Raw genomic sequence first — 277,592 nt, 5'->3', positions numbered from 1 at the left:
GACCGACCATGCTTACCAATTCAACTATCAAACCAAATGATTTGAGCAAACGAAGGCGCAGGGAAATCTCCTCACACAACACATCAAAAGTCAAAGGGAGAGGCGATTTTCTACAACAAGGGGGGAGGAACTACGAAGAAGAAGGGCAAGGATCTTTCCCCTGGTGGGGATGGGGCCTGCAAATCGGGGGATGGAAGTAAAAAAGGGATTTCCCCAGTTTCTGACCTGTTTTCGACCATTTCCACACAGAATCCTCTATTTTCAGCTTTGATCTGGTGTCGAATGACTGCTGTAGCAAATTCTCCACTAAAATCTCTCGATTTTCTCTGAATCTTCCGCTGTTCATCCTTTTTCCAATGTCTTTCCTACCAAATCTGCACAGCCATAACCAGATCTGCTTCAACATGAGATATCAGTAGTTGTAATTGTAAATCTAAACCTTAACTACTATGAAAAAATAGTAGTGGTAATTTATAAAAGCTTTAAAAATATAATATTTATAAGATAATTATACTTATATATTGTTCTTCAAATTTGCCAATCCTCCCGCCTTCACCATATCCATGAATAAGCCAAAATTGTTAAATATCAAAGCAATCTATACCCTACACATTTATAAGAACACATGCATGTAAATATGTAAGGATAGTAGTACATTTGAAATAAAAGTATGCTCCAAACTAAACATACATACCATCTCCTCTCATATACGCATAAAAGACTTTGATCCTGTAGTATGTATAACATTTTTTTTTTCTAACAGTCTCCAACATTTACTCAGGAATATCACTATAAATGAAAATTAGACATGAGTAAAATAAAAAATTGATATTTAAAACAAAAATTCATACAAATCTAATTATCTTGAAGGGAAACCCCTATATAAGGAGTAGATAGTGCCACAAGGTGGCCTCCACACTCCTTATACCACCCATGCGTAGTAGTCTCATGTTGTCGAGATACAACACCCAATATAGCATGCTTGAGATATCGTGTTGAATTTATGAAAAAAAGAAAAACTTTATTGACTTGATTAGTAATTAGAGTACATGAACTCCTATTTATAACAGAGGAAAATAGTAGAGTCCAATTACAATGAAACTACCATTGTCCCAATTACACCCAAACTCTAACCCTTAAAGATAAGTCTTAGCATAATTAAATAACTCAACATAAATAGAAGAGTAACATAATTAAAACATCTTTAAACTGAAATTCTTCTGTGAGACCTCATTCCATAATAATTGTCGCTCAATAATACTTATTATTGTGAGAGTCATGTATGACTCTTCCATATTTGCTCTTCAATACTCCCCCCTCAAGGTGCAGTTTATAACTTCAACTTGCAATGAAAAAGATTTTTGGTATTCAATTTTCTTTTGTTGATTTTTTTTTTACAAATACAATTCTACATATATGCAAAAACTTCGTCTTTTGTGCTCCCCCTTTCTTGAATATTTTTGTCACATTAAAATTACCACAATATATGAAATAAAATACCCCTTTCAAATATTTTTTCTACTTCTCCCCCTCAAACTGGAAGGTAATGACAGTGATCTCAATTTGAACCAAATAACATAGATGTAACAATAAGCTCCTCCATCACGGTGTCCCGAGTATAAGTACGACACCAAGTACAAACTCTCAAAGGGTAGAAATGGGTGATAAGTGGGTAATGCCTGTCATTCACAAAACGATGATAAAAGACCCACGAATACATATAAAAAGTCTCAATGGACTTAAAAAAACACACACACACACACACACATATATATATATATATAAAGATAAACCAACTGAAGCAACACACAATAGGTTAGCATGTGAGAGTCAAATAAAAGATGATAGGAGAAAAGTTGCCAAATAGTCAATGGGTAATGGGTAAAGAGAAAGGTAAGATGATAAGGCCACAATGTGCTTTATTTTTCTAAGAAATTCAAATTCCGCATCAGACGAACCAATGCCGAACACAGTCAGCAAATAATGAACCCAAGGCAAACAACCAAGGAGTTCTTCTTCAGAAATAATGTCTCAATCAAAGAGACACGATAGCAGTAGCGAAAATGGGCCAATGCCCAAATAACATGTACCAAATGTGCCGTTGTATAGTAGCGGATAACCGATAAATAATGGAAGTCCTTAAAAGTAATAAGGACACCAAAAATAGTCTGGAACGAGTCCATCAATAAATAATGAAGTTTCACCAAATAGTATGTTAGAATTGAGTAGTAATCCAAGATAATTCAGTCTGAGATAGAGAATTTAGTCGAACTGAGTAAAATAGTTGACTAATATAACCAAGTTGCATAAGAAATATGTATAGAACTCGGGACCCGAACACTTATAACCGAGGCATAAAATAAGTGGGTTGAGTCAGGCTGACCCAGACCCAAGTTGACGCACTGAGTTGGTCCGAGTTAACTCGATAGACTAGTGCGGAAGCAGTAAGCTCAGGTAACCAAAATCATTGTTGGATGAACTCATGCAGGTCTAGTCCGAGACTCGGGCAGAACCAACGCTAGTTTAATTTTTCCTAAATTTGGAAAAATTAAATCGGTCGTCGTCTTCTTCCACAACGCCAAATAGATGAATCCACAGTTTGATGAATCAACGTCTGGTACAACCAAAGTGTAATCGACGACAGGAACAAAGAACAACAAAAATCCAATAACAGTCTCTTCTTCCCCGAAGATCGCTGGTTTCCAAACAGCACGGTGACGAACCAGCAAGATCAAACTCCTGCTGTTGATGCCTCAGAAGAGATTCAAAAACACCGGAAGTGTTGTCTTCTCCAACAATGGCAATGGGATTATGATTTTTGGCAGAGATAGCTCAGTAACGATCAGGTAGAGGCAGCAGTGAGTGAAGGATTAGAAACTGTAGGATGGATACTGAGTAATAGAGCATGTTTACGGAAGTTTGTCGGTCAGAATTGGTAAGATCAAATAACTCGGTGAAAACAGATTTATCAGTGGAGGAAATAATCCAGCGAGCTGAAACAGAAAACAGACTCAATAGAGTCATCCCACAACATTGGTTTAAATTTTTCTAACTTGGGAAAAATTAAATTAGTAATCGTCTTCCCATCTTCCGAACAGAGTAGAACAACAGCAAACCAAAGGGAGAGATCATCGCGGCGCCGACTCAGGCAAATATTCTCAAAAAGGGAAATTAGTAGCTCATGAAACAAATCACTGACAGATAGACGTCTTCGTCTTCCTGAAGCATCGCTGGTGATTGCCTGATTGCCAAGGATAGCGGGACAACATAGAGCATATCACTGATGAACAAGAGATAGCAACGAACAACGAAACTCCAACAAGATGACGAGAGGAATTTTTTAAACCAGCAGCGGGTTGTGATCAACGACTTTCGAAATAGAAGATTTGGCAGATTAACTCGATTGAACCAGTAGAGAGACAACGACCGAACCAGAGATTCTCGAAGAAGCGACAACAAAGGAAATTTTCTAAAATAGATCAATCCATCCACAATAAGAATACGAGAGCTTATCCTGTGCTTGCTCGGATGTTAGCAGATAAGGTCAGGTTGGATCACTGGGTATCGAATATGATCAATATGGAAGACTTATTGGAAAACTTCCAGAAATAAAACACACAACAACAGATTGTAAGAGACACGTCCAGACAGCAATGAACCAGAGTTGGCAATTAGAGGAGTTTCTGAAAAATCAGTAGTAAGATCAAGATCAAGTTTTCGAAATAGAGTTTCTTCCTCAAGGGCTCTTCCAAACAGAGCAATGAACCTCTCTTTTCTGTGGAGGAAATAATCCAGCAAGATAATCAGCAACTTTCGTTAATAAACAATAAACAAAATAGTCAGAGATGAATCAGAAACTCCTGGAAATAGAATAGCGAGGCAACAATAAACAAAATAGAGAAGAAGATGATTCTCAGAATAAAACTCTGTCAATATATAATATGCAATATTAAAAGCTCCATATAGAGGTGAAAACGTAAAGCAAACAATGGGTTTAGGGACTGAAAGGAGGAAAAAAATATAGATACATACCTAAACTGCTAGAGATAATAGATCAGGAAATGATCACATTAACTCTGTGGGTTGACCGAGTCAACTCACAAAACCTGCTCTGATACCATGTTGAATTTATGGAAAAGAGAAAAACTTTATTGACATGATTTGTAATCAGAGTACATGAACCCCTATTTATAGTGGAGGAAAGTAGTAGAGTCCAATTACAATTACACTATCCATGTCCCGATAACGCCCAAACTCTAACACTTAAAGATAAGTCCCAATATACTTAAATAACTCAACATAAATAGAAGAGTAACATAATTAACACACCTTTAAACTGAAATTCTTCTGTGAGACCTCCTTCCATAATAATTGTGGCTTTGTAATACTTTTTATTGTGAGAAGTATATAAGACTCTTCCATATTTGCTCTTCAACACGCATTACTAGTGAAATCAACATAAAAAAATTTCTATAACACAACATTACCAACTTTAACATTGTAAAGTAGAAAAACTAAAAGGATTGTTTAATTGAACAATATGTAATATTTACCTCAATATAATGATAAACACAAGCTATCAGATCCTTTCAATGTAGGACTTGAACTTTTCTACCTTCACCTCCATAAGAGTCCTCAGTACATGGCCCACCCAATGAATAAAAATGACAGTATGGAGTCTCAATGCCCTCCTACACCCATCTCATATCTCCATTGGGATCCTCCTTCGAGCAAGGTCTAGCACCAGCTCATCAACTCTAGAGCTCCTGCTCAAGCCTCGTGATTGCCCCGTATGCCTGGATGTAGACTGAGGTAGATGGACCTACTTGTGTGGATGGAGATGATGTGATACATACAATGTAAATTATCGTGGGCAAAATATAATTTGATGTAAATGAGAGGTGTTTAGTTGGGTTTAGTTTACTTGCATACTTTGTTTCTTAGAGACACGATCATCCCTCCAACGGTAACTCGCTATGAGATGGTGGCAATGTCGACACCATATAGTGTGACATGTTGACACCATATAGTCAACTTGATGTCCGAGATGATCTTCAACCGCATGACGCCCTTCAACAGTTGAAGTTGTTAGTGGAGCGCAGATGACATTTCATCAGGATGCAGGGGATGAAGCGGTCCTTCATCTCCACGGTTTAAAATCCTTCATCTCGAAGAAGGCCATATTTGATCTTCTTTGAGATGAAGGACGCGCGACGCTTCCTTTTCCCCTCTCTCCTCGCACCCCCCCTCTCTCGCGCGTCCTCATTTTCCTTTTTTCCTTCCTCTCTCCCTCACTTTGTCTCGGAAACTCTCCAAGCGGCGAAACCCCAACGGACTACAATTTGCCACCGGAGAAGCAAGAAACTCCGTCGGCGAATTTTTCGCAAGGGTTCTCTATTCCGGGGGGCTGAGAAACAGAGCTTAACAGGTTTCCGAGAACCCTCTGTCTCGAAAACTCTTCATGCGGCGAAGCCCCAACGGGCTGCGATTCGCCACCAGAGAAGCAGGAGACTCCGTCGGTGACATTTATGCTCAACCTTAGTCTCGACAGCACAACGGCAAACGACCCTTCGGCGAAATTTCCGCAGAAGGAGGAAGAAGGCTTCCGATTACAATTTTCCTAAGTTAGGAAAATTTAATCAGCGTAGTACGTTGAGTCGCGCACTGGACTGGGCTTACTGAACCGAGTCAACCCAAACCAACTAAAAAATAAAATAAAATAAACTCCAGTTTTGGGCATCCGGAGGGTGGACATAGTTATCGCGAATGCTACTTGGGCACAGGTGGAGATGTCGGCATACAGGCCCTACTTTCGAGCTTGAGGACAAGCCGTATTGATATGCTCAGTAAATTTGGTTGGAGCTTGATTAACTGCCTGGATTGATTTTATCTGTTTGTTGTGATCTCTGGTTTTTCGGTGCCATGGGAAGAAGACACTGTTGGAAAATTTGATTTTCCTAAGTTAGGAAAAAATTAATGTGGCGTCGGTTCAGCACCTGACGCAACCCAGCACTATATCAATTTTATTACTATATTAAACTTCATATTTAAGTCTTTGGTAAATAAAATATAATAAAAGTATGCATTGGATTAATTAATTACTTTTAATTTTGTGAAAATATATTATTAATTAATACTATGTAAAAAATATAATTTATTACTTTTACTTATGATGAATTTCATAAATTAATTTGGCCGTTCAAGTGTATTCTAGCATTGAGCTATCAACATATCTTTGAGGACAATCCCCAATCAAGAGTTCCTCCTATGGTATATGCTAACTCAGGGGAGATATTAAATTAAAATTTTGAAATTTAATTATAAAATTAAAGTAATCAAAATAAAAGACAAACATGCACCAAGAAAACATAATATATATTTTTTGTTCTTGATGTTCCCTATTGATAATCACCACCCAAAAACCCTTGATTTGGAAAATTCCACTAATAAATTCTATTAGCTAAAATTTTTAACTCCAATGAGATTATGTTCTTTTTAACCCATGTAATATCCAATTACACTATGACAAATCTTTCCTACATAGATTATATAACTAAATTATAGCTTTATTTGCCCTTTCCTTCTATAATGAACAAATATACAAAAAACTAAAACTTCCACTATGGAACAAAATAGGTCTAATCCAGCGATAAGACTTATAAACTATTCGCAACTGCGAGAATATATCATGACCAGAAGGTATGATAATCAAATCAAATTCCAGAAGGTCTGGATTCGATAATTAAAAGATCGGCTCTTACGAGTTCAAGCCAAACTCAAAGAGTTAGAAGAAAATCTTTTAGTTGTAGATTATAACAACGAAGGAAGAAGGATAATCCGAGATGGACGATTCTTAGGACTCGGTCCAGAAGGATTAAAACAAGTTATCAAAGACCTGAAACATCAAATCAGGATTGAACAACTTGAACTTCAAGAATATGCTATCTAAGCAATTCTTAGAAGATTTGGAATATTGAGGTACTAGAACACCTCCACAAAAAAATAAACAAATGGTACAAAAGAAAAAATAAAAATGTACTCCTTTTTTAATGGGAGAAACGATCTTCTCCTAGTGAGATTCAAAGTCTCAAATCATTTAAGCACATGGGAATAAATACTAGAGCTTCAAAAAACTAGGATGTTGAATGATTTTGAGAGAGATCAAAGAAAATGCAAGAATACAACTTTTTTTCTCTTAGAAATGGGTTGTGTGGTAATTTCAAATAAAAGCTTCTTTGAATACTTGGGAATTCAAATAAAAGTTTAGTTAATGTTATAAAAGACGTTTGGTGGCTTATTGATAAGATTCTCAACCAAACTAGCCGTTATGTGCATGTTTCCAAGAAGTTGATAGATCGCTCAACCGTGTGTAACTACTATATTTTTTATTCTCTAGGCTTGTTGATTGATTATAGCATCAATCAACATGTTTTGAAACCTTCAAAAAACCCGATTGATCGATCAACCCTATTCGATTGATCAATCAACCCTATTCGATTGATCGATCATACTTTATAATGTTGGCTATGCAAAATTTTAGATGATCAATCATGCTATATAGTATGCTTGATCATGGTTTATAACCTTATCTAGCAGGATTCTACATGATCAATCATGTCTATCCAGATGATTGATCATGCCTTATATTGCTTCTCAGTTTGTTGTCCGGATTGATCGATTATGCCAGTTGCCAATTTTGTGCAGTGGCTTCTAAGCATGATGGGAACTACTCTAAAGGATTATAACAAGTTTAAAACATGGTTATACATCAATTAAGCATTATTTAAAAAATATTTATGCCCTAAAGCTCGAAAACTCTTATATACATTGGGATTGAGATTTGGTTGATTGTCCTTGAAGTTTTTGAGATTAATCTAATTGACTTGATATAATCTTTAAATCTTCAATCTTCTTATAGGTGCCTCTTCAAGATGATTCTTATGGCTTCAAGTCTTATGATGAATTTGTGTCTCTTGAAGGAATTACTTATGAAAATACTTAATTTACAATTATTAGTGAATTAGGTTAGTTTTTGTTATCATCAACATGTGGATGAGGGTCAACCTAGATTAACACTATATACAATTGAAGAAGAAGAAGAAAACTGTAGTACTTTGCTCCACTTGTTTCCTAGTGAAGTAGGAAATTATCTCTTTCGTTTCTTTTCTCTCCGAAAACCATGTGACTGCTAAATACACCCTTCAGCAATTTAACTATAGAACTGGTTGGCAATGATATCAAGTACAGATCCTTGGAATGAAAAAGAAAAGCTCATGCTATCATACTAAGAGGGCCAGGCCCCCTTTTCTCATTCTTGCAAAAAAGAAGGAGAGGAATGGTTAAAGTCAGGACTTTTACCCATCCTACAATTGGACCCTTTATCTAATAAGTTTATTCATTTGTATTTATTACAGTATAATATTAATATTATAAAATTCATCCCAAGTCTAGCTGAACTGTAAGGGTCAGCTTCTCCCCATTTCATTTTCACCCCTCTCATTTTGTTTGTTTTTCAAACTACTAATCCCTACTGAAAATTTCTCTCGACCAAACAGCACCACTTTTCTGACATTTCGGCATTCCGGCCTTCCACCACTCTCTCTGTTTTTCTCCACTCTTTCTCTCTTCATTTGCCCTTCTTTCTCCATTCTTACCCCCTTATTTCTCCTTTTGGAAGGCAGAACAAAAACTCCCAAACGATTCCAACATTCTCCACCTTCTCATTTTGAGTTTGTGTGGGCGAACCAGTTTTTGTTTTTTCCATTTATCCCTATGAGGTTAGTCTTAATATTTTACTAAATACTGATTTAAAGCACTCAATCCAACTGGGGTTCCTTCCATGCATCATGCATGCAAGTGGAGGGGATGAAAAATGTTAAGCTTCCTTTTTTTCAACCCTTGTCTCCTTCTCCTTCCCCATTGCTTTCTCTCTCTACCAAAAAGTAGCTTGGCTTGTTGAATTTGAAGAGGTGGTCTTTGCCCCCCTACCAACCCTTGTCTTTTTGCCAGGCTATAACACCCACACTTACTAGTTTAGATATTTGACCTTGGATAGTATTCTGGCCTTCTCCAAATATGTTTGACTCCTTTCCGTGACATACAATTATTCTTTCAATTATTTTTGGGAGTATGACCTGAATATATAGGCTTCCAACTATATCTAGAAAAACTAAAAGCCTACAGAAACAGTTTAATTCTAGGGGTTGAGTTATATTTTATTTGATTGAATTCAGCCCATATGCTTTTTTAAGGATCTTAAAGCTCTAAAAAGGGAAGAGAGTTCTAAATTTTTTCCCAAGAAACTCTCAAAGATTATTATGTTTTTTTCTTTGTAATTAGAGTAACTGTTGTTACATGTATGTTTTATCTATTGAAGTATGTTGAAGTGGGAATACTCCAAACTCTTGAATTTTATGGTATTTAGTTATGTTATCCTGATTACTGATAATGATAAAGATGCCTCTCATATATCAGAATGAATGGAGCATGAATTTTGTAAAGCATTGGTGAGAACAAAGTTCTGACATGGTCATGCTTAATAGTATACTCAACTGCCTCAGTCCAGACTGCATTTTTTCATAGGGGTCTTTGTCTACATTTTGCTTGGTTGAACATCAAAGTAGAAAACTGCACAGGAAACTACATGTAGTCCTACTCAGTTTACTGAGCATGAAATAGACCATACCAGGAAACCACAGTTTACACAACAGAAGGATAGCTCATAAAAATATGCAACAACCTCACATACCATAGTTCCCTCACTATAATACTCTTCTCAAAAGTGACAAGTGATGTTTACCACTGAGAGAAGCAATTAGGTTAAGAAATAATGTGACTCTGCTGGGATTTGAACCCAGAATCTCCACTAGTTGTGGTGCCTTGCCTTTAGGCCACAAGAGTCTTTTATCTTCAATCTTTTACCAAGTATCACATGATATTATAATAGTCTTCAATCTTTTATTTTCAATCTTTTTACCAAGTATCTAAGTCTTAAAATTGGTGGTTGAATCAATAATAAAATCAGGACAAGAAGAGAAAAAACTATTGAATCCTTTTACCACAGCTAAAGTACCTGGGATATCCATGGGTTGATTCTCTGATCCAGTTCATCTACTACTGAATCCCTCCCACCAGTCAAAGGCACCTCTGAGGATTAACAACAGCTCAAGGTAAAAAAGAAAAAATAGAAGAGTTAAGGCTGGAAAATACCCCTTCCAGCAAAGATAGCAGAGACATCAATAAAATAGGGAATCAAAGAGAAAAGGGGGAGAAACAGGGGTAGAAAGAGGAAAGTACCTTCGTTGAAATCGCTTGTGGTGGAAGAGATGACTTCGTCCGTGGGTTCTGGTAGAGTGAGGAGACAGGAAAATAGCTCAAGCAGGAGAGAAAGGCAAAGGGAGCAATTTTTTAATATTTTCATTGTCTGATGAAAAAAACTGAAACCTATGGAACCGGTAAGAAGGTTACTTTTTCATTTGAAAAACACCTACATGGGTGTTTTTTTTGTCTCTCTCTCTCTCTCTAAACCTTTATGACTTGCTTTTCTAGAGTCGTTTCTCAGTATGAGATGGAATCAGGGCCACGTAAATGGATAAAACCAAGTCCATCTCATGCTCAGGAAATCTCAGAGGCCGGCTCTCCCCCTATTTTCCAGTTTGCTGCATGAGTGGGTGCAAAGCATATGCATAGCACCATGTAGTTTTCTCTGTAAATTTATGCTAGTGTCTATGTGATCTGCAACTGCAAAAACATTAAATAGAAGCATAGTAGATTGCTTACATTAAACGTGATTAAGGAATTTAAGATGTCCTTGTGCCAACCAATATTCACAGGAATTGCTCAAAAGTGCATCAGTAAACAAAATGGTCAAATTCATGAAGGCACAACAAACAACAGCACAAGAGCTATTGATAATTGAGTTGAGTTGCTAAATACTCAAGTCTGCTCCCATTTTTTTTTGTTTTGGCCAAATGCAAGTTACTATAATTCGAGCAATTAGTAAGTTCAGCTGCACACTGAAACATCAGAAGCATGAAGCAGCATAGGAAACTTTGGACGTTATTCTTGAATTCTCAATTCCAAATTCCCTCCAAGTGGGCTCTGGAAGTTTCATTGCCATAAATCAATCAGACATGTAGTTGACTTCATTGCTAGCATTTAGTGGATCGCTATTCATCTCCAACCCGTGCCTAATTGGCTTACACAATATAGACATGTAGTTTCATTGCCATAAATCAATCAGACATGTAGTTGACTTCATTGCTAGCATTTAGTGGATCGCCATTCATCTCCAACCCGTGCCTAATTGGCTTACACAATATAGAACTGCTATAGGAAAATTTACAGAACCATAGAAACAGTCTCTTAAACCAGGAAAAAGCAACCTTCACATAAAATAACACAAAATCCTGCTGAAAAACCTGTTCAAGAGGACGAGCTGGCATTCTAACAATCAGCAGCAGTTTATGCATCATCACTGCAGCAAAAGGAACAGACAATTCACTCACTGAAAATAGTACCACGATTTAACAAGTTTTCTAAGAGTGGTAGAAGAGTAACCTTTGGAACCTGTTTGTGAAGTTACCCCGAGGTCAGTGATTCGACATCCGATCTGAATCGAATTGCAAGAAGAGAGAAAAGTTGGGTGGCAGATCACATCTAATCTCTGCCTAATGCTTTTAATCCTCCAAAGCTGGTGGTGCCCGTCTCCGCTGAGAAGCCAACAACAGAACTGATGCTCTTTTCTGAACTCAGAAATCCGAATGCAGGTTTCAGAAACAGCTCGAGTAAGAAGGGGCTGGTGAGGACGAAAACAAGACGAAAAGAAGTTGCTTACCTTTATAAAAGGAGACCTGGTTTGCTTTGGCTCTTGCATTCGACACCCCAACTCCCTCCGCTGCCATTCGTCCAGTAGATCGAGCACCTCGTGTGCAATATCTTGGACGCTTTGCAGGCGAAGCTGAAACAGGTCCTTATCCCTTTTTATCACTTGGCGGCAGGTCTCTGCGTCCTCTGCAAGGGAATCTTCGATGCATTTAAGGGCGCGGACGACCTTCTCCAGCTCATCCGAAATGTCGAACCAAATATATTGTAGAACGAAGCCGTTCAGAACCGAAGAGACTGGCTGAAGCACCATGGTTTCACCTGCAAGACGAGGGAAAATGCAGAAAAGCTTGACAATGTTGTCAACCTCACCGGTTTTACAGCTATATAGAGGACAAGATTTGGGGGATTTCTGAATGGGGAGAAAAAAAAAAAAAGGGTGGTAGAGCTGGCTGGTCGGTTTCAACGAAAGAGAAGATGATGAAGACGAGACCATGGTTTCGTTGCTTTAAGCAGAGGACAAGATGTGGAGGATTTCCTCTTCTCTGTACAAGATTCTGTTTCTACCAACACTGTTGCTTTAGGCTATATAGAGGACAAGATGTCGAGGATTTCCTCTTTTCTGTACAAGATCCTGGAGATAAAGAAAAAAAACGGGCAGTAGAACCCTATGTCGAAATTTGATTTTCCAGAAAAAATTAATGTGGCGCCGGTTCAGCGCACCTACGCAACCCAGCACTATATCAATTTTATTATTATATTAAAATTCATATTTAAATATATGATAAATAAAATATAATTAAAATATAAATTAAATTAATTAATTACTTTTAATTTTATAAAAATATATTATTAATTAATACCATGTAAAAAATCTATCTTATGTTATTAATATAATATTTTTTTATTCATTAATTTTTTTTATTTTTTTTGTTTAAACTCTATTGGTTACTACTTGTAAGAACATTTGATCAAATTTAAAAACTCTATTCCTACGTTCCCAAACAATTACAATGTTAAAAGACTCCCCAAATATATCTAATTGATCGATTTTGTTGTACGGCAGTTCGAGCTTTGCAGACAAAAAAGACTCTCCTCGAGTAAAAAAAGCACGAGCTTGAAGAACATCGAGCATTTCTAACTACCCGTCTTCTTCAGAATCTTCTCCCACCGCCTCCACTGACAAAAGAGACCGGAGAAGAGTAGTAGGCGACGTTTTCTGTATACATCATGAAGGCACTGCACCAAAACAAAAGTCTTAATATATTCTGGAAACAAAATTTTCCCTGTAATGCATAGAGAAACATTTCTATCATTGGGGAGAACAGATGTATAAGCATTCTATCTAGTGTGTGGTTGTCAAAAACAGTTATGAAAGAGCCAGAAATTCACTGTAGGTTGAAGTATCTATCTGTTCTGGGAGCTCCTTTATGTCCACTTCGAACCTTGCTTGAACCTATAAATCTCAGAGCATGTATAGGTAAAGGCCAAACCCCACAACGTAAAATGCCATTTGAAATGAGAACAGTACCGTCTGAAAAAGGCCCGTTTACCTGATTAAGAACATCAACATCAGTAGAAGCTGATACAAAAGTGATAGCAAGACCCTTGGTACCAAATCGTCCGGCTCTGCCAACCTGTCAAAAGAACAAATAGATGGACTTGCATGTAACTTAACATGTTCATCAGGAGGTCATTTAGTGCAATATGCCAAGTAAGAAAAGGATACTAACCCTGTGCAAGTAAGTATCTGCTGAATCTGGCATGTCATAGTTGATCACAATGTTGACACGTTCAATATCTATTCCCCTGCCAACCAGATCAGTAGCCACTAGGATCCTTTTGTTGCCCTCTTTGAAGCCCTTGTACTGTGTTAACCTGTTTGAAGGCACTATTGATAAGATCAACCAGCAAAATATAATTTCAGCCGACGATGCTGTTTATAGAGTGCATAGATATTTTAACAAGAGAAATGTCTGCTACATTCACGAGAACAAGCAAATTGATGCAAACAGGAATATTTGAATGTCAGGCACTTCAACTTCATCGCATAAAGCTTGCCCCAACAGATTCTGATAAATCATCTATATAATATATTTACTTCATCAAAAAAATCTATATAATATAAGTGAAGCACAATTTGACAAATGAACCAACAACCCTGATAGAGAAAAACAGTGACAATTGCCATTTGTTAAACCAAATCAACTCACTGGAACCGGCGGACCACCACTATCTATCTTCCTCACCTTTCCTCCTGTTTCATTCCAGAATGTATGCATATAGATGGGAAATTACATTCCATAAGCAACTTGTTCAGCTCAGCTGCCCTGCTCACACTTTTGACAAAGATTACAACTTGGTTGAAGTCCAAAGCATCAAGCAGATCGTTCAATTTTCGATTTTTCTCCAATTCCTTCAGCTTAATGTAGTGCTGTCACCAAGTAATAAAAAGGTCAAAGAAACAAAACTAACATTTCTGATCAGCAGGAACTATGTATCAGAGGGACCTTTCAGATGCTAAGTGATACCTGCACAAGACCATGCAGGGTCAACTTGGCTTCATCATCGACATAAATTTCCATTGGCTGAAAGGAAAATCATCTATGTAAATTAATCATTGCCATAGGAATTAATATCAGTATTAAGTTACCAGTATTGAGACATTAGCCTTCAAGAGTTAGCCACTCTACTGTATCATTCCAACAGAGGCATATGCCATACAAATTGTAATGCAGGTTAAAGACAGTTGATATCACAACCAAAGGTAAAAATATAAATAGCAACAGAAAAACCAGTAAAAGCAAGGGATTCTTCTGATTGAATACATTGTTAAGAAAAAAAAGACGACAAAACAACAAAAGCCAGAAGCTGAAAATTTTCAGATTCAAAGCTGAATAGTAGATGCATTACGTCTTGCATAAATTTCTTGCAAACAGGACGTATCTCCTTGCTAAGTGTTGCAGAAAACATCATGACTTGTTTATCGTGAGGGGTCATCTTGAAAATTTCCTGCACATCTCGCCGCATGTCTACACAGAGAATGACCATGAAATAGACACATTGGCATAGTACATATTAATGGAAGTTTAAATATTTTAAAAAAAAGTGCAACTGCATACCAAGCGATTCAAGCATTTTATCACATTCATCAAGAATAAAATGCCTCACATTCCTCAACGAGAGATCTTTATCTCTTGCCAGTGCTAGTATCCTGCCAGGTGTGCCCACCACAATATGTGGGCACTCATTTTTAAGCAAATCCTTATGATTTTTAATATGGACTCCACCATAGAAGACTGCAATTTTAATATCAGGCAAGTATGTGGTGAACCTTTCGAATTCATGACAGATCTGCAGAAAAAAAATCAGGATTTTAGAAAACAGTTAACTTGATTTAACAAGAAATAATTAAAATCAAATTGCTGGTCACAAATCTGATAAAAGAAGGGATTTATCAAAGCTAACCGCCCGCACAAAAATTTAGTTAGTAATCATTCACGAAATACAAATACAAGTATGCTAGGTTGGCCCACTTTAACCAGCACACCACATCAGGAGCCTGATATGATATCTAATGGATCCCACCCCATAAGATGGAAGAAGGTTATGATGACAGTGATGGTAATTGTTTCTAATTTGAAGCATGTGCAATGCAAAATGAAAGGGCACAATAAAGCAGGGTTTATTTGACAAACGAAAAACAAAGTACTACTTCATGGATCATTCACCTGCTTGCCCATCTGAGAATAATAATAACAAGTCTTATTGCTTTGTATGAGGATCCTTTTACTAAAAAAATGAAAGCAAACAAGGAGAACAAAAAACCCAAAAGCCCAACAACAAATAGAGCGAAGGGAAAAAAGATGAACACAAGAGACAATGATAACTAATTCTAACAAACAAGCATTGTCAACCGACACACAGAGGTAAGTATGAAATTTTGGATGAGACTCATACGAAGCATTACCAGGTACTGTATGTGCTTGTGTATAAAAAGTAAAGCGTAAAGCAGAGAACAGCGAACCACACAATGAAGCAGGTCATCTTGTCTTAAGGATGTTCCTTAACTAAACACAAAACCACCTTAAAATGGACTTATGCATGATTATCCTAAAAAAGAGAGCTCCTTCAAAGGGAAACCAGTGTTGTAAAATGTGCAGTCCCATGTATATCATTGATTTTTAATAAAAAATATTCCTCCATTCCAGTAAAAAAACATATATAAGTGTCCTCCTAATTTGAAACTAAAATGAATATCATGAGCGGCCTTTTTCCTCTCGTCTTTGATTCTCCAAGCATTGCTATAAATTTTTTCCAAAAAGACAAGAAAAAGCACAAGCATCCCAAGAAAAGTGCTTCACTTACGAACCTGGTAAGCTAACTCCCTCGTGTGACATAGAACAAGAGCAGCCACTTGGCCAGCAACAGGCTCAATCTGCTGCAATGTGGAAAGTACAAAGACTGCAGTTTTACCCATCCCTGACTTCGCTTGACAGATGACATCCATCCCCAATATAGCTTGAGGGATGCATTCATGTTGCACTGATGGAGAGAACCAAACAAAATTGGAGCAAGATGCCCTCAGTAAGTAAAAAATGACCTGCTGGATCCTCTTAATGGAAAATTTTACCAAAACCAATTTCCTCCACCAAAATATGGAAGTAGTATATCACCTGAAAAAAAAAAAATTATATAACTCAGAGAAGCATCAGTGTTAAGAGAAACTTGAGAAGATCCCAAATAACTTAGACTGCACGTCACTGGATATAGAACAGAAGCTACCAAATAGGAATAGAATAGATATTCCTCCTCCTTTTTTTTTTTTTTTTTTTTTTTTTTGCAAATAAACAGTGTGGATCCACAAATGAAGATGTAGTCATCTATCAACTGTTGTAGCCTAAGATTACAACTAGCAAGGTTCCCAACTGCCTTATTAAAATAATCCAAGCTCGTGCATAACCCGCAATCGCTTGGTTTACCTACTTCTTATCATCCCATTCACTTTAGCGTAGTATACCACTCAAATGCTGGAAACAGCGTTCAATCCTTTCACATGTATCCCACATAATAATTTTATAGTAAGCAAAGAACGAAGAATCAACAGCTTGCCTTCTGAGGGATGCTCAAACCCCGAATCTACAATAGCACGAAGAAGCTCTGGCTTCAAAAGGAAATCTCGAAATCCCGAACTGTGAATTCCAACATAACCTCTGAAAAAACGAAAAAAAATTTTAATGTAAGATTCTGTACGAAATTCACCCAAACAATACAAAAAAGAATGAAAAGGGAAGCTTGCAGTATATATATATATATATATATATATATCGAGAGAAGCAAAAGCATAACATAAAATGCAAACCCTAGATATAGACAAATCGAACTATACACTAAGTTGATAACTATATTTACAGGATGTGAAGAAAACATGGTTGAAGGAACTCACTTCTTCGCCGATTCTCCAGTGACTTTAGAGGCAACCGAAGAATCCGGTCCCTTCTCCTCTTCCTCTTCGTAGTCGAGAAGCTCCTCCTCGTAAGCTTCACCGTCCTTCGTGTCGCCCATTCTAGATGAGATAAAAAGCAGGATAAAACGTAAAGTCACGAAACGGCTTCCAAAGAATCACGAAAACGGGCGTACCAACGGAGAAAGCGGACGGAACGAGATAGAAACAGAGACAAAGAGAAAATTAACCTGAGTCTCGCTAGGGTTTTGGAACAAAGAAACCGAAATGACACTAGGGTTTTGAAATCGATCCGCAGAGGAATAAAACACAGTCGACACTGGGCAAATGATAACCAGGTGACCAATTCTCTTTTATATCAATAACGGATTAGAGAGATAAGGCTTGGACATATTATTTATTTTCGGAAAAAAATTATTTTCTTACATTTAAAATGAATTAATATATTATACAATTTATTGATGATAACTCCTCCATGACTTACAAGCAAACAGGTGGAATCATTGTCATATTATTGATGATATCAAATAAAATAAATCTTAATCACTCCATCACAAATTATTTATTTTTTAAATAAAAAATATTTTCTTACATTTACATTGACATAAGATATTAAAATCCATCTAAGATTACGAGTTTAACCATTAATAACTATGTGTTGAAATATTTGTTTGTATCGACCGGGTCAGTCCTGGTATAAGATCGATGCGGTTGTTTTCCTAACAGGTTCGAGCCTTTTAGTACACTGGTTTCAACATTGTATCAGAGCACGTTGGTCCCGAATTTAAGTCCCGCTCTCCCACCGAATTTGTCCTGGGTTTTTCTGGTGAGTTTGTCCACTGGTTTTCCCGTTTCCGAGAAAAAAGGAAAGTATCCACTCTATGTTTCAATGAATTCTACAACATTTCTTACGAGATCAGCAATGAGGAGCATTGTTCACCTGATCCTCCACAAAAAACAGATACAATTTCGAAAAAAGAATTGCTCCATTTGCCGTCAGGCTTCAGCTCCCTTGTAATCCTTCTTCCACATTGAAACACCCAATGCTCGACAGCCTGCATAATCAAATAACTTGCAATAGGAAAAGAGGCACATTTACATTGTTATGCATTGTCGTAGTTCAGTCACACGACGTCCTGTCATCGTTACGCATTGTGGCTGTTGTTCAGTCACATTCATTTTAAAATTTTAAATATTTATATTTATTTTTTCCTTCACTCTTTTCCTCCATTTTTTTCATTTTCTTTTTTTTATTTTTTTCTTCCCTTATTTTTCTTTATATTTTTATAAAATAGTTTATATTTATTTCTTCATTTTTGCACATTAATTATAATTTTAATTCATTTTAAAAAATTTAATATATATTTTTATTTTTTCCTTCACTCTTCTCCTCCATTTTTTTCATTTTCCTTTTTTCATTTTTCCCTTATTTTTCTTTATATTTTTATAAAATAGTTTATATTTATTTCCTCATTTTTTCATTAATTATAATTTTAATTCATTTAAAATATTTATATATTTTTTTTATTTTTTATTTTTTCTTTCTCTCTTCTCCTCTATTTTTTTCTTCTCTTATTTTTTCTTTATATTTTTATAAAATAGTTTAAATTTATTTCCTCAATTTTCACATTAATTATAATTTTTATTCATTTTATTTTTTAAATATATTTTTTTATTTTTTATTTTTTCCTTCACTCTTCTCCTCCATTTTTTTCATTTTCCTTTTTTTTTATTCTCCCTTTTTTTTTTTTCCTTTTTGTTTTTCCTTTATTCCCTATTTTTTCTTGTTCTTTATTCATTCTTTTATTCACTAAAAGTTTAGTAGTCCCATATAGGTAAAACGAACAGAATGGTTTGAGAGGAAGGCTTATAAAATCCTAGCTAGAGGGAAGTCAAAATGTGTTTACCTGGATAAGTTGAGTCGGAGATGAATTTTGTCTATCCGAGTCGAAACTCGGAGACATCTCGTCACAATTTCTGCTCCTGGTTGCTGTCTTGTTAAGTAAATGAGTCGGGTGGCGAGTTTCCGTATCGAATTATGGTTTGTTTGAGTTTTGCTTGATAATTAAATGAGTCGATATCCATAAAAATTAAATCGAGTTTAAATCGAGTTGGAACTGAGTTGGAACTTGAGCGGATTGAAAACCGATTTGGTTCGATGCTACTCCTATGCCGAACCCACGGGTATAATATAAGAGGTCTAATTTGAATTCCATTTCCATGTATTTCTTATTTTCAAAAATAATTATATTTTCGCAAAATAAAATAACAATGAATTGTTTCTTCAAGAGGTATAATGGTTATTTTATTTTAAGAAATTAAACCAAAAAAAAAAAAAAGGAGACCTACCTCTCTTATTGGATTCCAATTGGTCTATGCTTCTTAGGGCCCACATAAGCAATGTTTCTATGTAAAATAACATGTCAAAATTTCACATATGCCATTTTAACCATTCCAAATATCTACTACCCTTTCCTACATTTCTTTGTTAAAATCTCCTAAAATACCACATGCAACAAGTCCAAATAGGTACCTAGGTCTCTTACATAAGCCTTCATAACCATTTGGCAAGGTAGATCCCAAATAATCACTTGGACGAGTATAAATGATTTTTTTTTGTTCTATCAATAAACTTTGATGTATAGGTGTGTATTAGTGATGGACCCCATAACTCATCCCAAAACATAAACGATGTTATATGACCCCAAAACCCATTAGTGATTGGGATCACTTGGACATTGCCAAGGTAGATTATGGAATAGAAGAAACATATCACCAACCCATCATAAAGCTAGATTATGATATCAAAAATTACATTGCAACTTAAAATGTTTTTAAGAAAGTGACAACTGTCTATTCCATCTAAGATTCAGTCCTAATGATTTGGTTGCAGAGTTTGCCATCTTTCAATCCAGAATGCTCCTGTTGAGTTTTTGAATAAATGAAGGATGGTCAACGAAAGCAAAGACAACATTTCACAGATGGAAATGGTTAGGCACAGCAACAACTGCAACAGATCTTCAAAGCAGACCGTGTAAAATATACAAAGCAAATCTCAGCCCTTCCTCATTCCCTCTCAACCTTTTGTGTTTCGCCAGAGTTTTCACTGTACAGTCCCTCGTACCCTTTTGAGCGTGTAATAATAAAAGAATGTCTAAAACAGGTAAGCTGAAAAATGATCAGACTAGGACATTAGAACTCTTCCTCCGGCACAGCCACAGTCAAGAGCGAGTATTTCACTCGCAACGAGATTTTACTCTTCTCCACATGTAACTTAGCTCCGGAAACAACCCAATAACCAGGATTGTCCTGTGGACCACGCACCATTTCAGTTGTATCAACAAACTTGAGCAGCTTCGGTGCCTGAACTGGCACTGGAGGGCCTCCAGGATATACTGCAGAGTTTATATTCACATCTGCAGGTCGTGGAGAAGGCTTCTGTGCCATTGAGAAGTGACCACTCATCAGCATTGACATAATACCTGACTTTGGCCCCAGACCTGGTGAACCATCCCACTCGGGCCTCCGGACAGTAGTGGCCCCAACAACAGTGGAGAAGCGGAGTCGTAGAAAGAGTATCCGTTTGAAGCCATAGTTAGATACTTCAAACTGTGCTCCGGTGACAATTGAATGGTCCTCATCGGGTTCAATAGGTGCAGTGCACACATGAGAGCAGTTTTTCCATTGCACAGGTTCGTAGTACTTCCTGTCATAGGATACACGGGCAAAGTTACCAGCTGGGTCAGGGTGGAGTTGGAAAGTTTTGGGCAGGGAAGAGAGGTGCTGCAGATGAATAGCCAAATGGTTGCTTCTCTTTCCTTCAAGGTACAACCGGAGGCCTGTCACTGGCCTCATTCCCACATCAACCTGCAGAAGCATTCACAAAAAGCAGAAACTATAAAATCATTTGAGAAGAATGATAAATATACAGATAAGCTAGTAATGGCCTTGTCTAATCACGATTTTGTTACACCCGATGTATCCTCTTTCTTGCTATTAATAAACAAAGAGAACTGGACTAACGGAACAGAAATAATGCAGATAAACATTGACAAAATTCCTTTGTGTTCCCTATTTACAATCCCAAGAATTTGACAATTCAATTTAAAATCTATAGATTCTGATTTGTTACCCTTCGAGTGAACAAAGCGGAAAACTAAAGAAGAAAAAACACAATGAGCTGATCAGGAACAAATTTCCAATGAGAAGGTATTGTGGTCAAATTAATGCTTGGTTGCTATCACTTTACAGACATAGTCTACTTGTTTATGGAGTAACATGTGATGGTGATATATCTGATTCTTTCTAATTGAATAGGGTTCAATACATATTCCACTGACCATTTGGTGGAAACAACAACAACATAATTGACAAACTACCCCAACTAAAGACTACAGAACTAATAACCTACTCATTGCTTCGTATGATTGGGATCCAAGAAATCCCTCACTATATGAAGTAATTATCATATAGTCCTAACAACTGAAATCTTTTTCTTTTCCGCATAACGGAAATCAATCTGATTAAGGATTGCAAGAGAAATAGAGATATGAAGTCAATGGAAGGATGAGAGGAGAAAACAGTAGAATCTCAATGATATTGGATCTAATGTGTATGGCCTATCTTGAAATCTCACAGATGTTTATAAACCATGTCCTGGTAATTGGCAGGAACTCGATTTGTTGACCAAGATGTCATGCCAAGAAATGTTTAAGGAGTTATGAATGATTTATGTTGCATTTCACATGAAGAGCAGTATAGGGTCCACAAACAAAATGAAGATGGAACAAAAATGTCTTGTACTTCTCTTCAAAATTCACCAATAGTTCCGTAAAACTTTACACCTAAAAATAGCAAATAGAATGCTAAGGAATGCAGAACACATGAGGATTTTGTATCCCATAGCTTTTGATAAATGCCAGGAAGACTTTAATCTGTATGCATTGTCAAGTAAAAGAAGATAATACAGCAGATGCAAGCATTTTACCGGGCTAATATTTACGTGAAGCTTTGGACCCAAGAAGCTGAACTGAAGAGATGCACTATTTTGTTGCCTCCTGTGGGGGCCAAGGGGAAGTTCACTGAAGACTGGAGCCCATTGCCTTGGCAGCTGAAATTCTAAAAACTGGTGAAGCTCTTCCTTTGGAGGCTTGTCTGCAATTAAAGGAGGTGTTAAACTTCAATTTTTATGGACAGAATGAAGGATAATTGTCATCCTAATCTGGAGGGTATATTTATGCGAATTGGTGAGGTTACAACCCAACACATGACATCAATCAAAAAATATAAAGAACAAAAAAAAGATGAGGACATTAGTGACATTGAGAGCACCTTTTTTCTTTTGCACACTTTTTTTTTCATACTTTATTTTGTTCTTACAGTAATATGGAAATAGTAAGACAAGTCAGGTATTGCATAGAAGAATAACTACAAATCTTGACATGAACATAAGACTGACAGGACGAATAAAACTTGTTTGCTATAATTATTACCCTAGAGAAACCCATATACACTTGCATAATCATAGTTTATAAGGTTATCCTTGTGTATACAAACTAAATGATTAGATAATGTAATCAGAAAAAATCCAACAAGAAAAAGGAAATGAATAAATTCCAGGGTTCCAATTCCTGCAGGAAATTTTGATTAAGGAACATTGCATAATATTTCAGTTTTTCTCAAGTCTCAAATTATATCATTTGGGTAGGAACTGGATCAGGTGCCACATCCAATTAGATATTACCTATTTAGCACATTATAATTTATGGGAATTTGTGTTATCTGATGATTTGAGTGATCTTGTGACTTGATATTCTCAGGAAAGTGGTGGCTTGGGCTTTTACCTCAACGGTCGCAAGGGGGGGGTGCTTGCCTAATCAACATTCAAAAAATAAAAAACCCAAGATAGTGGACAATGTGGATCTCTTTCATAGAATAAAACTTTAAATTAGGGTGAGGACATTCCCAAATGTGCTTCCTTAGTTGGCTATTTTTGCCAAAGCTGCCCTACATATCCTAGCCTGCAGACTAATGCGTTTAGATCTCTTGAAGTGCCAGTCTGTTGATCTTTATTGCAGCTCTCTGAATATGATGAGATGCTCCTTACCTACAAAGCATTTGGCTTGAAGAAATAGCACTATAGCAGGCTCAAGAAATAAGTCCTATTCAATCAACAATTACGACACGAACTGGAAACAGTTTGCAACCTTGAATGACCAAGCCTCATTTAAGTGAAATTTTGTGGAGCTGACTAGGCGACCAGACTACATCAGTTGTATAGGGAGCAACTGAGAAACTTGCAGTGTTTCATATGTCATCTACCATGGTTCACTAGGCTCTTCATACTTGGTCACATCTGGCACGGAGGCATTGCGGGCCTGAAAATTTCACATAGGCACTTCTCGGCCTCTTTCTTAGGATTTGTGTAGAAAACCAGCACATGAAAATTAATGGATCAGAGAGAAGAGAATTTCCCAGTGGCCACATAATGCATTCAAGTCTCTCAATGTGTGCTCTCATGAGTCCATGAAACTCGTCAGCTCTCAGTTATCCTAGCAGAGGGTACTAAGATGATGATCCCTCTGTGATCCCTAACCGTGCCCCCTTGCACTGTTCTTTATCCTCATCTCTAGTTCCACCAAATACACGATAGTGTAGATAAAAAAAGGAAGCACAGCAAGAAAAAAAAAAAAAAGTAAACAAAAAAATATATACTATGCACAAGATAGGACCGTCTAGGTAACTCCACTAATTCCCATGTTAATAAAATTAACACATAAAGAGTGTGGCATGTATCAGGTATTGTATTGAGGTACCCAAAATTCAATACGATATGCCTGATATGCACCCTGTGTCGGGCTGAACCATGTCTACATCATCTTTTAGGGCTGTATCATCACCACTGAAATCCAACACATATCTGCCGATACACTACACATGTAAGCAACTCAGGCAGCCCTGGAAAAATGTAGTAAACTTGAGCAAAATAAGATTGTAGAAAGGAATCACTGGCCCAGTCTCACTAATAAATCATACATAAGTTGGCATGACATGTGTAAGCAACACAGGCAGCCTAGAAAAAAATGTAGTGAACTTGAGACAAAAGAAGCTTGTACAAAGGTTTATTTGCCCCAGTCTCACTAATAAATCATACATAAGTTGCAATTAACAGCACTTTTGCCACTTTTACAAGAAAATGAAGTCACCTTTGCCTTTGGCCCTTTTTGGAGGTTCAGTAGAACCTCCCTATAAAACATACTTTTCCTTTATTTCAATTTAATTATCTCTTGTAATGGCAAAAAATGATCTTGTAAAATCATCTTACACTTTGGAACAGTGTCTTTCACTTGCATAGTAGTGAATTGCAGCCATCCTTTCCTTACGATATTAAAATGTAAGGTCATGCATGGCAGTTTTTCTTCACAACTATGCACATAGCATAAATTGATTATAACGATCCATGTATAAGTAATGGAGGGTAAACGAGAACTATCACTCACAGCGCAAGTAGAGATTGATAGCATGACTCAAAAATCCACTTCCAGGAACTCCATTCAAGAGAGATGTAATTGGAACAAAGGTCACTGAGATCACATCAGGTTGAAATTGAACTGTTTCTAACCACTCATAATGGGACAAATCCTTGATGTCACTGCCACCTCTCCTTTTATTCATTCTAAGGACATCCTGCAAATGAAATGTTAGAGCACCCAAAAGATAAAACAAATAAATTCACTTGAATAGATTTTCAAACGTGAGACCCAAAGTTACAAATGTCACCTTCTTGTCTGAGTAAGATCTTGATGGGCTCGAGTCTGCAAACCTCAGCCTATGCTCCTTAAGATCATACTGAGACAGAAAAAAACAAAAGCAGTTAGTAAAGCATACACAAGCCTTTCTCTGGTATATTTCACAATTAACCTGCTTGTATAATCCTCTGTCTTGCATTAATTTCAAGTCATTCTTTTTTATGCATATGAACCGCAATGATAGTAAATTAAAAGATAATGACAAAGACCATCAGAATCCTGTGATTAAATAATGAGACAGTTTCTGGTTCTGGTTGATTCGGATGCATCCCATCAACCTTGTCAGGTAAGACACCAAGCAGAAGCGAAAGAGATGTATTAAAATTGACTATATGTGCCAAACCGAGACAGAAACTTCCAGATGGGATTTCAAGTTTTTTAAAAAAAAGGGTCTGCTGGTTGCCACACCTATAACTATTGCAGTCAAACTTCCAGAACCATTAAAACCCTATTTCGTATAGAACTAACATCGTAAAAGAGGTCAGGCACACACCCTATTCCTCCCATACATTTCTTCTAGATGTACACCAAACTGTCCATTTGCATCAGAAAACCTCTTATCAGCTAACTCCTTCAGTCTTTTCTGAACTTCGGCAGGTTGAAGAGTTGATGAATGAGGCTGTTTCACATATATAACATCCTTCCCTCCCATTTTGACACCCACAACTACATGGGTACCAAATCTCTCAATAAATCTGTAAAAAACAAAAAGAAAGGCTTATTAGAATTTGTGCAGACAGTATACTTTAGGAAAGCACGTGGCCCATGTACTAGAGATATAGAATGAGCTGAAAAATTCCCCCAAAAATTTAGGCTAGTCATTTTGGGAGGAACTACCCAAACTTGTAATGGAACCAGAAAAAATCCAAGCAGTCCAACTCTATCACTTTTATGTGGCCCATCTGTATGGTCTCTGCATTTCAAGGCAGCTCACATGCAAAAAGGAGAGTGTTAGTGAGTAAAAGCTCCACATTTCAGTGGCCCATACAAGTACACACACGTTTCAGTGGCCCATTCATTTGAGCTTGCAAGATGCTGAGCTTACCAGTTGGAAAAAAAGACTCCTGACTTCAGCTAATCATTATAGAATGGACACAGCTCACTTCACCTAAACCCATCTACCATATGATTTCCACATAGAAAAGGCTCTTTCATTTTTATTCTTTTTGTTCTTTAAGAACATGCTGCCATAATTTATAAGAAAGAAAGGACTCAATCACAACCAAGGAAATGTGGGAAGTGAACAATTGTATTTAGTCTCTTGGATGGTCACTAGCACCAATATCCATTTCTATACACCCAAAACACATCACTTGGAATAAAAGAGGTAGAATAAGGGACTACATATCCTTATAGTTGCCAGTTTCTAAGAAAGGGTCCTTTATGCTTAGCATTCTCACGGGAGATAGGCTAAGAGCTCTAGCCAAATGAATTGCAATCGTATGGGGAAACATTGATGAAGTACAAAATATGCTATTTTCAGTCCGATTGACATATAGCAACAACTTTAAGAGGATCACCTGGCCAAAGCTTCAGGATCCCATGAGGATGGAACTGCTTGTTTAACATGATCACGAAGTACGATCTGAGGTTTTGCTAGGGCAACAGTGTAGAGCGTAATGAACCACCCATCAAAGGCTAGAGTCTTAGTGCTGGCTGCATCCTTCTGCCAGCAACCTGGAAAGTCAAACATGGAATTGAAAAGGCCTGATGGTATTTTCCCGGACAAAGATAATTCTTTGTTAAATTGCTCGCACATCTGAAAAGACACAAATGAGAAAGTTAATCGGTATAAATTGTACATATTATCCTATTTTACATGAAAAGTCCATGCATGTGAATCATACCAAAGGAGACTACTCAGTGGCATAAACTGGTTAATCATTTCAGTTTTTCAAGCCATGCTGCTCAAGGGACGTCTCTATTTGAAACTTTAAACATCCGACGAATGGGTTAACTTTTATCTTTTTTTTGAAAAGAGAATTTTAGTTGAGAGAGGAAGAAGAATACAAACAGGAAGTTCGGAGAACTCTTTGAACAGGCATTCAGTGATGAAAGCCTACAACCAAGTATCAAGTGTCCTCGAATAGATTGGTAAAGGGAGAAATACTTGAGAAATGACCCGTTTCATCCACCAAGGGAACTATAACCTCACCAAAAGTGTACTGAGACAAAAATACATCAGGGAAAAGTGGATTGAAATGGTTGCAAACCTGCTGAAATGAAAGAACATCGGACCTGAATCGCATCCGTTCTCCTTTATCGCACTTTATGGATTTTGAAACACTCTTTACTGTAATGCCACCAGGTAAAACGACATCTTGAACCTGATCATTGTCGAGCTCAATTAAACATGGATCTGGATGTTCTCTCTTACAGCTCTTGAGTCGAAGATCTGAAGCGATATCATAGCCTAGCCCAATGGACTCAATCGCGTTCTCTGCAGCTCTAAGTGGGTTCAAGGCCTTGTTATGTGCCATTACTCGACCATTCCTCTGTTTCTGCAGGCTAAGCTTGAAAGGAAGCCGGTTCGCCTCCCAAGAATGTAATGAACTAAAGAACAGCTTTCTGGGCGACTATGTGTTCCTTAATTCAAGAGAAACGCCGGAAACTCAAACACCACGGCTACCTGGCACTCGAGTTATCGACACAGAATAATAACTAGACGGCTGAGATCAGTCGCATAAAAAGAATCAGAGAAGACCTTCAAATCGGCTGCCAATTTCACCACGACTGAAAGGCAGAAGGAGGTGTAATCTCACAGCTAAGCGAAAGGAAAGGAGCCCAGGCTTAGGTAGTATCTCGAAAGGAAACCCTAGCAAGTAGCGGGGAGATCAGAAGTTTTTGGAGATAAAAGAGGAGAGCGGTCAGAGCCACCGAAATCGTAAGTTTCCGCCGCCCGAAATCTGCCGCCAATAAAGTCAGTGGTCAGAGACCAAAACCTAGGCCCCCCGCCGCGAAGTCTGGTAAGATGCCAGAGTCAGAAACTCGCAACCGACATCTCCCAATAAGTAGAAACAAGCTTGAGGATTCTTAGGCCGAGAAGGGATTAGCTTCAGTGAAATCTTCCGTGAAGTGCAACGATCGGGAGCCTCTTGGATGAAGGATGAAGACGAAGAAAATTTTCTGATAATTTCGATCGACGTGGGTTGGAGCTTCAGAGTTGAGTTTGATCACACTCGCATAAAGTAAATCAAATGTCTCAATCTCTTTTGTAGCCAAGACTCATATTTTACTTCATTTAATGTTTAATTTACTAAAATACCCTCGCACGAGGAGTCTAATGAGATTAGGCGTATGATTTTGGTATGTCTTTTTGGGGGTATTTTAGTAAAGCCTGCCAGTCAAAATAGACTACGTGGTTTCGTACGCAGATGAACTTTCCGAATTTGTGTACAATATTGCCCTTGTAAAACATGAAATTTCACGCCTTTAATTAGTCGTTTACTGGTTGGAAGTTTTAATATAGATTGAGGGTATTTTGGGTAAAAATAAATAGTGAGGCTGGTCAAAGTCTTTCTTCAGTTCTCTCCCGTGTCTGCGTCCCTGGGGACTTTCCGCGTTTTCTCTCTAAACTAACGTGTCACCCGTTTACTTTAATGGGGGGGGGGGGGGGCGGCGGTTATGGTTAGTCTTGAAACATGAGTATCAAGTTGATCTCTAATATGAAGATTATGTGAGTCATATATATGAAGATTATCTTCGTATTTAGTATTAGTATTGATAACTTAATATGTATTAAAAATAGTTTCCAGTGTTAGTATTCCAATATGAGAAAAACATAAAAAATAAGAAAATTTCTAAATTTTTACGGTACACTTAATTACAATATAATCATTAAACCCCAAATTAGGTAAAACAATCATTATTACTATACGAATAAGTTATTTAATGTATAATTAAATATATTAATATATTTATTAATTAAATTAGATATTTTATTATGCATTAATATGGTAATTACATAAGCTAATGAAATATGCACATGATTAATTAAAAATAATAAATAAATAACGTTATAAATAACAAAAATGAAAGTAATTTGTTGAGTTATTAAATTATTATTAACATATGATATAATTTAACCTAAAAATGAATAATTTAAGAGAAAAATTTGATCTAATCATAAATTTAACACACTATATATTTGTACATAATATATTTTATGTATTATTAATTAATAATATATTATCACAAAAGTTAAAACCATTGGTTTAATTAACTATAGCAATCGGATAATTATGCCAAAATAATTTATCAATTATTTATTTTAACAATATTTTAATTATGACTATTAAATCACTATTTTAATATAGTAATTATAAAATAAACATATTAAATAAATAAAAATAATTATTTTATAAATAAATTTTATAAATTAATGATTTTGATGACGATAGTTTAAATTTTTCTAACAAAAAATTACACCATCGTCGTCTTCCTCAGCGGTGAGCCAGTGGGCAACGCCGACGAGCCAGTGGGCAACAGCGATGGCGGCGGGCAACGCCGATAGAGGCGGCGCTCCAATGGTACGCAGAGAGGGAGGCCGAGAAGCTCTACAACAGATGCTCGACCTCCCGTGCTCTGCGACAGAGGTCGAGAGGGAGGATGGCTATTAAACCGAAGTCGATGGCTGAAATCAAAGCCGAATGGGGAAATCGATGCCGAATCGAAGTAGAAATTAAGAAATCGAAGCCCAAATGTCAAAATCGAAGAAAACTGAAACTGAAACAGGGGAAATTGCAAGAAATTGGAAGGTCTTTTGGGGGAAAAGATAATAGCGTGAGGGAGAAGGGAGTGAGATGCCGAAAGGGAGAAGAGAGGGAGAAGAGACAAAGAGATAAGAGAGAGGGAGAAGCAAGCAGGAGGTTTAGAGGGAGAGTGAGTTCGAGAAGGAGAGAAGGACGCCGTAGAGAGGGAGACCGGAGAGAGAGAGAGACCAGAGAGGGACGGTGGAGACAAGAGAAGGAGCAGAGAACGAGAGAGGGTTGCGGAATGAAAGAGAGCTGCGGGAACCAGAGAGCAAAAATGAGCGAAAATGAGAGCGACGGTGTGCGAGAGACAGAGGCCCGAGAGAGTGTCCCGCGAGTGTCATGTACATGATTCTCAAAATCGGATGGAAAATGCTTTCCGTCGTTTACTCTTGGGACATGAACTCCTGAGTCATGGATAATCATGTATATGACATGATCTTTGGCGCTCCCTAACGACATCAGGACATGAATTGAGTAATGCGCTTGATCTTCATGTCTTGAGTCCCCCCCCTCCTCCCCTTAGGTGAGATGAGACTTGAGTTCCTAAGCAAGATAAAACAAACATTGAGGAGAGAACTAAAAGCTCACGGGGCAAAAGCAAACACTGAAATCCCATTCAAGAATAAGTAGTCTCAATTTATCCCCCACCCACCCCCCACCATCAATACAAATTAGTCTTCACAGCTCTATTGGAGTCTTCACAACTCTTGAATTCCTTAATTCTATATTTAAAATGGCAGAGAACAGAATAATATGGACAAATTAATTTAATAAATTCCTCATGATGACTCAACTGAGATGTGTACCTTATGTTATTTGCTTGGTTTGCCTTTGCTTGATAGAATCGGCTTTATCCTGGGTTTATCTCAAATACTATGTATTATTTTTCACTTGCTATTATTGTGAAGTTGGGTCCAAGGCCTACCCCAAAATGATTATCCGTCTTAAGAAACTTCTTTTGAAACTAATAAACTCAACATATTTATTCTCACTAATCCATGTAGAACTATTTCTTAACACACATCCTCATGTGTAGGCCCTCTAGGCTCTTACATGTGGATAATTTGGGTGGAGTTTCACATACGAGTACCTGCTTTATTTCGTCTAGTGTGGTTGTGGTTGACGACATTATGGTGGTTCCGTCTATAAACCCTAACTTGAATTTTGCATTAAAAAAATCATCATGGCTCTATACCATGTCGAATAATTATCTCCATTGAGAGGCTTGGAAACAAGCACCATTCCTGGATGATCGGAATGGTGAATAAAATATGGATTGACAGCATCATGCTTACCTCCATTCGAAGCTTGATCGTTCCCCATGACGATGGAAAACTGTGATTAAAGGAAGGTGAGGAATAATATACCTTGAGCAGCGTTGGACAACAGAAAACTAGGGTCTGAGTTGACTCGATAGAAAAACTGGTGCAGCTCAACTCAATTAGTCTCGGCTCGGCTCAGACCGTTTTGGCTGGAACGTCTTCGCTCAGCTCATCTCAACTTGGCTCAGATCTTTTTGGTTAGGTGAACTACAATGAATAACTCGGCAAATTTTCCAAGAGAAGAACGCGAAGGGCATAGAGAAAAAATTAAAATCACTTAACCTCTTGATCGGATAAGGGAGTGAGATCGACAAAGATAGGGCAGAGCGCCTCCAGTTTCTCCTCCACCATCATCTACTACTCCTCCTTCCGAACCATTTTACGCCATTCCCAACGTCCTCATAACCCTCCCTCGACTTTATGTGACTGTGTCTTCAACCAAGAGACATCTCCCGACCATTTGTCATCTTTGTCATCATGTCCACAAAAAGGTACACGTAATCCCCTTATCAATTTTGTCTCTTATCATCATTACTCACCACAACATTACTCTTATATTGTTGTTGTCAATCAAGATATTGAGCCTACGTCATACACGGAAGCAGCTTCTCATTCCCATTAGCAAGAAGCAATGCAATCTGAATTAGCCGCTCTCTCACTTCTCTTCCTCCTCATAAGAAACTTATCGGTTGTCATTGGGTCTATAAAATCAAATGGCACTCGGATGGTACTATTAAGCATTTCAAAGCTCGTTTGGTTGCAAAAGAATTTTTTTTTACAGCTCTACTGATATATGCTGATGACATTCTTATTATGAGTAATGATGTCAATGCCATATTAGCTCTCAAGAAATTTTTGCATAGTCATTTTCGAATTAAAGATTGGGTGTTTTTGAGAAGATTATAAAATTCACCACACTAATGGGGTGTCTGCTTTCATTACTTTATAGGGGAGATATCCCAATTACAAAGATTTACAAGAGATTTGATTTGTTCAGATAAGTAATGATTTGACGTAATTAGCTATTATAATGGAGGGTCAAATTCATCTGTAAGGAAGGCCCTAAACAGGGCAATGATTCTTAATTGATTGAGAATCAATTCTATGATCCTTAATTGATTGAAAATCAATCTCTTAAGGCAGTATCTTCAACAGCCCCCCGCAAGCTAATCATTGGATTAGGACAGACGTGTAGCTTGGATCGAAAAAATTGAAATAGTGGTTGAGAGACGCTTTTGGTGAAGATATCTGCAACCTGTAGATGAGATGGCACATATTGAGTGCGAATCTTTCCAGCAACAACAAGTTCACGCAGAAAGTGGATGTCTAGCTCAACATGCTTGGCCCGCTTGTGGACAACAGGGTTGGAGCTCAAGAAAAGAACGCTTTTGTTATCGCATAAGAGAAGGGGCCGCTCAGAAATGGAAACTTTGAGATCTTTAAGAAGATGAGTGAGCCAGAGGAGTTCGGCAACTGTGAGAGCAAAAGCACGATATTCAGACTCACAGCTCGAACAAGAAACTGTAGGTTGCTTCTCGGCACTGCAGGAGACTAAGTTGTCACCAAGGTAAATAGAGTAACCCGAGGTAGAGCGATGAGTGTCCGAACAACGGGCCCAATCAGCATCAGAATAAGCAACTAAAGATCCAGGCGAAGTAGACGGATGGAAGGATAAACCATAATGGAGAGTGTCTTTGACATATCGAATAATGCTCTTGACAACAAGGAAGTGGTCAGCAATGGGAGAGTGTAGAAATTGACTCACTGAATTGACCGCATGAGCAATATCGGGCCGCGTGATAGTCAAGTATTGAAGAGCACCAACAAGGGAGCAATAAAGGGTAGGATCCGAGAAGGACTGTCCATCAGAGGATAGATGTTGAGAAACCACCATAGGAGTGTGCACATGCTTGCTGTCAAGTAAGTGGGCCCGAGAAAGGATGTCGCACGCATATTTCAGCTGACTAAGAAATAGGCCATCAGCGGTGGGTGTAGCTTCAAGACCAAGGAAGTAGTTGAGAGAACCCAAGTCTTTTGTAGCGAACTCAGAATGTAGCTTGTGGGCAAAGCTATCCAGAAGAGAGGGGTTGTTGCCCGTAATAATAATCTCATCGACATATAATAACAAATAAAGGATGTCAGAGTGCCGATGAAAGACGAAGAGCAAAGGGTCAACCCGACTATAGAGGAAGCCAAGATGTGTAAGAAAGGAGTTGAACCGCTGAAACCATGCTCGAGGGGCTTGCTTGAGGCCATAGAGAGCTTTCTGAAGCTTGCAAACATGATCAGGAAAGCGAGGATCAATATACTCAGACGGTTGTTCCATATAGACTTGTTCATTGAGATGGCCATTGAGGAAAACATTTTTGGCATCCAATTGATGAAGAGCCCATCGATTTGTAACAACAATAGAGAACACAACCCAAATAGTCGTAGCTTTGATGACAGGATTAAAGGTGTTGGTGTAGTCGAGATCTGGTACTTGAGTAAACCCCTTTGCGGCAAGACGAGCTTTGAACCCCTCAACAATCCCATTAGGCTGATATTTGGTACGAAAGACCCATTTGGAACCCACAATATTGGTGGCAGCAGGGCGAGGGACCAAAGTCCAAGTATGATTGTCTCGCAAAGCTCGATCTTCTTCATCCATAGCAACAAGCCAGGCCGGATTCTTGGCAGCAGATTTGAACCCTTTAGGCTTAGTGGATGTTAGAAGTGCAGATAGAAGACCAGCAGATCCGAAGAAAAAAATATCAGCCCAGTGACGAGGTTTAAAAATACCGGCCTTGGCGCGTATGACCATGGGATGAGATCCCAAGGGAATAGTAGCAACAGAATCAGCAGGAGGCAAGGCAGTGGACCCAGGGAGAGAACGATCGACAGGCGGTAGTGGCGGTCCTGTAAAAGGATTAGTTGCTTGCAAAAACTCATTCACAGGATCAGTACAAATATCACACGAATGGGAACCGGATTGAGTAATATGTGGGGAATGGGACGCTGGAAGAGGCATGCCAGAAGAAGATGAACTGGGTTCCAAAAAATTGGAGAACTGGAGGGAGGATAGGAGTTGAGCCTGGGAAGAAATTAAAGACGAAAAATGAGTTTCATCAAACTGTGCATGTCGAGTAATATATATCCTAGAGGTGGTAGGATCAAGACAACGAAAACCTTGTACGAGGAGCTATATCCCAGAAAAAGACAAGGAAGACTATGCGGAGAAAATTTATTTGCCATATAATCACGTAAATAGGGGTATACACGACAACCAAAAGGATGAAAATTAGCAAAATTTGGAAAAAGACCATATAGAAGTTCAAAAGGGGACTTACCTCCGAGAAGTGGTGTGGGCAAGCGGTTGATGATGTAGGCAGCAGTGCTAAAGGCGTCAACCCAGAAGCGAGGGGACATGTGAGAATGGAAGAGTAGAACCAAACCAGTTTCAGTTATATGTCTGTGTTTACGTTTGATGCGACCGTTTTGAGCAGGGGTATATGTACATGCGAGCTGATGATGAATTCTAGAGGTACGAAGGTGGTGCTGAAAACGATTACTAGTAAATTCGACACCACCATCGCTTTAAAAAAAAATTATACGAGCGAAATGTTGGTTTTCCACAAATTTTTGAAATTGAAGAAAAATATCGTAGAAGTCAGATTTCAATTTCAACGGATAAATCCAAGTAAACCGAGAATAATCATCAATAAAGAAAGCATAGTAGACAAACCCCAAATTGGATGTAATGGGTGAAGGACCCCATATATCGCAATGAATTAAATTTAAAACATGAGATGACTTTTTTTCATTGCAAAAATAAGGTAAACGATGACTTTTAGAAAGTTGGCAGGTATCGCATAATTTCGGAGATGGTAATAAAGAAGTAAGATGAAGCTTACTATTTTTATTCAAGAAAGAAAGTACTGAATGATGAACATGTCCTAAACGAGCATGCCATAAATCATATGAGGCATGCAAAGATTTATTTTGCAAAACGGAAAGAAATGCAGAATTGCCATGCTCTAGCACATACAAACCTCCATCACGTTTACCAGTTGCCACCACCTTTCACGTTTGGCTATTCTGAATAGTAAAAAGATCATTAGTAAACGTAACAGATAACGAAAAATCATGCGTTAATTTACTAATGGACAACAAATTTTTGGTAAGATGGGGAACAACCAAAACATTTAATAATTTAAGATTGGAAGATGGAGAAAAATAACACGTGTGAGTAATGGGGAGAGACGCATCATTCCCGATAATTACACATCCTTACCTGTGTAGGGGACAGATTGATCCAAAGAGGTGTGGGTCACAGTCATGTGGGCCGTTGACACACGACCCAATCCGAAGATTGATTTTCGAACATAGAACAGGCTGAATTAAACGATTAAGCAAAAAATGCTTCCTGGCTAGGGTCGTCGTTCCGAGAGTACCTCTGCTGACAACGATCAACGTAATGCCCTTCCTAGCGGCAGATCTGGCAGTGAGGTGGTCGGCGACGGTGGCTGGTGGTGGAACGACGTTGGCCGTGGCCAGAATTTTCACCCGTGCCCTGGCCATGGCCGTGATTGAAGATAGGGCTCTGCCCATGGCTGGAAGAACCACCGTGAGGATTTCCGAGGCCGCGATTCTGGCTAGAGAAGCCGAAACGTTGAGAGTGGTGTCGATTTGCTGTGAAGGCAGTCGGGGGTGTCGTCGTCGCCAAAGGCTCGAGAGATTTCCGAAAGATTTCAAAACTTTTGGCGCGGGACACCAGGTCGGAAAAACAGGGGCGGGGGTTCTGAGCCATTTGGGTGGAGGAGAAGTCGGAGAACTCCAGGTCGAGACCTCGGAGAAACCAATGAGCCTTGTCGGTGTCATCAACAGGACGACCGATGGCATGGAGTTGGTCGCACAGTGCTTTGAACGCAAGGGCATAGGTGCTAACCAGACGACTGCTGCGTTTCATCAACTAGAGGTCATTTTTCAGACGAATTTCACGAGCCTTCGATTGGTGGCTAAAGGAATTTTCTAAAGCAATCCACACCCCACAGGATGTGGTCAGGCCAACAGCTTTTGCCATGGCTTTTTTAGAAAGAGAAGACAACAGAAGGCTGAGGAGACGCTAGTCTGTCACTTTCCATGCCTGGAATTTGGGATTTGGAGTCTAAGAGAAGGGAGACTCAAACGGAGGTGGGGGCTCAAGGGTACCGTCAACATGAGCCAATAATCCTTGGCTGTCAAGAAGGGGAAGAAATTGACTTTTCCACAAAAGATAATTTGAGGAAGAGAATTTGATGGTGATCATATGAATCAAGGTGTTGAAGGGGAGGAGATTGGAAGAAGAATTTGAGGCCATGAGGATCACAGGATGTTAATCCAGATGAAGCTCTGATACCATGAGAAGATTATAAAATTCACCACACTAATGGGGTGCCTGTTTTCATTAATTTATAGGGGAGATATCCTAATTACAAAGATTTACAAGAGATTTGATTTGTACAGACAAGGAATGATTTGACGTAATTAGCTCCTATAATGGAAGGTCAAATTCATCTGTGAGGAAGGCCCTAAACAAGGCAATGATTCTTAATTGATTGAGAATCAATCTCTTAAGGCAGTATCTTCAACAATTTTGAAGTATTTTCTGGGCATCAAAGTTTCTTAGTCAAATACAGGTATTTCCATATCGCAATGAAATATACGTTGGAAATTTTAAAAGATGGTGGATTTTTGGGTGCTAAACCTATGAACTTTCCCATAGAGCAAAACATAAAACTTTTGGATTTAGGAAAATTGTTTAACAATCCATCTCAGTATAGGCAACTTGTTGGACGCCTAATTTATTTGACTATACCACGCAAACCACATATGGAAGTTGTCTTGCTTGTGTTGCCTTATTTAAAAGGCAATCTAGGACAAAGTTTGTTTTTCCCTTCTCATAGAGATTTATCTTTGCTAGCCTTTTTCTGATTCAAATTGGGTTGGTTGTCTAATATCTCATAGATCCACTACGGGTTATTGTATTTTTTTGGGGTCTTCTCTTATTTCCTAGTGGACAAAGAGGCAGAAAACTGTATCTCTCTCTTCAATAGAAGCCAAATATAGAGCAATGACAAGTATATGTTGTGAATTATCCTGATTACGGTCATTATTGATAGATTTGATAATATTACATCCAAAGCCAACATTGTTATATTGTGATAACACAATTGCCTTACACATAGTAGTTAATCCCCTTTTTCATGAAAGAACCAAACATATAGAGATGGACTGTCATTTTATTTGTGACAAAATACAAGATGGTTCGTTTGTAACCAAATATATTGTTTCAACAAATCAGTTTGCGAATGAGTTCACCAAGCCATTGGGAAAGGAAGGTTTTTCAACTATGATATGCAAGTTGAGAGATTTTGACATTCATTCTACAACTTGAGGGGGAGTATTGAGAAAATCACGGTTGAGATCAACGATAAGCTCAACTACTATAAATAGATTGTATAAAATCACAATTATAAATAGTAAAACTCTTGTATAAATTAACTATTCGTTCAATAGAAATCAACACCGAAAAATATTCTGATTTTATAATTATCACTGCCGGGTATTTATTATCAAAATCAAGAATGCATATGCCTTAGTTAAAATCCTTATCAATGACTGTAAATGAGCCTTCAACTCCAACAAGAACAGTGGTGTAGAATCTTCCAAGAGAAAAGCTACCTGGCAAGCATAAGCTAAACTGCCAGACTCTATTTTTAATGGATAAGAAGAATACTGCAATCATGGGAGCAACTTGTTTCAATGTAGCCAGCCAACATAATATGATAGTCACTGTTTTCAATATACTAATTGGGACTCCAGGAAGGAATTTTAAATTCAAGAAGGCTGAGTGCTGACCAAGAAAGGTTAGTTGGAAGCTTTGGGCTCAAGCAACGAATATCTAAGAAGAATATAAACTCCAACTGACTTCTCAGAAATAAACAGCTGCAACCAAAGCCGAGCTTGGGGAAGGGAGGAGTCTGAAACCTGTGAGAAAAGCGCCCGATTATGATATTTGAGTTTTGTGTATCATTCAGCTTTCTTGGTCACTGCGTTTAAGTGAAAACTCTCTCTCTCTCTCTTTCTCTCTCTTCATAAACTGAAGGTGTTATTGTTGTTCAGCATTTCCATTCGAGTAGTGCTTTCTCTGCATCTCTGAATAACCCATGGATGGAGAAGAAGCCAGTTCTTCTGTAGCCGTCAATGGCAGCATCACGAATACAAGTTTCAGTGATGATTTGCTGATAGAAATCTTTTCCCACTTGCCCACCAAATCTCTCTTCAGATTCAAGTGCGTGTCAAAAGCATGGTGCAGCCTCATATCCAATGACTCCAATCAAGCAGGACCTCTGTCGTGTCTCTCAGGTTTGTTCTATAAGAAGCGGACTCTAGATGAGAATGACTATCTCCAGAGGATGGAATACGGTTTTGCTTGTTTATCAACTGAAAAAGCTTGTGCCACCAGCCAGACCGACACCATATCAATTAGTCTCAGTTTCTTGCCATTATACCCTCATTTCAAAATCGTGGACGGCTGCAATGGCTTGCTGCTTTGCCTGACTGGAGAGACTAGAGGGGCTGTCTTCTATGTCTGTAACCCTCTGTTGAAGAGATGGGTTGCTCTGCCTAACCCTCGGACGACTGTCAGCCTACCAGATGCCAGACTTGTTTATGATCCAAAGGCCTCTGCCCACTTCAGGATCTTTCTCATTTCAAAATACTCACGCTCATTCATAGAACCTGCTATATAGCATATGAGATCTTCGATTCTGCGGCAGGCAAATGGGAGAATCACAATGCAGTTTTTCACCCTAAAGGGGCTAATTATTTAGACTTGATATCACCCCCTACTCTGTTCAACGAAGCTTTGCATTACTCATGCTACCCATTTCACATTCTGAGAGTGAATTTGAAGGGAGGGAGTTGTGATGTGATCGAACTGCCAAACAAGAAAATATCGACTGCAGGGACCATGCATGGATTTGATGGGCATCTTTACTATATTTGCTGCAAACGAGATTATCGTGCGAGGGTTGACAAGCTGCAGATATGGATGCTCAAGGACTGGCACACAGAAGAATGGATCGAAACGCATGAAATCTGCAACAAGGACTTGGGTGAGAAAATTCTTGAAGCCGGCGGCTCTTGCATTAGAAACTACACTCGACCTCTAGCTTTTGGGCCAGGTCTTGATGTTGCTTTCTTCACGGATCAGCGCAATATCTTTTCTTGCGAGCTTGAAACCATGAAAGTGGAGAAGATTTACATTTTGGGAGAAGGCGATGTTGGTACACACCCCAGCTTCAGTTTTCACCCGGCTCTCTACTCGCCATGCATGAACACGCTAGAGGAGGCTGGGCATCAGTTGTTCAGGGCATCCGATAGGAGATAAAAAGCCTTAGGGATGAGTCAATTATGTGACAAAATATTCAAGGTTGAGTATGGGTGGATGAATACAAAATGTTTTACAACTCAAATATTATCTGTACCTCCCGGTTACACCCAAAAGTTAAACATTAAAAGATATGTTCTACAACAATTGAATAATTGAATATAAATAGAAGATTGACATAACTCAAACACATTTAATTGAGACTCTTTCGTGACTCTTGTAAAACCCTACCATATTAATTATGTCTCTGTAAGACTTCTTGTTGTAAGAGTCATGTAAGACTCTTCTATATTTGCTCTTCGACACTCGCCTACAAGTTGAAGTTTACAACTTCTAACTTCAGCTTGCAATGAAAAGAATTATTGGTCTTCAATCTTCATTGGTTATTTTTTTTTCATAGATGTAAAATCTTCATCTTATGTTTTTCCTATTTCTTGAATATTTTGATCACAACAAAATTACCACAATATGTGGAATAACATACCTCTTATTGTACTTCTCCCCTTCAAGATAGGATAAAAAAGACATAGAGACCCAACTTGGACAAACATAATATGAGAGAAGAAAATCACTCCTAGTTGTATGACAAAACTTCATACACTAATCAAAATGGTTATAGTTTAAAATAGACTTCGCTCAATTTTAAAGGCGTAAGACGACCCAACTTTAAGGCACAACAAATAGACTAATTTTTCAAGGGTAGCACAAACACAAATCACCTTGTTGGTAAAGAATAATGACTCCATTTAAAATGGATGTTAAGCATACTCCTATATTTTTTAGGTAGTGGGTCTAAGAACTGCACTGAAATGATGAAAAACACAAGAAGATAAACTAAAAAAATACTAGAGAAAAACAAATTTAACCAGAAAGAGGTGACTATGCAATACTCATACTTCCAAACGAATCTAGAATATGACCTTTAAAAAAAAACTAGGGGAGACTATAACAGTAGAATTTAATAAATTTGACCAAATATAACTTTTTTTTTGGGGGGGGGGGGGACCACAATTTTTGGAGTTAACGATGCGGAAGATACAGAACTCTTTGAGTTAATTTTAATCAAAACTCTCTTATAAGAAGAGAAGTTTGGATAGAAAACTAGAATTTCTAGGAGAAAAGGAAACTCGATTTACGCTAATGTAAGGAGAGATAATAGGAGATATCTCACAATATAGATCAGAAACACAAACCGTTTGTTGCTTAAGAAACTAGACTTAGAGATTTAATTTGATACCTAATTTGATATACAAAGTTTCTTTATTGAATTTGTTATGACCTCTTTATTTTTTTTTATTTTGTAGCTAGAAGGTTACCAACTCTAATGTGAATATCTCCTTGTATAGATATCAGATTGATATGAAATTTTCTCCTTATGAAATTAGAATTTTATACCTTTCATTAAAGTATAATATTGATTCATAAAATACACTTAGTTTTAGAGAAAAATCTGATATATTTCGGACTTTGTAATTTGGCTGAATTAAGTACTCTCTCTTCTTTGACCAACATGACCATTGACTCTTTCGATATTGATATCTCCCTCTAGAAAAGCTCAAATTGAGAATTGGTTTGATAGGTAAGCAAATAAATTTACAAATCTATCTTTTGACATATAATTCTCCATATAAAGTCTCGTTCTTGATGGCATAAAATGCTTCGAAAGTTGAAGCATTCTATTGTTGCGTGAACCTCACTTGCAATATGATATTTTTCGCTTCAAATATTGATTTCTCTTTTTAGAAAACTTTGATTTCCAAAAAAAATTGAATTAAAAGTAGAGTCGAAAATCTTTTTGTCAATGTATGAAAATTTCAGTATAGAGGTGTGAACGCCAAGAAAACAATGGGTACTGGGACAAGAAAGAAAGAAAAAAGATATAATACGAACCTAAACTACTAGAGATGATATATCATAAAAGGATCATATTATCTTTGTGTGTTGACCAAGTCAACTCACAAAACCCGCTCTAATATCATGTTGAAGTTTTGGAAAAATAAAAAACTTCATTGACTTGATGTAATTTGAGTACAATAAACTTCTATTTATAATAAAGGAAACAAGTAGAGTCCAATTACAATTAAACTATCCTTGTTCTAATTACGCCACATTAAAAGATAAGTCATAGAATAACTAAACAACTAAACATAAATAGAAGACTAATATAGCTAAAACACTTTTAATTGTGACTATTCTGTGAGGCCTCCTCCTATGATACTCCTGTAAGACTCCACCATATTAATTTTGGCTTTGTAAGATGTTAGGGACACCATAGCAGGACGAATCGTCCAAAGGCGACGCGGACGAGTAGGCACAGGAAGCTCAGTAGGATCAGCAACACATGAGCAGCAACAATAATTCGGAAGTATGTTTTGATTCAGCACGTGAACAACAACAGTAATTTAGTGTTTAGTGTTAGCGTGCAGCAGTAATTCAGAATGTGTTTTGATTCAGCATGTGAGCATGTATGTCACTTAAGTGCTAGCATGCAACAACAACATGTATGTATTTTATTTCCTAAGTTTAGTTTGTAAGCCAATGAATGGCAGTGTTGTAAAAAGATGTAAAAAATAGACTCTTGGCCAAATCGTGAATGGCTTAAGAGGAGTTCAAAAAAGGAAAACGGGAAGACATATTCTATCAAATTGCAGGGTCGGTGTTCTCCTCCTCCAAGGAACCCAGGTTTCGGAATCCCTTAGAGCCGAGTTATGCCTTGATTCTCTTTTACGCTCACTCTCTATTCTCGCCTTCATCCAGTAACCTTCACGCTCCTCTCTGTTCTCGTATTCACTCAGTAACAAACATCATAGGTCGACCAGAGGCATCACGTTCCCACAAAGCTGAACCAGAGTTGATCGAAGACCTCCCCTTCAGAAGGGTTACACGGTCCATGGTCAGAGCACCTAACACACTGGTATCAGAGCAGATGATTTTGGGGGAGAGTTCAAACCAGGAAGAGATGTTCAGAAGACTCATGGAAGAAACAGTGGGTCGCTTAGCAACCCTCATGGACAGTCGAATAGCTCAACAAGTCACTTAGCAAGTTGAAGACATTGCAACTCGAGTCTGTGATAGACTCTCAGCAGGCCGCACACCCACTCCGAGAGAAGGGGACAAAGAACCTCTGAACGGGGGACGTCCAAACACTGGCTAGAGCAATGACATCGTCCCAAGGTACACCAAACAGGTTTTCCAGTTTTTAATGGGACAGACGACCCTTTATTGTGGTTATATCGTTGTGAATTTTTTTTTTTCCAATCAACGAACGGCTCAACAAGACAAGGTTGGGTTGGCTGCATTCCATATGCTCGATGAAGCGCAAATGTGGGGACATCAACTTGAATTGGAACATCCAGACATAGAGTGGGAAAAATTTAAGGAATTGTGCACCATATGGTTTGGACCGCCGACTCATAACAATTCATTGGGCGATTTAGTCCTGTTACGCCAAACCGGTAGTGTAGCCCAATACCAACAACAATTCCAAGAGAAATTGGCACGAGCTAGCAAGGTGGTATAGGTAGACCAGCACGTCAGCTTATTCACAGCCGGCCTCATTGAGTCCCTTCGTCTGGAAGTCGAACTCCTTGGGCCCACATATCTGTGTCGAGCAATGAATTTGGCACGCACATTGGAAGCCAAACAGAAATTTCAGAACAGACGGTCAGTCTGGCCAAGGGCAAAGACTAGTTCGACAGTACCTAGCAAAACACAACCATGGAGAACTAATGTTGAGCAGCCATGGAGAACCAATGGTGCTCCCCAGCCCCCTCAGGGTGCTACGGCCCTTACGTCTACAACCCCCTAAATCTGCTCTAGTCACTCCAACCTTTATCCGCAAATTAAACCGGTCTGAAATGGAAGCACGAAGGGCGAAAAAGTTGTGTTATAACCGAGATGAGCAGTATACATTTGGGCACTAGTGCCTGAAATTATTCTGGTTAGAACTCGACATTGAAGAAGAAGAAGAACACTTTGAACTGGAACAACCAAAGGTCGAAGAGCCCACCATTTCCTTGCACGCCATCATTGGGCTTCAGCCACACCAACAATGCAAGTTTCTGCCTTAGTCAATCAGCAACCCCTCCTCAGTTTGGTGGACTCGGGCAGCACTCATAATTTTTTGAGTTTCACCACGGCCAAGTCTTTACAGCTCCCAATTCAACCATGACCAGTACCTTCTGTATCTGTTGCAAATGGGGAACAAGTCCCAACTATGGGGTCAGCAAGATCATGTTTGTGATTGACGATCAACACTTCTTCGCAGAATTTTTTATACCCCCCTTGACAGGGTTCGACATGGTCTTGGGACTTAAGTGGCTTCAAACTTTGGGGCCCATTTTGTGGGACTTTGCAGCCTTGACGATGAGCTTCACTGTTGACCACCAAAAGGTCACCTTCCAAGGCCATACATGTGAAGGGCCAGTCCAATTACATGGGCTGCAGCAACATCCAACAACTGACAACAAGTTCGACAGTTTGCTTGAGTACTTCAAGGACCTCTTTCAGGAACCAGTTTCTCTACCCCCACTACGTCATTGTGACTATAGGATCAGTTTGAAGGCTGGATGGTTGAGCCAATTAATGGGCTTTGATTTTCAAGTGGAACATAAAGCGGGTACTTTGAACAAAGCCTCTGATGCACTCTCTCAGCGCACGGAAGAATAGCTGAAGTTGGCTGCTATCAGTCACCCCACTCCGCTTTTACTCGATTCCATCCGGGAGGCTACCCAGCACCAACCAGATTTACAGACGTTGTTCCATCAGATTGCTGCGGGCACCAAATCAGCACAATAGGCGGTTCAAGACCACCTTATTCTCTATAAACAGCGTATATACTTGCCCTCCACTTCTCCATTGATTGTTGTTGTCGTCTCATCTTATCATGACAACACACACGAGGGACTGAAGAATCTACTTCAGCGCCTTCGGGATGATTTTTATTGGCCAGGGATGAAATCCACCATTGCACAAAATGCGGCTCATTGCTTGGTGTGTCAAAGGAACCAAGCTCAGCATTTGCATCCAGCCAGCGCCTTGCACCCGCTCCATCTTCCCACTCAGGTATGGGCAGACCTTTCCATGGATTTTATTGAAATGCTTCCAAAAGCTTCAGGCAAATCAATTCTATGGGTGGTGGTAGCCCTTCTCACTTGCGACAAATTTTGAAAGCTACTGCACACCACCTCCGGCCCACTCATGCCCGCATGCAACACTATTATGATCAGGGACACCGTGGTGTGCAGTACAATCCGGATGCCTTAGTATGGCTCCGCCTCCATTCTTACTGCCAGAATTTCATTTCAGAGGCCAAAGTCCATCATGTTTTTCACGTCTCCTTACTCAAGCCACTCAAGGGCCCCGCCCCTCCATCTATTCCAGCACTACCGCCAATTGCAGGTCATCTAGATGTTTTCCAGCACTCTTACCCTAACTTTGAGCTTGAGGACAAACTCTTTCTTCCGCAGGGGAGTGATGTTAGGGATACCATAGCAGGACGAGTCGTCCAAAGGCGACGCGGGCGAGTCGACACAGGAAGCTCAGCAGGATCAGCAACACGTGAGCAGCAACAACAATTCGGAAGTATGTTTTGATTCAGCACGTGAATAGCAGCAGTAATTCAATGTTCAGTGTTAGCGTGCAACAATAATTCAGAAGGTGTTTTGATTCAGCACATGAGCATGTATGTCACTTAAGTGCTAGTGTGTAGCAGCAACATGTATGTATTTTATTTCCTAAGTTTAGCTTGTAAGCCAATGAATGACAGCGTTATAAAAAGATGTAAAAAACAGACTCTTGGCCAAATCGTGAATGGCTTAAGAGGAGTTCAGAAAAGGAAAAAGGGAAGACAGATTTTATCAAATTGTAGGGTCGGTGTTCTCCTCCTCCAAGGAACCCAGGTTTCGGACTCCGTTAGAGCCGAGTTATCCCTTGATTCTCTTTCACGCTCACTCTCTGTTCTCGCCTTCATCCAGTAACCTTCATGCTCCTCTCTGTTCTCGTATTCACTCAGTAACAGACATCATAGGTCGACCAGGGGCATCACGTTCCCACAGAGCTGAACCAGAGCTGCTCGAAGACCTCTCCTCCAGAAGGGTTACACGGTCCATGGTCAGAGCACCTAACATAAGACTTATTGCTAAGAGAGTCATTTAAGACACTTCCATATTTGTTCTTTAACAAAAGTAATTTCCACAACCAAACCCCTTCAACTCCATGTGGATTTGTATGGTAACATTGGAGTTGCCAACATTGAAAATATTTTATTTTTGTGATACTTGATGATTATACTATATACGCCTAGACTTTGTTTCTATCATGTAAGAGTGATGCTTGTGAAGAATTTGTAGAATGGGTCACTCAAGTTGAAAATAAAGAGTGACATAATATCATTAGAATTAGGAATGACATACGTGATGAGTTTCTAGGAGAATTTGAAAAATTCTTCAATGAGAAAACATTCAAGCATGAATTTTCAGCATCTAAGACTACAAAAAAAAAAAAAAGTGGCTAAAAGGAAAAATAGGGCTCTTCAAGAGATGAGTCAACCATGCTAAATGAGTTTAATCACCCAAATACTTTTAGGCTAAGGCAATTATCCCTAGCACCTGTATTGTTAATAGAATGTTCTTGAGGCCCTCTTTAAGAAAACTCCTTATGACTTTTGAAGGGTAGAGAACTCAAAATCAAGTATTTTAGAGTGTTTAAATGTAGGTGTTACATTCTAGACATAAAAGATCACTTGGACAAACTAGACTCCAAATCCGTTGAAGGAATTTTCATGGGCTACTCAACAAAGAGTACTCAATAGGGTACTCAATAGAAGAACTCAAACCACAAATAAGTCATCCATGTAAAAAGTAATCCTAGAAAACCATGTCTCATTCTAGACTATAGTGATGATGAAGATGGTCCATGAAGTTCAAGAAAAACAAGTTTAGAAAAGGGTGAAGAAGTTGAAGAATATCCCCATGATCAAGGGTCAATTACGTTAAGAAATGGATCAGGCATTTATTTTTGAGTTGGAACCAAAGACATCAAAGAAGCTCTTAAGAATGTCTACTAAATAGAATCAATCTAGGAAGAGATAACCCAATTCATTAGGAGCAAGGTGTGGGACTTAGTTCCCCTACTAGAAGGTCATAATATCACAGGCACCAAGTTGGTGCTTATGATCAAGCTAGATGAAGCCGATAAGGTAGTTAGAAACAAGACTATATGACTTGCCCGCGGATGCTTTTAGAAAGAAAATATTAACTATAATGTAACATTTGCTCCTATGGCTAGATAAGAACCCATTAGGATCCTACTAGCCTTTGCATGCTGCAAGGATTTCACTCTCTACCAAATGGATGTGAAATCAGCCTTTTTGGATGTGTTGGTAGAGAAGAAAGTTCATGTAGCACAATCCTCTAGCTTAGAGAAGGTCACAAAGTCAAACTATGTATTGAAACTCAAAAAACCCTTGTGTGGACTAAAGCAAACACCTAGAACATGCTATGATAGGGTCAGCCAATTTTTTGATTGACCATGAATTCTCTAGAGGAAAGCGGACACCGATATGTTCATTAAAAATAGGGGATCTCACATCTTTGTAGTCCAAATTTATGTTGATGACATTGTATTTGGATCTACAAATGAATCACTTCGAAAAGAATTTTGGTAGCTAATGCAAAGTGAGCATGATGTGACAATATCAATTAACTAACATGAGTCATACTCCAAGCTAAGTCTTTGATGTTAATGCACCAACTTGAGAGAGAGTTAAGGAATGAGTAAGAATCATCTCAATTTTTTATTATCTTTTATCAGCCCTAAGAAGACAAGCATACTTTTATCATTGTAATTCATTTTGGCTATAAATAAAGAAGAAGGGAGAGCTCATCTTCGTTCACTCTCCTCAAGTTTCCTCTCAACTTTCATCCTCTCTCTTACATCCTAAACTACTCTTCTTCTTTGTTTATTCTTCTTCTCTCCTTCCACTTTCTCTTCTTCTCCTTCTCTCACTTGATTACTTTAGAAGCTTAATAGATTAAGGTCCTAGAATTTAATAGTCATCATCAAAATTTGGTGAAATAAGAATCTTAAGACCCAACAAATAAGATGATTTGATTCCTTCAAACTATTTGTAGATATATCAAATTTGTCGTGTTTTGATCCTTCTAAGTTTGTACTATCCACTTTCTTGTAGGCATGAACACATGCATGTTGCAGTTTATTTCCCTTTAGCTCTAGTGTGAAATCTTGATTTCAAATCTTACCATAGTTTGAGACAGAGGTGTAGTGAAACAAACATTTGAAGAAAAGAAAATTCTTGGAGGTTATGAAAAGAAATCAGATTACACTTAGAGAAGTAAATGGAGTGTAAACATATCTTTTCTGTGTTCAATTTTGTTGAATTTATGGAAAAAAGAAAAACTTCATTGACTTAATGTAATCAGAGTACATGAACCCTTATTTATAATAGAGGAAAGTAATAGAGTCCAATTACAATTAAATTACCCTTATCCCAATTACACCCAAACTCTAACATTTAAAGATAAGTCCTACCATAATTAAATAACTCAACATCAATAAAAGACTAACATAACTAAAACACCTTTAAAATGAAATCTTTTGTGAGATCTCCTTCCATAATAATTGTGGCTCTGTAAGACTTCTTATTGTGAGAGTCATGGAAGACTCTTCCATATTTGCTCTTCAACACTTCCCCTCAAGATAGAGTTTATAACTTCAGCTTGCAATGAAAAGGATTCTTGGTTTTTAATTTTCTTTTACAGAAAAAAATTCTTGACAAATACAATTCTTCATAGATGCAAAAACTTTGTCTTTTGTGCTCCCCCTTTCTTGAATATTTTGGTCACATAAAACTTACCACAACATATGGAATAAAATACATTTTTCTTGTACTTCTTCTTCTACTTCTCCCCCTCAAACTGGGAGGTAATGGTAGTGATCTCAACTTGAACCAAATAACATAGATGTAGTAATAAGTTCTTCCATCACGGTGTCCCAACCTGGGCACCGACTCTCAAAGGTAGAAATGGGTGATAAGTGGGTAATGTCTGTCATTCACAAAACAATGATAAAAGACCCACGAATTCATATAAAAAGTCTCAATGGACTTAAAATACCAATATATATATATATATATATATATATATATATGTATGTATGTATATATATATATATATATATATGTATGTATGTATATATATATATATATGTATATATATATATACATACATACATATATACATATACATACATATATATACATATATATATATATACATACATACATATATATATATATATATATATATATATATATGTATGTATATAAAGGTAAACCAACCGAAGCAACACACAAGAGGTTGGTCCAAAGGGGTATGTGAGAGTCAAATAAAGGATGGTAGGAGAAAGGTTGTCAAATAACCAATGGGTAATGGGTAAAGAGGAAGATAAGATGTTGATGCCACCATGTGCTTTATTTTTCTAAGAAAGGTTCGTTGGGTGAACTCAGGTGGGTCCAATCTGAGACTCGGGTAGAACTAGTGTTGGTTTAATTTTTCCTTACTTAGGAAAAATTAAATCGGTAATAGCTTCTTCTTCCCCGCAACAACAAGTCATCTTCCTCACGGCGTTGAACAGAGCGTCCGACTACCTCCCTGCAACGCTGGCTCCTGAACAACGCGGGATAGAAAAAAAAATACTCGACAGAACATGGAGGAAGACGACCTGGAAAGTTTCCCATAATAAGAAACAACACCGACAATCAAGCAGGAAACCAGAGATGCGCAACGGAGGAGTTTCCAAAAAATCATTGGTGGAGATATCTTCCAACAATTATGCGAGCCAGAGAAGGAAATTCCGAATTCAGTAGAGTTGTCGTCCTCCCTAAGCGGAAACAATCTGGCGCAACGCTAGAAAATTAGTAGTGTCGACAACTGGATAAACAATAGCAGAGACAATAACACAGAGGAGATTAATCTATAACTAGCCAGATCGACAACATAGATAGGTAATAGAAATATTCAGATACGAGTTTCCGAGAAGCCAGTGGTTCGAGATTATCTCTCCGTGATAACAATAGTAACTTTCAAGAAATCAAAGAGTTGACAGCTAAAATAGGCTATTAACCAGCAGAGAGGCAACGATGGACTTCCAGCAGAAAATATTCACGCCAGGGTAGGAAATGAAACCAACAACTGTATGATTGGTAATGGCAGCGAGCAGAGTAATTTCGGGTAGCAACAGAATTCTGATACAGGCAGTAGGATAATAGCTAGACATCAGCGAATGCCATGTAGAGTGCGACCGCGAAAATCTTGCTGACCATCTCAGTCTTTGGGTTGATTTGGATTTTGATGGATGGTGCCATTGAGAAGAAGAAGTTGATTCTCATAATAAAACTCCGTCAATATATAATATGTAATATTAAAATATCAGTATAGAGGTGAAAACATAAAGCAAACAACGGGTATAGGGACTAAAAAAAGGAAGAAACAAAAAAAAAAAATATAGATGCGAACCTAAGCTGCTAGAGATCATAAATCAGAATAGGATCACATTATCTCTGTGAGTTAACCGAGTCAACTCACAGAACTTGCTCTAATACCATGTTAAATTTATGGAAAAGATAAAATTTCATTGACTTATTGTAATCAGAGTACATGAACCCCTATTTATAATAGAGGAAAGTAGTAGAGTCCAATTACAATTAAACTACCCTTGTCCCAATTACACCCAAACTCTAACACTTTAAAATAAGTCCTACCGTAATTAAATAATTCAATATAAATAGAAAACTAACATAACTAAAGCACATTTAAACTGCAAATTTTCTGTGAGACCTCCTTCCATAATAATTGTGGTTCTGTAAGACTTCTTATTGTGAGAGTCATGTAAGACTCTTACATATTTGCTCTTCAACAAATTTGTTTTCTTTTCCAACAATTTTTATGTGCAATAGTTTCTGGAGTAAACCTAAATTTTGTTGTTACTACAAACCTGAGACTTCTGTTTGACTGGGAAATGTAACAGTTGTATGAACCAGGAAGAATCTGTTCAAAATACCAAAGTATCAATGGGAAGAAACAAACACTAACTAATAAACAGTGTTGTGTCAAATAGATACCTTCAATGGCTACATCAAAATTTTCAAATAGTAACATGCCAGCTACCTTAAATTTCTTTACTCGATTGATATTTCACCGAATAAAGATACAAAAGATAACGGTGGTTGAAATATTTGGATAATCCACATAAGATTCTTGGAATCCCTAACATGCAATCCCTTGGAATTCGATTTTTTTTTTTTTTGGTAACTCCTTGTCTACGTTTTACCAGGGGATCTTTCATAGACCAACCCAATATCAGGGGTGAGGCAATTGAAAAACCAACTTCCCTAAGTGAACTATATGAGCTGCTCTCTGCTTCTCATTCTTTGTCAACATCCTCAATTTCTTCATTCTCGGGCATACCTCGAAGGTAAAGAACATTGTTGCATCTGCAGCCAAATTCAGAGCATATTGGATACAAAATATAAAGAACATAGAGAGTTCCAACTCATGAAAGCAAATTTCCTGGCCTTAACAATCTCCACCTTACAAATGGTAGATAACTAAGATGACATTGACTAGCCTGCAACTATCCAACATTATAAAAAATATGTTCATAAACGACTTTTTAAAAAAAAAAACGATGAATTCTTGAAGGACCAAAAGGACGAAAGCAGCAAACAAGGCTGACGGAGGGGAGAGCATGACAATGAGAGATTAATGACATACCCCATTCTTAGCTAATTTGTCGATGAACCATCGGCACTATTGTTTATATAAGAGCTGCTACAAACAAAAGGTAGCAGCAAAATTACATATCTCACAAAAAAAACTTACCTGTGCCTCCAAGAAAACTTACCTTGTTCCTCAACACTTATAACTCCCATAACTTGATAAATACAACTCAAAATAACCTGAAAATTGAACTTTATACTTGTAATAAAGTAACCGTGATACTTTCACATGAATTTTGACATTCCCCCTCAAGTTTGCGTATATATCAAGAGCCTAGCTTGTTACAAATTGTCCCAAATATATTACCAAGCTGATCAACAAACTTGAAAAAAGGATGAAAAATAGAAGAATAGAAGGAAGAAGAATAAAAAGGGAAAAGAGAATAGAGAAGTATGAGATTAGGTCTGAAATTTTGACTCCCTCTGCTTTTTATTGATAACTCAAATCACTTGAGTACAAACAACATACTTGCCTCTAATCGCTTTAAACACCATAACTTCCTAATTACATATCAAAATGACAAGTAATTTGAAACATAGACATATAACTAATATCCAATCTAACAACACAACTACAGATTAATACAATATAGATAAAATGACCACAATGTTCTTACTTGATATTTTAACATTCCCCCTTAAACTGGAGCATAAATGTCAAGAAACCCCACTTGTTAGAAAACATATCGAACTCATGTTTACCCAATGCTTTGGTAAAGATATTACCAAGTTGGTCCCATGATCGAGCATATGGAGTAAGACTGCATCTCTAATAAAGTGGCAATCAATTTATATATATTTAATTCGTTCATAAAACACTAGATTAATTACAAGAAAAATAGTTGTCTAGTCATCACAATACATAGTAATGAATTTTGCAATATGTAGATTCAACTCCTGGTGAACATATTTGACCCACATCAACTCACATAAGCCATTGCTCTGTACTCGGCTTATGCACTTGAGTGAGCTACTACATTTTTCTTTTTGCTTTTTGCTCTTCCAACTGACCAAATTTTCACCTAAAAATACACAACACCTAATAGTAGACTTTCTATCCTGGTTTGACCCTACATAATCTGCATCTGAAAAAGGCCTCTATCTACAAATGATGATGAGGCTCAAACAATAACGTTTTTCCAGGTGATCCTTTTAAATACTTTAAAATCCTTTATGCAGCTTCCAAATGTACTTTAAGCTGACAATCCATTAACTAACTCACCACATGCACAACAAATGATATATCGGGACGTGTGACAGTAGCATAAATTAGTTTACCAACCAATCTCTGCTACACTATTTTATCTCTAAGTTCATCATTGTCCCCTTTATAAAAATCATTTCCAACTTCCATTGGAGTCTCAACAAGCTTAACTCTGAGTAACTCATACTCCTATAAGATATCAATAACATATTTCTTTTGGGTTAAAACAACTTCAGCCTTACCACGAGCAACTTCTATCCCAGGGAAATATATCTAGGCAAATCCATATCTTTGGTTTGAAAAGGTTTAGCCAAATGTTTTTTACCTCTTTTCTTTATTGTCATTTTTTAACACAATAATATCATCTACATAGACAAGCAACACAACTCTAGATGGTCTTTTTCATAACAAATAAAGAGTGATCAAAATGACTTCTAGAAAAGCCAAAAGACATAACTACCCTACTAAATTTATCAAACCACACTCGAGGCCTTTGTTGAATCCTTAGAGTGCCTTCTTCAACCTGCATACTTTCCCAGTCTTCCTTTGAGCAACATACCCAAGAGATTCCTCCATATATACTTCCTCTTTTAGATGACCATACAGGAAGAATTTTTAATATCTAGCTTAAACGACCATCTTTTAGTAACAGCCACTAATACAAGGATCCGCACGGAAATTTCAAGCACAACTATATGATAAGGCTAGGCATTCTCTTTTGCTACTAGTCTTGCTTTATATCTGTATTTCTTTGCATCATATTAGATAAATTAATTTGTATAAAAAATTAAATTATTTTCACCTTTCATAATCGAAGCATCCACCATGGAAATAACAAATTTTACGGGTTATACTTGTAGTTGATTGCAATTTGGCACTTTGACATGGAAAGGTTAGTTATCAACTTCTCTCTTTCATGGAAGAGAAAAGTTGAAAATTGAAATAATTGACTACTATGCTATCAAATATTAGTTCCTTCATGACCTTGGTTCAGGCTAAAGACTTTCTTGATGTCATTGATGCTGTAAATAGCAAACTTTCCTTAACAAATCATATCTGAAGTCCATGAATTTTGTTCCAGGGGTTAATGCAGACAAAATGATGTCTTAGTAAATTTCATTTTCCCCTGTTAGTGCTACTCTCAGTGGCAGAAAAAAAAAAAAAAACTGGGTTAATACAGATACAATAATGTCTTAGTAAATCTCATTTTTCCCTGTTAGTACTTCATCAAAAACATCAAATTTAGGTCGTGACAACTACAAAGTTGGTTTGGATTCATCTGTTAGTTTGTTTTATACTTGGTTGCTCTGGTTGTTTGTGATAATCTCAGTGCCTAGACTCTAACAAAATTCATATTGATTATTCTTTCTTCATAGAGAAAGTTGATATTGGTGTCTTACAAACTCAAGCCATTATCTAGAACATTTGCTCAGGAACACTTAAAAATTAAATCATAGAAAAGATCACACCGCTTAAGGCAGTCTGATTCCATTCTTCATTGATTTCCCCAAGTTAAATACGAAAATCATACACATTCTACCAAATTTGATTAAATAAAATGAGTGGTCGGTTTTCGTATCTTTTCCTCTTTCAATAAATTAGATCTTGTCAAGTATAGTTTACATTTTCCAGCTAATAATCTCTATCTGCCATCTCAGTAAGAACCGAAACTAACTCTGCTATCCCACAGCCTGGGGAGGCATTTCCATTCCATTCAAATCTGGATCTCCGCTTGGTTTCTAGATGGCTCCTCATTAGAAACCCAGTATATAACACCAACAGTCCTGCCTACTGGTCGTGGAGTTGGACTTCAAAACTAGGTAAAATCGCAGATGAGCTATTGTGCTCCCTCGAATTCTCTCCGTATGATCTCAAGTACAAGCTCGTTCCATGTATCAACAGGACCAGGCATGCACCAATGTAAGCAATCCTGTGGCGGAGGCTCACCATTTGGGCCCCTCTGTGTCTTCTTGTTTGGATCGGGGTTCCGATAGGGTCCGGGATGGCCATCATGACGGAAGCCAAAGGCTTCTGTAATGTCCATTAGCCTCAACTTCGACTTATTGGTGGCTTTTCCAACTGCATTCTCAAAACCCATAACCTGTTTTGCATGCATTATGTCAGTGAACTCATTCTTGACCAGTTCTCCTTCACCTGCTGGTTGAACCTTCCCCGTGCAGGACCCACCTGTGTTCCAGGCACCACCCTCGTAATGGTCAGGGGAGAAGGAACGGACAATGGTGAGACCTGTATAATTTGGGTGAGTAGCCATGGCTGTGAGAATGGTTTCCACTGATATACCAAAGGCTTCAATATTATTAACTTTCTTTTGGCGGGTTTTATCAGGCCACCACAGCTGCCCACCTACAATCTCGTTCTCCAGAATATAGACTGATTGTTTGGCAAACCAATGGCCAGAAGAGAGAACCACCACATCGAATCTTGGAATGAACTCCATGAAGCCTTCATCTGGAGCATCAAGGTGGAGCTTGGTAACTCCTTGGGGAGCCCACTGAAATGCTTCATCCGTTTGGTGAACTAGCCATGACGACCATATTCGAACAATGCTCACAGAAGTTGATTTGAAGTACCAGCGCTGCATTCTGCGGTTGCCCCGGTTTTTTGGTGCTTCCACCTAAAAGATCGAGTACATGATTACATCAGCTTTCAAACTGAAAAAGTCGAGTCCTTATTAACACCATTCACACTACTGAAGAACCACCAATAAAAAATAAAAAAAATAAAAAATAAAAACAAGCAGACAACATGAAAAATGAAGAATTGAGGAAACTTGCCTGCCATAAAATACAGATCAAGGATTCCATCTGATTGCGTGCAACAGAATCACCAATAAATGCAAGAGTTTTTCCTCTCATCAGTTCCAAGAACTTCCTTGCATCAAATCGTGGAAGATCACACTGAGCAGGTCTCCATCTCCAGTTCTCATAGTCTTTATCCGGTCTCCCATTGCCTTGGCAATTCTGCATTTGTGTTAGAACTGGACAGGAGTTGTTTGTGTACAGGGGCCCAACTTGATCATAGAACCATTTTCCATGAAAAAGATCACAGCTCTCCACTGACAAGAGAAGATATGGAGTAACATCAGATATCTAGGAAAAATATTTAACTAATTCAGATAAAAAAGTAAAGCCTAATGTTGGACAAGTAAGAGAGCAAAATCATCTCTCGAGAATCATAATTGTTGGAAGATATGGTGGACTGCAATTTTATATGAGAAGATCATATACACCATTTGCAGCAAGCTAGGCATTCATTATGTTGTTTCACCCCCAGATTGAGGGGGAGTGTTGGAAGTGGGCCCAATCCCACACAACCAAGGAAGGCCCACACATCCAAGAAGTGTGGAAGATGGACTCAAGGCCCATAGGTCTACACAGTGATGATAGGATGGTAAATAAAGAGTCATCTCTTAGAGATGGCGTTAATATATTTAGTTTAAGTTCCAAGGGTATTATTGTAATATTGTAATTTTATCAATTTATAAATTGAGCTTTAGGAGAAGATTTAGGATATAGTCCATAACCTCTTCGTCCTCCTGTTTTCTTCCAATTGGTGTCTCTCTCTTTTTCTCCATGAGCTAAAGCCATGGAGTCCTGAAAATCAACACGATATTAGAGCAAGTACTCATATGTGAGCCTCCACCCAAATTATCCACATGTAAGAGCCTAAAGGGCCTACACTTGAGGAAGAGTGTTAAAGAATAGTCCCACATGGATTAGTGAGAAAAAACATGTTAAGTTTATTAGTTGGGAAAAAAGTTTTATAACTAATCATTTTGGGATAGGTTTTGACCCAACTTCACAATAATTAACTTCATAACTCCACAAGAAGTGGATACATAAGGTTCAGGATACTAAGAATCAGCAAAGAAAATGTCCTTCACATACCATATGAAACATTGTCATGATGTGGCATCTACACATAAAATGGTGATCCATCTTTTTCTTTATAAAGATTTTTTTTTTGTCATCCTTTTGCAGGGGCCATGCTAATCTTCTCTATATCGTTCCAATTTTATCGGATGTCTCCAAAGAGACATCAATAAACGTATCTAGCTGAAGTTAACAGGGTAAATGTTGTGTAACTTTTTCCTGCATTTGTTTAGGAGGACATGATAATGTCACACTTATCCAACACTTGGGTCTAAAGTCAAAGTAATCAGGAGTCAGGACAGTGTAAATGAATATTAGCTAATTACTGGTGCTATTTATTCCTCAACCCCAGTTTTCGTAGATCAACTGCTTATTTGCATGAGGCACCATTTGCTTGTTGTGAATAGAGGGACTACAGTCATACAGGAGCAATCAGGTTGTTAAGCTGCCTTTTTTTTAACGTTAATCAGGTTTAGAGTTTTGGGCTGAATATTCACTATCTTGCCTGAAATCTGGAAGATTATCCTCCCTAAAATAAAGCATTGCAGTATGGACAGAGATTTCCAAATGGACATAGTAAATGATTCTTCTCGGGCTCAAGTGAGAGATTTATTTTCAGCAATAAATGGTCCTCCCTAAAATATAGCATTGCAGTATGCACAGAGATTTCCAAATGGACATAGTAAATGATTCTTCTCAAGCTCAAGTTAGAGATTTATTTTCAGCAATAAATGGAGGAAACAACAAAAACTACCAACAGATAAAAAGTAGAATTAATGCTAACACGAACCAAATAATTAAAAAGACAAAATGAATCCTCTAATTCCAAAATTGGAAGTTGATCATACATCAGTAATATATGGAATGTATAGATGGCCCAGAGACCAATCACCTTACTTTTTGGTCTCATCAAAACAAAATCCCAAATAGCACCAGATAAAGTGGTTCGAACATTAATTCCAAAAGAAAACGGCATCTTTGCAACGACTTCACCAAGAAGGCTACCATATCAGAAAGGGTTCGCTTGATTCATAAGAGATTAAAGATACTCATCAAATAAAACCGCATACAATCTTATGCATCAACCGTTTTATTTAAGTTTAGGTTTGGAGGGAGGGACAAATAATTAGAATGGAAAGAGAAGAATACCTGAATCAACAATAGTTTTTTTAGTTTGATTTTGTGGAGTTGAAGCAGGAGCAGTTGCGTTCACGACGGAACCCAGAGAAGACTTGAGAAAACTATTCGACGGAACTGTAGTGGAATTATTTAAGGAAACCTTATCATCCTCCACTGTCCCGATACCATCAGTCGAATCAGACCGATCACTGGCCTCTGGCTTCAGAGGTGAATTCTTCATAAGATTATGCTGATTACCAGGATTCACTTGCGGGCCTGAATCAATCTCCCAGGCCTCGGAACTATTCGGGGAATCGGACAGACCAGGAGGCCGCTCCGCTTTTAGCTCAACAGATGATGGAGAAGGTACCCGTTCCAAACCACCTGTTCTACCAGACCTTTTCTCAATGATCGCATCGTGTTCTTCGTTTCCTAGAGATTTGTCACTGTGAAACACATTCCTGCTCTGGTTGCCATCAAGGAAAATCACTTCCAATTTACTTGAGTGCTCATTGGGATTAGAAATCAAAACCCAGGAAGCCAGAACAAGGAACAAAGCGAGTACCCCTACTGTGACTACAATAGAAGAAATAGACCTCGACATGGGAAAGATGACGGATAACGATTTAGGGGAACCCAAAGTCATGGCTTGGGGTTGGGCTCCAGTAAATTTACAGCATAAAAAAAAAAAAAAGAATTTGCAGATAACAGGACTCTTTTATGCTACATAGTAATACAAAAGTAGTTTTATTGAGATAAGCCTCCAATCGAGAATAGAGACTCTGGAGCTAACAAAAACAAAAAAAATCTCGAGAAATGTTCAGATGCGTGTGCAAGAACAAATACAACAAAAGAGCAAAATAGTGTAACTCAGTCACAGGAAATGGTACATCTCACAGCGTAAGAACTACCGGCAGAGACTCAAAAACGATATATCTGGAAGTCGTCGGATCTATTAAACTCTCCATACAAACAGTAGTTTAAAATCCCCAAGAAACTTTAGTTGTCGAAGCCTACAGATCTCTTCAGAGCAAGGAAAAGAGAAGAATAAATACATAAAATAAACAAAGATGTCGCAACAATTTGCTTTCAAACGGGTAAAATCCAGCAGAAAAATGGACGACACGAGAAAAGGATTACTTCCAGAAATCCTAACCCTGTTCGCATTTCGATACGCAACAAAAAAGTTCACCAAAAGCCTGCAGAAATCGGCAGTTTCAGGATGCCGGTAAAAAATTTCCGCAGCAGCATCACAGGGACCTGCAAAACTTCCCAACTAATACTCAACCATGCCCAAAACCAATTCCCTCGCCTCAACCCTCTCGTGCATCCGAACCTTTGAAGTAAACAGAACCCGCTGAGCTAGCAATTTCCAGTCACCCGATTCAAATCCAAAAATTCAAGCAACACGGCCTACCAAAAAGAGAATCAACGACCATCCTCAGCACTCCAAGACAAAAACACTTAATTCCCCACGAAACCTCAAACCAGTTGAAAAAATTCAAAGTTTCTGTAAGAAATCAGCTTGTCGAGCAATCTAATCGCAACAACCGCGCACAAAACCTATAGAACTAGAGGGGATGAGGGCTCCGCCATTAAAGGGTCTTCCCAGGATGGGCTCTCCTAGAGAAGGAGGGGCTTCCGTCATTGAAAATCCCGGAAACGAAGGAGGAGCCTTCAGACGCCGCCACAGTTAACCCTCGATGAAAACAATGGCGTGCATTTATTGCGCTTTTACTTTGATTAGAGATCTAACTAAACTCGCTTTCAGTTGTCGGCCAACGCCTTTATAGCGCAGATCTCGGAAATAAAAGCAACGAGATTAGATCATATGACGAAAATACCCCTATGAAAAGACAGAAAGACTTCATCCGACGAGTGGAGCGTAGGAACCGATCTGACCCGGTGGTCGGGTTTAAGGATAATTTATATTTTTAAAATAATTTGAAAGTTTAATATTGAAAAATTATTATTTTTTTACTATTAAAATTAATTTAATTATTTATATTTTAAGTAATTTTTTTTTTTTATCCCTATAAAAAATCAGTCACAAGGTAATTTCTTTAAATAATGTGAAGGCTTTTAATTTTGTTGGTATTGGCCATAATTTATTTTTGTTTTAAATAAAGGTTAAAAGATAATTTTAATTTCTAGGGCTTTTTGTACGCCTAAAAATCGAGGAGACGACTCGCAAGAATTCCTTTAAACAATCATGAGAAATAAAAGTTATTCTAAAGATCCGTTTCAACCAAGCACTCAAATGACAGATTCAAATGGCATAACGACCGAAAAAAAGAGGAAAAAATGATTATAAAAGACTGTTTGAACCACCCCCCGTGCTCTTGATGTATGTAATCCAAAAGAGTTGCAAAAGGAAATTCAAGTCTTTGATTTAGCCAGGATAGCTCTCCAAAATCTATAAATGACTTATATATGTGATTAATGGCTCATGAAGAAAACTTTTAGTAGAGATTTTAATAAGATTTGTGAAATTATAAAAAAAGTTTATTTCCAAGCTCAATGATTCTATTTTTGAATGTTGAGAGCTTTTTTTAGGTTACTTTTTCCCAAAAAAAATTACTTTCGAATCCTCGGGCTCCAATGATCACTCCCAAGACCTCTTCCACTTTGAAACCATACTTGAATATTGAAAATTTTCAAAAATACAATCCCCCAAGAACTAAGTATTTTTTGTGGCATTACTTGGAAATCATCTTCACTAGCATTGTTCTTATAAGAATCATTGTTCTATTACTTCAAATAATTTTGTCTATTCTATCATTTGGATTTTATGTGGTATTTGCACAATTTTAAAGATCTGTGGTTAAAATCTAAAATTTTGAGTACTTGCATGCCTATACCTTAAAATTTTATTGATTGCACTTGGCCAAATATATTTGGACAATTGGAAGGAAAGGATGAGGATATCTGGATATCAATAAGAAAGGTTATCGTAGAGATGGTTGTTGCAAAGACATGAACATCAAAGTACAAAAGTTCGATAATAAAAGTTCAATATGGAGGTGCGCATGCCAAGGAAATAATGAGTATTAGGATAGAAAAAAAAAAGAAAAAAGATAGAATACAAACATAAACTACTAGAGATGATTGATTGGAAAAAGATCACATTATCTCTACAGGTGACCAAGTTAAATCACAAAACCTGCTATGATACCATGTTGAATTTATGGAAAAGAGAAATACTTCACCAACTTAACCAATTATAATTAAACTACCGTTGTCCCAGTTACATCCAAAGTTAAATACTAAAAGATAAGTCCAAAAATAATTAAATAATTATTTATTTTAACGATTAAATAATCAATCAGAAAATCAATCAACTCGTTTATAAGTTCCTAATATTTATTATTGTTATTTAAATAATTATTTATTTTAACGATTAAATAATTAGGTAAATAAGATAAATAACTAAATAAATATTATAACTGATTTTATATACTAATAATAATGTATACAGCTTCTTTTAAACTCGGTAAACAGAAGGGGTTGGGTGTAGTTCCATCGTTAAGTGAGGATGTCACGGCTCCTCGGCGGCATCTAAGCCACAACTTTGGCCGCTAATTTAGGTTTTCCCTCTGCCTCTTTCGGTTCCTCTTCTTTTTCTTTTCCTCTCTCCTCAACTCTTTGTCTACTGAGCGAGCTTGCTGGTAACATTTCAGTTGACTGCAACCTCTGTCGGTCTTCTTCAGAAAGAGAGAAAGGGGCCTCTGTAGTTGTTTTCAGGAATTTTTGGAACTCGTGCAAAAACCCAGCTTCCATTTGGGATTGGCATGGGAGAACGCTTACAAGATGAACGACAACTTCTTACCTCTGTACGGTCTATTGTCTTCAAGGAATCTGAAACTGTTGAAGGAAAGCTTGAGAAGATTGCCGGCTATGATTTCAACCGGGGAGTCAACTACCCGGAACTCCTTAGGTCGATGGTTTCAACTGGATTTCAGGCTTCAAATCTTGGGGATGCAATTGATGTCGTGAATACGATGGTAAGTAGATACAAGTTAAATTTTTTTTTATTCCTTCTTTCAACTTACTCATGCATTTTTTTTCTTTTGGTCGAAGCTAGATTGGAGCCTTGCCGATGATGAACCAACAGAAGACTGTAGCGAAGAGGAGAAAAAACTACGTTTTAGGCAGTCCATCAGGTGCAAGATATTTCTTGGTTTCACTTCCAATCTTATATCTTCAGGAGTTCGGGATACCATTCGGTTTCTTGTTGAGCATCGAATGGTAAGTCATGCCCAAAAGTTTATGGCTTGTTTCATGTGGACCGGCATATTGTTTTCTGTTTCCATTTCGTTAGGCTATGTTTGTTAATGCATGCTGATTCATGGAGTTTCTCGGTGAAACTTGATTTAGTTGTCCTTTTTTCAATAAAGTATTTCGAACGTTTAGAGGTGCCGTTGTTGGTTTCTTTTGCGAGTCCTCTTGGAATTTCGAACTGTTACTACTGCAGAGATTCTAGCTTTTAACTCTGATACCACTTGTTATGGGAATCTAATAGACAATGAGACTTGTGCAATATTAACAGATCATCTCATTTGAAACATTTCTACAAACACCTTATGTGCAGAAATTGAAACCCACATAAAGTTTAGAACTCAGCCAATACCTCAAACAACCAACCACAATCAAACAACCACAACACCAGATTTACGTGAAAAAACCCTTCAGCATGAAGGGAAAAAACCACGGGGCAAATCCGAATAATATTCCACTATTAAAAATGGGCTCACAAGATCAATTTCTCTCAAGTTTGCTCAAACAACCAACCACAATCAAACAACCACAACACAAGATTTACGTGAAAAAACCCTTCAGCATGAAGGGAAAAAACCACGGGGCAATTCCGAATAATCTTCCACTATTAAAAATGGGCTCACAAGATCAATTTCTCTCAAGTTTGCTCAAACTTGAGGTTTAAAAAATCAATTGAGAAAATAATTCATAATTCAAGCTCATTCACAAGAATTGTGAGATAACCAAATAAACAAAGGTTAGAGATCACCGGATATGGAGATTTCACCAAAATAAGAATGTAGAGAAAAACCAACTTTGGAGAAGCTTTGGAGAACTTTCTTCTTTTCGTCCTTTCTTTTCTCCTCTCTTCTTCTTTCTCTTCTTCTTCTCTTCTTTCTCCTCTCGGTCGAATTCTCACTTCCCCCTTTATTTTTCGTCTACGCGTTCTGTTTTTTTATTTTTTTCTCTCCGCCAAGTCACCTTGTTTTCTTTGTTTTTGTTTTCTTTATTCTATCTCTTTCACATGCGAAAGATTTAGTGGTGGGGCCCACTCATGGGCTGGATTCCACCTACTAAAAGCAACAACCTCCCCCTCCAAACCATGAGGAGGGCTCACTACAATTTTCCATACCGGCTAGACTTGTGCACAACTCATGTTTTTCCTTAGTCACCACTATTGTCATCATATCTGATGGGTTTTTATCAATGTGGATCTTCACAAGAGATAACATATCATTTTCCAACACATCTCTAATCCAATGATACCTCAAATCAATGTGTTTTGTCCTACTATGAAAAGTAGCATTCTTACTCAAGTCCAAAAACACTCTGACTATCACAATGAATTGCATACCTCTTTTGTTTGAAGCCTATCTCACCCATCAACCTCTTCAACCACAACATTTCTTTACTAGCTTCAGTTGCTGCAATGTATTCAACCTCTGTTGTAGAAAGAGCAATGCATTTTTTAAGTTTAGATTGCCAAGAGATGACTCCCCCTACAAAAAGTAAACAAGTAACCTGACGTAGACTTTCTCCCATCTATGTCACCTGCCCAATCTGCATCTGTAAAACCTTCTAATATAGGTTTTGAACCACCAAAACACAAACACAATTTGCTAGACCCTTTGAGGTACATGAGAATCCACTTAACAGCAGCCCAATGTTCTTTCCCTGAATTTGCAAGAAATCTACTCACAACACCAACTGCAAAAACAATGTCTGGTTTAGTACATACCATATCATACATTCAACTTCCTACTGCCGAGGAGTAGGGAATCTTCTCCATGGCTTCCTTTTCCTTATCAATTGAAGTACACTGTTAGGAGTTTAATTTGAAATGATTTGCAAGTGGTGTACTTACCGGTTTTGCATCTTTCATGTTGAACCTCTCAAGAATCTTCTCAATGTACTTTTGTTGTGACAACCAAATTTTCTTCTTCCTTCTATCACGAGAAATCCTTATGCCCAAAATTTGTTTGGCTGTACCTAAGTCCTTCATATCAAAGGACTTGCTGAGATCCTTTTTCAACCTGTCAATCAAATTCATGTCTTGCCCAACAATTAGTTTATCATCAACATACAATAAAAGAATTATAAAACAACCATTTGGGAACCTTTTACAGTAAACACAATGATCTGTAGATGTCCTCTTATAGCTTTGACCCATCATAAAGGAGTCAAACTTTTTATACCATTGTCTTGGGGCTTGTTTCAACCCATAGAGACTTTTTTCTGCTTACAAACCATAAATATTAGCCAAATCATTATTTCAGATGAAGAATGGAAGAAACTTGATAGAAAAGCAGTTGGGCATATCCGACAATGGGTGGATGATAGTATTTTCCACCATGTCTCAAGTGAAATTTTAGCCAAATCATTATGGAAGAAATTAGAGGATTTATTTGAGAGAAAGACAGCTGGAAATAAAGCTTTCCTCATAAGGAAGCTTGTAAATTTGAAGTACAATGACAATGGTTCCATTGCACAACATCTCAATGAGATAACGAGCATTGTAAATCAATTGGCAGCCATGAAGATGGTTCTTGATGATAAGCTTCAAGCCCTTTTATTATTGAGTTCTCTACCAGATAGTTGGGAAACCTTAGTGGTGTCTTTGAACAACTCCGCTCCGGATGGAATTGTGAGTATGGGCCTTGTCACTAGCAGCTTGTTGAATGAAGAGAAGAAGAAAATCACTAGTTCTTCCCACTTCAAGCATTGGTGTTTGAAAAGAGAGGTAGAAGCAAAAGTAGAAAACCTCAAAAGAGAGGAAAATCTAGAGGAAAGTCAGATTCAAGAAGGGATCTTTAGTGCTACTATTGCCATAAGAAGGGACACATCAAGAGTGAGTGTCGGTTTCTCAAGAAAGCACAAAAAGAAGGAAAATATAGTGCCAAAGAAAAAGAGAATGAAAAAGATGAAAACACAATAATGTTGGATAATGAAGTTGCTATTATGACTTGTGATGTAGATTCTCTTGTAGCAAGTGATTTTGAAACAAGTTGGATTGTTGATAGTGGTACTTCCTTCCATGTTACTCCTCATGCAAAGTATTTTTCTATGTTTCAGTCAGGTGATTATGGAACAGTGAAAATGGGAAACACAAGTTTTTCGAAAGTTAAAGGAAAGGGAGACATAGTCATCAAAACTAACCTCGGGTGCAAGATGATTCTTCGAGATGTAAGGTATGTCCCAGATCTTCGCTTTAACATAATCTCTACAGGCATATTAGATGAAGAGGGATTTGAGAGCCGTTATGTTAATGGCAAGTGGAAGCTTTGCAAGGGATCACTTATACTAGCAAAAGGAATCAAGTCATGTACTCTTTACAAAACTGAAGTAGAAGTCATTAATGAAGGCTTGACTGCAGTCTTAGGAGCAAGCTCATCAAATTTATGGCATAAGAGACTTGGACATATGAGTCAGAAAGGGTTAGAGATTCTAACAAAGAAGAACCTTTTACCTAAAGGTATGAAAATTTCTTCTTGTGATTATTGTTTGTTTGGTAAACAACATAGACTTACCTTTGCTAGAAATGCTCATAAGAAAGACAAAGATTCTTGATCTTGTTTATTCTAATGTATGCTCTATGGATGTTAAGTCTCTTGGTGGTGCAGAGTATTTCATTCCAATTTTTTTCTCATTAACCCTTTCTGAAATAACAAATAACAAAAAAACAAGGAGAGCAAACATGGGTACGTGTGACAGTACTACATTTGTTATTTGAGAAAGGGTTACAAGTTTGTGAGTCCTTCCTTTTGTTGCTATGGTTAAGAACTTGTTTGGACGGGTGGTGATGGTCACCATCCCCTTAATTTCACAAGATGAAAAAGGGGGAGGATTCACCAACCCTCTTACTTGTAGACAAAAAAAGCCTCCCTCGCCCTGCATGGTTGCTGCTTTCTTGTTGCTTTATCACGTAAAGGGGGTAAGCTGCTTTCCCCCTGTTGCAAGGTGAGGGTGGTGCATACCACCATCCTTTGCATGGTGACATGGTGTTACGGTCCCAGATCTGACACATGGATTCGTAGAAAAGAAAGACGAAGATCAAGCCAAAGGGAAGCTTGAAAACCCTAAAACTCGTCAAGGAGAGCTCCACACCTGTTTAACCTAAAAATCAATGCTTGTCTTTCTCATTACTCTTACCCCTTAAATAGGGTTTACCCTCACATGGTTTAAGATAAAATATTCCAAAAATACCCCTGTAGCCTAAAACTGAAATAAAATAATATAAATTAAAGAAAAACAATTAAAATATTAATGGTATTACGTGCATAGCATTACACCCCCCTGGAAGAACGAGCTTGTCCTCAAGCTCGAAAGTAAGGTCTGTATGCCGACGTCTCCCTTTGTTCCCAAGTAGCAACCACGGGAGCTATGTCTGCCCTTTGGACGCCCAAAACTAGAGCATTTCTTCTAGGAACAATTTTTTTTTTTTTTTGCACGGTCAGATGTAGGAAAGTGTGCCGAATGTCGCTACATCTCTCCCAACAGCAACGCTGCCCTCCCTCAGTCCTAAACTGGTGTGAAACATCCCCTCACGGCGGCTTCCCATTGGCAAAGTTGCACTGCCTACATATTGCCAGCATGGCAGCAACAACATCATGACCAGCCCCCTGGGAATGAGTAGACTCAGCAACACTGACTCCCTCCAGTTGCTGCACCTGGAAACACTCAGAGGCCTGAAACCATCACGGACAACAGGATCAACATGGTGACGTTGTATGGTTGGTGGAACTGAACAACACTAGGAAGCCCACTGCATGGTTTTTCCTCATCACCAACATCAGCAGAAACCCCAGCATTGCATGACCCCAACCAGCTGTTCCTTCTCAAAATTCCAGACAGCACAAGCTGCTGCTCACTGTCCTGAATTACAACTAACACCTCATCATACGTACATTCCATGGTCTTTGAGATCTCTACCGCTGCTGTTGGAAGCCATTTCAGATGAAATTGGTCATTAAGTTCCACATTCAGAGGGAAGTGATGAAAGGAGACCACCACGCTGACTGCAACAGCAGCAGCAAGTTGAAATTGCATCATCCTCTCACATAGAACCAAAGTCTCGGTAAGACAGTCCTCTTGACTGAACCCATCAACCATAACGGTAATAAAAAACATCCCCCCTATCATATTTTGCACCAATTTCAGAAACCCCAAACTGCTAAGAAGCAAATTACAGTATTCCCCCTGTTGTCCAGGCATTTCATCAAACCACTGCCCGTCCTCTTCCAATTTGTTTATCACCTCTGAATGAGCTCCAGCCTGACTATCTAGTGGAGCCCCCAGAGGTAATTCATGGGCATTCTCATCTTCACCTTCTTCATACAGCCAGTCTTCCACTTGCTGGAGTTTTGCAGAAAATTCCTCCTTATCCGATGCAGTTACAAAGTCGTGATACTTGTCATGAAGCTTGTTTCTCATGTCATGAAGCTTGTTTCTCATGTCATAAACAGAAGCTTCAACAGCATTCTTCTGTTCTTTGGTTTCTTCCATCACTATGTCTTGCAAAGCCATCTCAAATTCCTTTTCTACAGCCTTCTGAACATCTCCTGGCTGCATTGCACCATACACCAACTCTGCAACACACTCACTAGCATTCATAGTATGCCTGGCACCTTTCCAAAAAACTCGGTTATTATCCTAATAATCGCTGGAATACGAGATCCTGATCCTACTACGTCAACAGAATTAATGTTTTCAGTAGTAAGTCCAGCTTCCAACAAGGCCATTTCAAGCAGGGCCCTTAACCCTCTCCAAAATAGGAACAGTAATTTGCTCAAATTCATCCCTTTCGATGAATCCCTTTACATCCTTCTCCTCCAGCAAACAATCAATATTAAGAGGTGCCTTTGGTTTTGCACGCAAACCCTTCTTCAGCTTCTCACAGGCAGCACGAAGTCTAGTGCAAGCCCGAGCATTTTGATAAATATCAATCGTAGACTCCTCAAATTTTGAAGCAAAGTGTCAGAACAAAACGTCAACGAAGTCTCTTTCTCCAAGAGAACGAACAATTGCATGTGCTAAGATCTTGAGCTGACCTTTCGTGAATCCCACAATGCATACTTGCATGCTGGCATGACCAACATCCACAAAAGCAACATTTAACTGATCATTTTCAGGTAGGGCCGTGTAATAGATTCCATACGCCAAAGCTGTTGCAGTGGTTTCATGCATGAACCTCAAAGGTTGAAGGCCCGCAAGAGAAGCTGCATCCAAAACAGCTCTCCTTGGAAGTTCAGTGAAAGAGACTGGAATTTCAATACAACAATCTACAACTGTAGCATTCAGATTCTTCACTGCTATACTTGTACGATTTGAAATAACCATTCCTAAAACTCGTGTTGGGGTAAAAGTCCTCATTTCCCCCAGATATCTAGCATGAATAAGAGGAAACCCATCGGGGCCTTCTGTTATTGAGAAAGGTAAAGAATGAAGATCAGACTGGAGATCAGGATCAGAGAACTTTCTGCCAATAAGGCGTTTGATTTGAAAACTAGAGTTCTTCGGATTCATGATAGAAGAGGCAGCTCCAACCGTGCCCACAAAACGCTGTTTCTCTCCAAAACAAAAAAATTAAGCCCCACATTGTCAATTTGACAACGAATAGATGCACAAGTGCTGTGCTCATCCACAGAAAACCAAAGCCACCAGAAAAAAATTTCAGACATCCCCAAAAAATTATTTCTATGGATCCCGACATACTCTGAAAAATTGCATCTCGAAATGCATACACCCAAGCCGAAATTCCATCACTTTGGCACTGTTTCTCTGCTTCACGAAACAGAGAACCATTGTCCCCAATTTTCGAGTAGCGTTGCAATTGCTCAACACTTTTGAGCCACATCAACGCCATGAAAAACTCGTTTGGACCTAAAAATCGAGGGTGTTTCCGAAGCTTACCCCCAATTGCTTTGAAGATGGTTCCCCACTGGACTGCCGAGAGCGAAATTGTGACGGAGAGTGAGAATCCGGAAGCCAAAGCCCACCGGATTTGTTTCCGTCGGCGCCTCCTCTTTTTCCGGTGACGAATAGCAGCCCTTTGTGGCTTTGATGCTTGTATATTTTCCGAGATAGTGGAGGGACACCGGACTGATTCGCCGAGACAGAGTCGGATCGGGATTTTTCCATCTGCTGTTCTGGGAGACATTCTGCTGGGCGTGAGGAGTGATTTTTTGAGGTCGAACCCAATTCAACCCTTACCGACGAGGGTTTGGCAGCATACCCCTCTGATTTCTGATTTCTAGGTCCTTTTCGGAGATTTTCAAGGTCCCTAGAGTCTAATTTGGGGTCGCACCAATATCGTCTACTACCGACGACGTTTTGGCAGAAACCCCTACCGATTTCCCCAAATTTTGGTCCCCGCTATTCGGCTTTGGATATCTCTGTGCTGAAATATTGAAATTTTCTGAAGCATGGCCTTTCGCAGGGACTTCAGCTGGTAAACAGGACGAAATTTTTAATTTTTCTTGCCTGTGTCCTGTTTTCCAGTCCGAGACAACATCTGTTGCCTCTCGTTCGGTGCTTAAATGCTCTGAGACGGTGAAATTTTCTGCGGCAACGAGTTTCTCCCTTGCAGAATGTTCAATGGAAGATGCACACCATCTTTCGTCAGATGCTCTATACCATGCAAGTAGGGCTTCCAATTCGTTGTGCATGGCAATACATAATTCTTGGAACGAAGAATCAGCTTTCCTACGGCATCGAGTTTCTCCATTGCAGAACGTTCAATGGAAGATGCACGCCATCTTTCGTCAGAGGCTCTATCCAATGCAAGTAGGGCTTCCAATTCGTTGTGCCATAATTCTTGGAACAAAGAATCATTCATTGTGTTCCCGCTCTGATACCAGTTGTTATGGTCCCAGATCTGACACATGGATTCATAGAACAGAAAGACAAAGATCAAGCCAAAGGGAAGCTTGAAAACCCTAGAACTCGTCAAGGAGAGCTCCACGCCTGTTTAACCTAAAAATCAATACTTGTCTTTCTCATTACTCTTACTCCTTAAATAGGGTTCACCCTCACATGGTTTAAGATAAAATATCACAAAAATACCCCTATAAATAAAATATTCCAAAAATACCCCAATGGCTTAAAACTGAAATAAAATAATGTAAATTAAAGAAAAAAATTAAAATATTAATGGTATTACGTGCATAACACATGGTGAGAAAACTGCTGCCATGTTGGAGGAGAGGAACAAAGGGGAGATCTGTCCTTCCCTTTATTTATAGAAGATGAAAAAGGAGGAGGCTTCGCCCCTCCCCCTTGTTTGCAAACAAAAAGAGAAGAGGAGGTGGCCCTCACACCTCCACCCCCACCCCTACATGGTGATGACTTTATTGTTGCACCATCTTATGGAGGTAGGGGGGATGCCTTGCTGCAGCAGGAGGAGATTCCCAACTTATATACTGGTCCCTTTGCCACACGGTGGCTCTTTTGTTGTGCTGCTACTTGAGGGAAACATGGACCCGACCCTTCTCCTTTAGTTTTCTGGGGTAGGGAGCGGGGCAAGCCCTCCTCCTGCATAGGGAGAGGAAGGGTACAGCCTCTCCCTTTTTGCTAAAAGAAATTTAATTTTAAAATAAAAATGGAAGAGTAAATTTATCCTTTTTAACATAATACTCTAGAGTGGTAGTAACTTCCTTTGAAAATCTGGGGTTGGAAGTTGTTTCTATCTATCTATATATTTATAGATATTTCAAAAGAATGAGATATTTATCCTTATTTGAGCTATCTATTTTCGGATGCCCAGATTTGATTGAAAGGTTTCTGACCACCTTGCTAAGTGATCTGGAGTCCTGATCACATTTATGAAGGTTATTAATCTGCTTAGAAGAAACTTCTCGCTCTTGCAAGACATTTTAATATGTTGGAACTGAGAGGTGACTTGTGTTGAACAATGTATCTTAGCATATTGGTCATTTTACTATATATTATGATACCCCTCATAATTTAGATATCTGTATGTGTTTTCTAGATTCAATTTGGTACTCTTTTTACTTAAATCAGAGTTGTAATCGAGTTATGAGGTGTGTTGGAGTAAGGGAAATTTTGGAGTATTCATGTAATTTTTTAAGTGATTAATAAAAGAGGGTTAGTGGGTTGACTTTTCCCCCTAACAGTTACTGCCTCACATCTAGCAAGTCTCTCTCTCTCTCTCTTTCCCCTTCTATTCTTCTCTGCTTCTTCTTTCCTTTCTTCCTCATGATATTCCAATTTTACATGGTATTAGAGCGTGTGGTGAGAGTTTGTGGCACCTTATTTCTCTCTTGAGTGTGTGATTTCATCAAGGAATTTTTTGCAAGTATTCTCTGCTGGATGCACATAAAGGATAGATCTTTTTCTTTTCTTCTTGTGCCATAACTCTAGTATTGATGGCTGGTGTTGCCACTGAGCAGTTTCATAGGTTTTTGTGCCCTAGAGGGTTTCCTTCCTGATTCTGTGCATCCACAGACTACCTAGATCTAGGTTTCTGCTTGTGTCAGCCTCATCTTGGCTGAGATTGTCTTTCTGATTGCTGTTAATGCTGTTTTTGGATCATCTTAGGGTTGCTTCTTCCTCATGTGTGATCTTTGATTGTTGCTTGTGTGCTCCTTGTGTTTGTGTGGGGCCCATCATACTTGCACAAAGGCTTAAATTACTCTCTATTACTAATTAGGTTGTTAGAGTGTGCACACCATTCTTATTGGTGTGTGTGTTGTAGTTTGTGTGGCCTTATGGTTGATTCCAGAGTGGTTGTTGCCCCTCAAGGGCTTTTGATAGTTTTGAATTTAAGGACTCTAATACTATCCAAATCACCTTTGTCAAATTCAATGGAAGGAATTATCTGAATTGGTCTAGGTCAATTTAGGATGTTTCTTAAACCAAGAGTTAAAGCAAAAAGTAAATTCGAGAAGATCCTCTTGAGAGAATGACAGACGATTGAGAGGCTGAGGACAACCAGGTTATGACATGATTAGTCAACCATATGGTACCCTATATGAGTAATAAAATCATTGATTGTGAAGCAACAAACCTGTAGTTCACATTCGTGTTTCTCTTTATTATATTTTTAATATAATTTTTGAACTAAAAATAATAAGTATCTAAATACTTTATGTGATATCTGGATTAGTCTTGCTGCGTACTTACTCAAGTAATTCAATTTTTCATTGGCAGGTGGATGTGGTCGTCACTACAACTGGTGGGATAGAAGAAGACATTATTAAATGCCTTGCTCCCACATATAGAGGTGACTTTGCTCTACCAGGAGCATTTTTACGATCAAAAGGATTGAATCGGATTGGGAACCTGTTGGTCCCTAATGACAACTACTGTAAATTTGAAGACTGGGTTATACCAATTTTTGACCAAATGTTGCAAGAACAATCTGAAGAGGTACCCTTAGAAGTCCTTGTTAATTCAAGTAAATTTTATTGGGGTAGGTTTGCCTTCTTGTTGCATCCATTTGTTTCATAAGAGTACCTGCCATATATTGTTGTCAATGTGCCAAAATCTTTACAGTATGATCTACACTTGCCAACTGCGAGGTACCCTCTTATATTCTAAAAACCATTGTCTTACTGCATGCTAATGAGTACTCTCGGTCAAGCAAGACACATATCTCCAACAGATACTTGCTTGATGTTAGTAGTCTAAGCAGGCCTGCAGTGTGCTTTTTTTTTCTTTTCTTTTCTTTGGAAAAGCGAGAGCAATTTTATTGAGAGGAAGAAAGATGACAACTGGCCTCCCAGAGAGATGGGTAGGCCCAGAAACAGAAGATTATAAAAAATATGAAAAGATTAAAAAATTGCTGCAGCATATGACCAGAAAAAGAAAGCAGCAGAATACAATATAGTAAGGGAAACTGATGCCTAATGTGGCTGAATGATCAAATCAGTAATAGAGATACACTCTTCTGCAAGCTTGTCAATATTTGCTATTAGCAAACCTCAGAATGCGTGATCAGGAAATGTTTAGAGGTTTAGCCAAACAAAAAAATCTTCAACCAAATGGAGAAGACACAAGGGGTGTTAGCCCTCAATCACTATAAGGGGAATCATGGACTTGTTTTTTGCGCTTTGCTTATGGAACCTCATTTAGTTGAGGATAATTTCACTGTCAACTTCTGCTGGTTTTTGTAGAGACTTGGCTCCCTTAGCGTTTCCTTCACATTTAAGATGACATCATGGTTTTGTGAATGGATCAATGACCATTTCTTGGAATTCATTTCCTTTCGGTAGGTGCTTTGTCCCATTCAAGCTTCTTGCCTTCGGTGTTTTTCCTTTTTCTTGTATCCTTTGCACTCCGGGGTGCTTTCTGTACTTGTTCCTTCCAATTAAACCTTTTTCTCATTCTGCTCTAGGAAAAAAGGAAAATTAATGTGAAGAATAAGTAAGACAAGGAAAGCAGAAGGCAATGGACAATTTCTTTGCATTTCTCTTTCCCTATTTTTGGCATCATTGCGTTATGGAGAGACTGACCTGTTTTTTGTCTGCACATGTTGACTGATTTTGATGGAGTTAGGTATACAAAAAGTTTAGACCATTGTTAAGCTTAGGCTTTAGTACCCTCGATCAGAATTCCTTACCAATGTCTTTTCACGGTCATGTGATCAAATAAGGAAATTTAGAATCAGTAAAGTTTTTGTCTTCTTGTTGCTTCTAATTCTTGTATAATTTAGATTAAGAAATATCAGTCCAGTTTCAAAATTTATTGTTGTACCATGATCTGTATGTATAACCAGCAAGCCCTTTGTTTTTGTTATTTTTGGGCAGGGTATACTGTGGACTCCGTCAAAGGTGGTTGCACGCCTTGGAAAGGAAATAAATGATCCAAGTTCATATCTGTACTGGGCATATAAGGTCTGTGCAAAGCCTGGTGACTAGTTAGTTGTGGTTGTCTACTATGCATTTCCTTTTGCATCACAAGCAGACTTGGATTTTTACAATTTTAAGATTTATTTATGGCTTTAGCCTTTGCCTCCATGGTCACATGTGGGGTTTTAGTATGATGTCTTGGGTTCAAGTCTTTCCAGGGGAGGAAGGTGTGTGCCTGTAATCAAAATTCAAACTTTTTTAAGGTTTATTTCCATATATTGGCTGGGATTAAACCCTGGACTAAAATTACAGAATACAACAGATTTACTTGTGTGATTTAGCTCGTTTTTGTTTAGATAATTTGCATTTCTATCTAATTTTATCATAGTATACAAAGGTATTATGCTCCTCTTACAGAATTGTGTTCTTTGCAGAATGATATTCCAGTCTTTTGTCCAGGGTTGACTGATGGGTCACTTGGAGACATGCTATACTTCCATTCATTTCGTAAACCTGGTTTAGTTATTGATGTTGTTCAAGGTGCGTTATGCAACTCATATTGGGATTTTTTTGTGTCTATAGGACAGGCTGTAGAGTCCATCAATCTGAGCCTATCAATGGCGCTGTGTTCCTACAAGAAAGACAAGTCCTATGTGATGATAAATCTATACCTCTTGCTTTAAAAAAGAAAGGTCTATTCCTCCTGGTGGCCTTCCTAAATTTTAATATTTGGTATATCAATTGAGAAGTGTTCACTGTGTGAGCAGATATAAGAGCCATGAATGGTGAAGCCGTGCATGCTACTCCTAGGAAGACTGGCATGATAATTCTAGGAGGTGGCCTGCCAAAGCACCATATATGCAATGCCAACATGATGCGAAACGGTGCAGATTATGCTGTATATATAAACACAGCACAAGAGTTTGATGGAAGTGATTCGGGAGCACACCCTGATGAGGCAGTTTCGTGGGGGAAGATACGAGGATCTGCAAAAACTGTTAAAGTATTTTTCTCTCTCTCTCTCTCTCTCTCTCTCTCTCTGTGTTTTTGCTTGTACTTATCACACATACAATGATCTAAAGCCTTGTCCTGACATTTTACTGACTAAATTTTGTCCACTCATACCTAGTCACTCAACCAGCAGATAAATGACTGCATTAAGTAGAAAACTAGTTTCCACTAACTGTTTGAGTAGCCAATCTTTCTCCGTTCTTTGTTGAAAGAGGAGTCCTCCCAACTGCAATTGTGGTTGCATTGTTCGAAATAGTGGATGCGGGTATGCAAAAATCCTGCTTTTTACTTTAGCATAATGTGCTGGAAACAAGGGATTCTTGTTGTTGTTAATTGAATTGATCAGTTATAGTTGATGGTGCCAATTCGGCTATGGATGGATTATTAGGTACATCCTCCTGTTTTGAGACGTGAAGATCTCCTTGGAACATGCCTTCTTTTTTTGTCATGTAATACATGTGCACTATTCACTTATAATTGATTTTCCTTTTGTTTTTTGGTGAATTTGTCTATTTTAAGTATTGAACTGGTATATTCCAGGTCCACTGTGATGCAACAATTGCTTTCCCTCTACTGGTGGCTGAGACATTTGCTAAAAGGGTGAAGGGATTGGTAAACAATGGAGCATAATTGTATAGCTTGTGAGGATTTCTGTCTTTGCAACCTAAACATGAAACTGTGGTAATATTCTTTTCTTTTCAGTGTCTCTTAACATCATTGTCACCCGTACCTGGGTTTATAATCAAGTTTTATTCTGATAAAATGAGTAATTTTTGTGTCTATGGAAGTATGTAGGAAAGTTTAAAACCATATCCAGCGAACAAAACAACACAATGTTAGAAGCTGAACTTTAGTGACATGTTTGTACTCACTGGAATGATTTTTAAGTTTGAGTTGTTTTGATACTTCCCGAGATACTCACTAGCACACTCTTAACTTTCTTTTCTGCTTAAGAATATGATAGCTCAGTAGCCTGCCAAAAATAACTTCTCTGTCCATTTTCTGTGCTTTACTCTATTGAGAAGAAGCTTTTAAGATTTAGTAGCATGTCACACTTGATTAATTAGTGGTTTTCTGTGGAGAAGAAGTTCTTTTATTTAACTGTTGTGTTCCACTGGATTTGTATATTTTGACTCGGGAGCTTTTTCCCTTGATTTGTATTTGTTGTAAGCTTCCTTTCTCTTCTACATGTTTGCATTGTTGATGGTGGGGCTCCCACGATTTGTGCTTAAAAGTTGAAGATGGAAAAGTAGGGGACCTCTCTTGCTTCTATGGTGATGGGGAGAAATTCTCCTAGTAAATTGGATTGTCAATTGGGTTTTGACTCGGTTCTAGTAAATGTTATCAAAATCGATCTGATCCTGGATGGATATACTAAAAATTCGAGTTTCTTTGAGTTTTTTCGTTTGGGTTTTCAGGAAATTGACCTCAACCCAACCCGTGCCCACCCCTATTAATACTGGTTCTATCACTTGCCCGATGACAAAGAATCTCTCCACCAACCTTCTTTTAGGAGAAGCACAACAACTAAAACAGTGTCTTCTCTCTAGAAAGGATTAAGGGCAATGAAGCTATTCGAGCATGGAAATAACGTCACTAGCTTATGAAAGGTGCAATGTCACTCCTTAAGCATAACTCTAGTGCCTGAATTATCAAACATTTTTACAAATATTACAATATTGTCTCTCTAATCAATGAATCAAACCTTCTATCTCCCTCAAAGATTGCTGCACCCATTGCATCATTAAGATTACTGTAATGTTAACTCAAAGAAGAACACCTCAGATCGCTCAACTCCATTTGACGAACTATAAGGACTAAGTCACCCTTTTGAAATGCTCACACTTCAATTTTTTGTTAAAGACCACAGTTAGAGTTAGTCTTGCTTGACTGGCCTTGACATAACCATTTCCAGGTTCCTTTCTTTCTTCATCTTAATCACTTGTAGAAACGAGGCCCTGACTATTGTCTGCATCGACAGTCACACTTGCTTGTCAATAACACAGACGATAGTTTTTCTCGGATAGCTGAAATTCTTCAAAACTTCCTTCACGAAACTCTCTTCTCTTCTTCTGTGAACTCGACCTGAACAGTCTTTTTAACCCAAGTACTCCAAGCTCCAATTGTTCATGATATCCACGAATTGCGCATTGGGATCATCATCAAGTTTGCGGGTGCCCTTTGACGGAGGAAATGAACTTGTTTGAGTCAACTCCAATGGCTCACTCACCGGGTTAACTCGGATTAAGTAGTGCAGCGGTTCCACCAGAAAATAATGGTCGGCCAGGCATAGACGTGGCCCGCGTGGGAGCGGGCGTGGGCGACGTGGATCTGAGCATAGACATGCTTTTCCCCTTTTCCCCTTTTCCCCTTAGCTATAAAGCTTCGCATACCGAAACGGATGAGGGAGAGCAGAGCAAGAAAATCAAGCGAAAGAAAGGCGATGGGGAAGACGAAGGCGGAGATGAAGAAGATCGAGGATCGACAAGATCTGTAAGTCACTTTCTCCGAGCGGAAGAAGGGACTGTTCAAGAAAACTCAGGAACTCTCCCTTCTTACCGGCGCTCAATTCCTCGTCGTTTCCTTTTCTCCCGCCGGTATGCCCTTTGTCTTAGGAGACGAGGGTTTGATCCACTCCTAGCTCCAAGGTGAGACGAAAATGATTCTAATGACGGTGGAAGACGAGCGTCTTTCTGGCTGGACAAGATTGATTTGCAGCACTGCATCGTTGATGAGCTCCAGTGTTTGGTCGCCAATCCGGAGGAACAAGAAGCCAAGATACTGGCCTTGAATCCGGCAGAGGCGGCCTCTGAGCAGCAGTTGACGGTGTGTCACCTGACACAACAACGGCTTCATGATCTTGAGAGGTCTCTTACACAGCTCCTTCGTGATCTTGAGAGGTCTCTGATGGCTAACTATGAAGAAGGACTTTCACTAGAATCGGAAATCGACGGATTTACACTTACACAACGCCTTCGTGATCTGGAGAGGTCTCTGATGGCGAACGATTAAAAAGGACTTTCGCCAGAATCGGAAATCAACTGAGTGATACTTACACAACGACTTTGATGACCTTAATAAGTCTCTGATGGCGATAGATCAAGAAGGAATTTCCTCCTTCGAGGTTTCGCCATCATCCGAATTTGACGGAATTTTATCGTTTGAGGCTTCGGCATCATCGGAAGATTTCTTTGATGACTGCCTTGGCCTCTATGCCTGATCTTGGATCCATCCCGCATTGAGGTTAAGTTCTTTCATTCTTACATTGTTTGATTGCTTGTCACCACTGAGTTAGGAAACTGTGTTTCTGTGAATTTATCACGTTTGATTCTTTATTGTCTGGAGATGATTTTATCTTAGTCTAATTAATTCAATTCTCAATTCTTTCTCGGATTGAATATTAATTCTTCCTCATTGATCTATGCAAGTCGCAGTTTTAGCTCTTCTTTTTGTATCAAGAAAGATATGTGTGAATTCTTCATCTGAACTATCACCTAATAAACCATAAAAATATTTGTTAACTACTGACCATAAACCAACCCAGATGCATGCCGAACCCTTCTTTCCTTTGGAAACTACTCTTAGAACATTGCCTAGTAAACCACCCAGAAAGACATAATGTAAGAAAATATCTAATATAGGGCTAACTAATGGTAATTCTTTTCAGCAGTGACAGCAGAAACATATCATATGAATGTCAAGCCAGTTTTTACCCAATTGATCATGTGCTTTGAGTTGCATCTAAAATTTGCTTTTGCTGAAATTCTAGCAGATCATGTTGTTCCTCTCGAAACAGCAACCACTTGTGCATGTGTACCATCTGATTGATGAAGGACACCATGGTAATATAAGCTTTTTTTTAATAACAGTAATATACAATTTTTTGTCCTCTCTGGTTCTTAATCCCTCCCACATAACCTGCTTGGCTGGACGGTCACTGCTGCTGCTGTGAAAATTCAATTGCAAACAACTGGGAGAAGCTGGAAACCAGCATTCTACCCACAAAATTTTATCAAGCTTGTTTTTTGTAAGACTCCAGAATTTTTATGAAAGATTTCTCCGCATTCCAGAAATCAATTTTGCTTTTTGCACTACTAAAAGATTCTGTAGTAATTTCTGATACTTAGCTAGTAGATGGAGAAATTTCTCTGAACATAATCTGGTCTCTTTTTGGGACCATAACAAGCCATAGTATTTTCCCACTTGGTGGAATCAGACCAGACTAGACTTGATACTAGATCCAAAAATCACATTTCTGGCTGCTGACAAGAGTCACATATTGTGATGAGCCACTGAACTAGTTGACCTTTAAGAACCTCTGGTTCAGATCATGGCTGCAGAGTTCCTGGGCAGTGCCAAAATGACAAGACCACCATTTTTCTTTTTGCACTACCAAAAGATTGTCTGTAGTAATTTCTGATACTTAGCTAGTAGATGGAGAAATTTCTCTGAACATAATCTGATCTCTTTTTGTGACCATAGCAAGCCATAGTATTTTCCCTCTTGGCAGAATCAGATCAGACTAGACCTGATACTAGATCCAAAAATCACATTTCCGGCTGCTTACTAGAGTCACATATTGTGATGAGCCACTGAACTAGTTGACCTTTTAGAACCTCTGGTTCAAATCATGGCTGCAGAGTTCCTGGGCAGTGCCTAAAAGACAAGACCACCATGGCCACCCTTTGGTCCGGTCCATGCTGTGAGCGATGGGGATGTTAGATTGAAGAGGTTACAGAGTGAAACTACCCTGATACAAACCATTTCTTGATTGTTATTCCCTCCTCTTGAACTAACCCATTTCCGGGGGCATGGAGTACAAGAGGAACTTGTTGGTCCTGCAAGTTGGACTAGAAAGCAAGCAAACATCTCTGTCCAGCTGAACCTTGTAGGTTCATCCTTTGCAGCAAGCAGAACCACTAATCAATAAGTATAGTAGCTGAAAACAAAGGGCTGTGCAGCATTCATATGTGTAGAGCTCTGCTCATGCCTTAGGACATTTTTGGTTTGCAGAAAATGACATGGAAATTTGAGAACTAGCATAAACTGCTACCATTGAGAACTAACCATCAAATCTAGAAGAAAATCATAGTGACGTTGAAATTTTTGGCTCTGCTCACTGCTTGACATTTTCTGCATATACAAATGGACTTATCTTCCTTTCTCACAATCAAGCTAGGTTAACAAAAGACAGTAGGAGTTCATGTACAGTGATCCCCATCTCGAGTTTGAAATTGTCCTTTCTCTGTGATTTTTACATGCCATCAGCATCATATAACAAGTATCAGAAAGCAAATAATCTCTGCCATCAGAGGGTTGCACCACCATGTTTCACATTTCCTTGCCATTATAAGACAACTGGAGGTATTATGTTGTAGCAGACTTCAATGTGGACAAACTAGATATGTTTCTTGACCTGTTCTGTTGGCCCGAAGAACAGTATTTGTATTCTAAATTTTGAGAAATTGAGAAATGGAGAGTGTAGATACATATCCAAATAGACATATTAAAAACAGACGATCACTTTAGCAGCTCTATATAACTGTGAAATCCACAACCACGTGAATGACATAACAACATCCAGCTTGGGTTGGTTACCAAATCAGTTATTTGCTGTTGTTCTGCTAATGCCGGACCTCCTTGGAGATTTTTCAACGTGCTCCACAAAATAAAAGATCTATTGTCCCATGCTGGAGTTAGTTGAAATCATGTAAATCATTTTGCGAATGATGTAGTTGATGCTCTTCCTAAGGGGGGTTGACTGCAATGTCTTGTTGTTAGGCCTCCCTTCTAAACTTGCTCCTTGTCCTCAAGCTTAAACAAATTTATCACTCAAATTCGAGATCGGCGAGTCGGACCTGAATGTAGCTCGGTTCAGTTCGCGAGCTCGCGAACCGGCTCGTTTACTTAAACCCAGAGTTAGTAGTTGGGAGTCGGGACCGGAGGCCCGAACCTTTTCATCTCCAGTCGGGATGAAAGGCGAAATCTCTCATTTCTCTAGGATTTGCGAAAGGCTAAATCTCTCCATCTCCATCTCCAGTCGGGACGAAAGGTGAAACCTTTCCATCCCCGGCGTCGAATTTTTGATAGACTCAAACAGGCATTTCTAGGAGCTGTGTGCGAGAGATGTTTTCTCAACTATCTTTCGTTTTTTGTTCCGGAAATGCTGATGATGTTTTCTCCAAGTTGTTCAATGATTCACCTAAATCGCTCCCATACTATTAAAAGTGTGAATGGATTAGATGACTCCTTCACAAGGATGGGTGTATCTACCCTATCTTATTAAAAGTGGTTCTTATCCTATTGATCTAGGCTGATTGTTTTGGTTGTTCTTGGCGCTGGGTGTAAGAAGGGTTTGTCATCGTATTTTAGTTTGATTTATTTTGTGCTGGCTTGCTTTGATATGCTAGTTTTAGCTTATGTAATCTTTTTTTTTTTTTCTATTTTTCTGCTTCCTTTTAATGAAATTTTCAGCATCTAAAGAAGAGGTAGAATAATTTTTTCTACTAATGACTTTGAGCATTTAAAAAAAAAAATCCTCACTCTTGACAGAAAAAAGTAGAGAATATACAATTGACATGGTGAGAGCCTGAGTTAGTCTCACCTCTGATACATCTCTCTCATTAAATACTAACGCATAATCTTCTGAATTTAGGTTTTGAGAAATGGACATTGGCAAGAAATGGATGCTGCTGTTCTAGTACCAGGAGATATAATCAGCATAAAACTTGGGGACATCATCTCAGCAGATGCTCATTTACTTGAGGGAGACCCTCTTAAAATTGATCAGGTAAGTTCCTCCTGTAATGGCTGACTTATCCATTTTTGCCTATATTTCTTAGTTTGTTTATCATTTCCATTTGCAATCAGCTCTTACTGGGGAATCTCGTCCAGTAACAAAAAAGACAGCAACCTGTAAGCATGGAGAGATTGAAGCTGTTGTAATTGCAACTGGTGTTCACTCTTTCTTTGGTAAAACAGCCCATTTGGTTAATTCCACTGAAGTAGTTGGTCATTTTCAGAAGGTGAAATACATTCTGAAATATTAGAAACTGTGATTTATGAATATCTTTCCTCAGTTAATAGGAGCTCATGGAATTGGCTTTGCACTTTCCTTGTCCAATAGGAAGCACGTAACCATTCTGTACCAATTATTTATGTATTTCAATCTAAAAGGAAAATCTCATATATTTTAGGATACTATTTGGATATAGTCTGAATTTGATATATTTGAAGTAAATTTTTTGTGTAAAGACAAATATCTAAACAATATTTGATAGCTTAATCAAAGATGTGTTTTTCCCTGTTTATTTCAGGTTCTTACTGCTATTGGAAACTTTTGTATTTACTCATTAGCCATGGATATGATTATGGAAATCATAGTCATGTTCCCTATCCAACACCATCCATACAGAAGTGTCAATAACCTTCGTGTCCTATTAATTGGAGGAATACCCATTGCTATGCTTACAGTGTTATCTATTACTCTTGCAATTGGTTCTCACCGACTTTCTCAACAGGTATGATCAAGCAATATTCCATTTGAGAGAAATGATACTAACTGATTAGGTATAATAGTCACTGGCGTCCTGGGTCCAGAACTTACATTCATATATGATTATGCAGGGAGCAATTTCAAAACGGATGACTGCAATAGAGGAAATGGCTGGTATGGATGTTCTTTGTAGTGACAAAACAGGAAATCTTACTCTGAATTGTCTTACTGTTGACAGGAACCTCATTGAGGTAGAGACTTTAATTTGGAGGGCTTTGTTTAAGTACATGCAAAATCTTTGTTCTTGAAAGTGTAGAAATTTTTTACTTTCCAGGTCATCAAAGAAATCTTCCGATGATGCCGAAGCTTCGAACGAGGAAATTCCATCAAATTCGGATGCTGGCGAAATCTCGGAGTAAATTCCTTCTTGATCGGTCGCCATCAGAGACCTCTCAAGATCATGGAGGTTGTTGTGTAAGTATCGAAAGTCCTTGATCGTTTACCATCAGAGACCTTTGAAGATCATGAAGGCGGTGTGTAAGTGTCACTCCGTCGATTTCCGATTCTGGCGAAAGTCCTTCTTGATCACTCCCCATCAGTGACCTCTCAAATATCATGAAGCCATTGTGTAAGTATCACTCCGTCAATTTTTGATCCAGGCAAAAATCCTTCTTCTTCGATCGCCATCAGAGACCTCTCAAGATCATGAAACCGTTGTTGTGTCAAGTGACACTTCGTCAACTGCTCCTTAGAGGCCGCCTTTGCTGCATTCAATGCCAGTATATTGGCTTCTTGTTCCTCCAGATTGGCGATCAAACGCTGGAGCTCATCAACGCTGCATTACAGCAAGTTGATCTTGTCCAACCAGAAATGGTGTTCGTCTTCCTCCGTTTTTGGAATCATGTTTGTCTCGCCTTGGAGTTAGCAGTGGATCAAACCCTCGTCTCTGAAGACAAAGGGTTTGCCGGCGGGAGAGAAGGCAACGACGAGGAGTTGAGCGCCGGTAAGAAGGGAGAGTTCCTGAGCTTTCTTGAACAGTCCCTTCTTCCGTTTGGAGAAAGTGACTTGCAGAGCTTGTCGATCCTCGAACTTCTTCATCTCTACCTTCCTCTCTCCCATCCCTTGTTTTTCTTGTTCGGTTCTCGCTCCGTATCTTGGCACTTAAGAAATCAATGAGCATTAGAGATTTGATTTTACCGTGTCGGCCAATATTTTCCAGCTCGTCCCCACGGCTGCTGAGGTGAAGGTGCCACTACTTAATCTGAGCTAACCAGGTGTCAGCAGACTCGACTGAGCCATTGGAGTTGACTCAAAGCACGTTATTCTAAACGGAGCCTTTTACCTCCTCCATTGTAAAACACAAGTTTGAAATAGTTATATTGAAAATTTTTAAATAATTGATTGTTATTTTCTTTAATGTATTCTATATTGATTGCAATGATCAATTAAATAATTATTTGTTACGATAAATGGTTTAATTGGTTGATTAATCCAAGAGTTATTTAATTACATGGTGGTTAATTAATTAATGATTAATAAACAATTATTCAATTAAATAATTATTAGTTAAAAAAGAGAAAAATATAACGAAAATAAGGAAGATTGAATTGAAAGAAAAATAGAGGAAAATATAGATGTGAAGTGCAAATCCTCGATCCTCCTTGCTAATTCTCTTAGAGGAGAAGCAGGAATATACTTGAAGTCTGCAATTCTAATTTTTTCAGGAATCATTTTACCACAAGATTGGTATCATGTGCAGAGAGGGATGATCATATCAGCGATACAGTACAGTACATCTAAGATTCTGAGAAATCTAATATCGTGATTTTTATTTTAAAATTTTTTTGGAGCAGGTAGATCATATTTGATGTTTAATGTGGAGACTCTGAACATTCAGTTCCCTTACATGGAGCAGAAAATCTCCCTTACAAGTCACAGATGTGGTGCAAAACCGAAAGAGATTTGCAGAATTTGTGCAGTTGGGGACTTTCCCCAACCATTCCATCCTGCTGATTCTGCTGCTCCAAAACTGGGAAACTTCAAACTCAGAAATGGACCTTTTAACTGGTCAAGGATGGTTGAGGTCCATCCTGCTGATTCTGCTCCTCCAAAACTGGGAAACTTCAAACTCAGAAATGGACCTTTTAACTGGTCAAGGATGGTTGAGGTAGGGTGAAGTGAAACCGTCTTCATGGGAAGGCCAATGTACCCCTTCTCTAGGGCAAGTGAGAGGAGCAGGTTGTGCAATGAATGTTGGGTAGTCTTGCCCTGGCATCAACACCGAGTAGTCCGATGAGTACGTCCCCGCCACCTATCAACAAATCTAGCAAACATTACAATATTGAACAACCCTTTTGTCAACTTTTCAGTCTACAGATGCCTGCAATTCTTTTAAATAAGAGTAATGGGGTTTTGATATGGAAGAAAACAATGAATGAGTGTGGGTGATAACACAAATACCCGTATAGTAAAGACTAAGGGTCTGTTTGGAAACCTATGGAAAAGACAAGAAAATGAGAATTTCACCATTATCTTTTCCGAAAAATAGTTAATGAAATGGAGAATTTGATCATTATCTCATTTTCTTTTCTAGGGGTTCCAAACAGACCCTAATAGCCAACATAAAATTTCTTCTCTATTGTACTGCAATAAGATTGATGTGTAAACTCTCACACAGAATTTATTCAGGGAGACAAAATGGGTAAAGTAAATCATACTGCAGTCCAGTTGCCTCCTTGTACTGCTGGGTTCTTTCCTCAGTACAATAGATGAAGTGAAGAAATAAATCCTGTGTTATGAGAAGTGAAGCCAAATGGTATCCGGAATTGGATGAAGCTTCGAAAAGAAATAAAAGGAAAAATAATTAGTGTGCACTTCAGTGCATCTCTTTGTTCTTGGCCAAAGACTCACAAAGAACTTGATAGAGCTGAGAGAGAGATGCTGGGACAGATGGGTTAAAGAGGTTTCATTATGAACAGTCATGTACTGGCTATCATGAGATTGATCTATCCATGGAAAGGGACTGAACTCTACCACATCTAAGTTATAAACATGACTTAGACAGAAAGAGTAAGCAATTTCGCGCGAGAAACCCTCTGGTTTTGCGAAAATGAGGAACCCTCCTGCATCTCAGAGGAGCAGACATGGCAGAAAGGAGCAATTTCAAAGGTGGAACATGAAGAAAGAAGAACAGAAAGCTAACTTACAGGCTGTTGATTGCCAAGTTTCTCGAGAATATGCATTTGAGCCCGAGAATTCCCAGACTCCAATGCTCCTTCATCCACTTGCTGAGTTGAAGAGAAAGATGATCTCTGCTTTAATAAATGTTCAAAAATTGCCATTATGAGAAACAATGATATTAACAACGCTGTGGCGACAAATCCGAACGAGATCGCATTGACAGAAGTGCCAAAATCTCTCCATGGTGCCTCCCTGTCTGATACTGCTTGTGAAGGACCGGGATTGGCGCTAGTGTAAAAGTCCCATGGCTTTGGCTTTGAATTCAAGTCATTCATAATTCTTGAATCCAAGTTGGGGTAGTGGATCACTTCTTGCAGTATCTCAGCCTTTTCCTTTCAACTACTCCACTAGCTAGGAAATGCTTTCATATGCAGCGCATCAGTTTGACCTTCAAACCATCTGCCTGATCATCTGGACTTTGCTGCAACCAGAGAATTCATTAGTCAATGGAAAATAAAAGAGAAACTAATTTAGACTGAGTTTCAATCTGAAAATCGATCCGAAATTGAGAAATTTGATGTGGAAATACAAAAAGGAAACAGTTGAAAAGAATACAGTTTTCTTTTTACTCCTCTTCCCAAGAAAACAAATCAGTACAGGAAAAACTACAAAATGCAAATGCATTGGTTACCACAGGCTTGGGAAATGAAAACATAGAAAGACAAAATTAGCAGCTCAAACCAGAAAAGAATTGCCAGTCCTCACAGGCAGAAAGGATTATATGCATTCTGAACACTTACTATCCAAGTATATAACGAAAAACGGATACTTCCTTGAGATATTGGAATGCAAAGACCCACAAGAAATGAAGAAAATGACCCAAACGCATGATCAAACCCAAGCGATACCTTCATGAAAGAACCAGAGGGAGTTGGGGAATGAAACACCAAAGGCAAAAACTGCACCAAATAATAGTGAAAGCATCCGGCCTGTACGACCCCACACCATCACAAGGCGACGGAAATGAAATGATATTCATAAGAGCCATGAGATTGACACTGAGGCAATAAACTGGAGCTTTATGTCAGCTCGCATTAGGAATTGGCCCAAAATTAGTACACAAAAGACATACTGACAAACCAAAAAATTTGAAAGTGACACAAGGGAAGTAGATAGTGCTATCACCATTTCATGAAATTTCCAGAATACCATAGCTATTTGTTTTATCATCTTTTTCAGTCATCTCTCCATCACTACATTTCCGAACGAGATCCTCCAAAGAAAGATGATGGCAACACTGTAGAAAGAAGACATTTCTAGCTCTTAAACTGGACCAGAACTTGAGAGGGTTTCAGAGACTGGCTTTCAAAAATGCAATCTCACTACATTGAGAGGATGACATACCTGTTCTTCCTCTGAAAGTTGCTTAAATACATTTAACCCAACTGTTATTGCATAACTATCAGTGCTTTCCATTATAGACATCAAGTCTTCCTGTTTAAGCATCATACTGATTATCTCAAGAAAAAGAAGAGAAACAAAACAGAGAAAGGAAAAAGTGGTAAAGAGGAAAGAGAAAAGAAAAGTAAAAGTGACAAACCTTATGATGTTGCAAGAACATGGGTAAACTGGTAATTGGCATGGCTGCTGCCTGCTGGGCATTTTCAAGCCTCCGGTAAAAGCAAGATCTGCAAACCCATTTGGACATTTGTCAAGGAAAAAGAAGGCTGGGCCTACATGCATCCCACCACATATAAAAGGAAAAGCTGCCATGGAGGATATAAATTAATAACCCATCGCAGAAAAGCATGGTACATAGCAGAAATTTGAACAGGGACCAGGGTTGGTAAGTTTACAGGTATGAGTAGCCAGAACAAATTCACTCCCAGAATTCTGATTTTGAGCATTACAGGACTTGGAAGTAAACGAATTTCTGCCAGAAGCATGAAAGGTAATTGGTAAAAAATGATGCTAGATGTTCATGAGGAACAAACAAATTCAAAATCAATGTCGATGTACTGATAATGATGAAACGGGAAATTGATAAAGAATGGGGGAGAGCAATTATTGCAGGATAAAGGGACTATCAACTTTCTGCTCCAAATCGATTCAGGGTTCTTTGTCAACAAGACAATAAGTACGCCAGAGAAAGAAAGATGAAAGCGCCCCTGTGCCTGATTCTAGCAAAATCAACCAGCATGTGAGCTCTCTACGGAAATACCATGATACGATTTTATCATAAAAAAAATTGTCGCCAGCTAGAATGGAAACATAGTCATGCCCGATTTCTTCTCGTTTTATCCAGGGAAGATGATATGAGAAGTTAAATGGAAAGTTCCAGGAAAGATTGTTATAAGTTGCTAATTCAGAATCATCAAAAGAAAGCGAAAGCGCAGCAAGAGAAGAATTCAATTCATCGAACGGAGAAGTTCTCTCCGAAGTGCTCCTTGTCGAAAGCCGATTACTTCCATTTGGGCCATTTCCAAAAGCAAAAAGGACCCGCTACGAGAAGAAAACGTAATTGAAAGCCATATTCTTTATTAAATTCGTCCAGAACTCTAACAGAAGCAATCGACTAGCTTCTTCTCCGACATTTTTCACTTGACCAGCATTCAATCCAAAAACGAAAGCAAAGGTTTTATTCTCGAAAGATTTCTTCTGGGAAAAGAAATAAAAAAGCAAAAGGAAAATCAAGGTATGAAGAAAATAAACAACTGCAAACAAAGGGATTAACGAAGCAAATTCCATTCCAGGCTCGCAGATTCAAGCAGGAATATAGACTTAATAATATACTTGTTGCAGAAGAAGCTAACCAGCGGGCCCAACACAGAAGACATTGCAAGCGAAAAGGAGAGAGAATCATAGTAAACTTGGAAAAGAGCATTAAACAATTCAAAAGACAGGGAGGAATTAAAAATGAACCATTCCAGACAGCATCAATCAAAGTGATAGACACATAAGGAAAAGGCTTCACTTGTTCCAAAACTAAAACATCTTAAAGTTGAAACCCAGAGATTTCACGAAACTCAACACACACCTACTGCAACTGAGAAGAAAGTGCAATGTGTTTGGGTCTTTAGGAAACAGCAAGAAAAAGAGAATCTGCAGATGATCCTCGCAGCCGAATAAAAATTGTGCTCTCTGACAGTCACTGGGATCACGCCTAAATAACCTGAAGTTGAAAAGATTTTGAGAGGAATAAAAACAAACTTCAAAAAGGAGAAAACCCCTAGACGACCAGGTGCTAAGGAGTGAAGATTGAAGACCCATTTGTTATTTCAGAAAAGTAGCTGCTCAGGCATGTTCTTCTCTCTCGCATTTCTTTCACCCTCGAGAGTGACGATGACTGCAGACCACCCCAGACAAGCGTGTTGAGGGAGAACAACAGAACCACAAAAGACAAACAAATGCCTTTATTATAAGCTTGTTTGAAAGATACGACAAGTGAAAAACCGGAGATACATCAATTTTCTTCTATTCCCTGCAGGTTACCATGGCAGTGACTGAGCACCGGTCACTTTGTTCGATTGGACAGGACGAGTGGACGGTAAGAATGGGATGTTTCATCTCGTGCTTTGCCTTCTTTCCTAATTTCTTGTTTCAGTAATCTTTTTTGCCTCGTCTATCAGCATTCTTCAGACACTTGGTTGTTCATAGGAGCAAGACATTCATTTCATAATTCATAAGCAACCAAAACTGAAAATTAGTCCAGTTCCAGTCATTATGATGAACATAACAACAAAACAGATCTTCGACTTCGAACACAACACTAGGTAGAGACGAACTGCCTAATACTGGTGAACAGTTGAAGCAATGCTTTTTCTCTCCTCAGAAATGCTGAACATATTCATGAATTTTTATTGTACTCAAGACATACACCACCCTTCATGCCTGCCAAACTGAATTTCTAACTTCTATTCTAAACTGAATTTCACATCTGTTCTTGTTTACAATCACTTGGGGTTCATAAGCCGGTTAATAAGTCTCCTATGTTGGCTAGTCATTTTCGAACATAATCAAACCCATTAAACCTTATATGCCCTCCTTTTTTCTCTTTGTCCCTTTTTTTCCAATTTATTAATAGAAAATGGTAATTATCACTATGATAGAAGCCATTCATAAAGCAAAAGAAATTATTAACATTAGTGTTTATAGATGAAAAATGAAGAACAACAAAAATGATGATATAACTTTGTTTTTAATGACTTGAAACTTGATCTTTTCTAAAGTAGCTCTCAAATCCACTAATCAAAGGTTGAGTTGAGTATTAATAAACCCTTAAGCATAGCAATTCAAATTGCATGATATTATATTGAAGCAAATTCATGATCAAGTAAAGATATATAGGGAAGGCTTTTTCACCATGATCATGGCATCCCTATATGGAAGGCAAGGTCCCTTAAGGCAAAGAAGTAGGCAACAAAATCATGGAAGTTGAAACTTGAAGGAGTCTCCAATAATACATAATTCATCAAAGAGTGGCACCAGTACTCCTTTATATCAGACAAAAACTCTTTGTAGTTCATAATATGGGTCACTCTTATTAACATGTGGGTCATTCTTGTTTGTACTAAATATATTTGGAGTAGAATTTACGATTTTGTATTGGACATGGTATAATTGATGTTATAGTAGTCATGATCTATTATACGAAAATAATAAACATCACTTTACTTACTAGTTTGAAATAATTTTTTTTTGTTTTTATTACTTTTTGCTCATAGAGTGTCAATTTTAATTTAAACCCTAAATTTCTCCTCAATATACCATGTAGGTGTATGTGCCCCATGCAATGGTTAGTATTTAAATTACTTAAAATTTCACTTTTGTATCAAATTATGATACCAATTTCAGTCTATACATGTGGTCAATTAGCTACCTCCTCCCTCTCTAGCACATCCTATGTGATGTCTATTATTGGTTTGGGTATGTGAGAGCTAATGACTCTCTCTGGAGGTTGGTTTTGGTGGCTTACTCACATATGGGTATAAAAAATATTGCACTATCAGGTCATTTATAAAATAGGTTTGGGGCTCATAAAAAGCTTTTATATTCTAGTCACCAATAGAGATTTAAGTTCAGGCAATTAACTCAATAATTTGTTGTCTATTGGCCTCCCATCCAAAACCTTTTTTTTAATTGAAATCACTATTGAAAAAAATACTCAAAGTAGGCATTGAGATGCCTATAGTCTCCTTGAAGTCCTAGAACTTTATGATCTTCTTTTCAATGAGCAACTAATGGAACATTTGGGGAGGAGGGAGTGGGTAGCTCACTTAGTCCTCCTTGAGGTTTGGGTGGTCTATATAGGGTAGTGAGGTGGTCTCAGTGACTTGGCCCCCTTGCTCTTTTGGATTAGAAGCAGACCATATCAAGGATCTTTTGAGTGATTGTCTGAGGGTGCTTCAAGGACTCTCCAAGGTTTTTGGTTCGAGAAGAACGAGCTCTATTGGTGTTAGAGGGGTGAAGTTTGCTTGAATGGTTCTTGAACTTCTTTTATGGATAGGAATCCTTAAACATTTCGTCCAGTACACGAGTAATGAGACTGGACAATTACTGAATTCACATCAATATATCTTCTATTAGCTATTGGATGGAGTCCCCTTACAACTTGTGACAAGTGAAGTGAATGTGATGCTTGAGCCCTGTAGTTGTTTTCATACCAGTTGAGAAGAACATTATTCCACATAGAATTGATTACAAAGATACCCATTCATCCAGGTCATTGACTTCACACTCTATTTGTGTTGGCAAACAGTGCTTCTTTGAGGATGAAGCAGATTTAAGTGCTCAGTGCAAATATGTTATTGTTGGATTTTATGAATTATTAGATTGAACCCGATTCCATCCCAAAATGATTAACCACTTAGGAGGCTTATTGTTTAAGTTTATAACTCAGTCACTTTTCGTAAAATATTTTCCAGGTTTACACATAATAAGCTTGCAATGTGTCTAAAACACACAAACAATCCGACTCTCACCTCAAAGAGTCCATGATATATAAATAACCCAGGGATCACAAACTAGGTCTTTCATGCACTCAACCTACTACTCACTTCTTTTAAGATTTCTCCATGTTTGGGGTTTAGGATATCAGAGCCATGGATTAGTCTTTGGTTCTTTCTGTTTAGGTTTACATACTCTCAAAACAGTTACAATCCAACACCGGTCATATCCCAAACAATATTTGTAGTCTACAGATGTACCAAAGACCTCAATTGGTCGGCCAGAAGGAACTTAACCGTCCTTCATACGACACAGTGTTAAAAACTGGACATACGCATGTTTGTCCAGTAATAGGCTATCCACATGGATGACATGACAAAAATAATCCAATATTAAACAATATAATGGATTTAGTTGGTGATATTCATCACAGTTTCTTTATGAAAAGTTGCTGTGAAAAATACACTGCAGAATATATTGCCTTAATATGCTTAGGAATAGAAAGTGACGTAAATGAACAAGTACAAATATTCAAGAGAGGAATCAATACCCATCTTGAGGTACTAAAAACAGGATATACTCAAGAGACAGTAAAACTCCTTACAGACCTACAAAGTTTTGTAGATCAAGAAATAAACCACTCTAGGATATTAGCACCTATCCGAGAGATGAAAACTAAAATGGTTAATAACAAACCTAAGTTGAAAAGAATTACAGTAAGTCATTTGTAAAATAGCTTTCGTAAAAAATCAGCAAAGTACAGATAAAGATCGTCTTATACGAGATATATGAGCTTTAACTCAAAATAATAAATTAAGAGAACTTGTTATTCAACATACCTCTCCATTCATTACTTTGTATCAATTGGAACGACTAATAAAAATTATGTTCCGAAAAGTAGAAGAGTAAGCATCTCAACGAAAATTCCTAAATGTTTGAACAAATCGGAATAGAATATACTTCTCTTCAAAATAGTGTTCATGTACATCATGAAACACAGGGAGAATACGAAGAACATCCTAACCTTATGCAGGATGGTCAAAAGTGGACAATCAGTATCCCTCGGATAACTGAAATCTACAATAGAGATTGAATTGAGTTCCAAAAGAAATCATTCGTCTTCCTTAAGGAACTATCTATAGAAATACAAGATATCGACTCAGGTACCTTCTGCTACAAGTTATTAAGTGAATCAAACTTAGCAAAACTAAAACGATTCAAACATGTCTAGGACATATTCCCACTTCTCAGTGGTCATCCAGAATTTAAGGATTATAAAAAAATGTTCAAATAATCCAATCTGAAATTTTAGGATATAGTAATAACTTTTACATTGAGTTATTTTTAGGTAAATTTGAATATATATAGTTTTTTTTAAATGAATATGTATGTAATCATTTATATAATACTGTTATATGTCATATTAAGAAAATACAAATATAATGTGAGTGGTTTTAGTGTTGTATATTTTTCTGCTATTTTTTAATGTATAAAATATATTGAGATATCTAACTAATTTGACAATTTTTTTGTAGCTATTAGTTGCAAACCAGTCTACCTAACTTTGAATGCATTTCATGCATATAGAATCATTTTCTCAAATTTCTCACAGTTATCGTAGCCTCACATGTTGTTGGTGAGGGTGGTCATCTTTGGCTTTTGGTGGGACTTCTACGTCCGGTGCTATGTCGTTGTTGTCGTCATCCACCGTGAGGAACATCACGTTCATTTGGTGCCGCGGCAGTGATGGCTAGGATGGAATTTCTTGCCGCATTGGAAATAGATGCCACGGTCACACTTCTCCAGCGCCTTGATCTCTGAGAACCAGCGGATGGAGGGGTTGTGTTGGAATGGGAGCCTGGGCTGGAATCTGTCGGCTGCGGTGGGGGAGTAAGTTTTTAATAATGTTTTTTTTATGCACCACCATTATGGTCCGGTCATGGAAGCTTGATCTCTCCGTGGGTTCCGGTGAAGGAAGCCTTCTCCACCGATTCCATTCTCGATTTCACCGTGCCCAGATTCGCCCCGCTCTGATACCAGATGATGGAAAACCAGAGGAAGGAAAGAAGAATACCTGCTAAACTTTAAGGGTCTAGCTCCTCCTTTGCAGAAGACTACTTTGCAGCCTGAATCCGGTCTTCGTCTTCAATGCCGTTGACGGAGAAGTACCTTTCCGTATGGTACAACCAACTGTAGGGATCGTCCCCTATAAAAATTGGTAAGTCGAGCTTCCTTACCCTCTTCTCTACACTTTCCAAGCCTTGAGTGCCACTCCAGGCGTCGCCGATCACCCGATTAGCCGATGAGTCTCCCATCGGCGATTTCCCCTTTGCGCTTCCCAACATCCCGGATCGCACTTCCATTTGTAGCTCTCGGATGGCTACTACGCCGGACTTCAGCTTCTCCACTCCATTTTTTAATCCCAATACTTCCTTCTCCACCGATTCCATTCTTCCATCCATTTTCGATTTCACCATGCCCAGATTCGCCCCGCTCTGATACCAGATGATGGAAAACCAGGGGAAGGAAAGAAGAATACCTTCTAAACTTTTAAGGGTTTAGCTCCTCCTTTGCAGAAGACTACTTTGCTGCCCCTCTCTCCATCTCCCCTTCTCTTTATTCCCTATTGCCAGTGCGGCCTTCAACTAACTGTCCGACCCTTTTTAACTAGCTGCTCGATAGTTAAGATTTTTTGTTTGGAGGCACACAGAAGAAAATATTGAACCTCAGAAGCGCTGGAATTTCCATGTTAAAACTGAAAGCTTCATGAAAACTATTGGAGCAAACATTAGAAAATCACAAAATGGCTAGACTGCCGTTCCGAGCTCCACAAGCAAGTAACAGAAATCAAAAGAAACAAGACGATGGCTGAGAATTCAACATACAGATGCCCGAAGACCTTATTGTTCATTAAAGAGAATCCAAAGAAGCACCAAGACATAGGAGCAAATGATGTAGGGGGAAATTGTGATAAAGCTAGAATTGCAGCAAAAAAAACCCAGAGAAAACAGAGATTTGTAAGAGATTTATAAAGATTAATTCATTAGAAGATTGAAGAGTGCTCGAAAAGCAATTGAAGGGTATTTTGGTCATTTTGCTACGTCTCTTATTCTACATCTTTTTATTATGTCTCTTTATTTAATTTCGTGTAATTTAGTTATGTAGAATAGGAGATATTTAAGTGTTTTAATTATGTAAAGGGTATTTTTGTAATTTTTCAAATTTCAATTAGTAAATGGAAGGGAGGTGGAGCTATGAGACTTCCCTCAAAGTCTCTTTCTCCTATCAATCTCCAATGAGACTTTCTTTCTCTTCTCCCTCTTACTTCAAGTTTTCCTCTTTCCTCCTCTTATTTTACCTTTTGACAAACACCGTCATCTCTAGGAGATACCATATAATTATGCAAGATGGTGTATGTCTTTTTTATTGTAAAGCATGTAACCCTAAGGGTATTATAATAATTATAAATATCTTTACATAACTATAAATACAACCTCAAGGTACGGGGTAGAGCATTAAAGTTTTTTCCTCTTCGCTCGATCTCTCTCTTCCTCTTTCTTATCTCCCTTGCCTTTTTCTCTCTTCTCTCTCCCAAGAGTTAGAATTCATCCCTTCTCTCTTTCCCTTGAGATCTCTTATATTCCTTTGTTATCCCTAGAAATCAACAGTTGAATTTTGCAGGATAAAAGTGGTAAAGAGATCAGAGTTTATAGACCCTCTCTCCTACTTATAACTAAAACAATTTTCAAAATTACATCCATGTCCCTACAACCCTTAAACCCTAGGAATATAATTTCTATAACAAAATATTTCCTAGAAAAAATAATAACAACTTCTTAAAACATATTTAAAAAAATGAAAAGATTGCCAAAAATAGAATATGTAGAGTACTTAGCTTTTTGCGAAAATTCTCCTATGCTTGAAGTCCACTAATCTTCTTTTTGGCGGCTCCTTGATGGAAGTCTTTCTTTCTCAAGATGGGATAGAGTTCGGTTGAGGATTATTATATTGATTCATCAACCTATTTTACTTTATAAAGAGGATTTCTCTTCCGTCTCAAACTCAAACTTTAGTTAAATGACGCGTTCAATCCTTAATAACTGAGTTTGATCTTAAATATGATAACAAACAAGTTTAGGCCAAATTCCCATTAAGTTTTAAATAAAAATATTTTTTATAAAATTAATTTCAAAAGATTTATTTATAAAATTATTTATGGGAATCAAAATGTCCATTTTTTTAGTTTAATTAATAAATTCCGGGGTTTATTGATTTCTCCTAAAATTATTATTTCGTCCTGAATTTTTTTTTTTTTAATAAAACCTTCCAATCGTTGAAAAACACAGCTACTGACCAACGTTTGAACCGACCAAAAGCTCTGCCCGTTTCGTCGAGCTGTTCACATCTTTGACTGGTTCCGTTATGGTTAGTCAAGCATTCATTAAAGCTCTTTAATGGCTGAAAGTGTATTGGACGTGCAGTTACTGACTGATATACTCTGCCTCAATATGAGTGAGCACCAGACAGTTCAGAAAGCGTCGCACCAAATTGCCTCTGTAGTGTTCACACCAGAGAAGCATCATTTCCTATTTATTTACAGTCCCTCTTCCCATTCTCTCCATCCCCTCTCCCTCTTCAACTACTGGAGAACCGAATCAGTACAAGGTCCGCTCCTCTTTTTCTGAGAATCCCAGTTTTTAATTTTCCGCTTTTACATAGCAGTGACTGTGAAAGAGTGAAGACCCACTCCTCCATCTTCCAAGTCCTCCTCTGTCGTGTTTGTGTTCATCTGAATTCGGAGCCTATCAGAAGAGACAGGTCACGTTTTGTTTCTCTTAGGAAAAGAATCAGAAAAATGAGTGGGTATTCCAAGATGAGAGTTGGACAGGCCAACCGGTCAAGATCCATAGACTTCTCGGACCTCTCCTTGTCCTTATTTTCCAACGGAAATCCCAATCCAGTCTCGTCTGCTAAAACCCAGGCAGACCCAGAAAAGGAAAAGACCCAGAAGGTTATAGCCAAGGAAGAGCGAGAGGAGGAAGACGGGGAGAGATTTGGGGCGGTTTTGAGCAGGAACTCGTCGGTTTCTTCTGCTGTCGGTCGGAGGCTTGGATCTGAAAACCAAGGCCATATTAAATCCGTAGTGAGGACGGCGTTCTCCATGAGAGGATCTTCTTCGGTCGAAGAAGGGTATTGCAGGATTGACAACCAATGTGAGATCCTTTCTCCTCCACCCGACAATCTGAACGTGCGCGGGAGATCTGGGAAAAGGAGAACCAAGATTCTGAAAGCTTGCAAGAAGTTTTTTCGACTTTTCTAGTCGGGTTTTTGTCTACCCTTGTCAGGGTCCCTGTTTGCTCTTCAACAAGAACAGTTTCTGCTTGACATCATGTTCTGTTGTCTTTAACCTATAAAGCAACACCGTCTGGTGTTCCCTTAAAGACTACTTGATGGGGGGTGTGTTTATGCTCCGGACTAGGTTGAGAATCGAAAAAGGTTGTTTTTACATTTGGTTGAAAGTTGATCTCATCATTGAATTATTTTAACCACACTTTGAATCAATGGTTTAATCAACCACCATATCAGAATGTATAACACTTTCAAGATGCAGAAATCAACAGCCACAATTATCAGACCAAACATGCTGGATTCCATGCTCTTAATTTAGGAATGGTTAGTGCTATAGAACTGTTTCAGAACTTCCCTGATCTTTCACATTCTTGTCTTGAACAAGCCCTTCATGCCCAATGACATAACCACCAATGATATGGTGCCGTTGCTTGTAGTGTTGTACTATGTTACCGAGTTCTTCCGTCCCATTAAAGATAAGGAAGTCAATAACCTGTGTTTGAAAAACGAATAGAGAACCATAGTCATGTTAACTTTTGCCTCAAGTTTACTAAACCTGGTATTATCAAAGCCAACTGTACTTGAATCTATGTGATTAATTGCTTGTTTTTTTATGAAGTTTTTTGAAGTACTCATCTTAAACAGTTCCTTTTCCCCCATTAAGTATGAAAACTTTAAACCATTTAAGCAGAATATAAGAATAGAATGACAACGTCTACAGTTTACTGTCAAAGATCAAAATCTGGCCAAGTAAATGGATAATTGAAATTCATGTGAACAAATGTTATTAGGAATCAAAATCGATTTCAGTTATACCATAATGAAGTTCCGGATATTTTTTCTTCGAGAAGAAAGTGACAAGTTGCTGCTAACATTGAAATCATTGGCATTGCAGCTGCAAATTATATCTGGATGTTCAAAAGCATAAATGCGAAGTGTGGCCACCTCAACCACATCGACCTATGATCACTCACAAGCAATAGTGCATAATTCCACATTGTTGCTTCGCACATTTTCTCCATTTAGTCATCTCCCCTCGCTAGCAGCCTATTTAACAGAAAATACCTATCCTGACAAAAAATCTTGTGGCCAATTTTATCAAGACACAAGATAATCCTTATATAATTAGTAATCAATCGCCTTTCTTATCTCTATGATACAAATAGAAACGAAAATCTGACAAAACTCATATGGTTTGTTCGGATTCCCTCTTAATATCATAGTATCAGTGGTACAACGCTCCATGCCCCAGAAATCAAGATAGCCATCAGAAACTTGATCTTTTCTCAAAAGTAATCTAAATAGGGTCTGCTCTGTTTCTCATAGGCAACATTTGATCTTCTTCCGAGTCTTCTCCAACCATGACAATACTGTATACAAATCTTTACTGTATTCTGCTCCACAATTTGCTGATTCCATTACTTGGTTCTCTTCAAGTCGTTCCTCACCATGTCCATCTGCATCATTTTGGATCTTTTGTTTTTCGAAAATATCATTTTGGATCTTAAATTCCTCACTAGTTCAACCTCACATCAAAATAAGCCTTCAAACTGGTGCACTATTGGTTAGTAGGAATCTAATAGTCTATTATGTTTCCTATAATGATCCTTTGCTTCGAGGACTTTCCCCAACTACATTGTAGTTGTCCAGATGAATCCTCCACTCTATTCTGCTCCAATTAGTAGGTTGGCCTTCTTCAAGTCCTCCCTCACCATCTCCATCTATCTCATTGTGGGCCTTCCATAATTTCTTGCTAGTTCAACCTCCATTTAGATAACCCTTCAGACATATGGACCACAAAGCTCCATTGAACATTTCCAAACTCTCTCAAACGGATGGCCTGCCTTTCCTCTTCTGTAAATACTCCTAAAGGGAATCAAGAATTTAAAGTTTGCCCAAGGAAGATGTTGAATTTATGGAAAAGAGGAAAACTTTATTGACTTGTTGTAATCAGAATACATGAACCCCTATTTATAATATAAGAAAGTAGTAGAGTCCAATTATAATTAAATTAACCTTGTCCCAATTACACCCAAACTCAAACACTTAAAGATAAGTCCTAGCATAATTAAATAACTCAATATAAATAGAAGGCTAACATAACTAAAACACCTTTAAACTGAAACTTTTTTGTGAGATTTGCTTCCATAATAATTTTGGCTCTGTAAGACTTACTTATTGTGTAAGACTCATCATGCCACCTTACGTGATCATGGTGGATCCCACCAGCTCATGTGATCATGGTGGGTCCATCTTCCAATAGAAGATAAGGATGAACCTCCTCATTTGGGCTCAATAAGGACCCCAAGTTTGAGTACAAGCAGATATAATAGATCTACCAATACAAATTTTTCAGAATTATTTGGATTGGCTTTAGAGACATTAATGTTTTTTGTCTATGTTTGAATCTTCAGTCTTAATTTGTTATCGGTATGCATTTTGATTTGGGTTATAAAATTTCAGGGTTAGTTGCAATCCAAAGCAACTAGTGCTAGATCAATTAATAACTGCAATTACAAAAACAAGCCTTTGGATTTAAGTGAATCTCTCTTGGAAGAAAAATCCAAATTCAAGGTCTGACGCCTTCTCTTTTATCTTTTATTATTCTCCTTAGTCTCAGACTCCTCTATTTCATTTCCTTTATTTTCTTTTTCTCTTTTCCTCTGAAATACACTTCAAAAATGATTTTTTTTTTCAAACAGAGATGTATTGTATATTTTAACAAAATAATGTAGCACATACAATAACACAATATTGTAGTGCATTGTGGTTTAAAGCCCGAAATCTTTGGTTTCTTTTTTCTTCTCTTTCAGCCCTATTTGTCTAATTTCTGCATCCTACTTCCCTTTACACACAATTTTTGGGTTCTTTTCCTCTCCAAACCTTCATTCTTTTAATTTGTGGTTAAAAACAAATTAGAACAGATCTTTCTCCTCTAAACTGTGTTCTTTCCCTTATCAAACCAAAAATATCCTCCACTTTCGTGTGTTGAAGGCATTCGTATCCAATCAAGGAATTGTATGTACATGGAAGATTCTCATCAATGAGAATATTTCCTTCTCCTCTAGTATTTTATAATGTTTGTGTGGATGGTTAGCTTAATTTTCAAGGTATAAATTTAAGGTTTCTAATCATTTGGAGAAAAAAAGAAAGAAATAATTTAACATGAATCTGAACTTAGTTCTAGCCCAAGAAAATTATTCCTCTCATGTTTCTAATCAAATTGTTTCCCAAGCTTAATCCTTTTCTGTCCTCCAACAGTTTTTGTATCAAAGCCTTGTTTGCACATTTTTCTCATATCAGTTTTACCTTTGTAGGTTTTGCGATATGCTCACTTATAGTAGGTTAGAATCCACAGCAACAAATGGAAGAACTGTTAGTGAGCATTAATGCAAAGTTTTGTTAAATACAAACCCGCTTTGATAGATTATTCAGGAACCAAGGTCGCCTTGGAACCCATGAAGTTGCAAAGCATGTCAAATGATTAAGGCGAAATGTGGGAGAAATGGTCTATCAAATCCTATGAGACGTGTAGTAGAATGTAAGAGATACTTAAGTAAGTGAAATGTCAATCTTTCTGGAGTCCTCCCTCAGTACTTATCTACTCCACATCAAGTGCTTTATGATGAAGAATGAGTACAGGGTCCATGTTGTGGTCCTAAATGGTTTAACAGATGGATGGCATCACTAGAAAGGTTAAATTCGAGAAGCCAAGCTATGATGGGAGTAGAATGACATCACTAGAAAGGTTAAATTGGAGGAGCCTAGTTACGATGGGAATGCAATGGCATCACTAGAAAGGTTAAAATAAAGAAGCCTAGTTAGAATGGGAACTTCATTAAAAGTTTTTTTTTTTTTTTTTTGAAAGATATGATCCCAAGATTTTCCTTGATTGGTCATATGAGATAGACCACTACTTCCATAGTATGACATATATACAACCAACGCATGAGATTTGCTAAAATGTTAGCTAACTAGTCAAGTGAACCTTAATTAGATTAATGTGAAAAGGAAATTCCAGTGTCTGGCTCATGATCCTAAGTGATTGCCTACGCATACAAACACTAGGGCAAACGAATTGAGAAATAACGAATAGCAGCAAAGTACACAATAAAGGAAAACATTTCAGTAAAAATGTTTAAACTTATATTTAGCTCAGACGGAACGGCAGTCACATAGTGACCGGCATATGTTGGAATCCAGAAAATCCCATAGACCATGGAAAAATAAAAGAGGAGGCGAGGAGAAATTCTTTCTGACCTTAGGGTTGGTGACGTGGGCATTTTTCCTGAATTTAGATGAAATGGCAGATCGAAGCTGAGAAACAGTGACGACTTCATCGAGATGGTAGAGATTAATGACAGAGGGAAGCAATCGGCATGCTTCCTGAATAAATCTACGACTCGACCTCTCGCTTCTTCGAGTGTAGCTGAGTTGGGGAGGACCTTTACGCTCCGCAGGGCATGCGACATAGTTGGTCTAACGAAAATGAGGCTTTCGAACGTAGTCCCGAAACTCGAAAGTGAAATCTATCTGCTTCTTCAACTCTACCAAGCGATCGTCTGGAAGAGCCGGCTTGCCTGCCGGTCGCCACAAGCGGGTCCTCGCAACGGGAATCGGTACGTCCATTTCGGATATTCAATAAATTCTACCCGATTTTCTTTTCTTGAATAAAAAAATCCAAATAATTCCATATTTTCGACTTGAATTTTTATTTAATATATATTTAATTATTAAAATATATTTTAATTTTTACTAATTTATAAAATAAACTAATATATTTTCTCACTAGATATAACTAAAGGTGATTAAATAATTAAATCAAATTTGTAATATGAATAATATGTAATTAATTCCTTGTATTGATATTATTTTTTAATATTTAATTTGTCTTAGATATAGATAGATAGATAGATAGATAGATATGTACACAAAGACACTAATTAGACTACTAATTAGATTTGGTTCTTTTTTTTTATTCTTAATAAGCATTAAAAAATTTTAAGTTGTTCCTATTGCAAATGTAATTTTAGCACACAATTAAATATTAACTAAAAAACAATTAAACATTAAATAATAATAATTAAATATATTTTAATCATTTTAAAAAATATGTCAAGAATGTTCAAATAATAAAAAAAAAAAATCAACATTTCTCTAAGTTTTCTTATATTCTTAGCTTTCAATATTTTACCCCTAGTAATGTGCTTTTCCTTATGTATCCACAATATATTTCAGTTTCCATATGGACTGATACTTTGTATTTCTTAGATTTTTTAAACCTTGATAACCAATATTTTCAAATAGAGAGATTAAAATGGACAAGATTGAACTGACTACTTGTTAAATGCCTAGCCAATACAATCCAACAGACTGATCTGTTAAGTGCGAAAAGTCAAGTACCTAACCCATCAGTTGTGGACGTAACTACCTAGCTCTGACACTGCTTAAACCAGGTTTAATTGGAATTTAATCCTTATCCAAATCATAGAAACAATATAAACCTATTGATACAGTCGATTTTAACAATTCAACCACCAATCTTTAAATCGATTGAGTCATTCTGAACCATCCACTTATTGTTGGTCCATAAGTTTAAGGTATGAAAAAAATATTAAAGACACAAGGATTTGAGCTAAAACATAATGTAAATAAATTCTTAATGTTGGCAAGAATGAAGAAGTTGAAGCAAATTGCTAGAGGGATCTTTACTGAGTTTATGGTTCAAATCAACTACTATTTCAAAAATTTGAGAAAACATATATTTAAGCTTTCAACTTTAAAGAGAAGTCTGACTTGATTGAAAGAGGTAAATCTTTGGATCATTGTTTTAGATTCAATTTACAATATTGACAAATCTTTTGATAAATCAGATTAAAGTCTTCCAAATTTTTGAGAAAGGATTAGAGAAGAAGTGCATAGAACATTGAAGAGAAGGTAGACTCCATAAGTGGAAGAAGAAGAGGAAAGAAAAGAAGGATAGCAAGAAAGGAGAGAGCAAGTGAGACTCAAAGAGGGATGAGAACAAAGAGAGAAGAGCACGACCTAATGAGCCCTCCCCTTCTTACTTATTTATAAATACGAGGGTGTAAACCCTAATACATGAAAGAAAAGAAGGAACATATACTTTACATAAAATTACATCACTATGCCACTCTCTCACTTAATTACATATATTGTCATTATTTCCTTCAACACTCACCCTTAAGTTCGTGAGAAAACATCGAAGATCTCCACTTGGAACATGTTTCTGAGAGGGACTTTGCTCCAATCTTTTTTGTAAAAATGTCTGTTGGTTGATTAATGGATAGGATATATTGTACGGATATTACATTAGCTTACATTTTTTCACAAACGAAGACAATCTATCTCAATGTGTTTTGTTCTTTTATGAAACATTGGGTTGTTTAAAATGTGGAGGACTACTTGATTATCATAATGAAGCTGCATAGGTTTAGTTAGTTGGATCCAAAGTTCAGTCATTAAGGTTTTAAGCCATGATAATTCACTTGCTGCAAGTGTTATAAACTTGTATATTGCTTTTGCACTTGATTTTGCCACCACACTCTATTTCTTGCTTCTCCATGTGACAAGGTTAACACAAACTGTTGTACAATAACCAAAGGTGGGTTTTCTATCATCTGGAGAACCTGCCCAGTCTACATCTACAAAACCTTTTTATTTCACTGTGTCTATTGCTCTTGAATAATAATCGTTGACTAGGGTTTTTCTTTTAAGTACCTTATAATTATCTCCAAGGCTACCCAATGAGATTGTTGGGATTCATGCATAAATAGACTTATAACACTTACTAAATAAAATATATCAGGTCTGGTATCTATGACATAGATTAACTTACCAACTAGCCGTTGAAACCTTCCAACATCAACATCACTACCTGTTTTAGTACAAAACTTAACATTTGGCTCCATCGGTGTATCAACTGGCTTACATTTGAGCATCCATGTTTCTTGTAATAGATCAAGAACATTTTTCCTTTGTGACAAAACAATGCCATAGCTAGGCTGGAGGACTTCCATCCCCAAGATGTATTTAAGAAGCCCTAGATCTTTGGTTTGAAACTTTTTGTTTAAATCTTTCTTTACTTTCTGAATGCCAATATGATCATTATCAGTGATAACAATATCAACAACATAAACTGCCATGAGTATCTTCCCTCGATTGGTGTTTTTAGTGAATATTGAGTGATCACTCTCCCACCTCTCGAACCCAAGCTGAGTAACAACTGTGGTAAACTTACCAAACCAAGCCTGGAAAAAAAAACAAATCCTAATGTAACTTTAAAACTTCCATGATTTACAAAATCCCAATCCCTAAACAACTTCCTTGTTTCTTATAAGGTGATGTAGGAGTGGGATACATCTTCTAGTTCCTTTCAACCATGATTCCTTCTTTGAGCATTGGTTTAGGGCAAACTCCATAATTTTTGTCCTCTAGTGACTTATTTGGTGCTTTGAACCCATCCATAGGGTCTTGATTGCTTTCCCACTCTCTTCTCAACACATGCTTTGAATTTCTTGAATGTGATCATTGCATCTGATTTATTATTTAGGAAGCACCCATGTCTTTCTTGTGGTCATTAAAAAAAGTGATGAAGTATTACTTCTCTTTGTGTGAGAGAACATTGATCAGACCATATGGGTATGAGTGAATTAGCTCCAAGGGTGTCTTTGCCCGACAAGGCTATCGAAAAAGCAAGGATGTTATCTGATGCTTGTCTATGATGCATGTGTCACAAACGGATTTTTCTGTCTACATGATGGAAATGCCTTGTACCATATTTTTTCGGTCTAGTAGTACCAAGCTATGTATTTGATGTGTCCAAATTGATAGTGCCATCTCCAAGAGTTTCTTTGCACATTGGTGGCCAAACATGTGTCATATGTTAGTGCTAAAAGAAATAGACTACTTGAGTTCATAGATACCTTGGCAATTAATTCCCTTTATGTACACACCATACCCTCTTTTTGTAAGATTCCCAACACTGGGTAGGTTTGCATATAGTCACGTCACATAGTAGACATCTTTGATTGTGTGCATGTTGTTGTCTTTTGCTTTGATACCTATTTGTGCCTTCCCTTCTACTGAATTTTCTATTGTAGCCAAATTTCCCCTATGTGGATTCTACCTTGTCTAATTCTATTAACAAACTCTTTTATTCGACTTTGCGGTTACTCCAACCTCTACTCAAAAACCAAAAGTTGTTCTTTGCTTTCATGGAGATTGCACATATAAGCAAAAAACATTTTTTTTTGTTAGAATCACTATCTCCCACGTTGGCCATTTTGGCATGGTGGGTGTTCATGCCTTTGTTCAATCTGGGACAATCTGACTTGTAGTGGTCGTACTTGTTACACTTGAAGCATTTGATGTGTGATTTATCATTTTTCTTTCCTTTGTGATAGGTAGGATTTTATCCTTTTCACCCTTCAAAGTGAACTAACTCTATAGGGCTTTCATCAACTTGTGGTCATCTTCTTAAAGCTTAAGTTCAAAAGCTTGTAAAATGTCAAGTAAAGAATTTAGTGTCATCTTACTCGAGTCTTTGAATTCTTCTATTATGCTGAAAATCTCTCTATTGTCAAACATCTGGTTTATTAGTACTATTAGCCTCTCGAAGTAATCAAGACACTCTCTGAGTTTGTTATTTTCATTGTCTTGAATTGAAGCTTGAGGCATTGAAGTTTTACCTTTTTCACTGTTTTCTCTCTATGTAGATTTCATTGAGCACATTCCAAGCCTCCTTGAACATTTTTTCTCTATGAACGTTGTGCAAGATGTTTTTCTCTATTGCCTACATAATGCAGTAGAGCGTCTTCATGTCTTTCTTCTTCAATTCTTTGAAATTCTTTTGGTCTTATGGACTCAGTTGTCTATCCTTTGTTGGCTCCTTGTAATCTTCTTCAACTACGTCGATCTAATCTTGAGATACCAACAATTGTGATATGCAATTCTTGTAGTTGCTTTTACTATTATATTTTGGTGGCAAAAAAACATGCTAAATGACCATTGCTGGATGATATGTGGGTGAACAAGTTGAAGAAATTAGCTTGGAAGTACTTTGAAAGGGTTAAACACGTGAACCTAAACCAATTTGATGCAAAAATTTGGTCTGGGTCAGCTGAACCTAGTTCAATTTGCTAAGTCGGCTCTTTGACTTGGTCTGATTCAAACAACTAGTTTCCTTCTTTTTTGTTATCATTCTAAGAATTGGTCATCTTCGTCTTCCTTGCTGTTGAGTATCTTCTTAGCTTATTCTGATGTTGGAATCCTATAAACCTGCTCTGATACCAATAGATAAATTCTATTAGAGTCTTTTGAACTTCCAAAATCAGTTTTGATTTTTACCCAATGTGTTGGAAGCTTGAAGACATTTTGGAAGTGGCTATCTCTCTACTGAAGATGCAAGTTTTGTATTTCTCTTCATTTTTTCATTTTTACAAAGGTATTTTCTAGAGCCTTTAAATCTAGAAGGGAAATTGCTCACTAGAGCAAGATTTAGTTGTGTTGAATTTCTGTAAGAGAGATTTAGGATAGTGTCATTTGCTATTATACTTGGTTTAAAGAGAACCGAAATCTCTTTCTTATAATTTTAGGTAACAAAACTTATTAGTGAGATTTTCCTTGAGAAGCCAATGTGGCCAACAACCATTATGTCTTTCTTTGTTGTTAGCCCCTTATTTTCATAAAGAAGAACTTCTTTTATTCAATTAATAAGTATTTTCCCAGACCATCATTAGGAAAAAAGATGTACCTATACGAAGGGGACAAATTCTCACATTGTAGTGATAGCTTTTACAAGTTTATCTTCTTTCAACAATAATATTTGCTAAAGCAATATTCCTACATTCGCACTAGAAAATTATGGTAGCATGTGTAATTAATGAAGACTAGACAAACATATCATAACCATACTAGGCACATACACACACACACACATAACACGTCTGATTTAATACGAAAAACCATTTGGTGAGAAACATGTGAAACGGCTACGATAGTCGTTGATCATGATCAGATGGCTGAGATATCGTTTCGCATGTTTTGTACCAAATAGTTTTTAGTATTGGATAACCCTCTACATATAGAACTATCTCCTAAAACGATCAAATATCTACCTAAAACGGTCAAATAATGGCTATTTTGTTTTTGTCTAATTTCCCTTCCAATTGCCAAAGTTATGACTCAACATGAGACTAGTTCAGGGTGACTCAACATGAGCCTAGTTGAATTTTCTCACTATTCCCCTCCTTGTGGGAAACCCTAATCAGGCCCAACGTGGTCTTAGAGGAGTGTTGATTTAGTTAGAGATTCCGGTGAGGTTAAACGTGGTAGCAGAGATGGTGAAAGTCCGGAACTGCCCATGGAGACGGTTATAAGAAGATTACGTTCGTTTTTGGGTGAGACATGACAGGACAGTGGCGTAAGGCGAAGCAGAGGCCCCGAATCTTCTCCGTCGCTCCGGTCAAAAGACGTAAGAGAGTCGTCCAAACACCTCCTTTCTCGGATTAGCGATGATTTTTTTGTAAAAATATACTCATTTTCTTATTATGATTAAGATTTTGAAAAATTAACGTTATCTGATTCTGATCTCATTCTGTGGATTGTGATCCTTAATTCTGTGGATCCTATGTTATTTTCCTCCATTGTTTCTGATCGAGGAGGGGAAATTTTCTGCTTCTCTTCCTTGTTTTAGCTAGGTTTTTCCTTGTCTTGCAATGGTTACGTAGAGGATTCGATCGACGGTAATAGTGCAGCCCTGCCTGATTACTTACTTCTCGGTTCTTGAATCGAAAATGCCTCAACCTTCTGTTTCTGACGTATTTTCTAAAAACTATGGGGCTTTTTTAATAATTTCCTCTATCTCTAATTACTGAATGTTTCCTTCTTCTTCTGCTCTGTGTTGAGTTTCCGGTTTTACTTTATTCAGACGGTAGTTGATTACTTCTTCTGATTTGCTTATTATCAAGAAAGCAAAATCCGCCCATTCGGTTGTTTTTTTCTGTTCGTGATCGAACAGAAAGTTGTTACACATTTTGAAGTCGGATGGAAACAAAACATCGTTGATTTCCTGAATTTGATTTGCTGTCTCGAGTCTCAGAACGATCTGTGAACTAGTTTTTCGAGAAATATCGTTTATCAGGAAGATCTCTCGTTGCTGTATGGAAGACACCAGGCACGTTTCGCTGCCTTATTGTGTTCAATTGGTAGTGTTTGTGAAACGATACTCGGAAACATTGTCCTAAAGCCGCTCTTGGATTCTCCATTCAATGGTTTTTTTCTTTTGCTTGTGATTTACGTGATTATTTTCTTAATTTGGAGAAGATTAATTAGTTTCTAACTTTTGTCATATATATTTTCTGCCATTCGAGGCACGTATTCGCTGGCTGTAGTTCGAGAATTAACGGCTTTGAGACAAGGGGATCCGATTGGGCGGAAGAAATGGATACGGCAACCAAGAGAAAAAGCAAAGGGTCTTTCACCTACAGCTCTCTTTCACTTTTCGGCTTTTAAGGTTACAAATACTGAATGTTCTCTTTTGGGAAGATCGAAAAGAGAGAACCTCCAGTGAATCCTTTCGGAATTGGCTTCGGTATAAACCGTGGCCTTTAGGCGCAAAATGGTGCAGAACGGCGAGGAGGCACAATCGTCGCCGAGGAACCGGGTCAAGTTCCTTTGCAGCTATGGCGGGAAGATCCTACCCCGGCCGTCGGACTGTCTGCTCAAATACGTTGGTGGGGAGACTCGCGTCGTTGCTGTCCCTCGCAGCATCACTTTCTCAGGCAAGTTTTCTCACAAACTGAAACGAACTCTTATTTACCAACTAAAAAATTGAGGTAAAATTTTCAGAAAAGATAGCAAACCGAGTAAAATAACTACTTCTATTTCCTTCCTTTTCACTTTTTTTCTTGATGAGTAAAATTTTGTTGTAGAAAACATGGAGTGCATACCCTAAGCTGAAAATTTTATACTTTTAAATGCCTAGTAGAGTTTCATATAATTCTTAGAGAAATGGAGTCTTTGAAATTACATAAAATAAATAACGATTAGGCAATTTTAAATTTTAAATATTTATTTTTAAGTGGTCTCAATAGTTTACGGTAAAATTATTAAAAAAAGTGAGCTCTCCAAAAGTTCAAATTATTAAAAAATAAAAACCAAGTAAAATTCTTTAACCTTCAAATTTGTATTTAAGATATAAAAAAATTATTTTACAACAAGATATAAAGAACTGCTCCTTGATATTGGACTGGTCATGTGCCGATCTCATAACCCCAATTGGGTTCATTAAATTAATGAAAAGAGATGAAAGGTCTATGTATAAACCAGTGATCGCCCTTGGCAAGACCTAAAGGATGATAGTTGTGTTAACTATTTCCCTTCAATTTCAAAAGCAATGGTCCAACTTCTATCCAAGAGTAACTTCCGTTTTGTTGTAAGACTAACATGAATTTCTAATTGCATGAAATTTATGGTATAAAATATAAACAGAAGCCTAGAAATCAGACTCTCCATGTGATCAGATAACGTATAGACATCATCGGCGTTCTGTTCTCTGTTTCTGTTTGGCACTTCAACTCTCTGATAACTCTCATACGATGGTGTATTACTGAAGGGGAATCAGTGACCGAGATTGGGGACCAAACATTTTTTATATCAGCCAAGCTTCCATCAAGCTTATCCGCTTCCTATAACTGCCGATGGGAGGGAGTTATAACTGCCGATGGGAGGGAGTTATAACTCCCGATAAAAGTGGACCATACCTTCAGAAACGGAAGTTACTCCTTGATAAAAGTTGGACCACTGCTTTCGAAATTGAAGGGAAATAGTTAACATTCTCCCACTTGGTCCACACTTCTAGTGTAATCTGAATCCCATCGATAATCTTAATTTAAGTAATAAATACATAATCATGGCAATAGGTCCTTTAATGACAAGTATTACCTTCCATGTATTACAATGTATTTATTTTCTATACTTTATGAATAAACCCTATGTTTATTCTTGGTCCAACACAGATTAATTTTCTCAAAATTAAGAAGTACATAAATATGAGAAAAAACATCACAATAATTAAGAATTTCACTAACATAACATTGTTCATACAATAAAAAATTACATAATGGAACCAAGTCCCATATTTATGACATGATCAATTAATTTAAATGATGGCATGCCCTTAGTCAAAGGATCAACTATCATTAATTCAGTGTTTACGTGCTCAATGACCACTTTCTTTTCTTTAACATATTCTCTTATGGCTAAATACTTTATGTCGATGTGTTTACTTCGACTTTCATTATTATTGTTCTTGGCCATAAAAATAGCAACTGAATTATCGCAATATATTCTCAATGACCTAGAGATAGAAATCATAATTCTAAGCCTAGATATGAAACTCTTAAGCCCTACACCATGTGAAGTAGCCTCAAAACAAGAAACTAACTCGACTTCCATAGAATTTGTTTGACACTCCTCCATGATATAGCTCCACTGGCCATTAAGAAAATGTATCCCGATGTTGATTTTTGTGAATAATTACACCAGCAAAGCCAGAATCTGAGTAGCCAATTACTTCTAGATTGTTCGTTTATCTGTACATCAATATGTAGTCTTTGGTTTCTTGAAGGTACCTCATTACTTTTTTTGCAACTTTCTAGTGGTCTAACCCTGGATCACTCTGATATCGTCCCAACATTCCTACAACAAATGCAATGTTAGGTCTTGTGCAAACTTGAACATATATTAGGCTTCCGACAGTAGAAGCATATGGAATGTCTTTCATTTGTTCCCTTTCAAAGTCGTTCTTCGGGCACTGGTTCAAATTGAACCTATCACCCTTCACAATGGGAGCTACACTTGGTGAACAATCCTTCATCCAAAATCTCTCTAAAACTTTATTAATACATGTTTCCTGAGACAGACCTAAGATACCTCGAAATCTGTCTCTATGAATCTTAATGCCAATGACATAAGATGCCTCACCCATATCCTTCATATAAAAAATTTTAGAGAGAAATTGTTTCACCTCATGTAGAAAACTTTTATCATTGGTTGCTAGCAAAATGTCATCCACATATAAAACAAGAAAACAAATTTTATTCCATTGACCTTCTAGTATATACATTGATCCATAATGTTTTCTACAAAACTGAATGAAGGAATTACATTATGGAATTTCAAATATCATTGGCGGGATGCTTGTTTTAATCCATATATGGATTTTTTGATCTTGCAAACCAATTGCTCACCATCACTAGAGGGGAATCCTTCAGGTTGTTTCATGTAAACTTTCTCCTCTAGATTTCCATTGAGAAATATCGTTTTCACATTCATTTGTTGCAATTCTAAGTCAAAATGGGTTACTAATGCCAAAATAATACGCATGGAATCTTTCTTACATACAAGAGAAAAAGTCTTCGTGTAATCGATTCCTTTTTTCTGAGTGAATCCCTAAACAACGAGTCTTGCCTTGTATCTCTCAATGTTGCCCAATGAGTCTTTCTTTGTCTTATAGACCCATTTACATCTAATGGGTTTAAATCCACCAGGCAACTTAACAAGATCCCAGACTCCGTTATTCTTCATAAAATTCATCTCTTCCTTCATGGCATTGTACCATACTTTTGATTCTTTGCAACTCATGGCTTGTGAAAAGAACTTGAGATAATTTTCGGCTTCAATGTTATAGTCAAATTCTTGCAGATACACAACATTATCATCAAGAATTGCTGATCTTTTTGGTCTAGTAGATCTTCTTAATGTTGTACCATCATATTTCTGAGAAGTATGTGGTTCAACTAATTTCTCAAAAGTGTTTGGCAACTCTTGAACTACCTTATCTATTGGAATGTCATCATCAGCTTGTGGAACTTCAATGATTGGTTATTCAACACCAGTTTATACTTGAAGGGTGTTGTAAACAATAACCAATCTATCACTTAAGGTTGAAGGTTGACATTCTGAATGATCCTTTCTCAGAAACTATGTTCTGAGTTTGATTGCTCCCACTAATCAAGTCATTTTTAAGAAACTTTGCATTTCTTGATTCCACAATCTTAGTGTTGTGAGATAGACAATAAAATTTGTAACCTTTGGACCTTTCAGTATATCCAATGAAATACCTACTAATTGTCCTTGGGTCCAGCTTATTCTCTTGTGGGTTATAAATTCTCACTTCAGACAGGCATCCCCAAATGTGTATATGTCACAAACTCGATTTCCAACCTTTCCATAATTCAAATGGCGTTTTAGGAACAACCTTGGTTGGAACTCAGTTTAATATATGCACTGGCGTCTTAAGTGCTTCAACCCACAAGGATGTAGGAAGATTGGAGCTGCTACACATACTCTGCACCTTGCCTAATAATGTTCGATTTCTTCTTTCTGCTACACCATTTTAGTGCGGTGAACCAAGCATGGTGTAATCGGCAACAATCCCATGATCTTGTAGAAACTTTGCAAATGGCCCAGGTGCTCGTCCATTCTATGCGTATCTACCATAGTATTCTCCACTTCTATCTGATCTCACGATCTTAATTTGCTTACCACATTGTGTCTCTACTTTAGCCTTAAAGATGACATCTAATGCTTCATTCTTGTTATAAAGCATGTAGAGATACATGTATCGTGAGTAATCATTTATAAAAGAGATGAAGTATTTTTTACCATGTGAGTCCATGTTTGGACTACATATATTAGTATGTATAATATCTAATATATCTGAACTCCTATTGGCACCTTTCTTTGACTTGTTAGTCTGTTTTCCTTTTATGCAGTCTACACAAATCTCAAAATTAGTCAAATCTAGAGTATTAAGTACCTATTTATTTACTAATCTTTTAATTCTATCCATGGAGATATGACCTAATCTTAGGAAACAAGATGAACTCACATGTGGAAGCAATAAGAACTTACTATTTAATTTTAAGTAGTAGTTTTGTTTTAAAGTTACAAAAGACCTTTTATGTTCCAAGTTTTTCTAGAAACTTGATTTCAGTTTCAAGGCTTATACCTTTTCAATATTCCTTTAATTTTTCAAACTCATCCTTCAGTTTATTTTATAAGTTTGATTGTGTTGGGAATGGTACTTTGTCTGATGGTCTTTAGAATATTAATTTACAAAATAATGCTACTTATGATTCAATGCATGTTCACACTGGTACTTAAAGATGTGTTATTAATGAGGATTCATCTATATTGTGGCACCAGAGATTAAGTCATATATCCATGGAACAGATTCAAAGATTAGTAAATAAATGGGTACATAATACTCTGGATTTTCCTGATTTTGAGACTTGTGTAGACTGCATAAAAGGAAAGCAGATTAACAAGTCAAAGAAAGGTGCTGATAAGAGTTCAGACATATTAAAAATCATACATATTGATATATGTAGTCCACACATGGACTCACATGTTCATAAATACTTCATCTCTTTTATAGATGACTATTCACGATACATGTATCTCTACATGCTTTATAACAAGAATGAAACATTGGATGCCTTTAAGATATTTAAGACTACGTAGAGACACAATGCGGTAAACAAATTAAGATCGTGAGATCAGATAGAAGTGGATAATACTAAGGTAGATACACAAAGAATGGACAAGCACTTAGGCTATTTGCAAAGCTTCTTCAAGAACATGGGATTGTTGCCCAATACACCATGTTTGGTTCACGAGACCAAAATGGTGTAGCAGAAAAAATAAAGCGAACATTATTAGGCATGGTGTGGAGTATGCTTAGCAACTCAAATCTTCCTAGATCCTTATGGGTTGAAGCACTTAAGACGGCTGTGTATATATTAAACCGAGTTCTAACCAAGGTTGTTCCTAAAACTCCATATGAATTATGAAAAAATTGAAAACCGAGTTTGGGGATGACCGTCTGAAGTGAAAATTTGTAATCCACAAGAGAATAAGCTGAACCCAAGGACCATTAGTGGGTATTTCATTGGATATGTTGAAGATCCAAAGGTTACAGATTTTACTGTCTATCTCACAACACTAGGATTGTGGAATTAAGAAATGCAAAGTTTCTTGAAAATAACTTGGTCAATGGGAGCAATCAAACTCGGAATATTGTTTCTGAGAAGGATCATACAGAATCTCAACCTTCCACCTCAAGTGATAGATTGATGATTGTTTATAACACCCCTAAAGTATAAACGGGTGTTGGACAACCAATCATTGAAGTTCCTCAAACTGATGACGACATTCCAATAGATCAAGTAGTTTAAGAGTTGCCAAACACTTTTGAGCAATTAGTTGAACCACATACTTCTCAGGAATATGATGGTACAACATTAAGAAGATCTACTAGACCAAAGAGATCAACAATTCCTGATGATTATGTTGTGTATCTGCAAGAATCTGATTACAACATTGGAGCCGAAAATGATCCCAAGTTCTTTGCATGAGTCATAAGTTGCAAAGAATCAGAATTATGGTACAATGTCATGAAGGAAGAGATGAATTCTATGAAGAGTAACGGAGTCTGAGATCTTGTTGAGCCGCTTAGTGGATTTAAAGTCATTGGATGTAAATGGGTCTATAAGACAAAGAAAGACTCATTGGGTAATATTGAGAGATACAAAGCAAGACTCGTTCCTAAGGGAGTCACTCAGAAAGAATGAATCGATTACAAGGAGACTTTTTCTCCTGTATCTAAGAAAGATTCCTTGCTCGTTATTTCTACATTAGTAACTCATTTTGACTTTAGAGTTGCAACAAATGGATGTGAAAACAACATTTCTCAATGGACTTTTAGAGGAGGAAGTTTACATGGAACAACCTGAAGGATTCCCCTCTAGTATTGGTGAGCAATTGGTTTGAAAATTCAAAAAATTCATATATGGATTCCAACAAGCATCCCGCCAATGGTATTTGAATTTCCATAATGTAATTTCTTCATTCGGGTTTGTAGAAACCATTATAGATCAATGTATATACCAGAAGATCAGTGGGAGTAAAATCTGTTTTTTTTGTTTTATATGTGGATGACATTTTGCTAGCAACCAAAGATAAATAAGGGTTTTCTGCATGAGGCGAAACAATTTCTCTCTAAAAATTTTGATATGAAGGATATGGGTGAGGCATCTTATGTCATTGGCATTAAGATTCATAGAAACAGATTTAGAGGTATCTTAGGTCCGTATCAGCAAATCTGTATTAATAAAGTTTTAGAGAGATTTCGGATGAAGGATTGTTTACCAAGTGTAGCTCCCATTGTGAAGGGTGATGGGTTCAATTTGAACCAATGCCTGAGGAACGACCTTGAAAGGGAGCAAATGAAGGATATTCCATATGCTTTTGCTGTCGAAAGCGCTTAATGTATGTTCAAGTCTGCACAAGATTTGACATTGCATTTGTTGTAAGAATGTTGGGACGATATCAGAGTAATCCAGGTCCACTGGAGAGCTGCAAAGAAAGCAATGAAGCCTTCAAGGAACAAAAAACTACGTGCTGATGTATAGACGAACGGAGAATCTAGAAATAATTGGTTATTCAAATTCTTACTTTGCTGGCTGTATTGTTTCACACAAATCAACATTAGGATATATTTTCTTGATGGCCAGTGGAGTTATATCATGGAGGAGTACCAAACAGACTTTGACTCTCACGTCCACTATGGAAGTCGAGTTAGTTTGCTGTTTTAAGGCTACTTCACAAGGTGTATGGCTTAAGAGTTTCATTTATGAGCTTAAAATTATAGATTTTATCTCTAGGCCATTGAGAATATATTGCGACAATTCAGCTCTTGGTTTTATGGCCAAGAACAACAATAGTGGAAGTCGAAGTAAACACATCGATATAAAGTATTTGGCCATAAAAGAACGTGTTAAAGAAAAGAAAGTGGTCATTGAGCACATAAACACTGAATTAATGATAGTTGATCATTTGACTAAGGGTTTGCCACCGTTTAAATTCAAGGATCATGTCGTGAATATGGAACTTGGTTCCATTATGTAATTTTTTATTATATGAATAATGTTATTTTAGTGAAATTCTTAATTATTGTAATGTTTTTTTTTCATATTTATGTGCACCTTAATTTTGAGAAAATTTACCTATGTTGGACCAGAAATAAACGTAGGGTTTATTCATAAAGTATAAAAAATAAATTCATTGTAATACATGAAAGGTAATACTCATCATTAGAGGACTTATCACTATGATTCATGTATTTATTACTTAAATTCAGATTATCGATGGGATTCAAATTACACTAGAAGTGTGGACCAAGTGGGAGAATATTAACTGTTTCCCTTAAGTTTTGAAAGCAGTGGTCCAACTTCTATCAAAGAGTAATTTCCGTTTTAGAAGTTTTGGTTCACTTATATCGGGAGTTATAACTCCCTTTCATCCGCAATTACAAGAAGCCGATAAGCTTGATGGAAGTTTGGCTGATATAAAAAAAATGGTCCCCAATTTTGGTCATTGATTCCACTTTAGTAGTACACCATAGAGTGATCAGAGCGGAAGTGCCAAACAGAACAGGACGCCGGTTATATTATACATGGAATTTGATCGTACGGAGGGAGGTATGATAGTATCCGTTTACATTTTATCCAATGAATTTCATGTAGTTAGAAATTCATGTTAGTCTTACGATTCTTTAACCATGGAAGTATGTGTGTTGGAATCTGTCGGGACCCTTGCGAGAGACTTATTGGAATTCCGAGACCGATCGAAAGACGTTAAATGGACAGAAGATAGTTGCTAAATGATAATTAAAGGAATGTGGATCCTGCAAATTAAGCATGACACTCAGAAGTGTTCGTCGTTTTTCCTGCGTCCAGAGCTAATGCAGAAGCTAACAAGGCTGTTCGAGGCGGACATGGTCCTCAAATACCAGCTGATGCCGGAGGATCTCGACGCCCTCATCACCGTCACCTGCGACGAGGATCTCAACCACATGCTCGACGAGTACGACCGCCACAACACCAAGTCCCTCGCAAACGGAGCCTCCCCCCGCCTTCGCGCCTTCCTCTTCCCCGCCTGCCCCGACGACGTGTCCGCCCCGGCTCCACCGTCGCTCTCCTTTGTCGAACCCAAACCACTGGAGCAGCGCTACGTCGACGCTGTCAACAGCGTCTTCCGAGCCTCCACCTCGATGTTCAATATCTCCTCCTCCGACTCCCCTCCCATGTCCATCAACGAGACCGGTCTCCCCTACTGCAACGGCGTCCATGAACCCTCCGAGCAATTGAATCGACTGGGCAGCAACGGCGGCGGGATGCCCAGGGTCCGCAGCTCCCCCACCTTGTTTAATCTGGGAAACCATCAGAACCATCTCCATCATTACCACCCCCACCATCAGAGGCTCGCGAGGCTGGCTCCGGCACCGGTGTTGACCGGGACCTGCATGGTTCCGCAACACTCGTCTCAGAATAGGTATTTCAGGCAGAACTGGGTGCATCAGGATGGCAGTGGGGAGAATGGACGAATCCATTACAGCGGAGGGATGGAATGGATGCCCCACCATCTGCAGAGCCCCAAATGACCCAAATACCCAGGAAATTTACGGCCAGGGCACCCCTACCTGGGTTTTGGTACCCTTTCATTAGTTACTTAGTAGGATATATGACCTATAAGAGAATTTACAGGTTTGCTGTATCTGGTGCATGCAGTGTGCCATTAGTTTAGGAAGGGATTACAGAAACAGTCCGATCACTGCTTCAATGATGAGACTAAATATAGAACAAGTTTCATGGTAGTAGTTTCATGTGAGATCTTATTAGAAAAGAAAAAGAAAAGGTCTGCCATGAATGTTTTTTGTAAATGAAAATCAAGGTCGATCTGTTCCCATCAATATGTAATTAACTCATAACATTTTGAGAACATTGTGACAGTAGAAGGTGTTAGGAATGAGGATAACAGGCCCGTTAAGATTGCCATAGGAAAATCAATTTTTTTGAAAAATAAATCTAAATTAGAGTAAAATCATTTTATCTCCTAACAATGTTGATCATAGTATTGTGGTCCACAAATCACAATACATAACTTGTTTATGTGATCCAACTGGTTGTCATTTTACTAATATGTGTAGTTAGATTCAATTTCTCCTTATTTATTAATTTTCAGTAGAAGAACCTGCAAGAGAAAGAGAAGAAAGAGAGTGAGAGAGAGAGAGAGTTTGAGGTTAATGTTGGAGGTTAATGATAATAGATCTACAATTTTGATCATTAATATAGTAAATTAAATAAATTAGATCGAATCAAATTTAAAATTTTGAGATCCAATTCAATCCAGTAATTCGTGGATTAGATCAAGTTTTGCATTTAAGGGCTGATTCGGATTGTAGATTAACCCAATCAACTCACAACCTAGATGCATATGAGTTGTTTCATAATAAATATCATGAACTTTTTATGAGCTACAATTATATAAGCTTCTTCTTTTCCTCTATTAATGTATGAGGATGTTGGAACTCAATGAAATTTGGGTTCTATTCAAGAAACCATATCAAAGAGTCTGAAATTAAATTACCTTAAGAAAGTGACCAAGAATGTGTTAATGGATATATAATGTTGGAGAAGAATTCATTTCACTTAGTTTTGCCTCTTACACTGAATTTCCATTCTCCATCAATTATTAGTTCTGTTGGTTCTAACGTTTTTGAAGCCAAGATTGTGAGAGGAAATCAAATGGGAAAGGGAGCAAGGGAAGCCCTCTCCTTATTGTTGTTGCCAAAAAGAGAAGACAACTGAAAGAGTAAGCAAAGAGAGAAAGGACGAAAAGAAATGTCCTCTGCAACTTACAGAGGATAAAGAGAAGGTACGCGGGTGCGTAGACGCCCAATTCCTCTCACTGCCACTTCTCTTCTTCTTTTTAATTGCATTATATGGAAGTGATCTCAGGTTTGGAATCCATTAAACCCCAGAATAGAGTGCCATATTTATTGAATAAAGCCTATTTGGCGATCAAAGTAGAGGAAATTGGCATTGGTTTTCCGTTCTGTTCGGTTGATACCCGTCCGCGAACTGAAAGGCAGACTTGGAGCAGGACTGGGCAGAACGAAATGCATCTCTTGCTTGTAATAAACTCATTTTCAAAATCCTAGAGCAAGTAACAAGTTAACAAAAAAAACGTTTACAAAACAAGAAAAAGAAACTAAACACCTAAACCCAGCAGTTCTCATAAATCATATATACAGATTAACCGAGAATAACAATGGCAACACAGCCCCCATAATCCTATCATTTACTGTCACTAAAATCTGCGTCGATGACATCTCCACCTTCAGGTGCACCTGAAGAAGGACCAGCCTCGGGTCCGGGTGAAGGTCCGGCACCTCCGGCACCTGCAGCACCAGGCTGGTTGTAGAGAGATTGACCCAGCTGCATTACCTCTTGGTTGAGAGCACTCATGGCGTCCTTCATGCCCTGGGTTGACCCACCAGAAATTGCATCCTTGAGCTCGGAAAGTTTTGATTCGACCTTTTCCTTGACGGGAGCCGGTACCTTGTCACCCAGTTCCTTGAGTTGTTTCTCTGTCTGGTATACAACAGATTCTGCCTGGTTCTTGGTGTCTATTGCTTCTCTCTTTTCCTTGTCTTCCTTGGCAAATTTCTCTGCTTCTTTGACCATTCTCTCCACCTGTAATTGATGTTTGTTAGGAATGGCAAGAAAACTTTTTGAAGTCACTAGGTACAGAATCGCAAACAGTAGAGGATTCACAGAAGTACCTCGTTGCTAGGTAGAGTGCTTGCGCCAGTAATGGTGATGTCCTGCTTCTTGCCTGTGCCTTTGTCAACAGCCGCGACGGATAGGATACCGTTAGCATCGATATCGAATTTAACTTCGATCTGAGGAACACCTCGTGGGGCTGGGGGGATCCCATCAAGACGGAAGCTACCAAGCGACTTGTTGTCCCTGACAAACTCTCTTTCACCCTGGAGGACATTGATCTCAACACTTGTCTGCCCATCAGCTGCTGTTGAGAAGACCTCAGACTTCGATGTTGGCAATGTCGTGTTCCTGGGGATGATCTTTGTCATTACCCCTCCCAAAGTCTCCAGACCAAGAGATAAGGGGGTCACATCCAACAACACAATATCACTGACATCTCCAGATAAGACTCCAGCCTGAACATTTTCAAAGAAAACATATAGATCATCAAGTGCAGAAAACTTCAGAAACATAGAATTAGGCTCCAGAAGCTTTCTAACAGGTTCCTGGCCTATTACATAAAACTTAAAATGCAGTCAACTTCCAGGAATTATAATTGGTAAACCAGGATTTAGTTAAATATGCAATAAGCGTCAAGTTTGTTTTGATTGACTTTACAGGTGCTGTACCGGATAAACCATGGATTTGATGCAAATAGAGTACTGACCTGCACAGCAGCACCAAGAGCAACAACTTCATCGGGATTGACAGTAACATTAGGTTCTTTTCCAGTTATTTTCTTCACAAGTTCTTGTACTGCTGGGATTCTAGTTGATCCACCAACAAGAATCACCTCATCCAAATCCTTGAAAGCCAGTTTTGCATCTCTCAAGGCATTATCCACAGGAGTCTTCACCCTGCGATAAACCAAAACGCAAAAGCAAGTTCAGCTTGCAAAGTCACTACCCATTATAATTATGAAACTGCCTCAAGCACCCAAAAGATACAGACCTGTCAAGTAAATCTGAGCACAGCTCCTCGAATTTGGCTCTTGTAAGAGTCGTTTCAATGTGTTTCGGACCATCTGCAGTAGCAGTTATGAAAGGCAAACTGGCAAAAACAAATGGGTGTTAACCAATTTCCATAGAACCCCAGAGAGAAAGAGAGGTGCTTCACTCTAACTAGCTCACCTTATGTTTGTTTGGGTCAATGAAGATAACTCCATCTTTGCCTTCTCTGCAGTTTCCGTGAGACGTTGAAGAGCTTGCTTATCCTTCAGCAGATCGATGCCTTCATTTCTCTTGAAGTCTAAAGCTAGCCAATCGACAATTCGCTGATTGAAGAAAATACATACTAAATAAACATGATACCCAATGATAGATAAAAACCACCAAATAGAGTTCATAAATACTCTCTCCTATATCAATGGAAAGATCAGTAAACCTTGTCAAAGTCATCACCACCCAAGTGAGTATCCCCTGAGGTAGAAAGCACCTCAAAAACTCCATCACCTACTTCAAGTACTGCATCAAGGGACCGCAAAAACCCTTAATATAAGAATTAGCACAGAACCATGCTACTGAATCTGATAAAGTTGCAGCTGAGCAATACTTCACTGTCACAATTTCTGTATAATTAGATAGAAGTACCTTCTCAAATACTCAAGCAAAAATCCTAAGAACTCTACCTAAAATTGTAGTGGGAACAATTTTATTATTTTTTAACAAAAAAAAAATAACAGCAGACAAAATCTACAAAGGGATACTGTCACTCCTTTGTTCTTCACTAGTAAACTCAATCACAAAAGTTATGGTTAGATGGTAACCCATCAAAAATTAAAGTCAGTCTTAAACTTTTTAAGCATTACAATGTAAGATAAACATGAAAGGAGCTTCTAATTCTTTCTTTTTTTTAATAAAGGGAATTTCTTACTCCCTTCACCTACACATAGCTTTAGAATCCAATTAAGAATAGTTCAAATTTTTACTACCCAGAGAACTGCATCCAGGTAGTACCAACTGTTTTACAGAAAGAGCAGATTAAGTATGCACCACCAGTGATGCTTCTCCCACAACAAGGGGGTGGGTCACAACTAAAAAAACTAACTACATCCTAAAATCAGAACTGAATTTGAATACAAAATGGAATTGATATAACCAAATGGTTCAGAATACAAGTTCCAAAGTACACTTCAGTTTCAGCAAAGAAACCAGATGAATACACAAATGAACATGGATACATGATCCCAGCTACATCATTCTGTAGAAAAGAATTTAGCTCTATCACAGACATACTGATATGTAGCATAATGAAATATATCCACTAATGTTCGCATACACCAAGAATTTATTAATTGCTTTAGGATCATTTGCATACCTGATACATCAAATGTACCACCACCCAAGTCGAAAACAAGAATAGTCTCATTATTCTTCTTCTCAAACCCATATGCAAGTGATGCAGCAGTGGGTTCATTGATAATACGCAGGACCTCCAGACCAGCAATCCGACCAGCATCCCTGGTGGCTGTCCTTTGAGAATCATTGAAGTAGGCCGGAACTGTTACCACTGCCTTTGTCACCTTATCGTTTAAAAATTTTGATGCATCATCTACAAGTTTTCGCAGAACCTGGAAAACACGACGAAGTTCATATTATCTGGTGAAGAAAAGCAGAATGAGATGAATATAAAAGAAGCACAAAGTAGCAATTAATGGGAAAACCAAACTGGTAGTACTGAAGGATGGGAAACTTGAACAACAATGTGAATGCAGCTGCTTTAGTAGTTTGTAACTTTCTAAGATAGGGAGAAGAAAGGTAAATGATGGTTCCAAATCAAGCAGTAAAGAAGATCAAATTCAGAAGAAGTAAATCGAAGACAGGAACCAAGACATGGAAAAGGGTACCTGAGCGGATATCTCCTCAGCTGCGAACTGTTTTCCAATAGCAGGGCAATCTAACTTCACATTCCCATTCTCGTCCTTCACCACCCGATAAGAGACCTGCTTAGATTCCTCATCAACCTCCCACATCTTCCTTCCAATAAACCTCTTTACAGAGAAGAATGTGTTCTCGGGGTTAACAACAGCCTGCCTCTTCGCAATTTGGCCCACAAGGCGGTCTCCATTCTTCGTGTACGCCACCACAGAGGGAGTGGTCCTCTGTCCCTCTGCGTTGGTTACAATAGTTGGCTTCCCACCTTCCATGGCCGCCACGGCCGAATTGGTCGTACCCAAATCGATTCCCACTACCTTCTCATTCACAACCCGAACAGGACCAACTTGGGATGACTTCCTCCTCGCCCCTCTCTTAATCTTTAGAAAAGCAGACTGCGGCAATCCGAGGGCTGCACCACTGTTGTTCAATCCCCGGCCGAAGAAAACCGAGTGCAGCCCAGAGGCACCCTTGCCCGTTCTCTTCGTTGAAACAAACCCGGCTCCGCCGAGAACGTGTATCTGAGCAGCTGACGATGCCATAACCACTGAACTGACGTTTCCTCCGAAAAGCCTCGGCGGTTAATTCAAATCAACCCGCAGAAAAAAGAGGAAAAGAGTGTACTTTGCAAAAGAACGAGACAAATGTCAGAAAAAAAGCGCGAAAACTAAGAACCAGCTCAGTTTAGATTTCGAGAGAGGAGCCAAGCCCCCTGAACAGAGGGAGAAACCCTAACACCTACTCGATACAAGCAAGACGAGAGAAGGTTCCCGCTACGAATTCGTCGAGCTTCGACAGGGTAAGAGTGAAGAAGATAAAGCGCGGCGACAGAGTGAGCTGCGAGAATAAGAAAGAAGAATTGTGGTGCCACGTGGATTTCTAGAAAGATCGACACCCGTGAGATTTCGAGCACCGATTTCTAGCCTTAAGATTTCCGCCTTGTCTCGTCTCGTCTGCCAGGTCGAGGAGCTTCTCGGCGCTTTGAGACGGTGGGCTTTCCTAGCCTTTTTGGACCAATTTTTGTTGGATAACAAACCCTCTCAGGCCGCTCCACAAAGTCCAGTGGGCGTATTGGAAAACTGATACTTCTGCCCACTTTCACCGCCCATAATTAAATGAGAGCTTTAAGTTTTAACATATGCACCCACTTCATATTATAAGTGAAAACTGGTGCATGTCCATGCACATAGATACACACTGATTGATTCAAGTGAAAATAGATGGAAATATATGAAAACCTCAAGGAAACTCATGAGGATTTATGGAAGTTTGCCCATGTTTCATCTATCACTCCACACTACCCTCTCCAAGACTGCCCTTCAAAGACTGAACCAAATGCTTCTGAAGGGGACAAAGGGTTAATGCCCTGAGAAACTGTAACTGGGGTATCCTGAGATTGCATATGAATCATATAAGATCAATTCAAAACCCTGGAAGGAAATTGAAGTTTAAGTTGAGCTTATTTTCTTTTAACAGCAGCACTAGGTTCTGCCTTATTTGGTCCTTTAGACGATTTTACAGTTTTCCTGTCATTTGTCTCTCTATAACTGAAAAGCATTGCAAACATGCAGCTAATTCACAACAAAAAATCTTTTATCACCACCAACTGCCAAACTTTTTCTGAGGAAGTGCCCTCCAACCGATATCTCGCCGATAGTAACCTTCTGGCCAGTCAATAGTTTCAACAGCTTTATAAGCTCTCTCCTTAGCTTCTTCCAAATCCCTTCCTTTTGCTGTGACCCCAAGCACTCTCCCTCCAACAGCAATAAAATTACCGTCGGAATCATATGCTGTACCAGCATGGAATACCCTAACTGAAGGGGCCACGAGTTCTGCTTCATCGATGTTCCTTATTATTGATCCTTTTTTGTAGGTTCCGGGGTAGCCTTGACTAGCCATCACAACAACCATTGCAGAGCCTGGTGACCAATCCAGGGACACCCCTCCTAGTTCACCTCTACATGCTGCAAGAAGAACTTGAGCCAAGTCAGACTCCAATCGGATCATTAGAACCTGCATCAAATTTTAAACATAAAAAACAATCCGTGAGACAAACTATTGAAAACAATAGAAACAGCAAATCATAAATTAGTGAATGGGCTGCAGAAACAAGAGTGATCTTTATAGGCAATGGGAAAACAGGAGAATCTTTATAGGCAAAATACTAGTCCACTAAATTCAAAATAAAGAAGGCATCCGTAGAGATGTGGACAAGAACAAAGATTATGGTAAATTATAGGAAATGGTCCGAAATGCCAAGGTTCAGCACTTTGTGAAACTGTTTATGCTGATCAAGCAAAACAAGAAGGAGAAAAACAACAAAAACAATTAAGGGACATTTCTCAAACATTACAAACCTGACATTCTGGATCTCCAAACCGGACATTGTACTCAATGAGCTTAGGCAATCTAGATCCCTTCTCAATCATAAGCCCAGCATACAAGACCCCTACAAACTTGCAACCTTCGGCAGCCATGCCTTTTACTGTTGGAAGAATGATTGATCTCATCACCTCCTCTTCTAATTCTTTAGTTAATACAGGTGCAGGTGAATATGCCCCCATTCCACCAGTGTTTGGACCCATATCTCCATCTCCAATCCGTTTATGATCTTGTGCAGATTCAAGAGGTAGAGCATTTTCACCATCCACTATTGCGAAAAAAGAAGCTTCTTCACCTTGAAGAAACTCCTCGACAATAACACGGCAACCAGCTGATCCAAAAACGCCCCTCACCAACATGGAGTCAACAGTTTCAAATGCATGTTCCAAACCCATAGCAACCACAACTCCTTTTCCAGCAGCCAATCCATCTGCCTTAATGACAATAGGTGCACCTTGCTCCTGGATGTATTGCTTTGCTTCCACTGGGTCTGTGAATGTTCGATACTGCAAGATTAGCACAAAAAAGGGATAAAGAAATAAACCCCGAAAAATAAAGAAGAAAAACTCAAAAGAAATAGGCGCAGAAAGAAAACCTTTGCAGTGGGAATTCCATACTTGTCACACAACTTCTTCATGAAATCCTTCGAGCCCTCTAAAGCTGCAGCCTCTGATGATGGGCCAAAAGTTGGGATCCCTGCCTTGACAAGATCATTAGAAAGACCTGCAACCAAAGGAGCTTCTGGACCCACAACAACCAGTCCAACCTCCCATTGCCGACAAAAAGAGATCACTTTTGAGCTGTCAGTGATGTCTAGGTCCGATATGCAAGTTGCATTTCCGGATTCAGAAATTCCAGCATTACCAGGTGCACAAAAGACAGCATCACAAGATGGAGATCTCTGCAAGGCATAGCAAAGTGCATGTTCTCGTCCCCCACCACCAATAACTAATGCTACCACCCTTTCTTCTACAAAAGGAATGTCATACATTACACCCCCATCATTATTTATTTAAGCATAAAAAAGTGACAGTTTTAATGTTCATGCATCCTACAATGCTTTGTTGAATTTGGAGAATAAGACATTACTTCATTGTAAAATGCAAGAAGTCACCAGTAAATGGTTGTTCTAGTACAATCTCACAAGCCGACAGTGCCACCTCAGAGCGGCACAAGACCTATCAAAACTAAGAGGCATAACGATGATTCAACATACGTATAACCTAATATCTCAAATACACAGATAGTCAACAAATAATTTGAAGAAAACAGTATTCGACACAACGGATTAGTGCAACAAAAACCTGAAGTTGCTGCAATAACAAGCTTCACTACAACCTGCAATTTTGCTTCTATGAATCAGCACTTTTAAAATTAGTAAGAGAATCATTTCTCAAGAGGCCAGCATAATCAAGTAACAAAAGAAACAGAGAAGCACCATCCATAAAAGTAAAATCACATTGGAAGAACAGAGGTACCAAATAAACCATACAGCCAACTTAAAAAGTTCATAAATGGGTATATCATTCACTTCAACCTTGCTAACTTTAGACAAGAGTAAACAAGTGGTCGTCTGATCAACGAAACCAGAAGGAACAAGGATAGAAATAATAACCACAATAAAAAAAAAAAAAAAAAAAACTAGAAGCAACAAGAAGAAACAAACTACCATAAAGCACAGGGTTCTTACCAGAAAGACTATCGTTCCCACACCTGAGGGAATCAGACTGTTCAAGGTTTCTGTCTGAATTCACCGAAGCTTCCACTAATGAACCCGGCCGAGATAGACTACGAGACTTAACACAATTTAAGAATGGCAGAGAGCTCGACGCCCTATGGCTTTTGTAAAGGGAGAATGAAGCCGGATTCTTGATAAATACATTGCGATATCCAGATGGGTTTTTCACCGCGTCGTTTGATGGGCACCACTTCAAAACCCCCACATTGTAGCCAACGCAAGCCATCAAAACTTCAAAAATTCAATTTTTTCTTGATGCCGCTTTCTCCCTTTCCCTTAAGCCACAAAGAAAGAGAGAGGGAGAGAGAAAACACAAGTTAAGATCAATTTTCAACGGGTGAGGGCCAAAAAGTTCACAAGTACTTCTCCCGCTCTGGATATGTGAAGTTTAAACTTCAAAGAGTGTCTAAACTGCGGAAATCTCCCCTCTTGTCTAATCTTAAACCCTAAGAAACCTCGAACAGGAAATGATAACAGAGAAGCTCGCAAAAAAACTACCTCAATCTTCACTCTCGGAACAATCTGAACTTTTCCAGATTAAAATATTGAGCTTCAGATTAAAATATTAAAAAAGAGGTAGAGGCTAGAGGAGAGGAAGGTCGAATACGACGTAGAGGGCAGGAAGGACGGAGGGGGAGCGGCAGCGCTGCTGCGGGCGGAGACCAAGAGGGAGATGAGAGAGGAAAAATCGCCGAGACCGAGAGCGAGAGGGTGCAGCACGATGGGAGGCCGAGAACGAGAGGGAGAAGGGAGAGGGAGAGGGAGAGGGAGGCCGAGTGCGAGAGGGAGAAGGGAGACGGTGCCGAGAGAAAGACGAGAGCGGGTGCGAGAGGGAGAAGAATGACTGCGTCGGGAGAAAAAAAATCGGGTCCGACGAGTTATCGGCGGAAAGCACAACTTTGCCCGAGCCAAACTGCCACTTGTGTCCAAACTGCATTTATGTATTTAATTAAAATTGGAGTGTTGATTGAATTTTTGTATTGATTTAAATCTTAGTATTTAATTTTTTTATTGAAATTTTGTATTAATTTAATTTTTTAATTAAAGTAATGTCGTATATAATTTTTTATTAATTTTTTATTCAAAATATATGATGGGTTATTATAATAGAAATTTAATGGATGATTTATTAAAGTTAATTTTAATTGAAAATCTAATTGCATTTTAATGTTTGTGTTTCATTGAAATTGCAATTTTTCTGTGTTTAGGGTTTAGGATTTTCAATTGTTTTTTATTTAAGTCCTATGTCCTACTCCTAATTCTAATCCTAATCCTAACCCTAATCCCTATGGCTTATGCCCTAACCTTAACACTATTTTTTTTGTAAGAACATAGAGATGCCAATGAATATAGACAGGAAGTGTGCCCATAATATAACAAGTTGGCTTTAGTTATTGGAAACTCCATAGTCATGTGGACAACAAGTCAAACATATGTTGAACTCGGTGACGACCTTGTACATGTACCGGTAGGGGCATTAATTGCTGAAATGGACAATGATGATGCAATTAGAGAGATCCCTTCCCCACACTCTAGTACTGATTTTGCAAATGAGGAACAATGAAGAGGCAAAACATCATCATAATCCAATTCTGGAAGATCTTCTACTGATTGTAGGAAGAGATCCCAACAGTCTCCTAACAATACCGATAGCTTTATTGAAGGGATGAACAAGGAGATAATGATTTTCTATTCTCGATGTTCTCCTAATGGTAGTCATCACCTAAAAACCCTTGCTCCGAAAAATTTCACTAATAATCTCATTTAGATGAAATTTACATGCAAAAGAGATTTTGACACTCTTTTAAGTCAAATGTAATACCCAACTACACAAGACAAATCTCTCCCAAGAGATCTTTTACAACTAGATCCTAGCTCTTGTAAGCGCTTCCCTTATAGATTAAGGTTTTAGAATACCTCATATAGTAAGAAGTGAATATACACAAGAGTGAAAAAAAAAAAACTTACACCTTTCCTATAAGACAAACAACCTTCTCCTAGAGAGAGATCTAAGCTCCCAATCCATTGAGCATAAGAGGATATATAATAGAGCTAAAATTGCTAAGTATGCCAATCAATTTGAGAGAGGATGAAGAAATTTTTTGATTGGTAAATGAAAAAGTATGATCGGTCAACTATAAATAATGGCTATATTTTTTAAGTTCCCTAAGCCTATTGATGGATTAAGGTATCAATCAATGAGTTTTTGACCTTTTAAAAAACTCATTGATCTATCATACCTCATCGATTGATTGATCATGTTTTTTAGAACTAGCCAAGCAGTATTTTATATGATTTACCATGTTTTATAACCTCTTCCTAACAATATTCTATATGATCGATCATTCCTAAGCCAATGATTGATCATGTTTTACAAGTTCTACTAATCTGGATTTTGGATGATCCATCAAGCCTATATAGGTTGACCAATCATGTTATATGCCAGAGTACTAATTTGAATTTTAAACATGACATAGGTTATACTGGGGTTTTAGCAATTATAAATTATTTTATGCATCGATAAAACATGGTTTTAAAATATTTCGTGCCCTAAAGCTTCACTACTCTTAAGTACCTTAAGATCTAAATTTGGTTGATTGTCCTCTTACATAGCTAGTGTTCTAGAGATTTTTCTATGTAACTTGACTCTAGATCTTCAAGTTTTCAAGTTTCTACTTCATTTAAGTTTAGGCATGCATTCAGAAATTTGTGCTAGTAGGCATGTGTTTAACATATACTAATAACACTGTTAGTAGCATACTTTCAATCTACTCATTTTGTTATTGTCAAAATAATGAAGATTAGCATAATTTTACCATTGGTTTGACGTGTTATAGGGGGCTTGAGATGTTGTTGATTTTCAAGACTCCTTGGATTTAGCTCATGGAGGAAAAGGGAGAGAGACCTATTGGGAGAAAACCAGAGGAAGAAAATGTTATGGACTTGGTGTCCTAACCCTCCCTCTGAAGTTCTATTTATAGATTAATGAAACTATTGTATTATAATAATACCCCCGAACTTAAGATTTAGTGTTTTATTTACCATCCTGTCATCATTGTATATGGGCATATGGGCCTTTCCTTGATCTATGGGCCTAGAGTTTGTCTTCTATATCTCTTAGATATACGGGTCTCTTGGGCCCATCTTCTAATACACTTGGATATGTAGGTTTTCCTTGGTCGTGTAGGCTTGGGCCCTATCTTCCAACACTCCCCCTCAAACCAGGGGTGAGAGAACAGCATGAACTCCCAGCTTATTGCAAATGATGTGTAATTTTTTATTTTTTTTATAAAATGACACATCTTCTAATATGCGTTCATCTTCCAACACTCCCCCTCACGTTGGTGCTCTCGTTCATGAGGCTCAACTGGCATAATATGAGTGAGAGTAAAATCACTCCTAGCCGCTAAGACATTGCTCCATACTCTAGTCTTAACTCATGTTGGAGGTAGGGCACACTCCGTCTTCTGTAGGTAGTGTATCTATCGACATTGCTCTAAAGTGTCCACCTCCACCACCGTGTTCCTCCACAGGACAACGACTCTCAAATGGTAGTAATAAATGACAATAATGGGGGGAAGTGGGCTTATTTATCATAGTGTCCCAATCCAGACACCAACCCTCATGGTGTCCCAACCATGATATTTTTTAGAGTTACATAAATGATGGTGTCCCAATCCGGGCACCGACTCTCATGGTGTCCCAACTATGATATTTTTTAGATTCATATAAATTATGGTATGAGAAAAGGTACTGAGGCCTCCTCTTTTTCAATAATAATGTTTCATCCAAAGAGACACATTAGTAGCAACTGAAATGGGTTTGGGCCCATATAACACGAACCAAAATAATCCTTATAAAATTGACCCATAAAAAAATCTAATGCAAATATTTGTACCAAATAATATGTTGACCAAGGAATAATATGTCAATTATTTAAAATAATAATCCAGCTAGAAAAAAATTACCGAGTCGCACCGAGTCAAATAGTAGATCCATATATCCGAGTCGCTATAGAAATATGTATAAGCTTTGGTCCAGACAAGTATACTGAAGCAAAAATGAGTGAGTCATATCTGATTTGACTCACTGAGTCGACACAAACCAGGTTCACCCGGACCGAGTTGGTTCAGTCGAAACAGAACCAAGACCCTCGGGTTGACTCGGCACAACAGAAGTATGCTCGGTTTGGCGGGTTCGCTGTGTTGACTCGGACTGGTCCGGGTTGGCAGAACCGGCACTGGATTAAATAAGCGCTTTGTAAAAGGAACTCCTTTAATCGGGAAATATAACATCTTCTTCCCCAGGCAGCTGGCTCTCGAACAGAGCGGGACAACAACGCAGCTGAGAAATCAACAGCTTCTTAAACAAATCATCTAACTTGGTAGTTTTAATTTAGAAACATCATCTTCCTCGCGACGCTGGACTCCAAACAACGCGGGACAACAGAAAATGAGGGAGACAGCGTCTTCGGACAGTAATCACGGCAAGATCAATCAGTCGGTGTCTTCATCCTCTGAAAGCGGCAACCAAGCTTCCGCAGATTGAGCTCTCGAAATCAATCAGAACATAATCAAATAATCTCGCGAATTTTTGGCTGGCTGGAAAATAATAAGCCGCAACGAAAGAAGGATGAGCTGTTCCAGAAATACGCAACATCAGAGTGAAGGAAACTTTTCGAAAATCAATCCATCGTAATAAGAGGATGAGAGTCAGTGACGAAATTTCTGAAATCGGATTATTTCTACGGCTGGCATGCTTTGTTCTGCATTGCTGTTTTCAGAATGAAGAATCATATGCTAGCGGGATAATCTTCCAGCAATGTAGCAGCAGCGGAATAATAGTGATGACAACAGGACGACTTGCAGTAAGAGAAAACCAGACGAGCAGACAGAGACAATTGCGAGAGATAAGCCAGCCAGAGAGGAAAGATACGCTGCCAGAATGCCAAGGAAGAGGATCTCTGTGTTTTCACCTCTCTCGATGTCGCCGAAGTTATTTGCAGAAGGATACTGCACGGGTCCGGTTGACAGGATCAAGTTGCATTCAAGCTAAAAAGCAGAGAAAAAACCCAGATGCAGAAAACCGTAGTTTTCATCATGTAGAAAACGAACAACAAAACAAAATAAATAAATATATATGAAGTTCCAGCAATTATAAAAAACCAACTATCGATATGAGAAAAGAAAATCTGACGAGTCCTGAATTCTAAAATCTGACCAACAACAAAATCTAACAATTGAATTCTAACAACTATAAAAAAAACATCGAAAAAAGAAAAATAACGGTTTCAAGACCCTGATACCATGTTGATTTTCAAGACCTGTCTTTTGGGTAGTATTGGCTACGTGCTTAACATTTGGTATCAGAGCGGGCTCTTACGTCGTGAGTTCGAGTCCCGGGGCGCGCAAAGGCTGGATTAAAATTACTAGTAGGTTCAGACGGGGCGACCTAGCTGAGGGGGCGACCTGGAGAACTGCGAAGGGGCACTAGGAGTAGGCCGCCGCTAGAGTAGGCCACCCGGTTGGCCCAGTATCGTTGCGCCACCGTGGTCGTCGGCTAGCGAAGGTGGGGTGTGATGTTATGGTCCTGGGGTTAAGTACCTATGTCTTCCGCTCCTAACAGGCCGGTCTTTTGGGTAGTATTGGCTAGGTGCTTAACATTTATAGATTAATGAAAACTTATACCATGTTGATTTTCAAGACTCCTTGGATTTAGCTTGGAGGAAAAGGGAGAGAGACCCATTGGGAGAAAACCAGAGGAAGAAGGGATTACGAACTTGATGTCCTAACTCTCCCCATGAAACTCTATATATAGATTAATAAAACTATTGTATTACAATAATACCCCTGAACTTAGGGTTTAGGGTTTAAACCCTAGAACTTTAACCTAATTACATCAATGTCATCTCTAGGAGATGACCTTTTATTTACCATCCTGCCATCATTGTATGTGGGCTTTCTCCTTATCTGTGGGTCTTGAGTTCGTCTTCTATATCTCTTGGATGTATGGGTCTTACTTCTTTTTATGGGTTTTTGGATATGTGGGTCTTCCTTGGTCGTGTAGTCTTGGACCCTATCTACCAACAAATGTATTAAAAACTTATCCAAAACAATAACTGAAAATACATGGCTAGAACAAATGTTCATTATCCAAAACTCGGTGGAAAAAGGATATTAAGACCCATTATCCTCCTAGCATTGTCCCTTTCTTTTATGATGACATACACATTTTAAAAATAAAGCCCCATATGCACATGCATATTATCCTATCATATTTGACAAATCTTACTTGGAAAATTTTCTAAACTCCACCTAAGAACTGTTAGACCAAAGTAAAATCATATTGGTCTTCATTATTTTACTAATAACAAAATGAGTAAGTACAAATTTATGTAGTTTATGACAAAAGCTCCATAATACAATGAATAATCAAGTTACCAAATCAAGGTCCGAAGGAAAAATGTTATTAAAGAAATATTGTTATGAAGAAGAACTTACATGAAGAGGAAGCCTAAAGACTTAAAGATCTAGATTCAGAGTGTCATAGAAAAATTTCAAGACCTCTAACTATTTAAGAGGTTAGTTAGACAAATTTCAATTCTCAAGTAAAAGTATGTTTTGGAGCATTAGGACATGCAGTATTTTTTGAAAATTATTTTTTCAAGCATATATAAATGTTTTAGAACCTTTTATTCACTTAGAAGTTGCCTTATATTGTGCTTAAAGATTTGTTACATACACTGCCAATACGCATGATCGATCATCCACATAACAGTTGATTGTAGCTAGACATGACTTACCATGCATGATCGACCATTGTTTATGGAGCATGATTGATCATACAGAATGTTGCTAGCCAAGAATTATAAAACATAAAGCATGATTGATTTTATGTAGTGTTTGTTGAGAAAAATATAAAAACATGATTTATCAACAAAATTTGTAAAGGGCTTTAAAGTGGTTGATTGATGCCATAATCATAAGAACTAAAAAAATATAGCCATTGGGCAATGATTGATCGATAAATGAAAAGGTATGATCGATCAACCTCCTTTGCCTATATTTCCAAGTTCTCTGCATGTTTCCTGACGTTTCAAGTTTTACATACTTCATTCTACATGCTAAGCAAGCAAAATAGTTTTTTTTTTTTTTTTTTTTGGAAATAATGTAGACATTGAGAAATGTGGACACTCATGCTTTGTTGGAGAAATTGTCTCATATAGAGATGAAACACTTAAGAATGATAGTTTTGAGGAATCAAACAAGGAAGAAATATTAATACTACTAAATAAATCCATATCCTCCCTTACAAGAAAATATAGTGAAAATAAGAAATTAAGTAGGTAACTTCTGAAATTAAAAAATGGATTTTAATCTTTGAAAGCTAATTGTTCATCCAAGTCAGAAGAGCTTAAGGAAGAAAATGAAATGTTCATATCAAAATGTGACCGACATAAACTCTATTATTCAAACATTCATGAACTGAGAAATAAAAATCATAAACTATGTGTTAGGATTTTAAAAATAGTAGAAGAAAATAAATTGCTAAATTCTCACAAATAATTAGCCGGTAGAAAAACCTCATATTTATCTCATGCTTTAGAGACATTAATATTAAGAAAAACCACTCCTCCATAAATCAGATTATGAAACAAAAAATGTGAGAAATGAGGAACTTGGAGCTAAAGTCTATGAGACTAGAAAAAAAAAATTGAGTAGTTTTCATAAGATGAGTATGATAAAGGTCACAACATTATGTCACAAATACAAAACCCTAGGCCATTATGTATTTGAGTGCTCGCTAAAAGATCAAGGTTTAATGGGGTGGAACAAATTTGGATTCCCAAAGAAAGTCTAAATTTGTATTCAAATGTTGAGACGATGAGACTCAAACAAATTTAGTACCCAGGATCACTTGAACTTTGAGCAAGGAGTGTAATCTCCAAGCTGAGCTATATCTTGAATGAAAACTAATCCAATAGCTTGTTGAACATGAATTATGAAAAGAGAACTCTAAATTTGATATTTATGTCATTTAAAGATTTTTTAGATGGGACTTGGTTATGAGGATAAATTCGATGACAATTTCATCATTTAACTTCAAATACCATTCTTGCCTCATTTATACGGATTTAGAATTTCTATGAAAATCTAAATCTTATATAAACTAGCACTTTGAGTCAAACTCACATATGATAATCGGGGTCCAATTAAAAAGAAAACACTTTTTCATTTGCTTTTACAAAAATTTCTACCCATATCTCTAATGTATGAATACAACTAAGTTTTTGATAATTGTTTCATTTAACTCTTTAATCTATGACTATGCCTAAGTTTTTGAAATAATTTCTCTTTTTATTATCTTTATTTTACCGGATTATGATTTCGTATTTTCTAATATTAGTTTGTAATTTTTATATTATAAATCTATAAATTAAATTAAGTTATTATTTTATATTTTGGAAATAATAAAAATATTATGTCAAATTAGTTTTATAATAATTAAATTAAAATGAGTTGTGGATACTAAATTAATATTATACTAAGTCTTAGAGCCACATTAAAATTTTAGTAAATATCTAATAATATGGATTGCTAATAAATACTAATTAATAAATGATATCTATTACAACTTAATTGTCTTAATACATCTAAACTTTTTTAACATATTATGTAAATATTTAAAATATAAATTAATCTAAAATATAAGTTAGATATTTTACTTTTACTAACTACCTTTCATTATTTTCAAAGATTTTTTAATTTTTTTAAAAAATTACCCTATATTGTCCTATAATATGTAATCCGATACACGACCCAATACATTTGATACATCAACAATACGTCCAATACGTTTCAGATTTTTGGGTACCTAAAATATCAGTTCTTCGATATACCAACCGGTGGGTGCATCTATCCTCATGCATCACATATCACGACAATTTGAAGCATGAAGAGGCTGGCTAAGTGAAATATGTTGTGGAACAAGTTTCACACAAGAATTTGTTCACTTGTCTATTCAAATTCATTACATCTAAGAAGGCTGATTAAGTGGGAATGCAACTAAAGCTTGAACATTTGAGGCCCATGTGACATACTTGAGTACATTTTTTGTAGCAAAGGACATTTTTGGGGGCCAACATTCTTCTCAAATATGAGATATGTTCAAATAAGTGAGACCCACAAAGGATTCTCCTTTATCTATTGACCACAACTCTCATCCAACTTGTCTCTTTGTCTACTTGTAACTAACAACTTATTCTTTGGGACCCACTTTTTGGATGAGACAATGACTCTAGGGTTATTGTGCTCAAGTTGTGGTTTTTTGTTTGTCTCCTACAATGTCACAATATAGACCCACCCATCAGGTGGATAAGGTGCTAGAAGATTCTTTTGCTCTGTAAAATCCATAGTCTTTACTTGCCATAGCACATGAATTTTCCATTATCTACATAATGGAGGGGGTAGAACCATAGACATTCCCATTCCTTTTGCTAGTGGGACAAAGCCCCACCCCTCCCCTACATTTATGAAACTTCTATAAACTAGAGTAGAGGATAGGAGCCCTAGATCATGCCCATCCCTTTGCCTTGCAAAACTTTGGCATGACAAAGGGGTGGCAAGGGCTTCACCATATAGAAAAGGGGAGGGTGGTGATGCTTTCTCCCACTATCATTCTCTAATAAGAGGGGAAGGATCTCCTACTCCCCATCAGATGGCAAGGAATCCCCTCCATATCATTGTAGTCAAAAGGGAATGAAGATGAGGAGAGGAGTTTGTCGCCCTCAAATGAGAACTTTGAAGGTTGAAGAAGGAAAATTTTCATTTGAATGACACTTGCACATGAGTTAGTTAATGTTAAGCAACAATAAAAGCTTATTAATGTAATTGGGCTAAAATGTTTGAACTGAGACATGGGGTTGTGAAGAGTTATCTTTTCTATTTTATAGCCTTCTCACCCTAAAAAATTCTCAAAGAGAAGTAGATAGGGAAAAAAGGGTGGGGGCCTCCACTTTGTCCTTCCCTTTTCTTAGATTGTCAAAGTAGAATGTCCTTCCCTCTTCATAGTCAATTGGAGGGTGGGGAGAACTTTGTCCTAAGTTCATGTGTAACCTAATAGATCCCATGCTTTATGCTTTATTTTCATAGAGAAGCTTATGGGCTATATATCTTTAAAACTATAGAGACGTTTTTTTCTCAAATTTATATGTCTATATCTTATTATAATTTACTTCTTTGATGTCTTAATGTTTATATTTAATTTACATCATTTTTTCTTTTACATTTTGAGTCAAATAACCATGTATGCTTATTGTGCTAGGTGGAAAAACTTGGTAAGTTACACAAAATCTAGGATCAAGATAATATTTTCACTAGATATGCACTTTCAACAGCAAATTTTCATGAGGTATCAATTATGAGTTTCTTTAAATATAAGAAAATATGTAAAATTACTTGTTAATTATTTAAACTACCTTTTTCTCCTCTTTTATTCACCCGAGCAACCTGAAGCAAACAAGTAACTATAGCTTGCACGCTATTGCAATCATTACTATTCATTGATGTAATAAAATACAAAAATGTTCACATGATTCAATGTTTTATTTAGTTAGTTAGCATGAAGACTTGGGTGGTTATTAACATATCGATTCAAATCCTATAAAAGATACAGGGAAGGTCCAATAGTGTGTGTGTGTGTGTGGGGGGGGGGGGGGGGGGGGAGGTGGAGAGTTGAAACAAGTTTTAGTGCCCCCTTTAGTCATCTAATCTATTCTATTAAGTAGATGATCACAACATTCAACTTTAGGTAACTCCCTCTTAAAGTCTTAGTAGGTAGTTTCTACTTTAGAGACCTACCCTACAAGACAACAATTATTCTCTCCTATTTGACTAAACTAACCTTAAACTTATACTCTAAATTTTCTTACGCACTTATACCTATTTAACTAAATTGCCCCTTATATCAACTTAGCAAACTACCCTTATGATTGCCCACTAATATTCCACCCTTGAAGAACCTTGACTTGGAGGTGCAAATATAACCAATGTTGCAGTTGTTATTCGTTATCTTATGGGTTGCATTTTTGAAGATGTCTTGAATCATATGCTACCAAAAGTCATTAGCATCGATAGATACATTGATATGGTAGACCAAAAAAGATGCCACGAAACCAACATAGTGTCATGCACATGCCCTATGGTGGTGCCATTTTTGTGCTAAGCAAAAATTTAGCAACCAAATTTATTTGTTAGCTAGTGAGTGGGGTTCGACCTTTAAACAAACTATAAGGTAATCTACTTGCTACTTGTGAGATTGACACATGAGAAGATCAAGATGAGTGCTCTTTGGTCAGATACCTCTATTGGATTTGTTGTAGGTGATTCATGATGTCAAGGGGAATTCTAGATTGTGAATGATGGCTGATGCACCCTTTATGGTTGTAATACTTGGGAAATGGCTTGCACAACTAGTTATGAGGGGAAATCTAGATTGTGAATTGTGGCTGATCCACCCCTTTTGGTTGCAACACTAAGGAAATGGCTTGTACAACTGGTTTGACTCGTAGATTGTAGGAAATCTCAAACTTTATTAATTGCTTGAAGTGGGTCATGATTTGAAGAATCCTATCTTCAAAATCCGAAAAATATTCTTTAGGTTTAGTGTGTAGGCATGCATGGAGGCAATGAGGGCCAGTTGAGGTGCCTAGTGGGGGCTGCCCTAAGAGGTGGCATGAGGATAGGGAAATGCCAAATAGTGGAGCTGATGTAGGAGGTGGCGGTAATAATGATAGGCAGGAATGTTAGAAATTGTTATTCTAAAAAAAAATAACTTTCACTCCATCAAGGCTTGTTATAGTTTAATAATGATACATAAATAAAAGTAAGAAAATGAAAAGAACTACTTGAGAAATTCACGACTATCATCTCTCACCTATCTTTCTTTCATCCCATGATTAGAGTTATGACCTTCTTCTCATATTGGCAACATCTCACCAAAATTTATCTTCCCAGCTTTAAATTTTAATATCTTTGAAGAAAATCAAATTCACAAAACAATTGTTGTCTACAAACTAAGATAAAAGAACTTTGAACTGTAATATGAAAACCTAGTCTTTGATCTTATCGAGGCAAAAGATTGTTTTATTTGTGTAACTTAACCTTTGTGGACTTTGATACCATGGCTAGAGATTGTCTTTTACCATTGTGGACTTTGATAACAATTTCTCCCTATATGATGATCAGTTTTACCATGAAACTTATTGTGTTTGTGAGCTTAAGATTGAAAATATTACATGTATGATTCTTAGTGAAAAACACAAGGAAAGTCAATCTAATACCACTTGATACAATCTTTCCAACTTTAGTAGGAAATATTGAAAAGACAGAGAGAGAGGACAAGACTTAGAGATTAGAGAGGAGAAACATAGATATAAAACTTTATGGTTTTACTCATCCAATTTGTTCCACAAAATAGATGAATATAACCTTTCAAAATTTTGCAACTTCCATTTAAGAGTCATACTAGTGATTTCTACTTTGGAGATCTACCTAACAAGGAAACAATCACTCCTTCCGGGACTAAACTACCCTTGGATTTACTCTCTAACTTCCTTCAACCTACTTAAACCAATTTTACTAACTTGCCCTTTCATTATAATTACCTAATTACACTTATAATTGGCTACTAACATATAGAAACTTGAATCGAGTTTTCTTCTCTAAATTTTTTTCCAGAAGTTAAACCACCATTTTGTTCCCACCTCTAGGTTGTTGTTGTTATTGCTAGGTGTAACAAATTTATGTGATGATTTGTTCTACAGTTTTACCCATCAATTTGATTAATAATAAAGAACAAAAAGTATTTATTAATTCACTACATACCATTTGTTAAATGAATTGGAAATGGATATTGGTTTTTCCACAATTGATTACTTGATTACTTGAATATAGAGAAGGCAACTTTGCTATTTCAACACATCGATAAGTAAAAAAAATCTTTTTATATAGAAGATGATTTAACTTAAAGAATGTTTAGTTGATTATACGCTATTAAGTGGTTAATTTAATATTTTTACATGTCTTATAATATTTTAATGTTACTTTATTTTATTTTATTTTTTCCAAATTATTATTTATTATGTCTAAAATTATAATACTTTTTGTGTTACTCTATAGTTTTTATATTATTACTTATTATGTCTAAAAGTTCAATTTACTGGTCACCCACAGGTGATAGAATACGTTTCATGTAGTAAAAAAATATCTTACCTATTCTATCCGTCACAAGTTACCATTCCAAGTTGTTGGTTCAATCAACCTTTCGTTACTATCTTCATCTTTTCTAGAGCATTACCACAATAATTGATGGGTGATAGTTATGATCCTCCATCTCTCTTTTATCCATACATGTAATGAGCCTTATCTAAAGGATGTGAGAGGAAAATCAAGTAATTATCTATGTTTTTAAATACTAATAAACATAAAGCTATTATGTTGACATTATAAATATTTTAAAAATCAAAAGAAAACTTCTCGCTCGATTGGCATAAGGAAGGAGGTAGAGCTTTTGTTATGCACCTAACCAATATTACCCAAAAGATCGACCTACTAGGAGCGGAAGACATAGGTACTTAACCCCAGGACCCTAACATTACACCCCACCCAGCTCGAGCCAACGACCTCGGTGGCTCACTAGTCGTAGCGCTCGCGTGTTGTTTACCTGGCTTGGAGACGACACCTCCAACGCCGCTGTCGCTGCACTTGGGATTCGAAGTCGGGACGTAGTGCCAATTCTGATACCAGATGTTATGCACTAAACCAATACTACCTAAAAGACCGGCCTGTTAGGAGCGGAAGACATAGGTACTTAACCCCAAGACCCTAACAGCTTTGCTCCTCCCCCCTTCCACATGTTAGTGATGAAGAGGTTTCCACCCGTCCCGTCCCCCTGGGGGGAGCAACTTGATCTAGATAGAACGGTTTGTAGGCTCACACAAACGCGACTGATTAAACCACATACACCAATCTGGTTAGCCCATTTTCTACCCATTTTGAGTATTTAAAGTTGGAAATTTAATTAAACCTAAGTCTAATAATATTGAGAAAACCTGTAAATTGTGGTGATAATAAATGAAATATTAAAGGGTCACCTTGATTTTCAATAAACAACATGAAGATGAAACTCACTTTAAAAACTACCATAGACTACATGAGGGGCAAAATTGTCAGGAGTTCAGCCAGAGGGCCCGATGTATCCCTATGTCTCCCTCGCCTTGCCTTCACAGTGGGGTCGTCACAGCCGACAGGACGAAAGAGAATCGACTAGCCATCGTCGCTCGGGTTCACGGTTTATCCTCTTCTGTGCACGACTACAAAATTACCCCTGATCAGCGGCCGCTTCTGATCTCGTTCCACGTGGGCTCGCCTGCCATCTAACGGATGCCGATCGCCGAGAGCAACTTCAGCGCCAAGGGGAAAAGCTGCGACGCGGACGCGGACGCGAGACACAGAGCTGAAAACGAAAGTCGGATGCTTTTTAGTAAAGCAGCGAGCGAGGGATGTGGGATTTGGACTTTGGAGAGTAGAAAAATGTGGGAAGGATCGGAGGTCCAGGTGGCTGTGAAATGAGTGCTCAATTTCACGCTTCCGTGCTTTATCTTTGTTTCTCTCTCTCTCTCTCTCTCTCTCCCTCTCTCTGAAATTCTCTTTTTTTGCCTGAAATGCGTGAAATTGGCTCTGGGTTCGTCGGACCGCGCTCTGGGTTAGTGAAAGTTAGCTTGAAGATGTCGGAATTTCAGGTTTATCAATTCTTTTTTCGATTTTTTGCTTTAGTTATTACTTCTACCTTTTTGTTCTGTTGTTTTTCTGGTTACGTGTCAGTGTTGTTATGGCTTTGCAAATAGTTGGGATCGACAGTGAGTAAGTTGTTGGGTTACAAGTTTTGGTGGAGATCAGGATCAAAGAGTTGTGTTGCTGGAAATTCTTTGTGGGGTTATTGGGTGAAGTTGAAAATGATTGGTCTCATACCCAGTTGAAACTAGTGCTGAGTTCCGTTGTGGTCTGTCTGTTTTTTTTTTTTTTTCAAATCACTAGCGTATCATGTTCTGTTTGGATGTACGGGGTCCTGATTTACACTCTATTTCCTCCATTTTGTTATGTCACTGCGATCATTCAAAGTTTCTGTCAGTGGGATCACCTTTGTTAACGCGATGTTTTCATTTTATTTTTTAAATCTATCTTTCTTCTTTTCCATTCTATTTTCGTTCTACACTTCTCAGTTAAATGGCTAGTAATTTTGCTAGCAAGACCGTTTAATATCATTGATCTTTTTGGGCTTGATCCTGTTGCACAAGGTTCTGTACTCGAACTCAAAAGCAATTTGAACATTAATTTTTTTCTCTTATGATCTATTTCATAGCAATAGTAAATTCCAATTACTTTTCTTGCTCTCTTCTTGGAGTAAGACGTGCAAAAAACATTTTGATCAACAGGTTTTCATTCTTGTGCTTGCTGGTAAGCTAAGTCTGTATTTTTTGGAATATACTGGGAAGTCTTTCACGGATTAGTTTCAGAAGAATATTATATTCCATTTTATGATTTTATCATTTATGTTTTTTTCGTTTTTGTGGCTTGAGGTTTGATGATTCATACGGAGGATTCTTGCCTGGATGCGATGAAGTTGTGCTTCGGAAATTCATTAAAATGAGCTAGATGGTGTTGTGTGCGATAGGCTTCAAGTGAACTTATGGCTTCTGCTAGTCTGGGACATGGCGGTGGAGGCAGTTCAAGGGGGATAAACAGTTTCAAAGGATCTTCCAGTTCAGTTGATTGGCTTGGGAGGGAGATGCTTGAGATGAGGTTAAGGGACAACGGCCTGGATCTGGATGATGATAGAGTAAGCTGGTGGTCTTTGGAACTCTTTTTGTTCTTTTCGCAAAAAAATGCCTCAATTCATTGAGGGGTTTTGGCAACGGGATGTTGGAAAGTACTTGGATGTTTTCTTGGGTGTTTAGGGAATGTTGGAAATCTACCTGTTTTCACTAATCCCTGGATCACAGGAGTTTCATGTTTAAGAGTTTTTTCTATGCATGAATTGTCTCTAAATGGCAATATCCTTTTAAGTGAAGCATCATGAGTCAGACCAGCCCTTGGGATACTGGCTATTGCTAAGCTTTATTAGTATCTGAGCATTCTTATAAAAGGAGGTGTTATCTTCTCTTGTGATGGTAAAAACTGCGTCTCACAGTTAAACTTTTGCAGGATAGTGAGCCAGATATTGTGGACGGCCTGGGTGCTGAGGCTGGACATGTAATAGCTACAACTATTGGTGGTAGAAATGGTCAAATAAAGCAGGTCAGGCTTGCAGAAGTTCTTTTGCTTAGTATCATTAATAACATAATTTCTGAATAATGATGACATATTTGTATTGTAATTCAGACAGTAAGTTACATAGCAGAGCATGTCGTGGGTACTGGTTCCTTTGGAGTTGTTTTTCAGGTAAATGCAGGGTACTGTACGAGCTTTCAGTGACCTCATTAGTCACTTTTCTTGCTAATGTTAGAAAGTAATTTGTTCTAGTGTTTTGATTTAGGCCAAATGTAGAGAAACTGGGGAAATCGTGGCCATCAAGAAGGTTCTCCAGGATAGGCGCTATAAGAATAGAGAGTTGCAGATCATGCAAATGTTGGATCACCCAAATATTGTTGCTCTTAAGCACTGTTTCTTCTCAACTACAGACAAGGAGGAGCTATACCTAAATCTTGTACTTGAATTTGTACCTGAGACGGTTAGCCGGATTGCAAGGCATTACAATAAGATGAACCAAAGAATGCCTCTAGTATATGTGAAGCTCTACATATACCAGGTTTGTGGTTATTTCTCAGTATGACTTGTTTTAGCTTTTTTTGTTTGGTGAACTGAGCAATTGTAATTCAGATTTAGGTAAAGTACTTAAATTTTTTTACAAATAATGATAATGGTTCAGAAAGTTGCTCTTGTTGGATAAATTTAAAGTTTCTTTTAGTGGGAAACATTTGTTGGACCTCCCTTCCTCTTTGACTTTTTTTTTTGTTTGTTTGTTTCTCTGGCCGAGATTACATTCTTTGCTTATCATGTACTTTTTGTTCCTTAATGAATTCTTTTTCTCATTATTAAACAAAATTTCCATGTTTACAATAGTCTCTTTTTAGTGGTAACTGTCTTGTCTACAACATCCTTTTGTGTTGATACTATTTTAGCTTCACCGTGTCTATGACAATGTAGTGATCCTTGATTGACTTTAAAGAACCAAAAATATGAAATAAAGGTTTCATTTGTACTTAGATTATTTTTCTTTGTGTTTCCTCTGAAAATAGAAGGCTCTTCATGCATATACTGTACATGTGAAAAAATATAATGGATTTACGCAAAGTGCTAAATGTTTTACAATGATTCCGGCAAAAAGTTCTAAACTTTTCAATCCATAGAAGTTTCCACCGATTCTAATGAAGACAAAAATGTAATCAGAAAATAGGCACTATTGGAGTAGAGATTTTTCATTCTACCGCTTGACATTTAGACTGTTAACATGACTATGTGCATTTACTTTGACTAGCTCTTATTAATAAGTTTAATTTCTAGCAGATTTGCAGGTCACTTGCTTACATACACAATTGTGTTGGTATTTGTCACCGTGATATTAAACCACAGAACTTGTTGGTAAGGTTCATCTCCCTGAATAGGCTATAACTTTTCCTTTTTAGGTGTTCTTGCATCTGTGCATGACGTAGTCATAGTTTTATCTGTCTGAATTGTGGTCGGCCAAGTATACCCTGGAAAGAGGAACCTAGCTTTGCATAACTAGTTAAAAAGTTGTCCTGCTTTTCTAGCGAAGAAAAATTAGGCATAGTTGTTTGCAAGAATCTGGCTTGCAGAAGGGAGCCTCCCTGCAATCTCTTGTTGTAAGGGATCTGCTCCCTCATCCTTTGTAAATTTTCTCTTGTTAATATAAATACATCTTTTTTTTTTTTTTTAAAAAAAAGAATATGGCTTACAGGCTGTAATTGCTGAACTACTTTTTTACTTTCCTTGTCATCTTTCAGGACTTTTGTATATTTTAATGAGTGCTCAGATGCCTTACTGGCAAATATTTTTGGCCTAAAAACAAAATAAAAGAGAGAAAATAGATGAAGAAATATAGGTAGATGAGCAAAGGCTACTTTAATCCACATCTATCTCATTGAGTGAAACTGGTTGTTTAACATTTCATCTGGTTGTTATTTATTCAACTTATAAGAGATTCTGTTTTTTTTTATTGCTGTATTCCTTTTCTGTTGCTTTTCAATACCTAAACCATCAACTAGCCTCTCATATGCTCCATTTCAATGTGCACCCACTCTGCTACTTCTCCAAAAGCCTACTTGTTAGTGCAATGCTTTAATACTTTCCTTCTCAGCAACCTGGACCCCAAGATCTGTTATCAAAAACTGTCTTAGGTTGAGGTGTAATGGTCTGTTGAGTTCTGGCCTTATGCAAATATATAAATATCGATAATCTTCTCCTGGTCTGCAGTAGGCAGTGCAATCCCTGTTAAGGAGCAATTCACTCATTCGTGTTGTTAAATAGTGCACCATTTTTCAAAAAAATCTTAGAGTACTCTTTCTTTAGACTTAGGATCCTGTTTAAGGGCTGGTACAAGCTTTTCCTTAAAAGTCTTAAATTCCAATTTTCAGGTGAACCCTCACACTCATCAGTTGAAACTCTGTGATTTTGGGAGTGCAAAAGTGTTGGTAAGCCTTTTCCTATTTTAAATATAAATGAAACTCCATCCATGTTTTATATTTAATGTTGGCGTGTATAATACAGGTCAAAGGAGAACCAAATATCTCTTACATCTGTTCGAGATATTATCGTGCTCCGGAGCTCATCTTTGGTGCAACTGAGTACACTACTGCAATTGATTTGTGGTCTACTGGTTGTGTAATGGCTGAACTACTTCTTGGTCAGGTTGTTCACTTCTCTGGCAAGTTTTAGTTTTTAATTTTTTTTTTTTTTTAAGAAAAAAGGAGGATGGACCTAAGTCCTTAAGTGCACTCATTTTCAATATTATGATCAAATTTGAATTGAATAACTTAGAAATTGACTCCTTCTTATTCTACATTAATTTATTATCATATGTATTAGAGTGGATGTTTATTTAAGAGTTTCTTATTTTTATCCAATTTTTTTATGATGAAATTGAGATAATGGCATTTTTGTAAATATAATAAAGTAACTGGCATTCCTGTAAATAGCAACCTTGTCTGCACCAGGTTCAACCTGGTTGAACCAGAACCTTGTTGACCCAGACCCAACCACTCTTTTGACCAGACCCTTTTCCGGTTCTTACATTAAGGAAAAGCCGTTTTCAGCTTAAAACTAGAAAGCTCGGCCAGTGGGTCTGGTCAGATTGTAAAGTGGACTGGTTAGATTGGTCTGGTCCACTAATATGCTTATGAAGAGATGTGAAATAATTTTTTGCTGAATGGAGGATTTGAAGAAGTGACTGAACACTTGCATGGAAAATATCATACTAGCCAACCAAACTGCTGATTTGTGTTTAAATCCAATGAAATAATACTATATCATAAAACCTGAAGGTGGTATTCTACTTTGGTCCAACCAATGGTTGAACCCAATCTAACTTAGTTAGACTAAAACCGGCCATCCTACTGGTTTGATGGCTGGTTCAGTTTTAAAAATATTGGTAAATAGAGTAGTGATGCAGCACTTCATAATATGGAATATCTAGCTGAAGAATTTTTGAGGACTGTCGATTATTCCAAAATCTCTCATGTTGATGAAAGAAGATGAAATAAAGAGACCCAATTTAAAGAGGATTGAATTTCCTAGTTCAGCTATTTTTGGAACTTGTGTCCAAAATAGGAAATTCAGGCCTCTTTAAATTTAGCATCTTTATTTCTTCTTTCAAAAATATGGACTTGAATCCAACTCCTTTTCCTTCTTCTTAAAATCATTTTACCTTAAATACTCTATGCATTTCATTAAGGACATGACAAAGGCCTCTGACTGCAAAAACTGGACCTGCTGTGACTTGAAGATGCTGCATAGTACTAGAGGAAAATTTTCTTTCTGTGGTCTGTCTCTTCTGTCTTTTCTTTCAGTCTGGGCTCTCTGTTTGTCATTTTATAAGTAACAGCTAGTGTTAGTGTCTGAATGTATCTATACTGGTTTTCATTCAATTCTTCTCGTGCTCATCTCTTTCTGTCTAATTAACAGCCTCTATTTCCGGGAGAGAGTGGGGTTGACCAACTGGTTGAAATTATCAAGGTAATAAAGCAACTTACTAACCTTACTCGTATTACTGGACAAATGACATTATGATTCTGACTTTCAAATGGTTTGTTCAAAATGGTTATACAGGTATTGGGAACACCCACAAGGGAAGAGATAAAGTGTATGAATCCAAACTATACAGAGTTCAAGTTCCCCCAGATAAAGGCTCATCCATGGCATAAGGTGCGTCATCCTCCTTGTATTCTCTTAGTGATCCATGCTTTCACTTTTGATATGGGAAAAATAATCCATTACAGAAATAGGAACTATGGCATGGAAATCTGATACTTAATCTCCATTGTTTTACTGATTGTAGGTTTTCCAAAAGCGGTTACCTCCTGAAGCAGTGGACTTGGTGAGCAGGTTTCTACAATACTCTCCTAATCTGCGATGTACTGCTGTAAGTTCAATCTTTTACTGTTGAACAGTATTGAATTTGAGAGTTCAGTTATTGATCTCTCCATATTGTTCAATGATTTCCTATGTGAGGTGCTGACAGTTAGAAGCCTGCATACATCCCTTTTTTGATGAGCTGAGAGACCCTAATACTCGCCTTCCTAATGGTCGCCCTCTGCCTCCTCTCTTCAATTTCAAACCTCAAGGTAAGAGAATTCAAACTCTTAGCGCAAATAAACTCTTAAGAACTTAAAACGGATGCTGCTATTGATTCTCACAGTTCTTCAAAATGAGCAAATGTATTTTGTTCGTCATCTTTAGGCTCATGGCATTGTTCTCGTCCATGGAGCAGAGAGGTCTATAAAATAAAAAATCTTTTGTTTCTATTCTTGTTAGCAAGGTCAATTTATGATTGTGTATCAGTGGTGATGACATGTGACTATTTTAAACATTAAGTTGGTAGCATGATACTATTTACCATTGCTACCATTTCTTTGGGTCTTGTAGAAGTGAGAGATTAAGAGGAGAGGGAAGGGAGGAGAGAGAAGAAAGAGAGAAAAAGGCTCGGGTGTAAACCTGAATTGTGGCACTGGGTTGGAAGTTAGAAATTGACCTCCACTCATTCTTAAATATCACTTGAGTGAATAAGTACAATGATAAAATTACCCCTCTATTATAGTTTATCCATAACTTTCTAATTACAAGGTATAAAAAGCTGTAGACCAACTACTAAGTAATTCAGAACAATTTCGTACTCCTAGAGAGTGAACTGATAAGGATAAAATGACCAAAATGCTTTTGTTACATATAATTTAAGACTTTCTCTCAAACTGGAGCGTATATATCTAGTAGCCCTAGTTTGTTACAAAAGATCCCAATTTATCTTTATCCCAAAATTTTAGTAAAAATATCGCCTAGCTGATCAACAAATTTGATGTAGGGATTGACTAGGACACCACTCATCATATCATCACAAATAAAATGTAGTCAACCTCCATATGCTTGGTTCTTTCATGAAACATAGGGTTATTATTGATAAAGATTAACATCTTGATTATCACAATGCATCATTACAAAATCCTTTTATGATGGATCCGAACTCAGTTAAAACAGATCAAACCCATATAAGTTCATTGATTCTGTGTGCCATTGCCCTATACCTTGCTTTCGCATTGACCGAGCAACGACATTTTGTTTCTTGCTCTTCTAACTAATGAGATTTCCTCTAACAAACACAGTACCTAATGGTTGACTTCCTGTCCGACCTAGATTCAGCATAATCATCATCCGAATACTCCGCAATCTCCAAATAACCATGAGGTTCATATAGTAAGCCCTTCCTGGTAGTCCTTTGAGATACTTCAAAATTTTGTATTGCCTCCAATCTTTCTAGGAGTCATCATGAACTGACTCACCACACTAACCACAAATGTGATGTCTGGCGAAGTCTCTATTGCATAGATTGGTTTGTCGAGTCTTCTATACATAGTCTTGTCCTTAAGTACTAGATTCATGCCTTCGTGAAGATTATGATTTACCTCCATAGATGTCTCAATAGGTTTTGCTGTGGTTGGCCATATGGCTGTGGTTAAGTATTAGATTCAGAAAGACGACATTACTGTAATACCATGATAGAAGTGAGAGATTAAGGCAAGAGAGGAGCATAGAGTTGAAAGAGAGAACAAGGCTTGGGTGTAAAACCTGTAGTACTGCAATGTGTGGCTCTGGGTTGGAGGTTAGGAATTGACCTCCACCCTTCTTAAATATTACTTGAGAGTGAAGTATAATGATAGAATTATCCCTCTATACTAGTCTATCAATAGTTCTAACTCTTTATTTACAAGGTATAAAAAAATAATTATTAAGTAATTCAGAGCACTTCTCTTCTAAGGAAACTTGTCCACTAAAGGCACAGATTTGATCAATACTCTGTAAAGGGTTTTATTAAAGTACAAAACTGTTTTAAACTTTTAAGGAATGTTACCTCCCATCAGTAGAGAAGGCCTTACTATGGATGACGATATCAAATCCAGCATAGCATATCTGACAACAATTTTTTTTCAAAAAACTTGGGTGGGTATTGTGGAAACCCAGTATGTACTCAAATACTTGATCCATATTGAGTATTACACATTATATAATGCCTTAATTTCCCCAAGATCTTTATGTCTTATGTAATGCCTGGAATGCCTCCTCAAAATACGGGGGCGACAGTGTAATGTAAATGTGGATACACTGATATATGCGCACCAGAGTAAAGAAAGCAAAAAAACTGGAATCGATGTGGTGGTGACAGAAGAGCTCCACGATGATTTCATTGCCTAGTCTTACTCATGTGGGTTTTAATGGCTTCTAAAATGCAATTCTGACTTTTTCTTCTCTTGTTTTGGACAGAGCTTGCAGGAATCCCACCAGAAATTCTTGCTCGACTTATCCCAGAGCATGCAAGAAAACAAAACCTTTTTATGGCTTTGAACACTTAATGACCTCGATGGCTCTACTCCCATCTCCTTATTCTTGGTTATCTGCTCGAGGTGAAGTGATAATGTAAAGTTCCCTGACTTTTTATCCCACCTCCCCCTGATTTATTTTGTACTTTTGTTTGCTTGTTTGTTCTGTTTTGTTTCTGTTTTTGTTTTTTTTGTTTTTGGAGGGGGGTGTCTGCTTCTTTGAGAGGTAGCTGTAATTGTTCCCACAATCTGAATTTTTTGAGGCTCGAGTATAATGTAATAGACTTGAGTTTCTTCAGTAAGGCTATGGGTTTCGAATTCGTCTTGTTTGTCCTTCTGGTTCTTAGAGACTGGAAACCTCTGCAATGACAGATGCCTTGGGAAATCGATCCAATGCCAATCATTCAACTATCAAGCTGTGTACTTGGTGCTGCCCTTGGTTAATGCATATAGGATCCTAATAAGGGACCGTCTGTGTCGTGGAAGGTGAACACGATGGAATTTTCTTTTTTAACAGGAGATTTTATATTGATAATTTTTTATTACAAAATATTTTTTCTTTGATCAGATGGTTAAGAGTATAATCAGGACCACAAATTTTTTTCGAAACAGTTCTATGCTTTATGCTCTTCTTAGGACTAAACATACACAATAACCAGAAACAAATTTCAGAGTCAAGGGTTTAGGGTTTAGGGATGGTCAATCACTTTAGCGAAAAATATGCTCGAAGTTAGTAGTCCTATTGATTCCAATACCTAGGTGTTGAAGTTATCAGAATTATTCAAGGTGTTTTTGTTATTTAGTCTCTTCTTTACTTCGTTTTCTCCTTCTTAATGTAGCCCTTACGTATCCATGGAAATACAGGCTTTTGTAAAATGATCTCCCTTCTCCTCCTTTCTCTTGTCCTCACTCTTCTTCCTTGACTTCACTCCTCTCTTTTCGGCCTTCTTCTCCTCCTTCTCCTTCTACTCTTTTCTCTCGTAATTTTCTTTGCCTAAACATTGTGTAGACTAGATTAAGACCCTGGAATTTATATGGTATCAGAGTAGGGTTCCAGGGCTTGTATTCTTTCCTGCTCAAGCTTTTTTAATTGGCTGGATAGACAGCTTCATGGGTGCTGCAAGGAGATTAATGGCTGGCATCTTCCTGCAAAAGATGGAGTTTTTTCCTTACCTCTTCTCTTGGTTGTGATTGTGTTTGAAATTCCTTATTCCATCAGTAAGATAGAAGATTCAGGCTCCAAATCCCAAAAGAAGTCCATTCACTTAGTGGAAGGCAACATGAAAAGAATGTAAAGAAGGTTGGACTGTTTTGACCTAGATCAAATTATTGGCAACTAAAGGTAATGCTACGAGAAACTGAGCTCATACGCCTTGAAAGTTGGATCTCCAGCTTCATAAAAAAAAGCTGCAGGGATGGAGTTCTACCCTGCAATTTGATAACTTTAGATACCAACAGCATCAAGGAGTTCAGAATGTTGAGACACAGAAACTAATGAATTGGCAACTATAGCACCACTGGCTGCAACTGCTGGAATTCCAATGCCCGGAAAGGTTGAATCACCACAGCAGTAAAGCTGGGGGATTGGAGTTGTGTGCCCGGGGAAAGTGTCTTGGCCTGCCTCTATAGCAGGTCCATAGGTTCCTCTGTTTCTCCTAAGGAACCGCTTATGCGTCAGAGGGGTTCCAACCAACTTCACCTCACAATTATCACGGTTGAAGCCTGGTCCAACTGCACGTTCAACGGCTCTCCACATTACCTGGGTTCATAGAATGTAAAAACACAACTCTGTAAAGGATCCACACATAGAATCACTCTGACACTCTTCTGTTTCATACCAAAGGCACAAGCAGAAGTAGAGTGCATGTAAACGAGAGGTGTATATGTCAGATGAATTTTAAGCAGAGTTTTTCAAGTCTTAACAACTTCTTACAAAAAAAAAAGTACTACATATGTGAAACCATGATTATGATATATTATAAAGAATCCTAAAGTAAAAAAATCATAATTACCTCAGATCGTTCAGCTTTTAATCTTTTGTACTCAGAGCTTCTGCGATCCAGTCCTTCCCACAATTCATATGGTTCTGTTCCTGGTGTATAAGCATGCAATACATGTTTCCCTGGTGGAGCCAAATCCTTACCGAGCACACTCGGTATGGAGATCAAAACAACATTCTGATCAGCGTCAACTCCCCTGCTCCAGTCATTTACAACAATATGATGGATGCCCAAGTCGTTGCGGATGTTCTGGTGGTTAAAGATTGCTATTAATGATGGAATTCACATTGGGTGGATATTTTTTTGAGGAAAGGTGACAAGCTAGAAATGAATGTTAGATAAGGAGCTAACTGAAGTTGGTTCAATCTAACAGCTTTGCTAGAGCAACATATGGTTACAACAACTCACCTGTGCATCAAAGCCTAAGTGGAGGTGCATGAATGATTCACATTGTTTCGTCCTTTTTATTCTTTCCATGTATTCCTTTGGAATGGCCTCTGCAGGTAACAGATCAAGTGTATCCCACATTGATGCATTGCTGACAACAGCCTTCTTAGCCCGCACAAACTGCACAATTGAAATAATTAAATTAGTTCAATGAGTTCAACCATGAAAACCTCAGTGAACTATTTAGTTAATGTTATGGAATTGATAACTGCACTTAGCAATTAATAAAGTATCAATGTAATGGGCAATCAAGCTATCCTGATCGCAAACTTCACTAAAGGCTCTAAGAATTCTGATTAGTCAATGAAAATATCTAAAATGTTAATTTCGAAAGAACAGTACAGATAGGATAGCTAGTGTATTCATCTGCAGCATTAAATGGTTGATCTTCATTCAGAATCCACAGGCCCTGCACGAAAATCTAGCTGCTAACTGATATGTAATTAGGAAACCTAAAATGGGAAGTACCAGTTTGAATCCTTTAAGACAGAACAAACAGAAGTCAGTCTTGCAAGAGAAAACAACAAAAACTGATACATACTTGGCCATTCTTCAGCTTGACTCCAGTAGCTCTGCCATTTTCAACAACAATATTAGAGACGTGGGCACCTAAACTGATCCTCCCTCCAAATTTTTGCATACCTCTAACAAGTGCATCAACAACACCGCCACTCCCATCGAGAGGGTATTCAAGTGTACAACCTGGCTTATACCATTCTGCAAACATGTAAACCTGAAATTTCGAGATTAAATTAAAAAAATAAAGTCGATACATAACTTTCAGGTTTTCTCAAGATTGATTGTTTCAGTCCAAGTCAAACTAAATTCCTTCAAGATTAACATTAGTGGGCAAGAAAAAACACATTATTATAACTTATGAACCTCACTTACCATCTCTGCTGATAGTATACCATCAGATTTCACTCCTGCAAGTAGAAAGCACAAAAGATCCACCCAATTATGAATAAAAGGATCTTTCAACTCCAACGAGTCCATGATCTCAGAAAAGGGCCGTAGAAGCTTTGTAGCACTAAAAGCTCCTTGGGGTCCCATCTTTATGAAAGATTTTAGTAGTGAAGGGGCATATCTTGCTGCAGCTGTGGAAACAACGCCAATATCACTTCGAATAGACAGAGGTGGTAAGGCTGTTGCCGCGGCAGACATGGGAAGTACAGCATCCTGTGGAAGATTTCTTAGGTTTCATTGATGAACTATGGAGATCATGATTTGTTATTTTCTCTTTTATTTTGGCGAGTACACTTTGGCATACCAATGAATGCACACCAAAATAGAGATATAGAGATAGTCATAAACTGGTTAACTAATTAGCGACTTCTACTCTCTTTAAACACCGGCTGAGCATGTGTTTTCTCATTCAAAAGCTCGGGTTACTATAGAGAAAAGGAAAGATTGCTATGATTTTTCAGTTGATTGCAACTAATTTGCTTTCCTTGCATTACATACTGTTGCCATGACACACCTCACTTCAGTGAAGGAGTCCACGACGAAAAGGTTTAACCTCATTAGATTATCAAGATGGTATAGGACATTGAGCAATACCCCTATTATTTAGATTAACTATGCAGTAACTCGAAGCATTAGATGGAAAAACAGGTGATGTGTGTGTATGTGTGTGGCACTGCAGTATGCACTAACATAAGTATCTGTGTGTCTATAGATGGACAGATAGAATAACACAGACAGAGATATGGATAGCAATGGTCAAGTCTAAACCAAGTTAAAAGCACCAGAAGTTTTCTCCATTCACGAGCAGCTTCCATACTGACATACTTTTCAAGATCCTGTAAAAAGGTACAAAAAATTCAACACCATCATCTATCTGATGAAGATTGATTCATCAATTCAAATAATAGGACAAACCATTTTTCTTTTTCTTTTTTTTCAGCTGAGTAAAACAGCTCAAACTTACGAGTCTCGATTCAGAGAGAATCCTACTTCTTTTCCACCATTTTCAAAATGACAAAGCTTTTGCTATAAATTATTCTGAACATGTTCTTTATTGTTTATTTAAATAATAAATTATTCATAAGAAAAGGAGATGGTCAGTGAGAGAATCACCTTAAGAAACTCTGTTGGGCCTATCCGAGAGAGGAATTCACCTTCGGGTAAGTAGACCATCCAGGAGTCATAACTGGCACATGGAACAGACTCATCCATTGCATCCAACACCTATAATTCATGAAGTGAAAGTCATATATGTCTCTATCAGAAAAAAAACATGGCCATACTACTCGTCACATTTTTTCATTTAACTTCTATTGTAGTAAAGAAAATATAGTTCAACTACCTGTGCAAGAGGATTAGCCTGAGGACCTCTTGATTGGAAACCAGAGAAAAGAGATGGACCTGAGTCAAACTTAAAGCCTTTGATGTCAAACGAGTGAGCTGCCCCACCAGGTAGGTCATGACTTTCTAGAACAAGGACATCTTGCTTATAACGAGATAAAAGCCCTCCACAACATAGTCCCCCAATACCACTTCCAATGATAACAACATCAGCTTCCGGCTTTCCTGCATCGTTCAGCATTCTTCTATTACTCATAAGTCTTCCACATACAAGATTCGAATAACAAATTTTACAGTGAGAAATACAATCACTCTATATGAGACAAAATAGAAAATTTTCATCTGCAAAGCCCCCTTGCATGCCAACTTTTAGAAGCAGACCAAAATGCAAAATGTATAATTTTATTAATTTTTCTTGTTGACTCTCCAGTTCCGGTTTCTGGTTCTGTAATGTTCGAAATGCAGTAGTGGATTGTGTTCATTTATGACCAGAAGAGTGGTATTTGCTTCAAAATAACAGTTTTATCTTCACAGTTTTTTCCTGTCAATATTACTACTTAAACATACAGATAATATATCCAGCCAATATTACTTCATTGAAAAGATAATATTCGTACCAAAATATTTATTTTCCTGCGAAGAACTTCAAACAGCTATCCTTATCTTCACTTAGATATTTCAATTCCAGCTTCAGCCTCTGTAGTTTCTATCTCCAGCATAACATAAAACAAGAATCAAATGATAATAATCCTATTCCACAAGTCACCTCCCGACCATCCTTAATAACCTACGACGATGTACAATGAATTGAAATTGTTTTAAGTTTTACTTTCCACCTAAAGGATCTCTCTCAGAGTTCCAACTGAGCTTCTTACGTGTTGACAGCATGATCCTGTAACTAAACCTAAAAAATTTAAACGTGATCAGAAGCATCGTCCTACACTACTTCTATCAAAATACTGAAAGTCGCACACTATACTTTCCATTCAAAATCATTTTCGATGAAGAAGTCACCAGTTTTTTAACTCAAAACCAAGACAAATTAACTGGCAAACTCGTTTCCGTTTACCCTCTCTTGACACGCAATAAACATCAAACGGAGCTCATACGTCATTAAATCCTCTCCAGCACATGTCCTACCAAAATCAAACAAGGTACAGAGAAAGAGCATGCTAACCAGCGGAACACAGAGGGAGAGAAACCTGGGAATGGACTCTTCTCGTTGAAGGAGAGGTGACCGTTAGAGAAGGGAGGGTTCTCCACGTTTGAATTTCGCGCCGAAACCGTCCTTCCTCTCCTAAATTTGAAAAGGGAGTATAGAATCTGGGATTGGAGAGGAGTTCCCAGAACCAGAGGCATTGCCACAAAAACAAAAATTGGAATGACAATTGGCACAGAGTTAAGAATGGATTAACGAGAAGAAAAGCATCAGCGGAAAACTTCCGCCACCGGTGGTCGAAATTCCTTAACAAACGAATGAAAGAGAAAGGACCAAAATGGCGGGCGGTGGGTGGCACTATGTCGGCCACGTTAGAGAGTCGAGATTCTTCAGATAAGAGCGCGATTTATCCCCTCCGAATCGACCAGGAACTGAAAAAACAGATTAATATAAATTAATCTTTGATAGGTTAATTTTACGTTTCACTGTTGATGGACCCCCGCACGGGCCCTGGAGCAGGTACGTTAGCGGTGCAATTTAGCAAGAGAACAGAAGCAGCCAAAAATGTCTCCTTGAAGCAAGAGCGAGGACGACGGGAAAATCGCGACTTGTAAAAAAAAAAAAAAAAAAAATTTCCAGCTTTGGTAATTGAATAATTGAAGATATTAAATAAAAAAATTTCCATAAATTTCGTGAGAGATGAGAAGCGTTGGAAGCTATGTACGATTGACAAGCGTCTTCCACTCGCTGCAAATCTCCTTCAGTTCCTCTGGTTACTTTCCGCTCTGATTCCTGTCACCCTTGTTTCATTTCAATCTTGTCTTGAATTCCACCAGGAAAATTCTTTTCTAGTACGGATAGTTCGCATCTGGGTCGGTGCTGAATCTCGTTTCTGCGATTTTTGAAACGGAATTGTGGAAGCGTTCATGACATCATGGAAATGCCTCACAGATAGTTTATTTTGTTCTTTTTATTTTTCTTCTTCTTCGCAATTCGAGTTGACACAGTAATACTTGCAATTTTGTTTTTTTGTTCGTATCAATTACTTGTTCTTTTCTCATCTGGATTCTCTGTTTGCAGAATCTACTGACTATTTGGCTTTTTGTTTATCGACTTTCTGCTCCGATCTCTTTCTCTTTGTATCCTAGAAAAACAGGCTTTATATTTGGTTGGGGTTCGGTTTTCCTTTTTTTTTTTTTTTTTTTAAAGTTCTTCTGTGCGTGAATAATCCAGTGATATTCCAACTGAGTAATGCAGATGAAAGAAAAGGCAAATAATGACAACACTCATGTGGGTCCTTTTCTGAACTTGTTGTCCTCTTCCAACCGGTAGGCGAACGAATTTTGACCTTTTTCCTGCAACGATTTTCCGCCGACTCGTTCATAATTTTTTCTTTATTTTTATAGAAGAATTTGAATCTTTCCTCCGAGTTCACTGGAAGACAGTGCAATTTATCCCCATAAAGGTCCTTCGCGCTTTGATCTTCTTTCCTCCGAGTTTACAAATGGGTAATAAACTGATTTGCATGCCAAAGAAGGGAAGCAGAGATATTGGATCCAAGAGCAAGAGAAGCGGGCGTCTATCACAGAGAAAGATGGCCATGGAAGAAGAATTATTGCACCGGCAAGCTCTTTCCATGGCAATTCAGCAGCACCAGCTCTCTCAAAGGTTTGAGGGGTCCATGTCACGCCGAATCGGATCTACAAGCTCTCGAAGGAGAACAATGTCTGATACATTCTCCAATGGGAAGCAGGTTGGGGTTGCATGATTTCTTCTATTGCTTGTCTTGTTTCCATCCTAGTTTTTGACTTGTTGCTGCTTGCTAGAAAAGTGATTCTGCGGCCAATTTAAGCATTTTTGACTAATAACTAGAGAGAGATAATGCGTGCAACATGAAATAACTTAAGACCTGCAAGACCAACATACTGGTGTAGATGAAAACTAGTTGGCCAATCCCCTCTCACTACTTAAAGTGGCGTGGGATTTACTTATCTCTCAGCCAAATGGATCAACTTATGAACCTTCTTTTGGCTATAATTCAATAAAAGTTATGATTTTACTCCAAGTGATTGGTGAAACAAAAAGGGGCTAAACATCATCTGTTTTGATCGTTGGCTTGAGAGGATGAAGTGATAATAGTGTGTGGTAGTTGAAGTCTACAGTGAGAGCAGTATAGCACCTCAGAATTGTTAAAGAACATGTAAGCTGCTTATTTGACAACTCCGTCCTAGTCACAGCTTTCGCATTATCTTCACATCAGCCTTTAGAAACTAGGTTGTATAATTTCAAGTTACACATCTTATCGTTCTTTCTTGAAGTTATTATTTCCACTTTGAGCTTAGTTGGAAATTTTTCAGATTTGTATGCGGACAGAAGTGCCCCGGACTGGGGCTTTGATCTGTATGAGCTCAAAAAGTATGGCTGGAACAGGGAATTGTCATTCCCATAAGCTGTATTTTGTTCATCTTAAGATCATAAATAGATTGGGTTATTTGTGTTCCATAATCTGTATGAATCACTTTAAAGTTATTAAGATGTCTTGTGATTTCAAGATTCCTACCACCATCGTAAAATTGAATGCAAAGTATTGATTCTTGTGGCATGTAAAAAGCATGTATTTCTAATCCTGAAACATATCTTTGCAGGATCAAGATTTTATGGAGAATATTAAGACCAAAAAATTTGTTCTTATCCATGGAGAAGGATTTGGAGCATGGTGTTGGTACAAGTCGATTTCTCTGTTGGAGGAAGTAGGCTTGTTTGCCACTGCACTAGATCTCACAGGATCAGGGATTGACCACACAGATCCAAACTCAGTATCAACTCTGGCAGAGTATTCAAAGCCACTTATTGACTATCTAAGAAAACTCCCTGAGGATGAGAAGGTATTCAGTGGGTTAACTCCTTTAAGCCTAATCTTTTTGGATTATTTTATTGAACACTTTCATGATCCTTTCAGCACTACAGGTTATTTTGGTTGGTCACAGTTGTGGAGGGGCAACTGTATCTTATGCTCTAGAGTCTTGTCCGGAGAAGATCTCAAAGGCAGTTTACTTAAGTGCCACAATGGTGGCAGATGGGCAGAGACCCTTCGATGTATTCACGGGAGAGGTATGTTATGCTCATGCAAGGCATTTGTGCTCTGGTCAACTCATCACATGAAGGTGCCACATTGTGAACTCTTACTTCTCAACTCACCAGGCTCCCCTGTTGCCTATGGTCTCTATCTTATACCTATGCATATTAAATTTGTTTTTAAGGTAACGTCCTGGAGAAGTGAACCCTTGGCATAATGCCTATGCAAGCTGATGACCATTACAGAAAATGGTTAGGAACAGTTGTATCTAGCATGTTGTGGTAGTAGATCTGTGAAAATATAAGTTTCTCAAATGTGAATTAGTTCCACTGCTTATTCTACTGCATTTAACAATAGCCAACAACTACAAAAACATGATTAGAGATAGCAGTATCAATTATATCTCTGTACTGTGCTACTTCATCTTTAAAGTATAATTTTCTGATGTAAAGATTGGTATTTTGCAGCTAGCATCTGCTGAAATATTTATGCAGGAATCGCAGTATCTAAAGTATGGTAATGGTAAAGACAAGTCTCCTACAAGTCTCATGCTAGACAAACAACAGATCAAGGGACTATATTTCAACCAGAGCCCCTCTAAGGTATTATTTTTTTAGACCATTTCTTCTTTTTTTTCAGTTTTAAAATTTTGGGGAGAAGAACTTCTTTGTATGATTGGAGCATCTTGTATGTATTTGTTGAATGCTTTAAGCTGGATCATTGGCAAATCCATTTTAGCTATTCTTAGTAATCTCTGCTACTTTTTTTGTTTTTTTCAACTCTCTTTTATCTGTCCCAACTTCCCTTGATATTTCAGTTAATATTAATGTTAAGTTGAACAGATGGTGATGATTGACATATATAAAAAATTTCTCTCACCACCCTGCTTAATTGGTTGTTCACTGAAGCATTGAATTCCAAGTGTAGAGCCAGTCCATAGGTCTAATAATGGGTATAAACAAGAAGGAAACCTTCGATTGAGTACAAGTCAACATGATGATACATTGCAATTGACAGGTTCGAGTAATCCAAGTTCAGAACAATCATTTGTATGTTATGCTGAGGCAGAATATCAAGCATTCTGAACTTTGTTCCTTAAAAACTTTCATGAGCAGTTCTGTTGTGACCAGAAAAAAACTGTCTTATCCTATAACTTCTGACCAGCACAGGAATTGGTACAGAAAAATTCTATTTGAAGGTTCTTCTAGTTGTGATGATCGATTAGGAAATCATAAACTTGTAATTTTTGACATATATATTTTGTGCTGCCCTGAGTGTGTTACAAGCCATATATGACAGGCAACTGATTTGCAAAATGTACAAAAAGACAAACCCAAATCTGAGAAGCAAGGGAGCATCTTGCATTCCCAGAAAATAGGACTAGAATTCTTTCTGACCTTTTAATAGGAAAGATTGAGGCAGGTGAGACACAGTAGGATCTCAACAAACAAAGACATTAAGAGTTTCTACTTTACCATTGAATGTGGCACTACAAAGATGACACAGACAAGTGAATCAAAATGTCTTTTCTTCTCTATCCATCTTCTCAACTAAAAGGCCTATTTGAAAAAAAAAAAAAAAAACAGAGAAAGAAAGAAAAGGAAAAGAGTGAAAATGGTTTTAGTTGTAAAAAGGCATTAAAGGAGTGTGGGTTTCATTTACAGAAATGGTTCTAAACAGCTAATGAGTGAATTACCTGCACTTATTCTGCTCTAACTGGAAGGTCTGTTCGCAGGATGTTGCATTGGCTATGGTTTCCATTAGGCCAATCCCTCTGGGACCCATCATGGAGAAACTGTCTCTATCGCAGGAGAAATACGGTAGTGTACCTCGTTACTACATCCAGACACTGGAAGACCACACTCTCTCCCCAGACATTCAAGAGAAGCTAGTGAGAGATAATCCACCTCAGGGGGTGTTTAAGATCAAAGGTAGTGATCACTGCCCCTTCTTTTCAAAGCCACAGTCCCTGCACAAAATTTTACTTGAAATTGCCCAGACACCATGAAACATGATTCCATACATGAGCTGCTCAAAGACGTTCGGATTGATCACAGAAAGTGGTAGTGTTTATTTATTGTTGTACTATGTAGTTAGATGGAAGGGAGAGGTGTGATGGGTGAGCTCCAGGAATGATGAGCATTAAAGATAGAAGAAGCTTGTAGATTATTTGCATTTGTTGTACATTAATTATTTGATGAAATCATCAAAACAAAGTTGTACGTATGATGACTGCCCCTGTGATTCAAAGTAATGTTTACATTTTAGTATCATCAAATATTGACTTACTTCTTAATTACTGTTCTTGTTAAGTTCAGACATAAAATGTCATTTTTTCCCTTACATAGGGGAGCTTCCCCTAACTGTGCTTGTGATGGGGAAGCCTCCCCTCGACCTATGGAGGTAAGGAGATTTTCTACTGCCTTTCAAATTTTTTCTATAGGCCTTTTAAGGCATTGTTTAGCCAATTGAGCAGTTGTCCTACCCAAATTGAGCTTTGAAAATCTCCGACAACAACATTCTTTGAAATCTTTTTTTGAAAACTTCATGCCCATTTGATCTAATCTTCTATGGCATGGTTATGTGCTTCCATTTTCAAAACATGCACCTTTCTGTTTAGCAAGATCATTTGAATGTAAAACTTAATTTGCTTATTCCTCCCAAATCATGTTCCATGACGAATGAATCTTCGGGGTAGAAGCAGAAGGAGAATCAAAGAAAGAAAGTAAAGGGGGGAATACTTGAAAGAGCTCATACACCATTGACATGATATCAGTGACAGTCAGGTTTCCGCTGGGAAAAATATACAGCAGCACCTGAAAACTGGTTACATAACAGCAAACATCTTGTTTCAGCCACACACCAGAAACATTTTGTTTCTCCCACCCATTTTTGCTTTCCACTCCTTCAGTCAAGCCGATTGATCAGGGCGGGCACCACATATGAACATGGTAAATGGGTCCCCTCACCTTCACACCTACCCATTTCAAAGCGGCTCTTATTTGCCCTGGATTAACAAAAGTTTCAGTCTATCATATGCCTTCTTAATAGAGGATCTATATAGACAGCGAGTAAGAAACAGAACTCCAACTGTTCCTTTTTTTACCAAATATTTACAGTTTTACCAAGAACAAATTAACCTAAACCAGGAATCCTCCAAACCCAATGTGTTAACCAGCACCTCTCTTCATGCCATCTATCACCCAAGAACAAATCTAGGCATCTTTTACTCGATAGAGGGATTCCTTGATTTGGGTCTCTGCCAGACGCGATGAAATCTACTAATCTTCCATTTTCGATTGTAAGAAGCATCGGATCGCCATGATTCTGTGTGAGCAAAAAACTTGACAAGTATCCTTGAGATCGACTAAAATCTTCTGGCTTACTTAGATCACAGGTATTTGTGCCCCGTTTTGAACTCATGGGTTTCTTCCCTTAATGACTGAAATATTATGACACCCGCAAACCCCTTGACAAAGGTACAACACCAACCAAATTTATCTTCCGCAACTTGTTGGGAATCCAAAATTTGCTAAGACATGATGCCTGCTTCCAAACCGAAATCTGCTAATGCATGACAAGAGCTGAAAGATGAAACAGGTTGAACAGATTAAGAAGGAAACATTTCCCTAAAATGGTAGTACAACAATACCGTAGCATGAAATATATGGCAAATCCTGATACTAATGCTTACCATATCTTGCAAATACCAACCCAATTATAGAGCAAACAGAACTAGCATGCTCAAATTCATAATGCTACTTAATGCATAAAAAGATTTCTTCTCATTTGCTTGAACTTGTCCTGATAAATCTTACATTGGCTTTATTGTACCAAAAAAAGGAATTAATTGACACATGATCATCTCCAATTAAAAAAAAAAAAACAAAAAAGTAGAATAACATCAGAAACCGAAAGGGCTTACCAATTTAAAAAGGTCAAGAACCGGGTCCTGACTTCTGAACCCATACTTGTTTCTGCAAATGAAGTACGATCAAAATTCAAATGACAACCACAAGGATAATATTTACCCAAAATGAACTGAACGGCTTGATCAGAACAAACAAACAAGTGTAGTAAACGTATTGTCTCACCTCATGGGAACCATAGCCAGTAGCACCTCTTTTAGAAGGCTTTCCTTCTGAAAGATTCACCAATCCGTCATCCTTTAACCCATGCAGCCCACGCCGACCCCCATGTCTATGAGAACCTAAACAAGAATAGCAAGGAGACAGAATAAGATTTTATAGGAAAATCGTACACATGAATCACAAATGTTTCAGCTGCAAAGAACTAACCATTCTCTACAGAGGACAAAGTGTTACGTGCATTTCCAACATTTTTGCCATCTCCAATCCTGCTTCCACCAGGCAATTCAGCTTTCATTTCACCAAAATCATGGGCTAATAAGGAATTATTACTGCGTCCCACACGAGAATTCTGGGCCCCTGCTTCCAGGTTACGGGACTTCCCTCCTGTGGAATAGCTACCATTATCTGTATCCCCTATTACATCATCTCCAGCCTTACTAGGACTAGTGTGTTGAGACACAGACATGTTATCAAGAGGTTCAGACATTCGTTGAGTGGGCTGCAAAGAGGAGGAAACAAAATCATCACTGGTTTGAGACCCATCAGGACGGCGAAGAGGGGTCCATACCCCACGATCTGGTCTGTCCTTGTTCCGAGTTCGTCTCTCTGGCGTCTCATTGGTAGAAACAAAACTAGGTGACTCACTGCCAAAGGCCTTGTCATCCAAAGCTCTTTTCATCTCACTATCAGGAGATGCTATGTTCGAGGTACTAGAAATATGATCTTTCGGTATAGAGCGCATATTGGTAGGCCTAGGGGCACGCTTTTCCTTTTCAATGTTTGACTGTTGTGGTTGCTGCTCAGATGAGCCTGCTGTCATAGATGGTTGATTTTGGCGCAGATCCTTGTTTGAGAGTATGCTTCTAATGATTCTTCCACTAGCCTCACGTCGTTGGTTCTGTTTGAATCCTGTAGAACCTGGTGAACTTCTGACATGAGATGTAACACCTTGTTGGCTTACACCACCAGATGCCTGCAAAAACGGATCAATGTTGTATCAAGTTCCTCTGTTCTAATTTAAAATAATTCAAAATCTTAAAAGAATAACCCGAAATCAAGAATAGATGACTACAGCACAGCCAAATTGAGAAGCCAGGTCCCGAGCAGCCTGATCCAACCCAATTGAACCTTAGCAGAAAACTACAAGTTAAAATTCATGGAGCTTACAATGTTCAAAACATGCATTTTTTTTTTTGAAATATTGTTCAAAACATGCATAAAATCACAATAGTGTGTAAAATAGCAAAGATTCTGCTATCATACTTAAATGACCAAGCTAAGGTTCAAGATACTCATCATAAGAAAGGATTAACCCTAAAACAATGCACACACATGAGCTAAAACATCAAAATGAAGGGAAAAAAGGACATCCACAACTTTATGGATGAAGATCAATGGCAGATGTCAGCACGTACGTTCAGCAAAATAATGCATCTGGTAAATAAACAGTAATCAAACAATAGAGTAATAGCATACAACAGTAACTTGGAAGGCTGAACTCTATAAAACCTCTAAAATATCGTACACTTTTTTCCCTATTGAGATGCATACATTAGCAGCAAGGCCTCAGCTCAGCTATGAGTAAAATGATTGGAAGGTGGAACAGAAAATATATTTATTGATTTGGCATAATAATGAACCATTATTTCATTAGTGCAAGAAAATTGTAGATTTGGTTAGAAGAGAAACAAGTCCATGGATTCCATCTAAACTCTTCTAGAATTTCTATCATATTTACCCAAAGGCAGAACTAAACCAAGCCATCAAGATTAATTTTGAGTATTGATCAATTTCAGGCCAGACATAAGAACTTAAACAGAACCATGCTGAGGTTTTGCAGATGCCGAAGGGCAGTTTCATCCTTGCAATACCACCCCAACCAGACTCCAAGAATAAACGGTAGCCTCATCCCCAGCCAGGGACTCCCAGGTCTCCTTTTCTTCAGAAAAACGGAGGAAGGATAACGTAGATGGAAGAAAATACAGGAAGACAAATAAAAACTCAGAAAAGGGCTAAAGTATCAACTAGAAGGAGAAGATAATTGTTGTTGTTGTTTAGGGCACCTATCCTTCTGCAACTTACCTAAATAAACCTCGCCCTTTCAAATATTAACTTAAACTTAAAATAAAAAAAATAAAAAAACAGTTGAAGGAAAAAGAAACGCTAAAAGATCATAAGACCAACGCCGTGTTCCAACCATACATTTTCTTCCTATCCAAAATGATCGATCTTACACACTTTAACCCTTCCTCATCTTTCCAAATATTAACTTAAACTAAAAAATAAACATTCTTTTAAGGAAAAAGAAAGGCTAAAATATCATAAGACCAACCTTGTGTTCCAACCTTACATTTTCTTCCTAACCAAAATGATCAATCTTACACAATTTAACCATTCCTCACCTTTTAAAATATTAACTTAAACGAAAAAATAAACATTTTTTAAGGAAAATAAAGGGCTAGAAGATCATAAGACCAAAATGATCGATCCTACACACTTTAACCCTTGCTATTTTGAAAAATTATCTAGACTATGCTAAATCTAGACCAAAAAAAAAAAAAGGCTAAGGGGTTCACAATGACATGTTGCTTTTTTGTGACTACAAATCCACAAAGGGCTAATTTAATTTGTTTCTGCTGATAGGTTCCAAGTGCATCACGGGAACTACAAAGAAAGGGTTTGTTATCTTTTCCTTCACAGCCACTGCCTGAAAATGAATTTATTGCTCTTCCTTGCTCAAAGCGAGGCAAAGCAGGGTGGGTTCCCTGTGTACTTCGCCCAGCTTACCACTACTTTGGATGCTCTCCAGGAGGAAGACTTGATAGTTAATTTGGATAGAATGCACATGGCCAAATGTTGATATAGAGTGATTAAGCAATCTGAACCAACAACAATGAAGAAAACCCTTGGCATTGACAAGAGAAGCAACAAGATTCAACTATCAGTTGAACACGAATCAATGAAACAGATGGAAATCACATTATAGAACTCAAGATCCAATGCCTACCTGAGCAATTTCTCTTTCTTTTCCTTTGAGAAGCAAGACTTTTTTCTTTCCAATCTCAACTGTTCCAGGCACTCCACTTGTAGATCCATCCAAAGGAAGAGCTGCAGATCAATTAGTAAGTAAGTATTGAGCAGTAATATTTTTCCCTCTGAAAAACCATTTTCCTCTACAAAGTACAAAAGTTAATACGCAATAAGCAACAAATTCCAAACTCTCCCCACCCAATGAAGTAATTTACTTTCTGTCACAAATAAGTATGACAAAATCAATCTTAAGAAAAAAAAATCAGACTAAAAACCCAAAAACACACAAAAGAACCAATGTTCAGTATTTCAATATAGATAGAAGCCTTTCAATTTTATAAATATATATATATATACACACACAAAATTTTCATGATCATTAAATGAGTGTTAAAGTCAGAAAAATTATGATCCTACGAAACACAAAGAATGTCACTCCAACATTAAGGGGAATATACCTGCCAATATTTTGGTATTGTTCATGATTTAAGAAACAATATGATGCCTCAAAAATTAAAATTTTGAAATAGATGACAACTTTGAAAATGAAAAAACCATCTCCAGACAATTTTCCCTCTGTAATCTTCAAATTTACATTGACACAACAGCACAAAAATCTTCTCTTTTATTAACATTTTCATCTTTAGGCACTCATTTCAAGAAAATATGATATATTAACATATTATTACATTTATAATATTCTTTTTTTTTTTTTGAAATGTCATTTATAATATTCTTTTGAAAGCTGATTACATATGCATGTGCATTAAACCCCAAATGCTGGTGAGACTTCAAGCAAGACCTCACAATAAAAACCCCATGGCCATTGAGCCAAAGGCCCAATCCCATGCCATTATAAAATTGTCTAAGAATGTTAAGCCCCGACGTGTACCTGAAGTAGGCTGATAAGTCCACCCTCATATAAGAAAATATTAGCACTTGTAAATTTAATTATAACATATCAGAACAGGTATATAAGCTTCTGATATAAATATTGCGTAATAATAGGGAGTTCTTTAACACAATACCAGTTTCAGCTTCAGTCGTTTCTGATCCACCTGCAGATATAGCCTTCTCTGAGAGTTGTTCTTCTCGCTTTGGCACTAAAAGATAAGGGGACTTCTCTTTGCTATTTGAATTCTTTGTAGTATCCCTCAAAACATACTGCAGAGGTAAGACTTTTTAGGTAAGTGCATAGCAGGCCAATGATATTACCAGGTCAAACAATCTGTAATCAAGTAGCAGATATTTAATATTACTTAAAGAGTAATAATAACGAAAACAAAATAATTAAAACAAATTATAACTATACTTAAAGAGAATACAAAATTATAACTAAAATTCGTACAAGTAGAAGCGAGAAAATATCACATAGTCCACGAAAAAACAGAGAAAAATATAAGATGAAGCTAAACAAGAGAAAGAATACAGTTGCAACAAAATTCTTAAGATTCCTCAACAACTGCTTTTAAGTATGCTAATCCCATCATACTAAATAGATTCACCATGGTTCAAGGATAGCAACCCTCAAAATTCAGTTTTAACTTGCGTTCACAATGTATAAAAAGAAGAGTTTAAATATTATTCCATTGTTAAAAGCTCATTCATCTGATGACAATGTCCATTATTAGACCCATGGCCCTTCTGGCTAATGCTGCTTCAGCCACTGTTTGGAAGTAAATGGGCCCTCCAAAAGTTCTCTCTATTTGCTGTTGTGCTGCTAGAAATCGCATCCTCACCTATGGCAATCTATCTAGAGGCGAATGTGGTGGTTAATAACATTTGTAGATAGAGAGTGATGATTTCGAGGAATCAGTGGATCATCTTACTCTCAGTTGTGGATTTTCATCTAATGCTGCGCACTTCATTGTCCAGTTATTCAATATGACCATTTTCTTACGGGGTACATAAGCCACCTCATTACCCAATGTACCTTATGGCCTCTTCCTCATTCCGGAAAGCTCCTTTAGAGCACAATGCTTTTGCCATTACTCCATGGTGTATTTAGACAGAAAGAAACAGCCGTGTTTTTACAAGGTAAATCTGAGCAGGCAGCCAGGTAGTTCACAAGATTGTGTGTGTAAAGACTTTTGGGTTTGAAAATATGTGGCTCTTAGAGGACTTTGATAAAGTTGTTGAAAGCTGGTGGGCTGAGCTAAATGTTTCTGGCGCTCTGGGTTGGAGATTAATGCTCAAGCTTAAATCCCTCGAAGCAAAGCTCAGGCTCTGGTCGAAGGGTCTCCATACTGCCGCAACTACCCAAAAATGAAACCCTTCTCTCCCCAACTTGAAGCCCTTGATGAGGCTTAGGAACACAAAAATCATGGTGAGCACATATTGATCTATCAAATCAATTTCAAGAAATTACCTATTGCAAGCATGCTCAAGGGAAACAGAGAGCAGGCTTCAAATGGCTGACTGAGGGAGATGGTAACACAATTTTTTCATGCCCTTGACTACGCCACATGAAGATCTAACTGAATTACCTCGTGATCAATTAAGAATGAGATAGCATCGGATAGATCTCACATTACTAATGAGATCTTGAGATATATTGCAGAACTATATGAGGAATTCACTATCATACAAGATAATCAGAACCTTCAATTTAACAGAATTTCTCCAAATCTTGCTAATCTTCTTATAGTGTCTTTCTCAGATGAGGTTGAGCAGGATGTAATGGGCTAATCCAATGATCATTCTCCTGGTCAGGATGGTGTTAACAACAGGTGTGACAAGCACTGCAGGCCAACTCTAAAATCAGACATCCTAACTATGGTCAAAGGCTTCAATTAGCAGGGTATAGAGTGTAAAGCAATGGGGGTGTCCTTTCATTTCATTAGTTCTTTAAAAGAAACATGCTGAGCACCACAAAGACTTCTGTCACATTAGCCTCATATGCAGCCGGTACAAGATCACCTGTCTCCATGCTCATAGGCTAAAAGTGATTCTGCTCCTTATCATTCATGGAGGGCGAAGCACGTTTATCAAGGGACAAAACATCCTAGACTCAGAAATGACTATTCATGAAGTTACTGATCACTTCAAAAAAATTTAAAAGTTCTGGTTTGGTTCTCATTTTGGATTTTGAGAAGGCATAACATCCTGATTTTGATGGGATTTGTAGAGAGATGGAAATTTTGGATCTGCAGTTGCATCTCATAAGCCACTTGTTCACTTCTCTTAAATGGAACTTCTTGAGGATTCTTTAAAAGAACAAGAGGAATCAGGCAGCAAGATCCCCCTCCCTATTGTTGTTCAATATCGATGCAGAATGTCTCTCTTCTATGATCTATGCTGCAAAGGAGATAGGTCAGCTTTTCCCTAGAAATGGAAATCCCCCTTCTACAATCTGCAGATTATACTATTTGCTTCTATGAGGGTCCTTGTTCAAAAGGTTAAAGTCCTTCTTGGTCTCTTAAAGTTTACATCTCGATTGAAAAAAGACTACACTGTTTGGTTGTAACCTGGAAAATATTCAGATCAGTGAGTTTGCCAATTGTATGGAGTGCACTCAGTCCTCCACATCGGTGACCTACCTAGGGCTTTGATTATTTGATAAAAAACTTGACAAGAGTCTATGGGTAGCAGTTATTGAGAAGCTTGAGAAGTGCCTTTCCACATGAAAAGAAATCTTCATTCAAAGGCTGGCAGGCTTACTTTGTTGAACTCCAGCATTGCTGGATTGCCGAACTACGAAATGTCTTGCATCCCGTGCCTGGCTCACATATATAAAACTATTAAAAGTCTTAAAAAAAAAATCTTGTGGCAAGTAGCGGAGGGTGGTTTCAAGCACCACTTGGTAAACTGGAAGGATGTCAGCAAACCTAAATCTATGGGAGCGTTAGGAGTTCGAAGTGTTAAAGAAATGAAGTATATTTTAATTCTGAAATAATTCTGACAATTTAATTCCTCTCCTGGAATCATGTGGACAGTGGTGAAAATGATGAGCTGGGAAGACAATAGGTGGCTTAAGGGAGGTACTCACAGAAAACTTATCTCCTTGGTGGAATTTCCTATTCTTCTTCAATAAGAAGGCAGTCAAGTTTTATATTGAGAATCACAGCTCAGTCATATTCCGGGAGGACTGGTGAATAGGTGTCTCTTCCCTTAAAAACTCAAAAGCCTTTGTTGTACAATTCAGCTTCCAACCAATTCCTTTCAGTGGCTGACTCATAGAAGCAGAATGGAAATAACTCCGAATGGGATTTACGATTTAGAAGGGGCTTGTATAAAGATGAATTTTCAGAAGTTAGTGGCCTGTTTCTTTTTCAACAAAAAAAAAAAAAAAAAACAGAGGTTAGTGGCCTGATTGCTTCTCTGGAGAGGATGAGACTCCAGAATCATGCAAGAGGCAGACTTGTGTGGATCATAGCTGATAATGGCAAGTTTTCACCCTCTTCTGCCTATAGCCACCTTATAGGATAGGACACTTCACTGAATCATGATGCAGCTATAACATGGAAGCTATCAGGGCCCCTTAAAATCTGGTTCTTCCTAGAGTGCAACCCTAAACAGAATCCTCACAGCAGATAATCTAAGAAGAAGAGGCACACCTGCACACCAAATATACAATGTAGCTTCCATGGATCTGTATAGAAAAGCATCAACCATTTTCTTATGCACACCCCCATTTCCTGGCAAGTTGGTCTCACTTCTTCAACAAAGTCGGGCTCCATCTTTGCTTTCCAAGTTTCCTTGCTGAACTCTGTCAGCTAGGTAATGGTATTAGGCTCCTGCACTGGGTAAGACTTTGGTCCCCGCATGCACAGCACACATTCACCAGGGGCTATGGTTGGAAAGGAACAGAGAGCAGATTTAAATATGATAAAAGCTGTTACGCAATGAAGTCATACACACAATCTCAAGCTCTTTTGTTGCTTGGCCTGGCCTGAATTTGAGAATCATCGAGTCGCTATTCTATAGGACAATTGGAAGCTTGTGGTGCAAATGTCATTTCCTAGGAAGGTTGGGGTTACTGACTGGACCCCCCTCACCAAGGTGCCCATAAAACTTAATATAGATGGTTGTGCTTCAGGTAGCTCAGGGCCAATAGGATGTGATCGTGTTTTCAAGTTGCATGTGGGAGTCACTCTTGCCTTCTATTCTATCCCTCTCGGTATTTTTATTACTACGATGGCTGGGCTCCAAATTCTCAAAAATGGTCTTTGAATCTTTAAAGAATCCTTTGGTGGATGGCTCTAGATTGAAGATGACTCCAGTGTAGAGATCGGGTGGTGCTCTAAAGCTCCACATCCTCCTTGGCATCATTTGCATGAGTTAAATGAAATTCTTGACATTTCATCTTTGTTGTTTCTTCCTGGAATCATGTTCCAAAATCAACCAATCATTTGGCTGACATGCTAGCTAAGTAAGGGGTCCCGTTCAATCCCTTATTATATCGGGATCCCTTGTGATATCAAAATCCACCTTCAATCATTTGGTTTGTAATTTTTAATTTTTTTACAATTTTGGCAAAAAAAATTGCCTCTTTAACAACCAAAAAGAAAAAAAAAAAAAAAAGATAGCATGTAGTCCTATCTTAGCTACAAACAAAGGAATTCTCTTTGTTTATTGTTTCTTTTATGAAGATCCATTATTGCCTGGTGGGGACACCAGTATGCCTATCGAGCCCAGTGGACCCATCAATTATGATAGAAATCGTTTTTATGATTATTTTTATTTTATTATTTAAACTTTATTTTATTTTACTGGATTTGATTAGTTAGTGATCTTAATTATTTTGAATTTTAAATTTTAAATTTTATTTTTAGTTTTAGTTTATCTTTCCTGGTTTTATTGGATTTGATCAGATAGTGATCTTATCTATTTTGAATTTTAAATGTCAATTTTAGTTATTTATAGGCTGTAACAGGATGTTGAAAGGAGCATTGATGATGAATTATTAAAATCTCCCTGTTTCAGGTTTCTCCTCTCCCTCCCCTTTCCTCTTCTTCTTCCCCTTCTTCTTCTTTCTTCTCTATTCTTCTTCTTCTACATTATTCTTCTCAATTCTCCTATTTCTCATTCCCAATTCTTCTTTCTTTCTCTCTATTTACTTCCTTTCTCTTTCTAATTCCAGAAATTAACCGATATTCACATATAACAATTAAATTGTGCCTCATCCCGCATCACTGCCTCCCTTAGAGAGCCTCACTCGACCAACATGATAGAATGGACCCTCATAGAATGGTTTTATCAAAGCTAAATTTTGATGCAAGTGCCTTCAGCAGTCCCGGACCTGCAGATTATGGTGGCATTATTTGTGACCATCATGAAAGTGTTCTTCTCTGCTATGCAGGCCTTTTTGGGATTGGTGGGTCTCTGGCTGCTGAAGCTCATGCCCTTCTACTGGGGTCCAAATTGCTGCAGATGGATTTGCCACCCCCTTAATCATCAAGAGTGGCTCAACTGCAGGTTAAAACAGGGCCAAACACCCTTGAAGGCTCCTTCGCCTCATTGAAGAAGTAGACAAAACCAGCACCTCAATGTCACATGGCAGCACACACCAGTCTGTGGACTCTCACACAGACCAACTTGCTAGAGAGGGCGTAAACTTGGAATATTTAGAGATCAGACTCATTGACGTTTTCCTGCTTTGCTTTCTTAGTTTCAATCTAGTTTTCTTGGAATTATTTGTTTCTTTGGCTGTATTTCTTCTCTTGATCACCACCCTTGCTCGTGGGGCTAGTGTTTCTTTCATATCCTCTTGCCTCTTTAATGAAACACCCTTTTCACTCTTCAAAAAAAAGACCAATATAGAAACAGAGAGAGGAGAGAAAAAACAGAAAATCTTTTCCGGGGACCTCCATTTTCCACGAAGGAATTGATCTATTCAATCAAAGCTTCTGAACAACCTTAACTGGACAACTACCAATATATCCAATTTGGAGAAAGATTTTAAACCTACTGGCCTCGAGCAGAGTACAATGGACAAAGAGAGAATTAAATGAATGTTTAAATAGTCTCAATATGTAAAACTATTTAAACTTCTGAGCAAAATCCTAACAGGACTGACACCAACACCCCTCAGAGAAGATTCTGAAACTAATGAACCAGGAGACCAGTTCAATGCCTAATTATCTTATTGATGACTCGCATTATAAGGTTACAAATATATTTTGGGATGAAAGAACTGCAGTTCAAGGGCACTCAGTTTTTAATTTAGCCATGAAACTTGAATTGAATAACTTAAAATTTTGATTTCTCCTATTATATTTTTTTTTAAAATATTCTCCAATTATAAATTTGTGTAATATTTCATGCATTCTTGTTGATGTTCTTTTGAGATTTTTTTCTTATTTACATTGATTTTAATGATAAAATGAAGATAATGCTATTTTTTAGTTATTACAAATTAAATAGCACTCTGGTAAATAATATCTTTTCTAAAAGAGAAAAAGTTGGCTTAGAAAAAATGGCTGGACTTGACTCCTTTCCTTCTAATTAAAGATATCATTCCAAAAAAATATCTTTTAAAAAAAAAAAAAAAAAAAAAAAAAAAGGTATATATGATAGATATCAATGGGAAGTCCCCCACCTTCGGTGCAATAGGAACCATTGACATTCCTAATTCAAGTAACCAATAAGGTTCACAGCCAAACCTCAAAATCACACTCCAAGATTATATGCTAATCAGCCTGCTGCCCCTGCAGCAATAGCCCTTCCTACTCACATGGTACTGCCCAATTTTCTGGAAGAAGTTTATCCACTAAACAATAAAGTTAACCAACCCATTAAAAGAATCTATACAGCATATAAGTTTATGCAGAAAACATCCTGGGAAGCAATCAACTGAATAGTTAAATTAAACAACTCTGATCAACCTGTATTTTGATAAACACCAGACCAAAAAAAAAAAAAAAAGTGCACTGAGAAAACATAGTATACCATTGAGGTGGAAATTCTCCGTTTCTCTGAACCTCGTTTACCAGAAGCTGAACTAGAACTGCCAGGTCCGGATCCACTGGCTCTTCTGCTAAGCTTACCATTACTTGATGATCGCTGTCAAAAAGCATGATATGAATTTTCAGGGCATGCTTCTTAAAAAAAAATTCAGGGCATGAATTTTCAGAGCATCTAAAAGAATGTCTGAAATTATTTTAAATATAAGTAACGAAAATTGGAAATCATGATCAACAACTTCCTGTACAGCATGAATCCTTTCATTACAGACTTAAAGCACTGACAAAAGAAGCCATCAACCCTATTGAGCAAAACATGCTACTCTTTATCAAACAATGGAAGAGACCATTAAACAGCACACAATCAGCATTCGACAGATGACTCACAAAACTCATCAGTATGACGCATAACTTATGTCATATTAGATCAAAAAATGTAACTTCTCTCACGATAAAGATGGTATCTGCAATTATATATCTTGAGGCCTCAAATACAGAAACAACTTTATGCAAATAGAAAAAATTAATCCTTATGCTATACCTGGGACCCAGTCTTAGCCGCTCTTTTCTGTCGAACAAAATCCATCAAAGGTGTAATAATAGGAGATTCCTTTGGTTGGCCTGGACAAACAAAATGAGAGAGTTTCCATAACCCAATACACCAATGTGTCTCTTTATATTTCACTCTTAAATAAGAATATGATTTGCATTTGCTGAAAACATATGTACTAGTGTATGTATCAGGCACAAAAAACTAACCAGCTCGTTCTGCTTCTTTCCTTTCCAGTTGTATCTCCGCACTAGGAAGATTTTCAGCAGGTTTAGCAATAAGCTCAAGGAACTCCAAGTATTCAGGATCTAATTATTCATCAAAGAACTGTTTGTCATTAAACAGAAACAGCTGACATATATGAGTCAGCATGCACCGTAATGAGCCAACAAGAATTCAACTTGCAGGCAAATAAAAAGAGGAAAATACCTTTAAATATGGTTCCCTCACGCCCATCCTTCTTTGACCAAGGCTTTGGAACACGTTGTGATGGAGCATACTCCACAACTGTTTTAAACTGAGAACCTGAATGTTGATTAAATTGAATCAGCATACAAACAGCACTAAATACATAGACAGCAATATAAAGACAAGAATGTCTACACAAACCAATAATTACACAATGACTGGTAGGGTCTCTGTACTAGGTATCCACCTTCTATTGGTGATAGATCACCAAGTTACATTGAGCACTGACATAACTTTATGTCAAGCAGCATAATATCATGAATACACAGTGACATATTTTTGTCTTTCCAACAAAAATGCTTTAAAGTATTTATAGCATCTGAATCAAGCACCTAAATTCTCTTCTAAATAATATTATCAAACAGATGTCTCATGTTGTACTCTTTCCTCCCTCGGGAGCTCTCTTACTGAATCCCTCTTTTCATTCTTATCAACACAGAATTCTCCCTTCTGCACATAACCTCTCTAGATGTACCTAGAACTGACAGCCGATGAAAACAATTCCATCTAGTGATTTTAAACACACCATAAAACAAGGTCAAATTGGTATGATGACTAATTTGCGCATTTTTTGGTCAAATACCATTGTAATACCTAGTCTAAAGTTTCTCCAATAATTACTCATAAACTCATATTTGACCTTTACAACAATTTTCCCTTACACCGAATGCAATAAATTAGCACACTCACACCTACAGCAATTTTTTAGGGACCATTTATCACAATAAACAATTCTGCAGGACTATGAATGGCACAATAATTCACCTCAATACTATTTTCTTTTCTTTTTTAAACTGATGAGCTTTATTAAAAACAAAGAAAAAAAATTCACCTCAATGCTATAGATAAATAATACTAAATCATGATAAAATAAAATATAAAAAAGGAAGTGAAGGATTAAGCAGGTTCTTCACCATAATGGAAATGTGTAAACTTATTTCTTTGAAAAACTAATTTCTGTTTTGCAGATTCAAAGCAGTGTTATCCCTTCAAGTGTTTAGTGTTTATTATTTTTTATAACTACTAAAAACAACAAAAAGATCTCCATGCAGGACACGGTGCAATATGCATAAAAAATTGAAAGAAAAAAGTTAGAAATTTTATGTGGCTTTAGGTATCATCGTCATCGTCAATCGGACATCACACCAAGCTCCAATTAAGTATAGAGCCGGCACTGACCTAACATGCCCTAATAAGATAGAACTAGGACTGAAAACAGAGGGAAACATAAGGGTTTTGTCAGGTAATGTAAGTACATTTTTCCTTCACTTTTTTTTTCCCTGTTTTCTCTTCTCTCTTTTGTCTTCCCCTGCAGAAATAGTTCTGCTCTTCCTAAATAAAACTTTATTCTAAGAATCATCAGAAACTTGCAGAAAGTGAACAATCCTAGAACCGCTCTAACCAAAGAACAACAAACATAGAAGTCCTTACAACACATTGCTGCTTGTACTATTTGACACATTTCAGTGCTTATGAGTATTTTAATTTTAAACATCACAGATATTCACATGTCAAATAGACCACATCGTTGACCTTTATATTTGATAAAACAGCTGCAATTTTCCTATTAATAGAATAAATTTGACCGAAGATTTGTAGTAGAAGAATAGTTGCAGACAAAACAAATGAGCAAACACATAAGGTACATGCACAGACAAACTAAAAAACCCCCAGAGACAGTCAAGCATCATTTTCACTTCCTTAAGAGCTTTTGCAAGAAAAACACAGTTCAAACTCTGCAGTAATCATGAAGTAGAGAAAAATATACTTTTGTCGGACTTATACCTTTCTCATTAACAAATACATGGCCATCAAAGAACTCAGCAAACTCCAGAACATCTTCTGACTTCTTGAAATCAATATAGGCTCGGGAATATCGGGGTTGCTTCTGGCTGCGTCATATTAAAATAAGGCATTGGTAAGTGGCACATGGCATTACAAAATATTTGCTTTCATGTTGATTACAGGTAAACTAAAATTTAAATACGAAAACAAATTTAACCAAATGGAGCGGAAACAAATACAAGTATCCAACTCTTGACCTCTTTGCTTTTACTCCTTTACATGACAGATTGTATCACCCGCTTACAGTTGTTTTGCTTCTTGTCTGTTTGTATTATTCATTCATATTAAGGAAAAAAGTCCAAAATGAACTACATTATGAGCAAAAATTGCAACACTGAAGTTTTCAGGTATGCTACCACTTGCAAATTGATAAAGAGGTATTTTATTCAACATGTAGGGTTCCTCTTCATAACATGTGGACATGACACTAAGTTTCAGAGCGCTTCATCCAATCAGATGTATTTAAAAACAAAGTTAGCAATTCAAAAAAAGAAAAAAACAACGTTGAGATATATCACTACTAAGGTTCACTATCCCGAGTGGTGTAAGTTTGTCCGTTTGCAATCCGACCCAAAAACAAACAAAAAGTTTTACAGAAACAATCTTAAATATTCAAATAAAATGTTGAGATATACAAATGTTAAGGTGCACTACACAGCGTTGTGCAAACTCATAACATTTGTTCTTTTGCAATTTGAACCCAAAACAAACGCAAAGATGTACAGAAAAATGTGCTAAGCCGTTCCCAGACTCAAAAACCTTTTGCATTAGGCTCCGGATTAACAAAACCCTAAAATACATTGCCAACACTTACATCGCTATGTTTCGCATAAGGAAAAATACACCTCGGCATCAAAAAATATAAAATGCAACAGGAAAACAGAACCCCGAATAACTCCAAGGTGACAAAACTCTAAAAATTAACCGTCTAAGTCAACAAATAGAAACGCCCAATTCATGCATCGGGTAACAAAACCCTTACCTGTTCTTCCCGGGGCGGAAGCAGACCCATCTATATCGACCGGCGAACCGTCCATCGATCTGTTCAAGGAGCACCGACTGGGAAATAGTCGGCGGCAAGTGCCGCACAACCACCTTCGTACGATCGAAGGGATCTTTCATATGAAATTCGCCTGCGCTGAAACCGATTGAAAATCGAAGGAAGAATAACCGAACGAAAACAGAGAAGACCAAGAACCAAAAAGCGTCAAAGTGCGAACTGCGTGAAGATTCTAACTAGGATTCGGAATAAAAGAAAGAAAGAAAAAAAATCCGTCCGTGGGATTAATCTCTAATCTCCTCCAGGGAGGAATTGTTCAGGGTTTACAAGTCGAGAGGCTCTGCCCTAACTTCATTAGGGTTTGATTGGGCGGACATTTGGAGAGCAGGAGAGGAGCAGTCAGATAACAGTGAGGGAAAAAAAAAAGGAAAAAAGAAACAGAGAAGAAATGGGAAAAGGAACGCGAGAGAGGAAGAGAGAGAAAATTGGAGGGTATCGGGTGTGAACAAATAAAGGTAAAAGTGTTAGCAATTGGCCAGGCGATCACATTACAGGGACGATTGCGAAGTATGGCAATGGGCACGGCGCCTCTGCACTCTCTAGACTCAGGAGGGACCCTTCTCAGCTTCAATCCCTGCCTAACATTGAGTTTACCCACGTCCAAAGCCTCGTTTTCAAACTTCAAAGAGCCATATTACGCGTGGACTTATCACCTGTCACTTTAATCCGATTATCCACTGTGGTATTTTTTTATCTACCACCATAGCCCACTTCCTTTGAAAACAATATTGAATAATTTAAAGATATTATATAAATATAAATATATATTATTTAAGTAATTATATAATAAAAATTAAATTTTTTATGTGGGTATTGAGTAATTATATAGTGAAAATTAAATATTCCATTTTTAAAATTAAGATTTTTTTTTTTTTACCTTTTATTTGCCTCGATTTTGCATGGGTTGTTTCAAAATAAAAACAGTCTTCACCATGAATAGATGAAAAACCTTGTTTTAAGCAGGTTGGGTCACTCGAACTTGCCCCTTTGTCATTCCCTTGATGAAGACAATACTTTTGAAACTTCAAAGAAGATTAGGTTCCATTACTTCTAACTCATTAAGGTAGAATTTGTCTTCTGCAAGCTCCGCATTAGTTATGAGACCTGTCTTGTTACAGTTTTGAGCATGACAGAAAGCAACTGACAACTAAGGGGGGGTTAGTCAACTTGAAAGACAAGATGATCTTCAACCACATAACGCCCTTCTCCACTTGAAGTCGTTAGTGGAGCGCAGATGAAACTTCATCTCGATGCAGGGGATGAAGGGGTCCTTCATCTCCACGGTTTAATTTCAATCATGTGGAAGAAGGCCCTTTTTGATCTTTTTCGAATTGACGGACGGGCAACGCTCGTATTTTTTCCTCTCTCTCCTCGCACCCCCCCCCCATCGCGCGTCGTCATTTTTCTTTTTTCTTCCTCTCTCCCGCACTCCCTTCCCTCTCTCGTCTCCCTGCGCCCCCGACGTTGATCTCGGCCACCATCTCAGTTCCCTCTCGTCTCCGGCCTCAACTCTCGGTCTTCTCTCGGCCTCGCCCTCTCTCTAGCACCCCCTCTCTCGTCTCCGTGACTCTTTCTCTTCTCTCGGACAAGCTCTCTCTCGCTTCTCTCTCTGTATTCCCTCCCGACCTCCCTTTCTTCTCTGTCTTCTCCCTCTCTTCTCCCTTTCGGCCTCCCACTCCCTTCTCTCTCTGGCTAGTCTCGATTAGGCATCGATTAGGCATCGATTTCACCCTTCGGCTTCGGATTTCCCCCTTCGATTTCACCCTTCGGCTTCGGATTTCCCCAAATTTCAGAAGGTATGCCTAAACCCTAATTTTTTCATTAAATTAGTGTTTTATTTGATTTAAATTTATTTTCAGTGCGTAATTGGGGGTTATTTGTGCATTATTTTGGGATTTTGGGTTACGGTTTATAATCTAAATTCTTATATATGATCAGTGTTTTGATGGACTTAAAAGGGAAAGGAAATAAGAGAAGATATGGTTTTGTTCAATGGAGCCAATGTTTTGATAACAGTGGGATTTATTTATTTTTATTTTTAGTTAATTTTTATATGGAAAACTGATCTCCTGATTTCAGTGGTTTTTTACTTTTTTATTCTTTTGTGAGGTAGGCAAATGTGTTTTATCTTGATATTAAAGACAATCATAAAAAACTTACATAAGATGCAACTGTAATGTAGTATTTGGCCGGGATACTGTACTAGGACCCCGTCATTTTTGACCTGTTGCAAACTTAAAAACCACGATCCGTGTAAGACATGAAGAGCAATCCGAACCTGTTACCCTCCTTCAGAGTATATTTTAGTTTATTAACTCTCTTACTATTGGTGAGCTATAGACAGTAGAAGTTTTAATATTTTCTACCCAGATATTATGTGGCAGGTGGAATGACGTGACTATGTGCTTACCATGTAGGTAAATGCTAAGAGATCTTACTATCGCAGTGTTGGCAAAATTCTAGACAATCTCCATGCTCAGGTACATCATATTACAACCCAATGCCACAAATTTTGTATGTGTATTTTTTTTTACTTGTACTCACACAAACTAGTGCAGCATTTTGCATCTTTGTGAAGAAATTTAGTTTTTGAATCTGTACTGTTTTGTTTCTATTGGGAATAGATGATTTGGCAGAAGCAGGGTTCTGAATCAAACCTAGAATACACAGCTTCTTCAACTGCTGAGCAGAATTCAACAGAGTGCATAGATACCAAACATTCTAATAAACCCAATGATCTACAGACTGCTATGGAGAAAAATATGTTTTTTGTTGCAAAAGTAAGGCCTTAACTGTGTTAAACAGTTTTTGTATGATTTGTTTCTAACCATAGAGCAGTTTGATGCTGTGAACTGTTTGAATTAGCTTATGAACTGACAATCAAAGGTGCAGACATCTGAATTAGCTTATATCCTCTCTCTCCTAGATTCCACTTTTTATAACTAAATTTGTTTCTTTCCTAAACCTTTTTCTCAAAGGCTGTGAACTGACTACCAAACATGCAGACATCTCATGCTTTCTAAAAAATCTATCTCCCGCATTCCATGTTCTATAACTGAATTTATTTCTTTCATAAATCTTCGTTTATGACGATAGCTACACTATTTCCTTGTCCACCTCTCTTGCAAATTTTCTATTTTCTATTTTCAAACAGCTATGCCCACTGTTTATTTGATATGTAATCATTTTGTGTCCTTTCGGTGATTAGTACAAGCATGACAAAAGTTCTTTCTGATGCAGTTAATAATTTGATACTGCCATTTTTATTTGTTTATATTCAGGTTTTACATTCATTTGATGCACAGGCAGAGGGTGAACTTAGTCTATTTGTTGGTGACTATGTTGTCGTTAGACAGGTAATCCATCTTGCTATTCTGGTGTGAACTTGCTGATATTATATGGTATCATCTTCAACTGCAACTCTCTATTGATCTCGACTGGAACAACAATATTATCAGTTTCACTGTAAACAAGTCCCGCTGGTGCAAAATTGTAGGTTTCTTAGACTAAACTGGGTGAACATAATATTTGGTTCTTCTTTTTGCATTCACTGTAGAAAATCATTAGAATCTCTTCAAAACGCTTCTACTCTCTTTTTAACGATCAACAGGTTGCACCTAATGGTTGGTCTGAAGGAGAGTGTAATGGAACGGCCGGTTGGTTTCCTTCTGCTTATATCGAAAGGAAAGAGCAAATTCTTGCAAGCAAGTTGGTTGAAGCTTGCTTAAGTGATTTCCCAAATCATCTTCCGAACTTGCTTGTACATTGTGTAGCTCCATTATCATCTGTACCTATTTGTATCTATTCATTGCATTATTTAGCTCTGTAACATCCCACTTGGTTGCAAGTGTACAATCTCCTGGTAACTCTGTGTAAATTTATCACATATAAAGTAGTTGTGGTTTCATATGGGAAGGTTGTGATAGTGCTTTGTTTTAAATTCATTTTCATCCTATGGAAGACAAGTAACAAAATGGTAGGGCTTAGTGTCTCATTCAGGTGTCTTTAAGGTTTTTTTACTTGGACTCTGGACTTGAATCGGATTTGGAACCTGATTTAGATACAAGAAAATCCAAGTTGGATCGGTCTTAGGGTCTGTTTGGAATCCTAAAAAAGAAAATAAGAATTTGATTATTATTATTTTTAAAATAGTTAATAAAATAAGATAATATTTTTTTGTTTTTTTAATTATTTTTAGAAATAATAATAATTAAATTCTTATTTTTATTTCTTTTATGTTTTTTCATGGGTTCCAAAGAGACCCTAGGTTTTTGTGGACTTATTTTTTACCGGTGCAAAGAATATTCTTGAGATTTTTAAGTTATTTCGTAAGATTATAACCAGACCGTCCATTCGTGTGGGTCTAAATTTATTTGTCAGTGACCTATTTACCCCTGACATCCATGTGGAACGATAAATGATGGTTTACTCTTATTACTTTTGAACATGCGTAATTTATATGTACTAAACTTGTAACTCGTTGATTGTAATATTAAAGGCACGAACTCGTTATTTGAATAATTTTTTTTAGGTTATTTTCAAAGTTGTATATGTATTTATTTATTATCTTATTTTATTTTATTACTATATTAAACTTCATATTTAAGTCTCTGGTAAATAAAATATAATTAAAGTATGCATTTGATTAATATATCATCATTAATTATGTCAAAATATATTATTAATTAATACAATGCAAATCTATCTTATGTTATTAATATAATATTTTTTATTCATTAATCAGAATTTTTTTTATTTACTCTATTGTATTAGTGATTTAATAGTGGTAATTAAAATATTGTTAATTCAAACACTTTGGTTTAATTAGTTTATTTTTATAATTATTAAAATCAATAATTTTAAATTTTTATATGATGAAGATGAAGATGAAATTGTCCACACTAACACCCTATTTCAAAGATTTCGAAGATGAAGTTATCCACACTAACACCCATTTCGAAGATGAAGATCATGTAGATACATAAGATGAAGATGAAGATGAATATCAAATTTTCATTTTGTTGACTAACCCCCCTAAAGGAAGCTGCCTCCAGTTATTTACCATGATAAAAATCACATGAAGTTAGAGCTAGCATTTAACCCTAGTAGCATAGATCAATAATGGCAAGGCAACTTCCAACTCAACCAAGCAACTAGTCTCGATTCCCATCTTCTAAAGCCTAAACAAGTTCTGTTAAAACTATGAGAAAGATTGAGAATGGATTTTTCCTTGACAGAAAGGATAGATTGAGAAGATGGAAGTTGTTGTATAGATATAGCAAGGTACAAGAAGTTTTAAACAAAAGACAACGACCAGAAAAACTATCTGTAATCTGACTAAGAGAAGCATGTTGTATGGCCCAGCTAAAACTAAGAATAAATAGTTTTGTTCTTTTACATGGGCTTGTCAATCAGCTGCAGTCCCTAAGTTTCTCCTCAATAGTGACTGTCAAGGTACCGGGAAGCATTACTATCTACAGTCACTACCCCATGGCAGTCCTGAGCCATTCCACAATGATGGCTACATTAGAGATCAAGTTGTAGTAACTACTAACAAAAATGAACTCATAGGTCAATATGAGGACACCAAGGCTGATGCAGAGTCCTTTTTATAAGAATGGAAATCCTTACCAAGCTCAACTCCCATCCTTCCTGTGATAATTGGCGATTCAAAGAATGCCACATAATGAGTTCAAAATATACAGGATGGAAGAGCGATAACAATTGGAAAAAAATGTATAAACCAACTACTGATCTTCGGGCATTAACAATTGGAGAGAATTTTATGATCAAAGTTATGAGAAATTTTCCATGTTTCAGGTAGCTCACTGTAGATGTTTAAGATATATATATATATATATGCTAACAATATGGACTTTTTAGTTTAATTTTAGATTCAGACAAAAATTCCATGGTGAAAAACCATTCGAAAATGCCAAAAGATCTAAAATAAGTTGCTTCAAATCTTTAACTATCCTAAGTTGCACCTCACACCAAGCAGCCGGAATCCTGATTTCAGGGCCTCATCATTCTTCAAAAAAGAGAAACATCAGCATAGAGTGCAACTACACAAAATGTATATCTAATCAGACATTAAATATGGTTCATAAAAAAAAAAAAAAAAACTCTTATATATGCATATAACTTGTTAAGAAAAACCCATTGACACCCATCTGGGTAGATTGTCTTCCTTCCAACAAAAAAGTAAGCTAAAGTGTCTAACACCCAATGACTTTCATCAGAAACCAGCTACATAGCCAATTCTTTTCCTTTGTTTTGCCTCCCAGCAGTGAAGAAATCACATTTTCGCAGCAGAAAAGAAAAATGATTTTTTAAAATTGTCAAGCTGCCAACAAATAGAAATTTTCCAACTGCAGTGACCCGCTAAGCCATCCATACTGAGTGTTTTTTTTTTTAGTATAACTATCTGTTTGTTTCAACTGCTATTGTGCAAATTTGCACTCCAGCATCCATAAGGAACTTTAAAAACATCTTGAAGTATCAAAATGATTAGTTACATGCATATCTAGTAGTCTCTTCCTAATCTCTCTCTCTCTCTCTGTTTTTCATCACGTTATCATTGTTCTTAAGATAAACAAACCACAGAGAATTAAGATAACATGCTGATTATTAATCACAAAAAGGAAAAAAAATGTAGATTTTCAATCATATAAAACAAATGTTGGAGCACCAGAAATGTAAATCCTAGCAGAAGTTAAGTATGACCTCAGCTTCCATCCTTCTACTGGTTAGTAGTGGCCAAAGTTACCTGCCAGGTACCAAAACTTTCCAGTAAACCAATATTTCAACCTGATAAAGGCAATCTAGAAGAAGTGTCAACCTTAAACAACCCAAACTTATAAGAAATTCATTTTTAGTCAGAAGTTTACATTGAAGAGTTTCCAGATTATGAGAGCTATTTGTATGTAGTTAATCTTGTAATATAAATAAAAGATTTTCCTAGTAAGACCATCACTTAAACCAGTAAAGAGAACTAAAGTGATCGCAACAGAAAGGAGTTCTCTGAAGTAGAACTGGCGAAAAAGTAAAGAGCAAGGAAGATAAAATACATTACAATCAGCGGATAGAAGCTGTAGTATCCATTTGTCGATTCTATACAAGGTCCAGAGGAGAACATGCCGAAGAGTTCTGTTTTAAGTTAGGAAGATGATTCAAGAAGAACACTGCAAATGGAAACAGAGAATCCCAAATTCTGAGGAATTGTCAAACTCGAGCCAATGATTTTTTTTTCCCTAGGAACAACGTCTTTATTCCAAGATGTGAAACATGAATTTAGAACATGATAATGTTTACCCTGGGGAGAAAAGAAAAAGAGAAAGACAGAGGTAGAGAGAAATGAAGTCAGCCTCCAACAGCCCGAGACAGAAAAAAAAAACTCACTCTCCTCTATACATGAGCTTTGATCTCCCTTCCTTGTATCTAATTAACCTATACACGACCACAACAAGTCTTACAAGAGTAGCCTGAGCCAACTCTAACAAGGTCTACTCGGCATCAAGCAGAAGCAAAGTCGATAACTTCGTATACACGGAGGGGGAAAAGCACAAGGGAGACTTATATTTCAATCGACGTACTCGAACTCATCCTCCCTGAGATGCGCAAAGAACTTAAGAGGACCCTGACGACCGTCGACCTTGTGCGCGAGAAACTCAACCTTGAAGGGGAGATTGGCCGAAATTCGCTTCCCCTTCCATTCCACCACGTACTGTTTGATCACTCCTTCCATGCCCATAAGATCTATCTCCGGAACCTTGGGTACGTGATAAACTTTCAAAGGGACCTTCACCCGAACCCTAGACCCAACCTTGGCAGCCGGGGAATCCAAATCCGACTCCGAGGAGGAGATTTCATTCTCAGTGGGTTTTAACTCCGCAACCTCGCATGAGATCCTCGTCCCATACCTCCGGGTGCATCTGTCTGGACGGCTGAAGGAAATCGAGAAAGGAACGGAAATGGGGACGCTGGTGCGACTACTGCAGGACGGAACAATGCGACGCTGATTGCGAACATCAAAGAAAGAGCAGTAGGAAGAAGAGGCAGACACCGAAGCTGAAACAAAGGTAATCGGCATCTCACGTCGTGCTTTTGGAAGCCGAGCAGGAGAACTGACAAGAGTTTACCAGTTAAAAAAAAAAACCTGAGATAAAAGGGTTGAAGACGATCAATTGGCATTGATGATTATTCAAAGCCATCAACAAAAGAAAGGTGGGCTATGAGAATTACCCTTTGGCCCATTAATAGATGCTCCAGAATATGGTTGGTCCGGTCTGATTCAGCTATCCAGTTAATTACTTTTTTGCCCTTTTGTTTAAATGTTTATGTGGTTCCTTATGTCCTAAGCTTTCTTTGATACTCTTTGGCATGGTTATATTCTATGATTTTGCCTGCAGTTACTTTAACCATGCATTTCCAAAATCCCCAAAGGGTTTAGGGTTTAGGGTTTAAGAGACCAACTTTAACTGTTGTGGTGAAGATATCATGCATTTCCAAAATCCCCAAAGGGTTTAGGGCTTAGGAGACCAACTTTAACTGTTGTGGTGAAGATATCGACAACTTGACTTTGAAAAGAGACATGTTGAATGTTGTTAAAGAAAATATCATATACCTCTATACCATAATACACAAATTTGAAGGTACAGTTCGAAGTATCAAATCATGCCAAAAATTAGTAACAAAGAGGCTCTAGATATGGCAGCTTTAGACAATATCCACATTAGTAAGGGAGTCTATTCACCAAACCCCTTTGTTTGATGGCTAAAACTGATTCCCATTAGAAGATTGGGATAATTATCTTCTTTCAGTCTCAGGTTATGAACATCAACAGAAATTAAAGAGCCAACATCCCTACTCAAGTTATATAGATGGTAAATGTGTAGCAACTAACTAAATGTGGTTCAAATGATCAAAAGATAAAAAAAAATTGATTACACATGCACAATGAAACTTGACCTCAAGATCTAACACCAAGTTTGAATTCAACATGACCTCAATTGAGTGTTAGACCTGTACGAATTCAACCAAGTGTCATCAACTTGACCTGATCCATGGATCCAGAAGCTACATTATACTAATTTAAGATGATGCCTGAGAAAACTATTCTCCAAATCCATGAAAATGAGTTGCAATCATAGGGAAAAAAAAAAAAAAAAAAACAGTTTCCCTGAATGATTAATATATAAGTTCTAACATCAGTGCTCAGAAAAAAATGGGAGTCTAGGATGACAACCATTAGGTAAGCATAAGAATTCATCAGAATTGTGCCTAAAGGCTTACAAAAGAGGAAAAGAAAAGGCTTCTTTGAATATGATTTCCATATCTAAGTAATGTCATGTGAGTATACAACAAACCATAGACAGGCAAATATGGAGAAGGGTCTTTTGTTCTGTGGAGAACCATAGAACCTTACATGAATGTACTGCACCATTAAGTACTGAATATGGCAGCCAGAAAATTTTAGAAATATATTTACTACAACCAATGACGATCCTCCGTCACAAGGGATACTATCTCTTTTAGCGTTTCCTGCAGAAAAAGCAGTGACATCGCCGTGAATAATATAGTGCCAAATAGAAGTCAGAGGAACACCCTCAGTTGACCTCCACCACTGATGTCAACATGTAGGTCAACTATTTGTTACCAAACAACGGCCATCAGTAGGGCAATATTTACCCAAAACAGTGACTGCAACCGCATAATTTGACATCATGTTGACATCCACATCTTACAGAAATTATCTCATTGATAAGAAATTTTAAAAAATTAAAAAAAAAGAGGAAAATAGACATGCAGGTAGGGTACTACCAGAGAGTGGTCTTTGAGGCCAAGAGAGATCACCAAGGGCCTTGATGATTTACGACTACAAAAACAAAGATCATAATATTAATGGGCAGCTCCCCTGGGTAAAATCATGTGAAACAGCTGCATTATTGAGTTTGATTACCTTATATGTTCAATTAGTTGACGTGCACATGCAACTAGCATTGGCTGCAAGAATTCACAGATTCAAAAGTGGTCAGTATCGTTTCAAAAACAAATCAAAACGGAAAACTAGTTTTCAACATCTCTCAGCCCCATAAAAATGGCAGGAGCACGGAGTAAGCTGCCTCACCTCATCTCTTTTACCAAATAATACAGACACGTTGAAGATAGGATCCACCACAGCAACAGTTTCCTCCTTCCTATCAAATAATAGAAAAAAGGTAATACAAAAAAATAAAATGGGGCAAAAAGTAAACAGGTTTCCAGAATACAAGAAATAATACATCCTTATGGACAAGCAACACAACACTTGAAACAAATTTCACTTTATGAGTGAACTAATCCAGTGGGACTTTATCTCTATTTCATGTTGTCCGCAGGAAGTAGATTCCTCTCTAAGTGAAATCCTAAAAGCAGGGGAGGCAAGAAGTTGAATCCTCTTCAAGTGAAATCCTAAAAGCAGTTATAAATAAAGCTGGTACCAGAATTCTGCTAACACAAGCTGTTAAAATATTCCCTATTGAAAAGGTAATTATGCTAAAATTCTTTATTTTTTGAAATGAAGAAACAGAAATTTTTTTAAGTCTTGCAATGTTGAAAAACTAAGGGCTTGTTTTGGGTTGACTTATTCAAAGGTACATATTTACTATTGATAGCATAATACTTGTACATCTACTTTTTATTTTTTTCTTCAATATTTTTAGTGCTCAAAAGATAGAGAATTAGAAAGCAAAAATATCTTGCTAATGTAAGTCATGAAGTAGTTCTATGGAGTGATTTGGCCTTCGACTCAATGACCACATGGGGAAATTTTCTGGTGTGGGTCTTGGGTTCATGTCTAGGGATTGGGCTATAATGAGTTAAAAAGAAATACTTACATGGAAGTGCAAAAATAACATCCAAATGCCAATCCAAACCATGTTTTTCCAACCCAGCACGTCAACCTGCGACTCAGCTGGGCGGACAAGGATTTTAACGGGGCAGGTTCAGGTTGTGGGTCTGACTCGCAGACTTGCCCCTTGTCCCCTCCGATTAACCTGAGTCCAGCTCTGCACTCGGGTTGAGCCAACCCGACATGGCTGACCTGACCCAGGTTTTCAAGAACCCAGGGTCGGGTTCCAATTCCAGGTTGGAAAACCCTGACCCAAACAGGCAAATATGCTACATATGATATCCAGAACATTGAACTCATTATAAAATACGGAAGATGCTCTACCTGGCATACAAGATTGTTCCCATACTTCCTATCTGGGTCACGATAACCTGAGGTCATTTCAGATGTTAAGAACAGCTCTCAAATTGTTCCCTTCCCCAGTAAAAGAAAAGGTGAAGAAAAACCTGAATACAGGACTCACCAAAAAATGATCATCATAACTGCTGATCACAATATCAGTTTTATTTCCCTGAAACAAAGAGAAATGTTCTACCTTGTCAAAAAAAGCAGGCATATGAACAAGGTAAAGTCAAGGCTTTCAGCTGAAGCACTAATTAAAATCATTTGGTTTAAAACAGCAGAAGCTGTAACTCCACTCTTCAAGTTCAATATTGATTAGAGAAAGCAGAGAGTACTATTGTGGTTCAGTTCATGCAAGAAACACCATGCCTTCTTTGGTAAAGTACAATGAAACTTGGATATGAGATGGCTTTTCCTACAGGCTTCAAGAAACCCATTTTCATTGGTGTCCTATCACTTGGATTAGGTATGATGCACTTATTACTCCTTTTCTTTTCTTTTCATTAATTTCATTAAGAAGAAAGAAATACAAAGTGACCCCCCCTAAAACAGAGAGAGGGGAAGGCTGGTGATTACATATGAACACAAAGCAAGAGAAGAGATTACATGCTTCAAATAATTTACATCAGACACATGTTCATTCACGCCCAATAATCCTTATAACTCCAAATTTGAGCAAAACCATCCTACAGAGAAGACCTTCATTGGTATGGCCAAAAGCCTTCAGCAATGAAGCACATATGGATTATTCAAACATAATAAAAGCAGATATTAGTTGGGGTTAATGAAAGATGAGTCCATAATAACAACAATTTTTTATTCATCTTTGATTTTGGGTTGATTTGGGAACACATTTAATCTATGAATCTTCACCTTCTGTGCTGTATTCATTTCTTTTATGATGTGAACGTCGTTCGTTCAACGCGTGGATGATTTTATTACTATCTCAAAAGTTTTCCTCACACTGGTTTCTCTGAATAGATTGATAAACAAAGTATAATCACAGTAAAAGGTCATTTAATTACATATATTCCAAAAAAAGTGTTTCAGAACATCTATTGCAAAGTCAATCATAACAGTGTAATATGTATAGTAGTACAGATTAAGATATACCACTAATATCATGTATTCTCCTAGTCATGATTGCACATCCTGAGCATAATCTCAGATTTTGAGGATCCTTGGACAAAATAAAAGAGGTCTGACTTGCTTGAAATCTCAGCCAAGTAAGATGAGTCATCTCAAGTCACGCAACTCTGCTCCTGGTGTTGTCCCACAAGTCTTGACTTTGCATGCATCTTAGATTCCATAACTCCCACAACTCACGCAAGTCTGACTTCTCATAATAAATTAGGGGGGCTTCAAGTCTTAACAGATAAAGTTACCATTCCTATCATCGACTTAAGTTGGTGAGTTGATAAAGTAAACCTAGTGCACGCTCAACAATTAGGGGTGGGCATGAGTTGGGTTAAATGGGGAACCCAACTAACCCGATCGACCCGACCTAACCAAATTTTGGTGGGGCTGGGGAGAGAAAGCAAAAACACATTCAGATATGGGACAGGGAGAGGTCAATTTAATTGATATATATATATATATAGATTTTTACAACAAACTGTTGTAGGTTATGTGCAATTTCATAATTTATTATTTTTTGTCTCTACCCCTTAAAAACCTGTTATGAGGTAGGCATGGGAATGGATTTCCGAACCCGTGACATGTTTTTATGAGGACAAGTTTCAGACCAAGTTCACAAAGTGGGATTTCAAAAACCCGACCCGCACCCACCACTATCAACAATATGGGGAATAAGTACTGCTTAATATTATGCAGTAGTTACAAAACATACAATGACATTTGGAAGCTAATTGGTTTTTCTCACTGCTTTCCCCAACCTCTCTCCCATCCTCTCCCCTGCAGCCAATAATTAAAGGAGTCTTTTTATTTGTTGGTTGAGATTCTGAGAGGCAATACTCTCTCTAACTCTTCCTTGTACCTGCAACCACAAAATATCTAATTGCATTCCAAGTACTCTCTATGTTTATCAAGTTGCTTGATACATTTTGATTATTTTCTTACCATTTAATTCAGTTATTTGCATATTTTGTTAGTAGTGGTCAGAAGGGGTTTGATTATTTGCTTTAATTATGTAATCGGAGAGTTATGTGTAAGCAAGGGCACAAGTGTAATTAGTCCAGTAACATGAAATATAAGCAGCAATCTGGCATGTGAGAAGCAGGCTACATTTTCCCCCAAAAACAGTTGTTCTGCTCGCAGAACTTAGGAGACCCAAGGCCTTCTTGAAGTGGCAGAATTATCCCCTCATTATTTCACATACTACTAAATTTGTCAATTGCCAACATTAGTCATCCTTAATAACTGTATCATTTGGTATCAAAGCGGTTCAAATTCTTGGACTGTGGAATGGGATTTTCAAAGCTTGAAGTTGAGGAGAAGTTTAGCAACTGAAAGAATCAGTCGTCATGAGTTGGTTTGTGCATGGAACCCCAAACCACCGGGAGAATACGTTTCCTCACAGGAACTCTGGGCATTGGAGGAGGGTTTTGAGAGAAACCCTAATCTTTACTGCTTCAACCGGTTGAGGCGCAGGGCTGTTTACACAATGACAGTGAGATGTTTCAGTTTCTTTACATTTTTTTCTCTTCTTTGAACAGAAAAGAAGAGGGAAGTGTTGAGCAGGAATTTGTTGAATTGCACACCAATTGTTCAATATAATTATATTACCATGACCCATTTACCCATGTCAAGTCACTCTGGAGCCACTTTCAGAGCATAGTGATGGGTATGACAAGAAGCTTACAATTGCCAACTCAAAGACTGACTTGCTGGCACCAATAATGGAGACTAAATTTGAAGCTATGCAAGAGCTTCTTAAGAGAGACTCTCGAGTTAAGAAAGGGAACGAAGAGGTGCTCTATCTGTAGGTCAAATAGATAGTTCCCAATCACGGGGGTGTTAGCACAAGGATGATGAGTCTCGATGGCCCGAAATATGTAGATTATGAAGAACATACTGAATGGGTGAAGAAAGTAGAACAATTTTTCAACTACTATCGGACTCAAGAAGGGCAGAGAGTAGGTCTAGCCAGTTTTTACCTAGGAGGGCAAAACTATAGTGGTACTATGGTCATTAGGAGGACAATGGAGAACCCTCATGGGCGAATTTTACCACAACATTTTGTGCAAGATTCAGACTCAAGGAATATGAAAATCTTCATGAAGCATTGCCAAAACTCTAACAAACAACTGCAGCTGTGCTTATCAAGCAGAATTTTAAAGATTGTTGAATCAGGTCCAGGACTGACCTAAAGAAGTGAAGGTAGGTTCTCCAAGGAGAAATTGCAGCAAGTTCATTTACTCCCAAGTCTGCAGCAGAGGCAACTAGAATAGCCAACGTGCAGGAAGAAACACTCGAAACTTAATGTAATTTGCGCTTGCAGACAAAAAATGGGAGTAAATTCACCCTCTCCACCAAAGAAAAATGAAAACATTGGTTCAGTAGTACAGTGTCCAGCACCCATTACGAGAGCAAAGCCATTTTGGAAATTAACACAAGAAGAAATGGACAGTGGAAGAGCTCAGGACCTTCACTTTAATTGCCGCAAAAAGTTTTCGACCGGCCACAGGTGTAAAAGGTATCAATTATATTTATATGCAGAGCTAGTGAATATCATCATTATTCAGAAGGATGAACCTATGGCCAAGGTAATTGAAGAATTCTTAAAAGTATCTTTTCATGCACTTGCAGGAAATTAAGACCACACATGATGAAGATGATGGGTACCATTAAAAATCAAGAGGTGGTTGTTTTAATAGATAGTGGCAGAACACATAATTTTATGTGGGAAGGGCTCAAAGAGGCTGAATTTGGAACACATGATTACCACTTCTTTTCGAGTCATGCTGGGAAACAGTTAATCTCTTTTTTGTTCATCAATGTGCAAACAAGTGGAGTTAAAAATAAAGGGACAACTATCATTACTGAATTGTATATATTGCAGGTCAAGGGGACTGCCTTCATGCTTGGACTACCACACATTGGGCATTGTTTGATGGAAGTTCACAGGTCCATTCTTTGAATTTGATCATTGAAACTATTGAAGAACATGTATGGAAGAGTCTTACATGACTCTCATAATAAGAAGTCTCACAGAGCAATGATTCATACGGCGGAATCCTACAAGAGTCATACGAAAGGAAGTCCCGTAGAAGAATCTTAGCCAAAAAGTATTTTAGTTACATTAGTCTTCTATTCTTGTTCAATTGCTTAATTATTCTAGAACTTATCTAAAGGAGTTAGACTTTTAGTGTAACTAGGATAAGGTAGTTTAATTAAACTACCCATCGAAAAAGTCTCACATTGAAAAAAAAAAAAAAGTTAATGGGTTATAAGATTGAGTAATAGGCCTCCTACGTGACTAATCATTTGGGAATGGAACCGGGCTCAAACCAAAAGCTCAACAGAGACCATATTGTGCACTAGAAAATATTTGGACAACATTTTGTGGGGTCCGACATCTCTCTTGAGGCAGTTCCAACGGTTGCCATTATTGAGCCTATTTACCTTACAATGGACAGAGTTCTTCATATTGCTAGTAGGGTATGTGCACCTCCCAATGCTCTCACCCCAGTTTTATCATACTTTGAAGAGTTATTTTAGTAACTAAAGAGACTTTCCCCTGTGAGTGAACTGAACACAGTATTCCAATCAGTCTATCACAATATTCCAATTAGTCTAGTGCTCCACCTACCAATGCGTGCCCATATTTGATATGCACATCCGAAAAATAGAAATTAAGAGACTGGTAAAAGAAATGCTTGACATGGGCATCATTCATCTAAGCCAAAGCTCCTATTCTTCTCCAGCTTTGCTTGTACAAAAGAAGGATGACACGTGGAGATTTTGTGCATTATAGGGAACTGAATGCCGTAATTGTAAAAACAAGTTCTTTATTCCTGTTATAAAGGAACTTTTGGACGAGTTACGTGGAGCTACAACTGTTTTCACTAAGCTCAACCTTTGCTCTGGATATCACCAGATTTGGATGGTTCCTTCGAACATTCAGAATACAGATTTCAAAACTCATGTAAGTCATTATGAACTTCTAGTCATGCCATTCAATTTGTAGATGAATTCCATCTACAACAATTTGTGCTCTTATTTATTATAATATATTGGTGTGATCGTGTCAATCATCTTTGTCAAGTGTTGCATATTTTGTGGCACAATCATTGTAAAGAAATCAAAGTGTTCATTTGGAGAGACTTCTATGGCTATTTAGGTCACATTATTAATACAGATGTGGTGTCTAAGGACCCCGAACAGTTAGATGCCCTTGCAGCTTGGCATATTCCTACAACTGTGAAGGATCTATAAGTGTTTCTTGGTTTGACAAGTTAACTTTTAATCAAACATTATGGCCTCATTACCCATCCACTGACAGAAATTTAAAAAAAGGGAGGATGTTCTTGGACCGCAGCAGACACAAAATCTTTCCAACAACTCAAGTCTGCCTTACTTAACAAACCGGTACTCTTTTTACCTGATTTTTCTAAGAATTTTTTTATCGAATGTGATGCTTCAGTTCTTGGCGTAGGTGTGTACTCAATCAAGAGAGGTGCCCTATATCATTCTTTAGCATGGCATCAAAGGGGCCAATAGGTGGATATTATACGTGAAAGAAATACCACAGTGGCACCCTTACCTCCTTTTGCAGTGTTTTCAGATTTTGACAAACCACACGTCCCTTCGATCGGAGCAGCACATTGTGTCACTTTCAATAGCAACAATGGTTGGTGAAGTAAATGGGATATGAATATGAGATTGTGCGTCGGACGGGTTTCGACAATATGGTTGTGGATGCTTTATCTCGGCGGGACATAGTTGACTACATGACCTTAGTGCTGGTATCACACTTGGACTTTCCGGTTAAAATTAGGACTACGTACCACTTCGACACTCAAACACTTGTTTTCATTCATAAAGTACACCAGAATCCAGATCTTTATCCTCACTATTCTTGGCAAGATGATCTTCTTTTCCGTAAAGGGCGCATCTATTTTCTTACGGTTTCCACTTTATATATTTATATTCTTCATGAGTTCCACAACACAATGGGGACTGGCCATGAGAGTGCTTTCAAAACTTATAAGTGATTGCCGTCAGTTTTCTTTTCAGCCAACATGATGAAGGATGTAAAGGCAAGTGTGGCAGCTTGTGATATTTGTCAAAGAGTCAAAAATAAAAGTGTATCTCTGGCAGGCCTCTTGCAATTTAGTTATTTTTGAAGTGGTAGACCAACTCCCCAAGTACGCACACTTTTTGCAGCTCAAACATCCATATACTGCACGTTAGGTTGTTCTATGCAAAGTTGTCCGCCTCCATGGGATCCCTTGCACCGTAGTGTCAAATAGAGGTGCCATTTTTATCAGTCAATTTGGGACTAAATTCTTCACCTTGCATGACACAGGATTGTAAAAGAGCACAACATATTATCAGCAGATGGACGACCAAACAAAAGTGGTTAATCAGGGTTTCGAGAAATATTTGCAGAGTTTTGCCAGTTTTAAACCACCTCATTGATTAAATTTCTCCCATGGCAGAGTAGAGCTTTCACACCTTTTTACTCAAAAAAAAAAAAAAAAAAAAAAAATGGTAGAGTAGAGCTATAATACATCATTTCACTCCTCAATGGGTATGACTCCGTTTCGAGCAGTATATGACAAGGACCCCCTATAGTGATCACTTATATGTGAGGGACTACCCCCCCCCAAAAAAAAAAAAGATCTTTAAGTTCAAGTTGTTGGGCCCAGATGAGACTTTGCGGCTTTTAAAGCACAATCTTGCCATTGTTCAAAATACAATGAAGAAGCTTGCTGAGAAACTAAAAGGGAATTTCAAATCAGTAAGTGGGTTTATTTGAAATTACAACCTTACAAACAGATAATCATTATTTAGTGCTGAAATCAGAAACTCACATTTTGATATTTTGGTCCTTTCAAGATATTGGCTATGTGGGACTGATGACTTAGAAGTTAGAGATGCCGGCATCTTCTATTATTCACCCTGCTTTCCATGTTTCTCAACTAAATTCAAATGCAGGGAAATGCCTGACACTTCTCCTCTTCTGCCACAATGGACGTTGGATGGACAATTGTTGTGGGAACCAGCCCAAGTGTTAAAAAAGCATCGTGTTAGAGTCGACGATCGCTTGAGGACGGAACTTTTGATCCATTGGAAACACCTTCCAACTAACAATGCTACATAGGAGGAAGAGGACTCGTTCTGAATCACATTTTCCAAATTATGCTGAACCTTGAGGACAAGGTTCTTTAAAGGGGTGGGGTGGGGTGGATTGATATGTTTGATTATATTCTTAGAATTTAATTCAGTTATTTGCTTACTTTGTTAGTAGCAATCATAAGGGGTTTGATTATTTGTTTTAATAATGTATTGGGAGTTATGAACAAACGAGGGCACAAATATGATTTGTCCATTAACTATTTTGCATACTACTGAATTCTGTCAATTGCAACTTACTAATTCCAGCATTAATTGTCCTTAAAAATATATTAACCGCATCAAGGTTCTTGATTCTCTTGCTATATCACCCACATAGTTATGTATATATAGTGCAACACTACCTGCTTCTCTGAATTAAGTAACAAGGAAGCAAACTGGAAGCATGAATTCACTTCCTAGAAAGAGATCCAACAGATTATGCACAATGACAAAACCCAGTAAAAAATATTCCTTTTTGAAATGGGACCAGTAGGTTTCATTATTAGCCATATCAAAGATGGGAAACAATAGAGGGCAGAAAATAATTGCATAAGCAGACTTCTGAATTTTCAAAACAACATAACTGAGGGAAGGAGATACCTTAACATCAGCAGAGACCGTTTTGGTAGGAACTGTAAAATGACCAGTCACCGACATATTCCACGGCAAAGAAGAAGTAACTGGAATGTGGAAAGCAGAAGAAAGATATGGGAAGCCAAAATAAGGTATCCTGGTCAGTCTACCAATATAAATTGGAAATATGTGAAGCTACAACTCGCATGCAATGTGAAAGTGGCCAACGAGAGGTCAAAAAGTGCTGATATAAGTAGGACATTAATCAATCATCTTGGATTGGAGCATCTCAGACTATTATGTATGTCGAACTACAGTCATGCAACATCAAGCATACTGATAAACAGGATGCTTTAACCACTACAAGTTGCATCACTCAAAGAATTAAGGTTACCTATACATTTTAACTATTGGAATAAAAGGTAGCAAATGCCTATTATAGCCACAAAAAAATCACTGAAACTTCTATGACGAAAGTACCTCTAAGTTTAAACAGTAAACAGTAGACAGTGACCATTCTTGGATTCTGTTGAAACAGCAGCAGCAGCAAGCCACTAGAAACTTTACTTCATTTGCTCCTCCTTGGAAAAGGTAACGTATTATGCATTTGTTTTTCAAATATAAGGTGGCATATTTTCTTTAGATTTGAGCAGCACTTTCCATTGGTGTGCAGCTCTAACAAAAAGGTTTTGCATCCTAAGCTCGGATCGAAATAATTCTAAATTCCTTTAGTTACAAGGTCATATTGTCACTCAATTTATGTGAGACTATGGCACGAATGCCAGTGTGCAAGAGATCCTTTACATTGGGAGTGTAGAAAATACCAAAATCTTTCATTTATGATGTTGCAACTCAATTGCCACTTCAGGAGCCATCTCAGCACCACAGTAACAGAAGAAATGAAAGGCCTGCTAAGTTGGTTGCTCTTTCTCTCAACTGAAGCTGACAAGGAAGATAGATGGACCGGGCGATGGAGACTAATGAGAGGAATTACTAACAGAAATGCCATATAATGAACCAAATGAAAGAAAAACAGAAACAAATCAGTGTTGAAGGGTGAAGAAAAATAGTCATTCATCTCTCCTCATTCTTGTACTTCTGGAGTTAGCTGAACCTCAAATAGAGCAACAATAATCTGCTTCAACTTCCGGTCCCCATCAAAACCTTCTCTACTTCTGTATGTTAATCTGTTTTATATACTGAAATTGTAGGAACAGATAGAAGTGGATCATCAACTGGTTTGTTTTCCTTATTGTTTCTTATCTTCCCCATATTTTCTGAAGACTAGAGTTAGATTGACTTGAATCTTGAAGAAATTCGAGGAGAATCACAGATCTCAAGTAGAAGAAGGGGATTCGAAAAACAAAAGAAATGAATTAAGCTTTGCTCTTGAAATGGTTATGGAAGTTCAACACTAATTCTTCTAATCTATGGAAGGATATGGTTCGAGCAAAGTTGGGTTGGAGCTCTCCATGGTGGATGTCTGGTGGAAATCGGAGAGCATTGTCCTCAATATGGAGATCATTGTTCCCATTGCTCCAGAAACTCTCCTCAGCAATAAGATTCTAAGTCGGAAATGGTCGGTTGCTTAAATTTTGGAATGATTTGTGGACAGGGCAAGAGCCATTACGGATTTCCTTCAGGAATCTATTCCTCCTCTCTACACAGAGGGAGATGTCAGTTGCTGATGCTTTTGAGGGGGGGAGGGGGAGCCTGAACTACACCCTCGAAGGGGCCTGTCAGACTCAGAGGCTTTGGAAGCGAGTTGTTTATTGGACACTTTGAATTCTGTCAAAATGAGACCTTCCAACGAGGACAAACTTATTTGGTGGCATGACAAAAGTGGAAAATTTTCAGTTTCATCTGCATACAGTTTTATTAATGGTTGGGCTTCGACACAAAGGGAGCATGATATTCACTTTGTATGGCGTCTTTGTACACCTCCAAATATAAAATTCTTCATGTGGAGTGCTTGCCAAAGTAAGATTTTCACAAGTGATGTGCTTAGTAAAAGGGGACACCCAACTATCGACCCCCTCTGTCCTCTATGCAGCATTGAAGCGGAAATTGTCAGTCATATTCTCCTACATTGCTCCTTTGCATGGTATGTGTGGACCTCTGTTCTAGGCAAGATGGGGCTGCAATTCTGCATATCAGCTGATCTGATCTCCTTCAGCAAGTCGATCGTTGGCCTCCCCCTCTCGGGTCTCAGAAAAATAATGATATCTGCCTGTGCTAGTTTCATATTGTGGGGGCTATGGAATGAACGCAACCGAAGGCGGTTCGATGCTAAAAGTGAATCGGAGGTAAGAGTAGCGAACAGGGTGTCGGGGCAAATATCCTCTTGGCTTATAACTAAGAAGGTTTTTTCCTCCTTCAAAGGAACCTCTATTTGTGAAAATTGGAATATCTTGGCTAGAATGCACGTTGGGATCAAGGCTCCAGTAATGCAGGAGTGGACCCCTAGAAGCTGGATACCTCAAGCTGAATTTTGATGGCTTTTCTCTCGGCAATCTGGGGATTGCTGGTTTTGGGGGAATTATTTCGGATCCATCTGGCAATCAATGTTTCTCTTATGCTGGTCCGTTAAGCATTTCTAATTCTACAACTGCTGAGGTCTATAGCCTACTCAACGGGCTTCGCATTTTCAGAGACAACTGCAGTGGTCCCATTCACATTGAAGGAGACTCAAAGGTGGTCATTGGATAGTGTGAACGTCCTTCCCCTCCAACTTGGCACCATTGGGATATCTTTCGAGAGATTTTAGATTTTACCTCACTCCACTCTTGTATTTGGTCTCACATTCCGAGATCTGCAAATTCGGCTGCAGATGTGCTAGCCAAGCAGGGAGCGTCCTTGCAATCTCTAGTTGTGAGGGAGCTGCTCCCTCTTCCTTTGTAAATTGTTTATATATAAATACATCTTTATCAAAAAAAAAAAAAAAAAAAAACATTTGTTTTCTGCTGCTCCATTTCCTTCCATACTGTGTTGCAGAAGATAAAAGATGCCTGCACTGTTCTCTGTCTTTCTTACTATTTGCTGCGGCATATATCATTTCTGTTAATAAGGGCTTTTGGGTCAATTAAGGACTCAGTGAATATGCTGGCCCACGAATATAATGCACATTCAAATGCAACTCTCAGAAAAGATTATAAATGAAATTTCCTCTTCTTTTTATATTACAGCAGGCTAACTTCAAGACTTAAACTTCCTGCTCAACAGTCTAAGAGTCTAGAAGTAATTAGTGCAGCCCCTGGGAATACATCCACATAGGCAATAAATGAAAATTCCTCCATTGACACTACCCTGTATGAAGTTGATAAGAACTTTGCTTTTCCTTTTTTACCAAGATCAGCAGATGAAGAGGCAAAATAGAGGATAGCAGTAAGGGAACAGCTTGGGGAAAAGTGAAGATGAGAACAAATACCAGTGAGAGAAAAGGAAGTTCCCACTGAGGCTTGTAGCCTCACTGCAGAAGAGTAGAAGAGAACAGCAGAGAAGGTGAGTGGCTGAAAGGGCAGAGTGAAAGGAAGCTAAATTAGACAATCTTTTGTAGATGCTAAAGCCCAGGAAAAAATTGAAAGAGACATGGATCGATCTATTTTGTATAGGAAAGATAGACACATATCATCCACTGCATCTTTTCAGATGAAGTAGGGCAGGCTAATTCAGATGCAGAATCCAATACCTTTATGGGTGAAGCACTTTCGAACTCCACTATCAAATGAGTATTATCATTGCCATGTAAAAGATCACAAAGAATGTGCCCAAAAGTGTGAAGTCCACATGGAAAGGTGAGTGGAAAAAAAGAGTCACACTGTTTATACAAAAAATAAGAGAGTTACTTTCCACAATGAGAAAAAGAGAGACGTGTTGGAAGATAAGATTAAGCCCAAACGACCAAGGAAGGCCCACATATGTAAGATTATTATAAGATGGGCCACATGACCAAGGAAGGCCCACAAGATGGGCCCAAACCATAAGAAGTAGGACCCACAATGATTACCAAGAGCTGACATCCTTATCACATCAGTTGGAAGATCAAGAAGGACTCACAAAAGTATCTTTATCTTAGGGTCACGACCAAGAAGAGTTTTATTTTAAGTTATATTTGTCTTTTATCAATATTGAGTTACCTAATTATGTTAGGACTTACCTTAAGTGTTAGAGTTTGGGTGTAATTGGGACAAAGGTAGTTTTATTGTAATTGGACTCTACTACCTTCCTCTATTATAAATAGAGGTTCATGTACTCTGATTACAACAAGTTATTGAGGTCAATGAAGTATTTCACTTTTCCATAAATTCAACATGGTATCAAAGCAGGGTCTGTGAGTTGACTTGGTCAACTCACGGAGGTAATGTGATCCTTTTCTCTAAACCCTAAACCCTAAGTGTAGGTTCGTAGTTATTTTTTTCAGTCCCAACACCCGTAGTTTTCGTTGCGATTTTCACCTCTATACATAGTTTTTCATATTGCAAGTTATATATTAACGGAAAGATATTTGAGTCTACTTTCCAAGAATAACGATTTGTTCCAATTGGAGTTATCTACAGAGAGATATCGATATTTGAATGAGCGAAGGTCAAATTGCGAAAAGGTTCGAGCAACAGCAGCAATCTTCAGATTCTGAGGTATTTTTAGCTATCAAGAACTAGACTTTATATGGAGAAATATATATCAAACGAAAGATATGTAAGTCTATTCTTTTACCTATTCAACCAATTTTTTATCTGAGTTATGTACAAAGAGAAATCGATATTTGAAGCAGCAAAAGTCAGATTGAAAAAGAGGTTCGAGCGGCAGCAGAAAGCCTCAACTTCCGAGGTATTTTAAGCTATCAAGAAAGAGACTTTATATGGATAATTATATATCAAGATAAAGGTATGTAAGTCTATTTTCTGACCTATTCAACCAATTTTCGGTATGATTTAAGGAGATATTGATCTTGGAAGAGTCTATGGTCGTTCTGGAAAAACAGGAGAAACAGAACTTAGTTCGGCAAGATGAAAGAGACCAAAACCTATCAGATTATTTATCTTCTGATAATTATATTTTATGAAGAGATGTTATACTTGGATGAAATTTATTTCAGTCTACTTTCAGAAGGAAAAAATTTCATGCCAATCTGATCTATATTGAAAGATATATTCGAATTGGAAGAAGGTCATGCTGGTATTTTGTTGTATTGAAAAATTCGAATTTATGTTAATTGTTTTGCGTCACTTTTTGAGTTGATCAGGAAAATATCTCACTTCTCCCTGGTTTGAGGGCTTATTTATAAATCTCTGTTATTTGGGTTTATTGCTACATCTATGATATTTGGTTCAAGCTGGGATCATTGCCATTACCTCCCAACTTGAGGGGGAGAAGTAGAAGAAGAACAAGAAAGAGGTATTTTATTCTTTATGTTGTGGATAAGTTTATGTGACCAAAATATTCAAGAAAGGGGGAGCACAAAAGATAAAGCTTGTGCAGCAAAGAAGAAATTTTTTATATCGGATTATTTCATGGTTCTTTGACAAAGTTTACTATTTGGTTCGTGTTATATGTGTTGGAAGATGGTCGTGTTATATTCAGCTGCAGCTATTATGTCTCTTTGGAGACATTATTATTGAATAAGAGGTAGCCTCATGTCATCATTTATTTTACCCCGTCAAAAAGATCAAAATTGTTTGTGGTTGGGAGTCCACGACGAAGGAACTTCATCCCCGTCAAAAAGATGAAAATTATTTGTGGTTGGAAGTCCATGACGGAGGAACTTATGATTACATCTATGTTATCCCCCCCCCCCCCCTTGTAATAGCTTTTATGTTTCCTACCACTAGAGAGTTGTTGTCCTGTGAAGGGACACGGTGGTGGACACTTCAGAGCAATGCCGATAGACACACTACCGATAACAGTGGAGTGTGCCCTACATCCAGCATTAAGACTGGAGTAAGAAGCAATGGCTTACCGGCTAGGAGTGATTTTTACTCTCACTTATAATGTCGCAGGGCCTCATGGAAGGACGCAACAGCGTGAGGGGGAATGTTGGAAGATGTGCCATTTTATACAAAAATATTTTATACATCATTTGTAGCAAGCTGGGAGTTCATGTTGTTCTCTCACCCCCAGCTTGAGGGGGAGTGTTGAAAATAAGATCAAGCCCAAACGACCAAGGAAGGCCCACATATGTAAGATTATTATAAGATGGGCCACATGACTAAGGAAGGCCCACAAGATGGGCCAAAGCCCATAAGAAGTAGGACCCACAATGATTACCAAGAGTTGGCATCCTTATCACATCAGTTGGAAGATCAAGAAGGACTCACAAAAGTATCTTTATCTTAGGGTCACGACCAAGAAGAGTTTTATTTTAAGTTATATTTGTCTTTTATCAATATTGAGTTACCTAATTATGTTAGGACTTACCTTAAGTGTTAGAGTTTGGGTGTAATTGGGATAAGGATAGTTTTATTGTAATTGGACTCTACTACCTTCCTCTATTATAAATAGAGGTTCATGTACTCTGATTACAACAAGTTATTGAGGTTAATAAAGTATTTCACTTTTTCATAAATTCAACAAGACGTATCATCTAGTGTAGGTATTCATATGATGAAAAGCTATTTTGGATGCAGAATCCCATGCTTTTGTATGAGAAGAAGGGCCTTCCTAACTCAGCAATAGAATAAAAATTATTCATATTTATAAAAAAATTAAAGGCACAACTCTGCAATAAAATAACTATTAGTTGTATTAAAAAAATATATTATCAATTACCTTATCACCCTTGGAGTGCACAGGTTGAATGTTAGGAGAGGCAATCAATTTCCTACAAAAAATGCCCAAACATATTCAAGCGCAGACAGAAAATAGAAACTACATTACTTAGAAAAAATAACCACCCTGTTTACACCTAAAATAAATAAATAAATAAACAAGATGAAAGTTCCATACAAGGAATGGGATTCCATTCTTCTTAAAGAATGTTTAAGTGAAATGAAGAGGCATGACGTCATCTTCCATCTCAACTTTAAATTAAAATAACATGTTAAGTATCCCCTCTCTTCCACTTGAATTTTAAATTTACACACAATTATATAAAAAAGTACATCTTTAGGGTATAAAAATCACCCTACAATATATATATATATATATATATATATATATATATGTATATGTGTGTATGTATGTATGAATGTAGAAAGTGGGAAAAAAAGAAAAGAAAGAGGAAGTGAAAATAAAAAAAAATGAAATGAAGTTTCCTTCATCTGGTTTGGTAGAAAAAAAATAGATAGAGAAAATAGAACTATGACCCACATAGAAAGTAGAGAAGAAAATTAAAAAAGCTTTAAAAAACAAACCAATTAACATAAAGATGAGAAAGCTATGAAACAAACCACATCTCTCTCTCTCTCTCTCTCTCTCTCACATCTGATAACCGTTTTGGATAATTGAAAGGAATCATTTGATGTAGGCTGTAGATGGAGGATATGTTGGGGCAAAACTATAATTTAACTCCTTTGTAACATTTCCTACTGTCAAGCTTTTCTGTTATATGATTTTTTTTGCTAACTCAGACCACTTTTGATTTATTAAAAGAACATTTTATTCACTTGGTGGCATTGTGGCTTAGAATTTTCTTTCCTCCTTTGCACAACACATACAAGAAGCAGCCACTAGATCCAGAGAGCTTCATTCAATATTTCAATTCTGGACGATTTGCTGGTGAGGTCAGACTCAGCAATTGCATGGCTATTATAGACTGGCATTTTCATCATCAAATTGGGCCAATGATTGAGAAGGGATCATGAATGAATGGGACTACAGAATCCCAAGGATCGAGTGCAAGTGTCATCTAGGCATATAGCAGAAAATTTGAAAATAATTGAGTCAGAAATGCATGAATAAGAAAGCACGAGATGGTTACAAGATAGACTCAATATGGCATTGGACAGCTAAAGTTGAAGGCATAGAATAGAATACTTGCATGCACAGAGGCACCATTCTTGCTCACCTTCATAGGCAGATCCACCGCTGTTTAAGTCAGTGTAAACAGGGAAATTACTAATTTGAGTTAGCAGTTTAAGTCAGTGTAAACAGGGAAATTACTAATTTGAGTTAGCAAGCTAAGGATATCTTTACTTCCTTTTTTAAAAAAATAAGGATTTCTTTACTTCATGATTAATTTGGGGTTAATTGATTTGCAAAGGTAGTTTAGTCATTTATTTATCATAAGCTAGAGTTAAGTTGGAAGGCTGCCATTTGGGGACATCATGGTGGTTGGAGAAATTATTCAATCAAAAGCCAGAAATTTTTAAGGAAATGTCTGCTAATCTATGGGACCTACCCAGTCTGTAGTGATTTGCAAGTAACAAATTAAACATATGTCTAATGGAGAAGGAGCTTAAAACCCCAATAAAACTGTTTCCTTTTTGTTCCTCTCTGTGTTTGACTTAATGTGCCTCAACCAGCTTTTTCTTTCGCAATTTTTGACTCTATTAATAAGCTCAAACCATTAGTTTGTGAGCTGTTCATTTCCTGAGAGAGGGCTTGTATTGATCCTCTTCTTATTCAAGATCAGCAGCTATACAAAGAGTTCTTAAGAAGTGTTTAGAGAGGATGATACCCATACAATTATGAAAAAAGAAGAGTTCTTTTTGTATTTTGTGTAACATCTCTCTTTAATGAAATTCTCACTTTTTTTCAAAAAAAGAATTATGAAAAAAGGTTAGAAAGTGTAAGAGAAAAGCAAAGGAGCACAAGATGTCTCAGCTTCTCCTGTGCTGCTTTCTTAGGTTTTTATTTGGGACATGAATGATGGGTTGGGAAACTGAAGACATTCATACATGTTTGACTGAATTAGTGCCAGTTCCTTGAAATTAAGATAAACACATTGGAATAACTAGATCATTCCCTTCTCTAATTTATTACTTGATCAAGGGAAAGAGGAGTTCCACTGAGCCTATCACGATGGATATTGGAGGGCTGACTTCTAGCCTAAAAAGTGCAATACTATGACCAAAAATGCAAACATCATAAATGGTTTCAACCATAACTTTGAAGAAGTCAAATAGTTTTAGTTGAAAACGGAGTTTTCCAATTAGAAGTAAAGCTAAACAAAATCCAATAGAGACAAATTCAGACCTACAAATGCAAGATTGCTAGCTCTACCTTTTCCTCAGAAAGTCGGGAGTTCTTGGTTCCTCTGGAATCTGAACAAGTCGACAAAGAAAACAAGAGAGATAAAAGTGTATTCTAATACCACCAGCCAAAGGTGGCCTTGGGCCTTTGGGTCAATGATCACATGGGGAGGTTGTAAGTGTGTGGTCTTGAGTTCCGAGGGTAAGGGGGTGTCCGCTTGTGTAATTAATATTTTAAAAAAAACAAGGAGAAAAATAAAAGCAATAGTCGACTAGAGCATAAATTTGAACCTGAAATAGATTTCAACGTGTATACAAGTATAACACTTCAGTAGCAATAAAACCGTCCCTGACAATGAAATAAGCAAGCAAATCAGAAAAAAAGTTCTCTTCTCGCGGGTGACCGATGAAGAAGAACAGCGGAATAACACGTTTTAATGAGTTTATGGGCACAATATTGTCTCAAGTTTCTGCGAATTCTAATATGAAGAGGACAGGGGAATGCGGGTGGAGAGATTTACCTGTATTACGGTGAAGGGACAGAGGAACGTCCAGTGAGGGAGGCTCCTCGGCAACGGTGAGACGGGGGAAGCTCTTTCTTCTCGGTGAAGGAACTCTAGTAGAGTGTGAAGTACTTGTGGTCGTGTTCACAACGAAAAATGCCTATAAAAAAATTATTAATAGAATACATTGATAGTTTTATTTAATTTTTCTAATATTAAAATAAGAAAAATAATTATTAATTATATTAATATAAAAAAAAAATACAAACAAAAATATTATTGTCCCACTTGGAAGTAATTTTAAGTTATAACACTCGGTTGTTGCGTTCGTTATTTGGTAACTAGGGAGTTGGCAGTGTAGTTAGTATGCACACCAATCATTGTCCCACTTGCAAGCACCACATTTGTCTTTCTAATTTTCTGAATCAATGGCTCCCAAATATTATGGTTAACAAAATTTAACCATAATTATGCTAATATTTGCAACTCTAGTGTTTTATATGCATTTCCTTAAAGAGACACATGATCAAGGTCTATACAAAAAAATCAACAAATTCAATGCAAGACCTCAAGCTATACGACATGTCAAGTTATCTTGAAGAAGCACCTATGATTAAAAATTGAAGAATTGAAGACTAGAGTCAAAATGTTTTAGAAATATCTCAAGAGTTTTAGCCATGTACGAAGACAATGACCACACTTCAATTCTAAGGTACACAAAAGCATTTGAGCTTAATGGCATATAGTTTTTAAAACCATGTTTGAATGATGCCTAAAAAAATTTAAACTTGCAAAAACCCTTAATCTTGTTTTTGTCATGCTTCTTCATGAACTTGATCAATCATCCCAAATGTAGTATGATAGAGCCTATAAAGTATGATCAATCATTGAATTTGGCATGATTGATCATACAAAATGCTACTAGTGAAGTTATAAAGCATGATTGATTATACTCTATTGTGTGATTAGTCATCCAAAACTGCAAAACCAATACTATAGAGCATGATCGATCAACCAAAATGGGTTGATCAATCAATGAGTTTTTTTAAATATTGAAAACTCATTGATTGATGCCCTCATCAATCAACGAACTTGGGAAAACTAAAAAATATCGTTGTTACACATGGTTGATTGATCATATTTTTCCAATGATCGATCAACACTTTTTGCAGTTTGTTTGTAACTAGGAAAAAGTGAGTAGTTTGGCTGAAAAACTTATAAATAATCATCCAAAATCGTTGGGGTATTTATTGGAAATTCAAAGCACTCAAAAAGCCTATTTATTTGAAATTTTCATGCAAATCCATTTTGAGAGAAAAAGAGCTATATAGTTGGCAAAAATTGCATACCTATCTCAAATCACTCAGTATTCCAAATAGTCAAGCTCCAAACTTCAACTTTTGTGCTAAAAAAGATTGAAGACTTGGAACTCTTGAGAGAAGGGCGTCTCTCCATTCAAAATGGTGTAAGTTTTTCTTTCTTTTGTGTGTTTTCGATTTATTCTTTTGAAGGTGTTCTAGAACTAGAATATAAGGAAAAAAACTTACCAAAGCTATAATCTACTTGTATAATCTTTGGGATAGATTGACTTGTGTAACTAGCTAATAAATTAGGCTTAAAGAGAGCTTGAATCTCTATTAAGTGCAAAATTTCAACTAATAGAGCTTATTTGTGAAATTTTCCTTAATAAGTGTTCTTAAGTGGTGACTACCAATAGGGGAACAACGAAAGCAAAAAGTCTGTCTCCTTTACGGTGTGATGAGGTCTATGAAGTCATCTCTTCAGGATGAGATGTGTCACTTCTTTTTTTAGATGCAAACTCGGACTCTATCTTCTTCATATCCTCCCCCATACCTCTCCTCAAATTATATGTAGTTTTTTTTTTTTTTTTTTGCGTAGTTTGTAATTTTTTACATTTTAATATTTTTTTTATATATATATATACATATATTTTATAATTGAATTGATTATGAATAAATTTATAATTTTATCAATATTATTGTTTTCTTTGTATTTCACTTTCAAAGTAACAAGGAAAAATATAATTTAAATAATAAAAATTATATAAATACTTTGAAATACCTTCTGCTAGCATATTTGTAAAATTGCTAGAAGAAAACAACTATATTTTCTACAAATATAGACCATATCCCATCGAAGTTAAAAATTTGTTGCAAGAAAATTCAATCTTTACCAACAAATTTACTAATTATCTAGGAGAGATTCTAATTCTCAGCTTGCGACCTAGGAAAATTGATGGCTTAGTTTTTGAACTATTCCAACGAATTTCAAAAATTTACTGGAAAAAGTCTACTAGCGAAAATGGGAAACAAAATTTTTTCGACGAATTTTTCATTGCCAGAAGTACCGCTAGCGAATTTCTTACTTCCACTAGCAAAAAAGAAGTCTTTTTCCTTGTAACCAACACACATAAAGTTTAATATAATGTTTCGGCCATGAAATATTCATATGGGAAAAAGGAATACAAATATAAGTCCATATATTCATATGGTTGAATTTTAACCATAAAATTTGAAATGAAAGACTTAAAAAATTAATTTATTTTCTTCTCTAGTAATTTATTTTAAAATTTTTTTTGATAAATATTTTATATAAATTTACCCATTTAATTGATCATATTTAAAATTTAAGCAAATTAAAAAATACAATATTTAATAATTAAAGATAATAATAGTGGTAAATGAGTCAAAATCTGTATAATCTTGAAGCACCCATTAGAAAAGCTATGATGTTACCACTTCCTAAAATCTTCAACACATTTACAAAGAGAGGCCCTCTAAAGTTCAACCACTTCATCATTATGGGCCAAGATTAATATCCTTAGACATTGTTGCATTCTCTGCTGTAAACACCATGGCCTGTACTAGAAAAGAAGACAATCATCTGGAATCTTTTTGTGACTCAACATCGAGTGGTTGTGATGTTACTCTGCCATTTGTGGCCAGAAAAGATGGCTTATGCTTCTGGTTTGTCGCCATGGCTGCCATCACCCTGATTTATGTGAAACTTTAGGATTTGGAATCACATGAGCATGTAATCGAAGCCACTTTGGAGGGTATAAGTTTAGAGATCTGAATAGACGAGACACTCTTCTGTTAACGATCTGAAAAATTTAATCGTTGTGACTGGAGGTAAGCGTTCATGGTTCCGTTTCCATTATGATTATGAATTTCATGTTGTATGATAGAAATTCGTTTTCTTAGGTTTAATAGCTTGAAATGCTTGAACACATAAAGATGATCAAGATTGATACACTGCTTGAATTCAAAGTAGGATAATCCTAGTTACAAAAGAAAGAAATTCCAAGGGTTTTTTTGGGTTGAAGATGTGACTGTGGGGAGAACAAAAACACCATTTAGGCCTCGTCCTACACATTCTTAACTTAGTCTAAAAGCCTGGACCTCTTGTCTTCGTCTTTGCTTTCAACTTGGAAGACTTTCTTTCTTTTCTTCCTTCTTTTGCCTAACTAAACCCTTCGATATAGTCATAGCTGCTTGATAAATCACATCGTCTTGAAAAACAATGGTGAAATCTACTCTAACTTTTACCACAAAAACCCTAAAATCTCTTGTTGAAGTAATGAGGTTCCTTGCACAATCTGTTGAAAGGAGGAAGTTCTACCTGGCGATCTCCTCCACTCAATCCCAAATCAGATAATGAAACAAAGGAGGTTACAAGCAGTCACATGAAAGACCAGAAGATGGAGACATTTGAAGTAAATGAGTCAGGTCAAGGAATCAGATGAAGGGTCAGTTGCACTTTCTTAAATATGCTTTTCTAGTGATTAACATTCTGGATTTGTGATATTGAGTATCTCCTTAATTTTCAGGCCAGAGAATGAACACTGGAGTTTGGTCTGTGTTAATGGAGGGATAAGAACTGGTTAACAACCAAAATTTGCTCTTCTTGTGAAGAACATTTATCCCATTTATGTTAAGCTCTTCTTACACAGTAAGTGGTGGAAGACATGAATTTGGGAGTTCAATCCAGGTAGTTGGGTAGAAAGAGAGAGAGAGAGAGAGAGAAAAAGAGAGAGTTCAATCCTGATCAAGTTCTGCTGGAGTTACTAACATGGAGGAGAAGAAGCACATGCAGGAAAATCTGAACAAGGACTTACAGAGGAAATGTCTGACCATTGGAGAAAGCTTCCATTTAAGGAACATTACCCAGGTGAGTCTACTATCAAAATAAGCATTGCATCAATTCAATTGCAATTTAATGAATAGAATTGACTTGCCCACCAACTTAAGAGCAGTGGCCCTAACCTAATGAAGATGAGGAAACTACACGTCAGGCATTGAATAAGTCGGTCGAACACGTAAATGGATCGATCGATGGTGAAACAAGCACGGCATCCCCGGGGTCGCAGCTTAACTAATTTTCCGTATGGATTCAACTTCAGCAGTGGTTGAATTCGATACAATTCGATTCATTAATCCTTGTAGACTTTTCAATATATATATATAAATATAAAAAAACTCTTGATGCTAAGCTCTTTAAATAATCAAGAAGATCTTATGAGAATTGAGAATGTCATCTCTTCATATACAGTTGTTTGATAATTGATGTGAATGAAGTGAAAAGAGAGTTCAGACCCCATTAAAAACATTCATAAACTGGAATTGTCAAGTATTGTTAAGCAAAATAAGATCTAATATACTAGAATAGAGCTGATGCAGAATGAACAGCCACTCGTTTCACTATAAGCTAAGGGAGATCATCAAGGTAAGCTGTAGCTAATAAACTTTTATGAATCTGTCATAAGAAGATGAAGAGAGATGGGTTTTATTGCTCTTCTTGTGGCTGTCAGAGGCATCAACAGATATGAAGAGAGATGGGTTTTAAGACTCACCTTGTTAAGATCTAAAACCTCTTTTCTCTTCTGAAATGAACAAGTTTATGGCAGTTGGTGGTTGATCCAGAAATGGAGGAAGAGACCAGAACCCTTATATATACCAAGACAGACGCCTCTGGAGTGATTATCCTACGTTAATGTCAGTATTTGATACAGATGAAACTCAAATATTGATGTTTTGGATGTACATGTTGAGAGAGAGAGAGAGAGAGAGAGAGGGGAAAGAAAAGCGAGGGGAAGTTGGTGGGAAGAAATGGAAAAAAGAAAAGGACGGCCATTCCTGAAACAGGTTTTCCCATAACAAACCCTTGAGCTGTGACCTGTTCTCTCCACTCTCTTTCTCTCCTTCCACCATTAATCCACTCAACTACGTGCAGCCAACCATCTTCTTTTCTCGTTTCACCTTTGCTCTTAGCACGAACAAAAATAACCTAGAAGATTTATTTTGTATATTAATAGTGGGAAGTGAAAGGAAATTAGAAATCGTTTATGTTAGCTGAAATAGAAAAGGAGAAAGTGCTGAGAAAGAGAGCTCTGATAATCTCTACTCAACTAACTCTCTACCAATGCATTATTGAATCCTACTTTTCTCTCTGAAACCAGAGAGAGAGAGAGCATTACGTAATAGAACCGTAGAATGAAGGCAAAGAAATGAACAATATATGCAATCTCCATGTTAGCCCCCTAAATCTATATATAATTTTTTTCCTACTGGAAATTGTAAAATTACACATATTTACTACAATACGTAAAATATGGGTTCCTTTTTTATTAAAAAACCCAAAAACCCTGAAATGGGTCAAAACCTAATTGTTTGAATTTGTTGGTTCAAGTGGTGTATCAGGACTGAAAAATAGGACGGTCTCGCCTTCGCCCTCGCCCTCGCCCTCTCCTTGGCCAAAAAAAAACTATTTTTCCAACCCATCCACCACCACCACCGCCACCGCCACCGCTACCGCCACCACCACTACCACCAAAAAAAAAAAAAAAAATTAAAAATCTCCGCTCTCTTCCTCTATAAAAATAGGGTAAGGGGTGCTTACCTTTGTGGGTAGAGATCCTTCTCCCCAATATTATAGAAACTAGCTAATAGGAAGGGCCTCTACACTCCCTTTTGTCGACTAAAGTAAATTACAAGGGTGGGACTCTAATCCCTTTCCTCATTCAAGATGGCGGGGGGATCTCCCCATGTAGTATTAATTTTTTTTTAAATATAAACAACTATGACTTATGACAACTAAACTACATCAATGTAAGTTGAACGAATTCTTATAACCCAGTTGAACTAGGTTAAATTATCGGATTGGTGACTTTACGGTGTTTAATAACCCTGAGCACGACGTAAAATCCTTTTCTTTTTATTATAATTTCATGTAGAAAATAAGAAGGTCATGTAATAATATAACCAATGCTTCAAATAGGACTACTAGATAATTTTGAAAAAAATAAATTAGAAATTTTTTTCTTATTAAAAAAATATTAATTGTTTAAATCTAAAATATATTTAAATAAAATTCACTATATACCTTCATTTGTCATTAAAATTATTATAAAAATTCAAAATGAAATTATATTTTTATTAATTTAATCTATTTTAAATTAAACATTTGCTTTGGAAAGAACAAATAAAAAATAGCTGATAAATTGCCGGAATTTTAATTTTTAAAGGACGAATAAAGTGAAAACCATTGGAGGGTGGCGAAGGCGTCAGCATTTGAGACAGCTTTCTCTTTCTCTTTATAGAGAGTCGTATTCCCTCTCTCTCTCTCTCTCTCTGAAGCTCTCCATGTTCATGCAGCACTTCTCTTCATAGCAATTCTTAGCCTCTCTTTAAGAGAGGACTGTCGGAAAAGGGAAGGAGAGATCGGCGGAGATTTCGGACTCTAAATCCGCAATCTCTTCTCTCGAGCGGCTTTTCTTAACTCCGACATTTGCAGTTTCGGTAGGTGATCAGCTGAGGAAGAAAGTAACTGTGAGAATATTGATTTTCCTTTTTCGATTGCTTCTTTTCAGCGCCTGTGTAGATTCATTCGTTTTCTGGTTTCTGCTTTTCCGCAACTGAAAGCTTCTGTAATTCAAAGTAGATAAGAGACTTTGAAGCATCCAAATTGAGTGTGATGAGCAGGAGGAGGATTTTGTTTTCTAGTTTGGTGAATGGAGGCTACGGCCGGTTTCCTATTTTATCTTCTAGCTAATGTACGCTTCAGGTTTCCTTTTTTTTTTTTTTTACCCCCCTTTTATGTGGAAGATCTCGCCGAAGTTTTGAATGATTTTTGCTGCACAGATGTTGCAGTCGAGAAAGCAAACAAAAGCTCATCCTTTAATCTTGGTTCTCGCAGGAATTTATCTCGAAAAGTTTCCGCTTTCAACAATCATTTTTTCCTTCATTTCTTCGTGTTTCGTACGAATCCACGCTCGATGCCTCAAAGACTTGATTCTTGTCAGTTGTCTGTAAGAACTACATTAACGGCTCACCGGCAGTTTTTTTTAAAGAAAATGGTACTCGTATATTATTCTGAAATTAAAAATGCCCTCTTAAAACGTACAAATTGTTCTGTATTTTTCTCACGTTTGATATCTGTTTATCTCTCTCTCTCTCTCTCTCTCTCTCTCTCTCTCTCTCTCGCTGCATATTTATTTTCTGATGAGAATTCTGCTGCTTTTCTCAACTTACAGATCGGTTAGCCAGTTCTCGAAAAGGAGTGAGTCGTCTCTTACAGTTTACGAACTGAAATCCTCTAATATACGCAGATTCAAAATTTTTTTTTTTTCAATTTAAAGTGATTTTTCATAGGAAGGTTCCGAACGGCGCAATACGCGAACACCAGTTCTTCCTCTCTTGATCAACCTTTAAAACGTTTCAGCTGACTGCTTATACCGTTCGCAACTTCTTCTCCTCTTTTTATTCTCTGTACTACAATTTTTTTTCATTTTTTACAGAAAAAAACGTTTATTTTTACATTGATTCGAAATGTTCATCTTCCTTCCTCTATTACCAGAAGGGTTAACATCTCTCCGCAATTTTAACGCACATACACACAGACAAAAGTAAAAGAAGACGCTGGATCGATCTATCCTGTTGTTCTTCTGTTCATGAACTTAATTAATATCCTATCCCACTGTTTCGAGAATTGTGATCTTCTGAAATTACTAGCAGTGTTGTTCCAAAGTAATAATTTCGGTGCCGGAAGCCTTTCAATTTTATGCGTTTGCTTTATACAGTATCTCCTTCCTCATTCGTTCCTCTTCAGATTCATCCAGAAAAAAACGCAGTAAACAAAGTAATAGTGGAGGAAGCAGAAACTCACTCTGATGGGGAGAGGAAAGATTGAGATCAAGAGGATCGAGAACACCACTAACCGTCAAGTAACTTTCTGCAAGCGCAGAAATGGGCTTCTGAAGAAGGCATACGAGTTATCAGTGCTCTGTGATGCCGAAGTCGCTCTCATTGTGTTTTCCAGCCGTGGCCGTCTCTACGAGTACTCCAACAACAGGTAATTTTTACTCGCCCTCCCTTTTTCCCCTATCTTTTGTTTTGCAAGAGAAGAGAGACTAGATCCAAATCCTGGTTATGATCTTTATCTTTTATCTGTTTAAAGAGGAAGGATTTATGGGAAAAAAATGCAGGTAAAAACAAGCAAGAATTGAATATAAGCTTGCGAAAGGATAAAACAAATAAAAAAGCAAGAACTAGAGGAAGAAGAAGAAGAAATGAAGGATTTTGTTATTCTTACTGCACAATCGCAACTTTATTTTTTGTGATTGTAACCCTAAAAAGGTTCCCAGTTGGAGAAGCGTCTCGAAGCAGAAGAAAACCGACAGAATGAACTGGAAAAGAAAATTCTTAGATCTTTAAGATATTGAATTTAGTTGTTTACCCGTCTTCAACACCTTCTTAGGGCATCATTTAAGAGTACTCTTTGTGTGTTTCGTTCAGTTTTCTGTGGGAATTATAGGAGACGACAATAATGACACAAGAACAGAACTGTTTAGCTGCTGAAGCTCCTGAAAAGATTTACCAAACTCAGCAATACTATACCGAAAAGAAACTAAAGCTGCAAATCTTACTTACCCATGCAAATATCTAGTTTAGTTCATTTTACCTTACAAATCATAACGGACAGCCAGCGCAGAATATGCAGTTCTTCGTCTCTTTACTACTATTAGATATCTTGTTCCTGTCATCGAAGAACTCAAGACGAATATCTATGAATATCTACAGCCAGTCCTCTCCCTCATGTTTGGACTGTCGTTTGGTTCGACCAAGAAAGTGTTGACATGGACAACATTCCTCGTGAAATTCCAGTTCTCTACTCTTTCAGTTTTCAATTCTTTCTGAGACTTTCTGCTTATCAAAGAAACCATCTTCACAGTTTCCACTCTCTTTATTCAGTTACCTTCCCAGTTACAGAAGAGAATATTTATTTTCTTTCTTTCTCTGGACTCGTCTTTCCTAATTCTGGCATCGTATCGCCTATCTTAGATTAAACAAATGAAAGAAACTCAGGCTTCAAATGGGTAGTCTTCAAAGTTCAACCTCCCTACAGTATCCTCTCTTCTAGCTGCCAGAGAAAAACAATTTCGGACCTGTCGCCTCGATATTCAGGATTAGCCGATTGGGTTTTGGATTCGGAAACCTGTTTCTTTATCGGGCTCCGGAGTAGTGCACGCCACATCAACCATACGCTTGTCAGGGTGCTACCAGTGGAGCTCCTTTCCTGAAGCAGAAACTTGTCTGCACCAGTCTCATTAGATCAGAAAAAAAGAAAAGAAATTAGCAGAGCCACTCAGTACGATTTTGTACGCCTTATGGGTTTCATAGTACTGAGTGAGGTGGGACGTCAAACAAGAATGCTGGGATATCTTTCTAGGGTATTCAACCCATTTCAGAGTAATTCTTTTTTCATCCAAAACATTTCAATTGCTAGTATCTTCCCCAGGAAATCCCAACCTTCAGGTACCTCATATCTGCCTTTTCAGTGGGTTTCTTTGAACCCCATTACTGGGGTTCCTTTTATCTTCTCTGGTCAGAAGTATAATGAACAAGAGAGAACCCAGGCTAGGAGATAGACTTGAAATTGATCGACAAACAAACTGTAAAGTGGATTTATATTGACCTGTACTTCAAAAAAGGACAAAGAGGAAGCAGAAAAGTAGTGGGTCTATTTTCTTGGCTTAATTACATTTTGAATCTGTCACAGAGAGAGAGAGAGAGAGAGAGAGAGCTGTCAGCAGTGTTCTGCCATCCATAAGTTCTAGGAACTGTGAGGAGTGATGCGAATCAGAACTAGCTACAGAAGTGTTCTTTCTTTCTTTCAATGTTCTTTCTGTGTTTTCATCATTTAGTGAAAAACTGAAGTGAAAAGATTTTTACCATTCTTTCATCTTATTTTGACGCTCATAGTTGTTAATAGCAAGTTCCTTCTTCCTGAGACAGCATCTCTAATGGCTGCTTTGACAAACCACAATAATTGATTTATATCTAGGAGGAAACAAAAACGTACAAGGATTAATGCATCGCTCCTTTCTGCATCATTACCAGTTGAAATGGAGCTAGGGGATCCATTTTAAGAAAAAGTATCAAAGCTGGTTCCCAGACTCAGCTCAAACAGTCTCCAGCTGCCCAGTTTAGAATTCAATAAAGATTGAAAGGAATTCTGGAGAAACGCAAAATTTAAAACTTAAAAACTGCTACAAGTTCTAAGAAAAGAAAAGAAAAGATCCAAAGAGCAAATGAGTTTGCTGCAGAGGAGAAAATTCTCGTTTTCCATTACGTACAAGTTTGGAACCTCAAAGAGACAAAGATAGAAACCCCATCAAATCTAACTTTAACGTTTTTGTTTATCTCTCCCAACTACTGTTTTCTTAGTCATCACATCAGTCTTTTCCATTGTCTCATTTGTCTGGGCACGCCATGTTCTTCTGCTTTTCCGATCAAAAGATGGAAGTGACTGATCGTTTCCTTAAACTTTGTTATCATTCTACTTTATATGCTTCAGTAGTTAAAATTTTCAACTCGGATTTCTTGAGCAGCATCGTTCTACAGCAATAAGTAAAATCAGATTGGGAAAATCGTTTAGTAGGCTTTTGGCTAACTCATGTAATGCATTTGTTTAAACATAGGCGCTGTATTTATGAACTTATTACAGAGATATTTACAGAGGAGCATTTGGCAACTCATTGATGTTTCTGCAGCATTAAGTCGACGATTGAGAGATACAAGAAAGCATCAGCCGACAGTTCAAATCCAACCTCCATTACTGAAGCCAATTCTCAAGTAAGTCTATTATCCCCTTTTTCGTTTTTGAAAACTCATCTTCCTTGTAGTGGTTGCCTCTTATTTATGTTCAGAATCGAAAGTGTAGAGTGTCAAAGGATTGCAAAGAATGGAAAGAGAGCTCTATTGTTGCACACAAACACATATTAAGGATTTTTTTTTTTTTTTTGTGGAGATGATGAGAATAAGAATTCCATAAGAAAGACTCCCTAAGGAGAAACAAGGCACATCACATATTAGATGGATTACTTGTTTGGCTTTTCCAGTCTGAAAATTCTTCATGTTTTGGTCACTTGTATCTCTAACAACCATTTGAAAAAGTTACATTCTAAGTAGAAGATGAAAAGGATTAGGACTTTAGGGTCCCTTCATTGATTACCTTCATGCTTCAAGTAAACGTGAACGCCTATAAATGACTACCCACCTTAGGAAATAATGCCACAAAAATTTCATAAATAATATTGAGGGAGAAGGCTAGAATATAAGTTCGGAACTCTTGGTTTAATTTAAAGTTCAAGGTGTTCTTTTGTAACTAGTTGTAAATAGTACAAGAAAAAACACCACAAATTAGAAGTTCTTCGTAAGGAAAAGAAATGAGAAACAATAGAGTTGCATTGACAAACCAAAAAAAAAAAATCGTACTACTTCTTCAAAACCTGATTCAAAGTTATAGTTGATTACCCTGATTTAGAGCAATAGATCACATCTGGGAGTGTTTTTTTGTCAGTAAAGTCCATTTTTTGAAAAGGAAGATCTACTAGAAGAAGTATCTCTCAAGTTTTTCAGTGATTGATTAGTAAAAAAGTTCAATTTTTATCCTTTCTTTCTCAGCCATTACACTAGGGTTACTGGTTCTACTGCTTATGGAGCAGATCTCTATGATTTAATTGCCCTAAGATGGTTTATTAATTTGATCTTGAGATGTGCACCTCATACATGTGTCACATTCCCTACACACCCAAATCTAGGCCGATGTCAGCCCTAATTGAAGGGTTTGTGATTATTTTCTCTAAAATTGAAGTTTATAGGTTGACTTGAAATTGATCGAAGTGTGCTCATCATACTATTGCCCTAATCCTAATTTTTAGATGGGGCCCACATCATTGATCAATGAGAAATTACTTTGGAAATGATGATGTGGTAAAATGATCAAAATGCCCTCAGGCTAATTTTCCAAACTTAAGATAAGTTTGAATAGGAAACAACCACCTCCTAGAACCTAATATAGACAATGTTGCTTATTTCAGTATCTCTTGGACTTGGGAATCAAGAAGGATATTTTCTTGGCTTCCTAGCTCTAGACTGACTCAAGAATGTGGAAACTAAATGGAAAACTCAGATAAAGAATGAAATAAGAAAGATACTAGAAAAACTTATTCAAAGCTATAGTTGATTACCCTAATTCAGAGCAGTAGATCACATTGGGAGTGTTTTTTTTGTCAGTAAACTCATTTTTCGAAAAGGAAGATCTACTAGAAGAAGAATCTCTCAAGTTTTTCGATGATTGGTTAGTAAAAAAAAACTCAATTTTTATCCTTTCTTTCTCTGCCATAACACTAGGGTTACAGGTTCTACCGCTTATTGAGTAGTTCTCTATGATTTAATTGCCTTAAGATGGTTTATTAATTTGATCTTGGGATGTGCACCACATACACGTGTCCCATTCCCTACACACCTTAATTTAGGCCGATGTCAGCCCTAATTGAAGGGTTTTGGGATTATTTTCTCTAAAATTGAAGTTGACTTGATATTGATCGAAGTGTGCACATCATACTCTTGCCCTAATTCTAATTTTTAGATGGGCCCACATCATTGATCTACGAGAAATTACTTTGGAAATGATGATGTGGTAAAATGATCAAAATGCCTTCGAGCTGATTTTCCAAACTTAAGATACATTTGAGTAGGAAACAACCTCCTCCTAGAACCTAATATAGAAAATGTTGCTTATTTCAGTATCTCTTGGACTTGTGAATCAAGAAGGATATTTTCTTGGCTTCCTAACTCTGGACTGACTCAAGAATGTGGAAACTAATTGGAAAACTTAGAAAAAGAATGAAATAAGAAAGATACTAGAAAAGAGCTGCCAAGTTTTATCTTAGGAACTTTCCTAATTATGCTTCAACTTTTAGACTAGGAAACAAGGACTCGTTGGACTAGGAATAGAAGGACTATTTTTATGGGATTTTTTTGGAATTTTTCATAGACTTTGAAATTTATAAAATGAGTGACCTACCTTTTTGTAGATTATAACACAAAAGCAACATAGGAGATTGATATAAATTATGAATTGTTTTAAGTAAAGTTAAAGAGGCATATGTTCGACACATGTAGAAATCATTACACAATATTCAGCCTTTGTCCTTGAGGAGGAACTAGTGGGTTGCTTTTGACAGATCAAGATACAAGACTAGACCCCAAGAAAGTAGTCTATCCCATAGTGGAGTGCCTTGTAGCAAGGCAGCCTGCCAATCAATAGCACAAAAGGTGAGAAGTTTAGGAGAAGATGCTTTATTAATAGCTCAACCATAGTTTTGAGAACCATTTAAATATATATAAACGACCAAATTCTTTTATAAAAAAACCAACTCAATAAAAAAATAACATAGCAACCTAAACCCCACACATCACTATGGATGACCTCCAAAGGAGTTTAAGCATCATGAGTGTTATTTAAAAATGGCAATTTGTGGTCTTTTACCTTTACATAGTAAACACATATATAGTTCATATGAAGTAGAAAGTTTAGGTAAAAAAGAACCAAAAACAAAATTATTGAGTCACACCTATATGGATGTGTCAACCTCTTATGACATAGAACATTCAAAGTAGAAGTTGCTAAAGCATGTTTCAAAGTAGGGAAACATAGAGACTTTTATGGATTTCTCGCCATGCCATGAGCATCCCATTCTACAAGCACTTCCATCAAAGTGAGAGGGAAAAATTTAAGAGATCAATTATTTGTAGAAGTGGACATTTGAACAGAAATAAGATTTTTGTTAATGGATGGAGCAAAGAATGTATTAGAAAGTGTAAAAGGATGAGACAAAGTAGAAAGCTCTATTTGTTCATGAGAGTGCATTAGAATGACATCACTACCAAACAATACTTGATTGGGTCCTTTATAAGAAGTCAAGGAAGAAAACACACTTGAGTTATGTCATATGAGTTGTGGCTCTCAAATCCGGGCATCATTGCTCATCTTTGCTCTAAGGCTAGAGGTATAAACACTTGTTCAGTTTCATAGTTGTGATTGAATTGAACAAACACATTAGTGCTTGAATGATTTTGTTTAGAACAAACTTGACATTGTACACCTTCCTTATTATCACCTTTGGATGTTGATTTCAAGTTGCTATTAGATTGGCAAGAAGAAGGTTTCAATGTGCATCAGATTTTATTTGACATTGCTAGCCCTAGGGTGACTTGGTAAAAAAGTAGACACAGATAAAAATCACTTACATGATTGAAGGAAGAAGCTTGAGACTTAGCTCTTGTTTGATCAACAAGGGGATGAGTTCTTCAAATGAAGCCATAGGTGAAATTCCCAAAATAGTTGTAACAAATGACTCATATGTAGGTATGATTGCCCAAAATTCTTATTGGCAAAGGAGATAGGAGCTTGGATGGTGGCAAATGAATCACAAATAGCTTTGAATTTTAGGTGGTATTCATACATCAAGATATCCTCACCTTTTAAGATGGATTGAATTTGTTGATGAAGTTGCAATTTTGGGACCTTTGATTGGTGTGCTTAGACTTGTTAAAAGAATAGTCCTACATGGACTATTGACTAAAAATATCTTAGATTTATTAGTTGAAAAAGAGGCTTCTTACCTTGGTTAGTCATTTTGGGATGGACTTTAGATTGAATTTCACATGGTATTAGAGCATGTGCTCATACATGGACCTCCACTCAAATAAATGGCCTATATGTGAAGGGGATGTTAAAATAATAGTCTCACATAAATTAGTGAGTAAAAAGATATTGGATTTAATGGTTAGAAAATATGCTTCCTGACTTAGCTAGTATTTTGGGACGGGTCTTGGATCCAACTTCACAAGACTTATTCACAAGGGTCTCTCTTAGTTGGCTTCATTGTGTCACCTTTGTTTGCATTCCATCAGACAGATCATCGGATTTTCAAACTTATTCCATGATTTGTTGAACCTTGATCTTCTTCTCTTGATATTAGCATTCACCTTCGTGGACGAGTAATAATCTCTTACAGTTCTTTAGCTTTTGTTGAATATGAAAAGAGTAGACGAAGTAGCTGTAAATACTAGAGGTAATGTTGGTGTTGTCTTGTTATTTTCTTAACGCGAATGCAGTATTATCAACAAGAAGCAGCAAAGCTGCGGCAGCAGATACAAATCCTGCAAAACGCGAACAGGTAACAGAAACCTACCATCGACTTCTTTCTTTCTCTTTTTTCAAACGGAGAGTGCAAACTGTCAAACAAGATTGAAAAACTGAGAAGAAGATAAAGAGAGGATACGCTCAAAAGAGCGGCGGATGACAATGAATGTTCTTAGCTGGTTGAGCACAAAGCATGATCAAGATCTTTCATTAAGTGGTTTATTTGGGTGACGCAGGCACTTGATGGGTGATTCTTTAAGCTCTTTAACAGTGAAAGAGCTGAAGCAGCTTGAGAACAGACTCGAGCGAGGAATGACACGAATCAGATCAAAGAAGGTCAGGCCTCTTTATTCTTTTCTCCAGTAAAGTTCAGTTCCAGTTTCCTCTCATTTCTTCCTCATAGGCACCATGAAGAATACCTACTAACCTGGACAAACCTCTCTTCGTTTACCAGCATGAGCTGTTGTTTGCCGAAATCGAATACATGCAAAAGAGGGTGAGCTCTACTTCATCTCCTTTTTTCGTCTCTGTTACTTGTTCCTGGTGGGCTAATTGGATGTTTTTGATCGAAATAGGAAGTGGAGCTCCAAAACGATAACATGTATCTCCGAACAAAGGTAATCTCTTACGAACAACTACTCCTTTCCTGGTTTGTTCTTACTGTGCTTCTTCTTCTCATATTGAACACCCTAAGTTTGAATTTTCTTCCATTAAACGCTTATATAACCGTGCAATATCACTAAGATTTATATATTCAGTTTGTTATAATGTTGATTTATGAAATGATAAAAGTACTCTTTATGTAAATGAAGCTAGGGTTAAGTCTCACATCATTTTGCAAGGTCATATTAATGAAGTTGGTCCTACTTGTGCTGACCCACATTCATCAACTCATAAGAGAGCATGAAATGTTAGGGTTTGCTGTTCAATCAATCTTTTCCCAAAACTTGATACGTATTGGATGTTGTAATGTTATGACATTTTTAACACATTGGAGATAACATCCATACTGTTAGGTGTCATTGGACACTTGTAGCATCTCTTTCAAGAACTAAGACATTTCAAATGTTATAATGTAACTCCAATACACCCGAGCCTTTGATTTTCCTATAGGAAAGAGTGTATACACATTTTTCAGCTAAAAACTGTCTTCACTCTAAATGAAACTGTTACTCAAAATTATCTTAATAGTAGGGGTGGGCATCGGGTCGGGTTTAGTGCGGAACCTGACCTAGCCTGACTGAAAAAAGTTGGGTTCAGTTTTTTTTTTTTTTTTGCTCATGCCATGAGGTGGGAATTGGGTTGGGAAAAAAACCCATGTAGGTTCAGAACGGGGATAGGTTTTACCAAACCCAACCTAACTTTTGACCTGACCCTGACCAAACCCTAACCCTAACTTGACATAACCAACTTATATACTTCATTTTAAAAAATATTATAAAGATTTATATAAATACAAATAACTTCCTTAATTTTTGGGTTTTTTATTATTTTATTTATGTAATATATTTTTTATTTTTTGTATAATATTAAATGAATGGTAGATTGGATCAAGGGCCAAAGCAAAGATGGGTTAAGGATATGGGGATAAGGTAAGGATAGGGTTGTTGAGATAGGTATTATTTGGTTTTTTTCAGGGTCAAGGTTTGTAATCGGGTTCGAGTTTTCAAAAAACTAACCCCAACCCTTGAACCATGCCCGAGTATAATTGTCTTTTATTATTATTTAATATTTTAATTCATTATTATTAAAATATTATTAATAATAAATTTTAAGTTCTCCTTAAACTTAAGTACTTAGACACCAAAAAAAAACAAAGAAGGACCCTTTAAAGTACAAGGCAAAGAAATGCCTCCTTCCCCTCCCAAAGTTGGAGGGGTCAAGAAGGAGGTCTCCCTTCACATGAAGGGAGGCCTTCTCCTTCTCCCTCCCTTTCAACTTTCAAGGGGAAGACAAAGTTATGTTTGATTTTCAATTTTTATTTTAATATTTCATAGATTTGACTCTCCCTATTCCCTTTCAAGGGGAAGACAATGAAAGGTGGGTGACTCTCCCTCTTATTCTTTTCTTGTACCTTTAACATGACCTTGTAAAGAGAAAAATAAAATCCTACTTCAAACTTTTTATTTTTAATGCTTATAAATTCATACTATAAATTTCATAAAAAAAAGTTTATATTATACCTAGTATTATCTAGTATTTAATTTTTTTAGCTAAATTTGTCATCTAGATCTTAGTCTAGAAATTATATTTGGAAATCTAGCATACAAATAAGAACTACTTGGAAATACCATAACCATGTTTGTAGTTTACCTATTTTGTCCATGTAACTGATTTACAATATAGATATGGATTGGGCCATTACATCAATCAATGTTGAATAGGAGTGTTCCTCATCCAAGATCTTGGGTTCAAATTTCACCGGGATATGAGTTCTGGGTTTAGGGTTTAAGGTTTAAAGTTTAAGAATGATAAAAGGGGACAATAAAGATCTTGGGTTCAAATTTCACCAAGATATGAGTTCAGGGTTTAAGGTTTATGGTTTAAAGTTTAAGAATGATAAAAGGCAACAATAAAGGTCTTGGGTTTAAATTTCATCAGGAAATAAGTTTAGAGTTTAGGATTTAAGGTTTAAAGTTTAAGAATGATAAAAAGTGATAGTAAAGATCTTGGGTTCAATTTCCACCAAGATATAAGTTCAGGGTTTAGAGTTTAAGGTTTAAAATTTAAGAATGATAAAAGGCAACAGTAAAAATCTTGGGTTCAAATTTCACCAGGATATGAGTTCAAGGTTTAGGGTTTAAGAATGATAAAAGATGACAGTAAAGATCTTGGGTTCAAATTTCATCAAGATAAGAGTTTAGGGTTTAAGGTTTAAGGTTTAAAATTTAAGAATGATAAAAGGCGACGGTAAAAATCTTGGGTTCAAATTTCAGCAGGATATGAATTCAGGGTTTAGGGTTTAAGATTTAAAGTTTGATAATGATAAAAGGGAGTTTAGTCTGAACTCATGCATTTATAATTAAATATTATTTTTAAGAAAAATTATTGATTTTTAGGATGAGGTCAGATAAGTAAACTGAAACCGAATCAATGGCTTTTTTTTATATGTTATTTTGAATCTGCAATTAGAATAGATTAAGCAATGTCATTGAATAGTAAAAAAAGCTTAGAAAAATAAAAAACTGAATCATAAAATGAAGAAGCAATTGCTTTAGCTCATCTAAATCGGCTAATTCTTCATTCATGCTAAAGTCTAGCTCGAAAGGTACCTTAAGAAACCTTAAAAAGGCTTAATTTTATGCTTTCAAATCGAATCACGAATCACACTTTGACAGTCCAACCAAAGAGCATCCTGCGAGCTTCTTTCCGAAGGCAAAAACCAGACAACCCTTAACAGAAAACAAACACGAAAGGTTTGTGAATTTTGCAGTGATCTGATTTCATTGATTGGATATGTTAGATTGCGGAGAGGGAGCGAACAGAGCAAGTAAGCATGTTGCCAGGCTCGGAATACAATGCAATTCCCAGCTTCGATTCTCGAGAGTATTTCCAAGTTCATATGTTGGAGGCACCACCATTGCATTTTACACAGCCAGATCAAACAGCCCTTCATCTCGGGTAAGTTTCTCATTCTCTGCATTCTGGGTTTCGACTAGAATGAACTTCAGCATGGAATCCGAGCCAAAAGATAGCTCCAGAAGAGTTAAACCTTGATTTAAAAACAAAGCAACTGAGCTAAATAAAAACCCACATACTTTCTTTCAAATCTATTTGCATTGAACCACACATTCTTTGTGGATACAGGTAGCAGGAAAGAGATTGATGACAGGACATCTGGCTGGTATAATAAGTATCCATGTAATACGAAATGTATAATTGTCTTTTTTTTCCCAGAATGTCGATCTAGACTGCATGTTTAAGGAAAGATCTGAGGCCTTTGATGTATTTTCTAACAGTTTATTTAGTTTATAATGATAAAAATGCTTCGATTCATTTGAGCATCTTGGCAGGAGGTCATGATTTATCATCTATGTAATGATTTCTCCAAAAGTCCACACACACATTATTTCTTCACAAACCACATTATTAAGTCCAGAACCAGCTTTACAGTTTAGATTTATCAGGAAGCAGGAGAATTCTGTAAGGTCTGGACAAACAAATGATAAAAAATTAAAAATTAAACAAGAACTCAAACAATAAATGGAGATGGAGAGAGAGAGAGAGAAAGAGAGAGAGAGAGAGAGAGAGAGAGAGAGATGAAGAGTAAATGCTTATATCATATGCATGCGACACCATGTCTAAGTGTATCTATTGTACAACTTCAATAAAGAACATAACGAATACAGACACCTAGTGAGACTAAACAAACAACTGTTGCTTATGATCAAAGATTTAATTCAATCAGGGGAATACACAAAGAATAGCAAATATTGAATAAATCGAACATTTATGCACTAAAAGATGATTTCATCGCAAACATCAAAGATTTGTCCAATATAGATATAACCAACTTGAGGACTAACCAGTAACGAATCATCAAACCCCAGCAAGAACCTCCCTGAATAGCAGCAGCATTGAGAACCCATCAGCACCACACTCAACAACAACGCTTGTAATCCCTCATGTGGGACCTGCTCAGCTGCCTATTTTAAAATTTTCCTCTGACCAGAATTTAAGCGCTATTGTCTTGTCTTGGCTCGTTTCATCCCTGTTGTATTGAATGGAGATACACTTGGACTCATGTGAGGGCTTTCCTCCCTCAGTGTACCATTTAGCATAGCCAGTTCCCTCAATTGTTGCTTCTTGTAGAAATCCATTGACTCATCCTAAGCAACATAGAGAAGGATTTGAGTATATCGCAGAAGAGATAAAAGGAATGAATAATGAAGTGGATTTTTAGGTTTTTAAGTATTTTCATTAAGGTAATTGCCAAATAAAATTCTCTCAGGTGTTGTTTTCTAAATATGGTCATCTAGGTGGAATATTTCCATATATGGCCAAATTCTATATAACATCCTCTCAAAGTGAACAGAAACTATTACTAGCCAAATTCTAAATACAACCCTCTCAAAGTTAAACCGAAACCATAAATTGTCTTAAATATCTATATTATTTAAATATTTTTAAAAAAACTACATTAAGAAATGCTCTGTCTAAAGGGGCAAGGAGGCCCTTCCCCCTGCCTCCCCTTGTCTGTTCACCCCTCCGTCCCTCTCTCCATCACATAGAGAAGAGGAGGCAAGGGGAGGCCCTCCTCCCCTCACTCCAATTCAATGGCAGAAGTGGAGCAAGCCTGCTCACCCTCTCCCTGTTGAACAGAAAAGGGGAGCCCCCCCTCCCCTGCTCCATTCCAACAGTGGGAAGTAAAGCAAGGGGAGGAGTTTCCCCCAATTCTCTGTTAGGGTGGCTCCTACTCTACTATGTTTCCGCCAACAGAGATCGAGCAGGGGGATAAGGGCCTCCCCCCACCCCACATTTTTTTAATATATAAAAGTTAAGTAGTATATTAATTCAAGATACTAAATTGATTTAAAACTAAGTTTGAGCATAAAGCCATATGTGAAAATAACCCTTTTATTATTAGAGATACATAACTCAACTAGACTAGAAAAAGTTATGGATTCCATGTACATACCACTGGCTTTAAAAGATCTTCTAGTATTCCCACAGCCTGGTTCAACCTTGAATCAATAATATCAGCTGGAAGTTCAGCCTCGACCAGCACATGTAATAGCTCATTTAGATGCTCATACCCAGGTTTATCTCTCAGCTTTTCTTCCTTGAGAAAAGAGAAAGGACAAATTTATTTCGGCTTTAGATAGAAATGTCCACCAAAAAATAGTAATCCAAACACTGCACCTTCTCAGGAAATGTAAACTAAGAACAAAAAAAAAAAATCTAACAGGTTCGGCCTAGTGAGGCCTAGACAGGATGACCAATTAGGTGTTTGTTACTTGCCCTTTCTTATGACAAACAAACAAATAACTTGGTCAAGAGAAGGATGTCAACTAATAAACTATTTGGTTGGCCAAAAGCTGGACCAATCTTCTTCTAAATATTGACAATCAGACTGATGCTACAACAAAGCATCTACTTGTGATAATGGTGACCAGTCCACACAACCAATAAAACAAAGTTAATGAAGTTTAACCTGTCATCTAGTATGACCAATTTATCCAAGAATATGTATTACTTCAACTCCCTTTGGAATCTTGATTCCAGATAAATTCAGTAAAACTGTTTTTCCCCTTTGAACAGAAACATGACAAATACCTTAACAGAGTCTTTAACCGAACCACGGCCTCTTATAAATACTCTACACTGTGTTGTCGCCTCAACTCTTTTTAGTGAGTTGCCCCGTGGTCCCAGTAGTCGACCTACAAAATTGAACTGAAAAAAGAACCATGTAAATACAGAACAAGACAACTTAGTAATTACTCAAAGTGAGAATATCAAAAGAACAGTATTTTTTGACAAACTGATATTTTTTTTTTTTTGAGTCTGTCAAGCTGATATTTAAAGAGCCGCACTGACAAAAATTTCACCTGACTGAGTTGGATAGAAATTTCTATAGCTTGGGAAGACTACACTAGATTCCAATTTAATTGAAGTTAAGTTGATCCAGAGATTTCATTTGATCAAGACATAATTATAAAGAAAGATTAATTATAAAAATAGAAATATACATCATACATTAGGAAACTTGTTGACAGGCACATCTAATCTCACAACTTTCTTTACAAGAGGATTGGTAGTGACTCCCGGGGCTCCATGCCAGCCCATCGATGGTGACTGGAAGGTGCCCATTCTTTGAAGATAGCCAGTTTCCTGAGAAAAGCAGTCAACATAATTAAAATTTTCCTCAGTCCAAGCACAAAGTTGGTGATGGATCAAAGTTTGTTTTGACTACGCAAATAAGATATAGTAATAATTTGTCTTTTGGAACGCTCTAGAAGTGCAATCATGAAGCTGACGAACTGAAGAGGTGGCCTCCAAGGATTAGCCCCAATTGGTGAATGCACATTACAAATTTCTGTGAAAAATCACAAGTATGTTCAAATTTTAGATAGTGAACAAAAGCCAAATACCTCTGTGTGCATACCAGACCAGCCTTCCAAGTCCATTGGTGCACCATTTGAGTGTTGCCCTACAGGTCGCAATGGACTCCCATGATCCAATCTCTCATGATCAACAAAGCTTTGGCTAGGTGCCAAACCAGATGCTCGTACAATTTCTGCATTAAGGATAGCTGAGTAGTTGTTAAGTGAGATACTCGCCAGAACAATCTGAAAACCGTGTTTTTTACTACTAGTTTCCAGTAAGGTATATTTTTAAGAAAATACATTCAAAAATCATTTTAATAAATAACAACTATCATCTAGAAAGTAGGTGGCTAAAAATCCCCAAGGAAAGTACATTCATACCACCAAAAAATGAAAGTCAAAGAAAAATAGTGGATCAGGGAAACAATGAGCTATGATGAAGAAAAGGTCAGGAGATTTGCATTAGGCATCATCTGACAAAGTTATATATTGTCCTTGTTTGTCTGAGTTATTAGAAAATCAACTTTTTGCATCACAATAATTCTGAAAGGAGCCAAGTGAAAAGTAAGAAGAGGGCAATTCCTTTCTTAGACTCAAACAGCTTCAGTTTTATTTGGTTGCCTAAACTCACAGAAGCCTCCATGCGTTAACAGATGCTCATGTGATTATCCGGACAGCCTGGCAGATTGTTATATCTATCTATTGTCTCCTTTCCTGCTTTTCTCTTTCATTTCGCTAAATAAGCTGTCACTATTTTTTCAGATCAGAAGGAAATAAAGAAAAAATTTAAATACACTGAGAACGGGCTTTAGATTTTTAAAAGGAAAGAACAAGATTACAGAGGTACAATAGAAATCAACATGAGACAATTACCCACCATCTTCGAACTCACAGCTGGCTACAGCATCAGCATGATGGTCACTTTGGATGACACTCTCTGTTTCGGTACCAGGGATATTAGCCAAATGACAAGTATAAAGACCTTCTTAACAATTTATGAGACCTTTTCTGGCCAACATGTCAATTGGTCAAAATCCTCATTATAAAGCATAGAAGTGGATTCTAACTCTATTGCCTTACTCACTAGTGTTCTTGCAACCACTGAGGGTGTTTTTCCCTGCCTCATGCACTGAATGCTTTGAAAAGTGTTTGAATAACTGGGAGGGCAACCTTCTCTTTTCAGCTGAGAGGGCAACTCTCATCAAGGCGACCCTAACAGACCTACCAAATTAATTCTTGTCCTTCCTCAATTGCCCTGCAGCAATGGCCAAAAGTTGGAAGCCATCAAGGGATAGTTCCTTTGACAGGGACACCTCCTCTGAATTCAAGAATAACCTGGTCAATTGGGTGGAAGTGTTCAAGCCAAAACACATTGGTGGATTTGGCATCAGAAATATTAAGAACACGAAACCTGTGATCCCATCAAAATGGTTGTGGAAGTTTCGCTCGGAGAGAGAGCATGAGGAGGAAATTTGCTATATGCAAATATCATTATTCTAACAATCTCTGGCTCCCACCACCTCATCCCCCAGCTCAAGCATCTAACATCTGAAAGCAAATATGCAAGCTCATCCCGTACTTCGATGGAAGATTCACCACCTATGTTAAGATTTTAGCAAGTATATTCCCTCTCACTTTTCGGCTAGCCAGATATCAGAATATCTCATCAGAAATTCCTATGGAAATTCAAATAAATGTCATGTTTGGGACCTACATTTTAGGGGAGCATTGAGGGACAACGAAGAGCAAGAAGCTTGGACCTTAATCAGATTTTGGATAGCACATAAGTTAGAGGTTTAGAAGAGAACATTGTGGTCTCTATGGCTATGACTTGCAACAAAAAGCTCGGAAGCTACCATCAGGATGATTCCTACTCCACCTAGAGTCAACCACTTCCTGTGGTATGCAAACAAAAGATAGAATCCTCATCATGGATCAGCTCCATAGGAGAGGAAGTGATATTTAAAACTATACTTGCAAACTCCATTGTGGTCCTCTTAAGACGGTGAAACACCTTTTTCTTCATGGTTTAATCTCAAGGCAAATCGGGGTGCGTTTTTCTCCAAGTTTGGCCTGAAATACTGCTTACCGTCCTCACTCTGTTTGCTCCTAGAACAAATAATCTCTCTCCATGGGAACAACAACAGGGAAGAATTTTTGGCTGCTTCATTTTGCTGCAATCATTGGGAATATTTGGTAAGAAAAGAATCAACAGACCTTCACAAGTAAGCAAAAGTCCGTTGGAGGTATCATTGAAGCATAAATCCATTGTGTGCTTTTTTGGGCAAGTGAACTCCCAGACACTTCTCATCTCCTCAATGCTCTTATTAGACAAAACTAGAACGTAGTTGTTAACTCCACGGAGAATCTCATTCCCAGCCTTGTCATCGGCACCTCCATATGGGGATTGGTTGAAGCTTAACTTTGACGGTAGCTCGTGGGGCACCATGTTCCAGCTGGAGGGGGTGGCATGATCAAAGACTCATTAGGTGACATCCTTCTCGTCCGCTTTGCTCCCTTTGGTATTGGGGATGCTAATATAACGAATTTGAGAACCCTACTTTAGGGCATTCGCTCTATTTAGAAAGATTCTCTGCCCCTTTAACTGTTGAAGGGAACTCTGCAGTTGTCATCAGTTGGACAAGTGGGAAGAAGCGGACCCTAGGTCATTTTTTAATTGTATTTTGATGAAATTGAGGATCTTTGATGTGCTAGAAATATCTTGGAGGCACACCCTAAGAAGTGCTAATAGCAGAGCAGATAGTTTGGCTAGATAACGGTTTCTTGGCAGCACCTTGCTGTTGGATCTGCAGTTTCCCTTTGATGTTGCATTAGTTTTCCTTCTTTTTTTAATGTTCCTTGTTGTTCTTTTTTTTCCCTTTTTGTGCTTGTGCTTGTACTCATCACTCCCTTAGGAGCTCACTGAATGGAATCCCTCTTGTCACTGTTATCGATAAAAGGAAAAAAGTCCTTTCTCTTTAAAATGATAGTTGTAATCATGGTAAATGCAAACCATCTAGCACAAGTCTATAAACCTCCCATTGAAAGTTTGCAAGTCTTCAAGGACAATGCCTCTTCCTTTTGCCTACATAATCAAATAGACCATGCAGAAACAGTGATAACTAGGTTTGAAAGTTTGGCATCACCCCGGTTATCCTTCCAAAGAGTTAGCTAAGTGATCAAACTTTAAAATCCTTGTCTAAAATTATCACACTGCAACTAGGAGGAAGTACTAGTCCATGTAGACAATGGCAACCCTACCCAAACAGGTTTATTTTTACTCCTAAAGAAGAAAAGCACAGCCCAACACCAAATTTCTAAGATAAAGGAACAGCAACATTGTTGTCCCTGCTCCACAGAAGGCATATCACTAACTTCTCCTTCATAATTGCATGTATCTGTTCTTTATAGCTATGGTCAGAGGCCAAGTAAATCATCCATGGAAACTATTGTCATCTTCACTAACTAATGATATTAGTGAACTACCATGAACCGGCACTAGACATGTTTTCTTTGTGTCATTTGTAATAAATTATTCAATGACTTCCAAAATATGAAAGTTTAGTGCAGTAACAGAACATAGGGAGCAAAAGAACCACAAAAGGGACTAATTAAAGCTTAAAAAAGGCTAAAAGATGATCCACTAGAGCTTTTGGCAAGAGAAATCTTCATAGGCTACAGCTTCCACTAAGAGTTGCACAATGGTGGGATGTTAACCAGCAGCAACCAAGTGACAATACAGGTCTCCAATTTCTTTAATAAAACTGGAAAGAGGACATTCAGGATGGTGCATGGAACAGGTTCAACTATCTAGACATCTCTGCTCTGGCCAAATTCAACAATCAGCAGGTAAAAAAAAAAGGAAAAGAAGACTTCAGTCCCCTGAAATCATGTCTGCAATTTCAGTCCCTGCCTGATATCTGAACCCGATAAGGTCAAAAAACAAGCTTGCCTTGTAATCTTAAGGAAGAAGCTCGTCATCCATCCGACCTGATTTATTCAGGGCTAATCAAAGCTAATAAGTGCCTCCAGATAGTATAATTATTCTTATAAATGTGATGGGAAAATTTACTCCTTGGAGTTTAACTTTTACATAGATATCACTCCAACCTGATAAAGCTAAGAAGTTGGCTCAGTTCAAAAGAAAGGTTATTGATCATCCTGCAAGTTCTTAATTGGACTGCCCTAAAAATGTCTATCAACAATCTAACCATGCTTTAAGAACATTTTTTAATATCAATTACATACCCCTAACTCCTAAGAACCCCCGAACACTGGTAGGACTTGACATAAACCTCAAACAAGTGTGAGACTTGAACTGTGCTTAGCTAGATAACAATAATATTTGACAACAAATGAATGATTTCTATTAACGATTACCACAGGAAGATAAAAAAGCAGGAGAGTCGTCTCCTCTTAAAGCACAAAATACCTCGTCTAATGAACTCCTAAATTAATAAAAAAAAATTCACCATTCCCCATCACCAACCTCAACAAAATATTCTATTCAATTTCAATAAAAGCTGTATACACAACATGACAGCTGGCATGTTATTTGCATGGCAAAAGTCAAACCAAGTTATGCCATTTCCATCACTGCTGATTTAGAAAATAATATCCATTCAAATTGGTGAGAATAAAATGAGCTTAAGAGTCATGTACCTTGATTTAGAAGCCTACTGCATAATGGCAAAATTTGCATAAATGGTCCTAATTTTTGCCTTTCGGCTAACAATTCAGCCAAATATCTGCTACTGCAGGACCAAGCAACAATAATAATAAGAGTACGTGACTAACAGTGAACACATCAAAGAAACAACTACATTCTCCATAACATTTATATATATGCCCTAGCATAATGTGCAGAAAAACACTCCTACACACATCAACTTTTATGACCAACTGTACATGCATCAACTTTTATAACCATTAGTCATCCAGTCAATGAACATCCAAATGCAGCTAACCAATAAACATAAAACATGAAGTAACTAAAAACATTGATGTCAAAAGCATTGCTAAGTAACAATAAGATGTTGTTGTCAACAGTATGGAAGGCCTTTTCTACCACTATATGCAACACATGCATCAGCCACTCAGATGCTACAACTCATAACTGAGTCATATGCAACATGTTAAAAGAATCTTGTTCAGGAAAAAGTTCAAAGACATCGTTGCTGCCACCACTAAATGATCTTTTTCTTGGCCCTATTATAAATGAATTATTGTTCTTTTCTTTTAAAGATTTATCTTGAATACAAGGAATTCCCAGGTTACACTAACATTTGATTAGAAAATCTTCTTGAACGCAGCAAAGTTGAACAGATCCTTCATTGCCTCAAGTGCATATGGGGTTAGTGTACCCGCAGCAACCAAAATAGTTAACATTTTTTTTCTGTTCATTAGATTAGGTTCATGTCAGCACTGAGAGGCATCCACTCTTTTTTTTTTTTTCTGAATTTAAGTTTCAAAGATATAACTTCTCTTGTCCATAGTTGATAGAAGCTAACCAGTCATCAAATGGAAACATTATCAAGGAGAAGTGAATCTAATCAATATCAGTAACGAAGAAGTATTTGAGAAAATAGTCTAAGCCCCATAAAACTGTCAAAGTTAAACACCAAAACAGAAGAATCAGATACTGTTCAAAACTCAGAAAAGAAAAACCGTAGAGCCCCTTGACCAAAACCAACACTAAAAGCGGAACATGCCCATCATAAAGAATTACATAAACTACTGAGAATCAAACGCAATCTAATTGCCTGAGAAAGATCTAGAGAGGGGCAGCACAAGCAAACGGAGATTGAGGTACCTTTCTCTATCCAAAGAAGCAGAAGAGGGTCTGATAGAATTGTGGGGAGATGAATGGATTGAAGGAGAGTATTGGAAGTAAGTGGGAGGCGGCGGTATTCTATCGTCCATGGCCGACAAATCGAGCTCTCAGCTTTTCTTGCCAAGAAAAGGAGAAAGCCACGGTACAGTGAGAGTCAGAGCAGCTATAGAGAGAGAGAGAGAGAGAGAATAGTGATAGGAAGCGGGAGAGAGCGGTGCCCTAGGTGCGTATGTAGGACCCAAGCTGGCTGGGGTTGGCAGACTACCTCTCTGGGCTGGAGACGGAGAAGTCCCCAAAAAGAGGACTTTGGATTCTCTGCCTTGCTGTTTTTATACTGCAAATGATTGGATTCCGATTTTTTTAACATTTTTCCCCGTCTCCAGCGAAATTTCAAAGTCTTTATTAGCTACCAGAAGATTCTTCTACATCAGACGACCTCCCATACCATGATGGCCCACCGACTGGATCAATCCGAGCCCTTCATTATTGAATACCCCATTTAAACCATTTAACTCTTGGATTTCCGAGTTCAATTTCAGGCCAAACCTTAGATACTTGTGAATATTCCAAAACAGGGGTGGGTCCTATTGGAACCCAAGACCGGGTTTCCTAGCCTTATATGTTAAGTAACATCTATGACTTCATTATTGTATTATGCTTTGTACGTTATATGTGTTTTTAAGTGATGTTTGTAGCATATTTTTAAATCCAAATTTTATGAATGTCATGTAATTTTGATATACCCACCATTCAATATGTTTTTACATATAATAATTTTTTTAGACCGATATCGAAAATCTTTTTTTGGTCGACTCCACTTCTTTTTCGTTTTACCCCTTTTTATGATCTTCTTTTTCGCTTCATTTCGGTTTCATCTTATATTTTTCTTTGTTATTGTTCTCCTTTATCGGATAAATTTTTGTTTGAATGGATAAAATTAATAAAATATGTTCTTTACACGATATGAGTTGTATAGAACCCAGAGTAAACGAGTAATCAGGTGCCAAAACTAATTATCCATATCCATTAAAAATCAGGTGATGGGTAATCAAGTAAGTTTATCTTAATTCATAAACAGGTAAAGATTTTTCTTTCGTATCTTTTTTAATTAAATGGATAAAGCAGGTAATTGGGTAATCAGATAAAATTGTGTATGCTCAAGCAATCCTTGCTCTTCCTTTAAACAAAAATTTGTTTTCCGGTCAGATGTTCAAGAAAGAGTTACGATCTAAAAAATAACATAAAAATCACAATTACGAGATGATCTAAAAAAAGACACCTCAATTCCAAGTGAAGGAAAATGAAATGGTTGAAGTTGCATAAGTAGGAGCCGAAAACAAGCAAATTACTCGTCAGTTTTTTACTGAATTGTGATAACAGAGCAACTATCTTTGGTATGAGTGGTTGTTCGATAGAGTTCATTCCTTTTCTCATTTTGTCTTAGTGTCTCTTGTTAGGGGAAGCTTGGAAGGCCATTTTACCCCTTCCAAAAAGGAAAAAAATGTATATTTTGTTCTTGCAATTTGATGTTTGAAAGCTCTTAGAACTAGTTCATCATTCTAATTCTTTACTAAGAATTTGTATTTTTCAAATGATACCTTTGTTTTTTTCATTACAAAATTAACTAACACTAAGTAAATCATGCATCAATCCTTCAACAAAATAGACATCAAATATGAAAGAGTTGGAGGTACCTGCTTTTCCAATTCATTTGATGGTGTCGTTGATTTTCAAGATTCCATAGATAGCAATCTTCGGTGAAGGAGAGAAAGAAGAAGAAGGCGACGTTTAGGAGAAGAGGAGAGAGATGAGTGCACGTCAATGAGAGAAAGGGAGGAGAGAATTGGGTTGTCGACTTAATCCTAACCCTCCCCCTGATAGATGCAATTAAAGGCTTGAGCATCCAATTTAGTTTGACTTGAGTAAAATTGTGAACAAAGCAATTTCACCCAAAGGTTTTTAGAGAAGTGGAAAGGTCTTTGTGTGTGATAGGAGTAAGGAGATTGGAGATGAGTTTTGTGTTAAGTTGAAAGGCCTAATTAATGCCCTACGTGAGTTGGTTGGGGATCGACCTGTGCTGTCAAGTCGCCATAGGGGTTGGAAGGAGGGTGGGAAGCCCCTTTCCCTAGGGTGTAGGGGCGGAGTCCCTGCCCGGTTCACGATATATTAACTGTTATTTTATTAAGGGTAATTTGAAAATTTTACTCTTGTATCACGGTTGCCTTAAGTTTCCCTTTAGAATTGAGGGTTGCCACTATTAGGGCTTTATCATCTTAATCCGAGGAACATCTTGAGTTGTAACCCGAGAGGTTAGAGAGAAATACATGTAAGTGTGCGATTTCTCTTATAAACTATTTAATCTTCATAGTGGATTACTGCAGCGGCGAAAGATAAGACTTAGTCTCACCTTGAGGCAAACCTGTATAAATCTTGTTGTTTGTTTTTCGTGTTTGTTTTCCCCTTATTCCGCGTTATTATTATTGTTCTCGTTAGTTTAGAATTAGGGTATTTAATTCCTAACATTTTGCAAGGTGGCAGAGGGTATCCTATTGATAAAGTAGCATGCAGTAAGAACTACGTAGGGCCAATAGAACTATAAAACATGCATGGAAAATAATAGGGCTCGGGCCACCTTTAATAGATGTTTATTTTTATGTACAACTACTTCATTTTGTTGAGGTGTATAGGCACATGAAGTTTGTGAGTAATGTCTTTCATGTATGCAAAATGATTTAAATGAGTGAGAGAGGTATTCCTTGGCATTGGATCAATGTACGTTTTATTTTATTTTGAAATTGGGTCTTGACCATGGATGGAAAGAGGTGAAGATACTAAATACTCCAAAGCAATTCTTCATTAAAAACAATCATCTAACTCGAAAGTTATCATCAACATATATAGCACAATATCGTGAATGAAAGATATTTGATATATTAAGGGGTCCCCAAAACATCGAAATGAATTACGAAAAAAGGACTACCACTAGAAACATTTGAGTTAGATGGAAAAATACTTCTTTAATGCTTGCTTAATTGACAAGATTCATGTGAATGTAAGCTTGGAATAAGTGTTTATAATACAAACAAAGACGAATGACCTAGCCTATTGTACCAACCGACCACCTATAGTCCCTTTATGAAAAGTGCTGAGAGAAACTGTATCAAAGTAGTAGAGCTCTCCTTTCTCATGGCGGCCAGTTGAGACTTTGTTTTTATAGTTATTGCCACATTGATTATTGATGGGCCTAATTTTCAGGAATAGGGTAGCGGGGGGGGGGGGGGGGGGGGGGGGGAGGGTGCTCAATGGAAAATGCAATGTCAAATACTTTTTTGTGTTAGTGTGCAAAATGAAAAATGTAGTGGAAAGTGGAGAATGAGTTTATTAATAAAATACTTTGATAGATTAACTTTATTAAGATAGTTTTATTTAAAATTTTAATTAACAAAATAAGATAATTAATTTCAAATTTTAAAATAAAATATTAATTTAATTAAAGGTAAAAATAATATACCTAAACAAACATGGTTAATTTTATAATATCTAGATACTTAATTAAATTCTTACTTTTACAATATCAAAATTATCTCTCTTAAATTAAGAGGGGGGAGGCGGAGGCTGATGGGGGAGAAAGGAAGGGGAGTGGGGAGGAAGGAAAGGGGGAGAAGAAAGAGGAGGGGGGAGGAAGATTAGGGTTAGGGTTTAAGGTTAAGGGGTTTAGGGTTTAAGGATTAAGAATAGGGTTAAGGGTTAGGCCATAGACACACAAAATTATAATTTGTATTAAAAAACAAAAATCAACTTCAATAAATTATTCATTAAATCATCCATTAGAACAAAATCATAATTTAATTAACATAAATAAATTACAACATTTAAAATCATCGTTATTGAATAATTTGCTCAATTTACCAAAATAAAATGGTATAAAAATTCATAAACTAAAATACATAAAATTAATAAATGAAGAGATCAATTCAATCAATTTTCAAGTAAACTTAATAATAAATTCAATTTAATCCATAGTTCAATTTATCTGTAACTGACAAAATTTTCATTAACAGAAATACATTAATTAAACTATAAATCGTACAAAATAATACATTAATTAAACTGTAAATCACTATGAAAAAATAATATAATAATTAAATACCTAAATTCAAATCAATGCAGTAGTTAAATACAAAAATTATATTCAATTATCAAAAACCCTAAAATTATTTTTATCAAAATTAACTGATACCCTAAAAAATTACCTTCGTCAATTGGCTTCTGAAATTCAACTTAGGGTGAGAAGAGTTGAATATGGCTTTGATTTTGGGGGGTTAGTCCACAATGAAGCAGAATGAATTCCCCCTGCATTACTTAGTTAATTAAATAATGGCGTTAGTTTAGAATGAATTACATTAAAGTGAGATTACACACCATTCGCTCAGGCAAAAATTGGGGAAAGTTGATTCATACCTATTTTGCGAATCAACCGATTGAAGCGCACGACGCACGTTGCTCCTTCCCCTCTCCCCCCGCGATCCTTCAGCAAAGTTTTTGTTTTTTCCTCCCTCTTCCCCCACCCCCATCGGCCTTCCTCCCGCTCAGCCTCCCTCTCCTCTCCCTCTCGACCTCCGTCACAGAGCATGGGAGGCCGAGCCTCTGTCGCCGAGCCTCTCGGCCTCTCGACTTCTCTTCTCTCTCGACCTCCCTCTCCCCCTCTCGACCTCTATAGCATAGCCTCTCGGCCTCCCTCTTTTCTCCCTCTCGGTGTACCGTCGGAGCGTCGCCTCTGTCGTCGTTGCCTGCTGGCCCACCACTGAGGAAGACGATGTTTAATTTTTCCTAAGTTAGGAAAAATTAAACCATCGTCATAATTGGTTTAATTATCCAATTAATTAAACCATTAGTTTTTCATTTTTTGTTAATATATTATTAATTAAAAATATGTAAAATATATATTATGTTATTGATAAATATATATATATATATATTTATTATGTATTTTTTATTTGTATTAAAACAGTAATTTTTAATGTTAAACTATATCTTATGTTATTATAAAATAATTTATTTATTTATTATATTCACTTATGTTATTTTTAACTTTTTTATTTATTTTAAATAATTTATTCTAGTCACATGTAATTATTGTTTTAATTTATAATAAACTATAATCATTAAGTAATATAATATAGTTTTTCATTAATTAGGATATTGATATATTATAATAGTACACGTTAAATCACTTATAAGTGTAGTAACCATATTTATTTTGGTTAATTATCTATTTAGGTATATATTCTATTTAAGTATATTATAAAAGGTTACTCATTCTCTTATTTATATCATACTTTTCATTTGGGGCATTAACACTGGAATTTGTTTTCTTAAAATTAAATTAATTTATTTAAGTTCAATTCAATTATTTACGTCAATTTAAGTTATTCGTGAACCGGAAGACTGATAATTCACATTCACTTTCACATTACCTACACCAATGGTTTTGGGTAAGTGGTAATTCATTTTCACTACAGTGGGGTGTTGGGAACTAACCGGGCCCTAGGGCTCTTACCGATTTACCCATGTAGCGAGTCTATATCTATCTTCCACTGCAGCCTCTTCACCCTCGCTTCCCTCCCTTGACTCCCTCTCCGAGCTTTGCCGCTTGTTCACCGACTAAACATCTTAACTGTTGCCGGTTGGCATTTCTCCTCTTCTGAGCTGGTTGCTCGCCGTCGCTTTCCATCGCGGTTCTTCCAGGTGATCTCTCTTTTCTTTCTCCAATATCACGAAATTGCTTTCTCTTTCCTTAAACCCTAAACCCTTCCTTGGCTCTCATCACTTGTTCTCTCTGGTTTCTGGTGCACCTGATAGAAGTTCCTTACCGCATGCTCGGCATGGCTTTCTTTTGAGGGAGTCTGTTATCAAGTATTTCCCGAGACAGTTTTCCCAGAAATTTGTGGCAAATCCTAGCCTTTACTTTTACCCTCTCCGAAGGCCTATACCGCCTGCGCCTCAAGTTTGTTGCATTTCTTCTTTCGTGAACCTTGAAGGCTCTCGGTAGTTATTGGCTTTCTTTGGTTTCGACTTTCCAATTTTCTATAAGTTACAGGAGGGGTTTCAACAATCCTTTTGTGTCTGTAATTAGGGTTTTGCTATTCTGCTTTTATTTGTTGCGTAATTCTTCTTAATGTTTACTCCCCTGTTGTCTTTGTTTTTATTTTATACGTTATTTTGTGTTACATATGATTACACAAATTTTTGTCCTGTGCTTTTTTTCCTGAGAGTTTTATTATTTATTTAATTAATTTAAGGTTCATCTATGTTCCCTTCCGTTAAGCTAAACTTTATACTAATATTTTATAGTTATCAAATTCCTTGGTTTTTCGCTTTCTCGTTTTTTAATCATGTGTAAATCATTAAATAAATGAGATAAATATTCAATATTCCTTTTCAGTAAATATTATATCAATTTTTCGTTCTCCATTTTCTGTTAGGCCTACTCTACCTAGCCAGTTACCTCTCTGCTGTTATAAACTTGTCGCTCAACAACAGCTACCATTTTGGCTGCATTATTATCTCTTTGTCTGTGAGATTGCATGATGAAACTTCTGTTTTTTGGCCCTTCCTAAAGCGCTCCTCTGTTTTGTACTTTATAATTTGTCTTCTCTCAAAAAAAAAAAAAATCTGTCTTCTCTCTGTTTTCTGGACACCTATTAGAAATTCCCGAAACCAAAGCCCTTTTACATGTTCTGTGGTGTTAAAAATACCATTTAAAAAAATCCATTTTTGGTGTGTCAGAAAATGTCTTTTCTGGAGTTAGAAATCATTGTCTTCCTTCCACCACCACTGTTCAGCTTCAACTTTTTTTTTTGGTTATGAGTGCAGATTCATTAATCATCCTACATCTTGTGTATATTAATGTTTTTTTTTTTTTTTTTTTTGTGTTTTGCTTCTTTACTTCTCCTTCTTGTTATGTTTTTTTTCTTATCTAAATCTTTTCTATTGGTCTTTCTTATATAATCATGATATTGATATGCTATGCGTTACCTATACTTTTCTGTTATGTAGTTTTCCACTTCCAAATTAAATGTTTAGTTGGAAATTTGTTCCACATATTTTTTTTATGTAATTTCTGTTGTTTTCAGATTAATAATGTTTAGTTCAATAAATTTACTTTTCAGAAAAAGTATTATCTACAAAATTTTGGGTAGGCAAATGTCAAATACTATATTCAGATACTAGTATATCCAAGTCCAACCAGACTTTTTATGGCCTCACTGTTCGAGTACCACATGGTTTGAATTACAAAAAGAGAGATCATTAGTAACATTAAGTATGCTCCTTTTGACTCATGAAGAAAACATTTATTGTGGAATTCTCTTTCTGAAGTAAGTGCAAAATCTCAGTTAACAACTGCAAGGCAATATATAGTGAGAGATTAAACTAAACAATGCATAATGAAAGGTTTAGGTAGAGTTTGTTTTATCTACAGGATTTAGATTGTCCATCTTGAGGATAGTTCTGATCAGGCACTTTAGGGACATTTTTTCTTTAAATTAGAGTACATTCTTTGCTTTTTTCTAAATATTAAATTCGTTGCCTTATTATGTTTTTCGTTTTTATGTGGTATCTAACTTTTTGAAAGTAGATTTAGAAAAAGCTTTATTCATTTTAAATTTTATAGTCTGGGTAGCCAATCATATCAAGTAAAGTTTTTCATATAATCTTATCATACTGTGTTCTCCCATACAATTGCTCTAATGTTTTTGTGAACTGCATTTTTTGACAGATTTTGGTAACCATGGCGGCATCATTCCTTGGCCGAGCCTTAATATCCAGACCTACTTTTGTGTCTCTACTATCCCGTTCTTTTAATTCATCTTCTCTTGCTCGCGTTCCTCCAGTTCATCTTCGCCTTCGCTTTCTTGTAGCAGTGAAAGAATATTACCAGCATCCTGCTGTTACTGGTCTTCGCTATTTTTCAAGCCGTCCGACTACATCCTCGTTAAATGATCCATCTCCAAATTGGTCAAATCGTCCACCAAAGGAGACTATTTTGCTTGATGGATGTGATTTTGAACATTGGCTTGTTGTCTTGGAACCTCCAGAAGAAAATGCTACGAGAGATGATATTATTGATAGCTACATCAAGACCCTGGCCCAGGTTGTTGGAAGGTTCGTTTTTTATTATTGCTCTGCTTATTAGTTTGATTGCGTTTGTCCAATATTAGTTGAAGGTTTTATTTCTTGCATAATGCTTTATTATCCTGATTATTTGGAAGATGGTTTTTCAAATTTTTACAATTAATGAGTAACATGGATACTAACCATTCTTTTTTTTTCCGTATGACTGTTCCTAATTGGGCCTTGAGATTTTGAGGTTGCTCCTTAACGGAGATGCTAATTGCAATCCAATTTCATTGTTCTTTCACCGAATAAAATATTCCTTTTCATAAGACTCTACATTCTGTTAAACTTTGTGAAATTTTCTCAATTGATCGCCTCCCTGTGAAGGCTTACCCACTATTGCTATTTGAGTTTCTTGTCAAACATAAATTAGTTTGTGCTTTAATAGAACACTATATGTACAATCTGTTCTGATTTTTAGTGCCTAAAAGTTCTGGCCAGTCAGGGCCTCTATGTGTACTCCATGTTTTGGACTGGTTAATTGAGTGCTAGAGAGGTCATTAGCTGGTCAGTAGTTCCACTTTGATCATGGGTTTGAATTTTCCTGGACTCATGTGTTGGGAAAATGATATCCTGACTCTTTCTTGTAATTTTGGGGTGTAACCAGCCTTACACAACATCATTAACAGTTTTTTCTTAATCAGATGAGAATTTACAATGCATTCATTACTTTTGTCTCATTTTATTTTCTCAACAGTGAAGAAGAAGCACGGAAAAAAATTTATTCAGTCTCAACTCGCTGCTACTTTGCCTTTGGATGTCTTGTGTCAGAGGAACTCTCATACAAAATCAAGGGTATGCCTCACTTGGTCTCGCCTTAGGGACACTTTTGTGATTTACTAGCAGATACTATACTTTCCTTTGTTTTGGATTTTGTGGATTAATAGAGTGTCTGATTACACTGCAGAATTGCCAAAAGTTAGGTGGGTTCTTCCTGATTCTTACTTGGATGTGAAAAATAAGGATTATGGAGGTGAGATTATACTTGTGGTTTGCTTGTTAGTTTCTTCCAATGTTGTTGGAAGTTAGCTGGTACCAATACCGTTTTTCCTTTGCAGGAGAGCCCTTCATTGATGGGAAAGCAGTTCCTTATGATCCTAAGTATCATGAGGAATGGATTAGAAACAATGCACGTGCCAATGAGAGATCTAGGCGAAATGATAGGCCGCGAAATTTTGACAGGTCAAGGAACTTTGAGAGGAGGAGAGAGAATATGCAGAGTCGGGATGTGAACATGGCTCCTCATCCAATGCCCAACCGTGATGTGCAAACTTCACCTAATCCTGGTACAGGTAGTACAGGTACTGCACCATATCAGAACCAAGGGACTATTCCTACAGGAGGCATGCCTAGCCCTGGTTACCAGAACCAGGGAGGGGTGCCTAACACTGGTTTCCAGAGCCAGGCACAAGGAGGCATGCCAAGTGGTGGGCATCAGAATCCAAACCAGGGTGCCATTCCAAACAGTGGCTTCCAGAACCAGGGATATCAAAGTCCAGGGATGAGTGGAGCACCGAACAACCAAACTTACCCAAACCAGGGACTTGGAGGCAGGCGACCAGCAAACCCAGGATATCAAGGAGTGGGAGGTGTTCCACCAGCAAACCCAGGATATCAGGGAGTGGGAGGTGTTCCACCAGCAAACCCAGGATATCAGAATCAGGGAGTGGGAGGTGTTCCACCAGCCAACCCTGGATATCAAAATCAGGGAGTGGGAGGTGTTCCTCCGGCAAACCCTGGATATCAGAATCAGGGAGTGGGAGGTGTTCCACCGGCAAACCCTGGATATCAGAATCAGGGAGTGGGAGGTGTTCCACCGGCCAACCCTGGATATCAGAATCAGGGAGTGGGAGGTGTTCCACCGGCCAACCCTGGATATCAGAACCAGGGAATGGGAGGTGGTTACCAAAGCCAAGGAGCAGGTGGTATGCCAACTTCTGGTCACCCTGGAACTTACTCCAATCAAGGGCCAGGGAATTATCAGAGGCAAGGCATGGGAGGCAGGCAAGATCCTTTTTACAATAGCTATGCCCCTAATGGAGACATGGGAAGAGATATTCCTGGCAGAGATCAGTAGTTGATGCTATGGTGTAAATTTTAAGGATATGTCACAGAACTGAACAATTAGATATGAATAGAGCTTAGTCATATGCTGCCAATGATATTATAGCTTAGACATATTTCTGCTATCAAGTTGAAGTGTTTTCTGTAAGGATTACTTGTAGACTTGCTACTTTTTCTTGTCAAAGTTCAAGTTGCTTCTCTATTTGTCTCCTTAATTTGGTTGCAGTTGGAGATGAAAATTTTGTGTAATTTATCTATTAGGTTTCGCATTTAGTGTGTTTGATCAGTGAAATTGAAGTTCATTAAATTGATTGCTTTACACCCGTATTCTCCTCTGATCTTCTTTGTCTCTCTGCACATTATTATCGAATGGCATAAATTTGCTGGATCCCACTTGAATTCATGTTTCCTTTTGGCGTGTCCACATTTTCTGGTGATGTTTATCTGCTCTACATGTACGTTTCTTCTTCTTCTTGGACTGTTATTTGGCTTGTCTCAGTAGTATTCTTGTGTTGACAATTCCAAGATTTTTTGGTCGGTGAAAGCGTTTTCTATCTCTAAGATGGAAAGTTGGGACCAACTTTGGAGCAAATGTGAAACCGTTTTTTTTTTTTTGGGAAGGAGCAAAATAAAAGGACTTTCACATTCACCTTCACCTCTTTTGAGTGGCGTAAAAAAAAACTGTAATTTATAGCATTTTATAGTACGCCATAGCTTTAAAAGTAGGGGTGGTATAGAGTAGAGCCAAACTTGAACTTGTATATGTTCAAACTTGGCTTGATTTGAATACTTTGACCTTGAGTTTAATCTCAGCCTCGAGCCCGGAATTTTTTAACAAAGTTTGAGTCCAAGACTTTGTAATGGAACATATTAATGAATATTGCGAACTCGAGTTCAAACCCAAAAATTTTAACAGCCCGAGCTCTAACTTATATTTAAAACTTCAAAAATTAAAAAAAAAATAGAATATTATGATGACCTTAGTACCATTGAACTACAAAGTATCATAAAGGAGTCAAAGATTTTGCAATGGAATATACTAATGTATAATAATCAGCTTAATATACCTAAAAGAAATAGCAAGCGCTTCCATTAATAATATGTATTCCATAGGTAAACAACAACATTAGATGTTGAGAGATCCAAAAGGGTTGAACGATCGATCATCTATGAGGTTTGAAGTAAATAAAAACAATTATCAACCAACTCAAGAATGAATTGACGATAACAATTAGAGTAAAAAATATTTTTATAAAATAAAAAATCTATGCTAACGAATCGGCTCATCAGCTAACAGGGATTGTAAACTCTTATAAATTGTGTAAAGAAGTTTCTCCTTGAGTTTCCGAGCTTGTTTATCTTCCGTTTGCGGCGACTAGCCTACCCTTTATCCAAAGTAAGTTAGGCCATTGGGGTTATAACCGTAATTTCTTATTCAATCTAGTGGACATACCCTTTAAATGCATTATCATGGGAAAGGACCAACATCTATCCTACAATGAACTGGCTGAATTTTTTTTTTCCACCTTGGTGTTAGTTCTCAAAAGAAGATGTCCAAAATGCTTACAACGTGGTCCTTCCCCCTTCAAAACGATTGAAATGTGAATTTCAACCTTGCCACACTACTTTTCCGGCCCATTAAATACGTGTCATTATTGTAGCCCTTTTGTAGCTTCTCTTAGCTCGATGCCGACGTGGTTTTGTCTCCTGCCGACACCTAATCCACCCCCTTCATACTTGTGAAAGTCACGATCCCAAAATCCAACGGTTCCCAGGGTTCCACGGCGGCTCCATTTTATCACGTGTTCCTGCTGTTCACTTCGGGTCCCTCCTCCCTCCAGCCAACGGTATTTGATTTCTTGGACATTACTGGACGGACGCGTGGGATCCGAGTTTGGGAGAGTCGACTCACCAGCACGGACTTTCGCGGAAAGTTACCGTGAGGGACCGGGGAGGCCGAACCGATCCAAAACCCTGACATAAGCAGTGACTCAACATACCGCCACCGTCACACACTAGTGTGCGGCAGGACCGCTCGAAGACCGACACGTGTTCCATCCAGTCAACCAGTTTTTGTCGTTATTAGGCGGTCGCAACACACGTGTACTTCTAGAAACCACCGGGCGGCGGCTGCGACGTGGCCCTTCATCCTCGGTTTTCTCTTTTTGATCCTCCATAAATTCCCTGCCTTCGCTCTGTGTTCAAGTTTCGAGTTTCGATTACTCAGATTTGGCTTTGAGAGAGAGAAGAAACTCGAAGAGGAAACGGATCAGAGAAGGAGAGAGAGAGAGAGAGACGGAGAAGAAATGGCGGGAGAATTGCAGTTGCCACCGGGATTTAGATTTCACCCGACGGATGAAGAACTGGTGATGCACTATCTTTGCCGCAAGTGCGCTTCACAGTCTATTGCCGTCCCGATCATCGCTGAGATAGATCTATACAGATTCAATCCGTGGCAACTCCCAGGTGATTGTCTACACTGGACGAGGATTTTCAATTCTCAGTTATTTCTTCACGGATGATTTGCCGCAGATTTTCTTTTTGTTTCTTGTCCTGCGAGAGATTTCATTTCTTCCTCAATTGCTCCTGGCAAAATTCGAATAGAATTTCTACCTCGTCTTTCGATTTCTTCTATTCTGCATTGCTGCATGAATATCAGCGTGAATTTACTAAATCAAGAATTGTCGGCAGTTTTTTTTTTTTTTTTTTCCTTTGTTGTCTTAAATTTCCTGTTCTTTTACCTTTCTGTACAATAGGAACTAGTAGGTTTTGTTTGGATGAAGATTGAAAACTGATTGTGGATGGAACAGGGATGGCTCTGTACGGCGAGAAAGAGTGGTACTTCTTCTCTCCAAGGGATCGGAAGTATCCGAACGGGTCAAGACCGAACCGGGCCGCCGGTGCGGGTTACTGGAAGGCTACCGGCGCCGACAAACCAATCGGGACTCCGAAGCCGGTCGGGATAAAAAAAGCCTTGGTCTTCTACGCCGGGAAGGCTCCAAAGGGCGAGAAAACCAACTGGATCATGCACGAGTACCGCCTCGCCGACGTCGACCGGTCGGTCCGCAAGAAAAACAGTTTAAGGGTATAAAGCTTACTGCCTTTCTCGCTATTGGGGTTTAATCCAATCCTATTAATTAGTAAAGGATAGGTGGGCCGCCTTAAACCTCCAAACTGACTGCAAAAGGACTTTGCGGGTGGGCCATTACGGGCCCATAGAACGGGCCCATCCTTTCTTGCAAGTGGGTTGTTGATGGTGACTGTTCCATTTTTTTGTCTCTTTCCTCCAAATGGGGTCCACCACGATAGGTTTGGACTCGATAGATATTTTTCATAAGGGGTACAACACGTGTCTCATTTTTGTTTTTACTGTTTTTAGCTGGACGATTGGGTTCTGTGTCGAATCTACAACAAGAAGGGAACGGTCGAGACCCGGTCCTCGGGGGTGGACAGCAGACCGGTTTACAAGACGGAGACGGCGGAACAGAAGCCGGATATCTCCAACCCCGCGACCGATTTCGCCTACTTCGACTCGTCCGACTCCATACCCAGACTCCACACAACCGACTCGAGTTGCTCGGAGCACGTAGTGAGCCCGGAGTTCGCGTGCGAGAGGGAGGTGCAGAGCCAGCCTAAGTGGAAGGCGTGGGAAAGAACCCTCGAAATCCCAGAAAATAACATGGACGCCACGGTCGGGAACAACCCTTTCCAGCAGCTGGAGAGTGTACAACTCTCGCCCGTGTTCAATAACTACTCGGACATGTTCATGTACTTGCAGAAGCCTTTCTAAATCGATGCTCCGTCCTTTCCGAAACTGGCCTGAAAAAAGCTGAGTTAAATCTCATCTCAGGCTGAGTCAATTCTTTGTCGCGCTTTGTACACTATATTGGCGGTATCTCAGTAGGCATTGGAGGGGAAGAAAGGAAAAAGGGTGGATGGCAAGTTGACTCTTGGTAGCAAAAAGAAACAGGTATTTGGTATCCCTAGTGTATATATATGGAAGCAGTGAAGGTCAGTTATAAATGGTCTTTTTTTATTAGTCAGTTGTTTGGGTTATATGGGGATTTTTCTTTTCAAATTGGCTTTCGGTTCAGTTTTGCTTATTCTTCGATTTTGGCAGGAAGAACTAATTCATTGTCTGATGAGATGGCTGATTTAATTTATTTCTCAAGGGCTAAGGATTTTCCTAGTGTCTAAAAGGACAATATTATTTGTAGCTAATTCTTCCATGCTATTGATCAATTAGCAGATAACAAGATAAGTATCTTCCTTCAACAATTTTTTTATAGGTGAGATGAGATCTTTAAGTAAATGGAGGTGGCTTAGTCAAATGATCAGCAAGATCTCATAGAATTTTTTGGACTTTCAGCCAAGGCGATGGGAGAAAAAAACTTCTAAAAGGTCGTCAAGGAGAAGAAAAAGAAAAGTTATGGCTGAATCAAATCTACTAATCAGTCAAAGAAGTAAAGATGCAATTTTAGTTTAAACTCCATTCAAACAAAACTTGAATCAAGCAAGATTATTGATAAAACAAAAACAAAGGACAAGAAAATTGAACAAACTCTGGTGAATAAAAGAGTGTTAGGTGGAGCCGTACTCTCTACCTTTATTTATGGTGCAAGCAAAATATACAAAGAGACTAAAAATACCCTTGTCCTTAATTAAGTATAACTAAAAGACTAAGTAGATGACTTTTTGATCTTCTGTTATGATGCCACATAAGATTGATGTATAAAAGAGCTAAGATCAAGTGTGAGTGTACTTTATTGGTTTGGATGTTTCCCTATTCTGTTTGAAGAGCAAACACATTGTACTAGGGTTTATTTCATATTTTATGTTGAATTTAGGATCTCATGATTGAAATCTTGAGCAAGGGATCGAGTAGAGAAAAGAGAAGAGAAAGAGAAAAAAGGAGTTTAGGTTAGTGAGAGATTCTTCACAAGTTGAGAAATAGAGAGCTTATTGACTTGATGTAATCAGAGTATATGAACCTCTATTTATAATAGAGTAAAGTAGTAGAATCCAAATACAATTAAACTACCTTTGTCTCAATTATACCCAAACTTTAATATTTAAAAAATAAGTTCTAATATAATTAAATAACTCAACATACATAAAAGACTAACATAACTAAAACTCCTTTAAACTGAAACTCTTCTGTGAGATACGTTATCATGGTTGGTCCCACTTGATTGCTAAATCTTCCAATTCATGTGATAAGTATGCCAACTCGTGTGATGACCCATCATGCCACCTCACGTTATCATGGTGGGTCCCACCTTGTAACACTGCCAAGATGATATCACATATTAACATTACCTTTCATGTTGTTTTTATCAAATTAAAAGTGGGTTGGTTCATTCTCACCTCACAACATAACTAAAATTATTTTCTCACATATGTTGACACGATATAGACTAGTTGTCTCATTTAACAAATAGTTCATATTAAAATTTGAAAACACTATTGGAAGATGGGCTCAAACCCACAAGCTCAAGACAAGAAGCCCACATGTCAAAGGAGTGACATATGTGTGAACTATGGTGTTTTTCTTAAAGATGGCATAGGGGTGTAAATACGTGTTTTTTTTTATGTCTTTTGGTTCATCAAGTTATAGCCCTAAGGGCATTGTAAAGACTATAAAAGAAAGGCATTGCCTAAGAGGTAGGGCATTGAAGCTCTCTCCTCTTATTCCACAAATTCGTCCAGCCCTCATTCTCTCTTTGACGCAAACCTCTTTTCTTTTAATCCAAACTCTCTCCTTCCACATCCTTCTTCTTCTCCTTTCCTTCTCTCTTCTTCTTCTTCTTCCTCGTTGATATAAAGTTCCTCTCATGAGATCCTAAATTCTACATGGTATCAGAGCAAGGAGTTTAAGATCTCACTTGGTGAAGTTATTATGGAATCTGTTCAAGAAGTTTGTAAAAGAAGGAGTTCAGCCATGAAGAGATAAGTTAATTCTCTTCTTATTTACAATTTTTTTTCTTTACTTATTTACATATTCCTCTTTACAACTTTTCTACTTCTTGAAATTTAAATCACATCAAGTCAAGATAAATCTTTATATGTTGTGAAGATTTATTTCTATGACTAAAATGATGTTATAATCTTGATCTTCTTGTAAATCAATTCCAAGCGTGATCAAGATCATTTGTTGTTTGTATCTTATTAAGATTAATGGTTGAGATTCAGTTACCTTTATGTAACTTGGATCAATCTCATTTGAGGTAGAATTCCAGCACATGTTGTCGTAATTTCTCCTACTTAATGGTGCTCATGGGTTTGTGTTAAGTTGTTGGATGCCCATTATATGTTTGATGAAATTCCAACATTCACTTACCCTTTGTTATTTCTCTTGACCTTCAACAATTGATTTATTTTTACATTGAAGTATTCCTATGAGTTGAAGATAAATTGTCTCCCAAGTGTTATGATTTGCCTTTAAATTGTCTCTAAATATTTGTTCTCTCTCTCGGTTTGTGTTGGAGTTTGGATTAAGGCCTAATCGGTTGTATCTACCTTCTTATTTTTTTTTTTTAAGAATATAAGAGGAATTGAGTAATGGGTTCTTCAAATTACATTGAGTAATTGTTATTTGAAGAAGGCCCCTTCCTTTGACCTCCACATTTGACTTGCCTTATCATGGAGAGTAGACACAATAGTAATAAGAATGATATACTCTGTATTACTATGATTCCACTCAGAGGTCTCTCCAATTACCTTTGTTGGTCACAATCGTTACGGAGGGTTCTCATTACTCGTGACTAAATTCCCTCCTCCGATTGATGAAGAAGATGAAACCTACCATAAGTGGGTTAAAAATGATAACATGGTTATAAGTTGGCTCATCAATAACATGGAAGAGCATGTGGCTAAAAATGTGGTTCACTTAACTAAAGGCCCACATTGACTAGAGGTGGGGATGATCTTGGATATATAAGTGTGGACACTATCTCCACTAGTCTTACACATTTTGGGATAAAAGCCCAATAGTAAATCCATGAGGGTTTAGGCCCAAAGTGGACAATATCATACCAATGTGGAGATAAGTGGTGTACATAGTCCTTACAAATGGTATCAGAGCTATACCCCAAAGTTAGCCATGGTGGATGGGATCCTCTGAATGTTGAACGAAGGTGGTGGGCCTCGAATTAGATCGTGAAGGGATTTGTGGATGTGCTCTATTGGACAGGTGGTATGCTTTGGATTCTTCATGGACGTGTCCTGGTCCCAACACGTTGAAGAGGAGTTGATCTGGATAGAGCTTGCTCTCGAGACAGGTGGTACTCCATGTAAGGCGTGTGACTTCAACGCATTGGAGTGGAAAATCTGGGTTGGTAGAGAGTAGATGAATGGATGATTGTTTGAGGGGAGGCTTGTTGGTCCTTTGTTTGAGGGGAGAATTGTTGGGTATACAACTAAAGTCCCACATTGACTAGAAGTGGGGAGGATCTTGAATATATAACTGTAGACACTATCTCCATTAGTATGAGGCATTTTGGGGTAAAAGCCCAAAAACAAATCCATGATGGCTTAGGCCCAAAGTGGACAATATCATACCAATGTGGAGATAGGTGGTATCCATAATCCTTACACTTGGAAACAGCCAAGGACATGTGGGACACTTGTCCTATGCTTTACTCGAGTACTGCATCATTACAAAGGGTATATGATGTTGTACAAAGTATGTTGCATACTAAATATGGAGATAATATTCATAAATTTTTGGCCCAATTTCGGGGTCTTCTCCAAGAATGAAAAATGGCTCAACCATAATCCACTGATATTGCCGTTCAAGAACGACAACGAGAAGCCTTGGCAGCAACTATTTGCTTGTCGAATATTAAGCCTTACCTTGAAGTTGCTAAAACTCAGTTTCTAAGTTCCTTTGCTCTTCCATCATTCGATGACATTAGTGCTACACTACTACGGATACCTGATCCATCCCCTCCTCCTCCTATTGATGCTCCATCAGTGATATTCTTCGCCAATCGGGGTACATCTTCATCATACCGAGGACGGAAAAAAAATATGAGAGGGGGTAGAACTATGAAGGGGGCAGAAAATAGAGGTGGTTGAACGGGTCCGAATAATTCCCGTACTGAGTCTTGACTTTGCACTTATTGTGGTGGTCAGAACCACCTTGTGGCAATATGCTGAAAACTTCATGGCAAGCCTGATTCTCCTTCTCCTATTGATGCTCCATCAGTGATGTTCTCCGCCAATCGGGGTACATCTTCATCATACCGAGGACAAGAAAAAAATATGAGAGGGGGTAGAACTATGAAGGAGGCAGAAAATAGAGGTGGTTGAACGGGTCCGAATAATTCCCATACTGAGCCTTGACTTTGCATTTATTGTGGCGATCAGAATCACATTGTGGCAACATGCTGAAAACTTCATGGCAAGCCTGATTGGGCCACGGCTAACCCAATATCTGTTAGTGTTGAGAAACATGAAGAAAAGGTTGACTCTTACTCCAGAAATGTGACTCTTACTGTTGAAGACTATGTTGCATTTCAGAAAATGAAGTCCTTCATAGAATCCTCCATTCCCCCATTATCTACTACTACTACTACTATTACCTTAGGTATGTTTTCTTCCTCTTGGATCATTGACTCCGGGGCCTTCGAACATCTATTAGGTAACAAACACTTGTTTCAGTCATTATCTCCTTGTCTTCCTAAAAAAAATTGTTACTATTGCTAATGGTACCCAAATCAAGGTCCTTGGAAAAAGTTCCTCTTCTCTTACCTCGTTTATTATTCTTTAAGATGTTTTGTTTGTCCCTCAATTTCCTTTAAATTTGCTCTCTATTAGTCAATTAACCAAACAGTTAAATTGCTTTGTCACCTTCTCACTGTCTTCTTGTGTATTTCAGGATCTCACTACGAAACAGGTGATTGGTGGCGGCCATGAAAAGGGGGGCTTGTATTACTTCACTCTTCCACCATTAGCTGCCTTATCATCCACTACATCTGAGGCCCAACTTTGGCACAACCAGCTTGGTCATCCGTCTACCCCTTCACTTCGTTCTTTGCTTCCGTCTTTAAAAATACTTTCTAAATTCAGCTGTGAGGTTTGCCAATTAAGTAAACATATGAATACATATTCTCCTCGTATTACAACTACAAGTACTGCTCATTTTGAGTTAATACATTCTGATGTCTGGGGACTTTAAGTGTCTCAAATATTTCCAAGTTAAATATTTTGTCATTTTTGTAGATGATTTTACAGGAGTGACTTTGTTATATTTATTTAAAGAGCGTTCAGAAATTCTTTCTTTGTTTAAAAATTTTCAAGCTATGGTATTGACACAAATTGGAAAGAAAATTCAAATCCTTAGGTCTGATAATGCTAAGGAATACATGTCTAATGATTTCAAATCATTTTGTGAGGGTAATAGGCTTATCCATCAAACATCATGTGCTTATACCCCTCAACAAAATGGTGTTGCTGAAAGGAAGAATCATTATCTTCTTGAAGTTACTTGGGGTCTCCTCTACTCCATAAAGTTACCCTATTTTTATTGGCCTCATGCTATACTTACGGTATATTTTCTTATTAATAGGTTACCTTCATCAGTTCTTCATAATAAAACTCCTTACTATGTGTTATTTCATGGAAAGATCATTTTTCTCTCCCTCTTGAAAGTGTTTGGATGTACATGTTTTGTGCATGTTACTTCTCCACAACAAAATAAACTTGATCCTCAGTCTATGAGGTGTATTTTTTTGGGGTACTCTCGCACCCAGAAATGTTATGTCTGTTATAATTCTACCATTCGGAGGATGCTTAACTCTCAGGATGTGACTTTCTTTGAAGACATCTCCTTCTACTCCTCCCATGATGCTTCACCAGGATAGACATTTCTTTCTATCACTCCGTGTCCGCTTGTGCCCTTCAATATTGAAGTAAACCCAACCCCTGATGCACTGTCCGTACCTTTACCTGTGGAGTTGTTGGATCCCCCAGCAGTAAGTCCTTCTCCTCCTATGTTTGGGACTGAATTTGATATCAGGCCTATTGCTTTAAGAAATGAACATCGTTCTTGTACTACTTCACATCCTATCTCAAATTTTATGTCTCACCATCGCTTGTCTTCCTAGTGTTTTCAGTTCCTTGCCTCTCTTTCTTCTACTTCCATTCCATAGTCATATCAAAAGGCTCTGAAGCATCTAGGTTGGAAGACAACAATGGATGAAGAAATGCATGCCTTATATGAAAATCAAACTTGGTCCTTAACCTCACTCCCGAAAGGTAAAAGACCGATTGGTTGTAGATGGGTGTTTTCGGTAAAAAATAATCCGGATGGATTGGTTGCTCATCTTAAAGCTCAACTAGTTACTAAAGATTATACTCAGTGTTATGGGATCGATTATGAGAAGACCTTTCTCTCCTGTTGCAAAATTGAATTCAGTACGCATCATCTTATCTATTGCGGCTAACCCATCATGCCCTATATATCAATTGGATGTTAAAAATGCCTTGTTAAATGGTGATATAAGTGAGAAAATTTATATGGTTCAACCACCTGGTTATGTGGTTGAGGGGGAGTTGGTATGCAGGTTAAAAAATCTTTATATGGGCTTAAGTAGTCCCCTCGGGCTTGGTTTGATAAATTTAGTCAAGTACTTCTACATTTTTGTTTTCATCGGTGTTCGATTGATCATTCAGTATATTATAAAGATATTGTCAAAGGAAAAATATTATTGGCTGTGTATGTTGATGATATTATCTTAATTGGTGATGATGCTCAAAGCATACAAGAAGTGAAAAAGATGATATGTCAGGAATTCAAGGCTAAAGATCTAGGTATGCTTAAATATTTTTTGGGCATAGAAATACTTTAATCTAAGGATGGGATAATCTTGTCTCAGAGGAAATATGTATTGGATCTACTTGAAGAAGCAAGAATGAAGTTTTGTTGACCAGTTGACACACTTATGAATACAAATGCCTCAAATGGAGAAGATATTGATATTAGCAAATATCAAAGACTCGTGGGAAAACTGATTTATTTCACGGTAACTAGGTCGGGCATATCATATGCTATAAGTGTGGTGAATAAATTCATGCACAAACCAGAGAATACCCACTGGTAGGCCTTAGAAAGAATATTACGATACCTAAAAGGAGCTCTAGGAAGATGATTGTTGTATAAAAAACATGGGCACTTCAACATAGAAGGCTTCTCAGATGCAGATTGGGTTGGATCACCTGATGATAGAAAATCTACATCAGGATATTGTACTTTGGTTAGAGGAAACTTGGTTATATGGAAAAGTAAGAAGCAAAATATGGTTACAAGATCTAACACCGAAGCATAATACAGAGCTATGGCCCATACAGTTAGTGGACTCCTATGGGTTAGGGCCCTTCTTACCGAATTAGGTTTTTATAAAAAGGGTCCCATGGGTCTGCATTGTGATAATCAAGCAGCCATTCATATTACTTCGAATCCAGTTTTCCATGAAAGAACTAAACATATTGAGGTGGATTGTTACTTTATATGGGAGAAGTTTCAAACAGGAATAATCTCCCTCAAACATGTTTCATCTCAAGAGCAAGTAGCTGATATTCTCACTAAACCCGTTACATCTAAAATCCCATCTTTTATATGTGGCAAGATGGGTATTTATAATGTCTTTTCCCCTCTAGCTTGAGGGGGAGTGTTGGAAAATGGACTCAAGCCCACAAGCTCAAGACAAGAAGCCCACACGTCACAGGAGTGGCATATGTGTGAAATATAGTGTTTTTCTTAAAGATGACATAGGGGTGTAAATACGTGTTCTTTTTATGTCTTTTGTTTCATCAAGTTGTAGCCCTAAGGGCATTGTAAAGACTGTAAATAAAGGCATTGCCTAAGAGGTATGACATTAAAGCTCTCTCCTCTCATTCCACAAATTCGTCTAGCCCTCATTCTCTCTTAGACACAAACCTTTTTTCTCTTAATCCAAACTCTCTCCTTCCATGTCCTTCTTCTTCTCTTTTCCTTCTCCAGAGTATCTAGTTGTGACATCATCTTCGCATAAAGTTTTTAAGGTTTTTTTAAAATTATTATTTTGTAAAAATATTATAAATTTAAATAGATTTTAATAAATATAATTTGGTTATTTTGATTTTTTATTATAATTTAATATTTTTTATTATGATTTATTGAGTATGTTACTTCAATTACATTCAAAATTATGACATCTAATCGGTCATTTTTTATATTATTGAGAAATTATAAAAAATAAAGTTGCTCCGTTTCTTCTCCACACGTGTGGAAGCCACTTCTGCAAATTGGAATGCCTCTCAGCTGCACTTGGCCTAAATCACCCTCGCCTCTCCCCAGACTTTTGGTTTGGACACCGTTTCTCCACTCGTCGACTGCAGCAGCACACTCCCGCCCGCCTTTGGAAGCTCCCAACAATTCTCATTTTGTCTCTCATGCGATTGCTCGATATTCGGAAGCGGAAACATGCTTCAATTGCCGCTCCACTAAAACCCATCGTACACTTTTTCCCCTTGGGAAGCTTTAGCGAGAATGTGGGCAAGTCAACATCTAGTGAGGAGGACTGCTGCAATCCGATATCGGTCGTTGACTCACGCTGCGGCGGCAGCGCTTTCTCACGAACCCATACTCTTTTCATATGATGATGTCGAAGGATTGCCGAAACCCGACCCAAAGCTCAACGAGACGATATTTGCCATCCCCCGGATTGATTCCAGCAAGAGAATTAGGAATAAGGAGAGAAAAGCTGGGCGCGTTCCGAGCATCGTTTTTGAGCAGACGAACGGACAAGTGGGAGGTAACAAGAGGCTTGTCTCCGTCAAGAACACTCAGATCCGGAAGTTCGTCAATCATATTGGTTATTCGTTTCTCTTGTCCAGGCTTTTTGATTTGGAAGTACGTGCTGATTTTTACTCTGATGAGATCATTGAGAAGGTCCGAGTATTGCCGCGGAAGGTATTGTACACTTGAAATCCTCTCTGATTTTATTTTTTTTCTTTTTTCACGAAACCATCACCAACGTCTGCGCAAAACAGATATCATCTTGGAATAGCAGCCTATAAAAATTCCTGTTTCGGTGTTTTAACTTAATTAAGCCATTTGAGATGTGATTATCTTAAATGTGAAATGGGATGGAATACAGCGGTCCTTCAAAATGCAAGAATAGATTTTTCATATTTCTTCCATTTCTTAAAGTGTTTGACCATTTCTTAAAGTGTTTCACTCAAATTCGAGTACCTAGTTTATGCTTCCTGAGCTTCTGAACTTCCTCTGGCAATCTGGCATCTTTGGGGGATAGTATTCAGACCAAATGAAGTAATGGCTTGAGTGCTGGTATAAAAATATAAGTTTTCAGAAGAAGTTTTTAACTATAGTGGGTTAGTGTAGGCATTTTCAATTTGCTCTAGTAGATTAAGTTAACCGCTGATAACTGCGTTTAGAGGAAAAAAAATAAACTGCCGATTATTGGACCTTTTACTGGGTTGATATAAGGGTTGTGCTGGGTTGCAACATTACTTCTCATTTTAAGCAGTGTCTTTTGTATTCACACTATATTAGCACCTATCTACCAGTTTCAACTTCTGAAAATGGCACACGACGCATTAAACTTTTTAGACATCACCATAAGTACTAATTGCATAAAAATACAGGTGATTGATAATTACAAAAGTTCTTGCTTTGACGTTAAAGGCCAGAGGAATACATTTTGGAAAGGTTTGCTATCTGAAGTGCCTTGCAGATCAGCTTTGATTTCCCTCTGTCATGAATGATACTGTTTTGCAAATGAGTGTTGATTAGACACAGTTGCTGATTGTTCCCTTCTCTTCCTAATTCTTTCTACTATGATTATATATCATTAAGTAAAGACTTGTAAGTTATTCAAAAAAGAAAGAAAAGGTAAAGTCTTGTATTATTCACTTTGGTTGTATTAGCTTGATCTAATTTTTTCTTTATATGTTTCCACTCAGTTACTCTTTTTTTTCATCAACAAGTCATTGATCATCCTTTTGAAAAAAATAAAACTAAAATTGCTGTTTCAGTTACCAGGATTTCCTCCTTTATGTTAAGTAGTCTAACTAAATGCTTGTATGGGACTCAACTTATGCTGGACTTCTAAAGCACCTCTTGCTGTCTTGATTAGCTTCATCTCCACTCAGGCACAGATGCTGTGCTTAATATTACATTCTTGAGAGCCCCTTCAGATGCTTTACTCAAGGTGGACGTTCCTCTTGTCTTTCAAGGAGAAGATGTCTGCCCTGGTCTAAGAAAAGGTAATATGATCATGATTTTTTTTCCCATCACACTTCTGTGTTTTAGAGCACAAAACTTTGTGAGTTTTAGGAAAGAGGCTATAAAAATGGATAAACTGGGTGATGCACTTCTCAATTTTTAAGAGATCTGTTAGTTCCCTGGGTTTCTTCCAGTCTGAAAGTTCTGTATAACTCTCCAAACTGTTTCAAGTGTTTAATAGTTAAGTATCTCATGTACTACAAACAAAAATTAGCTGAGATGGCTCAAGTGTGTGCTCAATTTCTTTTCTTTATCCTTTTCTTTAGGATGTGCTTAGCTATATCTTGTGTCAAATTGCAGCTTGAGGTAAGCTATGCTGTTTGACTTGATTTGGTCTGTGGCTCTAATATCTTGTTTTTAGTTTTGTGCACCAAGGACTCAACCATTTGCTATTTGATATTTGATAAGATAAGAATCTTTAAAGCTAATTAGCAGTTTGAACACTACTTGGTTCTGCTTTATTTTTTATAACCTCCAGTTTTGGGTACTAATAATTTTCAATTTTTTTTTCTTAAGAGTTGTTATACATGTTTTTAATTTTGCTTCTATCTGATTATGTTCAATCATTTATAATAAGAAATTCATCAGAATTAGTCTTAGCTTTCATGAATTCATTGAGCTATTTGACGGTGACTTTTTTTTTTTGGAATGGCTAGAGTGATTTCCCTTCAATGAAGTATATTTACCACCTTGAACTTTGATCAATTGTGATGTTAATGCAGTTGAAGGAAATGAGTAAATGTTTTTTTTAGTTTTAATTTTATTATTATTATCGCAGGTAGTGAGTTAATGTATTAACATGTCCCTTCAGGGTCTTTGTAGTCAATATTTGCCTCAGATATTGACCTTATTTTCTATCTGGCTTTTATGGAGACACTCTATCCTCAACTGTAGATTCTAGAAATATAGTATACTTGTCTCATTTCATCACAGTTGCCATATCTTGCTTTGATCTGGCTTCCTTGCGTCATTTCTTCCTCTTTTGATGTCTAAGATTCTCTTCCCGACAGTGTTGAGTTTTCAAGCTGAACCTTTTGAAGGTCACTTGTTTCAGATAATCAACTGAGTAATATGCAACAAAATTGAGTTTTATCATCAAAAGCAAGAACTATACAATTAGTTTGCTTTGTATTTTATTTAAGATGGACACTGATGATCCAACCATCTACAAGAAGTGGTCATTTATGGTACTAGCTGAGTGGACACATCAGTGTCCCAGCCTTGCCTAGAACCAACAAGTGGATAAACAAGTGAGACTTTTGGTTTAAGTAGTGATTAGTCGTTCTATTATACTAAATCTACCCGTTAAATGAGTAATTCAAAGTGTGAATCTGCAATTAGTTTGTCATCTTTTAACATTACCTCCACCAGGATAGGCATTCTATTTGAATTCTTTTTTTTTGTGTTAAATGGTTTTGAATTCAGTTTAGCAAGTGCTTCTGTACCTTTGTCAATTGCTTTTACAGAAGGTAGGGAGTGCAAGTGATACTTAACAAAATTTAAATGTTTTGTATGATAGAATACTTACAGTAATTTCTTATATATCTTTCTAGTTTCGTCTATAGGAGCTGACTTGAAACTATTAGTAGAGGGATAATCTCACATACATTAAAGTTAGAAAAATCCTTTGGTTATTAGTTGGGAAAAGGTATCCTTACCTCAGTTAATCATTTTAAATAGACTTAGACCCAGCATTAACATGGTATCAGAGCAGAACATCTGTTCTGTTCAGCTTAATTTGTGCTCCGTTTAGTTTGTACTACATTAACATTGTCCACATATCAGGCCTATTGTGTATTTGCTTTGGCCTAGATGTGAGGGAGATTGTTAGTACCGAATAACACTAGATAGGTTAAAGTGAAAAAATACTATGATTGTTAGTTGGGAATGGCATTCTAACTTTGTCCAGTTATTTTGGATGGAACTGGACCCTACTTTAACAGAAACTAATGAAGCACTGATTTCCTGTAGAATATTTTTTTCTTGTTTTGAACCCATTTGTTTAAAACCCTTTACACGCACTTCTTTTTCCTCGTTTTGAACCCATTTGTTTAAAACCCATTACACACACTTTCTTTTTCCTTGTTTAGTGTTTTTTCCATGTGATTCTGAGGTGACCTAGAACTTTCGTTTTTACAAAATTTTCTGTGTTCTTGCATTAGGTCTTACTTTGTTGTTACAAAAATTTCAGGGTCTTCCTCATCCAACTCTGTTTAATGGTGTATATTAAAGTTTGTTTGAGGAGTCAAAAGTCAATAGAATCAGAACCAACTTGACTGAAAACTGGCTGCAAGAGACTCCATGTTGCGAGAATTGTTTGATAATCTACATGAAATGTTTACAGATTGGTTCAAAGAGGCTGTCTAACTTGCCTAAATTGATAGAATTCATAAGCAGGAATCTCGTTCAGAAATAGTGAAGGAATAGTCTATACCAACAATACCTAAGTTTTCTATGAGAAAAATGTCCTCTTTTATCTGAACATTCTGCTTTGAGAAAAATTTCGAATAGAGACTGTCCTGTGATATTTGCCAATCTACTGGGGATGATTACATATTCATCCAACACAGATTTTCCAGTGTCACCTAAAATTTCTGAATTTAGAAGTAGTATCCACTATGACAATTCTCTTCATCACCTAAAATATCATGTTTTACCTTTCTGCTTGTTGCTAGGTTGGCCTTCTTTCAAGGTTTCCTCGCAATTCATTCCCGTGTTGCTTTGGTCTGTTCTTTCCAACCCCTTGACTGAGACAGTGAAACACCTTTTAGTATGCGCAGTACGCTATCATCTAACATTTCAAAACCATCTCAAAATTTTCTTGCTTATTTTGTGAACTATGTTGAAAATGAAAAAAAAAAAAAAAGCAACCTGCAACCACAATTTTTCCTAAACTTGATTCCTGGGTTTGCATTAGAGAATCTCATTCACTTGTAGCTGTTCCTTACACTGATGGTATCTGTTCCATTCACTTTTATATATAATTCTTTGCATATTATTGATTTGGCTACTAGTGTGTTGTGACTTCAGCTAAGTTTTTCTTGTTATTATTGTGGTTTGATTAACTTGTTATTTTCCCCCATCTTGTCATCTTTTATGGACTCGCATGCTCATGTAATTTTTCTGCAGGCTCGTACCTGAACACCATTAGAAGGACAGTTAGATATGTTTGCCCTGCTGACATTGTCCCACCATATATTGAGGTGGATCTAAGCGAGCTAGATGTGGGTGAGAAGCTGGTAATGGGAGACCTCAAGGTCCATCCTGCATTACAGCTTCTTCATTCACTAGATGAACCTGTTTGCAAGATCATGGGTGCACGGGTGTCACAAGAAGCAAGAAAATCTAAATAAGCATCTTCTTCTGGGACTTTTGTGCAATGGGAATTTATAGCTCCCAGGTGTTGGCAACTGTTTTTTTTTTCCCTTGATGTTTATGTTATAAAGGGGGAGGGGGCCCTAATCCTCCTATGTTTCCACTATTGAGGAAAGGGCCCCAAGGAGGGGGAAGAGGTAGAGCACCATTACTCTCCCATTTTATTTTGTCAAAGGAGGAGGTGCCACTTCTCTCCCAACAATCGATAGATTGGGAAGGTGGCTCTAATCTTGCCTTTGTCTAACAGAGGAGAGAGGGTTGTTTGCCCCTCTCAAACAAGGTGTTATGACTCGGATTAGGGAACCAACTCAGGTACTTGAAATACCGAGTTGGATCAAGCAAGTTAGGTTGAATTGCCCGAGTCCAGTGGCCCAATCCCAAAGCCCATCTGACTTGGGCTTAAACGGGTCGTCTTGGCCCATTTTTTTTTCAAATAACTTAGTTCTAGCCTACTTTATAATATACAATATGTTATATCTGATGATTTCCTAATGACGAAAATTATGAAGCATGAAATTGCTTAGTTTTAGAGTTTAAAGATGTATGGATTAGTATATGATTTGTAATGAATTTGTAAAAAAGTGGTTTTAGATAGTCTAATAATAATGGATTGTTAACTTGTTACAATTTTTTGTTTGTGATATTGTAGGTATTTTTTCTATTATAAATAGACGACTATTATACTTAGTTTAACAAAGTCAATGAATTATTTTCTTCTCCTAAAATTTTAATCAAGGTATCAAAGCAACTTCTATTGTCGATGAGTAATGCTCCCCATCCTCTTGAGCCATTTTTTTTCTTAGGTTCTTAGGTTTCAATTTAGTTTTCAACGAGTTTCTTTGTGAATCATTTGATTCAAAGTTTTTCAAGTAGATTCAGGTCTTTACTTTCTAGATTTTGTATATTGTATTCTAGCTTTCTCATACAAGTCAGGCTCAAGCTATCGACTTCAAATCATTTTGTTGCACCTTTGTAATTTTGGAGCAAAAAAAAAAATCATTGATTCTATTATAATTAAGTACAATGAGTTTTTATTTATAATAGAGGAAACAAGGTGAATCATATTTCAATTAAATTGCCCTTGTTTTTTTACATAAAGTCAAACATAAGTCTTAAAAATAATTGAAAAATCAATCATAAATAAAATACTAACATAATTAAAACACTTATTAACGAAGACTCTTCTATGAAACTCTTGTTAGACTCCACCATTTAATTCAGTTTTTGTGAGACTTTTTGTTGTGAAAATCATGTAAAACTATTCTTTTTATGTTCTTCAACACTCACCCCCTCGAGATGAAACTTATAAATTCAGTTTGTAATGAAAAAGATTATTCGTCTTCAAATTCTTTATAGTGTTCTCCCCGCAATTTAGATATTCTAGTCAAATAAAATTGATTACCGTAACAGAAGAATTCTTCATTAGAGATTGTACTTTTTCTTCTCAAGTGATAACAATACATTTCAATTCCTTTCCAAATTGATATTTTATAAGTAAAGAAAATAAGAAGATGTTCATCAAAACAATAGAGTAATGAAAGTGATTGGGTTTGAATCCTTCGTATGTCTAACCTTGGTTATCTTAGAGAGAAATTGCAAAGCTTACATTCAACCACTGCCTCTAATCCAGTAAAATTGCTTAGCACTCTTTCAACAATTGACACGGTTACGTTTAAAATCTCAAAACTCCCATGTCACTGTCCAATCTCACCCACTGCTTCACACATTCTCCTCTTGATTTAGAAAACTTATATTTGGATACACCCATATGGACTACAGCTCCAAACAGTCCCTTAAATGCTCTCCAACACTACATATTGTTGAATCTGCTCGCTTTTTATAACCTTCATCATGTTGAGATGTAGGCAATAAGCAAAATATATGGTGCATCATTGGTTGATACCTTAAAAAAATCAGAATATACACAAGGAAGAATTTGACTTCATCACAGGGCATCATCATATGGGCAAGAAATAATTAACTTTGGTTAGTATTTGTCCCAGATACAGGTCTCAACATGGGAGGAGTGAGAGGTGAGGCATTAGCAGAACCAGAAGGGAACATACCAGTTGAGGTAGACCCAGATGAAAATGGGACCATAGAGACGGGCATGCGTTGAGCAAAAGGAAACATTTGCTGGCGCGGCATGAACGACATGTGAGGATGTGTTGGTTGACTGCTGCTGAATGCCGAAATGTTTGGAGGATTAACGATAGTTGAGATGACCGGTTGTCTGTTACTACTAGTGTTCTGGTTATTGGTGCTTGTATTGCTTGCTGCAGATACAGCAGGCACACTGGACAGTCCTGCTGCTTGTCCAAATCTGGTTGATAGAAAATGGGTCCTCTCAGCAGAAAGTCTCTGCCTTGTGCTTTCAACCTGTTCACATTCCTTCAGTAGCACGGTCTCCAGCTCAGTAAATTGCTTCAACTTGAGCTCCAGTCTTTTTAACTGCATACAAGAACAGAGAAAATGGCACAAACTTGTCACTAGGACATGATACATTGTAAGTCGCATTTTGAACAAAATCGCAAAGAATATTCACCACTTCTTTGAGGAAGTATATTCAGCGCTTATTAACATTTAAATGCTTAACAGTTCCAAAATAAACAATGGAACATTTTTGCTTGAAAAACAAATTATTAGCAATAAAACTACAATTACATTACCAGACCATTAAATTGTGGATCATGAAATGGCACACACTTACATCCTTCAGAGGATCAAAGACAGAGCTAACAGTTACACAAACTACAAGGGCAACTCAGCCAAAAACAAAACGCTTGTTCAATCTGGTAAGTCTCAAGAATAATGCTAAAAATATTCAAACAAGTAAATAGTAGAACAGACTCAACGATATAGACACGGTACTACCTTATGGTTTATAATAGTGGCAGCCAATCTCTGCATTTCACGTTCCTCATGATCTGAAAAGAGCTTTGCCTTCATTGCAGCAGCAGACAAACCAAACTTTGCAGCTGCTTTCACTTTTTCACGAGACAGAGCCGGAAATGCATCTTCTGTAAATACATTAGAAGTATTAGAAGCACAATTACGACTAATATACTGTCAAACCCAGAAGAAACTTCAATCATAAGCAAAATTTCCCAGGAAATGAGACACAGGGCCCACCATTTAGACATAGGCTTTCAGAATTCCCCCTGCAAAAAAAGAAATTTTAGATCCAAAATAAACTTGCAATGAAATGGACTAGAATAGAAGGTAAAAAAGGGTATGACAAGTCTAAAAGATTAAAAGGCAGGTTTACATTTTTAAGCATAATATGAAAACACACCAACCAAGGAAAATTTTTAAAATCTTTTTAAGAACAAAATTTTGGTCAGCCAAGGCCAAAAAGACAAACTACGTTAAAAGAACACAAAGAAGCCACTATAATAAAAGTATTAGAAAAGTATGGAGGCCACCTATCACCATGGGCAGAATCTTCTTCATGTTGACTGCTGTCATCTTTCGACAGTGAGGTTAAAGATGCATGTGCACAAGCAGCAGCAACTCGGGGTCCCACAGCAGATGCCAAAAATGCTACCTAGACACCATATTGGTTATCAATGACCTGACAGACCAAGTCTGATAATTGCTTGACGATTAATCCACAAAAATGGAAGTACCGACTAGAACAAAAATAAGTTATTGACATAAGCATGTAACTTGCATACAAGATTCATGCTTATTTAAAAATACAATCAATTAAGTTTAAAATTTTATGAAAAGATAAGGTAATTTATGTACCAAAGCCATGACTGGATTTCCTGAGCTTTCAAACGGGATTTTGTTTTCATGATCAAGGACTTTTGAACTAGTCCCTAAACAAAGAAGAAAAGTCACAAGTTAAAATAAGAAAATAAATGTGAAGAAGCTAAAATACAGCATATAAAAGAAAATAAAACGGCAGAAAAACAAGAAACACAATAAAATGTACCTTGAATATCGCAGTTACCATTTGACAATTGATTTTTGGAATCACTTGACGCATTAGATGAAACAGGAAGTTCAATGTTTTCCAATAAACCATCTTCCATGGGCAGACTAATGAAATGCTGAATACATTGTGCTTTTGTTTTTGTGCCAACAAGATCTGCAATTTCATTCCAGCTGTCATGATAAATCTCCAATGCTTGAAGAAGCAATAGCGTTTCCTGATCAGTCCAGTTGTCCCCCTCAAGCTCACTGTAATCCCTCATGCTATCCACCCTAATGAAATCTATGCTTGCATGACCAGCTACAAGCTTCCCATCATGAAAGCACTCAGAGCAAAGTGTTATATCCACCTGCACTGCTAATCAAAATAAGACATTTTCTTCTGAAAAATATCAAAGTACAACTCACTTCTATATACCAAGATATAATAAGATGAAATTATCCGTTCACAATCTTATTATAAAAGCCTCAAGTTTTTTTTTTTCCATCATAGGCCTTCATAATCACGTTTTCCATACTGCCAATAAGTAATGCCTATCCAGCACTACACGCCAGATTCTGAGATGTCTGACACCAATATGAAGAGCAATTAATTACCACAAAGACAAGAATCATGGCAAAAAGACAAGTGTTTACATGGGCTGTAAACTTGCAAGGACTCATCTAAAGAAGTTGATCGCTCTAGTCCCTAAAGAACCACCAACATATTTATAAAGACTTTTAAGAAAGATATATATAAATATTACACCAATATAATAAGTGTACTGCAAGTAGTTTAACATGTAGTTTGCATCTCTGGTTTGATTGTGAAACTTGTATACGCTAGATGAGTCTCATTTAAGTTGATACTTGAATAAAAACGGCACCTCAGTTAGAAGAAATTAGTAAATCCAATTAAAATATACTAAGTTTTCAATTTAGACATATCTATATCCATTAGAAGAAAGTTTAGAAGAAGAATAAGAAGAGGTTAATAAATGGGAAAAAAACAGAAACTGACCTCCTTATGTGATTGATAAAAGGAATGTAGCAATGCTTTTGAACAAAAATTGCAATGGTTCTCAGACAATCTCTCCCGAATCCTTCCATCTAAGTCAGAAGCTCCAACATCCACACTCACTGAGGGCACAGAATACACATCTTCCAACCGATATCTGCTTTTTGGCTTGTCAAAATGGATCAAACTATCAATGGATTTCAATGCAACAGAAGACACTTGAAGGTCCCCATTTGCCTCTTCTTGGATAACTGGACCCACAACCTTGGATTGAGGTTGTAAAGGTGCAGCCATATAATTGATAATTCCCCAGTGGTCCAAAAAGCGAGCAATTCTGTTGATATCATGAACTTCAAAGCCCCCCACAAGGGCTTGACAGCCAGCAGGCGAGATCCTCATACCAGGGCTCTCTAAGTACTTTGAGACAATCCTATTGCGTATCTCCATGTATCGCTCTGGGGTGTGATCATTAGATTTTCCAGCAAAAAAATGTGGGACCACCTGCCTTTCAAGCCTATGAATAGTTTTTGGTGAAAACCAATCTGCACAATTGAAAGTTACATTAATAGAACAACAAAGAACTTAAGCACACTAGTACTCTATTTTACGCCACCAATAGTATTCAAATAAACATAAGTAATAAACATGAGCACGTTCAATAGGTTCTTCCGTTGGGGTGTCCACACAGATTTTGAGGGAAAATGAAGAAGCTTTTCAACCATGATGGAAACTCTTATACCCCAAATTTTCAACACTACACTAACACAATTTATTTTGTCCTTTTCTAACAAAGGCAAAATTCAGTTACCTATGAGTGGGAAAGAAATGAGGGAATGCGGCTTAATAAAATGCCACAAAATTTGGCATTTGTATGAATCTTATGAGAATTCACTAGACTTACAGGCCCTACTCCAAGTTCAGATTTAAATATGTCAAAGTTCACAAGAGTTACTTGGAGATGTCAGTGTGAGTTACAAACCAAGTACGAGGCAACACCAAAGAGACAATGTTAAAGAGGAAACTGAACATGTATTTTCACAAATCAGGTTCTCAATGCACATTTAAAAGAAAAGAAAAAGCACACACACATGTGCGACCACGTGTATGTGTGTATGCACGAGAGAGAGAGAGAGAGAGAGAGAGAGAGAGAGAGAGAGAGAGAGAGAGAGAGAGAGAGAGAGAGAGAGAATACAGCCAAATCAAAGCAGTGGCAAAAGGAGAAAGAAACAAAGACAAGAACAGAAGAAAACACAAAAGCAATTTAATGAAAACCATGAAAATAGACATAATCACATATTGGTGTCAGTAGAAACAGTTTGGCCATATGGCATCAATAGAAACAATTTGGCTAGAGGCTTCAACTCTAAAATTATCATATCTTTCAGTAAGAACATTTGCAATTCTAGGAACATGACAGCAGGTGAAATACTGCCAGTTCAAATATTGCAGCACCCTCATAGAAACAGCATCTAAATGTTATGGCCAATCTCTTGTGCCAATATCTTACATACTTACAATCCCCTTAACTTATTAATGTTATATGGGGTAAATTTGATAAAAATTTGTCTCGCACTGAATGAACAACAGCTAAAATATGCACAGAAGCCGCCTGATCAAGAAACCAAAAAATATATAATAAAATTACAATATAACCTCTAGGACATTCTCCATTATCAGTGGGCCACCGATTTCCACCTTCAAACTTCAATTTCAGCCACCACTGATGAGGACAGATTCTATTTAACAACACAGGATGTTTGACAATATTGTGCTCAACCATGAATTTCCAAATCTTTAAAAATGGGCTTCCCAAGTTTATTTTAGCACTACCAGAGAATTGCCTATAAAAATTATTCATAACTTGATCAATCCAAAGTACAGTGCCCTGAGAAATTTTTTGACTACTCTAATATCAACCAACCTGGTGGAGATGTGCAAAGAGAGACTTTCCTACAGCTGCCAAAAGGTGAAACTAGTGACAATAATAAAACATTAGAGTGCCATCACCCAAATTAGACATCTTCAAAGTTCTATGATCTCATGCTACGAATCCATTTGACTGCAATTATATTTGTACGATTTGGGGACTATTTCCTTCAGCAAACAGAAATTATAGCTGGCTACTGGCTAAGATCTACGGACAGAAACTGGACAGGTGGTAGGTTGGTTGGCGAAGACAGCCATTAGCCATCACAAGACAAGTTTAGTTTAAAGACATTTTGTTTTATTTGAGGTGGAAAACTGTACTCCTGCTTGCCCCTTTTCCTTTCGACTGATGATGACCTAGCAAACCCTTTCTAGGCAATTGCTCTATTTCCAACCAAAAGCATCAAGAGTACAACATTAAGACAGAGACGAGAAAAACATATAAATCGCGGAAACAAAATAACTGCTTTAAGAGAGAGAAAGCAGCAGAATGTGAAGTAAAGCAAAGCAAGGAAGTTTAAAAAAAAAAAACAAGTCGAAATAAACACGATCCAAAATAAGACAACCGCATGAACAACCCAACAAGCAAGATGAAAATTTGGACAAGAACCAGCACAGGGGAAAGGGCCAGAGAAAAATGTGACACAAACAAAAGGATATATCCAAAAATAAAGCTCAGAGAAACATAGAAGAAGATAGAATTTGAAACGCATATCGGAAGCAAATGAGAGAAGCATAAACTCCAAAAAGAGAGATAGAGAAGTACCTGCGTGCATCGGCACGACAAGTGGGCCCCGATTTCCAAACTTCTTAATAACCCCTCTTCCCTCCATAATTGCTGGAGGCGTGCAGACAAACGCCGCAGCATTCCCATCCGATCTGTCCGGATCGGCAGCGCCCAAACAGGGGCTATCCGGTGGGATCACTGAGACCACTTGAAGCTGCCCTTGCGAAATGTTTTCCAAACATGTAAAATTCTGAAGAGTCTGGGATCTGGAGTCGTCCCGGTCGGCGGCGACGAGGGAAAGAACGGAGGAGTGAGGACGGTTGACAGCATGCCTGATCACCAAGGGGAAACTGGAAACCCGCACTGCCGTGTCGGCGAGGACCTCAATTTGCTTGGAGACGGTATCAACGGCCAAAGCAGCAGCGGGAGAATCGTTCTGCTCGTTCTCGTCATTCGTATCGTCGTACTCAATGGCGGTCTCGTCCTCTTCGTCCTCGTCGTCATCCTCCTCGTCCTGGTAGGGTTTCTGCTTCTTGGTCGGAGTTTTGAGGTTGGATTCTCGTTTCCGCTTCTTCCATTTGAGGCGAGAATCTGCAGAAGGGCAAACAGAGAAAAGGGGTTTAAATAGTAATGCAGAGAAAGAGAGAGAGAGAGAGAGAGAGAGAGAGAAAGAAAAAGGAAATTGAGAAATGAGAGAATTACCAGAGGGGAAAGAAGGGGAAGGGGCCATTGGGTAGGATTTTGAGAGCGAGGTAGTCGAGTACCAATGAACTCCTTGTCTTTTCTCGTCCCCTCTGGGTTTTGGACTTGGAACACAGGCAATCACAACGCCAGTGTTTTTTGGGCGATTATTTTCAGTTTTCACACAGCCCGTTACTTCTTCCCATACGATATCTAGTAAATCCAAACAAAAACGGGAAGACGAACCTCGTCGTTAACCCCAATAGGATTTTCAACTACTAGCGCTAATCTCAGCAAGATTTTCAACCACTCCATTCGACTGCATAAAATCTCCCTCTGTAACCAACTGAAGCTTTTCCTAGTGACTACCATATTAATATTTATTAACTTTTTTAAAAAAAAATAAGCTAAATTATAGAGTTTATGATATCCATTAAACATCTCTTAATTTTAAAAATAATTTTAAGTTTTAATAAAATTATAAAATAAAGGATAAATTTTTTGGGTACTCTTAAAAATAATTTTTCTAAAGCACAGTCTCTCTCTCTCTCTCTCTCTCTCTCTCTCTCTCTCTCTCTCTCTCTCTCTCTCTACCAAAACTCGCCATTATTCCATATTTCTATACTAAGGAACTATGTTGGTATCATATTTCTATACTAAGGAACTATGTTGGTATCATAGGCTTTAACATTTTTAGAGATCCAACTATAACTCCCTTTCTAGACCCTTTTGCATATATTAGAAGAAAGCTAGAAATATCGATCAATATATTTACGTAAATACTTAGAAAAGATCGTGCAAACATGCATCACAATATATCATAAAACTCATATAAAGAAATCAATGAGTTTCAAAACATAATGCCTTTACATGTGATTAGTTGGGTCATATCTATTTTAAGATCCAATATCACAAAGATAATTAATTTAACTAATAAAATCTGTTATGTCTCCACAAGAGTTAAGGTGGAGTTCTTCCATAATCTAAGTATCACAATGTGGTGTAACCATAAGATTTTGGGAGAGATGATGTATCCTGCTCTACTTTGGGGTGACAATAGTTTAGATGACTCTGCCATGTTTTCTCTTTCTTCGGAATCATAGGGAATTCGTTTCAAATGTAAAAGAAACAAACGGCCACAAAATACAACACACTCTACCTTAAAGTCTAAGATTGTACAATCCAATCTTAAAAGATAAAAATTAATACACCTATCAACTATTAATTTTGTTCCCGTATTTACTTAATGACATACTATTCATTTCCTCATATTGTTTATAGTTACAGCTACTCATGAAAATTTAATTCAGTTATATATTTGAAAAAATACATAAGAATGAAAAAAATCAGAGATACAGCCAGTTGCGATGTTAGTGATGTTTGAATTTGAAAAACCTTGATCAAGGTCTGTTTTGAAAGAGGAAATAGGAGAAAGTAAAACCTAAATTTATTATAATCAATGACAAAACTTTACTACAATCTCATTGTAAAACCTTTTCATGACTAAAAGCACTAAACAATGCATGAAATCACTCTATCTAATACTTATTATATATTTAATATTTAATGTTTATTACTTCTAAATTATATGAGATATTTATTGATAATCTATACAATTGATATTTGTGTTTTTTTTGTTTTTTTATTATGTCATACTAATTATAGTATCATATGATAATTATGATATATGTTACTCAATAAGTATATAATTGTATTAGATATTCACAATTATAAAGGTTTAATTTTGAATCCTTATATTATATTCATCATAATCAATGTCACATATGTAATTACTTTCCCATAATACCAAGTTACAGATCAACTAATATTTAAAAAACTAATATGCATACAAGTTTAACCCTAAATGTTAATAATATTAATTTATATTAAAATGATTTTTGAAATACAAAGTAATAATCTATCCACATAGCACCTGAAATACATAAATATAATTTATCAATAGGTAAAAAAAATAAAATAAGGCAATAGAGTCTTTTTTGTCGGTCTCAATTATTCTGCACAAATCCCTTTGAGACCTACTTAATTTTGTTTTTTAGGTGAAATATCCTACACTTAGATCTAGATTTTCTTGAAGAATCTCAATGAGATTTCTTAGGATGATGTAGCTTTTACTTAGATAAGCAAAAACTCATGGTTTTAAAGCATTATTTGGTAAAAAATTGAAAATAAAACAGCGAAGAAATGGATGACTTACTAGATCTGAGTTCTACCGGCTCCTTCTCCTCCATCTGGTGATGCACAACCACTAAACTATAGGCAAAATACTCGAAAATCTTTCAAGAACCCTCCTCTAAAATTTCAAGACGAGATTCACACTCGTTTGCAGGATATTATAGAATGAGCGCATGTGAGGGGGTGGAGGTCGAGAGGCTGAGAAGGTTGAATATATTGCTTTATATAACATTATGTATCGGTTGTATTGGTTGATACGTAACGCATCACCTCAATACAGCTATTTTTGGAGGAGTTACAACTGTACCCAAGGCATCACTCTAAACCCCTTGCCTAAAATGAGGTATGAGTCAATTAATATCTAATATATATCAATACATGTAGGGGTGTCATCGAGCTGAGCCAAGCTTGAACTTGTATATGCTTGAGTTTGGCTTGATCTGAATACTTGAATTCGAGCTCAAGCACAAGCTTAGCCTCAAGCCTAAAATTGGAATCGAGCTCGAGCTTGAGTCGGGTTCGAGCTTTAACCTACATTTAAAACTATAAAAATTAAAAATTTAATAAAAAGAATATTGTAATGAACTTAGTTCCATTGAGTCGTAAACTATCATAGAGAAATCCAAGACTTTGCAATGGTGCATACTAATGTATAACCAGCTTAATAGACCTAAAAGAAAGAGCAAATACCTCCATCAATAATATTTATTCTATTGACAAACAATAACATTAGATGTTGAGGGACCCAAAAGGGCAAAACTATCGATCATCTTTGGGGTTTGAGGTAAATAAGAGCAACAATCTACCAACTAAAGAGATAATTGATGAGAGCAATTAAAGTTAAGGATATTTTCATAAAAAAATCTAAGTAATCAGCTCACGAATTAACAAGCCGAGCTTGAAAAATCTCAAGTTTGGGTTATTATACTTAACGAGCCTTATTTCAATATTGAGCTTGAGCTGAGCTCAAGTAAAAATTGAACTGAGCCGGGCTTTTTTTTTAGCTAAACTCGAATGGTTTGCGAGCCGGTTTGGCTTTATGCCACCCCTAATCAACAACGAAGATTAACAATGAAATCGTGCAAGAAATTTTGTTATATTTTAAAGAAAGACTAGCAAACAAAGTAAAATATCTTCCTTCGACTCACTCCTCATTTTTATTAAATCGATTTTTTTTGTGATAATTTTTTAAACATAATATGTAAGAATGAGAAATCAAAGCTTTACATAGGGTATTAAATGTAGTTGTAGAACATTAAACAAAAAAAAAAAGGAAAAGAATAAAAAAGAGTTGGAGATGATTGCACTTTAAATTCTCTCTGTGCCATCTTTCCAAGGGGTTGGAATAGTGGGATAGTTATAGGAATTAAAATGCAGTTGTAAAGAGCATTTTTAACGAGAGTTTGGGATAGTAATATGACCTGAACTAAATGCAGTCATACGGAGAATTTATTTCAGTTTGTCTTTCTTTTCTTTCTCATCTTTCCAAGCTATATCTTCTTATTTCATGAATGAATCAAATAGCAACTCCGGTTCTCCACTTTTCTTCTTCCTCCCCATTTCTGGTCTTGCTCCTATCTCCCTCTTTCTGCTTTGTTTTCGTCACTGTCCTCATTTTCTAGTGTTTTTTTTATCCAAATTTTACTCGAAACCTTGGTCATAGCACTCACTATAGGTGGGTACAGATTGGATTAAACAAGGAACCTTGTTTGCACAGGCATGCGACTGACTTGTCCAAAAAAAATGACAGAAGAGAAAGAAAGGAAACGACGTCTACCAAAGAAGGTCATGGAACGATACTATTCGACTGGAGACAGAAAAGGTTTTGTAACCACCCATTCACCTTGCGAGCTGACCGACCTGAAGAAAAGTTAAGAAGCTTATGGGACTGCTGAATCATGCAATACTGATATTGCCACTTCACTGATGAAGATGAACTCGAAGATAACCTTGAGCCTGAAACAGTCGTCTCCACCTTAACATCAGTCGCCCCACAGATGGTGGAAATCTATGCGACTCCACGGTAAGCTTGCCCTCCTCGTTTTTTCCCCCTGCCATTAAAATTTCTACATGTTAATGCGCCTTAAGCAGAATCCTATTCGACTGAGACTTACAAGTTGAGCAAATACTTGAGCTTCCGAATGTTTCTGGATAGCAGTTTCATGCAAGGAGTTATAGCTGCTGTCAGTTTTGTCTTCTTCCATCTTTAGCTCTACGTGTGGTGATGAGTTATATCAAGAAGGCATCAGGAGCTGCATGTTTTGTTGTTCAATGTTAAGAGTGAGAGAAGTTGACTTGCTAGTAAATCCCCTTATAAAGGCCATCCATCCTAATTCATGTTTGAGAGTCAACTTCATGCAGGCTTGGAAAACAAAGTGACTCTTGAATTTGATGTTTTTTTTTTTTTTTTTGCCCTTTTAGTTGTTAAACTTGGTCGATCTTATAGTTATTGGTCAAAATTCTATTTAATCTCTCGCTTTGTTATTGGAAGTCTTCACATGTGTTTGTGGGCTGAGCCAGCTTTTTTTTAAAGGAAGTGTTAGTCTTCCTAAAATTCCACTAGTACCTCTCCTTTCAATGTTTTGTTATTTCATCGTTTTGGAGCAATGCCTAGAATGAAGCCTTTTTAACCTTTGAAATTGAACGGAGTTTATTTCAGACTATGACTTATTTGATTAGTGTAAGGAGTTTTTTCATACTGCTGAGTGTGATTTTATTCTCCCATATTTGTTTTGTCCAAGTTGGGTTCATATGTCGTTTTTAAAGGGAAACAATAAAAGAAGAGGAACAAACTTTATGTAACCAGAATAATCAAGTAAGAGGGAAAACAAAAGATGAAGACTTTTCATCTATGAAGATTTTTTTAACCAAAGAAGAATGAAGGCCAAGCATATTTTTTTTGCAAGTTGAAGTTATAAACTCTAGCTTAAAGGGGAGTATTGAAGAGTAGGTATGGAAGAGTTTTACATGACTCAGACATAGCAATAATTAATATGGTAGAATCTTAGAGAAGTCTAATAGGAGGAAGTTTCAATAGAAGTGTTTTAGTCGGAGGAGTTTTAGTTATTTTAGTCTTCTATTAATGCTTAATTGTTTAATTATTCTAGGACTTATCTTTTGGAATTAGACTTTGGGTGTAATTGAGGCATGGGTAGTTTAATTGTAATTTGATTCAACTTGTTTCCTCTATTAAAATAAAGGCTCATTGTACTTAGTTATTAATCAAGCCAATGAATTATATTTCTTCTCCAAAAATTAACAACGTGCATGAAGGTCTAAAGAAACTCCAAGAAATAAATTTAGAAAGGAGTGAAGAAGTTGAAGAAGATCCTCATGGTCAACTTGTGTCAAGTCCTAAGATAGAAGTGACCCGAGAACATCCAAAAGCCTAAAAATACTAGTATGCTCCCCCCTAGAATAGTTTATAGGAGAAATCAATGGAAAAATTCTAACTAGTGGCCAATTACATAAAGAAATGGATCAAGAATTCATTATCTATTTAAAACCAAAAGACACCGGGGAAGTTCTTAGGTCTGTTTATTGGAATGAAGCAATGCAAGAAGAGATAAACCAAGAAGTAAGATATGGAACTTAGTTCCTCTACCAGAAGATCATAATGTCATAGGCACCAAGTGGGTGTTTAGGAACGAGCCAGATGAAGCTAGTAAGGTCAAGGATACTCTCAAGAAGAAGGTATTTACCATGAAGAAAAATTTGCTTTTGTAGCTAGATTAGTAGCCATTAGGATTCTATTAACCTTTGCATGCTACAAGGATTTCACTCTCTATCAAATGGATGTGAAATCAACCTTTCAGATGAGTTGATAGAAGAAGAGGTGTATGTAGTACAACCCCTGGCTTTAAGGATGCCACAAAGCCAAATCATGTTTTAACACTAAAAAAGGCTTTGTATAGACTGAAACAAACACCTAGAGTATGGCACAATAGGCTTAGTCAATTTTTAATTGACTATAAATTCTCAATATGATGCAATATGTACAACATGAGCAAGATGAGCATGCCGTCAGTAATAGAGACTACAATCTAAGCATGATGAGATACTCAATTCTATCTATTGTTGTGTGTAGAGCAAGAGTGGCACCAACAAGGTCCCACCACTGAGTGATCTAGCTCAAAAAGGAGACCATACACCCTAGGTAAGGAATACTGGAAGGGGCACCATTAGGAGAATAAAAATTAACTTCTAGGGAACCATCTGGTAGACCTAGGAAACGAAGTCATTGTCAGGTCAGCTCCACAAGAGAAAATAGACCTCCAATTTTACCCATTGTTTTGGTCATTTTTGTGATACCTTGCATGTGTGAGCAATGAGACACTTTTTGTTCTCAATATCTTCAACGCCCTAATTGTGATATTTTTTAGATTGCTATAAATGATTTCATGCATGAATATATAGGGGAGTCTAAAAGAAGAAAAGGGATAGTGTATATAACAAAATGTACATGCCATAAAGAATGAGAGTAAAATAAAATATCCAAAGAGAGCATTACATGACAATAAGGGGAGCATAAGTTAATCTTGATTAAATTATTTTTTATGATAAGAAAAAGGGGGAAATTTGGATGCATATATAAACCGAAGTTGGCAGATAACAAGTCTAAAAAAGGGGCAAAAAGTATTTGCTTTAAACTTAGGGCAAAC

General features: G+C 37.4%; 24 protein-coding genes and 1 pseudogene across 45 annotated transcripts; 11 read left to right on the top strand and 14 right to left on the bottom strand.

Annotated features, from left to right (window-relative positions):
* Positions 1-12,789: 12,789 nt before the first annotated feature.
* Positions 12,790-17,599, bottom strand: LOC137949735 (DEAD-box ATP-dependent RNA helicase 15-like). 3 transcript variants are annotated; one of them, XM_068795899.1, is made up of 12 exons: positions 17,518-17,599; positions 17,270-17,389; positions 16,936-17,036; positions 16,196-16,368; positions 14,946-15,177; positions 14,737-14,855; positions 14,355-14,411; positions 14,073-14,257; positions 13,557-13,701; positions 13,377-13,460; positions 13,216-13,279; positions 12,970-13,062 (listed from the first exon to the last, which is right to left on the bottom strand). In XM_068795899.1, the coding sequence occupies exons 2-12, from the start codon at positions 17,386-17,388 to the stop codon at positions 13,052-13,054; spliced, it is 1,290 nt and encodes a 429-aa protein (XP_068652000.1). In that variant the 5' UTR covers position 17,389; positions 17,518-17,599; the 3' UTR covers positions 12,970-13,051. The 3 variants fall into 3 exon arrangements, with proteins under 3 accessions (XP_068651999.1, XP_068652001.1, XP_068652000.1); XM_068795898.1 differs by lacking the exon at positions 13,216-13,279 and having other exon boundaries at positions 12,790-13,062; XM_068795900.1 differs by lacking the exons at positions 13,216-13,279; positions 17,270-17,389; positions 17,518-17,599 and having other exon boundaries at positions 12,790-13,062; positions 16,196-16,499; positions 16,936-17,010.
* A 2,637-nt stretch (positions 17,600-20,236) lies between these two features.
* On the bottom strand, positions 20,237-28,263 carry LOC137949979 (MACPF domain-containing protein At4g24290-like). 3 transcript variants are annotated; one of them, XM_068796278.1, is made up of 7 exons: positions 27,309-28,263; positions 26,616-26,854; positions 25,589-25,790; positions 25,067-25,135; positions 24,787-24,973; positions 22,275-22,441; positions 20,237-21,154 (listed from the first exon to the last, which is right to left on the bottom strand). In XM_068796278.1, exons 1-7 carry the CDS (start codon positions 27,573-27,575, stop codon positions 20,480-20,482), a joined length of 1,806 nt encoding a protein of 601 aa, XP_068652379.1. In that variant the 5' UTR covers positions 27,576-28,263; the 3' UTR covers positions 20,237-20,479. The 3 variants fall into 3 exon arrangements, with proteins under 3 accessions (XP_068652379.1, XP_068652380.1, XP_068652381.1); XM_068796279.1 differs by having other exon boundaries at positions 27,334-27,397; XM_068796280.1 differs by lacking the exons at positions 20,237-21,154; positions 22,275-22,441 and adding an exon at positions 22,448-24,206.
* A 10,095-nt stretch (positions 28,264-38,358) lies between these two features.
* Positions 38,359-39,584, top strand: LOC137949483 (putative F-box protein At5g50220). Its single transcript, XM_068795528.1, has 2 exons — positions 38,359-38,785; positions 38,944-39,584. The coding sequence occupies exons 1-2, from the start codon at positions 38,359-38,361 to the stop codon at positions 39,582-39,584; spliced, it is 1,068 nt and encodes a 355-aa protein (XP_068651629.1).
* A 14,483-nt stretch (positions 39,585-54,067) lies between these two features.
* LOC137950674 (protein YLS7-like) lies at positions 54,068-59,340 on the bottom strand. The gene is made up of 3 exons (XM_068797262.1): positions 57,628-59,340; positions 55,381-55,661; positions 54,068-55,220 (listed from the first exon to the last, which is right to left on the bottom strand). The coding sequence occupies exons 1-3, from the start codon at positions 58,241-58,243 to the stop codon at positions 54,423-54,425; spliced, it is 1,695 nt and encodes a 564-aa protein (XP_068653363.1). The 5' UTR covers positions 58,244-59,340; the 3' UTR covers positions 54,068-54,422.
* LOC137950958 (U6 spliceosomal RNA) lies at positions 56,555-56,643 on the bottom strand (annotated as a pseudogene).
* Positions 59,341-61,388: 2,048 nt separating the features above from the next.
* Positions 61,389-75,302, top strand: LOC137949482 (deoxyhypusine synthase-like). The gene is made up of 7 exons (XM_068795526.1): positions 61,389-61,601; positions 61,678-61,845; positions 72,022-72,240; positions 73,620-73,706; positions 74,096-74,201; positions 74,429-74,664; positions 75,213-75,302. Exons 1-7 carry the CDS (start codon positions 61,389-61,391, stop codon positions 75,300-75,302), a joined length of 1,119 nt encoding a protein of 372 aa, XP_068651627.1.
* A 1,795-nt stretch (positions 75,303-77,097) lies between these two features.
* On the top strand, positions 77,098-83,585 carry LOC137949893 (ATPase 10, plasma membrane-type-like). Of its 3 annotated transcripts, none has more exons than XM_068796136.1 (5): positions 77,098-77,915; positions 81,328-81,462; positions 81,989-82,192; positions 82,299-82,418; positions 82,502-83,585. In XM_068796136.1, exons 2-5 carry the CDS (start codon positions 81,355-81,357, stop codon positions 82,523-82,525), a joined length of 456 nt encoding a protein of 151 aa, XP_068652237.1. In that variant the 5' UTR covers positions 77,098-77,915; positions 81,328-81,354; the 3' UTR covers positions 82,526-83,585. The 3 variants fall into 3 exon arrangements, 2 of the variants coding, with proteins under 2 accessions (XP_068652237.1, XP_068652236.1); XM_068796135.1 differs by lacking the exon at positions 77,098-77,915 and adding an exon at positions 78,431-78,514; XR_011111905.1 differs by lacking the exons at positions 81,989-82,192; positions 82,299-82,418; positions 82,502-83,585 and adding an exon at positions 81,543-81,899.
* A 384-nt stretch (positions 83,586-83,969) lies between these two features.
* On the bottom strand, positions 83,970-88,688 carry LOC137949892 (uncharacterized). Of its 8 annotated transcripts, none has more exons than XR_011111904.1 (8): positions 88,385-88,667; positions 87,186-87,280; positions 86,948-87,035; positions 86,752-86,841; positions 86,533-86,644; positions 86,256-86,418; positions 85,374-85,828; positions 83,970-84,478 (listed from the first exon to the last, which is right to left on the bottom strand). XR_011111904.1 is itself a non-coding variant. In XM_068796133.1 (8 exons), exons 1-5 carry the CDS (start codon positions 88,664-88,666, stop codon positions 86,537-86,539), a joined length of 474 nt encoding a protein of 157 aa, XP_068652234.1. In that variant the 5' UTR covers positions 88,667-88,688; the 3' UTR covers positions 83,970-84,478; positions 85,374-85,828; positions 86,256-86,418; positions 86,533-86,536. The 8 variants fall into 8 exon arrangements, 6 of the variants coding, with proteins under 6 accessions (XP_068652234.1, XP_068652231.1, XP_068652230.1 ...); XR_011111903.1 differs by having other exon boundaries at positions 87,204-87,280; XM_068796133.1 differs by lacking the exon at positions 87,186-87,280 and having other exon boundaries at positions 88,385-88,519; positions 88,614-88,688.
* Positions 88,689-96,973: 8,285 nt separating this feature from the next.
* On the bottom strand, positions 96,974-103,808 carry LOC137949481 (uncharacterized). Its single transcript, XM_068795525.1, has 4 exons — positions 103,502-103,808; positions 98,014-98,099; positions 97,459-97,602; positions 96,974-97,135 (listed from the first exon to the last, which is right to left on the bottom strand). The coding sequence occupies exons 1-4, from the start codon at positions 103,806-103,808 to the stop codon at positions 96,974-96,976; spliced, it is 699 nt and encodes a 232-aa protein (XP_068651626.1).
* Positions 103,809-116,584: 12,776 nt separating this feature from the next.
* LOC137949480 (uncharacterized) lies at positions 116,585-117,172 on the top strand. The gene has a single exon (XM_068795524.1). The coding sequence runs from the start codon at positions 116,585-116,587 to the stop codon at positions 117,170-117,172; it is 588 nt and encodes a 195-aa protein (XP_068651625.1).
* A 1,514-nt stretch (positions 117,173-118,686) lies between these two features.
* LOC137949891 (stromal 70 kDa heat shock-related protein, chloroplastic-like) lies at positions 118,687-123,076 on the bottom strand. Its single transcript, XM_068796128.1, has 8 exons — positions 122,185-123,076; positions 121,656-121,908; positions 120,723-120,802; positions 120,470-120,612; positions 120,291-120,389; positions 120,007-120,196; positions 119,357-119,755; positions 118,687-119,267 (listed from the first exon to the last, which is right to left on the bottom strand). The coding sequence occupies exons 1-8, from the start codon at positions 122,752-122,754 to the stop codon at positions 118,869-118,871; spliced, it is 2,133 nt and encodes a 710-aa protein (XP_068652229.1). The 5' UTR covers positions 122,755-123,076; the 3' UTR covers positions 118,687-118,868.
* Positions 123,077-123,653: 577 nt separating this feature from the next.
* LOC137949928 (phosphoribosylamine--glycine ligase) lies at positions 123,654-127,172 on the bottom strand. The gene is made up of 4 exons (XM_068796177.1): positions 126,285-127,172; positions 125,190-125,563; positions 124,570-125,100; positions 123,654-124,225 (listed from the first exon to the last, which is right to left on the bottom strand). The coding sequence occupies exons 1-4, from the start codon at positions 126,556-126,558 to the stop codon at positions 123,809-123,811; spliced, it is 1,596 nt and encodes a 531-aa protein (XP_068652278.1). The 5' UTR covers positions 126,559-127,172; the 3' UTR covers positions 123,654-123,808.
* A 13,659-nt stretch (positions 127,173-140,831) lies between these two features.
* Positions 140,832-149,795, top strand: LOC137950781 (shaggy-related protein kinase kappa-like). Of its 3 annotated transcripts, none has more exons than XM_068797402.1 (13): positions 140,832-141,095; positions 141,970-142,229; positions 142,595-142,687; positions 142,772-142,831; positions 142,926-143,198; positions 143,957-144,031; positions 145,045-145,101; positions 145,178-145,318; positions 146,591-146,641; positions 146,735-146,830; positions 146,964-147,047; positions 147,147-147,249; positions 149,438-149,795. In XM_068797402.1, the coding sequence occupies exons 2-13, from the start codon at positions 142,080-142,082 to the stop codon at positions 149,524-149,526; spliced, it is 1,272 nt and encodes a 423-aa protein (XP_068653503.1). In that variant the 5' UTR covers positions 140,832-141,095; positions 141,970-142,079; the 3' UTR covers positions 149,527-149,795. The 3 variants fall into 3 exon arrangements, with proteins under 3 accessions (XP_068653503.1, XP_068653501.1, XP_068653502.1); XM_068797400.1 differs by having other exon boundaries at positions 140,832-141,132; XM_068797401.1 differs by having other exon boundaries at positions 140,832-141,847.
* Positions 149,796-150,890: 1,095 nt separating this feature from the next.
* Positions 150,891-155,695, bottom strand: LOC137949856 (prolycopene isomerase 1, chloroplastic). The gene is made up of 9 exons (XM_068796066.1): positions 155,450-155,695; positions 154,249-154,472; positions 154,020-154,130; positions 153,689-153,742; positions 152,832-153,119; positions 152,482-152,673; positions 151,902-152,060; positions 151,506-151,742; positions 150,891-151,252 (listed from the first exon to the last, which is right to left on the bottom strand). Exons 1-9 carry the CDS (start codon positions 155,604-155,606, stop codon positions 150,938-150,940), a joined length of 1,737 nt encoding a protein of 578 aa, XP_068652167.1. The 5' UTR covers positions 155,607-155,695; the 3' UTR covers positions 150,891-150,937.
* A 452-nt stretch (positions 155,696-156,147) lies between these two features.
* Positions 156,148-160,715, top strand: LOC137950188 (putative methylesterase 14, chloroplastic). 2 transcript variants are annotated; one of them, XM_068796572.1, is made up of 6 exons: positions 156,148-156,734; positions 156,816-157,159; positions 158,052-158,291; positions 158,374-158,517; positions 158,950-159,084; positions 160,218-160,715. In XM_068796572.1, the coding sequence occupies exons 2-6, from the start codon at positions 156,911-156,913 to the stop codon at positions 160,488-160,490; spliced, it is 1,041 nt and encodes a 346-aa protein (XP_068652673.1). In that variant the 5' UTR covers positions 156,148-156,734; positions 156,816-156,910; the 3' UTR covers positions 160,491-160,715. The 2 variants fall into 2 exon arrangements, with proteins under 2 accessions (XP_068652673.1, XP_068652672.1); XM_068796571.1 differs by having other exon boundaries at positions 156,813-157,159.
* A 506-nt stretch (positions 160,716-161,221) lies between these two features.
* Positions 161,222-177,943, bottom strand: LOC137950631 (regulator of nonsense transcripts UPF3-like). Of its 3 annotated transcripts, XM_068797201.1 has the most exons (13): positions 177,353-177,943; positions 176,311-176,417; positions 174,487-174,582; positions 174,267-174,365; positions 174,049-174,128; positions 173,494-173,607; positions 166,632-166,767; positions 165,581-165,681; positions 163,142-163,546; positions 162,781-163,072; positions 162,577-162,692; positions 162,408-162,459; positions 161,222-162,066 (listed from the first exon to the last, which is right to left on the bottom strand). In XM_068797201.1, the coding sequence occupies exons 1-12, from the start codon at positions 177,490-177,492 to the stop codon at positions 162,421-162,423; spliced, it is 1,725 nt and encodes a 574-aa protein (XP_068653302.1). In that variant the 5' UTR covers positions 177,493-177,943; the 3' UTR covers positions 161,222-162,066; positions 162,408-162,420. The 3 variants fall into 3 exon arrangements, with proteins under 3 accessions (XP_068653302.1, XP_068653300.1, XP_068653301.1); XM_068797199.1 differs by having other exon boundaries at positions 162,781-163,546; XM_068797200.1 differs by having other exon boundaries at positions 161,222-162,046; positions 162,781-163,546.
* Positions 177,944-179,690: 1,747 nt separating this feature from the next.
* LOC137949478 (SH3 domain-containing protein 1-like) lies at positions 179,691-181,306 on the top strand. The gene is made up of 6 exons (XM_068795523.1): positions 179,691-179,726; positions 179,848-179,910; positions 180,055-180,210; positions 180,712-180,786; positions 181,041-181,138; positions 181,252-181,306. The coding sequence occupies exons 1-6, from the start codon at positions 179,691-179,693 to the stop codon at positions 181,304-181,306; spliced, it is 483 nt and encodes a 160-aa protein (XP_068651624.1).
* Positions 181,307-183,262: 1,956 nt separating this feature from the next.
* Positions 183,263-209,168, bottom strand: LOC137949477 (uncharacterized). The gene is made up of 10 exons (XM_068795522.1): positions 209,118-209,168; positions 206,188-206,329; positions 205,958-206,015; positions 203,304-203,355; positions 188,785-188,832; positions 188,646-188,692; positions 187,560-187,629; positions 187,392-187,435; positions 187,253-187,307; positions 183,263-183,461 (listed from the first exon to the last, which is right to left on the bottom strand). Exons 1-10 carry the CDS (start codon positions 209,166-209,168, stop codon positions 183,402-183,404), a joined length of 627 nt encoding a protein of 208 aa, XP_068651623.1. The 3' UTR covers positions 183,263-183,401.
* LOC137950639 (ferredoxin-thioredoxin reductase, variable chain-like) lies at positions 184,673-185,621 on the bottom strand. The gene has a single exon (XM_068797211.1). The coding sequence runs from the start codon at positions 185,520-185,522 to the stop codon at positions 185,013-185,015; it is 510 nt and encodes a 169-aa protein (XP_068653312.1). The 5' UTR covers positions 185,523-185,621; the 3' UTR covers positions 184,673-185,012.
* A 3,639-nt stretch (positions 209,169-212,807) lies between the features above and the next one.
* LOC137949594 (agamous-like MADS-box protein AGL11) lies at positions 212,808-225,685 on the top strand. 2 transcript variants are annotated; one of them, XM_068795682.1, is made up of 9 exons: positions 212,808-212,987; positions 214,297-214,539; positions 217,241-217,322; positions 221,655-221,716; positions 221,919-222,018; positions 222,137-222,178; positions 222,258-222,299; positions 225,146-225,303; positions 225,490-225,684. In XM_068795682.1, exons 2-9 carry the CDS (start codon positions 214,358-214,360, stop codon positions 225,491-225,493), a joined length of 672 nt encoding a protein of 223 aa, XP_068651783.1. In that variant the 5' UTR covers positions 212,808-212,987; positions 214,297-214,357; the 3' UTR covers positions 225,494-225,684. The 2 variants fall into 2 exon arrangements, with proteins under 2 accessions (XP_068651783.1, XP_068651784.1); XM_068795683.1 differs by lacking the exon at positions 212,808-212,987 and adding an exon at positions 213,060-213,241 and having other exon boundaries at positions 225,490-225,685.
* Positions 225,686-225,936: 251 nt separating this feature from the next.
* On the bottom strand, positions 225,937-234,844 carry LOC137949741 (KH domain-containing protein At1g09660/At1g09670-like). 2 transcript variants are annotated; one of them, XM_068795903.1, is made up of 7 exons: positions 234,541-234,844; positions 233,391-233,482; positions 228,774-228,934; positions 228,379-228,513; positions 227,959-228,075; positions 227,321-227,464; positions 225,937-226,511 (listed from the first exon to the last, which is right to left on the bottom strand). In XM_068795903.1, exons 1-7 carry the CDS (start codon positions 234,648-234,650, stop codon positions 226,365-226,367), a joined length of 906 nt encoding a protein of 301 aa, XP_068652004.1. In that variant the 5' UTR covers positions 234,651-234,844; the 3' UTR covers positions 225,937-226,364. The 2 variants fall into 2 exon arrangements, with proteins under 2 accessions (XP_068652004.1, XP_068652005.1); XM_068795904.1 differs by having other exon boundaries at positions 228,774-228,919.
* A 5,321-nt stretch (positions 234,845-240,165) lies between these two features.
* Positions 240,166-245,005, top strand: LOC137949533 (multiple organellar RNA editing factor 8, chloroplastic/mitochondrial-like). Of its 2 annotated transcripts, none has more exons than XM_068795599.1 (5): positions 240,166-240,309; positions 242,342-242,727; positions 243,437-243,534; positions 243,647-243,712; positions 243,798-245,005. In XM_068795599.1, exons 2-5 carry the CDS (start codon positions 242,354-242,356, stop codon positions 244,814-244,816), a joined length of 1,557 nt encoding a protein of 518 aa, XP_068651700.1. In that variant the 5' UTR covers positions 240,166-240,309; positions 242,342-242,353; the 3' UTR covers positions 244,817-245,005. The 2 variants fall into 2 exon arrangements, with proteins under 2 accessions (XP_068651700.1, XP_068651701.1); XM_068795600.1 differs by lacking the exon at positions 240,166-240,309 and adding an exon at positions 240,320-240,609.
* A 2,015-nt stretch (positions 245,006-247,020) lies between these two features.
* On the top strand, positions 247,021-248,976 carry LOC137949534 (NAC domain-containing protein 2-like). Its single transcript, XM_068795601.1, has 3 exons — positions 247,021-247,269; positions 247,614-247,888; positions 248,183-248,976. The coding sequence occupies exons 1-3, from the start codon at positions 247,110-247,112 to the stop codon at positions 248,591-248,593; spliced, it is 846 nt and encodes a 281-aa protein (XP_068651702.1). The 5' UTR covers positions 247,021-247,109; the 3' UTR covers positions 248,594-248,976.
* An 8,157-nt stretch (positions 248,977-257,133) lies between these two features.
* LOC137950561 (uncharacterized) lies at positions 257,134-263,060 on the top strand. Its single transcript, XM_068797103.1, has 3 exons — positions 257,134-257,758; positions 258,945-259,074; positions 262,223-263,060. Exons 1-3 carry the CDS (start codon positions 257,336-257,338, stop codon positions 262,444-262,446), a joined length of 777 nt encoding a protein of 258 aa, XP_068653204.1. The 5' UTR covers positions 257,134-257,335; the 3' UTR covers positions 262,447-263,060.
* Positions 263,061-263,940: 880 nt separating this feature from the next.
* On the bottom strand, positions 263,941-270,874 carry LOC137950712 (SWI/SNF complex subunit SWI3C-like). Its single transcript, XM_068797314.1, has 9 exons — positions 270,760-270,874; positions 270,097-270,648; positions 267,408-267,946; positions 266,409-266,757; positions 266,219-266,292; positions 265,894-266,015; positions 265,601-265,629; positions 265,343-265,488; positions 263,941-264,919 (listed from the first exon to the last, which is right to left on the bottom strand). The coding sequence occupies exons 1-9, from the start codon at positions 270,785-270,787 to the stop codon at positions 264,446-264,448; spliced, it is 2,313 nt and encodes a 770-aa protein (XP_068653415.1). The 5' UTR covers positions 270,788-270,874; the 3' UTR covers positions 263,941-264,445.
* Positions 270,875-277,592: the final 6,718 nt, after the last annotated feature.

This window comes from Aristolochia californica, unplaced genomic scaffold, assembly GCF_029961685.1.
Source record: "Aristolochia californica isolate CCGP_79_NKW_82.1479 unplaced genomic scaffold, dmAriCali1.0.hap1 SCAF_14, whole genome shotgun sequence".
NCBI classification, from domain to species: domain Eukaryota; kingdom Viridiplantae; phylum Streptophyta; class Magnoliopsida; order Piperales; family Aristolochiaceae; genus Aristolochia; species Aristolochia californica.
The sequence above is the reverse complement of the archived record's forward strand: the minus strand, read 5'-3'. Positions and strand labels throughout refer to the sequence as shown.

Bases quoted from the DNA above. Each gene is read 5' to 3' on its own strand.
- LOC137949735 (XM_068795898.1), bottom strand. From the start codon at position 17,388: ATGGGCGACACGAAGGACGGTGAAGCTTACGAGGAGGAGCTTCTCGAC. The intron at 15,178-16,195 runs GTTCGTAAGTGA...TTTTTTCTGCAG, and splicing joins CGAGGGAGTTAGCTTACCAG to ATCTGTCATGAATTCGAAAG. The intron at 13,702-14,072 runs GTGAGGAAGATA...GCCTTCAAACAG, and splicing joins GGAATGAAACAGGAGGAAAG to GTTAACACAGTACAAGGGCT.
- LOC137949979 (XM_068796278.1), bottom strand. From the start codon at position 27,575: ATGGCACATAACAAGGCCTTGAACCCACTTAGAGCTGCAGAGAACGCG. The intron at 26,855-27,308 runs GTTTGCAACCAT...GTGTCTTTTCAG, and splicing joins ATGTTCTTTCATTTCAGCAG to ATGTGCGAGCAATTTAACAA. The intron at 22,442-24,786 runs GTGAGTGATAGT...CTTTAATTGCAG, and splicing joins TATCAATCTCTACTTGCGCT to ACAAGCCTCCAAAGGAAGAG.
- LOC137949483 (XM_068795528.1), top strand. From the start codon at position 38,359: ATGGATGGAGAAGAAGCCAGTTCTTCTGTAGCCGTCAATGGCAGCATC. The intron at 38,786-38,943 runs GTAACCCTCTGT...CCTGCTATATAG, and splicing joins AGGGGCTGTCTTCTATGTCT to CATATGAGATCTTCGATTCT.
- LOC137950674 (XM_068797262.1), bottom strand. From the start codon at position 58,243: ATGACTTTGGGTTCCCCTAAATCGTTATCCGTCATCTTTCCCATGTCG. The intron at 55,662-57,627 runs GTATTCTTCTCT...TTCTCTTGTCAG, and splicing joins AAAAACTATTGTTGATTCAG to TGGAGAGCTGTGATCTTTTT. The intron at 55,221-55,380 runs GCAAGTTTCCTC...TCGATCTTTTAG, and splicing joins TGATCTGTATTTTATGGCAG to GTGGAAGCACCAAAAAACCG.
- LOC137949482 (XM_068795526.1), top strand. From the start codon at position 61,389: ATGGGAGAACGCTTACAAGATGAACGACAACTTCTTACCTCTGTACGG. The intron at 72,241-73,619 runs GTACCCTTAGAA...ATTTTTGGGCAG, and splicing joins TGCAAGAACAATCTGAAGAG to GGTATACTGTGGACTCCGTC. The intron at 74,202-74,428 runs GTGCGTTATGCA...CTGTGTGAGCAG, and splicing joins AGTTATTGATGTTGTTCAAG to ATATAAGAGCCATGAATGGT.
- LOC137949893 (XM_068796135.1), top strand. The intron at 82,193-82,298 runs GTATGATCAAGC...ATGATTATGCAG, and splicing joins CTCACCGACTTTCTCAACAG to GGAGCAATTTCAAAACGGAT. The intron at 82,419-82,501 runs GTAGAGACTTTA...TTTACTTTCCAG, and splicing joins TTGACAGGAACCTCATTGAG to GTCATCAAAGAAATCTTCCG.
- LOC137949892 (XM_068796130.1), bottom strand. From the start codon at position 88,617: ATGGGTCTTCAATCTTCACTCCTTAGCACCTGGTCGTCTAGGGGTTTT. The intron at 86,842-86,947 runs GTTTGTCACTTT...ATGCTTAAACAG, and splicing joins TGTTCTTGCAACATCATAAG to GAAGACTTGATGTCTATAAT. The intron at 86,645-86,751 runs GTATGTCATCCT...TTCTTTCTACAG, and splicing joins AACTTTCAGAGGAAGAACAG to TGTTGCCATCATCTTTCTTT.
- LOC137949481 (XM_068795525.1), bottom strand. From the start codon at position 103,808: ATGGCAGTTTATGTTGTTGATATTGTTATCACTGATAATGATCATATT. The intron at 98,100-103,501 runs GTAAGTTAATCT...AAAATGATGCAG, and splicing joins AAGGTTTCAACGGCTAGTTG to ATGGACATGGTGAGGAACGA. The intron at 97,136-97,458 runs GTATAACTGAAA...TTTCAAACACAG, and splicing joins ATATCCGGAACTTCATTATG to GTTATTGACTTCCTTATCTT.
- LOC137949480 (XM_068795524.1), top strand. From the start codon at position 116,585: ATGCTCGACGAGTACGACCGCCACAACACCAAGTCCCTCGCAAACGGA.
- LOC137949891 (XM_068796128.1), bottom strand. From the start codon at position 122,754: ATGGCATCGTCAGCTGCTCAGATACACGTTCTCGGCGGAGCCGGGTTT. The intron at 121,909-122,184 runs GTACCCTTTTCC...CGTGTTTTCCAG, and splicing joins CTGAGGAGATATCCGCTCAG to GTTCTGCGAAAACTTGTAGA. The intron at 120,390-120,469 runs GTGAGCTAGTTA...TGTTTTTGCCAG, and splicing joins TTGACCCAAACAAACATAAG to TTTGCCTTTCATAACTGCTA.
- LOC137949928 (XM_068796177.1), bottom strand. From the start codon at position 126,558: ATGGCTTGCGTTGGCTACAATGTGGGGGTTTTGAAGTGGTGCCCATCA. The intron at 125,101-125,189 runs GTTTTCTTTCTG...CTAATCTTGCAG, and splicing joins ATGGAATTCCCACTGCAAAG to TATCGAACATTCACAGACCC. The intron at 124,226-124,569 runs GTTTGTAATGTT...AATTTGATGCAG, and splicing joins TTGGAGATCCAGAATGTCAG to GTTCTAATGATCCGATTGGA.
- LOC137950781 (XM_068797402.1), top strand. From the start codon at position 142,080: ATGGCTTCTGCTAGTCTGGGACATGGCGGTGGAGGCAGTTCAAGGGGG. The intron at 142,688-142,771 runs GTCAGGCTTGCA...ATTGTAATTCAG, and splicing joins GAAATGGTCAAATAAAGCAG to ACAGTAAGTTACATAGCAGA. The intron at 146,642-146,734 runs GTAATAAAGCAA...ATGGTTATACAG, and splicing joins AACTGGTTGAAATTATCAAG to GTATTGGGAACACCCACAAG.
- LOC137949856 (XM_068796066.1), bottom strand. From the start codon at position 155,606: ATGCCTCTGGTTCTGGGAACTCCTCTCCAATCCCAGATTCTATACTCC. The intron at 152,674-152,831 runs GTAAGTGAGGTT...TCGAAATTTCAG, and splicing joins GTATACTATCAGCAGAGATG to GTTTACATGTTTGCAGAATG. The intron at 151,743-151,901 runs GTGAGTTGTTGT...TTTAACCACCAG, and splicing joins ACTTAGGCTTTGATGCACAG to AACATCCGCAACGACTTGGG.
- LOC137950188 (XM_068796572.1), top strand. From the start codon at position 156,911: ATGGGTAATAAACTGATTTGCATGCCAAAGAAGGGAAGCAGAGATATT. The intron at 158,292-158,373 runs GTATTCAGTGGG...TCAGCACTACAG, and splicing joins AACTCCCTGAGGATGAGAAG to GTTATTTTGGTTGGTCACAG. The intron at 158,518-158,949 runs GTATGTTATGCT...GGTATTTTGCAG, and splicing joins TCGATGTATTCACGGGAGAG to CTAGCATCTGCTGAAATATT.
- LOC137950631 (XM_068797199.1), bottom strand. From the start codon at position 177,492: ATGAAAGATCCCTTCGATCGTACGAAGGTGGTTGTGCGGCACTTGCCG. The intron at 174,366-174,486 runs GTATTTTCCTCT...ATGAATAATTAG, and splicing joins TGAGGGAACCATATTTAAAG to ATCCTGAATACTTGGAGTTC. The intron at 166,768-173,493 runs GTATACTATGTT...TTACCTCTGCAG, and splicing joins GGAGAATTTCCACCTCAATG to TATGTTTTGAGGGATACTAC.
- LOC137949478 (XM_068795523.1), top strand. From the start codon at position 179,691: ATGAAGAGCAATCCGAACCTGTTACCCTCCTTCAGA. The intron at 179,911-180,054 runs GTACATCATATT...TATTGGGAATAG, and splicing joins TAGACAATCTCCATGCTCAG to ATGATTTGGCAGAAGCAGGG. The intron at 181,139-181,251 runs GTTGGTTGAAGC...TGCATTATTTAG, and splicing joins GAGCAAATTCTTGCAAGCAA to CTCTGTAACATCCCACTTGG.
- LOC137950639 (XM_068797211.1), bottom strand. From the start codon at position 185,522: ATGCCGATTACCTTTGTTTCAGCTTCGGTGTCTGCCTCTTCTTCCTAC.
- LOC137949477 (XM_068795522.1), bottom strand. From the start codon at position 209,168: ATGGCGACAAACCAGAAGCATAAGCCATCTTTTCTGGCCACAAATGGC. The intron at 187,630-188,645 runs GTAGAGCATCTT...ATTATTTGATAG, and splicing joins GGAACAATCTTGTATGCCAG to GAAGGAGGAAACTGTTGCTG. The intron at 183,462-187,252 runs GTAGTACCCTAC...TCTTTTTTGAAG, and splicing joins GCCTCAAAGACCACTCTCTG to AATGATGAGGCCCTGAAATC.
- LOC137949594 (XM_068795683.1), top strand. From the start codon at position 214,358: ATGGGGAGAGGAAAGATTGAGATCAAGAGGATCGAGAACACCACTAAC. The intron at 221,717-221,918 runs GTAACAGAAACC...TGGGTGACGCAG, and splicing joins ATCCTGCAAAACGCGAACAG to GCACTTGATGGGTGATTCTT. The intron at 222,179-222,257 runs GTGAGCTCTACT...TGATCGAAATAG, and splicing joins TCGAATACATGCAAAAGAGG to GAAGTGGAGCTCCAAAACGA.
- LOC137949741 (XM_068795903.1), bottom strand. From the start codon at position 234,650: ATGGACGATAGAATACCGCCGCCTCCCACTTACTTCCAATACTCTCCT. The intron at 233,483-234,540 runs GTACCTCAATCT...TTGGTCCTGCAG, and splicing joins GCTTCTTTGGATAGAGAAAG to TAGCAGATATTTGGCTGAAT. The intron at 226,512-227,320 runs GTATGTACATGG...TATGTTGCTTAG, and splicing joins AAGATCTTTTAAAGCCAGTG to GATGAGTCAATGGATTTCTA.
- LOC137949533 (XM_068795599.1), top strand. From the start codon at position 242,354: ATGGCGGCATCATTCCTTGGCCGAGCCTTAATATCCAGACCTACTTTT. The intron at 242,728-243,436 runs GTTCGTTTTTTA...TTTTCTCAACAG, and splicing joins CTGGCCCAGGTTGTTGGAAG to TGAAGAAGAAGCACGGAAAA. The intron at 243,713-243,797 runs GTGAGATTATAC...TTTCCTTTGCAG, and splicing joins GAAAAATAAGGATTATGGAG to GAGAGCCCTTCATTGATGGG.
- LOC137949534 (XM_068795601.1), top strand. From the start codon at position 247,110: ATGGCGGGAGAATTGCAGTTGCCACCGGGATTTAGATTTCACCCGACG. The intron at 247,270-247,613 runs GTGATTGTCTAC...TGGATGGAACAG, and splicing joins CAATCCGTGGCAACTCCCAG to GGATGGCTCTGTACGGCGAG. The intron at 247,889-248,182 runs GTATAAAGCTTA...TACTGTTTTTAG, and splicing joins GCAAGAAAAACAGTTTAAGG to CTGGACGATTGGGTTCTGTG.
- LOC137950561 (XM_068797103.1), top strand. From the start codon at position 257,336: ATGTGGGCAAGTCAACATCTAGTGAGGAGGACTGCTGCAATCCGATAT. The intron at 257,759-258,944 runs GTATTGTACACT...TGTCTTGATTAG, and splicing joins TCCGAGTATTGCCGCGGAAG to CTTCATCTCCACTCAGGCAC. The intron at 259,075-262,222 runs GTAATATGATCA...ATTTTTCTGCAG, and splicing joins CTGCCCTGGTCTAAGAAAAG to GCTCGTACCTGAACACCATT.
- LOC137950712 (XM_068797314.1), bottom strand. From the start codon at position 270,787: ATGGCCCCTTCCCCTTCTTTCCCCTCTG. The intron at 266,016-266,218 runs GTACATAAATTA...TATGGTGTCTAG, and splicing joins GAAATCCAGTCATGGCTTTG to GTAGCATTTTTGGCATCTGC. The intron at 265,630-265,893 runs GTGGCCTCCATA...CTTTTTTTGCAG, and splicing joins GATTCTGCCCATGGTGATAG to GGGGAATTCTGAAAGCCTAT.